The sequence below is a fragment of the Periplaneta americana genome, chromosome 15, assembly GCF_040183065.1.
Source record: "Periplaneta americana isolate PAMFEO1 chromosome 15, P.americana_PAMFEO1_priV1, whole genome shotgun sequence".
NCBI lineage: Eukaryota > Metazoa > Arthropoda > Insecta > Blattodea > Blattidae > Periplaneta > Periplaneta americana.
This window is the reverse complement of record NC_091131.1, coordinates 134,772,606-135,060,963: the sequence shown is the minus strand read 5'-3', so window position 1 is coordinate 135,060,963 and position 288,358 is coordinate 134,772,606. Positions and strand designations below refer to the sequence as shown.

General features: G+C 36.5%; 2 protein-coding genes across 8 annotated transcripts; both read right to left on the bottom strand.

The window, feature by feature from the left end:
- Window positions 1-106,004: 106,004 nt before the first annotated feature.
- LOC138715363 (tudor domain-containing protein 5-like) lies at window positions 106,005-254,405 on the bottom strand. 4 transcript variants are annotated; one of them, XM_069848199.1, is made up of 8 exons: window positions 254,246-254,405; window positions 244,278-244,502; window positions 207,426-207,563; window positions 154,027-155,603; window positions 139,683-139,878; window positions 131,259-131,394; window positions 118,178-118,250; window positions 106,007-111,325 (listed from the first exon to the last, which is right to left on the bottom strand). In XM_069848199.1, the coding sequence occupies exons 1-4, from the start codon at window positions 254,351-254,353 to the stop codon at window positions 154,476-154,478; spliced, it is 1,599 nt and encodes a 532-aa protein (XP_069704300.1). In that variant the 5' UTR covers window positions 254,354-254,405; the 3' UTR covers window positions 106,007-111,325; window positions 118,178-118,250; window positions 131,259-131,394; window positions 139,683-139,878; window positions 154,027-154,475. The 4 variants fall into 4 exon arrangements, with proteins under 4 accessions (XP_069704303.1, XP_069704300.1, XP_069704301.1 ...); XM_069848200.1 differs by lacking the exon at window positions 254,246-254,405 and adding an exon at window positions 252,574-254,207; XM_069848202.1 differs by lacking the exons at window positions 131,259-131,394; window positions 139,683-139,878; window positions 154,027-155,603 and having other exon boundaries at window positions 106,005-111,325.
- Window positions 175,819-178,830, bottom strand: LOC138715364 (uncharacterized). Of its 4 annotated transcripts, XR_011336257.1 has the most exons (6): window positions 178,529-178,830; window positions 177,562-177,893; window positions 177,330-177,485; window positions 177,121-177,198; window positions 176,159-176,227; window positions 175,819-175,970 (listed from the first exon to the last, which is right to left on the bottom strand). XR_011336257.1 is itself a non-coding variant. In XM_069848205.1 (5 exons), exons 2-5 carry the CDS (start codon window positions 177,424-177,426, stop codon window positions 175,840-175,842), a joined length of 375 nt encoding a protein of 124 aa, XP_069704306.1. In that variant the 5' UTR covers window positions 177,427-177,485; window positions 177,562-178,522; the 3' UTR covers window positions 175,819-175,839. The 4 variants fall into 4 exon arrangements, 3 of the variants coding, with proteins under 3 accessions (XP_069704306.1, XP_069704305.1, XP_069704307.1); XM_069848205.1 differs by lacking the exon at window positions 178,529-178,830 and having other exon boundaries at window positions 177,562-178,522; XM_069848204.1 differs by lacking the exon at window positions 178,529-178,830 and having other exon boundaries at window positions 177,565-178,522.
- Window positions 254,406-288,358: the final 33,953 nt, after the last annotated feature.

Sequence of the window (288,358 nt, the reverse complement as noted above, 5' to 3'; positions counted from 1 at the left end):
TAGTATAGTATAGCATAGCATAGCATAGCATAGCATAGCCTAGTATAGTATGGTATAGTATAGTATAGTATAGTATAGTATAGTATAGTATAGTATAGTATAGCGTAGCATAGCATAGCATAGCATAGCATAGTATATTATAGCATAGCATAGTATAGTATAGCATAGCATAGCATAGCATAGCATAGTATAGTATAGTATAGCATAGTATAATATATAGTATAGTATAGTATAGTATAGCATAGCATAGCATAGCATAGTATAGTATAGTATAGCATAGCATAGCATAGCATAGTATAGTATATAGTATTGTATATTATAGTATAGTATAGTATAGTATAGTATAGTATAGTATAGTATAGTATAGTATAGTATTAGTATAGTATAGCATAGCATAGCATAGCATAGCATAGCATAGTATATAGTATAGTATAGTACAGTATAGTATAGTATAGCATAGCATAGCATAGCATAGCATAGCATAGCATAGTATAGCATAGCATAGCATAGCATAGCATAGTATAGCATAGCATAGCATAGCATAGCATAGTATAGTATAGTATAGCATAGTATAATATATAGTATAGTATAGTATAGTATAGTATAGCATAGCATAGCATAGGATAGCATAGCATAGTATAGTATAGTATAGTATAGCATAGCATAGCATAGCATAGCATAGTATAGTATATAGTATAGTATAGCATAGCATAGCATAGCATAGCATAGCATAGCATAGTATAGTATATAGTATAGTATAGTATAGTATAGCATAGCATAGCATAGCATAGCATAGCGAATAGTATAGTATAGTATAGTATAGCATAGCATAGCATAGCATAGCATAGTATAGTATAGCATAGCATAGCATAGCGTAGCATAGTATATAGTATAGTATAGTATAGTATAGTATAGCATAGCATAGCATAGCATAGCATAGCATAGCATAGTATAGTATAGTATAGTATAGTATAGTATAGCATAGCATAGCATAGCATAGTATAGTATAGCATAGCATAGCATAGCATATCATAGCATAGCATAGCATAGCATAGTATATAGTATAGTATAGTATAGTATAGTATAGTATAGTATAGCATAGCATAGCATAGCACAGCATAGCATAGCACAGCATAGTATATCATAGCATAGCATAGCATAGCATAGCATAGCATAGTATAGTATAGTATGGTATAGTATAGTATAGTATAGTATAGCATTGCATAGCATATCATAGCATAGCATAGCATAGTATAGTATAGTATAGTATAGTATAGCATAGCATAGCATAGCATAGTATAGTATATCATAGTATAGTATATAGTATAGTATAGTATAGTATAGCATAGCATAGCATAGCATAGCATAGTATAGTATAGTATAGCATAGTATAGTATAGCATAGCATAGCATAGTATAGTATAGTATAGTATAGCATAGCATAGTATAGTATAGTATAGTATAGCATAGTATAGTATATAGTATAGTATAGTATAGTATAGTATAGCATAGCATAGTATAGTATAGTATAGCATAGTATAGTATATAGTATAGTATAGTATAGTATAGCATAGCATAGCATAGCATAGCATAGTATAGTATAGCATAGCATAGCATAGCATAGTATATAGTATAGTATAGTATAGTATAGTATAGTATAGTATAGTATAGTATAGCATAGCATAGCATAGCATAGCATACCATAGCATAGCATAGCATAGCATAGCTTATAGTATAGTATAGTATAGTATAGTCTAGTATAGTATAGTATAGTATAGTATAGTATAGTATAGTATAGTATAGTATAGTATAGTATAGTATAGTATAGTATAGTCTAGTATAGTATAGTATAGTATAGTATAGTATACTGTAGTATAGTATGGTATAGTCTAGGATTGTATAGTATTAATACTCCACACCTGTGGAGTAACGGTCAGTGCATCTGGCCGCGAAACCAAGTGGCCCGGTTTCGAATCCCGGTCGGGGCAAGTTACCTGGTTGTGGTTTTTTCCGCGGTTTTCCCTCAACCCAATACGAGCAAACGCGGGGTAACTTTCGGTTTCGCTGCTGGACCCCGGACTGATTTCACGGGCATTATCACCTTCATTTCATTCAGACGCTAAATAACCTAGATGTTGATACAGCGTCGTAAAAGAACCCAATAAAAAAAATTTTAATAATAGTAATAGTTACAGTGTAGTATAGTAAGTATAGTAGCACTATAGTGTATAGTGTGTAGTATATAGTATAGGCCATGTGTACTGTGTGGTATAGTATAGCATATAGTATGGTATAGTATATTATATTATAGTATAGTATAGTCTAGTATTGTATAGATTTAATAATACTAATAGTCATAGTCATAGTCATAGTTTTGATTATAGTTACAGTTATAGTAATTAGTATTGTAATAGTATACTATAATATAGAAGCCTGTAGTGTATAGTATATAGTTTAGGCCTAGTGTACTGAGTGGTATAGTATAGCATACAGTATAGTATGGTATAGTATAGTATAGAATAGTATAGTATAGTATAGTACAGTATAGTATAGTATAGTATAATATAGTGTAGTATAGTATAGTATAGTATTGTATAGTATAGTATAGTCTAGTATAGTATAGTATAGTATAGTATAGTATAGTCTAGTATAGTATAGTATAGTGTAGTATAGTATAGTATAGTGTAGTATAATATAGTATAGTATAGTATAGTATAGTCTAGTATAGTGTAGTATAGTATAGTATAGTATATTATAGTATAGTATAGTATAGTATAGTCTAGTATAGTATAGTCTAGTATAGTATAGTATAGTATAGTATAGTATAGTATAGTATAGTATAGTATAGTATAGTAGCCTATAGTGTGTAGTGTATAGTATATAGTATAGTCCTAGTGTACTGTGTGGTATAGTAAAGCAGTATAGTATAGTATAGTAATAGTATAGTATAGTAGCCTATAGTGTGTAGTGTATAGTATATAGTATAGACCTAGTGTACTGTGTGGTATAGTATAGCAGTATAGTATAGTATAGTAATAGTATAGTATAGTAGCCTATAGTGTGTAGTGTATATTATATAGTATAGGCGTAGTGTACTGTGAGGTATAGTACAGCAGTTACAGTAATTAGTATAGTAATAGTATGGTATAGTAGCCTATAGTGTGTAGTGTATAGTATATAATATAGGCGTAGTGTACTGTGAGGTATAGTATAGCAGTATAGTATAGTATAGTAATAGTATAGTATAGTAGCCTATAGTGTGTAGTGTATAGTATATAGTATAGTCCTAGTGTACTGTGTGGTATAGTATAGCAGTATAATATAGTATAGTAATAGTATAGTATATTAGCCTATAGTGTATAGTGCATAGTATATAGTATAGGCGTAGTTTCCTGTGAGGTATAGTATAGCAGTTACAGTAATTAGTATAGTAATAGTATAGTATAGTAGCCTATAGTGTGTAGTGTATAGTATATAGTATAGGCGTAGTGTACTGTGAGGTATAGTATAGCAGTTACAGTAATTAGTATAGTAATAGTACAGTATAGTAGCCTATAGTGTGTAGTGTATAGTATATAGTATAGTCCTAGTGTACTGTGTGGTATAGTATAGCATACAGTGTAGTATAGTATGGCATACAGTATAGTATATAGTATAGTATATGTTGTAGTATATAGTATAGCATATAGTATAGTATATAGTATATTATAGAGTATAGTATATGGTTTATTATACAGTACAATTTATAGTGTATTATACTGTATAGGATATAGTATAGTATGCAGAATGGTATATAGGGGATTATTCCTGTGTTCGTCCATGGTCTGGAATTTAGGTTAAGTTTAGATTTAAGACCTCTCCTAGCACCACATTATCATAATCATCCTATCACATCATCGGGGTAATGTAACTCCGCCTTCCAGGCGCCCCAACCTCAGAAGTGGGTTACAACTAAGCCACTGCCAGGAGAGAAGACCAGAAATGTCGAAAAGACAACCTGGTGGCATTGGATTAAAAAAATATATATGATATATGTCATATAGCCTATCTCATATGTCATATACCTCATATATGTCGTATATATCATATATATAATTATATGATAGATCATAAATCTCATATATCATATATGTCATATGTCTCATATGTCATATAGGTCATATGTCTCATATGTCATATAGGTCATACATCTCATGTGTCATATATCTCATATATCATATACGTCATATGTCCCATATATCATATATGTAATATATCGCATATATCTCATATATCATATAAGTCATGTCCCATATATCATATATGTCATATATTCCATATATCTCATATGTCATATATCTCATATATCATATACGTCATATGTCCCATATGTCACGTCATATATCTCATATATCATATACTTCATATGTCCCATATATCATTTATGTCATATATCTCATATATCTCATATGTCATATATCTCATGTATGTCGTATATCATATATCTCATATATTATTATGTCATATATCTCATATATCATATGTCATATATCTCATATGTCATATATCACATATGCCATACGTCATATGTCCCATATATCATATATGTCATATATCTCATATATCATATACATAATATATCCCATATATCATATATATCATATATCTCATATATCATATACGTCATATGTCCCATATATCATATATGTCATGTATCCCATATAACATGTATGTCATATATGTCATATAATATATATCATATATATCTTATCTTGTCATATATCATATTTATATTTCATATATAGACCAACTTATTGCTTTTATATTTTGTGATTTTAATATCAAGGAAATTAATTGTTTTTCTCTTTTCAATTCTGTGGTAACCGTTAAATTATTATGCAATTTGTTGAAAGAATTAGTGACATCACTGTTTTTAATACTGTCGTCGTGTAAGATTAATGTATCGTCAACATACCGATTGCACATTAATATACAGTATTATTGTCTGTTATGATTTGGTTGACTGATTCATCTTCAATATTCTGTAGAAATATCTCAGCTAGTAATCCTGAGAGCGGGTTGCCCATTGCTACACCTTTGGTTTGTTTATAAAATCTGTTATTAAATGCAAAGTAATTTTGTTTAGTTACTATGTTAAGAAGTGTTGTTACTTGTTCTATTTCTTCTCTAGGTCTTTGTTTATAGATTAAATTTTCTTTTGTTATATCAATGGTTTCTAGTATGGGAATGTTTGTATAGATGTTAGTTATATCGATGGTAACATTTTTATATGTTTATTTAATGTAATGTTTTGTAAGTTACTACTTAATTGGTTCGTATTGCCTGTTGCCTGTTTATATTTGAGATCTTTGTTGGTTTTTAGATACTGATGTAAAAATTTGCTAACCTTATAAGCTGGTGCATTCATGCAGTTTGTGACGGGTGGCCTGGATAAATAAATAAATTTGCTTTGTGAGTTTTTGGTAGTGTTTTTAGTTTAGAAATAGTGGGGTTCTTGAATTTTTGGGGATCAGGTTTTGAACTGATTTTAATGTTTCTCTTATTTCGTTTTGAAATGTATCGGTAGGGTCACACCTTATTTCAGTAATAATATTCTGTTCTATAATTTCAATTGTTTTATTAATATATTATTCTCTCTCCATTGTGACAACTGCGTCTTTCATCTGCTTCGATGTGGATTAAATTGTGTAATGTTCTTTAATGTATTCATTTCTTTAATTTGTTTTTCAGCTTCTTCAAAGTCATTTTCAGTTTTGAGGTTTGTTACATATTCATTGCAAACACATGAATGTACAAATTACAATTTCCAATATGCATATTTATGTACAAATCAAATTGAATTAAGTAACCATATCCTACTATGCAAAAAACAAATATACATGTTTAACTTTTAATCAAATGCGTATACTAATATTGTATTGGCATATTAAGACTCGTTTTGAAAGAAGACAAACATTGTGTTTAAATGTATTACGAACATGAGAGAAAATTGTTGTCAACTACTATTTGAATATGTAAAATGGTTAAATAAGCATATTTTACAAAAAATGAGTTAAGATTAAATTAAAATTGAATCGACATATCACACTCTTTTTATTAAAGTACGATTTGTCTATTGCATGTAGACGAAAAACTATCGTGTCATTATATATTACGAATCAATTCAATAAATCACATATTATGTACTTAAACGTGTTAGGTAACTCGGAGCATAAAAAAATACAGTGTAAATTTATAATTGCATTAAAGATAAGTCATATGGTTGAACAGCATTCTCTTTGAACTTTTTAACTTGACTTTTCTACAAATGCACGAAAGGGCTGAAGTAATAAAATATAAGAAATCATAATTTCTCACTTGGTTTCTATAAAGGTTAACATAACTCATCTTTGCAAATAATTGTGTTGGTCTAATTAAGATATCACTTGTAAATATCCAGTATTGTTAAGAAAAATATACACAATTGGGATTAACATGCTCGCTTCTAAATATCATTTTCAAGGGGTTGACTTCTTTCGGGGTTTTTAGCCTATGTTCATTATAAACAACTCATTTACGAAGCCAGCTGCCAGGAAGTCAAAAAGTAGATAGCAATGGCAAGGGAAGTTTTATGAAAAATATTCCCTCATGTTTCTATAAAAGTACCTCTAAAATTGATTCTTAAGATGTATTCCTTTAAACATTTTGAAAACGAATATCAAAAGTTTGCTACAGGCGTTTTAAAGAATGTGTTTTTAGGAATAAAACGAGAAAGAGGTTTTGAATTTACCTTAAAAATGGCCGATAGATATTCACTGTGGTTAACTACATGGCCGTGGTACTTTGCCCCCCACCCCCAAGATTTCTGCTCCAATTTTCTTTTTAATAATCTCGAATTTAAGGTGTTGCAGCAATGATATTTCTACATAAAAACAAATGAAAAATGATCATCAAATAAGAAGAAATTAAAATTATACAGTCATCTCCCCTTAAAAGTAAGATTTACATGTATCGGAAGTAGTCTATGCAGGACACTGACAGCTTGTGTATGGGTGGGAGAGGGTCTCTCGGCTCCACAAGTAAAGAACCCTGGCCTCACACCACTTCTACTCGGATGACAGTGATTGACAGGCCAGTTAGGGGAAGCTGTCTTGCTGAAACTTTCAGCTGTTGCCACGTTTACTCCTGGCTGGACTCTTTATAGTACATTATGCAACGAGCCTATAATGAAGGTAATTAAAAAGCGAGTATGGATATTTATGAAACGAGCGCAAGCTCGTTTCATAATTTTCATACGAGGTTCTTAATTACCATTATAGGCGAGTTTCATACGACTTTTTTAGCTCGACCATATTTCTAACTTGATATTATTAATTTTCTTTGTATCTGACCTTGGCCAATGTCCCGTGTGTTGTGAGATGTGCGCAGACGCGAAAGTATTGATTTTTTCCGAGGAACAGATGTTCACAATGACCTTGCTAGGCCATAAGAACCTACAGAGATAACATTAAAAATAAATTAGACATTGAAAAACGAGATGACAAATTGAATTTATTTCAATATTATTTACAATTAACACTAATTATTATAGTAACAGAACATAACCTTCTGCGACAGCAGCCTCCGTGACTTTTCACTAATTCTCTTTCGATTGCATCCGAGAATAATCGATACTTGCGGTTTTATAACGGTACAAAGCTGACCTGCCATTGGCTGAACAGTTGTAACCTGAGTCGTCATTGGCTGAAAGACCTGACCTTTAATGAGTAGGTGTACTTTAATGAGGTCCATTAAAGGTCTGCCACCAGGTGTATAATTACTACATTTCGGCATGGTCGAGCATAAAATGTATTTTCTTTTGCTAGTGATTGGATTCTTTCAGTGTCCCGGTGCTTTCTATTTACGAACAAATTAAATCAGTTGAATAATAATAATAATAATAATAATAATAATAATAATAATAATAATAATAATAATAATAATAATAATAATAATACAACAGGTAATCACCGATCATCAAGTGGTGAACATGCCTGTCATTATATTAAGAAAAGTAAACTATCTGTTGTTGTGCCATCGTGCATTGAAATATGTATGCTATAGGCTAGGTCTGACTAATTTAGTAAGCAAGATTAGGTTCTATTATAAGTTATTTGCTACACAAAAATAACACTGAAAACTGTGATAAGGTGCATTATCACATACTATTACAGAGGAGTCCTGTAGCATTTTCAGGACACTTTTTTCCAACTACTCTTCGAAAACTGCAGAATTCATTGTGCCATGATAATCTGCAGGTGCACCTGCCATTTCCTTGTGAGTAACAGCTAGAGCGCCATCTATGAAACCGAATCCCCCCCCCCCACAAGGCACAATAACAATTCTGTCATCCTTTGCACCTGACATCGGTACCACACAGTTTTCGGAGTCGTCTGTTCAGTTCGGTATGACGTCGCACCAGGTTTCGTCTACAAACACATCACTGTAGCCTTGTAAACGCAAGTCTTGTCTGTTCGAGATGCGAGTAGCTCCAGGCAGTGACGTTACTGGCTTCAGCTATAGTTGGTTTTCTTTACACGTTCTTATGTAAAAACCCCATACTTCGGAGTAATCTACGAGCAGTACTTTTGCCATAAGGAAATTCGTAGTCAGCGCCACTAGTTTCCTCGCGCACAGCATGCTTTACGGACTCTACTGTCGGTGAAATTCCACTCTTGCATGGCAGCATTCGTACACCGTTCGTCGCACAAGATCATGTCAAAAATCATCGATTTTTCAAAAGGACGGCTTCCCTTTCTTCCCTTCTTTTTCCGGAGTGTGATACGTAGATGGATCTTCAATATTTTATATTCTCGTCATACTCCTTAAACTAAAACCTGTTGCCTTTTCCACCAATTGATTAATATTCCTTCTTTCAAATTTCCGCCATTTTGAATTATTCTTCTAATAAAGTTCTTAAGTGGACACTCAACTATATTGTGGAACTTTTTTCCTATTTGACCAATCTTTTTCAAATTTGGAGAAAAAGTTTAATATACACATGGAAAGTAACATGCAAAATCGCAGCTCATTAGATCCAATACTTTTCAAAATAAAAAAAATATTTCAATTTTTAATCAATCATTAATTGAAATATCACTTTTAATTATCATTTTTTATTTTTTGGCTTTGTGCATTTGACTGTGACTTCTCAATGAATAGGGGAAATTAGTTCTGTCACGTAAATTAGTGTAGAAATTTAAGTTTTCATTTCTACGACACTTTTTCTGCAATTTTCAAGTTGAGTGTCCCCTTAACATTTTGTACACTTTGTTTTTGTAACTTCGTCTCCTTTCCTATTGACGATTTATTACAATTCTTACTGTAGAGGCACTTCACTATTACTATAGTTTATCCACGGCCGAAAGAAATTAAACATTGTAAATTCACAATCATACTGCTTTGCTGCAACTGAACCGTGATGCAGTGGCAAGGCACTTGGAATACTCTGATGCAGTGACAGGGATATTCCTTCAAAAATGTAAAATTCACAACACAGCATTCTCGGCGGTCTCCTGGCGGTACCTTTGTCCACAGTTTCACTAATTGGGGGAGCGAGTCAGTCAGATTTATGGCTTCCTGAACCCAACTCTGCAACGAAGGTTCTTTACTTGTGAAACCAAGATGTGGAGATTATAAAAAATCTCTATCCATAAGTGAGTTAAGGTATTAAATATTTAGGCCAGTATAACTGATTCTGAGTATCAATTCCGTTATGGTGGGGGACGGAGATGAGAGACACTACTCAAAAGTGGAAATTAAAAAAAAATATATTATTAAACTCGCAGTTGTTGAGTAGCTGTGTAAACATTTTTCGGAAATCACAGCGCACTTAAACTGTAAGATGAGTAGACCTACAGGCAAATTATTATTTTAATAAAAATTATTTTATTTTTGTTTTGGGAAATTGAGAAGGGAGAACTATCTGATTATGGCTCTTATGACGTTTCATTGTAAAAATCTATAGAAAGCAGCAATTTAAAGTAGAGTAGTAGTAGTAGTAGTAGTAGTAGTAGTAGTAGATGCAGTGGCAGTAGTAGTAGTTTTAGTAGTAGTGCTAGTAGTAGTGGCAGTAATAGTATTAGTGGTAGTAGTAGTGACAGTAATAGTAGTAGTAGTAGTAGTGGTAGTGGTAGTAGTAGTAGTAATAGTGGTAGTAGTAGTTGTAGTGGCAGTAGTAATAGTAGTAGTAGTAGTGGTGGCAGTAGTAGTAGTGGTAGTAGTAGTAGTTATAGTAGTAGTGGCAGTAGTAGTAGTAGTAGTGGTAGTAGTAGTGGTAGTAGTAGTTGTAGTGGCTGTAGTAGTGGTAGTAGTAGTAGTAGTGACAGTAGTAGAAGTGGCAGTAGTAGTAGTGGTAGTAGTAGTTGTAGTGGCTGTAGTAGTAGTAGTAGTAGCAGTAGCATTAGTAGTAGTAGTAGCAGCGTCAGTAGTAGCAGTAGCAGTAGCATTAGTAGTAGTAGTAGTAGTAGCAGTAGCATTAGTAGTAGCAGTAGCAGTAGCATTAGTAGTAGTAGCAGCAGCAGCAGCAGTAGTAGCAATAGCAGTAGCAGTAGCAGCAGCAGTAGTAGTAGCAGCAGTAGCAGTAGTAGTAGTAGTAGTAGTGGTAGTAGTACAGGTAGTAGTATTCCTCCTTTGTCTTCCCTCTATTCTGTTCCTGATAACTGTGCAATCTTTATCTACGAGTGCATTACTCTTGATTATAAACTCTCTTGGCTGCAATCTAACTAATCCTTCTCTACAACCCTTGCGGTGGCTGAGTGGCCAGACGCAGGCGGCCGGGGTTCGAGTCCCGGTCAGAAATCCATAGTGACACTTGTGGCGGACATGGTCTCAGTTGGGGTTTTTCTCGGGGTTCTCCCGTTTTCCCCCATATTAGGCATTCACACCATTCCGTCACCATTTCTCCATTCCGTAGCATTCCCCGAACGCCGGCTGGGGACGCACGGAGGGTGCTGGCCTAGGGACGAGTGGGGTTGCCTGCTCGAAACCTGGGCACACAGAGAACCTTAGTGTGGTCAGCCGGTGTGGGTTTGGGAATGCGACACTAGAGGATTAGCACAATAGATCTCAATAGGTCGCAGTGCTGGGCCATAGTGCCCCACCCCGTAAATTGCATTCCATTCCATTCCAAACCTTTTCTACTATCATTGCTGCCTTCCATTACTATTGTCCCTAATTTTCTGTTTATCTTCAAGCATCTTATCTCTGACTAATATTCACTAATTATCTGAATTGCTCTTTTTCATCTGCATTTCAACATTACATTATTCGGCTCTTTTTCACCGACCTTTTCTCAGGATTTTACTCTTGCATTCATTCAAGATTATGTAATTATCGGAAATTCCATCGTGTTAATTGAATCTTTTGTTAAACTAAATTTGAAAATCAGAGGTGCGCTCAGGCGTGGGTTCGATTACCGCTTTGGTTGATTATGTTTGCTATTTTTCAGAGGCTAATACTAAATATAAGATGAATGTCAAGTAATAAAATGACGAATCTCAGGCCACACCTCGCCAAGTATCATCTCGCTGTCACCAATTACATTCAAGTGAAGCAAATAATATTTCAAATCCTCAACAAAATGTGTCGTTTACTTTCTGTAACAGTTTCATAGTAACAGCTCCCTAAAAATAATTATTATAAGGAATCATCTGTGTACCGAAGCGCCAGCAGAATGCTTTATTGCGTAGTCAGTTTGCTCCAGAATGGTACACATGACATATAATAATTTTATCAAGAATTAATAGATCCTTACCTGAAATTAAAGCACACAATCGCTAACCACTGTGAGACACTTGAGACGATTTCTTCAGTGATATTTCATGTTATTCTTATGCATGTACCACTTTTTGCGACGTTGAAAAGAGTTTCTTGCAGTGTAAGTATTGTTTAAGCGACCACTTCACTTCAATTTCGGCTATTTTCGTATGTACACCATTCTTCACTGCAACGCTAGTGTGACATAGCTACCTGGTGGCCCATCTGCGCCGTCTTTTTTGTACTAGACTTCCATTAATGCACAAAATGCTAAACAGTTGCCTATTAAGAACATCACGTCAAGAAAAAAGCGTTGAGCATATGGTGCTGTTGCCATAGAAACGTCTATCTACCACATAGTTTCTACAAAGTTCTAGGCAAGGCCCATAAAACAATTGTTTTTTCTTTGTATATTTCAGAGGCTTAGGGAACGGATACCGAAACAAATGCAAGCATTTGACTCTAGTTTCATAGTGGTTGCAACGCCAAGTACAACTAGTAACAGGTTAAGAACCCGCTCTGTTTACTTTGTTCCTGTTTTGTTACTAATTATGATAACAGAGGTGTTTCTGGTGCGTTTAGTAATGAGGGGTACACCGACAAATTTCTGCTGAATGGTGAAACACGACAAAATGTAACTGCAGCTCGTAGGCTTTACTGGCAGTGCTTTAAAAGTGATGTTAATGAATAATAATAATAATAATAATAATAATAATAATAATAATAATAATAATAATAATAATAATAATAATAATAACAATAATAATAATAGTAATAATAGTAATAATAATAATAATAATAGTAGTAATAATAGTAATAATAATAGTAATAATAATAACAATAATAATAATAATAATAATCATCATCATCATCATCACAAACTACAAATCTCTTTCATTAAACTGTATTTAGCCACGGATCTAAACCAGCGACAATCGCCATCGCATTGATTTCATGAAGGCATTGCCCCTGTAATGTAGAAAATCATTCCTACCCTTCTGTTTGATGACTTTTCTATAATCTTTTTTAAAGCTGCGCAGATGGGTTACTTGGTGTAATACTCCCGGTATATCTTGACCGATAGCAACCGTTAGATTGGAAGTGGTTAGTACCTACTGCGCATGCGTTACATTTACATTTAAATTGGTTACAATATTTCAGTTGTATTATACATACATACATACATACATACATACATACATACATATATATACACATAATACATACATACATAATACATACACACATAATACATACATACGTACATACATACATACATAATACATACACACATAATACATACATACGTACATACATACATACATACAGTACATACATACATACAGTACATACATACATAGATACATACATGCAGTACATACATACATACATATACATACATACATACATACATACATACATACATACATGTTCTGCACAAGGTCAGATCTTTCACTGCAAACCCAGCATTCTTCAATAGTTCCTGTTTTCTGCCTTCCTCTTAGTTTCCGCATATGATCGACTTATCCTAATGTCATCCATTATTTCATATCTTCTTCTAACCAAAACTCGACCCTGTTCACCATTCCTTCCATTGCGTCCTTCAGTAGGCAGTTTCTTCTCACCCAAAAATTCCTTTTTCTCTTTCTGTCCTGTTTGAGCATTATTCTTTCTTCAACTTTTTCCCACACAGCTTCATTTCTTATTCTGCCTGTCCACTTCACAAGTTCCATTCTTTTCCATATCCACATTTCAAATGCTTCTGCTAATTTCTCTTCATTTCTGCGTAACGTCCATGTTTCTGCCCCACACAATGCCACATTCCACACAAAGCACTTCACTAGTCTCTTCTTTAGTTCATTTTCCAGAGGTCCGCAGAAGATGCTCCTTTTTCTATTAAAAGCTTCCTCGGCTATTGCTATCCTCCTTTGACTTCCTTGCCGCAGCTCACATTTTTTTATTTGGTTATTTAACGATGCTGCATCAGCCACTAAGTTATTTAGCGTCGATGAGATTGGTGATAACGAGATGGTATTTGGCGAGATGAGGCCGAGGATTCGCCATTTATGTTACCTGGCATTCACCTTATAGTTGGAGAAAGCCTCGGAAAAAACACAACTAGGTAATCAGTCCAAGCGGGTATCGAACCCGCACCCGGCCGCAACTTCAGACCGGCAGAAAAGCGCCTTAACCGACTGAACCATGCCGGTGGCGCAGCTCATGTTACTGCTTATAGTACACTCCAAGTATTTGAAGCTGTTCACTTGCTCTACTGTCTCATTTAGAATTCGCAAGTTTACCTTCTTTATTTTTCATCCTATGGCCATGGTCTTCGTCTTGTTTGTATTTATCTTCACCCCATACTGCTTACAGCTGTCATTTAGCTCCTGTAGCATATCTCTTAGTATCGTCTCCTCTTCTGGTAACAACGCCATATCATCAGGAAATTTTATGCACTTTATTCTTCTTCTTCCTACTTTCACCCCTCCCTTGTTGTGAAAACAGTTCTTTACCGAATCCTGCAATAAATGTTGGACATGGAAATGGCGTGCCTGTTGTACACCTCTCCCTATTTCACTTCCTTCCTTTGCTATTTAATTTTACAATATGTTAGTAAAGGGTTAGTACATTAAAATAAAACTCATCGATTTCAGCATAGTCTGTAGTTTCTTTGGATACGACTGTTTGATCCATAAAGGGAAGAGTGTAATGCTTTCGTTTTCACATGAACGAGCAATAGTAAACTGCACAGTTAACTTCAGATAATGGTCTACAATTCCGCTCTCCAAATTATTTCACCGAATAGTAGAACTTCTATCACGAAATTTTATATCATAAAACGTTTGTTTCTCTAAATTTTGAGGAATGACTTGAAGAAATCTAATTACATATTATACAAATTTAATAATATTGTATTCGAAAGCATTTTTTTACTGAAGAAATATATATGGACGAAATAACGGAAATTAAAATAGGAAACAGAATTGAAATTGTAACCAAGTCGATTAGTTCCTATATTTTCTCATGAAAATAAATATTAATACACTTACAAATCACTTTCACTATGTTTTATCAATAGGAGCAGTTTTTAGAGACATACACTTCACAATATATACAACGTTGAAATATTAAACAGTTGATAATTTATTGACTTATACCATCGCAATGGAATCTTTGAACTTTAATATTGCACCACCATGCTGAAGGATATAATCATAATTTCTAAAATAACGATAAATTTTACCATTGTCTGCAATATTCATTAACCTTCTATGCTACAGCAATGTAGAGGTACAAAAATATACTTCAGAATATTAGTTTTTTTTTTTTAATTTTCATCATTCTATTTATTCAAGAATGTTGGAACATATAACACTGAAGAATCTTTCTAAATTTTATTCTTGCAATCGAAAATTATAATTCTTCTGCTGTAACAGAAAACTGGAAAGAATTTATTAAACGTGTAACAAAACCGAAGTTGGACTGAACTGCAATAATGTGCAACGAAAATGTGACTTTACATAGAGGTGAAGTGACTGTGGGAGGAAGATAGTCCTGAAGGAAGAAGACACTCAGTCGCCTTACTCATATTGACAAATAGTGACAACTGCGTGGAAAGACATCTTCATCGCCTCAATGTAACATATTCTGAAAATAAGCTGATATTACTATTGTGCAGTACGACGACCTGGATCAGTAATAAGAACAACGGCGGTGTGAAAAGGGACAAAAGGGACAATAGAATGTATTAAGACAATTCCAAAGAACATTAAATGACAATAAAATATTATATTTGAAATGTAACAGTAATGATTAGTAAAAATGTAGACCTCTAGGGCAGGCGGAAAAACTTGTAAGGTGATTTATTATATACAGTAAGTGCAATAATAACTGCCAGCATATATATTTTGGGAAATCTTCAGAAATCAGACGATCAAGACATATACAGAGAAAAGAATTAGCTCAAAAACTAGCAGAAAATATGGAATTGGAAATGATTTGCGCAATACCTAACAGAATATAATCTTCTTCTTCTAAATTAAGGGTGTAGATTACTTGGACACAAATGACCCCTTGTGCACCCCAGAAACTGGAGATTAACCTACAAGACCGCAATGAGTTACCAGTTTTGCTGTGCTGCTGGGATTAATTTCTTCAGAAGAGGCAATGTTTGCTTCCCAAGATAACAATGCCTGATTGGCTTAGATCTGGGCAATCCAGCAAAATGTGAAATGATAATAAATAAAGAAACAAGAAACAAAAGTTGCCTAAATTCATGTCAAAAATATTATCCATCGTACCGAAAGTTACCTTAAACTTTAGCTATCGAGTATACATTCATATGCATGGCACTACGACAGGGGGAAAAATAACAGACAAAAAGAATGACATCAAGCATTTCTTCATATTTTTCGTTGCGCTAAAATGCAGTGATTGAGTGTGTTAATAATATGGCTTTTATAAATTGAGACCAAAAAGATATGAAATGGAAACCTAAATACTAATGCAAGAAGAAAGAGTATGAACATAAATTGAAAATGACAAATAATGGATAATGGAATATACTTGCCCACATGGTAGGGAGGTTGGGATGGGCAGGGAGGGACTCGACATGCAGCCACCTCCACGTGGTGAGTCCTGGGTTGTTTCAGTTCAAAAGATTGAAACAAGCAAAGAGCTGCATCTATTCTGCGAATGATGGTACGAAAATTCATATCAATTGTTGGTGGTACATTGTTCTACACATCTCCCGAGTTTGGAGTCGTTCGGGTCATTATTTCTGGGCGTTGCACTTTTCAAAAACAGATATCACCAAAATCAGGTAAAATCACAATGACTTGTACTGAAATAATAATAAATATATTGTATAATATTTATTTATGATTGATCTAATTTTAAAATATATTTTGTCTCACGACGAAAAATTCAGTTATTTCACCAAAACAGTTTTATTCTGTTTGATCACATACAGCACCAGTTTTGCCGAAATGCAGTTGATATCACAACAGGATGGAGCACCACCTCATTTTGGTGTAGCAGAGAGGGACTTCTTGAACCAGCAATTCCACGAATGGATATGCCGTCATGACACAACAGAATGGCCACCCCGATCATGCGACCTGACGTCATGTGCTTTTCGCAGTGGGGTAAGTTATCCTGAAAAACGATGTTTTTGCTCAGAAACCGCAGGATCTGCATCAGTTGCAACAGATGATCGAATAGTCATTCGTGAAAATCGATGAAAATCGTGAGTTATGTTCTGTCATCTGTAAATTAGTTATGAATTGTGTATTGAGAATCAGGGCCCTCCATTTTGATCAAAATCTGTAAAGGAATGTGTAGTCAAATGTAAATTGAATGTAATTGAATGAAGTACTACTACTAGTAGTAGTTGTTGTAATAGTAGTAGTAGTAGTAGTAGTAGTAGTAGTAGTAGTAGTAGTAGTAGTAGTAGTAGTAGTAGTAGTAGTTTTATTTTGCGTAGCAGAGTTACGGCCATAAGGCCTTCTCTTCCACTCAACCAACCAGGTTTCAATAATATACATGAAATACAAAATTATGTCGTAGATTATAAAACAACACAAAAGAAGATACCTTAGAAATTACATAAAATATAGTAGAAAATTACAAATAGTCAAGATTAGTTACATAATAGGCTATAAGGACAATACAAAATAAAGCAGAAAATTACATAAAATCAAAATCACTACCATAACATAAGGGGAATATGTATATACACAATTTATAAGACATAAACTGCTCGAGATAAATTCGACGATTAATTCACTTGAGTAATATACAATTAATATACTAATAAGAAAATACATGTGGGTTACAAGATATAAAATGTTGAATAGTAAAATCGTACTGTAGTGAGGATCACGTAAGTGTACCGTAGTTCCTAAAATCTAATTTGCCTGTCTCTTCAGTGTTGCCAACTAATACCAGATATCACCAAAAAGGGGTAAAATCACAACACAACGTAATGAAATAATAATAATAATAATAATAATAATAATAATACAGGATTAACAATAATGTCTTGCTTATTTACCACATCTCATTTTTATGTTGCGAGGTTTTTCCTAAATGGTACAATATAGTATGATACAGTATATTTTTCTCCTTGACTTCTCGCATACTATGTTGGTAATTATGATTAGTATAATCTAATATTAAAATCTATTTCGTCTGGCAATATGAAATTCATTGCTTTGACTAAACAGTTTATGATTCATGAGACGTAACCTAAAAATATACTTACTTGTTTTCATTTTCATCACTTTCCTTTACTGCAAAACGAAATTGTTGCTGCCAAAATAACAGTTAGAAAATAACTGCCAGTTGTAGTATTTGTCAGTACCCGAAATTGGAAACGAAGTTGGTAGAAGGAAATTCAACCTGAGAGCTAGAAAATCAATATAATCCACTAGCATATGTAGTAATAGGGAAAAAATGGTTAGGTTTCACCCTTAGGGTATTAAGTAAGGTAATCCGCACTATATATGGCATGCAGATACAAATGATTAAGTAATCTATCAAGATAATAACGGAAAAAAAGAAGAGAGAGGAGAAAAAAAGCTTGGTCATTTAAGACTGTTTAGAAACTTCCGCAAGAGTCTAGTTCTGTTCAATAAAAACATTTCTAAGTGGAGTGTACGTAAAAGATTTTAGACTCCGAATGCTCCTGATTTCCTGTGACAAGGAATTCCAGGAACTGGCTGTGTGTATTGTGAAGGAAGCGGAGTAGAGAGATGTTTGATGATATGGAATTGATAGAACAAGGTTATGCTGTGAACGCATATCACGGTTGTGGTGGGATGCTAAAAGTTTGAAGCGAGGAACTAGGTAAATAGGTGTGGAATTATTTAAAATCTGATACAGCAGAGTGAATGAACTGAACCTCTCTCGTAAACGAAGCCAAGATAATTGTAAGAAATACTCGGAGACATGATCATAGCGACGGCTGTTAAAAATGAAACGGACACAAGCATTATGAACACGCTGAAGTCTAAATGACAATTCAACACTAAGGTCACTATACAAAACGTCGCAGTAGTCAAAGTAAGGCATCACCAGGGTCTGCATCAAGATCTGTCTCAGTTTAGAAGGATAGTGAAATGTAAGGAAGTGTTTGGAGGAAGCGACCTTTAACCCATCCTGTATATGATGTTCATTTATTATTACGGCATTATTTATTAACAATATTAATATAATTATTAATTACGTTCAAATTAAAAAAAAACTGGCTTGTAACTTTCGTTTTATGAATGTTGGCATTCTTCAAAGGGAAACAATGCTCTCAACGTTACATGTAAAAAGTAACTGCCAGTTGTAGTCGGTATTTGCCAGTACCGAAGTTCGAAACTAAGTTAGCGAAAGAAAATTCAACCTGACACCTAAGAAGTTACTATATTGAACTAGCATATGTACAGCAGTAATATGGGAAGATGGCTAGGCGTCAAATAGCTAATAATATCAACAAATTCCAATCTAAAAGAAATATAAAATAATCCGATTATTAAACAGGAAATACAAACGATAAAATTATAAAAAGAAAATATAAGACAATATAATGCCTTCATCACAAAAGCAGACAAATGGAAAGCAACAGTAGTTACGGAAAAAGCAACTTATATAGAAAAAAATACAAAAATTCATTTCGGATAATAACTTTGAACTAATCAAATCAGATTCTACTACCAAATTTAAATATAACTTTAAAAAGTATCATAAAAACTATAGACTTAATTTTAACCGAAACAGAAAAACGTTCATTAATACAGATGAAACCTCAACCACCAAAAATAAAAGCACTACCAAATAAATAAATAAATAAAAAATAATTAAATAAGTAAGTAAGTAAATAAATAAATAAATTAAATAAATTAAATAAATAAATTAAATAAATAAAATAAATAATTCAATCAATCAACCAATCATTCCGGTGTCATAACAGCTGTCGCCGTATTCCGGAAACCAAACGCCACTCCTCTGTGTTACTTGGTGTTTCGTTTTTTAGCATTTTTTTGTTTTACAATGAACGAGAATCTAGCCCGTTGCACCAACGTCCAACCTGGAGGACCAGGTAATTTTTGTTTAAGGTTATCTTCCTTTAGCCTTTGATAAACTATTATCAAACTACAAGGAAGTAGTACCAGTTTTGGTCCCCCCTGGTTATTTTATTTCCCCAGTACCCTCCATATCTGACAGGATTTCCCCTATCCGCCTCCTGTGGGAGAACAACAACTCCACACGACAGCACTACCTAAAATTCACAAACAAAACGTCCCCGTTACACCAACTTGCAACGCAACGAACTTTCCACAAAGATATCCCTGCGCCGGCTGAGTAGTCAGACTTCCGGTCTGTCTCGCAGACGGCCTGAGTTCGACTCCCGGTCAGTTCTGTGATTTTTCATTGAAAAATCCATAGTGACAGTTCTGGCGGACAAGGTCGCAGTTGGGTTTTTTTCCTGGGTTCTCCCACTTCTCTATATTAGGCACACTACTTCATTTCGTCATCAGTCCTTAGCATTCTCCGATCGCCGGATGGCGACGCACGTAGGGGGCTGGCCTGGAACGACGGAGATTACCTGGTCGAAACCTTAGTGTAGTCAGCCGGTTTGGGTTTGAGAATGCGCCTATCTTGAGCTTAGCGCAATAAATCCTAATAGGTCGTAGTGCTGGGCCATAGTGACCCCTTCCCGCAAGTTCTGTTCCATAGATGTCCAATTGTAACTCGTACGAGGCAACCCCTGGATAAGCAACCCGCTGCGCATATTCCTTAATGTCGTTTTTCCTATTTCATATGGAAATTTATTGACCTTAGCAGAGCAAGCTTGACGTGCAGTATCTCCTGTTTCTATAGGCGTTTGGAGATCAATGTTCTATTCCATTTCTACAAATATATTTTTTTTTCTCTTTTATTTAGGAGGGAACTCGAACGCTTACATTCCAGCCTGAGGCTTATTGTGCATACCACTCCTATTCTGTGAATTATTGGGTAGCGGAACGGCCGCGCTTTTGTACAAGTACAGCACGCCGCACCGTGAACTTAACCCGAGCTACTGCATGAATGATACATTTTTTAAATATGGTTTATTTATCGACGCTCGCAACAGCCGAAGTTACATCAGCGTCGCCGGTGTGCCTGTATTTTGTCCCTCAGGAGTTCTTTTACATGCCAGTAAATATAATGACATGAGCCTGTCGCATTTAACCCATTTATGCCCATAAATTTTTCTTATTGAATATTTTCATAATTTTCGCACCGCCACATGAAACTGAAATGGAAGGGCTGCAGGCTCCTTTGATTCTTCTAGTATACACAACAATGAAATAAAAGTTAATAATATAATTCATTCCTTTGCATTTTTGCAGAACAATAATTAATGCAGAGTGTTGTGAAAACGCAACACTAGGCAGATATGGGTTAAGCAAACTTAAATACCATCGACTTGGGCTGGGATCGAACCCGCAATCTATACCGACTGTATGGATGGTGATGATATGTGAATTCATGATAGAGAAATGAGTCCTAGGTGCTATTCTGCTGCAAGTGGTTGAGGGAAAATCCCGGAGAAAACCAGGAAACCCTCAACCAGGTAATTTGTCTCAACTAGGATTTGAACCCGAGCCTGTTCGTTTCACGGTGTGACGTGGTAACCGTTACTGAACAGCGTTGGACTATAGAAATACCTTAGAACAAATTTTGAATACATTAAAGGCTACAATGTTTAATTATACACAGTGATAATGGTGGAAATAAGCATGTAGCAATTTTAATTTCTTCATTTATCCTATTGGTCGTCTTCAGGAAGTGCAATTACAGTACCGAATTGCAATGTACTACAAGATACATTCTCAGTGTCTCAAACGTAAATCTTTTTCTGTTGCCTACCAAAGTTTGTACTGTAGAAAGCTGCGCTCTACGTCGCATAACGTGATAGGAGCAAAACGAAAAACCCTAACATCATTGCAGTCTCTAAGAGACAGTCCTTTATTCTCGGTTGACTCTATGTCCACTAATTTGCTGTTTATGTTTCACAGTGTTCCATATCCGTTATTTTTACATAAAATTGATTTCCACTTCTGTTTTACAGGTTCAGTACCGGTGTACTTGATGTCTCATTAATTCTCTGCATCATTTTCTAAATTAATTTGAGGGCTTCCGGCATCTCTTGCTGTGACTTTTCTAACCGTGTAATAGTTTCAAACACAGTTTGTATGAAAACCAAATTATTCGTCAGAAGCTTCAAATCCAGCTGCCTGGTGGCCCGTCATTTGTTGAGCTGGACTTCCCTTCGTGCATAAAACGCTAAAGAGGGTTAGGGAAGGGATGCCAGAACAAGTGCAAACGTTTGAATCGATTGCAACGTCAAGTACAAGTAGTAAGAGGGTTCTGAATCCGCTTCATTTACTGCGTTCCTGTTTTCTTACTAATTATAATAACAGCGGTGTTTCTGATGCGTTTATGAAATCTCATTACATATGAAGGCCTCCCTCAAAGAAGGTTGTATATCGTATGAAATAGAATATGATATACAACCTTCTTTGAGGGACGTCTTCATATTGTCGCCGATATTGTCCTGCTCTACGGCTAAATGAAACTGCAGCTCGTAGGCTTTACCGGCAGCAGCTTGAAAGTGACGTTAGTGAATGGCAATTATGGTAAAAATATTAATATTAATAATAATATTATTATAATGATAATAATTACCAGGTACAAATCTCTTTCAGTATATTTAGCCAGTGAGTTGTCGTCACATTGCTTTTATGAAGGCATTGCCCCTGTAATGTAGACAACCCGTTGTCCTCTTCTGTTTGATGGGTTTTCTATAATCGTTCTTAAAACTGAGCAGATCGACCAGCTGGTATAATACTCTCGGTATATCTTGACCGGTAGCGACTGTTAGATAAGAAGTGGTTGGTACCTAATGCGCATGCGTTACATTTATATCTAAAATAGCTATAATGCTTCAGTTGTAATATGTACTATTTAACTTTACAATATATACTTGATGATAAGCTGTTAGTAAATTAAAATGAAAATCGTCGACTTCAGTGTAATCTGTAGTTTCTTTGGATGTGACTGCGTGATCGATAAAGCAAAACGTCTAATGGGCAAGCAATAGTAAAATGCACAGATAACTTCAAATAATGGTCTACAATTCCGCTCTCTAAATTATTTCACCGAACATCTCTCACTGCAATTTTATAACATAAAACATTTGCTTCTCTAAATTTTGAGGAATGACTTGAAGATATCTCATTACATATCACACAAATTTAATGATCTTATATACGAGAGCAATTATTTTTCTCAAGAAATATATTGACATAATAACGGAAATTAAAATAGGACATAAAATTGAAATTGTACCCAACAGAGGTGTACACTTCACAACATAATATACAACGTTGAAATATTAAACAATTGATAATTTCTTGACTTGCACGATCGCAAAGGAAACTTTAAACTTTGATATTGAATCACTATGATGAAGGATAAAATGTTAATTTCTAAGATTAGAATACATTGTACTAATGTTTGCAATGTTCAATGACATTTTATGTTACAACAATGAAGACATTTTAGATAATGCATAACACAAATGAACTTCAGAATAATAATAATCTCTTAAACGTTGCATCAATCTAGTTATTTGAGAAAGTTAGAACATCTAACACTGAAAAATCGTTCGAATTGTTATGTTTGCAATCGAAAATTACGATTCTTCTACTGTAACAGAAAACTTTATTAAACGTGTAATAAAACCGAAGTAGGACTAAACTGCAACGATGTCCAACGAAAATGTGACTTAGCATAGAGTGCCACTGAACTCTGGATGGAAGACAGTCGTAAAACAAAAAGAGACGCAATCGCCTTATTCATATTGGCAAATAGTGTGAACTGCGTGGAAAGACATCTTTATCGCCTGAATATAAAATACTCTGAAAATAACTCCTGATATATTATTATGACGAGGGCCATCTTGTACGGTACGAAGACCTGGATCAGCAGCAAGAACAACAGCGGTGTGAAAGGTGCAATAGAAAGTATTAAGACAATGCCAGAGAACATTACATGATGTAAAGCTTAATTTAACGAAACTAAAAAATGAATAGTAAAAATGTACACCTCTAGGCAGACGAACAAATCTTAAATTATGTGTTTTATAAATCTAATAACTGCCAGCATATTATGGAAAGAATATATTTTGAGAAATCTTCACAATTCACATAGTGTAGACACTTATATAGAGGAAAGAATTGGGGAAAACGTCGTAGAAAATGTGGAATTGAAAATGCTATGCGTAATCACTGATGCGGAATGTAATCTTCTTCTTCTCCTTCTCCTTCTAAATGAAGGGTGTAGATTACTGCTGTAACACTTGGGCACAAATGGCCCCTTGTGCACTCCATATACTGGAGATCAGCCCAGAAAACCGCAACGTGTTACCAGCTTTGCTATGCTGCTGGGAATAATTTCCTCAGAAGTGACAACATTTGATAACGAGCCTCATTTGGCTTAGACCTGGACAATCCAGCAAAATGTGAAGTGATAACTCGGCCTCCAACCCACATTTCCTACAAGTTGAGTCAACATGTAGGTGCTTATTCAGATGACAGTGTCCTGTCAACATTCCAGTTAACCATCTTAAAAATTCTCCTTTCCAGTACCAGGTGTTGTTCAGATGAGTCAGGTTAAAATTCTCAATAAGGAGTTTAGCCTGTTATATGGCTGGTGTGCATCTCCAGGTTCTAGCAAACTTTTCAACAGGTTCTCCTTTAGGGCCTATTTCATTATATACTTAGAGATTCGAACACAGAGCTCCGGGCACAGCATTGAATGGAAGTTCCTTCCTTGGCCAATAGGCCGGCTTGTTATTGTCAGACATTTCACTATGTCCTGGGACATTGGATAGACTTTCCAGGCTAGTTCTGCATTCTTCAACCTGCCTGGAGTCGACCCTGTGCGCACTTAGCACATCCTGTGCAGCCTGGCAATCGGAGGAAATAAAGATATTCAGGCCTTTGCATGATCTAGTTAGATTTTCTGAGTTCATTTTTTAAAGTTCCAATAAATCAAGTAATACATACAAAGGAAATGCTATTCAATCATGTGACTTATCTTTAAAGCAAATTATAAACTTACATTGTATTTTACATTGTCAACGTTTTTGCCATTCCATCCTTCTCCATAGCCACGTTTCAAATGCTTATATTCGCTTCTCTTCACTTCGTCGTAATGTCCTCGTTTCTGCTCTATACACTGCCAATCTACACACAAAGCACTTCAATAATCTCGTCCTTAGTTCCTTTTCCAGACGTCCGCAGAAGATGCTCCTTTTTCTATTAAAAGCTTCCTTTGACATAGCTATTCTCCTTTCAATTTCCTGGCAGCAGCTCATGTTACTGCACTTAGCACACTCCAAGTATTTGAAGCTGTTGACTTGCTCTACTGCCTCATTCAGTATTCGCACGTTTACCTCCTTGATTTTTCCGACAACCATGGTCTTCGCCTTCTTTACATTTACTTTCACTCCATACTGCTCACAGCTCCAGTAGCATATCTCTTTGTATTATCTTCTCTTCTGTTAACAGCGCCATAACATCAGGTAATCTTATGCAATTTATTCTTCTGCCTCCCTCCCTTGTTCTGAAAGCAGTTCTTCACTAAATCCTCCAAGTAGATGTTGAACATGGTAGATGATAAAGGGCAAACTTGTCGTACTCCTCTCCCCATTTCACTTCCTTCAGACATTTCTTGTACTATTTAAGCTTACAACATTATAGTAAACGGCTAGTAAATTAAAATAAAACTCGTCGATTCCAGTACAATCCTCAGTTTCTTTAGATACGACTGTATGATCCATAAAGGAAAGAGTCTAATGATTTCATTTTCACATGAACAAGCAATAGTAAACTGCACAGTTAACTTCAGATAATGCTCTACAATTCCGCTCTCTAAATTATTTCGCACAATATTAGGACATCTGTTACTGCAGTTTTATAATACAAAACATTTGTTTCTCTAAATTTTGAGGGATGACTTGAAGATATCTCATTACATGTTATACAAATTTAATAATCTTGTATTTGAATAATTTCAAGGGGAAAAATTGTATGACTTGAGGCTTTCCCGGCGTTTGATGTAGAATAACTCTTCTCGGGTTCTCAGCCAGGTGAGTTGGAGATTAGCTTCCAAGCTTTCGACGGCTAGCTCTGCCATCTTCTTCAGGGACGAAGTGACGTGGGACCACGTCTAGCCGGTATATATGTAAAAGTAGGGCTTCCCGCAGCGGGCCAATCAGGAGCTAGTTCCTAGTCCCGACCGCAAGGCGCATTCTGGTTGGTGGACACGTCAGCCAATCAGGAGCCACTTGTTGGTCCCGACTGTCTGCCGTGTGCTGGTGGTCTAAGCATATTGATGGCAGGTTTCCATGCTGTACTCAGCTGTAGACCCCCGTCTCTGTTGAAATTATTGCCATCTAGCTGGATTTCGATGGCTTCCTTGATAACTAAGTCCCAGTAACCTGATGTCTTGTCCAAAATGGTGGTGGCTCTGAAATCTATCTTGTGGCCAGTTTCTAGCCTGTGTTGGGCTACTGCAGACTTATCAGGATAATATAGTCTTATGCTGCGTTGGTGTTCCTTGCAGCGTTCCATAATAGTTCGTCCCGTCTGCCCGATGTAGCATTTCCCACACTCACAAGGTATTCTGTAGACACCAGGTGTCCTGAGACCAAGGTCGTCCTTAACTGGTCTCAGCAAATTCTGGATCTTTGTGGGCGGCTTATGGATGGTTTTAATCCCGTGTTTTCTTAGCATTCTGCTAATTTTGCCCGAGATGGGGCCGTAGAACGGGATATATGCCATGCCCTTTGTCTCCTCTTGTTCCTCGGCAGGTGGTTTGTCCGAAAAGGCCCTTCTGAGGGCCAAGCCGATTTCCCTGTTGCCGAAGTTGTTCTGTAGGAACGTCTTACGTAGGTGACAGATCTCAGAAGGGAGACTCTCTTTGTCCGAAATCCCTCTCGCCCTGTGTAGAAGAGTCGACAGGACCGTTCGTTTCTGTGCCGGATGGTGGTGGCTGTGTCCATTGAGATATAGATCGGTATGAGTCGGTTTCCTGTATACTCTGTGACCCAGTGTGCCATCTGACTTCCTGGAGATGAGAATGTCTAAGAAGGGGAGACATCCGTCTTTTTCCACCTCTTTCGTGAACTGGATGTTCGGGTGGATATTGTTCAGGTATTCTTGGAACTCCTGAAGTTTTTCTTCTCCATGAGGCCAGACGACCAAAGTGTCATCTACATAGCGGTAGAAGTGAGCTGGTTTCAGGGGCGCGTTCTCCAGGGCTCTGTGCTCGAAGTCTTCCATGTACAAATTGGCTATGGCGGGTGACAGAGGTGAGCCCATGGCTACACCGTCGGATTGCTCATAGTACTGACCTTTGTACATGAAGTAGGTGGAGCTGAGCGTATGGTTAAAGAGTCCAATTACCTCAAGCGGGAAGTGAGGTCTCAATAACTCCAACGATTCCTTGAGTGGGACTCTAGTGAAGAGGGATACAACATCAAAACTCACCAGAATATCAGAAGGATTTGTTCTGATGCTCTGTAGAGTCTTGATGAACTCTGCCGAATTCTTCACATGGTGGCTGCATTTTCCCACAAGAGGATTCAGAAGACTGGTGAGGTATTTGGCCAGCCCGTAGGTGGGAGAACCTATGGCGCTGACAATAGGTCTCAGGGGAACCTCCTTCTTGTGAATTTTCGGCAACCCGTAGAGTCTAGGTGGTCTCGTGGAATGTGGAGTCAAGGACTTCGTCACTTCGGCTGGAAGATTGGCCTTCTTTAGTAAGGCAGTTGTGCGCCTTTCTATGGAGCTCGTGGGGTCGCGGCTGAGTATCTTGTATGATGGATCCGCTAGTAGTTCCAGGATCTTCTCATGGTATGTATTGGACTCCATGACGACCGAAGCATTTCCTTTATCTGCCGGTAGCACCACAATACTTTCATCCTCTCGTAACGAGCGGAGTGCCTGGTGTTGTACCTTTGTGATGTTGGGTGTGGCTCTACCGGCCCTTATGAGGGCCCCGCAGACGTCCCTGCGAATCTCTTCCGCAGTGTCGGTCGGGAGTTTGTGGATAGCTTGTTCCACCCCGCTTATGATTTCCTTTACAGGAGGTTTCTTGGGTGCTAGGGCAAAGTTAAGTCCTTTAGCTAGAACCGATACCTGGTTCGGGTCCAATGTCTTGCCAGTCAGGTTGACCACCACGCGGTCAGAATCCAAAGGTGGTGTGACTTGGTTGGCAACAAACAGTCTATTAAATTTTTCACTTTGCCTAGTGGTCGCCTTTCTCCTGTAAAGTTGCTCTTGTGCCGTGGTGGAACTGTCAATCCACTCCCAATCCTGCGGATGAAGCGCGGAAGTCAACTGGAGGTGGATGTCTAGAAGCTCGCGGGCGATGGTGTCCAGTACTCTCCTAGTGTGGTGTATCCGTTCTCTTACGAGCGCCAGGCTCGTGCGTCTGAAGATTCTCCGAGCTGCCAGTGAATTGACATGGTGTCGAATCACGGCAAATCGGGGGATGGTGTCCTGGTCCCGGCACCTCTGTAGAAAGGCCAGAGAACAAAGTGCACTGGCCCTCTTCTTACGCAGCTGTTCGAACTTGCGGATGCTGCGATGCATTTCCTCCCCGTAAAGGTGAACAATGTATGACTTGAGGCTTTCCCGGCGTTTGATGTAGAATAACTCTTCTCGGGTTCTCAGCCAGGTGAGTTGGAGATTAGATTAGGGCAAAATTAGCAGAATGCTAAGAAAACACGGGATTAAAACCATCCATAACCCGCCCACAAAGATCCAGAATTTGCTGAGACCAGTTAAGGACGACCTTGGTCTCAGGACACCTGGTGTCTACAGAATACCTTGTGAGTGTGGGAAATGCTACATCGGGCAGACGGGTCGAACTATTATGGAACGCTGCAAGGAACACCAACGCAGCATAAGACTATATTATCCTGATAAGTCTGCAGTAGCCCAACACAGGCTAGAAACTGGCCACAAGATAGATTTCAGAGCCACCACCATTTTGGACAAGACATCAGGTTACTGGGATTTAGTTATCAAGGAAGCCATCGAAATCCAGCTAGATGGCAATAATTTCAACAGAGACGGGGGTCTACAGCTGAGTACAGCATGGAAACCTGCCATCAATATGCTTAGACCACCAGCACACGGCAGACAGTCGGGACCAACAAGTGGCTCCTGATTGGCTGACGTGTCCACCAACCAGAATGCGCCTGGCGGTCGGGACTAGGAACTAGCTCCTGATTGGCCCGCAGCGGGAAGCCCTACTTTTACATATATACCGGCTAGACGTGGAGAAGTAGTATTGCCCCAAATCAGGAACGAGCAATTCGGTTTTCACCCTGGTCGTTCCACTACACTCCAGGCACTCCGCATGACGGAGGACATTACCTGGGCTATGAGCACGAAGCGTGTAGTAGCTGCAGCTTACCTGGACATCGAGCGAGCATTCGACAAGGTTTGGCATGAGGGACTCCTCGTTAAGTTACTGGGCATGGGAGTCCCAGATGGAATGATACGCCTCATTTCTAACTACCTCCGAGGCCGTACATTCAAAACCCGTGTAGGCACTAGTTTCTCCACCCCCCGTGAAATTCACGCAGGAGTCCCACAGGGTTCCATTATCGGGCCCATACTTTTCAATATATTCATTAATGACCTCCCGTTTCGCTATATCCACGGCAGAAGTAGTCATCTGTATATCTATGCAGACGACACTGCCCTCTTGGCGATGGGCAAAACCTATAGATTAGCGTCCCGTAGATTACAGTCGATCTTAGATCACCTCCAGCCGTGGTTCCACGACTGGAGAATCAAGGTCAATGTAGAGAAATGTCAGGCCATACTCTTTTCACTAAGAGCGAGGCTCGAAGACATACCACCACCACCCACACTTTTCGGACGAGAAATGCCGTGGATGAACCAAATTAAATATTTAGGGATCATTATGGACTCTCATCTCAACTTCCGAGATCACATCCAATCCCTTCTTCGTAAGGCCAACGGGCTGATAGTAAGACACTATCCCATTCTGGCGGCCTTAACTCCTGACAACCTGAGGGTAGGACTTACCATGTATAAGGCCCTCATTCGCTCTGTCATTACCTATGCCGCACCCGCATGGGGGTTTGCGGCAGTGTCCCATCTCCGTAAACTCCAAGTTGTCCAAAACCAGGTGATTCGACTCATTACCCATCTCCCCCGAGTCGCCTCGAGAAGAAAGTTCCATGATGAACTAGAGTTGCCAACCATAGACGAGTTCATTGCTCGACTGGCTAGGAACCTGTATGCGGAAGCTCGTGCTAACCCCAACCCGCTCATATCTGGCCTCGGCCAGTATGATCCTAGGTTACGGCGTAGACACCAGACAGGTCCATTAGCTATACTATTGAGACAGGAGGACAGGGAGGCTGGCGCTACTCCCAGGTTTTGGTAGCTACGACTCAACTCCATGAGACTCCTTGGATAGTGCAACCGCTGTAAAATGACCTTGTCTTAACTGGGCTAAACAAAATCCCTCCATAACATTATCTACTTTTGTTGATCGATGGAAATCTAATAGAGCCAATTGGCTAGTATGTATCCATCGATTCATAGAGTCATTCAACCTAAGAGCCAACTGGCTAGTCTCTGATATTGAGACAACTCATCCTGCCTAAGGTTTTTCCGTGGTTTTCCTAAGGCGCTAAGACAAATGTCGGGATGAGCCCAAAAAGAAATGGGCCACGGACCTGCACTCATATCCCCATGAATTCCCTAATTAATAATCACATCTCTCCCCCCTCTTCGCAATTGAGCCATCATATAGCCAAATGGCTGGTCTCGAAATTGAGACAAATCAACAAGGCTCATGACCTCCAACATAATAGCCAAATTGGCTAGTCTCTTATATGAGACAACTCATCCTGCCTAAGGTATTCCGTGGTTTTCCTCAGGCGTAAGACAAATGTCGGGATGAGCCCTATAAGAAATGGGCCACGGACCTATTTGCCCTTCCCCATATATATTCCACCTTTCTTATAAATTATGTATGCCCTATTTCAAATAATATTAATAGTATATTAAACATACGAGGTCACTCAATAAGTCGCAAATTGAAAGGACAGGGACCTCTCAAATTGCAGTTTAGATTTCACGGCGCTTCTTCCGACGGCCTTCACCTGCTTTGTCATCGAACAACAGATGACGGCGTCTTGCCATCCTAACGGCACACACCAGCCAACTCCTCCTCGCCCCGTTCCGTGATCAATTGATCAGTCTCAGCCCCCCTCGCGTATGTGGTACCTAAGAGGTTACGTCCAATTTCGGCTTCCCCTTCAAAATTATCTAGAGCTCCTTCTGGGGAGCAGCGTAACCCGGAGTGAGACTAGTGGCCGACAGGCTTGGAGCTCACATATTTAGTTTTGTACAGCCCCCAACCCCTTGCAAGGACGCGTTTTGCGTACCTTTTAAATTTTCCTCCCAATTCTCCTTCGATTTTTCGATTTTTTTCGATTTTTCGAGCGCAGACTGTAATCAGAGAAGGCTACCGCACTGGCAGACGTTCTAGAGACCACTTTTCAACCCGTGGAACAAAATTTAAACTTGCCCCATATCAGAGCTGTTGAGGAATCGGTTCGAGACCTCCTTAGCAGGGAGCCGGAAAATGGGATACGACCTACGAACACCCACGAGGTCGCCCATTTCATTCGTCGCCTCGGTCCTCATAAGGCCGCAGGAGCCGACGGTATCCAAGGAATTATATTGCAGCATCTCCCAAGGTCAGCTATGAAGCGCATAGCAGAGATAATTAATAACATCTTGGCTTCCGGTCACTATCCCATTCCCTGGAAAGAAGCTCACGTAGTTCTCTTTCCAAAGCCCGGAAAGGATAAGACGAATCCAAGCAACTATAGGCCTATTAGTCTCCTCAGTTGTCTCAGCAAACTGGCGGAGCGGGTCATACATAGACGCCTCACTGAAGTAGTATTGCCCCAAATCAGGAACGAGCAATTCGGTTTTCACCCTGGCCGTTCCACTACACTCCAGGCACTCCGCATGACGGAGGACATTACCTGGGCTATGAGCACGAAGCGTGTAGTAGCTGCAGCTTACCTGGACATCGAGCGAGCATTCGACAAGGTTTGGCATGAGGGACTCCTCGTTAAGTTACTGGGCATGGGAGTCCCAGATGGAATGATACGCCTCATTTCTAACTACCTCCGAGGCCGTACATTCAAAACCCGTGTAGGCACTAGCATCTCCACCCCCCGTGAAATTCACGCAGGAGTCCCACAGGGTTCCATTATCGGGCCCATACTTTTCAATATATTCATTAATGACCTCCCGTTTCGCTATATCCACGGCAGAAGTAGTCATCTGTATATCTATGCAGACGACACTGCCCTCTTGGCGATGGGCAAAACCTATAGATTAGCGTCCCGTAGATTACAGTCGATCTTAGATCACCTCCAGCCGTGGTTCCACGACTGGAGAATCAAGGTCAATGTAGAGAAATGTCAGGCCATACTCTTTTCACTAAGAGCGAGGCTCGAAGACATACCACCACCACCCACACTTTTCGGACGAGAAATGCCGTGGATGAACCAAATTAAATATTTAGGGATCATCATGGACTCTCATCTCAACTTCCGAGATCACATCCAATCCCTTCTTCGTAAGGCCAACGGGCTGATAGTTAGACACTATCCCATTCTGGCGGCCTTAACTCCTGACAACCTGAGGGTAGGACTTACCATGTATAAGGCCCTCATTCGCTCTGTCATTACCTATGCCGCACCCGCATGGGGGTTTGCGGCAGTGTCCCATCTCCGTAAACTCCAAGTTGTCCAAAACCAGGTGATTCGACTCATTACCCATCTCCCCCGAGTCGCCTCGAGAAGAAAGTTCCATGATGAACTAGAGTTGCCAACCATAGACGAGTTCATTGCTCGACTGGCTAGGAACCTGTATGCGGATGCTCGTGCTAACCCCAACCCGCTCATATCTGGCCTCGGCCAGTATGATCCTAGGTTACGGCGTAGACACCAGACAGGTCCATTAGCTATACTATTGAGACAGGAGGACAGGGAGGCTGGCGTTACTCCCAGGTTTTGGTAGCCACGGCTCGACTCCATGAGACTCCTTGGATAGTGCAACCGCTGTAAAATGACCTTGTCTTAACTGGGCTAAACAAAATCCCTCCATAACATTATCTACTTTTGTTGATCGATGGAAATCTAATAGAGCCAATTGGCTAGTATATATCCATCGATTCATAGAGTCATTCAACCTAAGAGCCAACTGGCTAGTCTCTGATATTGAGACAACTCATCCTGCCTAAGGTTTTTCCGTGGTTTTCCTAAGGCGCTAAGACAAATGTCGGGATGAGCCCTAAAAGAAATGGGCCACGGACCTGCACTCATATCCCATGAATCTCCTTAATTAACAATTACATCTCTCCCCCCTCTTCGCAATTGAGCCATCATATAGCCAAATGGCTGGTCTCGAAATTGAGACAAATCAACAAGGCTCATGACCTCCTACATAATAGCCAAAGTGGCTAGTCTCTTATATGAGACAACTCATCCTGCCTAAGGTATTCCGTGGTTTTCCTCAGGCGTAAGACAAATGTCGGGATGAGCCCTATAAGAAATGGGCCACGGACCTATATGCCCTTCCCCATATATATTCCACCTTTATTATAAATTATGTATGCCCTAGTTCAGATAATATTAATAGTCTATTAAACATATGAGGTCACTCAATAAGTCGCAAATTGAAAGGACAGGGATATCTCAAATTGCAGCTTAGATTTCACGGCGCTTCTTCCGACGGCCTTCACCTGCTTTGTCATCGAACAACAGATGACGGCGTCTTGCCATCCTGACGGCAAACACCAGCCAACTCCTACTCGTCCCGTTCCGTGATCAATTGATCAATCTCAGCCCCCCTCGCGTATGTGGTACCTAAGAGGTTACGTCCAATTTCGGCTTCCCCTTCAAAATTTTCTAGAGCTCCTTCAGGGGAGCAGCGTAACCCGGAGTGAGACTAGTGGCCAACAGGCTTGGAGCTCACATATTTAGTTTTGTACAGCCCCCAACCCCTTGCAAGGACGCGTTTTGCGTACCTTTTAAATTTTCCTCCCAATTCTTCGATTTTTCGATTTCGTCCCACGTCACTTCGTCCCTGAAGAAGATGGCAGAGCTAGCCGTCGAAAGCTTGGAAGCTAATCTCCAACTCACCTGGCTGAGAACCCGAGAAGAGTTATTCTACATCAAACGCCGGGAAAGCCTCAAGTCATACATTGTTCACCTTTACGGGGAGGAAATGCATCGCAGCATCCGCAAGTTCGAACAGCTGCGTAAGAAGAGGGCCAGTGCACTTTGTTCTCTGGCCTTTCTACAGAGGTGCCGGGACCAGGACACCATCCCCCGATTTGCCGTGATTCGACACCATGTCAATTCACTGGCAGCTCGGAGAATCTTCAGACGCACGAGCCTGGCGCTCGTAAGAGAACGGATACACCACACTAGGAGAGTACTGGACACCATCGCCCGCGAGCTTCTAGACATCCACCTCCAGTTGACTTCCGCGCTTCATCCGCAGGATTGGGAGTGGATTGACAGTTCCACCACGGCACAAGAGCAACTTTACAGGAGAAAGGCGACCACTAGGCAAAGTGAAAAATTTAATAGACTGTTTGTTGCCAACCAAGTCACACCACCTTTGGATTCTGACCGCGTGGTGGTCAACCTGACTGGCAAGACATTGGACCCGAACCAGGTATCGGTTCTAGCTAAAGGACTTAACTTTGCCCTAGCACCCAAGAAACCTCCTGTAAAGGAAATCATAAGCGGGGTGGAACAAGCTATCCACAAACTCCCGACCGACACTGCGGAAGAGATTCGCAGGGACGTCTGCGGGGCCCTCATAAGGGCCGGTAGAGCCACACCCAACATCACAAAGGTACAACACCAGGCACTCCGCTCGTTACGAGAGGATGAAAGTATTGTGGTGCTACCGGCAGATAAAGGAAATGCTTCGGTCGTCATGGAGTCCAATACATACCATGAGAAGATCCTGGAACTACTAGCGGATCCATCATACAAGATACTCAGCCGCGACCCCACGAGCTCCATAGAAAGGCGCACAACTGCCTTACTAAAGAAGGCCAATCTTCCAGCCGAAGTGACGAAGTCCTTGACTCCACATTCCACGAGACCACCTAGACTCTACGGGTTGCCGAAAATTCACAAGAAGGAGGTTCCCCTGAGACCTATTGTCAGCGCCATAGGTTCTCCCACCTACGGGCTGGCCAAATACCTCACCAGTCTTCTGAATCCTCTTGTGGGAAAATGCAGCCACCATGTGAAGAATTCGGCAGAGTTCATCAAGACTCTACAGAGCATCAGAACAAATCCTTCTGATATTCTGGTGAGTTTTGATGTTGTATCCCTCTTCACTAGAGTCCCACTCAAGGAATCGTTGGAGTTATTGAGACCTCACTTCCCGCTTGAGGTAATTGGACTCTTTAACCATACGCTCAGCTCCACCTACTTCATGTACAAAGGTCAGTACTATGAGCAATCCGACGGTGTAGCCATGGGCTCACCTCTGTCACCCGCCATAGCCAATTTGTACATGGAAGACTTCGAGCACAGAGCCCTGGAGAACGCGCCCCTGAAACCAGCTCACTTCTACCGCTATGTAGATGACACTTTGGTCGTCTGGCCTCATGGAGAAGAAAAACTTCAGGAGTTCCAAGAATACCTGAACAATATCCACCCGAACATCCAGTTCACGAAAGAGGTGGAAAAAGACGGATGTCTCCCCTTCTTAGACATTCTCATCTCCAGGAAGTCAGATGGCACACTGGGTCACAGAGTATACAGGAAACCGACTCATACCGATCTATATCTCAATGGACACAGCCACCACCATCCGGCACAGAAACGAACGGTCCTGTCGACTCTTCTACACAGGGCGAGAGGGATTTCGGACAAAGAGAGTCTCCCTTCTGAGATCTGTCACCTACGTAAGACGTTCCTACAGAACAACTTCGGCAACAGGGAAATCGGCTTGGCCCTCAGAAGGGCCTTTTCGGACAAACCACCTGCCGAGGAACAAGAGGAGACAAAGGGCATGGCATATATCCCGTTCTACGGCCCCATCTCGGGCAAAATTAGCAGAATGCTAAGAAAACACGGGATTAAAACCATCCATAAGCCGCCCACAAAGATCCAGAATTTGCTGAGACCAGTTAAGGACGACCTTGGTCTCAGGACACCTGGTGTCTACAGAATACCTTGTGAGTGTGGGAAATGCTACATCGGGCAGACGGGACGAACTATTATGGAACGCTGCAAGGAACACCAACGCAGCATAAGGCTATATTATCCTGATAAGTCTGCAGTAGCCCAACACAGCCTAGAAACTGGCCACAAGATAGATTTCAGAGCCACCACCATTTTGGACAAGACATCAGGTTACTGGGACTTAGTTATCAAGGAAGCCATCGAAATCCAGCTAGATGGCAATAATTTCAACAGAGACGGGGGTCTACAGCTGAGTACAGCATGGAAACCTGCCATCAATATGCTTAGACCACCAGCACACGGCAGACAGTCGGGACCAACAAGTGGCTCCTGATTGGCTGACGTGTCCACCAACCAGAATGCGCCTGGCGGTCGGGACTAGGAACTAGCTCCTGATTGGCCCGCTGCGGGAAGCCCTACTTTTACATATATACCGGCTAGACGTGGTCCCACGTCACTTCGTCCCTGAAGAAGATGGCAGAGCTAGCCGTCGAAAGCTTGGAAGCTAATCTCCAACTCACCTGGCTGAGAACCCGAGAAGAGTTATTCTAAGGGGAAAAATTGTTCCGGGGCCGGGTATCGATCCCAGGACCTCTGGTTGAACGTACCAGCGCTCTGCCAACTGAGCTATCCGGGAACTTCACCCGACACCGTCTCAATTTTTCCCTTTATATCCACACAACTCGCGTGGGATGACGAAACGCCAGAGACCCACATCGTACAATTTTTCCCTTGAAATTATTCAAATCTGCTCTACAGGGAGCTTTACCTGAAAGACTAGATTTCCATAATATATACTTCACTGTGTACGTTAACATAAAACCACAATTCCAAGTCACCCAGAGATCGTGTGCACTCGATGTGGGTAAATATCCATTACTTAAACTAATTTGATATTAATTAGGGTATTAAATTATTATCACTTAAACCGTAAATGTACCAAAAACATTATGCAACATTATTTGTTGAAACTGAAAAGTGTAAAGTAGACATGTTTACAAAATATATGTTTGCAAATGTGTTTAAAAAATGAGATAAAATAATAACATAATAGCTATTTATGCAACAATTTGCGAAATGATAGCTTTTTAAGCGCTGAAGATTGTCCTCTGACCCGAAGGGAAGGTGCACAATACGGCGAGTGCTTGAAACACAGTTTGGCACGAAGATATTTTAGACAGGCGCTCAAGAACCATTTTTTCATTCTCTATGGAATTCGTGTTCATCGCTCAACACGTAGCAATGTCGTCTTCAACAATGCAAATGACATATTGGACCACCATTATGCTTTTTGATTTCAGTTAAAGCAAGCAAAGAAGCGCTTTATGGAGAGTATGTGTATTGTGGAGCTCAGATCGATTCCCATGGGCCAACCAGGATGAACGTCTTCCCACTAAGGTAAACTTTCAAAGTTATATTATGATTTCTACTTGAAAACTGGAATAATAAGTAGGGAATAAAAACATTTACGCTTTATAGCGTCAATGACGATTCTAGGAATACATCTGTATATTGGGGGGTGACAATTAAGCATCGACTGGATAGGCACATTTAAAACGCGCAACGCAATTAAAAAATTACTGAGGGCAAAGAGGTTTATGATTTTAATATATTAAATTGTGTTATGACAATCCTTCTTTATCCATAAATACAAACAAAGTAAATCGTGTTGTACAGCGCTTCTGAAAGTTTGGAATTCTGTGAATCGTAAATTGTATTTAAATAGTATTTTAAATTTAGAGAATACTGTAAAATGTATGCAAAGTCACAGAGAAATCTACCTGCGACGAATAAATTTTCAAAGAAGGTGAACTTTCAAATGTTTGATAGAATCCACTCATTCAGGAATAAGACTAATTTAATTGTGTCAATCTATATCAATGACAACCCACTTTATTTTTGTTCTAAAATGAGCCATATTATGGCATTCATAGCCCTTAAAACTTCACTATCGTGGGTTGAAGTCTCACCATTTATTATTCATTTCTGAAATTTTCTAGAAACAACTGGAGCCCATGCAGTGGGAGACATCGACCCGAGAATGATATGCAGTCCAAGGAGTGGGAACCTTTAACTAGCCCAGTTGAATATCTGGCTACATCGGAATACCAGACAATGGGATGGGATACCCAACGGAAGTAATGAGGGTGGACTAATCGTTTCGCCAACAAGGTGAGACCTTGCGGCTTTCATCTTTTCATTACGTCAAATAATTGAATTATCATGAATTATTATTCCAGCAATATTCCTGGTCCGCATTGCAGTAGCAGGAAACTGAGGTTTGAATATTATTTATCTCTAGAAATGTAAGGCTTTTGCTTTGAGAAATATTCATGTTAAATTATTGCATTTTTATAACGTTTTGAACGGCCAATTCTCCTTAATTCTTGAAATTAGTTTATAGAGATTTTTGATAGCTTGGATGTTCGAATGTGTGAAAATATGTAGCTTTTAATGTTGATAAAACAGCTCGTTTTTCCGTATGTAATTTTGTGTTTTTTGGGGTTTAGGCAACACTAGATGTAACTTTCTCCATTCTTCTGTAACTTCATCCCTCTTAATCCAAAATATTTACCTAAGAACCTTATTCTCAAATACCCTTAATCTCTGCCCTTCTCTCAAAGTGAGAGTCATGTTTCACAAACTTAAAGAACAACTGGTAATTTTATAAATTCTGACTAAGATTTTTTGACAGCAGACTAGACGAGAAAAACTTCTGAACCGAATAATAACAGGTATTTCCCATATATTCTGCGTTAAATTTCCTCCCAAATGTCATTTATATTTCTTACTGTTGCTCCAAGATATTTGAATTTTTCCACCTCTTCGTAGCATAAATCTTCCATTTTTATATTTCCATTTCGTACAGTATTCTGGTCACGAGACATAATCATATACTTTGTCTTTTCGGGGTGATAGTGCATCTCCCTGCTTTAGCCCGCAGTGAATTGGAAAAGCATCTAACAGAACCTGGCCTGTACGGACTCTGCTGTAAGTTTCATTGAGACACATTTTAATTAATCGAACTAGTTCCTTGTGAATACCAAATTCAATAGGAATGTTATGTAAAACGTCTCTCTTAACCGAGTTACATGCCTTTTTGAAATCTATGAATAACCGATATACTGTACCCTTATACTTCCATTTTTTCTCCAATACCTGTCGAATACAAACCTTAGCTGTGTTCGTGGCAGAGAATCAGTCCCATTCCGAGGCTTATTGTATGGTTTCGTAAGAAGCTGTTTTTTCTTTACGGAGATGGGTTGTTAGCCCTTCGTCCAATCCCCAAGCTGGAGGACCACCCCTTATCGACTGTCCACGACTGCTTATTCAATATATTCACTCTACCCTCCATATCTGGAGGCCGTCTCCTCTATCCGCAGCCTGAGAACGCGCCATGCCGTAGTGAGGGGACCCACAATATATTGGTGTATTTCTTAGTAATAATGTTAATTTTACATTTGTAGTATTTCAGTGGCATAACTTTAATCTTAAATTATTCTGGAAGACTAACTTTCTTGGAGTCATGTTCGATACGTATCTTAGTTGTATTTTTACACTGATGACCTTTATAAGGCTTTAGACTCAATAAGGGGGGCAAAGGCTAATTGGGATTTCCTGGTCTCTGATCGGGTCAAAAACCCTGATGGAACTGATATTTAACCCTTGCGGTGAATTTCGGTGAAGTCCGGAGGGCCTAATTAGTCAAATCCACTCTCCTCACCTCCACGCTGGGGCCCCCTGGGATCTTTTAAGATGCGAAAGAGAGAGTGGTGTGCGGAAAGCAATGGGAAGCTACCGCATTCATATATCACAAGAATAATTTGCAAGTATGTCATGATGAGTTCGTCCCTGGTAAAAAACTCCGGACGTAAACTATCCCCCCGATCGGATGTCCGGGTGGGGGATACTGGGGAAGGACGCTTCATGATGCAAGCCAACGAAGAGAAGAAAAGAAGACCGATGTCTACCGGATCGTGGAATGTGCAGACTTCAAATCTACCAGGTAAGTTGGAAAAATTGAAGGAAGTAATGAGTCTCGGAAGTTGATGAAGTATCATATTTTTTCTTAGACAACACAGACAATGCAGGATAGAATATAAACTCGTGTCACTTCACACGAACCAATACAGCCTGCTTTTATTTTGAGTTTATTTGCATTTTTTAAATCTTTTTTGGTTTACTGGTTTTTTTTAGGAAATGTTCTACTTTTTGTTGCATTATTGTCCTTTTCTTCTTTTGAACGGAGTTTTTTTTATGGTGTAAACATAGTCTACATTCCAGAACCTACTGTAGGTTGCGTCATGCAGAAATTTGCCTTATGGTTGCAACAGCCTTAACTCCTGATCACGTGTGTAACGTGATTGTCCCCATTCAACACAAAGAACAAATACTGCAGCCACAGTCCTCGCAGTCAGCATACGTATCTTACAAGTGAAGACACTATTGACAAAGAAGATGCTGCTTCTATAGCAGTTTCTCAAGGCTTGCTGGCTGATTATCATCGTATCACAATCTCTTCACACGCATGCAAAATAGCCGCATACTAACCATACCAACACATAAGACATCATCGTATTCATCGTACACAATCTCGCTATCGCGCTTGTGGAATACTCACCCAGTGACATTAGAAATCTGTTCCTCCATTCACTGTTTGAGTCGCTTGAGAAACTTCTTGCCCTAGCAACTAAACCTTACCCTAGTACAACCATAGTAATGCCGCACATCTATTATTGTGACGTTTTGTTAAGTGACCTAAGTTCTGAACTGTCAGTCAAGTTACAGCGAGTTCAGAATATGTGCGTCAGATACGTGTGCAACATCCGACGATATGATCACATATCACCGTCCTTCGCAAGTCTTTCGTGGCTCCGACTTAAAAACGTAGAACTGTACACTCTTTGTCTTTACTCTTTCGAATTCTGCACACCTCAACACCAAGTTACCCTTCGTCTCGTTTCTCTTATCTATACTCTATCCACGACGTAAATACCAGATCACTTAGCCTATGTGTGGCACGCTAAGTATACCTCTTCATAGAACATCTTGTTATTCATCATCTTTTACAGTATCCACCTCGCGACAATGGAATTCCTTGTCACAAAGTATTAGGGGCTGCAAGAAAATAAACACTTTTAAAAACAGCTTAAAAGATAACCTACTTAGCATTTCACCCCAATCATACTGATTTAAACTATCACGGACTACATTGTTACTTTTTCCTTTAGACATGCATCCTGATAGCGCTTTTCAAAATTGTCTCATAATCTCTTTCTATTATCTAACATTATTTGAAAAATATTAACATTCTACGTATTTTATTTTAGCTTACTTCTGCTACACAATTTGTATTTCAGTGCTCAAATAATAGTTCATAGTATTTTGTTGTTTAATTCGTAAATAACTCTTGTACACATGTAACTCTTATTTAAATCAAATTTTTTATTTCTTTGTAAGTTCATATATATGTCTGTATACTTTTTGCTGGTTGAGTGGAAGAGAAGGCCTTACGGCCTTAACTATGCCAGCTAAAATAAATTGTTGTTATTATTATTACTATTATTATTATTATTATTATTATTATTATTATTATATTATTATTATTATTATTATTATTATTATTATTATTATTGTCATCAGAGACTGTCGGAATTAAACAGTATTCAAAAATAAATTTAGTAAGCTATTCTTACTGGTAAGAGTACAATGCAGTAAACTGAGTATTCTAAATTAATTGTAAATGTTTCGAAATGGTTCCTGTTTCATTTCCATTAAAATCTTACTTATTCAAGCCCGTCTCCCTCCAATAACGTTCATTCATCGTCGTCCCTACACATGTAACATTTCGATAATAAAACCTATAGTACGCCAACACTGCCTTGTCGGTATAAAATATCTTATGGAACAGCAGAATTAAATAAGAGAGAAATTCTCTAATATTTATCACTGTATGAAGTCAAAACGAGTAGTAACCCACCCTGAATACTACCTATGTATAAGTAGGCAGATTGCATTCTAATAAAATATTAGAATTTCTACGTATTTGTGTGTCAGCATTTAACACTTGTCTAGCTATAAAATAGTAATCAATTTTTTACTCGTAAGTATTAATGAAGTGAATAATAATAATAATAATAATAATAATAATAATAATAATAATAATAATAATAATAATAATAATAATAATAATAATATCTTAAATGTAGAAGATGTGAAAACGTTCGCATCTTTTATTGTATCAGTATTTCTACGTTTTCGCGCGTTTGGATATTGTCGTGCGACGTCATAAAAAATGGCCGACAGGCACGACAAGAAGGATAATTTGCCTTGGAAACACTATGGTTTGCTATTTTGAACGAATGTTTCAGGAATCCTGCGAACTGCGATTGGAGTTTTCAAAGCAGGATCTGCGCTCGCGGGACGCCGTGGATTTGCAGGAGGCGCAGCACGGATGTCCTTAGGGAGGCCAGGACTGGTGAGACTTATTACAATGACTGGGATGGCGGGAATAGGGGGGTACTATCTGTGGAAGAACGGTGGTCTGGCGAACAGGGATGAAGACTCCGCGACGCCTGATCCACCTCCCTCTTCATCCACGACGTCAGACCTCCGGTATCCCACAAGATTTCGTTACTTTTACATACCCCCCACACCAGTAGGTTCAATGGCGGTCACAGAACAGTCAACACCACAATCCCCATCACCTTCACCTCCATCTCCACCGCCACCGCCACCGCCACCGCCACCTCAGTCTCCGCCTCCGCCTCCGTCTCCGCCTCCTCCCCGTTCTATCCTGAAAAAGGATAAACAAGAAGAACGGGATCCCGATCGTCCGAAGAAGAAGGTCCAATTTGACCTCTCCCCGAAGTACCGGCACTATTCACCTCGACGATCAGAGGACGAAGATTGCAAACCCCCAGACAAAGAGTCTCTCCGCGAGTTCTATGTCCGAGTTATGGGGGAGGAGTACTTCAGGAGAAAAGAACTCGGATTACCAAGCAGTTCAGAGGAGGAAGAGTAGCCCCAAAGGCAAGAGGAAGAAACAGCGTGAGAAGATCGCCAAAAAACCAGGAAAGAACGCCTGTCCCGGAGACGAAGGTAAGAGATTACGTATCGAACTTAGATAATAATGTACTCCTGCCTCTATCTTGTAGCAGCTTCTGTACTCTGATTACTTAGATCAGCGGCTTCCAGCCTATTGGGTGTCAGGATCCTTAAAGGTTCATATTTTATTTTGAAGGACTCTCTAAAATGTTTAGTATAATTTAGGCCCTCAAACTTGTTCTACTCGTTAAATTTTTGCATGGTGTAGTGAAGTAAGCATCCTTAATAATATGTATGGAAATTAAATTTTAGTTTCAGCTTTAATTATGACCTGAAATCAACATATAAACATAATTTGCGTTGTGCAATGTTTTCTGAGAAAAATGCAAATATATATATATATATAAAACTATAGACAAGTTTAGTTCAACATTAAATTTATTCTCTTGCGAGTACTAAATCGACGTTTTAATTCTAAGAAGAACAGTTGGACGAAGAGCAGTTTCGCTTTAGAAAAGAAAAGTTATGTGATTGAACTGCTACCAACAATCGGCGAAACATACCTAGAAAAGAATAAAGAAGTATATGTGTAGTATTTGTGGACCTAGAAAAGGGGTTTGACAGAGTGGATTGGAATGAACTGATGGCGATCCAAAATAAATAAGTGTGGACTAGAAAGAGAGAAAGCTGTTCAGTAATCTTTATTTGCAACAACGAGTCTCAGTCAGGATAGGAGAAAAAAATGTCAGAAAGAAGTGAAATAGGGAAAGGAATACTTCAAGGGTGCCCTCGAACACCTACCGTGTTCAACATCTACCTGGAGGATTTAGTGAAGAACTGTTTTCAGAACATGGGATGTGTGATAGTAGGAGGAAAAAGAATAAAGTGCAAAAGATTCGGTAATGATATAGCGTTGTTAGCAGGAGAGGAGATGATACTAAAGTGTATGCTACTGGGGTTATATGACAGCTGTGTTAAGTATGAGATGAAGATAGATGCAAACAAGACGAAGACCACGGTCATAGGAAGAAAAATGAAGAAAGTACATTACAGAGTTCTAAATAAGGCAGTAGAGCAATTGGACAGCTTCATATACTTGGGATGTACTATAAGCAGTAACATGAGCTGTTACCAGGAAGTCAAAAGGAGGATAGCAATGGCAAAGGAAGCTTTTAATAGAAAAAAGAGCATCTTCTGCGGACCTGTGAAAAAAAGAATTAAGAAAGAGACTAGTGAAGTGCTTTGTGTGAAGTGGAGTATTGTATGAGCCAGAAACATGGATAGGAAGTAAAGAGAAGGAAATACAAACATTTGAAATGTGGATATGGAGAAAATGGAGTGGACAGACAGACTAAGAAATGAAGCTCTGTTGGATAGAGTGGATGAAGAAATAATGATGCTGAAACTGATCAGGAAGAGACAAATAATTATTTGGATCACCGACTGAGAAGAATTGCCTATTGAAGGGTGCGCTGGAAAGAATGGTGAAAGGGAGAAATGTTCGGGGCAGAAGAAGATATCACATGATTGACGACAGTAAGATAACGGATCATATGAGGAGACAAAGAGGAAGCAGAAAATAGAAAAGATTGGAGAAAGCTGGTTTTGCAGCGAAAGACTTGCTCCTGGGCAGTACACTATGAATAAATGGATTTCTTCTTTAGAGGAAGAACAATTGTTTGCATACATCTGAAGTCTGACTAGTGTAATATGTAGCTAGTTGGCGATGTATGCAATGAAGAGGGAACAATTGCCATCCAGTGAAAACAAGCACCTGTGTGGGAGAAATTCTGACTAATTGACTATTTTTCAATACTTTCCCGACAATAAATTTAGAGGTATCACTGTGATGTCAATCGAACCTCAGTTCTGGGCAGTAGCAACACTAATCTTTCACCTTGCAATTACGGCGGATAACACAGACTGGAATACTGGTAATGATGTTTGAGCAAAAACAGTTTCTGGGTTGAAGGACGGGATATCTTGCTGTTCCGCGAATCGTAAATGTTACGGAATGCAAGCGTTGAGAGATTATACTTGGCAGCAATTCGTGTCACTGAAAAATTGCGGGCGAAATAGGAAGAAGCCACGCTATATTTCAAATAACGATGTAATTTATCAACGATAAAAGTGACTACATTGCTTTAAACAAAGGATTTAATGACTTGAATTGAATTTCTTTGCAGAACAGCAGCACGACAACATACCTGGACAAGATATCTAAACAACTAAATAAAGACATTTCACGTAATTAATGTCACTTACCTGGCTTTAAACAAATAAATTATGTTACAGAATGGCACTTTATATCTTTACAGATGCGCAAGAGGAGATGATTATACCTGGATATGACACCTAACTCCTCAACAAAGACATCCCACCTAATTAGTGTTATTTGACTCGCTTTAAACAAATGATATAATGACTTGAATTGTAATACAGACTGGCATTTCTTTCCTTTACAGAAAGGAGGACAAGAGACATCGTCGTCTGCAACATTTTTGGTGAGTTAATATTTACCATTTCTTACTTGTTTCCAGTGGCACACCTAAAAAGATAACCATGGGAAGCTATTCATATTAGACGAAAATGAAAGCTGTACGCAAAGCGTGGGTAGACTCAGAAGTGCAGACAGCGTCGCTATATGTAATTGGCTGACTGGGAATGTTTACGGCTACTAAATATTGTCCAAAGAAAATTTACATAACTTCGAACATTATCGTAAGTTTGAGCTTTCCAACATCTAAAAATCTAGCCACATAGAAGCTTATTAAAAATAAACTGTTTCAAACATCACACATTTCCCACAATAATACTTGTAGATAAGACTCGTCAAGCATTAAAACCTTTCGCCTTCTTCCTTTTTTTTCTTTCTTTCTCCGTTTCATTATTATTACTATTATTATTATTATTATTATTATTATTATTATTATTATTATTATTATTATTTATTATCATTATTATTATTATTATTATTATTGTTGTTATTATTATTATTATTATTATTATTATTATTATTATTATTATTATTATTATTATTATTATTATTATTTTAATCATCATTTAGGAAGCTTGAGCCCGAGTGGGTGTGCCGCTGTTTGTTTGTAAACACTTTTCTTTTATCAAATATCTCTGTTAGTGTTATGATTCAAGATAAACATGTTGTAACCAGAATACGCACCCATCGCGTTAGTTTCACTTTACCTCACAGACAACACAAGGTTCAATGCCTTGCTCAAACTTAACAAGTTATTTGAGCCGTTCAGAACAAAAGCGGTGTAAGTCAAATCGGATCATGAGGTTGAAATTAAAAATTCTGTACAATACAGCGCGAAGTAGCAATTAATACGTCGTTCTTGCTATCCGCTCACTACTAATACTTTAAATAAAGTGAATATTAATTGCTACTTTGCGCTGTATTTTACAGAATATTTACTTCAACCCTCATTACCCGTTCTTGACTTACACCACTTCTGCTCTGAACGGCTCATTCATTAAATGTTGTGCTCTTGTATCATCTGATCTGGATTTCAGACAATTATAGCTAAGCGAAAATTTTACAAGGGAATTGTCCCACGTCGTGTACTTTGAATTTAATGGAAATGCATATTTAAGCTAATTTTCGTTCGTTAAAAAATGTGGTGATAGTGATTCGTTTCGTTTTTTTTTTCCTAGTTTACGAAATATAATGACTTGAAAATCGATGCTACTTATGCCGCTTCTTGTGCTCACTGTATCACAGCTCTAGTATACTTTTTTTTTCTGGCATGGTATAATAGGAGATGTTAAATATCAGTTTTTTTCGGAAGAAACGTTTTAAGTTAGTTAACAAGAGAATATTATTATTATTATTATTATTATTATTATTATTATTATTATTATTATTATTATTATTATTATTATTATTATTATTATTATAGCTTTTTTTTTCCATCACTCTCTATACAAATGTAACAAAAACTAATACATATTTAACCTATAAATATCCTCTGTTTACAATAATAATAATAATAATAATAATAATAATAATAATAATAATAATAATAATAATAATAATAATAATAAGTATAGCTCTTGTATTTTTTTATTTAAAGGTCATTTTGTTCAACCTTGTCCTTTTTTTTATTAAAACAGATACAGAACAAAGACTTCATAAAATTATTTCAGAGATAGCTTAAACCCAAATAAAGATGTCATTCTACAAGACAATTCTACAAAAAGCATTATGATAACAAGCATTCTGAAAATTAAATTTTTGATCTTAAATACTTTGTAAAGAATTCTCAACACAGCATTCCAAAGTGAATTCCGAGACATCAGTAAATCAATATTCTCTCTTCAAACTCAATTTTACATATCTAATCGTCTTAGAAAGATCATAAATTTTACACTAAACATAATATCAATAATATCTTATCTTTCTTACAACATTATCTCAAACATTATGTAAACTAAAACAGTTTCAAAAAGTGATCTTAAAATTTCGCCACGCAACACAATATGTGAAACTTAATTCCTACAAGTTCAGAATTCTTTAAACTGTGTTGCAAGAGCATACTACATTGCTATCCTAGATGACCAACGCAATCTGAGAGTGTAATTATTTCGAAACTTATCGTCAATAACCTCAGTTAACTTCAGGGCTTGGACTTTTCACTCTAATTCATCTTCAGAGTCAATATATACCATGTAGTTTCAATAGTTAACATAATTAACGTTCTATGCTATTAACTATAAAACTAAAATTACATAAAAAATCATACAGTAATTCCTGGCTTATCATTATAGCTACATTACGAGAAACTGTGATGTTGAATGAATAAGTTATAAACTTACATTATTTTTCAAACTGAGAATAACTGAAATTAAGTTAATCTGTAACCTCAAAATTCCCCTTATTTCACTAATAACAACATATTTACATACATTTAAATACTAAATATAAGTTGAAGTAAAATGTACACTAAATAATGTTCAGTGTTGGTTTAATATTATTCATGAGCGAGCATGCAATGGTTAGAGAACAATGCACCGAGGGGAACACGTTTGTAATTCCTGAATTAATCTAAACTGAGTGAACTATTCAGTTGTAATAGTTGGAGTTCTTTTAAAATTTGGGATGATTTGTCGTCCTTCATTTCCAACTTGGCTACCTCTTCTTTCAACATATGTAAAAATTCTTCCATTTTGTGCAAGCACTTTGCCAACTGGTAGTGCAGGAATCCTGAAGCAAGCCAAACAGTTACAAATTTATTTCGTTTTGTTGGTGGGTCTAATACCAATAATGTTTGGAACCAATCTTGTAGTTGCGAATCTGGCCATACTTTTACTAGTAAAACTTTTGCTCCTTCCCATATGGTTTTCGCTGCACCACAGTTTGTGACACGATGTTTCAGTGTGTCTAACCACCCACACTTTTTGCATGCAGGGGAGTCTGTTAAATTATGGCGATGTCTCTTTTCTTCCGTCGGTATAATCTGGTTGAGATAGCAATATACTGTTGTCTTCCATGCGGTAGGGATGTTCGCCATATGCAAATTGCGCCATATATTTCCCCATCTTTGGTTTGGCAACTTTTCCACGATACGTGGCGTTTGCACGGCTTTCTTCATGAGGTAAGTGTAGATAGTCTTCGTGTTTTGATTCTTTTCATTCGTGACTGTTGTTGGTGGATACGACTCTATTATTTCCAAAATCATTTTCAGCGAGTTCGGTAAGGTGGTAGTTTTACTGCATAGTAGTGAAATGTGGTCTTGCCAGAATTTGTTGTCCATGGGATCGCTTTCATCGTGTTTCGCGCGAAGAATATTCCGTGTCAAAAGGGCCTGACTTTTCTCTTTTATTGCCGTCAGCTGTAAACCTCCTTTCGTTATTGGTAGATGTAACTGTGTTTTCGGAAGCTTGTAAAAATATTCTTTCCAGACATAGAAGCTGATTGCTCTGTCTAGCACTGTGGAGTATTTGGATGGAAGAGGCAAAATCTGTGCTAGATACCACAATTTAGACAGGCAAAATACGTTTATGTGCCATATCCTCTCAAGGAGACAGGTTTCTATGTTTATGCTGAAACATTGTTGCTCGAGTTCTTGCAGACGTAATGGACCAATTGATGTCAATAATTTCTTTGAAGGATGCACATACTGTCAATCCTAAAATCTTTGCTTTTCTTTTTATAGGGATATGATTTACAGTGTGTGTAACAGGCCAATTGCCTAATGGTACTAATGATGACTTTTGTACATTTATTTGTGCACAGGATGCCATACTATATGTTTGTAGAATCTGTGGTAATTTTGTACACTCGTCTTCATCTCGGAGTAGGATTACAACATCGTCTGCATAAGCCCGGATCGTGAACATGTTGCACGTGGCTCGTCCAGCTTGTAAGATGTTATGTGACATTCGAATAAGTGGTTCTATACCAATAGCGAACAGGCACATTGACAGAGGGCATCCTTGTCGAACCGATGATGCAATTGGGATATGTTTCGTAAAGAAACCGTTCACTTGAATTTTGGAGTATGCACTATCATACAAGCTACTTACAGCATTAACAAATTTTTCTGGTATACAGAAGTGTTTCACAACTCGTTGTAGATAGAGATGGTTCATTCTATCAAAAGCCTTATTAAAATCTATTGATAACAGTGCTGCTTTTTCATCCGGGCATTCTTCATAATATAAAATTGAATCACGAATGGTGGCAAGGTTGTGAATTATTGATTTGCCCGGTACACTGCAAGTTTGGCCTATTTCAATAATATCCCGAAAAGTTGTTTTTACTCTGCACGCTAGTACCTTCATAAATAACTTATAATCTGTGTTCAAGAGTGTAATTGGACGATATTCCGACACCGTACGTGGATTTGTAACCTTCGGGAAAAGTATTACAATCCCATCACTGAACCCCTCGACTACAACCCCTTTATCAAAAATGTAATTGAATAAGTCCACTAATGTGTCTTTAATTTTGCATTTTGTACAATTGATATGTAAGTGCATCAGGTCCAGGGGCAGAATTCTTGGGTGCATTTTCTATTGCCCTAAGAATTTCTTCTTCTGTAAATGGTAACTGAAGATCGTGTTGCTGCTGCAGATTCAAGTGTCTATTCGCGTGCTTAAGTAAAGTGTCTGTTTCCGTTGTAGACGTGGGAGATGCAGAATAAAGGACTCTGAAGAAAGTTTCAATTTCTTTAATACAATCTGAGTTAGATGTTAATTGTGTTCCTTCCGTTGTTTGGAGGTGGGATATATATTTAGTCCTAGCGTTGCGTTTTTCCTTTACAAGATGGTAAAGGGCACATCTTTCATCTTCGCTTACTGTCGGCGTTCTCGCACGTATCTTTACACCGTCCATGAATTTTTGTTGAAGAGCACAAATCGTCGATTTGATGTTCAGATTTTCTTGCCACTTATTACCACCCGCCTGTTGTACCGCATACAATTCATTTAACAGCTGATAATAAAAATTCAGAGTTTCTCTATTTGCTTCGGCTCGAATGATACCTGCTTGTTGAAAATAAGTTTTTATTCCAGGTTTTATAATGTTTACCCACTTTTGCATGATGTTGAGTTTGGACTTATTGGCTTTGCTTATTAATTTTTCAAAATGTTGAGAAAATTGTTCACTAATTTCAGGAATGTGTAGTAAAGTGTTGTTCAGATTCCAAGAGCCCTTACCATATATGGGAAGAATAATATCAGTCTGAAGTCAGAGGAGGACACAGTCATGGTCAGAAAATGGCGTGGGAAAAACTTGTATACGGTAAATACATTTACTGTGTGTTCGAGTGATATAGAAACGATCTAATCGCGATGCTCCATTTTGTAGGCGAAAGGTATATTCGACTCTATTACCATGGAGAAGCTCCCACATATCTACTAAATGTAAGTCTTGTGTTAGGTATGCTAAAACCGGAGATGGATTATACTGCCCCGTTTGATCTTTCGCGTGAAGCACGCAGTTCCAGTCCCCACCTATCAATAGACAGTCATATCTGTGACGGAGGAAGAAAGAGAGTTCCTTACTTAGAAAACTTTCTCTCTATTGGCGATGATTAGTTCCAGAAGGGAGATATACATTTAGTATCTGAATGTTATTAATCTTCATGGATATCACTCGTCCGCTTGGATGTTTTCACGGCCTACTTGATTGGAAGGCCACCGCGCTGTAATTGCGGCAACGCAGCTTGGGAGCTCAGATTTGTGGCAGATTGGGAAATCCTTACAGAAGTTATCACTGTCATCAGTAATATTAATTCTTTGTCATTTCAGACATGTTGATATTTTAACGAAAGGTATATGTAATTTAATTTTGTGGAACAAGGATCACATGAGGATGACAATCTTAGTATATGCGTTTCAGATGTCTGCCACTGTGACAAACCAGTGTTCGATATTCGTAAACAAATTTTATCTACCGTAACAAACTACTCAACAATTACGCCTACCGTAAAATTTAAAATGATCTTGCAAGTATTAGCAGTTCTGGCAAGAAGGGAAAATTAGAAACATGTGTAGAATTCCATGATATATTGCAAAACCCTTACTTTCTTACTTACAAATGGCTTTTAAGGAACCCGGAGGTTCATTGCCGCCCTCACAAAAGCCCACCATCGGTCCCTATCCTGTGCAAGATTAATCCAGTCTCTATCATATCATAGCTCCTTCAAATCCCTTTTTATTATATCCTCCAATCTACGTCTCCCAAAGTTTTTCTCCCCCCGGCCTCCCAACTAACACACTATATGCATTTATGGATTCGCCCATACGTGCTACATGTCCTGCCTATCTCAAACATCTGGATTTAATGTTCCTAATTATGTCAGGTGAAGAATACAATGCGTGCAGTTCCACGTTGCGTATCTTTCTCCATTATCCTGTAGCTTCATCCCTATTATCCCCAAATAATTTCCTAAGCATCTTATTCTCGAACACCCTTAACCTCCGTTTCTCTCTCAAAATGAGAGTCCAAGTTTCACAACCATACAGAACAACCGGTAATATAACTGTCTTATAAATTCTAACTTTCAGGTTTTTGAGAGCAGACTGGATGATAAAAGCTTCTCAATCAACCGAATAATAGCAGGCATTTTCCATACTTATTCTATGTTTAATTTCCTCTCGAGTGTCATTTATATTTGTTACTTTTGCTCCAAGATATTTGAATTTTTTCATCTCTTCGAAGGATAAATTTCCAATTATTATATTTTCATTTCGTACAATATTCATATACTTCGTCTATTCGGGATAGATTTTCAAACCTATCTCTTTACTTGCTTCAAGTAAAATTTCCGTGTTTTCTATAATAGTTTGTGGATCTTCTCCTACCTAACATATTCACGTCATCTGCATAGGCAAGCAGTTGATGTAACCCGTTCAATTCTAAACCCTTTCTGTTATCCTGGACTTTCCTAATGGCATATTCTAGAGCAAAGTTAAGAAGTAAAGGTGATAGTGCATCTCCTTGCTTTAGTCGTCAGTGAACTGGAAAAGAATCCGACAGAAACTGACCTATACGGACTCTGCTGTACGTTTCACTGAGACATATTTTAATTAATCTAACTAGTTTCTTGGGAATACCGAATTCAATAAGAATATTATATAAAACTTCTCTCTTAACCGAGTCATGTGCCTTTTTGAAATATATGAATAAGTGATGTATTGTACCCTTATACTCTCATTTTTTCTACAATATCTGTCGAATACAAAAAATCTGGTCAATTATAATCGACCTATTACTCCTAAAAACCTTACTGATGCTCACCAATAATTTAATCTAAATAAGGAGTTAATCTTCTCAAAAGAATATTGGACAACATTTTATACGACGTCAACAAAAGTGATATTCCTCGAAAGTTACTGCAGTTAGTCTTTTCCCCTTTCATAAAAGGTACAATTATGGACTCATTCCATTATTCTGATACAATTTCTTTTTCCTAAATAGCAAATACAAGCTTATAAATTTCGCTAGATAATGTGCTTTCATACTTTTGTATTAATTCTGCTGGAAGATGATCGATAGCTGGAGACTCGTACTTTTTCAGATTTTCTATCACAATTTCGACTTCAGATAGTGTGAGTTCGAGTGTAAATGGCTCAGCAGGTTGTATTTGAATTTCTATTTGGCCTAAGTATATTTAGTAGTTGCCCAACATATTTTTTCGACCTGTTCAGGATTGAATGAGTGTCCGAACCCTATTGAATAAAAATGTAAGAATTACGGATAATTTTTTTTAATACAATAATGCGATGTTTGCAAGTTCAGTCTGCAGGCCTGCCCTGAGAAGATTTAGACAATAAAAAAGCTTGTGATACCTCAATGCTGTATTATTATTATTATTATTATTATTATTATTATTATTATTATTATTATTATTATTATTATTATTATTATTATTATTATTATTATTATTATAGTTTGTAAAGTTCATAACAAAACTATTTCGGACAATAAGAATGAAGCCTAACATTAGAGTGCCTACATGCCGTTAAAAACTTAATTATTTCCTTAATTGTGAGATATTAAGTGGGCTATCTGCTGGAATCGTCTTTTAATTTGCACACTGATACAACATGGTTAATGTTTTATGAATACGTATCCAACAAAATTTAAGAATCTACTTTTATTTCATGATAGAATTTAAAACATTTAAATTCAAGCAGACTATAATGTGACAGATGTCGGCCCCCAAAAATGCATTGTAGCGGTGTTGCCACATTCAGTGCGGTGGCCTTTCATCAAGTAGGCCGTGGGATGTTTTTCGATGGCATCAATCGTAAGTCCACAACGATACGTACCACGATTTTCATCACCAGTGTTAACAACATAATCGTACTGCGGTCCAATGAAATCAAAGTTTTCGGTATTCACTTCCTGCAACAATAGAATATCTATACTATTTTGTCTTATGAATGCATTGAGTAACGACTGTTTATTTTTACTTTGTAAACAATTTATGTTTAATGTTGCATAATTTCGTAGTAGCACCATATATTGAATTAAATAAAGTAGTGCAAGTACTGACTTGCAGTACGATATGGATATACCCGTCTGCATATTCTACGTCCCAAAATTATTTATGGCTAACCGTTGTTAAGGGATTCTTCAGCCTTAATCTTTTTATCCTCCTTCGGAAGAGATTTTCCATCAGGACCGTCCTTCTTACTGCCATCTTTGGTGCGACCGTAGATTGCGTAGGGGTGAAGTCGTGGACTGTTCTTGACCTTATTGCTAGGATACGTGGTTGATATGTTCTTTTCGCTGGCGCTGCTGCCAGACGCCGCCCCATCTTCGCGACTTCTCAGACGTGGGTCCCGTGTAAACTCATTTTGCGCCATAGGTTTAAGTTTCTTAGCGGTGTTTCGGTAGTTTCGGTAGTTGCCCTATTTTGTTTTCTTCGAGGTCGAGTGTGCATTCCCCAAGATGCAGAGGTGTTTTTATTCCAGATGAAATATTCGTTATTTCCACGTCATCGGCGATAACTGCAAGTTGTTCCATATCCTGTGCACGATCAGCTGCATCATTTGCTGTATACTCTGTGGTGTCCATGATATTTTGTTCATCTTCGGTAGTCACTGTTTTTGTTGCCTCAATTTCTGATGCGGTGTCAGTTTCCTCTTCTACAGGTGCGTCACGTTCCTTGGGTCGTTCCTTCGTTTGCTCCTCGCGTTGCTGTACGACTGTTCCCGAAACAATGTCACTTAATAACAGTTGTCGTGGTTTAACATTAACATTAAAGGTAGTTTTTCTCTGAGGGCAATCTTCTTTCTTATGATTAGGCTCATGGCACACATAGCACAAAATTGGTTGTCCTACATACGTGATGTGTGCGTTATATCCAGCAATGGCTATCGATCCTGGAATATGCTTCTTGATTTCCATTTTTTACCGCACGAACGCCATTGTTGACTGGGAAAGGGTAAGCTGTGCTCCACTGTTCTTGTCGCACTGAATGAACTACACCATACGTGTTTAACACTGTTTGAATTAATGAACTCGGCACCTCCGGGGGTAAATTAAACACTCGGACAGTTACGGACGGAACATCTGCCTTGCTTACTTTCACTTGCGTTTGTTCAACATTATTGTATTTGAAATCCGTTGTACCTTCATGTTTGTGTATCAGTTTTTCGTATATCGTGGGCGATATCACTTTTATATATGACTTTTCTTGTGTTTTTAATTGCAACATTTCTACCTGTTCCGCGTTTAAGTTGAGAGTTTGTTGTATCCAAAGATGTACATCCACTGCCATAGAACGAGTAGCACTACTGTCAAATTGTACTTTAATTGTATTTAGACGTCGAATTGTAGACATGTTTGGTTTTCCTGTTGTCACTTTTCTTTACTACGAAGAAGAGAAAAAGACTAAAAAACACGCGAAAGTATTCGTCGAATGTAAACACTGCACGAAAATACTCCGGCGTAATGCAACACTAGTCTATAGTATACACACACTCCGCGGTCACAAACTCACTAGATATCCGCTCCCGTAACCTCGACCGTGCTCTGCCGTGGTTGAAGCGAGACTCTAGCATCAAATTGTGTCTTTCTGGATCGATCACAATTTTTGATTCTATACAGTAGATCACACTTTTACTAGGCAAACTACAAAATTATAATGCTAGGAACATACCATTGAGACTAATTCAGTTCTATCTAACCACAGATTACAAAAGGTACAAATTTCAAAACGTGAATATAATAATTAAGAACATTCTATTCAGCTAAGAGGGCAATTAAATTTTTTGTACATCAGCATTATGAACAGTCTTCATAATCGTGCATAATACGCCACATTATCACAATAGTGCCATATAAATACTATCATGACAACAAACGCACACTTCTGTGCCAAGAAATCTCTTCTCCTCTAGCTGCCACTAGAGTGCACTGAAATTAATGTGTGAATGACAACATACTTACTGGAAGCTAAGCTCATGCATTTGCTTTGTTTCCTTGAACGTAGTTAGCACATACGTATGTTCTAGAATTTTTTAAAGGTTATGAGGTACTTTGTCTGAAACTACATTAACAACTTCGTCATAGCTAACCGTTTAATAAGGAAACATGATAAAAAATTGAAACATATTTTTTGTAAACTCAATGTTTTACGGTAAAACCATGACCACGTAACCAAAAAGAACAAATGTTGCCAATGATAAGGGAAAACATATTTCCCAGCAACTCTCACCTCACCTCCATACATGAAATGGACGAAGGGGAAATTAGCTTTATATAAATATATATTATTATATAAACATTCAGATTTCTGCATAATGTTAACTAAATAAAAAGAGACAAGCAATATCAAAAGAAAAACTTTAATTCAAGCAGAAAAAGAATAGGAAAATTTGTTGCAAATGCTACATGGGATGTTAAAGAGGGAGGATGGCTTTAATATGGTGGAAATCCAGTGAATTAAAAATAATGTTTTTGCTGTAAAATACACTTTGACATGTGAGAAATGTATATTACATGGAATGTAATACGGATTTGTGCCTTTGCTAGCTGCTGCAACGCTATTTTTAAGCTCTGGTGCACAAGGTTTTCAAGGGGCAAGGACGTTTACAATGTGGTGGAAAACCAGTAAATTTTTGAGAGAGAAATGTTTTCTTTAAAATAATTTTCGAAATTTGAAAAATTCATCAGACAAAATTTTTATGAACACTTGCGGCTCTTTTAGGAGTCATTTTTAAAGCTCTGGTGCACAGGGTAAACGACAATAAACTTGGATTGCAATTTCTGTAACTTTAATTTGTTGTTTTATTCTCACACAAAAGAGTTAATATCTTTATATCTTCCGAACTATTAATGCTACATAATTCATGATATGCGAAACACACATTCTTAGGCTGTTAGGAAACTTTTCCGTGTTGTCATTTTGTTGTCTTTGAAAAATATCCTCTAATGTTTCTATAAAAGTATCTCTAAAATTGATTCTTAAGATATGTTCTTTATTTCAATATTTTGAAAGCGAATATTCAAAAGTGTGCTATAGACCTTTTAAAGAATGTGCGTTTAGAGTAAACTGGCAGAGAGGTTTTGAATTTATCTTAATATTGGCTGAGATATATTCACTGTGGTGATCTACATTGCCCTGGTACTTCATTCTTTTCCAAGACTTCTGACCCAATTATTTTGACTAATCTCGAATTTCAGTTGTTGCGGCAATTATATTTCTACATATAAAAATGAAAAATGACCGTCTGATAGAACAAATTTCAAATTATACAACCCTTTCCCGTAAACATAATATTTACATGTAAGCAGGTCACTGTCAGCTCGTGTATGGGTGGCGGCAGGTTGTATCGGTTTATGTGTGCATTATAAACAAATCCCGTTCCATTACTTACTTACTTACAAATGGCTTTTAAGGAACCCGAAGGTTCATTGCCGCCCTCACATAAGCCCGCCAGCGGTCCCTATCCTGTGCAAGATTAATCCAGTCTCTATCATCATACCCCACCTCCCTCAAATCCATTTTAATATTATCCTCCCATCTACGTCTCGGCCTCCCTAAAGGTCTTTTTCCCTCCGGTCTCCCAACTAACACTCTATATGCATTTCTGGATTCGCCCATACGTGCTACATGCCCTGCCCATCTCAAACGTCTGGATTTAATGTTCCTAATTATGTCAGGTGAAGAATACAATGCGTGCAGTTCTGTGTTGTGTAACTTTCTCCATTCTCCTGTAACTTCATCCCGCTTAGCCCCAAATATTTTCCTTAGCACCTTATTCTCAAACACCCTGAACCTATGTTCCTCTCTCTGAGTGAGAGTCCAAGTTTCACAACCATACAGAAGAACCGGTAATATAACTGTTTTATAAATTCTAACTTTCAGATTTTTGGACAGCAGACTGGATGATAAGAGCTTCTCAACCGAATAATAACACGCATTTCCCATATTTATTCTGCGTTTAATTTCCTCCCGAGTGTCATTTATATTTGTTACTGTTGCTCCAAGATATTTGAATTTTTCCACCTCTTCGAAGGATAAATCTCCAATTTTTATATTTCCATTTCGTACAATATTCTGGTCACGAGACATAATCATATACTTTGTCTTTTCGGGATTTACTTCCAAACCGATCGCTCTACTTGCTTCAAGTAAAATTTCCGTGTTTTCCCTAATCGTTTGTGTATTTTCTCCTAACATATTCACGTCATCCGCATAGACAAGAAGCTGATGTAACCCGTTCAATTCCAAACCCTGCCTGTTATCCTGAACTTTCCTAATGGCATATTCTAGAGCGAAGTTAAAAAGTAAAGGTGATAGTGCATCTCCCTGCTTTAGCCCGCAGTGAATTGGAAAAGCATAGGATAGAAACTGACCTATACGGACTCTGCTGTATGTTTCACTGAGACATATTTTAATTAATCGAACTAGTTTCTTGGGAATACCAAATTCAATAAGAATATCATATAATACTTCCCTCTTAACAGAGTCATAAGCCTTTTTGAAATCTATGAATAACTGATGTACTGTACCCTTATACTCCCATTTTTTCTCCATTATCTGTCGAATACAAAAAAATCTGATCAATAGTCGATCTATTACGCCGAAAACCGCACTGATGATCCCCAATAATTTCATCTACGTACGGAGTTAATCTTCTCAAAAGAATATTGGACAAAATTTTGTACGACGTCAACAAAAGTGATATTCCTCGAAAGTTACCACAGTTGGTTTTGTCCCCCTTTTTAAAAATAGGTACAATTATGGACTCCTTCCATTGTTCTGGTACAATTTCCTTTTCCCAAATAGCAAGTACAAGTTTATAAATTTCGCTATATAATGCACTCCCACCCTCTTGTATTAATTCTGTTGGAATTTGATCGATACCTGGAGACTTGTACTTTTTCAGATTTTCTATCGCAATTTCGACTTCTGAAAGCGTGGGTTCGGGTATAAATGGCTCAGCAGTTTGTATTTCAATTTCGTCCCGATCATTTCTATTTGGCCTATGTACATTTAGTAGTTGCGCAAAATAGTTTTTCCATCTGTTTAGGATTGATGGAGAGTCTGCAAGCAAGTCACCATTCTCATCCTTGATCACGTTTACCCTTGGCTGATATCCGTTCTTAAATTCCTTTATACCCTTATATAAATCTCGAATGTTTTTATTCTTACTATTTGTTTCTACCTCATTCAGTTTTTCCTTCAAGTAACCTCTCTTTTTATTCCTAAGTGTACGACTTGCTTCCCGTCTTTCATTGAAATAATTATCTCTCTTCTCCTCAACTGGATCCTGTAAGAATTTCAATTTTGCCTGTTTCCTTCTTTCTACTACCATGCAACAATCTTCATCAAACCACGGTTTCTTTTTCTTAGTTTCATAATAACCTATGCTCTGCTCAGCTGCAATTTTGATACTATCTCTGATATTTTCCCACACGCTATTAACATCTAATTCTTTCTCAACTTCGTCGGAACTTTCTAAAGTGGCAAACCTATTCGAAATTTCGACCTGATAATTTTGCTTAGCTTCCTCGTCCTTTAATTTCAAAATATTGAATTTAGTAATATTAACTTGTTGCTCTACTCGCTTGGCTACTGATAATCTTTCTCTTAATTCTCCAATCACCAAATAATGGTCAGAATTACAGTCTGCACCCCTGAAAGTTCGAATATCTACTATACTAGTATGTCTCCGTTTATCTATCAAGATGTGATCTATTTGGTTGTGTGTCAATCCATCTGGAGAAGTCCAAGTATATTTATGTATATCCTTATGGGGGAATGTTGTACTTTTGACAATTAAATTTTTCGATGTGGCAAAGTTGACTAATCTAACTCCATTGTCACTACTAATTGCGTGTAGGCTCTCTTTTCCAATAGTTGGTCTAAAAATATCCTCCCGTCCTACTTTAGCATTGAAATCCCCCAATAAAATTTTCATGTGATATCTAGGGAACTGATCAAAAGTATGTTCCAATTCCTCATAGAAGCTATTCTTTATATGGTCGTCTTTCTCTTCTGTAGGGGCGTGAGCATTTATAACTATGATGTCGCACCATCTACCCTTAAGTACTAAATATGATAACCTGTCACTGATAAATTCGACCTTTTTTACTGCTGATTTTATTCTTTTATGAACAAAGAATCCTGTTCCTAATTGGTGATTATTGTTTCCTTCCCCATAATACAACAAGTAATCTCCTATTTGTGATATGCCATTCCCATCTAACCTAACCTCTTGTACTCCTACGAAGTCTATTCTATATCTAGCTAGTTCTTTTGCTACTAATGTTACCCCTCCTGTTCTATAAAGACTAGTTACGTTCCAAGTGCCAAATCTCAAATCCTTATTCCTTTGCTGTGGTCGTGCCAGAGAATCAGTCCTATTCCGAGGCTTATTATAGGGATACGTAACAAGCTGTTTTTTACGGTGATGGGTTGTTAGCCCTTCGCCCAACCCCCAAGCTGGAGGACCACCCCTTATCGGCTGTCCACGACTGCTTATTCAATATATTCGCAGCTACCCTCCATATCTGGAGGCCGTCTCCTCTATCCGCAACCTGAGGATGCGCCATGCCGTGGTGATAGGGACCCACAATACATGGAATCCCGTTCCATAAGTGAATTAAAGTATTAAATGTTTATGTCAGTATAAGTCATTCTTTAAGAATATCAATTCCGTTCTGGAGGGGACGGAGATGAGAATCACTACTCAAAAGTGGATATTAAAAAATATATATTATTAAACACACAGTATGGTGAGTGTGTAAATTTTTTTGGAAATCACAACGCAGTTAAACTTTAAAATTATAACAGGAATTTTATTATTTTAGTAAAAATATTATATTTTTATTTTGTGTAATTGGAAAGGATGAACTATCTGATTATGGCTCCTAAGCTGTTTCATTGTAAAAAACAATAGAAAGCCGGAACAATTTATACTAATGGTGGTAGTAGTAGTAGTAGTAAACGTACCAGTGGCAGTAGTAGCAGCAGTAGTAGTAGTAGTAGGCGTACCAGTGGCAGTAGTAGTAGTAGCAGTAATAGTAGTACTAGTAATAGCACTAGTAGTAGTAGTAGTAGTAGTAGTAGTAGTGGTAGTAGTGGTAGTAGTGGTGGTAGTAGTAGTAGTAGTAGTAGTGGTGGTGGTAGTAGTAGTGGTGGTAGCAGTAGTAGTGGTGGTAGTAGTAGTGGTAGTAGTCGTAGTAGTAGTAATACTACTAGTAGTAGTAGTAGTAGTGGTAGTACTAGTAGCAGTAGTAGTAGTAGTAGTAGTGGTAGTGGTGGTAGTAGTACTAGTAGCAGTAGCAGTAGTAGTAGCAGTGGTGGTAGTAGTAGTAGTAGCAGTAGTAGTAGTAGTGGTAGTGGTGGTAGTAGTACTAGTAGCAGTAGCAGTAGTAGTGGTAGTGGTGGTGGTAGTAGTAGTAGTAGTAGTAGTAGTAGTAGTAGTCCTCCTTTATCTTCCATCTATCCCATTCCTGATAACTATGTATTACTTGTCTACATTAGTCTTATAAGAATCTTTATGGAATGAGATTCTGTCAAAATGACTTATCGGTATTTAAGAAAGAACAACAAATATTTAAACATATGAATAATAATTCATTGAATTAAATAATGTGTTGATAACGTTTTCGCCTATTTGGCATCTTCAGGCATATGTGTTGTGCGACCGTCACTTAGGTCGCACTGATTGCTAGCCGGATGGCTACTGCGTTCTACTTCTGCTCATTCTCGTCAGGATTTCTGACACCACCATTGTTCACAACAATGGAAAACTATTTTTCGGGAATAACTGGAGCTCTCAGGATACTATAGGAAACTACATGGCTACTAAACTAAGTCTGAAAATGATTGAGTTATTGTACACTACTTGATTTATTCTATACTTACAAAAATATACAAAGTTACTTACAAGGTAATTCATCAGATGACGCCATGCCGCTCAGATTCACGCTCTCTGCCAGTCTTCACCAACTAACTGCCGCATCTCCTTTCCAACACTTTTTATGTTTCGTTACCCGTTTCCCGCCCGGGGTACCGACCACGCCATCCACCAAGTGAGATGGTCTTAAAACACTTTTGACTTCACGTACTTACAAATATCGTCTTAATTAATCATTTCTTATAGGGTAGTTGCACTAGTGAATGACCAATTAAGCACCTTGATAAGAATGTATGAAGGATAGGCATTCGACATAACTATTATGCTTCGCTGATTCCTGAAGACTCGCACTACTCATTTAATGAGTGAATTTTAATTTTTCTCTCATATTGGTTAAAGTTATGGCATCATATTTTTATGATTTAAAAATCACTAGTGAATGACCATATTGTTCTAGTAGTTGACCAGATGAGCACTAGTGAATGACCCCATGTGACAAATGATGAATAATTGGAACAGACTGTGTTTTGGGGCTCTATATGCAATGATATATCATTGTTTATATATTATGTGGTTACTATTATGGTTTTCGTTCTAGTAATATTAAATTTAAGAACTGGAAAAAAATATAAATTTCTAGAGAAATTCTTTAATATTCAAGAATACTTTACACACATTAATTATAACTAGGCCTTTTTACCGGTTTGATTTTCCATTACAAATTTGTTTTGTAATTACTCGCAAGAGGCTACATTGTAAGAATAATGTACTAAATGTATATAAATAATTTCTTTTGATAGGCTACCTATACCAAAATTAAACTGTTCAATTACACCTAGTTTTAATTTAGAAATTTATTTCAAGCACTGAATAAATAATTATGTATTTTTATGCTATGTAAGCACAATGTTACGATATTTCTACTATTTTGGTTAATATCATTTGGCCACTTCTAAGTATCCAGTCAACATCTTTCCACAACTTTCACTTCTAATTCTATTTTATTCGTTTCCATCACTGCCCCTGAAAAATATGTTCCTTTATATTTCACAATAACGCACTAGTTTTTGCGATAGATAACTTCTTCTAATGTAGTGTTAGCACTAGGTTAAGAACTAGGCCCATACATTACTTTCGAAAAGTCAATGTTTTCTGAATCAGTGTCAGATAAAAGTCAATTTCTGTTTCGCTCTCAGATAGTTGTTTTCTTTTTTGTTTGTTTAAGAGTTCTCTTCTTTGTAGTTTCTTTCTCTTTTTTCCTTTGCCTATCTATCTTCTTTACGTTGTTTCTTCACGTTTTACTTCTCTCCTTTTATTTTTCTTTTATCATATTCTTTCCACTTTCTCACACAGTTTTTTGGTGTTACATTATTCGATGGTCCTGTAGTATTTAGTTCATTAATACAACTTCCATCAACATCATTGCTTGGACTAATACTTTGGATCCCATTTCCAATCTCCGTATTACTATCAACACTTTCACTTTCAAATGGTTCTGCAACAATCATATCGTTAATAATACTTCTTTGTCAATCATTACTTGGAATAATACTCTGGATTTTATTTCCAGTAATCCTATTACTTTCAACACATCCATCCTCCACATTATTTCCATCACAATATTCTTCAAAATTCACTGCAGCATTTCTATGAGAACCCATAGATTTACCATTAGGAACCAAAAAATTGACCTGAGTATCTTCTACTATTGCATTATGTCTCTGAATTTGTACAAATCCTTGAGTATTTGGAACCAGAGGATTGCTCTGGAAATCATCCAGAGCTCTGAATATAACTTCTGTATTATTTATTGTCACAATCGGATGTCTTTTAAAAAAATCCAGCCATTTTTACCTTGTGCGACCACCATTAAATGGGTTATTTCGTTTCATAACTTTCATAATCTTCTGAACTGCGTCTTTAACTTCGTCGGGATGCATGACAAATCCCAATTTGGCTTCACCAGTAATCCAATTTTCGAACCGGCCTTCCTCTTCTTTCGTTAATGTAGTTGTGGAACCCATTTTTCGCTCCAATGATACTTTTCAATGTAATTTATTTATTAAACTAGATTTTGGAATTGTTATATAATTTGCTAGCCGTATTGGCATTCATTTGATTGCTACGTATTCCTTCTACAGCTACATAGAGAACTCCTTCGCTACATTGAAAACTTCTGTATACTTTCTTCTTTTCATTTCCTTCATGCGTCATTTTGGACTGACTTGCAGAAAAATAAATTTAAAGAATTTCAATTGTTAATTTAAACTCATTTGAATATGAACCAGTAAATGTCTCTAGCCTCCAGTGAATGACCACTCAACTTTGAACCATGGTCATTTACTGGTACAAGTTCGTTTTTCGGTCATTCACTACCACATACATATGAAACAACAGTCACAGACTTTGAATTTCGTGCTTAGAAATAAAAATAACGCATATGACGATATCACCAGTAAATGACCAAAATAGTCATTCATTGGAGAAGACCCATTATTCAGATCTAGTGAATGACCACCCACGTTATTTATGCAGCTTTGATGTTAGAATTAAATTTTTTATAGAAATCATTATTTAAATACCTATATAATTAATTTCTTGCTTAATATCTACGAAAAATAACAAATGATTGCATTAAAGGGCTGCTATACGAATCGTTGTCATTAGTCTTACCTTATTACGAGTGCAAGCAGAATTACAAATTTGATGCACACTTGAAAAAACTGCCAAATTTTATACACAAATACGTGATTCTGACTGGCCACTGACAGAGAATATTTCAAAACATTGCTGATCTTCTGTAATTCGGAGTTTCAGTGTCAAAGTCGAAGTGTTTTGTAAACTTTTTGAATTTCGAATAATAAAACCCAGATTTGTTTTTAGTATCCTCTCCTGTTCTTCTCCCATTTCCACTGTACGTCTCGTAATTACATTTTTGTCCTCGAATTCTCCTTGTATGTCCCCATTCTCCTTCTACTAATCTTGTTCTCCTTGCATCCTCCTATTCTCCTCGTGCTTTCCCTATTTTCCTCGCATTCCCCCTAATCTTTCCGTAATCTCCTTGTTTGCCTCGTAATCCCATTGTTCTATTTGAATTCCCCATATTCTCCTTGTATTTCCACTGTTCTCCTAGGATTCCCCTTGTTCTCTTTGCATTCCCCATGTTATTCTTGTGTACCGGATATATTTAAATAGATGATAATAAAGATAATAATAATAATAATAATAATAATAATAATAATAATAATAAAAGTAAAATAATTATATTAATATTGTTATTATTTTGCGGATATTATGTAAGATTATTATAATATTAGATACATTGTTTAGTTGTAGGATATTATAAACGGCAATATATTATAGTGAAGTAAGTAACATAATTATTACTTTCAATTTCTCTTAATTTCAATCCGAGAAATAGAGCAAACTCTAATATACGAGATGTTGCAATAATTTCCGATTTCACCGAGGACGTCTTGTAAGAATTAAGAATATGATAACCATTTAAATAAAACCCATGGCTACGGTATTCCACAACACGAGGAGACGCACTTGTTTCGGTTTTGCGCCCCATCTTTACACTATCACTTCACTTCAGGAATTATCTGCTAAACATACCAAGTATATAGAATGAAAACCAGTGAAAATTGTTTGCAAAGATTCATTGGCTGAATTAGGAAATCGTCAAATTCTTTCTTTGTTGCTGAAATATCAGAATGATCTGACAAAATCTCTAGTATGAAGTACCGCTAAAATTATCGTTTTATGTTCTGAAAGCAACGTTGCCAAGGAGTGGTCGAGCTATGTATTAACTGGCAGGCAAATATACTTTTAGTTAGTCTCAACGTATATAAATGAGATAACGTCAAAATGTTTACCTGTATTTCCTTGGAAAACTACACTTCACTTTCTGTTAAAACAAGTTACATTTAAAAATACACTACTTTTCATATCTATCGCGCAAATTCGCCTGTAAAATATTGTCATAGATGAACTATACATGACATTAAACATGCACATACTGTATTTCTAACCACAACTAAAAATCGATTTTCGCGTTTATCGCTAATACCAAAGAAAAAGAGGGTTCTGTTCATTAGGCGCCACATACGCTTTGTGCTCAAGATAAAGCTAAAAACCAGCCTCTGAACTCGGGATCAGATTGCTTGGCATTCTATATAGACCTTACATATAATTTCCCCTTCATACATTACAAAAAACATTTTAAACAACGTAATGAAACGTTTTACAATTCACAAAAATGAATCAATTGCACTGGCAAGGGAACCGTCCCAACTGGGCCGCGGCTATTTGAATTAAAATTATACAAGCTAATTTTTGTATGAAAAAACAACGTGGTAATATTTGCTTTTATCGATTTCTTTTTATTAACGATATATAAAAACTTTAAACAAGGGCGTAGATATGCTACTCTTGCGCTAAATGCAAGCAGAACAACAAGCGCAAGTTCTAAATCCAGAGGTATTCTTCATCCTTGATACCTTCATACAAATGTAACATGTTACATTCTAAATAAATTTTAATTTTAAACTACTCTTACCTTATCGATGGAGTGTGGATTCGGACAAAGGGTCATGAACACTACAGACATTTAACAAATGCTGCTTCTTCACAATCTTCCATTTCACATTCTCAACTGTTAACTTGACGCAGAGTTTGAAAACCATTGTCCAGTATGTACCTTACATCGCCACATGTCTTGCAGTACAGGGGAACAGAACTAATGATAGACAATAGAGCGTAATTTTATTATAAAACTACCATGCACATTTTCTGTACTATTTTCAATTATTATTTTGTGTCCGAAATAGTCTTCTATTCTCTGAATTACAATATTATACTGCCGGAAAAAGTAAACGTCAAGTGGCTGCACAAACCTAGAGGTCTTGGGAGGGGGGGGGGAATTATTTGCGTCTGACTTGTTTTATTATTTAAAAACATCTTTATTTCGGGATCATTAAAAATGTTTTTTTATCAGTTTGCACTCAATGAATCTACACTGCCAAGCAAAAAAAACGCAACACTTGAATAAATTTGAAATATCAAAACATAATACAAATTATAACATTACTGTGTGCTTCTATGGACCTGTTTATGGTAGGCAAGTGTTAATTCATGTTTTGGTAAGGTAAATATACTCATCGGGTGATTTGTGACACCCTCTTTTCCATTTCTTGTCCCTCACCCTATATTTATTGCTGTGCCATTAAAATTTACAACCGTAAACACAAGCAGCTAAAACAAAGTTACAACACTATTGTTTTCTTTTTTGTGTTTAATGGAATTCCGTGATATTGAACTCAGTTTTAAACAACATTTAAGAGAGTTACGATGCCGTTAAGCCCCGAGAGCGCCACTAGAGCAATCATGTTGGAAAAAGATGACCGCAGCTTACATATGTGACTCAGGTGTTGCATACATGGCCCCGTAGCTCTTGAAGGGTACCTGGAGCATGTTGACGGACATTCCTCTCTAAAATTCCCCACAGATGATCAATTGGGTTAAGATCTTTTTTTTTTTCCCTAAGCCTATTTTGTAAGTCTTCTATTTCGCATACTATAATATTGTACTATTGGCTTTAATTTTTATTTTAATTAGGTATTTGATTTCTAATTTTGAGCCATTTCTTGTAATATTTCCTTATTGTCAATTGTTGTTACTAAATAATGTATTTAATTCGTAAATTTTAAATCATCTCTTAGTATAGCTATTTATTGCTTCTAAAATAATCTGTTTAATAGCTATTATATATATATATATATATATATATATATATATATATATATTCACAATAAATATAGAGAAATGCCTTGAGGCTTTATGAAACATATTTTTGTTGTTACAGTGAAAAATAACAAATTGAAATAGATTTTTTTTAATAACTTTTTTTTTATTAAACAATAAATTAATATAACAGTATACAATACTAATAATGGTGCACATTGTACATTCCAAGTTATACAGTAAGCTAATATATCAGTATGCAGTACTGAAATAATTTCGTATGTACACTTCAAACTAAGCAAATTAATGATTTTACCATTATACAAAACTGAAGCCAAAACACATATACATTTCAATCTGAACAGATAAGCTGATATAATCAGTATACAGTACTGAGAACAACTTTCCATTACACTTTTAGGCTAAACAATTTAACTGATATTACCAGTATGCAGTATTAAAACCAAATCACATATACATTTAAAACTGGACAAATAATCTGTTATAGCCAGTATGCAGTACTGACACAATTTCACATGTACACTTCAATCGAATCAATAAACTGATAGAAAATGTATGCTGTAGTGACAACAAATTCCATGCATACTTTTTCCCCCGTACATACTTTAAATAACCTTGTAAATACGTATTAACCCTTATAAATAACATAAAAATCTGACTTGCACTATTTAAGTAATTCCTTCACTCTATAATAAGCAAACAGTGCATGTTCATTCATCCAATAACAAAAGTCATTCATTCCGGGAGAAACCACCCACTCTATACTCAGAAGGAACTTTATTTCATTAAGACAAATTAAAATAAAGAATGTATTTAAATTAGGCTTATATGTCCTATTGAAAGTGTTTGTACTATCAAATTTAATTAATCTAAGTGCCCGAGATAATTCCCAAACAAAAGGTCCCATTTTCGATAGAGAATTCTGTTCCTTCTAGCCTGATTAATATAAGCTACATATTGTGTTTTAAAGGTATTCTCTTGGTTCTGAATAAGGGAAGTTACTGTATGACCTATCAACCACAGTGCAGCATTTTGTCTTTGCTGTGGCTTGAGATTAAAGTCTGGTAATTGAAACGTTGTAGGATGAAGAGTGTCTTTTCCAAATATATTATTGTCCTTCACATATTTCCCAAATTGTTCTCGTATGGATAGATTCCTTGTACAAGTATTAAGACGATGATGCAAGGAGTCTTTTTGTTGACAATACTGACACACATCGTTGTTTACTCTGTTTATTTTAAATAAACGTTCTTTTGTTGCGATTATGTCATGAATTACTGTATACCACACAGAATGCACTGTCACCGGTAGTACCCGAGAATTTATATTCTTCCAAAGTTGAGTGAACTTGGTATTCTCTGGTACAATACGCTGAATACGTAGAGGAGCAACAGGAACAGTTGGTACTAATGTGTTGTAAATCGCCTTTGATAAACTTTTGTTTACGATAAACTGATCGGGGTCTAGATAACTCCATTCTTGTGTCAGGAGGATTTCGCAAATCACCTGCTGTAGTCCAAAACTGTAGCCAGAAAGCGGAAAAACACGATAGAGTATGCTGTATTTTCCGTCCGCGACTTAAAAATAAGGCCATACACTTCAGACGAATATTTAGTAATCCTATCCCCCCTTCAGTGGGTTGGAGATACAGAGTTGACAGGGGCACACGAAAGGTGCTTCCTTTCCATAAGAACCAGCATATTGCACTCGTTATTTGCCTTGCAGAGGTAATTGTTATTGGAAGCACCTGGGCCAGGTACCAACATTTCGATAGCAGAAATGTGTGCACTATCCAACTTCTCTGATGTAAAGTGAGATCACGATAATAAAGCTGTTGAGCGGTAATTTTAATTGTCTGGGAGACAATTTTCCAATTTTGTTGTTGCATTTCAATAACGGATGGTGCAAATAAAATACCTAGAATTTTTAAGGATGTAATTGTTGTGAAAGGAGCAACTTGAGGTTGAATATCCCAGGGCCCAAGAGGTAGTATATGTGATTTGTGATAGTTTAACTTTAGTCCAGACATCGCAGAATATTGATGTAGAGAATCCGTCATGTGTTGAATATCCTCTTCATTTGCAAGGATTACGTTCACATCATCAGCATACGCCGCCACAGACAGATGATAATTATTAAAGGATACACCAGTGATATTTTCATTTAACTTCAGTAGCAGAGGATGTAGGGCTAAGATAAATAATGTCATAGATGCTGGACAGCCCTGACGAACTGATTTAGAAACAGGAATCTCTGGTGTTTGAAAACCATTAATTTGAATAACTGATACAATATTAGTATATAAGGTCTGTATATAAGATATGAACTTCACACTAAACCCATACCAAGACAAGCAGTGAAACAGGTATTCATGACTAAGATTATCAAATGCCCTATGAAAATCCAAGGAGGCTATAAGGTATTTGTTTCGGGAGTGATTGGCATGAGCAATGACATCTCTTAAAGAACATATGACATTTAATATATTACGTCCTATTATTCCGCAATGCTGTCCTGAATGTAAGAGCTGGCTAAGAAGTGGTCGTATCCTGTTGGTCAATACCTTCGCTAACAGTTTATAGTCATAATTTAGGAGACTGATTGGTCTATAATCATTCACATGGTCGTGCCCGTTTTTCTTTTTAATTAGGACTACTATCCCACGTCTTTGGGATGTACAAAGTCTCTGTCTAGTAATAATAACATTGAGAACTTCAGTAAAATCGGTGCCTATTAGGTCCCAAAATTTAAGGTAGAATTCCTGTGGGATTCCGTCGCTGCCAGGAGTTTTTGATTTTTTCCCTTGCAAAAGAGCTGCATAAACTTCTTCCTTACTGATATGTTGTTCCAAATTCTCATTTTCCATTTCCGAGATTCGATATGGTGCAGGTCCATAAAAATTGTCTAGATTAGTGTGCCGAACTGTTTCGTTACTGAATAAATGACTATAATGTTCGTAAAACACACGACTAATTGAATGTTGTGTAGTATATTCTTGTCCATCGTTATTATTAATTTTCAGGATCATACCTTTATTACGACGTTTTGATCAGCTAATAGGTGATATAGATTCGTCTTTTCGTCTAACACATTTAGTGCCACCCGACTACGTATTTTGATTCCTTCAAGTCTCCTCCGGTATATATTTGTAATTTTTGCTTTAATACAACTGATATCAGATCGACTTTTCGCTGTAGGCACATAAAGCTTCTGTATGTCCGATAAACATCGGAAGTAAAAGTTTAATTTATTTTCTTCTGCGTGATGTATATTATACGAATATTGTTTGAAAAGGTATTTGATTTTGGGTTTTACTAGTTTTTCCCACCATTCAGCTATATCAGAATATCGTGTTTTTTGTAAAGTCCACACTTCCCAAGATTGTTGTACGAGATTTTTAAGTTCTATATCTTCCAAATAGCTTATATTCATTTTCCAATATGTTCGACCCATAGGAATAAAGGAGGCATTCAATGCTATACGAAGTATAACAGCAGCATGGTCAGAGAAGGGGACGGCTGAGGTTTCTACCCGACTAATTTTCTTTTTAATATTCTTCAATACATAAAATCGATCCAATCTTGCAGCAGAATTGTGTGAAAAATATGTATATTCCATATTGCGGGCTGTGTGTATCCATGCGTCTTCCATTTGCAGTTGATTAATTAGCTGTTGTAAAGCAACACTAGGCTGGTAAGCACCAGTACAGTCCTGGGGCCTGAGAACACAATTGAAGTCCCCTTCAAGTATGTATGATGGGGGTAGGTCACGCATCAAATAAGGAACATCATTTTGAAAAAAATCATTCCTTGCTAATCTTTTGTTACTCCCAGAAGGTGCATAAATATTTATAAAAACATGTCCCCGATAAGTACCACTGATACCTCTACCAGAGGGGAGTTTTTCAATATTCTCCAAATTTAACCCGGATTTAGTTAAGAACCCTGTATCCAAATATTCCGATCCAATATTGATATATGAATTATAACCATAAATTGAGCAAAAACTGTCACATACGATTTCTTGTAAATAAACAATGTCTATATCATTTACATTTAAAAAAGACTGTAACATTTTCATTTTTGTAGGTGATGAACTGCTATTAAAATTCACCGTTGCAATAATCAGAGTCAGTGCCATAATAACACTATAAAATAGCGGCGAAGCCATGAAGACTAATATTGATCTGCTTTCCGTAAGTGTAAAGTGCCTGACTTGCTTTCGTCGGACTTGTAGGGATGTACACGTTGTTTCGTAATCACTTTCGTTAGTTTTTTTGAACCATGCGTTTCAGTTCGTGAATCAATCATGTCTACTTCACTTTCCATTGTCTTCCCTTCCATTTCTATCTCGTCACTCCAGTTATCACCTTCCATCCGCGTCAGAGACTCCTGTATACTGGTTATTGCATTAGACTGGTTACTGCTCCCCTTTGTTAATTTAACTTGATTTCCATCATCTTTTATATGGGAATCCAGTTGTGATGAGTTTCCAAGTATTTTGTTTTTTTCTATGTTCGTAGATTGACCATCATTTTTGACTTGATCAAGATCAGGATTTTTCTTACGGCGTTTCTTCCCAGGCTCTTTAGCTTCAATATATATTTTAGAAATTTTCCCATTACTTGTGTCACTTTCATCCTCATCAGCCGTTATAGTATCAGAATCTTCAATTTGAACGAGACTGTTCTCTATATCGTCTTGTATGGGGTCTTGTCCTAATAACATGGTCGGTCTGATAGTAGTTCCAGTAGAAGTTCCATCTTCTCTTGTGAACTCTTGTCCACCTTGTCCATCTTCTCTAGTATTCTGCTCAATCGTACGCGAGCTAGCACTGGTGGTTGCCTCCTCTGAGATCGGAAGAACGGTCGAAGGATGATTTTCATCAGGCAAATCTCGTATCGGTTTTAGAAGATCACTCATCAGAAAGGATGTTATTATTATTCCCAATTTGACGCGAACCTTTACCAGGACAATAACGGCGAATATGAGATGCACTGCCACAAAGGAAGCAAGTTTGTTCTTGACCTGGATAGACAACATAAGCTTCATAGCCAGCAATATATAATGTAGATGGAATTTGCTTGTTAATTTGCATATTCACTAGTCTAATACCAGTATCCACCTGAAATCGATATTTTTTGGACCACTTTTCATTTATTATTTCTTGCACTTTCCCGTAAGTTTGCAAAACATGCATAATTCTGTCATTTGGCACTTCTGGTGGCACGTTTAAGATTCTAACTGTAGTAGTATCAAACTCACCTGCTGTTATGTTTGCAGTTGTTGTTGCACCATTCATTAGCTGGATTGTTGAAGTTCCGGTTTGTAGTTGAAGATGTTTCTCGTAGCTAAGTTGATTATTGAATTTTATGTACACTGCATTCTGTTTACTCACTAGTTGTAATGTGTCCAATTCATCTTCTCGAACGTTGACATTTTCTTCTAACCATTGGTGTATTTCGTATGCAGTAGGACGTTGTTGATCTTTATTAAACACTGCTTTAATAGTATTCTTCCTACAGATTTTACTTGCCATTGCTAATCAAAATAATTCAAACAAAATAAGAACAACAAACCGCGAGCACACTAGTCGGAACACCGCTGCTCAACAAGATTGAGAGACGAGACGTCCGTCCACCTCAAGGGTTGGAACGTAACTGAGATCCGGACTGCGTGACGGCCATTGCATGAGTTGAATCCCTATTTCATTGAGGTACTGGAAGACGTATCGCGCCACACGAGGACGTGTATTGTCCTGCACGAGCACGAAATTGTCACCAATTTATGATGCAAAAGTAAGAACATGTTGCCAAGAATTTCTTCAATGTAGCGATGGGCAGTAAGAAACCAATCTTCCACAAAACAAGTTTGGTTCGTTTAGACAAACTGATGTCTGTCCACACCATCACTGAACCGCACTGAAATGCTGTCCTTGATGAAAAGTGAAAAGTTGCATGGAGAATACCTTTCTCTAGTCCTCTTCCACACTCTTTCTCTTCCATCTGGGGATCTGAGGCAGAATCGGGACTCATCTGAGGTCAAAACTCTTCTCCACTGTTCCTCAGCCCATTCCTGATGTTCCCTTGAAAATTGTAAGCGAGCTTGACGATGTTGTCTTGTAAGTTCTGGGCAGGGGCAGATCTTCTGGAGATCAGACCAGCATCGTGTAACCTCCTCCTCACAGTCTACTCACTGACATTCACACCTCGCACTTAGTCTAGTTGATTTCTGGCTTCGACCGCAGTGGTGTGGCGGTTACGCAGCACTTGAAGGCGCAAGAACTGGCCATCTATAGCAAGAAGTTGACCTTTTCCTACCATTCCCGGTCTTCGAGAATATGAACCGAGTTCCTTGTACCTTTGCACTGTACGTGAAACCGTAGACGGAGTTGTATGCAACACCTGAGCCACGTAACGTAAACTACGGCCATCCTCTACCAACGCGACTGCTCTAGCGGCATTCAATGGGCTTAACGTCATCTTAACTTTCTTACATGTTGTTTAAAACTGAGTTCAATATCACAGAATGCCATTATAAGCAAAAAAAGAAAACTATAGTGTAGTAACTTTGTTTTAACTGCTTGGGTTTAGGGTTGTAAATTTTAATGGCACAGCAATAAATATACAGTACGGGACAGGAAGTGGCAAAGAGGGTGTCACAAACGACCCAATGTGAAATCATATTTTACTACGTATCATTTGAGGTCATGCCTTATTGGTGTTACTTACGATGTTCCAACCAATCTTCGACTGTTGACTTGAAATCGACTAATATTTGTTTTAAGACTGTATTTTTGTAATACGTTTTCTCATATTGCATGAAAGACAACTTGAGTTAGCTTCCCCTGCTCAAAATTTCATGCTACGCCACTGACATGGAGTAAGGCCACAAAGGGAAAAACATTAGAGGAGGATTAGATCCGGTGCCATGGATTGAACTTCAGCATGGCTCAGTGGTATGTAGAATCAAGGATCTGGGTTTGATCCCAGGTGCCGGAGCGAATTTTTCTCCTCTAATAATCAAATTATCATAATGTTAAAGCACAGTTTTTCCTGTATTATATATATATATTTTTTTTTCATTTTTACGTAAGCTTTATCTTTAACAAAGTTTCAGCTACCAATATTTCAAACGTTCGTCTTCTAAGCAGGAAGTGTGCTAGCTGTATCCTGGGTCAGTATTCCCTATAAGTACCATGACTTCTTGACCTTGGCACTATGGTCCGACCAACTTTCACCCTCGAGAAAGACCCAGTACTCAATTTGGCAGGATCCTAGGGTTGTTCTAAAAGTTTTGGCTAAAAAAAAAGAAAGCCACAAGCAAGAATTGAACCCAGGACCTTCTAGTTTGTAGCCAGTTGCTCTACCAATTGTGCTACCTGGACGCTCAAGGCATTTTATGAAAGTTGCGGTTATATGTTGTTTTGGGCTTTCTTGGATAGAATCTGTATTGAAAGTGATAGCATAGGGGAAATTACACACACAACACACAATCTCGCATAGACAATGTTGACTCTCAGAACGTCACTAAGTAACTCTACAGCCACATTGCAGCACTTTCATAAGAAGGCCTTGGAAAGTTGGTTTCAGAACTCGAATAAGAGACAGAATGAAAGAACGATCTACAGAGTTTCTCCAAGTGCGTGCCGTTTTTGATAACTAATGCGCTCACAACCCTGATAGGGAACATTGCTTCATGGCCTTGAGAGAAGTCAGTTTCTCAAGTACTACTAAAACATCTTGCACAGTGCTGTAGTTGGGCCGGTACACCATACCGTCTAAAATAAAAACTCGCTGTTATCATATCGGCAAAAAATAGAGACTCAAAAACATTCATTATGTTCAACTAGTCTTTAATACACTTTGAAATGGAGGATTTAAGATGTTTTAAAATATTTAATTTTGATATCTGGTATAAAAGTAACGGCTGACATCTTATATCCTTTGCTTAAACGCTTGTAAATTCGTTATTTTATCGAAAAACCATGCTCTGGCACCTCAAGAATAGTTGTGATCTGTTAATTTAAAGCTTGCAGACCATCGTGATATTTCTAATTAATAGGCCTACTAATCTCAAAACATGGTGCCTCAAGACTGAAGGCTCCAATAATAAGTAAAGAAATTCTAAATACGCAAGTTCAGCTAAAATTATGATATCTGTTGATTTTGTTCAGAATATGGCAGTAGTCTGTGATGATCTTATTATCAGAGATCTAACAATTCCAGAAGTTTAAAAGCGTATTGTATTGTTAAGATCTTTGAATCCATGGTACATTCACCAGGATCTTATGATGAGAAGGCATTCTCTGCTTCAAAACAGAAAGTTCTCAAAGATAGTGAGCTACACAGCAGGACAAAGATAGCTGAAATAAACCCTAGTCAATTTTACAGAAGTCTGGCAGAAAACTTCAAGCAGGGGCTTATCAATCCCACACAAACATCCTACTTAAATTGACAATCTAAGTTTAGTAATACCGTTACAAAATGGAAGACAGGTAAAAAAAAGAGACTGTTGAAAGATTTGACTTGTAAATACAAACGTACTGTAAATAACCTGTAGTGATAATGCATATCAAACTTCCATGAACATTTTCATCTCGAAGAAAATAGGCCTACATTCAGGCCTTCAGGGAATATACTGACTTCAGTGTGAAACCACCAGAGCTTTGTAGTTTGTTACATAGGCCTATAATAGATTCTATTCAAATTTGAACTTCAGTGCGTTAGTGTACTGAACGATATCTGGACTAAGAAAAGGAATACTCTTCTAGTAAAGAATTTCTAGGCTTTCGTTTCCAAAAATGTGTTGGGCTATCAGTGTCGGCACTTAACCCCAAGCCTTATGTGTAATTGTGGCTGCGATCTGGAAGGAGATCTGCAGAGGAGACTGCATGCCGATGAAATAACCTTGAAATAGAACTGCAGTACGAATCCATATGGAGTCTATTCTAATCAAGGAGATTTCAACAGTACTCCTTAAAATTTTTTTCCAACTACAGCACTTATCTTGCAGAAACAACATAGAACAATCCAGCAGTCAACATTGACCCATTCCTTAAGAAGACATTACTAATAGGCTTATAGTTTGTTGAGGAGTATCAATCAGGAATTGTTTATAATGTCATAGCTTTTATTTTTTTTATGTTTGTACACAGTGTTTAATTATATTTTATGGTAATAAATAATCTTATTTCTTTTATATGCCTTTTATGTAGAAAAGTGATAACATTTGCCTGTTTGTGATACTTTTTCTTTTGGTCTTAGAATGTATTGCATTAGCTTACATTATAAATTCTGTCTCTAATTAAGCTGTTTTGAATTACAAACTCATATGGCAGAACCTAACCCCAGCGTAAATGGAGGGTTACTTGTATACATTTGCTCAAATAAAGAGGCTTAAATAATAACTACATTTCTTGACAGTTTCATTCCAGACGTAAGTTATGCAGTAAAAAAACAAGTATCAACACATTTGTAAGCACGAGAAAAAAGAGGGAAAACCCCACACTATAAACAAAGAGCAAACTAAAAAAAAATATAAACCGTGAATTTATGACACAGTTTTCTTTTGACAGGATGTAAGTATGCAGAGCCTCATTTCACATATTTACTGACTATTTGAAAATTCACAACTGCTGCTCTCCATTACCACCGCATTTTCACTATCAAGTTGCCACTAATTCATAGTTGGATTTATTCCACATTACTAGAAGAACACAGATCACACAAATAAGCCACACATTACCAACGGATCACTCATAATTAATTAAAGCTTTCCATTTTGATGTTATTTTAAAAAATGAAACAATTTAATTCCATATAACTGTTTCTTGTTTACAGATGCTGCATGCAGTCTTTCAGCTGACAGCTGCCTTAGAGTTGCAAAATACAACAGAAGTCGCTGAGAACAATGAAAAATGTAACACAGTATCCCTAGAAAAATCGTGTACTATTATGGAGTCCAACAACAGTATAAACAACTTAAATGAGGAAACAATTGATATCGTACAGTGCTTCAATGCGAGTATTTATGAATTTGAATCAATCTGTTCAACATAAGCAATAACAATAATGTTAAAGAAAATCTCACATGTGCAATATGGAAACTACAGAACATTCTGAGAAGAAATGGAGTACAATCAAACAGTTTCAAGATATTTTATCAGATATTTTTAAGAATAGACGTAGATAGCTTACTGAACCAAGTTAAAACTGAATCTAGATATGATTGTTTGTACTGCATCTTTGTTCAATCAGTTTTTGTCTTAAAGTCATCATACATAGAAACCAAAGAAATGAGAATGGAATTCTTGAAAATGTTCCTGTTTTTAAGAAAATATCTTAAATATCTTACACTTGAGAATGAATCATAGGTTCTTCATTTCTTTAATGTTGAATCATGGACAGAGTTATTCAATAATCAGAAAAACACAGAAGATTTAATGGAGTTAAATGAAGATGTTGAAAATGAAATGGAGAACAGCAGTACGAGTCGACAATGTATGTTTAATACCAGTTGTGTTAAACTTTGTGGATTTAGTTCAGACTGCGTATATAGGCCAGTATTACTGCACTTGTTGGAAATGGTCTTCTGATTACAATTTTTGTACAACATCGTGAAATGAGGTCAGAAAGAAATAAGATTTTCCTTAATCTTGCAATCTGTGATATTCTGTCAATTGTGTGCAATGCCTGTATTCAAATATTGTACATTTACGGAGGTTCCTACCATGATGTGTTCATATATTACAGGATTATTGATCTAACATTTGAAGTCATGATAGGTGTAAGTATATATACCATTGTTGCTCTAAGTATCCAGAGATATCTCGCTGTGTCTGCTGTAAACAAATGTAATGAATGCGGAGTTACAAGGTATTGCAATTCTACCATGTTCATTTGTTGTCTGTGGTTTATTGGATGTCTGCCACAGGTCATCTACATTGCCACTGATATAACTCCTCGTAGTTGGATTATACGTAATCTGATACTATACTGTCTGATACCCATTGTTGCTACAGCAACGTTTTATTAATGACTTCTGTGAGGCTCAGAAAAAGTGTCCACAAAATGCCTGGCAAAGTTACAGGTCAGGAGTCTGCAAGAAGTGCACGTGTTCACAGTTTCAATGTTCTGATTGCTTTGATAATAATTTTCATAGTAAGTTATGCTCCAATACAGCTCTTCAGATTTTTAGAGATCTGGTTTTATGGTGGTGATTACCTCTTTGATTATGTTGACCTGCTTGCATATTCCCTTCTATCTCTCAATTCTTGTTTCAATCCCATTGCTTTGTATGTGGCTAGTGGCACATTCAGACGCTATTACAACATGTATCTGTGTTGTATTAAAGAGAAACAAGACACAAATCTTTCACGGTCTGACCAGAAGCAACAGTCTACAGTTCATACTATTGTATTACAGAGTACAAAGGTGGACGACTGGAAAGTATAGAGCAACATGCTTTCATGGTCAATTGTAATATTTACCTCAAGATGTAACAGTGAGTCATATTGTAAAATTATGATTACTATTATTATTATGTATAGTAGTTTCAACTGCAAAGTCATATTGTAACCATCTGTTGGATATGGTACATTGGACTTCCATTTTGTTTGTTGCCATCCAGTTATCATATCTGAGACATGTCCATAAGTAAGGTCTTGTAAAATAGTAGTGAGTCACAATGTAAAATTATTATTATTATTATTATTATTATTATTATTATTATTATTATTATTATTATAACAATTTTGAATGATTTCATTATGCTTAATATAGTTTTTTTCTCTTTCTTCATGAGTAGTAAGATATTCGCCAATTCAGAGCCACCTATGAATACACAATGTCGGAGTGAGAAAGAAACACTTGCTCACATTCTGGGAACCTGTCCTCATGGAGAACTACTGAGGAATAGTCGTCACCACAAGATTCGATCCCTCCTAGCATCGGCCCTACGAGGAAAAAAATACTAAGTAGAAGAGGAGGTCCATGGTTTGTCCACAAATGGGTCTTCAAGGTGCATTGACATCATCGCTATCCCGACAAGATCAACAAGCGGATTCATAATTGATCCAACTGTAAGAATGGAAATGTATGAAAATCAACCTGCAGAGGTACATCAGGAAAAATGCGACATATAGACCCCAACCATATTATAAGGAAAAATATCATCTAACATCGATCGAAGTTATTGGATTACTGATTGGGGCTAGAGGAACCATCACAAAAAGATTCGCGCATTTTTGTAAGCAGTTTGGTCTAGGACAAACTCTTGTCACTGAAGTATCTATGTCTGCAGTGAAGGGATCTATAAAAATCCTAAGAAACCATCTCTACAGTTATATAGAGTGATCTCTTTGCTATGGCGATCTGCTCACTTAAGTTGGGTCTTGCAACTAGTGCTAAATAGATGACTGTGATCACCGAAAAGCTAATAGATACTAGGAAATTTTATGTTTCTTCTGGAATTAATGATGTTTTGTTTAGTCTTTTCCAATTATTTCTTATTGTGCTATTTCTTATTCTTTTTCTTCTCCATTGTTTTCTTTTTTTTTTTTTTTTTTTTTCATTATAACAAAAATTTTATGGTAAGCTTTGTCTTCTAGGCAGCCTTCACTTGGAGGAAGCTGAATAAAATTTATTTGAAATAAATATTATGCATATAGAATCCAATATTAAGACTCATGACATATAGGTTCCTTTTCCTGGTGCTCATGTGTAGTTACTCCTAAATGTTATGTCATAGTCATATTTGGATGCATTATGCATCAATAGGCTATGCGACATTCTGTTAGTTTCGAGAAAAATGTGTTAGAAGATTCTGAAACATTTTTAATTGTTGCAGACTTGATAACCACACATATAATAATGTTTCATGTAGTGATTAATACTATGTGCATAAAAGTGAGTTATACGCACTATTATGGACGATATTCCAATATTGCACTTAGCTGAAATATAAACGGTCACATTATAGTTATGCATCAATCGGTTAAATGCCAAGATACGACGCTTACATTGTTGATTCATATTACTGTGGCATATTTTGATACACATCAGTCATTTAAGAGCAGAGAAAGGGCGTGTATATAGTTGAGTCATTATACTCAGGCATATAAACAATAAATTAATTAATGCCCAAATGCACTTTAATAGTGCAAGAAGCTTCATACAATGTAATTGGAACAATAACACCAGCAGGACAATATTGTGAACAATTTTATAGTAGCGAACTTTTGATAGGCCTATAAATGAAATATTTTACGATATATAGTAGGCCTGTTTTCTGCAACTCCACACTATATTCTAACGAACTGTACACTCTACTTTTCTTCATTTCCACTAAACAAAACAACATAATCGTAATGGAATGTATTACTATCAGTTTTAAATAACACGAAATCCTACATCAATGACATTTCCTGTGAGACACCAGTTGAGTTATTATGCATAAGTAATTTTATTCAATCCACTCTGCACTAAAGGCGATGTTAGTATGTGTTTCACTCGCAACCCATTCTTTTATACGGTGGACTTATCTCTTATTGCATTCATCCAGCCATGGATATTGCATTGGTGTGTCATTGAGGACCTTGTCCTTGATAGAACTTATCTTGCTATGCGGCATCAGCTTCTTATTCCCTTTTCCTTCCTACTCTGTCTTCTTACCAACTCATATAACAATAGGTGTGGGCAGATTAGAATATTCAATATCAGTGGTGACACATGGCTTATCAAAGCAGTATGTACATACGAGCTAAAAACGACTATATCATGTGAAATGAGAAGAAGAGTTTTTTTGTTGTTTAAAGGGGGAGAACATGCATTTTATGTTATGCTCGAAAGTCCTCCTGGGCATTAATAAATTTAATAAAATACAACTACATGACGTTACTCCTTATGACATGTATGTAATCGTGAAAACTTTGTAACTAATTCAACAGTTCATAGCATAAATACACGTCAAAAAATTACTTTCATACTCCATCGGCAAGTCTATTGTGCTATCAAAAAGGAGTGCGTTATATGGCAGTAAAATTTTTTAATAGCCTCCCTATCGATATAAAAAATGAAACTCAAAACATAAGATTATTTAGGGCCAAATTAAAGAAGTACCTAATTTCTCACGCCTTCTATTCTGTAGGTGAATTCATGACATTCAATACCACTTCATGAAATTGATACTAAACTATGTGTTGTACTAGTAGACTATATTGTAAATCTCGTCTGTATATATTTCATCTAGACTGTGACTATAAATTAAGACTTTATAATAGTATTAAGTTTTTTGACTTGTTCCATATTCTAGCTGTAAAGCAATGTATGAATACCATGGAATGTTAATAAATACAATACAATACAACATGCTGAATTAAAAGGTTTGAGAAATTAAATATTGTTTGTACGTAGGTCTACTATTTTCAAAGAAAATGCTTGAACATAAAGTGTAGAATACTAAATATGATTTTTTGTAATTATCTTATTCCCAGAATGTATAAATCTCTTATATTACCAGTATCTTAAGAAATGCCAGACAGTTCACGAGAATAAATGCAGACATGATGGACTATTACTGGCTAGTCATGAAATTTCTTAAGAACTCGCCCAGGATCCAAAACAGTTCAGTAATGGATAACAATAAAGAAATGCATGATTAAAGCTGGCAAATTAATCTGTCGAAGTGAAATAAACAATTCTAGAGTATTACAATATCCTGGCGTGCTCCTAAAATCTGCCACTGATCATATTAACGATTACAATAAGGTGGCATACGTCACAGTACATATTATCCATTCTGCTCTGCCCTCCTAGTAAACAAAGTAGGGCCCATTTACTTCATGTAAAGGAAAATTATGTAAATTTATACTGTACGTAATAGTTGCAATGTACATACTTGTTGGAAGTTTCTTTTTCAGTTCCAGGGAGATTCTTAATTAAATGTCTATAATATTTTGTGCTCTGCTTGTCATTATTAGTTTAGAAATCTGTACTCCAGTGACTACACTTCAATACTTGTAATATTAACAAAGCATTGACGATCTTCTACCCGACCTTATTCAAGTAACGAACTCCACAATTAAAAAGTATGTCAGAGCTGCATTAACAATGTATGCATCAGGAACATACCGCTTAGCTGCTTGATGCAGAACTACGTTCAGCATTTATAAAGATTTAGCGCATAGTAATTCGGATTCGAGTAATAGTGCATGCATTTTTCTTAATAATAAGGGTATATTTCAAGGAAGAGCGACAAAAGTGTGCATACACTTAGTTTATCTTCCAGTACGACAGGTGACATAAAAAATCCCAATTTAAAAAAAAGTGACGCTTAGCTGGTTGATGCATTTCGCCATTCATTTCCGATATTTGTTTTACTGAAATGGACGTACTACAGGCAAAATGGCTAGCACATCTGTTTTCCATGCGAGAAACCTGTTTTAAATCTTGGATAGCCCAGGTGAAATTTGTAGTAGACAAAGTCGTTGTATGAGGCAGGTTTTTCTGGGATACTCTGTTACCCATTGTAGAATTTCGCCAAGTTTCTAGTTTTCGTTAATAATAATAATAATAATAATAATAATAATAATAGTAATAATGATAAAAATAATAATAATAATAATAATAATAATAATAATAATAATAATAATAATAATAATAATGTGTGGTATAACACAGATCCATCTTTCCATAGCGCACAAATGACAATATGGAAAATGACAGTGATGTATAATTTCAGTGCATTGTTCTTAGAAGTGAATGTTGTCATTGGAAGAAATAAACTACTGAGAAAGTAGTATTTTAATGTCTGCCAAATTGGACCAATTAAATCTCAGGCCCAGTTCTGGTAAATGAATGGAACATGTTTTATCTTCAGAGATATATTGCAGAGTTGTCTGATCCAGTTCTTACGGTTAGATTAATGTAAGAAAGTGTGATAATTAGAACATATTTTTGAAGATGTGTGTACAGTATTTGCAATTTAATATGTCACATTGCAGTTAGCAACTTTTCCATCCAACACTACATCCAGTATTCCAATTATGTTCTTTATGACCATTTTCAAATGAGAAGGATCTGTAAGATAGAAGTTCATTGCTGGGGTATATGTGTGTGTTTGTGTGAGTGAGAGTGAGAGAGAGAGAGAGAGAGGGGGGGAGGTTCAGAGGGAGAAAACGTCTGCACTTGATTTATAGCATGTGACACCAGTCATCTACATTTACATCATTAGGTTGCAATTATTAATTAAATATTCTCGTTTACAGTGGGATCATGTTCTAATGAGCGAGTCTTAAGTCAGATATACAGTACACATTACCAAATCAGACATACGTCCACAGTATTGACTCCACACATTTTAAAGTTATAATATGCAAAATTACAGCAAATACATGTTACTCAAAATATAGTATAGTAGATATATGAATAACGACAGTACAGTTCTACGGAGCTTTCACCATAAGTGAGAATAGTTGGAAGTTGAAAACTGTAATACCGGTAATATGTAAATTGAGTTGATACAATGTACCGGTATATAATTGATATGTCTTCACACCATATTGTTAAACGAATCGAAACAATGACTGTAACACAATTACTCAATTTATACTAGTCTAAAATAAATATATTTGTATTTTTTTATCCTATACTTCAATCTTTTCCTAAATACTAAGTTTTTAAATACAGTGAAACCTGTTCAAATCGGAACCTGAATAATCTGGAATCCTGTCTATTTCGAAACAATTTATTGGTCCCGGCGAAAGTCGTATGTATTATGTGTAATTTTTCCTGAATGAAACGGAAACTGTCCAACATGGAAACGGAAACTACCTGCTACTGTTCAAAACGGAAATTATTTTGGACACACTATATTTTGTAACTATATTCTGAAACAGCGTGTAATTTCAAGGAATGTACGAAATATGTAGGTCACTAAGATAAAAACAAGTTTTCTTTGCAAAATTTTAGAGTGTGCGAAGATGTGTTGGCCTGTTGGTCATAAATTTTATTACTCTGTTGACTAGGCAGACGAGTCCCTTCAAAGATTTTCAATGCTTCACACCTGTAAACTGTTGTAGCTAGATAGAGCGCAAGTGTAGTGATTTTCTGGTAAAAAAAAGTTGCGTAAAATGTGGCATTAACATTAAGTGATGAAGTGAAAGTTATCGAGTTAAAGGAAAATTAGAAACAAAGTGTATGTCAAATAATGTTGAAGTTCAGTTGTGTAAAACTCAGGTGTGACACTTTAAAGATAAAGATCATAGTGAGTAAGTGGCTTGCGCCGATATTGGTGACATACTGTAAAAGAAACCAAAAACAACTGTTTATGTGGAAATAAATTAACTGTTGTGGGAGTGCGTTCTTCATGACCTTTCAAAGAACATGCCCATTTCTGGATCTATTCTGCAAAGCAAGCCATGAACTGGCAAAGAAATTAGATAAACCAGAGTTCAAGGCTTCTAATGGATGGCTCCTGGACCAATTAGTTAATAATGTGCAGTGATATACAGTACAGTATTATAGTATAGTGTTGGATATTAAATTGAATAAGATTAGTAAACTTCAGTAATGTTCAATGACTAATGAGCGAGTTACGATAACATTTACACAGAAAATAAGATTTTAATTAAGATGATTCACCAACGAAATAAGCGACAGAAAGCTGATTTAATGTGAGAAGTGTTAAACGGAATATTTTGTACTTCTTGCAGTTTTTCATATATACGAATGATAAAATATTCCATTTTAATGTAACACCTGAATAATACGGAAACCTGTCCACAACGGAAAAAAAAATTAGGACCATGTCACTTCCGTCTTGAACAGGTTTCACTGTAATTTCTATTTGATTTTCATTCCTCTCCTCTTCTCATTGATTCCTCTCCCAACTGCTTAAACCGAAATTACTCAATTCTCAGTCTCAAAGTTTTGTACCGGTACTGATAAGATATGATGAAGACTAATAAATATGTTTTTAACATCTGAATTGTCTCCTAGGATTCAAGTTAACATAATAAAATATGATGCAAACTCTGAGTCAGTAATGTACTGTATGCTACTCTAAGTTACAATAATAAATTACACATAATGTTCTGCATGTCAACTATTCTGTCTTAGATATAGATAAATAAGGTCAAATTTTCATAGTGTTCACATCAAAATTACGAAACAATTCTATAAACAACTGAATGTGTTCGGACAACTGTTGTTTATATATAACTGTTTATTTTATAATTTTAATGATTAACGTAATTACATGTGAACACTGTATGAAAAAAAAAATTGACATTTATTTAAGACAAAATAGTTAACATGACTAGTGAAAAGGCATTGGTCAACCAATACCATGACTTACGATTGAAAACAGAACTTTCAATCAAATACATAGCACAAGAAAATGGATATAACCCCAACATAATAGACAACATAATACGTAAGACAAAACAAAACCACAAAAAACAGAAGAATACAACACAAACACAAGAACACAAAAACACACATAAAATTGCAACTTCATTCAAGAAATTAAACTACAACATCGCATATAGAACAAACAACACTCTACAAAAACATCTCAACACACAAACAACACAAACAAACAAATACAACCACACAGGCGTATACAAACTCAAATGTAACACCTGCAACAACTTTTACATAGGACAGACAGGCAGATCATTTCAAACACGTTACAAAGAACACATCACAGCCATAACAAAATTACAAAACACCTCCACATATGCAGAACACATCACAAATGCCAACCACACCTACAGAGACATCAACACAGACATAGAAATACTGCACATCCAACCAAAAAGCCAGAAACTCAACACACTAGAACAATATGAAATATACAGGCACACGAAAACACACCCCAACGATATTCTCAACACACAACTCAATTTCAAAACACATACACTCTTTGACTCTACACTACGAACACACCTACACAGGAAACAAGAGGTGCCAAGACCAACAACGACCAGTTCCAAAGATGACCGAAAATAGGTCGAAACATGTTAACAAGGTACGTTAATAATATTTAACACAAAAAAGTTCTTATCATACATATTAAAAAAAAATGTTCAGATAATTGTTGTTAATAGATTTTTTTTTATAAGTTTAATGATTTATGTAGACCTTGTATGCTAGGCACACTAAACTACATTATTAGTGTTGGAATTTCCAACATACAGAGGCAATAACTTGAACATGTTGTTGAGGATATTTTTACACGATGCCAGGTAAACCTCCATAACAGAGTCATCACTTCACTTTGAGATTGTATTGTAAGTTAAGGTCCATTGGGATACAAGTTTTCTGTTCAGAAAATCAATCAGCAGTTTACCTGGTAACTGCATACCCTAACATAATAGACACATTAATAAAAAAGGCAAAACAAAAACAGAACAAACCAACACAAACACCACGTGACAATAAATACATAACATTAACATATCACAATACCAATACTCACAAAATTGCAACTTCATTCAGAAAACTAAAATACAAAATAGCATACAAAACAAATAACACAACACAGAAATATCTAAATAATCACATTAAACATTCAAATAAATATAATTCGACTGGAGTTTACAAACTAAAATGCAATAGTTGCCCACATTTTTACATAGGACAGACAGGAAGATCCTTTCACACAAGATATAATGAACATATTAAAGCTATGACCAAACCCTACATCACATCAAATTATGCAGACCACATTATCAACAATACCGTAATCATGACTACAATAATATAGAAACAGATATGGAAATTTTACACATCACACTAAAAAGTTCACAGTTAAACACCTTAGAACAATACGAAATATATAAACATACAATAACATACCCACAACATATACTTAATACACAACTACAGTTCAATAGCCACACATTATTCGAAGTCATGATACGTCATAACACACAAACAACCAGCCCCCACCATAAGAACAACACACCCCCACCCCTACAATCGACAAATGCACATCGCAGAATTCAAGATCACCAGTAGTTCAAGAGACACTGATGAAGATGTAACATCACGTCGAAACGGACCGTCTGTCCAAGGTATATACCTTTTTTAAAATTTTTAACACTTTTTAACGTGTGACTAAACAATTTAATGTTTTTAACAAAGTGTTAACGTAAACTTTAATCAATGCATACCTACTACTTTACAGCATCGAGACAGCTGCTCGTGCAAAAGGAATCACTTAGTAAAATAATGCATACGGGTAATAAAATATGTATAACAAATCCCATAACAGATAAAAAAAAACCGATATACGATACAAACTCTCGTAGCATGTGCTAGAATTGATCATTTAGTCACAGAAGAAAATCTCGATCATTTCAGTCTGACTATCCCCTGAGAAAAACTGCATCACCTCAATGGGCAAACAACTATAGAAGACACTGTGTAATCAACTAATATGTTGGTAACAGGCACCTACAGGTAATGGCGAAGCTGAAAGGATATCTGATAGTCTCTGGTTATACAAACTAAATACGTATAAGGATAACTTATGCAGAGTAAGTCAATGTGATGTTCAGTGGTGTGCGGTGACCATTCAGACAGCCGAAGCAATGAATATTATAATTGTTAGGTAAACAATAGTAAATCAAGGGGCTTGCCTTGATAAAATCACAACTGATAATAATTTAAAAGAACATATATTAAAATAATTAGACCTAATATCAATTTAAATTTCTTAAAGCTACCATTAAACAACATTTAATATAAAATAACAAAGCTTCTGGCTTTAAACTCACCCTTGGCACTTCTCACAGCAAGATCAACGGAAATGAAATTCAATCCTTCTCTCCTGGGAAGCAAATTTGGTAACCACCTCATCAAAGAACTCTTTCTTCTTCCTGAGTTCTCCTAGCAGGCGTGCTTCAATTGAAATAATTCCAAGATGAGATAGTCTCTCTTCTCCAGTAGAATTTCGAGAGTAGCTTTTGATTCTCTTCAGCGTTGAAAACGACCTTTCTACTGAAGACGTACTCACAGGAATTGTACACAGTAATGTCACTAACACATTAAACTGCTGAAAACTTTTTTTCAGCATTGAATTAGTACTCAATAGTTTTGCAAGTTCACTCACGGTTTTATTTCTAAACTCTTCACTGCTGTACACTACAATCAGCTCATTTTTCAATCGAATGATGTCGAAAAATTTTCCATAAGTATCTATGAGACTCTGAAAGCAACTTTCTGCGAATTGGTTAGAATATTTTTCATAGTTTTGAGGCGACAATAAATTTCAGTTTAGAATAATCTTGAAATCTTAAATCCAAGTGGTTATCAATATTATCTAACACTTCGCAATAGATGCGTTTATAGTTGATATTTTTTCTCTTCGAAGGCTCACCTACTTTAGACACAGTTTCTTGGAAAACTCCTTCATAATCATCACGTAATGCGGCTATGGAACGGCAAGTTTCTTGTATTTTCCGTTAACAGTACAGAATATAATTTGCTTGGTTCTGTAGGATGTTGTACAACACATCGGTGAAGGTAAATATTTTGTCAAACGTATTTAAGAGAAAAACAAATTTGAAATCTTCCAAAAGTGTCAAGAAACCATTAATTGATGCTAAAATATCTGACTCAATTTCTTGAGGGTATTCTAGCATAGCACAAAACACATTACAAAGTTGAATTCTGTTCCTGCACACAGTATTTACCAGTCTTGATGAATAATTCCATCGCGTTGACAGACATGTGGAAGACGACGTTGCAAAAATTGATCCAAAAGTTAGCACGTTTCGGCGATCTTGAAAAAAAAGCTGCAAGTCCATTAAGCGTACTAAAAAATATTTTACACTCAGGTATTTGGCTGGTGCTTTGAGACAAAACGAGGTTCAGTACATGGGCATAACAGTGAAAAAATATGGCTTCTGGATGTGTGACTTTGATTAATGCTTGTACTCCATTCAAATTTCCCGCCATCGTTGCTGCACCGTCATACGTTTGTGCAATCAATTTTTCATTACATCCGAATTCTGATAAGAAGTGCCGGATAAGTTCTGCAATAGCTTGGGCATGTTTGTCACTACTTATATCACAGAACCCCAAGAATCTTTCCTTTATCTCTCCTTCATGTACATAACGCAGGACAATAGAAAACTGTGCTTTATTTGCCACATCTGAAGTTTCGTCAACCATGACGGCTACAAAAGGAACATCAGTAATTTCCTGCTTTATAGCTGATAAAACGGTTGAACCTACAGCTTGGATTAGGTCATTTTGGATTCGATTCGAAATCCCTTTAAACACAGTAGAAGTTTCTAAATGCTCCGCTAAAAGAGGATCATATTCTGCAGTGTACTTCAGCAATTCCACATAATTGCCCCAATTAACAGAGTTTTCTGTTTCATCATGGCCTCGAAAGGCCAACTCTTGTTTTCCCAGAAAACACACTGCATTAATGAGCCTTTTAAGGATGTCCCTGTTGCGCTTTACCTTTTGATTATGTAGAGATATTTCATTTTTAAGTTGGTGATCAAGTGCAGTTTCTATTCTATTTTCCCCAAAAGCAGCTATAGCTTCAGACGATCGTAGGTGGTTAACAGACAGCCCGTGCTCGGCTATAGATTTTACTAAATTTCCCAGTTTTGGTCCAACTAGTATTTCTATCCTTTCCAAACAACAGACAGTACCAGCAAAACACCGCATTTAGCTCAGCGCTACCGGCTAACCAGTCACATTTGCTATACCAATTAGACTGAAAATGTCTGGTAAATTTACTGGTCTTTTGAACCAAGTTCGGTAGTTCTGGTGTTGGCCGTCCATTTTTAATTATCTCATTTTTTTCTTGGAAAGAATGAGCGGAAAAGGGCTTCAACACAAGCTCTTTTATAATACATGTAGATATTGTTCTATATAATATAATGTATTGTATTATTAGTTACTACCTGGTACCTTCACGAACTAAAATATTTTCACACACATTCGACAAACATGTACACTGAAGAAAACATAACTGTTACTGATACACTTTACACTTTCTATATACAACTTCTCACATGTGATTCGAAATTACGGAGAATGCTTCTGAGCGCGACGGTCTGAACAACACTACAAAAAAAAAATAGGGCGAAGTGTGGCATCTTACTGCTCTAAAAGAAAGCAACACACAGGTATAGTCGGTGACTCAGGATAAGACGAGCGCAGAAGGGAACAGAAGAAAGGGTGGTAAACAGATATCATTACAACAGTGCAATACTTGTACTACTAGTAGACGGAAATAATGTTTCCACTCACTAGTAGTACAAGTATCGCACTGTTGTAATGTAATCTATTGTCCACTCTTTCCCCTCACTCTGTGCTCGTCTTCTTCTGAGTCACCGACAGTACTTGTCTCCATGCTCTTGCAGACATTCTCTTAGTTGACACGTGTAAGTGACGTCACAACCCATGCTAGCTTCTGATTGTGGGGTGCAGACGCACATAGCCCGTGGCCTTCATCAGAGGTGCGCGCGCAATTCCTTCACTGTTCAGCCGAAGTAGAAGTGACAATGCTTCGTTTCGCTCACAATGCTCATACCAATAATGTAACGTATTAAGCTCTAAGTTCTATATGTTCTGAAGAAATCTGAGGATTTTATACAGATATTATTGAATAATCGTGTAATTATAATGACACAATATATTGTTACCGAAGCAGTGCTTCAGTAGCTTACCCTGAATGCACGCCACTGGTGATGTTCCTGATTTCAATAATTATACGAAATCTATTGAGTGCATTTGTTATGATTATGACATATTTACTGTTTTAAACAGTAAATTCACAGTTTCATCCCCCACGTTGGATTCACTGTGATTCTTCAGAACAGCTACGAAAATGGCGACCAGTGGGAAACATGCAGCATTCTGTGTTCATGATTTTCGTGTAAATAAGTTTGTCGTGAGTGTTCAACAGCATTTTCAGAGAAAATTTTGGACAGACCTACTCAGTGGTGTCAATTCGTAAGTGGTATGTACAATTTCAAGACAAAGGCTGCATCTGAAAGCAAAACGTCGACACGGGAAGAAGGAGTGGAGCATGTCCACACAAGTATCATAAGAAGCTCTCAGAAATTCACCTACCAGGCAGGCCGAGGACTTGGCATCTTGCAGAAAACTACTGGTACATGGTGAGTCCTGTGGAAACGTTTCCAAATGAGGGCTTACCATTTGCAGTTGCTTCAAGTTCTGAAGAACACTAACTTTGGCTTGCGAGCATCTTTCTGACCTGATATTATCGGGATAATGGAAGAGAATGGTTTCCCTGAAAAGTTGGTCTTTTGTGACAAAGCAACATATCACATGTCAGGGAAAGTGGAAAGACATAACGTGAGGATGTAGGATGCTAACAATCCCTACGAATTCTTGGAACACGAACACGATTCCTTCAAAAACTCCACGTTTTCTGTGCTATTTCCCATTAAAAGATTTATGGGCTCTGCTTCTTCAATGTAACCACTGTGACAGAAACTACATATATCTTGATATATTGCCAACAATGACTCCTCCCTCAGCTGGAAAAAGACAGTCCTGACTTCCGTCATTCAACAGGATGGAGCTTCTGCATTCTCCTGTTTTACCATAGCTCAGTTGTGGGATTAAAAACCGTTTAACTGACCTCGACACATTATAAAGAGTTTGGCAGGTACAGATTTAATGTATGCCACGTTGCTCATGGAGCACACATTGAGCATTTGTAATGTGTCTGTAAAATACTTGGTGAGTTTTCCTTTCCTACCTGCATTATAATAAACTTGAGTAATAAATTACTGAAATCAAAAACTCATTTTGACTTGCTCTGTACAAAGAGAAGTCAGAAAATAAGTTTTCCAACTCATGCACTTTTTTCATACTTTATTTTTACTTAAATAAACCAAAGAAACATCCTTACTCATATTAGGGGAACAGAGAGGTAGAACTTAAACTGAGAAGAATTCAATCCGAAATCAGAATTCGAATCCAGTGTGGCTTAGTGGATAGCGTCAGCACATAGAGCTGAAAACCTGAGTTCGAGTCCCAGTGCCCGAGAGAATTTTTCTCCGTTCTACCCATTCTTTATCATATCCTTACTTATGTTTATCGACATACTCAGATTACTCACTCTCTATGTTGAGGCACTTGTCTAGGATAGAACTCCACTTTTCAAAACCCTATCAGTAGAAGGTGGGAACCTTTTATGCAGCTATGTTTGCCTCATGCTTGACATCATTATGTCATTCAATTTGCTTGCCACGAAGATGTTCATTTTGGGAAAGAGATGAAAATCTGAAGATACCAGGAGCCTATTCCACAAAGGTTTGGTATTGTACATTACAAATTACTGATGAAAAATTTTGTAAAGTATGGAGTTGTATCTTTCTGTTCCACGAAAGCATTATAGTGTGTTGTACATTACCAATGAATTGCTACTAGTGACATATCAATAAACATACGTCATAATGCGTCATAAACGAGAATGCGGATGCTTTAGCAAAGAAGGGCAGCACTGTTACTTACAAACCTGTTACTAAATCTACGTATTACTCTGTAAAAAGATTTATTAAATCTACATACTTAGACTTCAACAAACAAAATTTGATAACACAATCCCAAGGGAAAAAATGGAACTCTCTGCATCAAAATCCACAGTTAATTCCCGATTTACCACGAAAATCGTCTGTAGCTGCATTTAGTTTGGCAACAGGCCATGATTGTTTGGCCAAACACCTGCATAGAATTGGAATATATCAGTCCCCTAACTGTCCATTGTGCAACTCAAACCAAGAAATGGATTCGGAACACCTCAAAATCTGTGCTTCAGTGGCTGGTCATGATAATATCTTTGAAAAATATTGGAGTGCAAGAGGTCAAATGACTTTATTGTCAAATGCCTGGCATTAGAAAACAACAACAACACATACGTCATAACATGAAGCAGCTGGTTATCTTCATATTTCATTAATCGAATTAGGTTATGTTTGTCTCTTTAATCAAAATGTACTTTGAGGTAGGTTATGCAGCAAATACTTGTAGTACAGAGAAAAACATTTATCGAAATCCGAGGTAGCAACCTGTTATTTGGCAAAGGACCTGCTTGGCACTAGTGCAAGGTGTGGGTGCAGATACATGGACACTGGTGTTTTCAAATCAGTTGCAAGTAATATTATGCCGGTAGTGAGAGTTGAAGCTATTTTTCTTGAAAGGATGTTCTGTTCAGTGCATTTTGTGGTAATGCCATATTCGTTACATGAAAGTGGATCTGTACAATACATACATACATACGGAAAAGAAAATCCTGTGCAGTAACAAGACGAAAATTTCAAGTAAAATTTTCTGACAGTCTTGTGTCTAGTACCTATATAATAAGAACAGCACTCTATAAAGTATTTATGCGGTTCATAAAAGAAAAAAAAAACATAGAAAATGGCATATTCTTACAGAAGAAAAATTAGAAGAGATTGGCGAAAGACTAGAAAACATCCTTAAAAAATGTCAGGTGTTTGGCGCAGACTGGAATAAGCAAGTGTTCTGCTGGTAGAGAACAAATTTACCTAAATTAAAGCCATACAGAATTCCCGAAGTCCAAGAGTTAAGACCCTATTAAAAGAGACTAAATTCTTGTACTTGGATCTTGCAGAGTCAATTCAGGAAAAATCTATCCAATTTTTTTCTCTAAAACCCACACACCAGAAACGAACTTACAGACTACATAAGAGCTGTTATAGAGTCAGTCAGTGTCGAAGAACCTGTGAAAGTGAATAATAAGAACATAAAAAGATGTGAACAATGCATTGCAGCAAATGGGGGACATTTTTAGCAACGAATGTGAGCTAGATAATTTAAAATTCTACAACTGTTATTGTAATTAGTGTCGTATTAGTGAGCGGGATATGGGCACAAGTCTCAGGGTAACCAAGCCATAGCTTGGCACCACTTATTTTCGGATCATGATAAATGCTCCTCACTGTATATTTCTTTAGATGTTACTAGCAGTAACTCTCCTTTACCCACAGAGACCTCCAGTTTCAAAAGTTAAGAATATTTTAATACAAACTAGTGAAGAAGATTTTGGCATACAGGGACAACGATCTGCAATAGCTACTAATTTATTTTGTGGACAGCCAAGGTAAGCATATGATGAAGAGAGAGTGGAATGGAGAAAAATTCTCTCCGGCACCGAGATTTGAACCCGGGTTTTCAGCTCTATGTGCTGACGCTCTATCCACTAAGCCACACTGGATTCCCATTCCGATGCCGGACAGAATCCTCTTAGTTTAAGTTCCACCTCTTAGGTTCTCTCTAGTGGCCAACCCTCATGCACTGTGTCACAGATGTGTGACATGGTATCATGTACACACAGTGTGCAGAGGTGCATTCTTATGAGTGACTAAGCGGCCAGCATCCGACGGAATAAGCGCCATCTTTTAAATCACATTAAGTGATTATTTTTCGCATATCATATATTACGATGTACCGAAGTACATATGATATTTCCATGCAGAAATTCTGCGTCATCATATGATGAGAGAGTGGAATGGAGAAAAATTCTCTCTGGCACTGAATCTGGTGCGGCTTAGTGGATAGAGTGTCAGCACGTAAAGCTGAAAACCCAGGTTCAAATCTCGGTACCAGAGAGAATTTTTCTCCATTCCACTCTCTCTTCATCATATGATGACGCAGAATTTCTGCATGGAAATATCATATGTACTTCGGTACATCGTAATACAAGGTAAGCATGCCTAAATCTGAATTTAGGGAAAATGGAAATTCCTCTATACTCTTAAATTGTACTAGACGAAACAAGGAATAGTACAGGGCGAGCCATACAAACATTTATCATTTTAATCACTAATAACATTGACCGAAAAACAACACATAGGTGCAACCGTAGACCACTTAAGTTCAACATTGCCCTGAATTGAACAGTAACTATGTTGGAAATGTCTTCCATCTATAGCCAAACACAATAAGTACCTATATCTATTAAATTAAGAAAAATTTGTTCCGGCACCAGGAATCGAACCCGGGACCTCTCAGCTCTACGCGCTGAGCGCTCTTTCCAACTGAGCTATGCCAGGACACGATCCATGGTGCCGGCCGAACTCTTCTCATTCATATTATCAATAGAGACCTCATATATGAATATACATGTATACAATAAGTACCTGTCGCACCATATTCTGTGACATTTTTCGAAATGTATCCTCGTGAATGTTATCTTCGTCCATAAACCACATTATGGACAGAATGTCTGGGCTTACAGTAAGAAAAGCCTGGAACCATTGACAATAACACACTCGCTGTTGCAAGTCTTGGTCCTTCAATTCCTGCATTACATGCACTTTGTATGTTAGTAAACGCGATTTATTTGCTGCCCTATGACTTTTTTTTATTTTAGTAGGTTATTTTACGACGCTTTATCAACATAAGGTTATTTAGCATCTGAATGTGATGAAGGTGATAATGCCAGTGAAATGAGTCCGGGGTCCAGCACCGAAAGTTACCCAGCATTTGCTCATATTGGGTTGAGGGAAAATCCCGGAAAAAACCTCAACCAGGTAACTTGTCCCGACTGGGAATCAAACTCGGGCCACCTGGTTTCGCGGCCAGACACGCCGACCGTTACTCCACAAGTGTGGACGCTGCTCTATGACATGTGCCATATGAGTAGCCTGTCTTCTGGCTTAATCAGCGCAACAAAGATAATTTTTTGGATGAATTTGGTCAAAACGTCAGAGAACTCATCACTTAAACTGCAGTATTTGAGAAAAACAGGCCTAGGATATATATTTTCAAGTGTTGAGACAGTGTTGCTATCATTGAATCTCATTTTACTGTGCATCAACTGTTCAAGTGAAAGGTCATTTTCAGTCCTAAAAAGGATAAAACAATTGATTTCGAGGTAGCGTCTCATAGGAGAAACTGTCTCTCTTACAGTTAGTCTTCTGTGTATTGTAAATGATTTAATGAAAGCACTGGACTTCAAACATTTATCTGTTAAGTAACGAATTCTTCAAAAATAAGTAAATACTCGTACATCATGGAAAAACATAATTCTGGGTGAGTTCTTGTTGTTACTGTTATTGTTGCTGTTCAGATGAGAAAGAGAGGAATGGGATGAGAAAGAGGATGATGATAATGATGCTAGGCAAATCAAGCTTTCAGATATAACTCCCCGTAAAGTTGATTTGAATAATTTTGAGGGAAAAATTGTTCGGGGCCGGGCATCGAACCCGGGATCTTTGGTTAAACGTACCAACCTCTACCAACTGAGCTACCCGGGAACTTTACTCGACACTGATCCAACTTTTCCCTCTATAGCCACAGACCTCAAAGTGGGCTGACAAACGTTAAGCAACCAACATTGAGGGCACACTAACTCTGTGTGACTTAAATTGTGGTTTTCTGTTAACGAACAGTGATGTGTATTATGCAAATCAAGCTTTCAGGTATAACTCCCTGAAAGTTGACTTCAATAGTTTTGAGGGAAAAATTGTTCCGGGGCAGGGCATCGAACCCGGGACCTTTGGTTAAACGTACCAACGTACATAATGCATGTGGTGGAGTTTAAACAAAGGTCCCGGGTTCGATGCCCGGCCCCGGAACAATTTGTCCCTCAAAATTATTCAATGATGTTAGGGTTACTTTGTTCCATCAGCTCATTAGTTATGTTTAAATATAAAATATGTCTAGTTGTCATGTGTGAAAAGAAGGTGCCTCATGAAAAAAATTATGCTCCAGGCCTATAAAACTGTAAATCAGGCCCTGCTGTCAAGGACCAAGAAGATGATAATCCAAATCCGGACTGTAAGAAGGATGAGAAAGAACGGACCATCTTATTTTTGCAACTGCTTTCCTTGTATGCAAATTGATGTGAGGTCTTGCATTATAATGGAGGAGATGGATGTCATTCAAATTTCTGTCGAGTTGAACTCTGCAAATGTAATTTTTCAACTTGTTTAGTGTTTCCACATATTGTTGTGAGCTAACTGTATGTTTCTTTCCATAAAATTTACAAGGAGTATTCCATATTTGTCCCAGAACACAGTTGCCATAACTTTACCAACTATATCTTCACCTCAGGCTCATAATGGTGGACCCAGTTTCATCTCCTGTAATGATGCGTGACAGAAAAATATCTCCTCATTTGCATAATACTTCAAACAAATGTCTTTCTGGACCTGTCAACATTTTCTATATCCACAGGGAGCAAACCTTTCTGTAACCAAGCTTCTTAATGATGGCTATCAAAGCTGTTTTCTTATGCTCACTGCATCACATAGCTCTTTGATTTATAGAGATATTGAAAACATCCACCATTTTTAACAGCTACTGTTTTGCTTTTATGTGATACATTGCATAGTTGTTCCATGTGGTGAAACTTAAGACATCTTGTGGCTACTAAATGAAATTCGCAACATTATGGGTTGCCAGGTTTGCAAGACAAAAAAAAGAGGAGGCATCACTTTTGTACCAACCCACATAGGTACTATGCCTGGTTCGAGAAAGAATCAATTTCATCTGGGACTCTTCAAAAAGGTTCAGCATCTTTAAGAAGCTTCAAAGCGATGTAGATGATGGACCATCAAAGAATTTGCATCCTTTATGTCTAACTCAGTGGACAGTCTGATTTCATTCTCTGTCATCAATTATTTCCAATTACAAGAATTCCCTAAACTTAATGAAGGACTAAGTAGAATCAGAAAAATCGGATGCTGGTGGAAAAACCAATAATTTTATCACTCAAATAACAACTTTAGATTTTTTCTTCCATCTTTCTCTATTTTGTAAGGTTTCGACCACTACTTCCGACACTACACTTCAAGCACAATCATTTTACTTCCAGCAGGCCACAGAAATGATCTCAACATTGCTTCAACTTTTTAAAGTACTCAGAACGCAGTATAAAACTTTCTTGGACATCTTCAATGACAAATCAGAGAGTCTGTTTCACAGTCGACTAAACCAAGAAAAAGAATTCCCCACCGAATAGATAATGCAGAAAACAGAGACGTTTTTCCTTCCAACACCCCAGAAGACTACTGCCAAGTTTTCAATGAAGTTGTTGATATGATCATAGTGTGTTACGACCTGATTCAAGTCTGAATACTTCCAATGTTGTTGAAATTCGTTCAATATCTACTAACAATCCCTATACCAACTTCTACAGCAGAAAAGTCATTTTCGAGTCTGAGAAGACTGAAAACCATCTCCATGAGATCAACAATACTCAGATGTGCTTAAACCATCTTGCAATCTTGAATGTTCATTGCGAGGAGTCCAACTCCTTGAACATGAAATCTGTAGCTAATGACTACACATATAGCACAGAAATATGTAAGTCAACTTTAGCTGTAAAAATGTAAACTAAATTTTATTTACGAACAAATGAGTGTATACTTTATTATATCAACATAGGTCTGCAGTGGTGTAATATTATCAAGCAATTGAAACAAATGGCAAAATGTTTATTCATTGTCCACTTATTTCTTTGAGTATTTCCTATTAACAAGACTATGGAGAAACTGAAAACCAGCCGAAGTGGATAGGATCAATGCTTATCTAGCTCCCTTCCTCCTAACATTTTCAAGTTAGTGGTCCTGTGCTCTCGAAAACTGAAAGAGAAATTTGGACCTAAAATTAAATAACTTTTTAGTAAAAAGATATTCCATTCAATATCACGGTCAATGTGAGTTATCCCAGCAATCTGATATAAAATTATGTTGTTGTTGTTGTTTGTTGTTGTTGTTTCCTAATGCCAGGTGTTTGACAATAAAGTCATTTGACCTCTTGCACTCCAATATTTTTCAAAGATATTATCATGACCAGCCACTGAAGCACAGATTTTGAGGTGTTCCGAATCCATTTCTTGGTTTGAGTTGCACAATGGGCAGTTAGGGGACTGATATATTCCAATTCTATGAAGGTGTTTGGCCAAACAATCATGGCCTGTTGCCAATCTAAATGTAGCTACAGACGATTTTCGTGGTAAAATTATGTGAGAAGATGGTTAAAAGATGTATTTACCCTAGATGTTAAGAAAGACTCACAGCTCCCTCTGGATTCATAGATACATCATTTCTACTGACAAAGAAATAAAGAATATAATGTATTGGTAATTTCATTATGAAACCCAAATCATTCAATCTGTCTAGTATATTTTCACAGACAATTTTGTGTCTGAAATACTGTTTTAGCAGGGGTAGAGTTACTCGCATCCGTAGCATCCTTAAGCTACATGTGCCCCCTGGATGGTGCCAAATGAGTGTAACGGAATATTAGTTTGATACTCTGGCTGGAATATATGATTTAGTCTGCCAATAGTCTTCCATTCTTGACGGAAGCATAATCTGCATTCAGAGAGGTTACCTGCCTAACCCTGAGGCTAGGCTGGGTATCAGCAAATACTCTACAATGATAATACTGTAAAAGTGGCGAATGACTCGCCAGTGCAATCTAGCGGCAGGGATTGTAGGCAGCGAGGATGACGTGACGAATGGCGTGTTGAACTGTGATATGAGCTTTGTTATTCAAGAAACATATGATGTCCTAAGGATTATTCTCATTATAGTTGTAGCCTACACAATGTCAGTTAAATGTGGAAATGTTTGTTCTATGTTTTGTAAAAACTATGCCTAGTAAAATATGCCAGATCTTTCTTCAGATTTCCAGAAGATAGAGATTGGGAGTAGTAATGTAATCACCAGTAGAATATTACTTTTCTGTTACAAGATGATGATTATGATGATGATGATGATTATTATTATTATTATTATTATTATTATTATTATTATTATTATTATTATTATTACTACTACTACTGCTTCTACTACCGGTACTACAGTTATTTGCTTTCGTCTTTTAGGTGTGCCATGCTCATATAGGTAAATAAACGTAGACAGACTTTAGTGAGGTTTAATAGGGCGCGTCAGCTACTATCGCTATTTGCGTCCTTATCTAAACTTCTTTAAAAAACAAAACACAAACAATATCATAAGGAAAATGCGAGCACTAATTAAAAACGCTATCAACAGTTCTAGACGAAACGTTTAAAATTAGAGGGATAGAATATATTATGCACAAAAAACAAAAAATATACTCAGATCACTTTTGATTATCGGACTTCAATAACCATAATTCGAAACATTAGGGTAAGTAAAAATAGAGTGTAATAAATTGGAAAAGTATACCGAAGTTTGAAATCAGTCGTAGGACTGTAAATTTTTAATACCTTGTTTTTAACAACAGACTGAAGATAATAGTTATTCCTTCACTGAATTTAACAGCTCCTACTTCTGAAAATATGAGTCAAAATCAAAGCACAATGAAAGAATCGCGAAGATCCCAAATAAACACATTAGATCTTCCATCGAGGAAGCTGCGGGTTTTCTGATATTAGACAGAAACAACAGACCATACTCCTCCATCGTGTAATGAGATAGTACAGTAGCAATGACATATTCTCTGTGTTAACTGAAACTTACTAAACTGCATAAATCTACTTTACATTGTTGATATAAAACACAATTTCTTTATAGCCTAATTTCTCCATATAGAAAATTGAAAGTCTTTACATTTTTTTATTCAAAAAGTGTGTCTTGGGATGCGTAACATAAAAATGTGAATTGTTGATTTTGTGAAGAAAGTGGACTCATGCTTTTTAATAATAAGTGATCCAGGTAGTTATTCGACAAATAATTTGCCTAGTCCTATATTTTAAAGGCATTATTAATATTTCACTAAATTAAGATCATTTTTTTTTATGATGCAAGAAATCCTAAAAGATAAAAGCTGGCTCAAGAGGAAATAACAGCTCTAAACACAGTCCAAATGCCGATTTAATTAAAATTGTTGAAGATGATGAATTCATTAGTCACAAGTGTGCTTAAAAAAAGGAAATGGAGAAACTATATTCCAGTTACGATAAAAGTTATGCCACAACGTTCTATTAATGTTCACCTCAAGACAAAAGATTTCTAAGAAGAAAATTATGTTTACCAACAGATCTCTCAACAATTGACTTCATGAATTTGGTATAGGCCCGGTATAAATTGCACCATTCTACAATTAATTATTAAAAATAAAATCCGATATTGTACCATTGAATGAAAAGGTTGTAACTATTATTGTTGAAGAAGGAAAACATTACTTATAATGCTAAAACAGACACTTTGAGGGATTCAATGAATTAGGCATAGATAGGCCTAATCAACAAACTTCAACTGAATTAAAAATTTCAGAAGTACCATTTGCAAACCAAACACTGGTTTTCATTATTCGAGGAATGTGCAAAATTTTAAAGCAAAGTACGTAGGCATATAAGTTATTTTCTATCAAAAGTTACAATGCCTGCAGAAATTTTAAAATCACATCTGCTTCATGTAAAAGATAAAATATAAGATACAGACTTTATCCCTAAAGCAGCGACTGTGCCAGTATCTTCAGTGACTAATATTTCAATGTGCTAATAAATTGTTACATAAAAAATTAAATAGATAACCATTAGCCAAGGAACGAAATATGCGATTTATGAAAGTTTCTAAAGTAATGCACAACTCAATCATAATTACATTTGAAAATATGAGAATTGTTTCATTTCATTTCTATTCCAATAACTTTGTAACTTCTTATTAATTTAAAATGTTGTGAATCTTCTGATTCTAAATAAAACTATTGATTTGCATTTTTTTAATTGACATCAAATTAACACTTCTCCGTTTTTCCTCATGTAACCTAGCACGCCACAAGGAGTGTATAAACAATCCAAGCTGCTAGATAGCAGCACAGTCACTTTTCACCGCCTCTTGCAATGCTAAACAGGCAAGCTTTCCAGTATTATTGTTATAGAGTATTTGGTATCAGTTGAAAACTTTGATTCCAATAACTTGATTGAACATGACAGAGTGATTTTCGTGTTTTATGTCACATAGGTGAAGGAGAGTATTTGGTTTTTATTAACTTTCAATTCATCTACAATCTATATCTAATAATTTGTTTCTCCTTTCATTTGGTGCCAAACATTAAATTTTCGGTAAATCATCTTGGGCCGACTGAACAATTTGCAGATAAATTTAACTTGTGTGAATCTTGTACAATATTATTGTCATCTTTCTGATATTCTGACTCAGGCATCATTTTGTAATGACTATTGTACTAGTTCCCAGTACTGTGTACATTCGAAGAATTAATGTTCCGAGAGTTAAGACAGTTTTTTCGTTGTTATTATGATTATAATATCATCTCTGTTTATTATTTCAATACCATAAAACAGCCACGACCTTTAATATTGTATTGATTCACTTCTATCAGTTAATCACATAAATATTAGTTAATACATTTAATTTTAATTCTAACTGAGCCTCTGGTGTGGGTCAGTCCAGCTATCAATCTGTTGTAGTTAGCCTTGGTTGCGTATCTAAGTCTACATCAAGGGTGTACACAAGGGGGGTGGGGGTTACCGGGTTTGAATCTCCCCTCCTTGAACTTAAAAAAAATAATTACATATAGAGATTTGAGTATTTTTTTTATCCACAATCGTTTTCCCTTCTCTAATTTTTTACTGTCAGAGTAACAAAATCTACATCGACATAAGGCATAGTCCTCCTAACCATCCTTCGATATAATCCCTATGTTTGATGCTGCGGCACGATAGGTAGGCAGGCAGGCAGGCAGGCAGGCAGGCAGGCAGGCAGAGAGACAGACAGACAGACAGACAGATAGATAGATGGATGGATAGATATTTATTAGCCTTAAGAAATACAATGATTTCATGGCATCGTCAGAGTGAATACATAATAAATATGCGGTTACATACATGTTATTCCGACATACAAGATGTCTACAATAATATACAAATAATATACAATCAACACATTCAGTAATGAAGTCAATTCTCCACAGTTTTCTTCAGACCATTACTTGTACAAGGTTCTTGGTTTCCTTATCTTCTTGGGCAGTCTCACCCCAGACATGAATCAGATAGAAAAGAAGAGCAGTAAACACAAAAGGAGATACTAACTACTGTAAGCTAAATTTGGAGTGCTAAACTAAGATACTCATTGACAGTAAAAGGCATGTGGAAAAGTAAAATATGTTTCACTGACTTTTTAAATCTAGCATAGTTAAGGGCTTTAGTTTCAACAGGGAGTTTGTTGTAAAGTCTTATCCCTGTATGTGATAAGCTATTGAGACTTTTGGATAACCTATGATGATTAAAATGTAAATTATTGCATGTTCTTGTGCTGTAGTTGTGATAATCAGAGTTTATTTTAAAACTATCATAATTTTGGTGGATGAAACAGACTGTTTCAAGAATGTAAATACAAGGTAGGGGCAAAATATCAAACTCTTCGAATTATAAAAATGCTATCTTTATTATAGAGAGACCTACCATGTGCGCGTGCACACGCACACACGCACGCACACACACAAAAAATCCACTGCAGAAAAAGGAGAAATGTCATAATTTTCTGAAAAATTAATTTGAGGTTCAATATTATCATCAAAGGAAGATGAATATCATAAACTATAATACATACTTATGAAGTTTTGAAGAAGTGTTATACAACACAAAAATAGGTAATGTCATAAAATCACGTGTTAATAGATATTTACTTTTAACTGGAACACAAACTATTCAACTTTCGAATTGATAAGCAACACCGACAAGAATAAAATAGAAAATTTCTCAATATCATTGTCGGAATCAGATTCCAAACTTTTAATATGGGCTTCACTATTTAATTCAGTTCTATTTCTTTAAAGAAACTTCCTCCTGTAGATTTTCGGATGTCTGATGCATTCATGCAAGAGGAGACATATTTGACTTCCATTGGAATACCAACTTGCTTTTTGAACAAAGTATATAGCAATGCAATCTGCATGGCATATTATTAAGGGGAGTTGGTCAGTATCGCATGCAAAATAATGGTAAAAATAGCCTATCTTCTAGCAGTCATAAATATAATAGTCTACTATTTATCAGTGGTCTTTCATTTTTGTTAGCTATGTGTGTATACATATTAAGCTTTAAAATGAAAAAGAATGGTGAGTCTAGAATAAATCTGTATCCTTAAATTAATTTTTTTAATTAAGCACAATTTTTTTTATAAATTCACTACATGTCTGTGATTAGGTACACTCTATTCACTTATTATAATAAATATAGAATTGAAAATTTGACCACTTACTGCTAATAGATACTAAAACATACCCTACTAAAATTATTCATATATCTGTAATATTATGGGCATAGGGCTTATAGTAATCATCACCGTCAATAAATTTTAAAAAATTGAAGATTAGTATAAGCTCTATGCCAATAATATTACAGATATTTTAATAATTTTAGTAGGGTATGTTTTAGTATCTGTTAGCAGTAAGTGGCCAAAATTTTAATTCAATGTGTGCTATGATAAGTGAATAGAGTGTACCTAATCACAGGTATGTAGTGAATTTATATAAAACATATGTTTAAATTCAAAAATTAATTTAAGGGTAAGATTTACACTAGACTAACCATTCTTTTTCATTTTAAAGTTTAATGTGTATACATATATCACGAAAAAAATGAAATAGCTGTGATAAATAGTATTACATTTATGACTGCTTGAAGATAAGCTATTTTTACCATTACTTTGCATGCGATAACGTCCAATTCCCCTTAATCTCCTTTTCTTACCAGTGGAACCTTCAAGCCCTCTGCTATGTGTACCAATCAACAATACTTTTTTCGCACAGTTTTGACTGAACACATTTTATCAACAGTAATCTCACTTGAGGTTTTGATTTATCTAGAGAAAATCTAAACTCGAGTGGGATTTAATTGACTATTACACGATTAGAAGAAACTATATAAAGATTAGAAGTAACGAAGTACTCCAATATAATAAAATATTAATTCACTTACGAAAATACAAAACTGTCTTCAAATTTGTGCCATCTCAACATTATAAATATTACGCTAGTAGATGGCAGTACTGTGTTATTATTAGCTGTTTTCTTGGTATCAGTTGTGCCAACTATGGAATCTTCATTGAACTCTTTGGAAGGTTACTGGTCAAGAAAGCTTTGTTGATTCAGTTTCATTTTCATTAAAACAGTTGCATTCCATTTCAATTATCCAGATCCCAGTAATCAATGTCACTTGATAGATGATTTTCAATAAATCTTAGTATTAAACAATCTCTGATACGTGACTATTCATAATATCATATAGCAGAAGCTATAACATAATCTAAATAGTATAAACAAGTGTTAGAAAAGTTTTAATTAGGGATGATGAAATAAACAAGAAACGTTTTAATTAATGATGATGAAATAAAAAATAAACATGAATAATTTTAAAAGAAACAATTATTGAAAGTATAATTTTCACATTTGAATGTTTTAGTGGTTGGTGGTTCAGTTGATGTTATATCGGACGTGTGTGTAAAAAAAGTGAACTCGTTGATGTACAGTTTCCCTGAAAAAGGATGAGACGATTGAATATTCCTAAGTCTCAGATGTAAGACACTGCGCATGATAGGAGACCAGAGCACTGATACACAAGATAACGAATATTGAGTTACTTAAATTCAGGCTATTTGGTTTGTTACTAGCATCGTTCCGAAATTCACTTCAAAAACTGCAAAAAATATGATAATATTACGTAAATGAAAGATAAAAATATACATAAATCGTGTAGTTAAATCGACAACGGACCTTCATGACTAGATCGACACTCCACACAGAAAGGAAAGCTTTCATGTCGTTTCAATAGCTCAGACGGTGAGACTTCTGCGTGTTGTGTAGAAGAGTGCGAGTTCGATTCTTAGTCTACATAACGATTTTTTTTGTCTAAATAACGTTGAAATAGCTAAGTAACGTTGAAATAGAGTTTTACAAAGTCCTGAGATTAAGTGTTAATGATCGCAAACAATACAAAATTACAAGTTATAATATTATAAACGTTAATCTAATGAATGCATTTATACACACACATATACAATGTAAATGCATATATATTAAAAACTAACAATTAAAATGAAATTAAAAAAATATATATAATAATAGACAAACTTTTACAAAGTTTAGAGTCCTTAGGCTATGTCATTTGTTGAGTAATTATTACAATATTTTATTAATAGCTTTCCCATATGTGTAAGAAATGCACTCGCACAAAACAATTTTTGTTAAAAGTATGGCTTTGGATTATTTCATTCTCACACCTTCAGTTAATTTTAACTATTTTATCTACGTGTTTGCAATAGTGTTTAATTTAGTATGCATTCAATTTTATTTATGTTATGATTGAATGGAAAAGCACTGTTGCAGTTACTGACTAATTACATATATTAATACTAATTATTAAATGCATCTGTTAAGTAACCAACTGCAGTATCTTTTGCAAAATCTTGAATGTTTAAGTTGTCAATAATATTTCTGTACTATATACTATAATACGTTAAAAGAATTTGCAATAGATTTGGGATCCTCTACTTTATAATCACTGGTTTTAATGAAAAAATATTTTCTTTCTTAGGATATCTACAAGTTTAAATTTAATAATATTCCGAATAGGTTTAATTGCATTATCTGAATTTTGTACTTTTCTATTCAAATATATTCTATTTCCCTCTTTCATAATTTTTGATAAATTACACTGTACTCCTTGCAGTATTTAAGAACATGAGGATCATTACATTGCAACTCATTACATATAGATTCTTCTTTTTAATACATGAGATTTTGAAGTCCTTGCGTTATCTACATGTTTTTACTTTTGAATTTTTTCACAACATTGAGTGGAGAACATACACTGAAGTAATTATGAAATTAAGTGAAAAATGCAATACATTAACTCTTAATATCAGTAGTACCAGTATCATATACGTTTTTCCAAGATTCATTTTGTAGACATAAATGTAAATAATCACTAGATACAGCATTTACGATCCTTTCATAGTTTTTAAATTAATATTTTGAAATTGTTCAGTGACATTGGAAACATTTAGGATTTGTTTATCATGTTCAGACAAGCTATTGATTATAGGTTCTGTCGAATAGGAATTCAGTCTAATTCTGTGTACGAAACATTTATCAATGGCTGTGCTACTTCAGCTTAAATTTAATTTGATTAGTTTCGCAACAATTGGACTTCCTGTTATATCCTGTTATTTAGATATTTAATTTAGGGTTGATTTATTAACTCTTACTATGCAAAATGCCTCTTATTTCAATAATTCTATATCACGTTAAATAGTCATTGTCTACACTAAAGTATTATCGTCAGCCCTCATTTCTCATCGTAATGGCGAACCGACGTGACATGAGACAGTGAGTTATAGCTCTAGTTGAGGCTGGATATGGGGCTAGATCTGCTGGCCATTTGATTGGTGTTCCTGGAAGTACAGCCGCGAGGTGGGTTATCGTTACCAAAATTTAGGGGAGGTCGAAAATCGCCCTATTCCTGGGCGTCCGCGGATTTCTTCATTGGAAGAGGATGTTCTCTTATTTGAGACAGTTCGACAGGACCCCTTTCTGATTGCTAACGAAATAAGAGCAGTATCTAACTTTCCCGGCTCTTCACAGACTATGATCAGCAGGTTGAGGAACCGCGGTATTAGGAGCTGGAGGGCTGCGCAAATGGAAATATTGGGGGAAGTACAAGCTGTCGACCGTCTTGCCTTTGCTACCAATTGAGTGGATTTCGATTGGAGAAATGTAATTTTCTCCGACGAAACAACCATCTCGAGTGATTACGAAGGTCCTGTCCATGTCTATCGTGAGGATGGTCTCCGACATGACCAGCGCTATGTGCACCGACGTGAAAGATCGGGTCGCTTTAGCATATCGTGTTGGGGGTGGATGTCTTACAATGGACCTGGTGTTATAGAACGCATCTATGGCCGGTTTAATGCGGGAACTTACAAGCACATTCTGGAAAATATATTCCTTCCCTCCGCCCAAGAACGTTTTCCCGAAGGAACATTGCTCTTCCAGCAGGATAACCATCCCGTGCCCTATGCTGCAAGCATTCAAAGATGGTTTCAAAGGGGACCCGAGATCGAAATCATTAATTGGCCTCCGAAGTCACCTGATTTGAATGTCATCGAAAATTTATGGGCGGAATTGAAAAAGAGAAGGATAGCTCCTATGCCCACCAAAGCCCTCGAAATCGAGACGAATTGTGGGATCAAGTTGTTGACACCTGGGAAGATCTCGCCGGGGATCAGAACTTATTCCACAATCTCGTGACATCCATGCCGGATCGACTTAGAGCTGTACTAGAAGCTGATGGCATGTGGACAAGATTTTAAGTTAACAGGTCTCTTTTTGTTTCTTATGATTTTTGTTTGAGGAAGAATACTTTTAACTTCCAAGTAAGTTTTATTTTTTTTGACGAGGTTCGGCCAACTTGTAAAACCCAGAAATTGGGCATAAATTATTCCATATTTTTCGACAAATTAGACAGTCGAGGAACTCTGAACATATTAATTACACCTCAATAAAAAAAAAGTTTTACCCGGGATCGAACACGAGACGTTTCGGTTATACAGTGGAACCAACACGCTACTATATGAGCTACCAAGACAAGACAGTGACAGCAGCAGTCCAGAATGTAGATCCCTTAGCAGACATTTGCCATTCGGTACAGTGAAGCAATGATATTTTGTGACTCGAGCTATGTTGTGAAATCCAGGCCTTAAATGGCAGTCTTCTTCGTGATCCTTATTCTGGTCCTTGTCCTTGTTGTGGTCCTTGTAACAATTCTTGTACTATTTATCATGGTATGTATTGTTACGTCGATATCGAGTGAACTGCACTGTAGAACTTTAACTTCCGACGAGCAAGAATCGTCTCATTCTTTTTAAGGATAACTGTACATGGTGTATCCCTCAAATTATTCAGGATTTCCGAATGGTGCTCTTCATTTATTTGTAAACAGGGTTTCAGGGAAGATGCATAGCTATGACCAGTGATCTTTATTAATTCTTGTTCTTGAATGCCAATGCGAGTCATATTTGAAAGTGCTGTGCATCGACTGGAGTGGTTTGTAATTTTCTGTTTTTTGACGTTCAGACCAGTCCAGTTTGAAATGTTGGCAAACAAAGAAACAAATGCTAGGGTAGTGATAAAAATAAACAAATGCTAGGGATGCGATAAAATTAAACAAATGCTAGGGACGCGATAAAATTGTGCGATAAGCAGCCATGATTGGTTGAAAGACGTCCTTTCGTACCGTTTTATTGGTCAGAAGTAGTGTGACGTAGTAATCTGCACATTATTATTCTGTCAAATGGTATGCACTGTCCTGAAAAATTTGACTTGAGCAGCTGTGATATGATTCATTCCACCAAAAACTTTCTTCTGTCATTGCATTTCTGATACCTGAATCCCATATCCATTATATTCATTATTCAGACCGAGTCCTTCCATCATCGTTTTCTCTGCAGCTGGATATTTACTGTCTCATACCTTTAAAATATCTTGCGCCCCAATACATTTTTGTCGAAATCATCTAAATTGGAGACATATTTTCTCTCATTTTGCTTAATTGCCGGGATAAGAATTTGACAATACCGGAATATTCATCACTCTTATCCACTTCACCTGCAATCTGCTACACAGTCCGAATACTGATACTACAGGCTGCTGTTCTTCTGGACACTTGGCAATGTTGATCACTGGTAGACCAGTTTCTGCCACATGGCACACAAGCCTCCTCGTTTGACTTTTCAGGACTTCTCTCTTGAAATTTCCTTCAGCCACCATTAAACTATTACTGCATAACACTAACAGTATGATACTGTCATAACTTAACACAAAACTAACTATAATATAATAGGAAAATAGAAAAACAATAGAATAAACCGCTGCACGAGTGAACTTTCCAGTGGAAGAATAGAAGTTGGACTGAATATGATTGGTTCTTATGGAGCACGTGACTACTTTGTTGCTATGGCATACTCACAGTCGCATGCATTCTTATGTGGCAAGGATAATAGTAGAGTTTAATAAATATAATAAAGGGAAAAACGGAAATAATTTAAGTGTATTTACTATCTTAAAAAATACATGGGTTTAATGAAAACTATATATATTTTACTATGTTTTTGTTTATTATAAAAATATAACACTACTGCTATCAATTTATTGAAGAATGAAGAACAAGATACTCAAATCAAATACAAACAGGGAGTATGAATTAAAAATCAACTCTTCTTACATACATATGAGATTATGTCAGTTCAATTTTAAATTATTCAAACGAATTCTGCACATTATTTCCTTAAACAATATTTCCTCTCAGTGCTAATTAATATTAACAACCCGAAACTCTAAACAGCATAACATTCTAAACATAATATGCAACTAAAAACTCACGCTTATATCATTCGCTTCACTTGCCACTATGTTCCTGTGGTATTAATTTTTCTCACACATATTCTCTCATTTGCTATCAAGTACAAAATTAGTCTTGCTTCCTGAGAAAAATTTTCAGTTTACCTGGAACAGAGAAAAACACAGACATTATTGGAGTAAAAATAATTGATTCAGGAAACACCAGTGGCGGCTCGTGATTTGAAAATATGGTGGTGCACAATGGATATCCAAGAGAAGTTAAACATACTTCAAAGTTTAAAACCGTGTATACCTGAGGGCGTATACATATAAAGCTAATTTATATCCAATTAATAAGTAAAATTACTAAATACAAGCATACCTATTTATACAGAAAGTCCAAAAGTGGAACGGTTGTGGGCGGAACTCTCTATATTGCAATTTACCCTCATGAAAAACATTTGAGTATAGAATCGTCATCAGAATGCTACCAAGTACCAAGTGCAACGTTTTCGCTCATAAAATTCAAATGCAGCTTTCGTAGACTGTCGGGAGTTAGCAGCACTTATTGTCAGAACGATAACTCTTAGAACTTTAAAGAAAAATACAAGCTCCTTTATGTATTGTGCCATTTGTGTGCATGTAGATTGAGAGAGTAATATGCGAAATATGCGACTGTTCGTTGCACAAGCCGAATGAATACATTTTTCATGCTCATTACTTCGGACAAATGTCTAGTTGAAACAGATACTTTCCCAGTGAATTTAGTTTCTTCTGCACTGACGTTGATGTCCATGCCAGGGAGTGCGACAAACCGTTCTCAATGAGGAAAGCAATAGACCACGCCTCTAACCCCCCTGTCCCCGCATTAGCCGAACATCTCTATAAACTACCTTTCCTAGGTTTTCAACATCTTTGCAAACCAAGAGGCTCGGAGGCTCCTGCAGACATACAAAACAAGATGCCAGCTGCAGACAGTCATGAATTAAAATTGTAAAATAAAATTACATTTTTAATAGTAACAAAGCCGGAAGATTAGGAACATTACTGGGGAGTGTACAAACCTGCAACCCCTTTGAGAAGCCACCACTGGAAAACACTAAACACGAATATACTAGAAAATTACAAAACATCAATTAATCAGTTGTTGGTTGTCCAGCATTGTTCTTCGGAGTTCCTTTATCGGGAATCAGGAATGGAGAGCCATTTATGTTTGTCAAGTTCAGGTTATTTGATAATTCAAGGAAGTGTGAACAGTTCCAAGTTTTCACTATAATCAATGTCTATGTTTTGGGGATCATTTTTCAAATAATTTTTTCATGTACAAGTTTCAGTTTTTGTTATAAGTGTAGGAATAGCTTTTACAAACAAGATTAAATAGGAATTGCTTCATAAAGAAAGGGCATCAGTCACATTTTTTTCGAAATTGAATTAACATTGAATTTCTCATCTTGAATGTTCAACGCATCGTTTTATCAAGAAAGGAAGTCAGTTCAACGTTTCCTTCATTGTTATATTGTGATTGGAATGTGAGCATTTTGTAAAGGAAGGGCATCGGTTCGGACATCTCCCACAACTTAGCTAAAGTGGACTGATGCCCTTTCTTTATGAAGCAATTCGGTTCGGACATCTCCCACAACTTAGCTAAAGTGGACTGATGCCCTTTCTTTATGAAGCAATTCATATATGGGGTGTGTACACATGTGAAATATTGATTGTAATTTTACAGTTTTAGTTTCACCTGCCACCTGCTCAAACGCACCCGATGGCTGCTTTTACTGCCTGCTCATAAGACCATTTTAACAATGCTTTCACTGAAATAGTGTATATCCAAATTCCAATGGTAGGTGCAGCACCAACCAGCTCATCTGTATGTGTGCTTCAAACTATAAAAAAAACGTTGTTCTACCTACTTTGTGTCAGTGTGACATAATGAAGTGGGTTACAAATAATAATCATCAGAAACTTGTGTTAGAAATCTTGTGAATAAATTCGTGAAACCTCGACTTAGTAATGTAGAAAGTTCTACACAAAAAAAGTTGTCCAGTTTTCTTGTTTGAAGAAACCCCTTTTTTGGAAAGTACTGAAGCTGTAATTTTCTGGGGCACTCATTCATTTTTTTTTATTGAACTGCTTAGTTGGAAGAGTCCCTAACTGAAAAGTTCATACATTTATTTGTAAATCACCAAAAACTGGCAGCACATGAACAGATCATGGTCTCCTGCAGTTTTTTTTAAAACAAAAATATTTAATTAACCTTACAAGTCCCATAAAATGTCCTCCTAGTAGTTAATTTGCAAGTTTAGTTTGAAAACTGTTCTTAATTCTGCCACATACGAGTTTTATAACTGACCAGCTCATTGGCTTTCATATTTTAAATTTTGTTTATGCACGTCTAGTTGTATTTCCTTTTGTTTCAAGAGCAAGAAATATAATGGATTAACGATGCTATTAGAGTTGCAAAACAAAGTAATATTTTAATTACACAATACAAATTTAAAGCATAAGACCTATGTCCACAAGCGACTTCAAAGGCTGTTAGGAGCTACCATCTAGTGCAGACCAGGACAGGATACAGCACTGTGACATCACCTCTCTCCGCTCTGCCGTCTCGCATTCGACATCTGTGCAGGGTCTGTGAAATGTGGTCAGCAGTTTGCAGGGAGGGTGGAGAGGGTATTTGGCGTGCAGGTAGCCGTGATATAGGCGATAAATAAAAGTGATCTGCGTTCATAACACAGTTTAATGCCTGGATATCCCAATGGTAATGTTAACTCAATTGCACATCTTGTGTACTGATTATAAATAATTCAATTTCTGCTCTATTATGCGAAAATCAATCTGTAGCAAAGACAGTCTCATATGCTGGACACTTTCCTGTATCTAATAGTCACGTAGTATTTCATTTCAGTTAATTTGGCGAAACAAATATATACTAAAATAATACAAGTTTTTATTATGCACGTTCATTTGTACGTCAAGATATTCTTTATTTACAATGACTGCAATCACACAACGTGTTTAAAAATAATTAGAAATAATGAAACCTTTGCTGTATTTTATGAAAAAATACATACAAACTACATTTTCTTTTCTCTGTAATTTGGAAGATGGCACAGAATGATTAATTATGTTGACATTTTTTCTGCATTTTTTGTTTCTTTTTTCTTTAACTAATTTATCAATATTGGAACACAATGTCTGGGCAATATATAATTAAGACTGTATGTTAGGTTGTGATCTGACAAGATACTTCTTGATTTAGATTTAGCAAGTTTCATAACAGAAAAAATTGTTCGCATACAACCATACGAACCAAACATACATAATACCTGTGCAGCAAATGCATACAATCACGGGAATTTGGCTTGGTAGAAATTCCTGTTAAAGTCAACCAAGTCCTTGTGTTTATATTTGTCCTTCAACAAATCGTCACATTGTAAATTTAACAGTTCCAATTGGTACCTGCTAGGAACATCTTTGACATCTGGGGAATAAGGGGTTGCAAAGAGCTGAAATATAGTAGAAACGGTTCTACATCTTGAAACTTCGACTCAACTGGCGAAGAAGATCTTGTAGAATTTGAGCATATTCTTATGAAAGACTAATGTCCGGATCACGCACTTGCGATAATTTTGAAAAATGCACAGTTTCCAGCTAGCAGTTGATTTATCCATAGAGCCAATGACAATTCCAACGCTTCAACTTTATAATATATATCTGTTATGATGAGATCCTTGCCCTGAAGTAAGGTATTTAAATCATTTAACTGATCTATTAAATCCGCATGGAAAGCCAAGTCACAAATTCAGGTTTTTTCTTGCAACTCGGGGACAGGCTGATTTAGACTAGTCATGGATAATGCTATTTCTTCTCTTAACTCAAAGAAACGCCGTTTATGTAGGCAACTTTGCATTACGATGCTCTCACCTGACATCACATGAAATGAGGGATGTGCTCTTCCTCCACGAACGTCACACAGTCTGAAACTGTCTTCCGCTGATCTAGTGGCAATTTTTTCCTATTCATGTTATGTTTGACCACTGAATAAGCAGGCAGTATAAGCAGCCATCGGATGCTGTGTGTTGTGATTCAGTCATGGAGCAGTACAGGATGAGACAGCAGTCCCCTGATATCTTCTGCTCGTCCTGTACTGCTCAATGACTGAATCACAATCATGTGAAAGCCGACTTCGTAGAACTGATTATAAACAGAAGACACACGATATCAGGGGACTGCAGAAGTCGCCCTCAGCCCATCTTGTTGCGTACCGTGAAGCGGGAGATTTTAAATCGAATCGATCTTCAAACTTATTTTGCATCGAAATTATACATTTCCGGACATGGGTTCCCAAACAAAACTTTATCTATTTAGTCCCCTCTACAACCCCTAGAAGTTTGTAATAGGAATTATGAAACACCCTATATATATATATATATATATAGTGTGTGTGTGTGTGTGTGTGTGTGTGTGTGTGTGTGTGTGTGTGTGTGTGTGTGTGTGTGTGTGTGTGTGTGTGTGTGTGTGTGTGTGTGTGTGTGTGTGTGTGTGTGTGTGTGTGTGTGTGTGTGTGTGTGTGTGTGTGTGTGTGTGTGTGTGTGTGTGTGTGTGTGTGTGTGTGTGTGTGTGTGTGTGTGTGTGTGTGTGTGTGTGTGTGTGTGTGTGTGTGTGTGTGTGTGTGTGTGTGTGTGTGTGTGTGTGTGTGTGTGTGTGTGTGTGTGTGTGTGTGTGTGTGTGTGTGTGTGTGTGTGTGTGTGTGTGTGTGTGTGTGTGTGTGTGTGTGTGTGTGTGTGTGTGTGTGTGTGTGTGTGTGTGTGTGTGTGTGTGTGTGTGTGTGTGTGTGTGTGTGTGTGTGTGTGTGTGTGTGTGTGTGTGTGTGTGTGTGTGTGTGTGTGTGTGTGTGTGTGTGTGTGTGTGTGTGTGTGTGTGTGTGTGTGTGTGTGTGTGTGTGTGTGTGTGTGTGTGTGTGTGTGTGTGTGTGTGTGTGTGTGTGTGTGTGTGTGTGTGTGTGTGTGTGTGTGTGTGTGTGTGTGTGTGTGTGTGTGTGTGTGTGTGTGTGTGTGTGTGTGTGTGTGTGTGTGTGTGTGTGTGTGTGTGTGTGTGTGTGTGTGTGTGTGTGTGTGTGTGTGTGTGTGTGTGTGTGTGTGTGTGTGTGTGTGTGTGTGTGTGTGTGTGTGTGTGTGTGTGTGTGTGTGTGTGTGTGTGTGTGTGTGTGTGTGTGTGTGTGTGTGTGTGTGTGTGTGTGTGTGTGTGTGTGTGTGTGTGTGTGTGTGTGTGTGTGTGTGTGTGTGTGTGTGTGTGTGTGTGTGTGTGTGTGTGTGTGTGTGTGTGTGTGTGTGTGTGTGTGTGTGTGTGTGTGTGTGTGTGTGTGTGTGTGTGTGTGTGTGTGTGTGTGTGTGTGTGTGTGTGTGTGTGTGTGTGTGTGTGTGTGTGTGTGTGTGTGTGTGTGTGTGTGTGTGTGTGTGTGTGTGTGTGTGTGTGTGTGTGTGTGTGTGTGTGTGTGTGTGTGTGTGTGTGTGTGTGTGTGTGTGTGTGTGTGTGTGTGTGTGTGTGTGTGTGTGTGTGTGTGTGTGTGTGTGTGTGTGTGTGTGTGTGTGTGTGTGTGTGTGTGTGTGTGTGTGTGTGTGTGTGTGTGTGTGTGTGTGTGTGTGTGTGTGTGTGTGTGTGTGTGTGTGTGTGTGTGTGTGTGTGTGTGTGTGTGTGTGTGTGTGTGTGTGTGTGTGTGTGTGTGTGTGTGTGTGTGTGTGTGTGTGTGTGTGTGTGTGTGTGTGTGTGTGTGTGTGTGTGTGTGTGTGTGTGTGTGTGTGTGTGTGTGTGTGTGTGTGTGTGTGTGTGTGTGTGTGTGTGTGTGTGTGTGTGTGTGTGTGTGTGTGTGTGTGTGTGTGTGTGTGTGTGTGTGTGTGTGTGTGTGTGTGTGTGTGTGTGTGTGTGTGTGTGTGTGTGTGTGTGTGTGTGTGTGTGTGTGTGTGTGTGTGTGTGTGTGTGTGTGTGTGTGTGTGTGTGTGTGTGTGTGTGTGTGTGTGTGTGTGTGTGTGTGTGTGTGTGTGTGTGTGTGTGTGTGTGTGTGTGTGTGTGTGTGTGTGTGTGTGTGTGTGTGTGTGTGTGTGTGTGTGTGTGTGTGTGTGTGTGTGTGTGTGTGTGTGTGTGTGTGTGTGTGTGTGTGTGTGTGTGTGTGTGTGTGTGTGTGTGTGTGTGTGTGTGTGTGTGTGTGTGTGTGTGTGTGTGTGTGTGTGTGTGTGTGTGTGTGTGTGTGTGTGTGTGTGTGTGTGTGTGTGTGTGTGTGTGTGTGTGTGTGTGTGTGTGTGTGTGTGTGTGTGTGTGTGTGTGTGTGTGTGTGTGTGTGTGTGTGTGTGTGTGTGTGTGTGTGTGTGTGTGTGTGTGTGTGTGTGTGTGTGTGTGTGTGTGTGTGTGTGTGTGTGTGTGTGTGTGTGTGTGTGTGTGTGTGTGTGTGTGTGTGTGTGTGTGTGTGTGTGTGTGTGTGTGTGTGTGTGTGTGTGTGTGTGTGTGTGTGTGTGTGTGTGTGTGTGTGTGTGTGTGTGTGTGTGTGTGTGTGTGTGTGTGTGTACATTTTATCTTTCTACACTCAAGGAAGGTAGAAAGTTAAAATATATACATATATACATGCACAAGGGTAGGCAAATCCCGGGCACCAGGTCACCCTATGGCACCAAAAACCTTGTAGGTGGCACCTGAGTTTTCTGAGTTCAAATTCTTTCGAGACTTCAATTTCTTCTATCTCACTAATATATAATGTTAACAAAAGCAGTCTTAAGAAGTTCGATTGTGTAATGTGTTCTATTAATTAATTATAACATTGTTTAATATATTTTGGTAAATGTATCCTTATCTTAGCTCGAATGGTTTAAAATGTGATGATGGCTCCTGAAGAAAAAGGGGCTAGCACCTGAAAATTGTGTTTTGTCTATCCTCCTCTATGTGTGTGTGTGCGCGCGTGCGTATGTGGACGTGTATGTAGAGTTCAATATTGAATGATTATATAACTCTTGTCATACTTACTTGGCCGAGGCTCCACACCTCACTAATTGCCTGTCCAATATTCATCTAATGGATTAAACTTCTCGATCTCCTCCTAAAAAAGTTACATATAATGGTAAAGATCTTTATCAAAATACTACTAATTAGTAATCTATGACACAGAAAATATAATAAAACCCCTTTTCAACAAATCTCTATGGAACTAATTATTTTTCCTTAAATGTTATTTTTCTTAAAAGGGAGTTTTCACTTAATGTAAGCAAGGAAGCGCTAAAAGCAGAAATTGAAACATCCTTAGACCATTTAACTATTTTATATTTACAGTTTCTTCATACCCATTAAATGAATTAATTAATCAAATGCTCAGAACATTGGAGTTCTCCATTTGTTTTCTGATATGTCAGTAAATATGAGGGGGGGATCAAAAAGTAATACACAACAACTTTGTGTGGCAATGTATTTAATAGGTAAGCAAAACGAAATAATCAGAAAAAAGCTACAGGTTTTACCTATTTTTCAACATAGGAACCAAGTCTCTGAACACATTTCCCCCATCGTGACACCAGATTCAGTACATCCTGTTCATAAAACTTCCTTTTCTGGGCGTATGACCACTTGTACATGATTGATTTCACTTCTTCATCCGAACCAAAGCATTAGCCACCTAGGACTTTTTTCATTGGGCCAAAGAGGCGAAACTCAGACAGTGTGAGGTCTGGACTGTAGGGTGGATGACTGCCACCTTAATGCCTCTGGCATTGGGTGGAGTTGCAGCGGTCATTGGTTGGCCGGAACGTGCTTTGTCAGTAAGATTTACTTGGACCTCTTCGAAGAATCTGCACCACCTGGAGATGTTGCTATGGTCCAGACAATCAGCATCATACACCTTCAACATTTCCCTGAGGATTTCACTTGAGCTTTTTTGTTTTGCTCAGAAAAAACGGACTACACTTCACTGTTCTTCACAAGTAGACGATGCTAGCATACATTCCATCTTCACTCAGTAGTTACCGCTCGTTCCGCCAGGGTGACACCTACTCAAGCCATTGCTGTCTGTAGTGCAAGATTCAAACTAACTAGGCTAACTGCCAACTTTGAACATCCTAACCAAAATAATATATTATAAAGAAATTGTTGTGCGTTACTTTCCAATCCTCCCTAGTATATGTGATGTTATTGACACTTTTATTTGAAATGTTGTAGTTTAGTATCTGCTGCAAGTTCATAGCTGAATCTTCTTCTCTGCAGAGAATACATTCTGGTGACATATAAATTCCAATTCTAAAGGGATGCGCTGCCAAACAATCATATCCAATTACTAGTCTGAAGACGGCCCCTACTGTTCTTCTTGGAGAATTAGGAATCAAATTTATAGTTTTAAAAATTTGCAAAGAGATTTATTGTCACTATCATTATCATTTAATCACTGATTAGCTATTAAGTTATTTAAATTAATAAATAACGACTTCACTGTGTTAACATTTTAAATAATGATGTCATTGTATCCGAATGACTAGTTTCGATGTTATTTTCAGCATCTGTTGAATCCTAGTCCGTGGTTTCTGAATAATGCAAAATTTCAGAATGAAATCTTTTTTGGATTATGGTTCCTTTCCTTGTAAAAAAAAGTCTGCATTTTCAATTCCTTTCAATACACAAGAAGGTGTCCACTGTGAAGCAACTATTTTGTCTGTTTTTGTAGAAACATAATTTTGGTATAGATTTCTCTCACTCTGTTAATGAAACATTAGCCTGAATTGCATATTTTGAATCACAAAACATGCTACTTTGAAAAATGAATTTGTTCTGTAAATTAATTAATGTACACTGGTAAACATTAGCCTGAATTGCATATTTTGAATCACAAAACATGCTACTTTGAAAAATGAATTTGTTCTGTAAATTAATTAATGTACACTGGTATCAATAGCTTCTAATTCACAATCGTAGTGTGTAGTGTGTTTTCCTGCTGTAAGGTGAAGAAAAAAATATCACAATAAATATCCCCTCCAGCAATATTATTTTGCTGCAGAGATTCATGTGTGTAAATGTGTAACCACTATGATTTTGGATATCTATAGTTTCTAATGCTTGCAATTTCATTATTTCTGTATTCATATTCCTTTTTCTTTATATTTTACGACAGTTCAAGATTATATTCCAAATAAATGTATTCAAGTGAGGATCGTGGTGTTAACAATTTTTTTGGAATAGATGTAGTATTTTAATCCATTTGTTTTTTATTTTCATATAAAATAAGATCATTTTCTGTAATAATTTGCATGACTTTGTCCAGTGATTATTCTTTGATCTTGGACAGTTTCTAATTCTTGCAACCATGTTGCAGATGTAGTAAGTGCTTTGATTCCGTATAACAATGGAGGTTTAATAAATATATAATCTAATTCTGAATATATGAGGGGCAGTCAAATGAAAATGGGTAATCATCCGTATATCTCATGGCGGGTAAGTTGGTACCACTGCAATTTGATTGCTGAACTGACATCTGGTAGTGACTCGCGAAAGCACAGTTACAACCTCTGTTTACACACTAGTCGTTTGTTTATACTGCTGGAAGTGAGGTTAGAGATACGTGTGTTCGTCCAGCATCACTAATGGAGGCAGGTAAAGAAGAACAGCAAGATCTAGTGCGATTTTTTACTGCTAAAGGAGTAAGAGGACGAGAAATCCATCATCACATGTCTGCTGTTTATGGCCAACACAGCATGTCATGTTCGTGTGTACTGGAATGGCACAAGAGATTCCAAGAGGGATGCATGTCACTGCAAGACAATGGTCACCCAGGACAGGCTCATCGTGCCATTACTCCTGCTGTTATTGCTGAGGTGATGGTCTGATATTGGGAAATCGACAGATCACTGTGGAAGAACTTCGTTGTATGGTGGGAATAAGTCACGGTTCCATACATGTCATTGCTACGAAGCACCTGCATTATTGAAAATCTGCGTGCAATGGGTTCCACATCAGTTGACGGAGGAACAAAAAACAAACAGAATGGCTGCTTCACTGAGTTACTTGCAATGATACCACGAGGAACGAGGAAGAGTATGCATTTCTGTCCCGTATTGTCACTGGGGACAAATCATGCTACCGCTAATTTGAACCGGAGAGCAAACAGCAGAGTCAAGAATGAAAACACATGAATTCTCCTCCACAGAAAAAGTTCAAAGCAATACACACAAATCCCGGCAAAAATCATGTTGACATTCTTCTTCGATTCTAGGGGGTCTCTCTTGTTGAATTTCTCGAGCATGAGGTCAAAATCAATGTACAGTGTTATGAAGAAACTTTACAGAAACTAGCCATGCCATTAAGTCTAAATGCCCTGGAATGCTATTGAACAGCGTTATTCTTCATGATAATGCCCGCCCACATACTGCCAACTCCGTGAGAATACAATTCAAACATTTGGTTGGGAAATGCTTCAACACCCCCCCCCCCCCCCACTCCCCTACTGCCCAGATCACTTCCCATGCGATTTTCACATCTTTGGAGAGCTGAAGAAAGACATTCATGGATTTCTTTTTGCATTGGACGAAAACGTGTGTGACTGGGTAAAGAACTGGTTCAGTAGACAGCCCACAAGCTTTTTCAGTAATGGGATTGATCGTCTTGTCTCGCAGTGGGAAAAATGTATAAACAGTTTTGAAGATTACTTTTGAGGCAATAAAGGTTCTATTATACTTTTTGGCATCTGACTCATTTTCATTTGACTGCCCCTCATATACCCATTAAATTTGGTATTAGCAAACACATTAACAATAAACTTTCTCAAACACACAATATATTTTCACAACAATAATATTGTTTAAGTATTGTAATTAAATTTACAATTTGAACACACAACAACTTTCTACAAACTTACTTTCAATTCAGATATAAAATGTATACTACTGTATCTAATAAATATCGCATATACCAGTACTATTGCTAGTGCCACACTGGTATGATTATACCTTGTAAAAAAGATTGATTACAAACATTTAGAATAGGTGGGAATTTTTCTAAAACAAGTTATGTATTAGCAAATACATTCAAATGTATTCTTCTTAGAAGAATTTTCTTTAAAGGAGGAATCAATTACATTATCTTATGGTAGTTCTCCCAGGACTTTCGAAATCACTCCTTAAAAGGGGAATGTTAAAATGAGGTTTTACTGTATCAGTATAATGTTTACAGCTAAGGAAAATACCGAATACCTTTACACCAATATGATTACATTTTATGCAATATGATCTTGTATTTTTTTGAAGACATACAATTTTCATTATTTCATGACAGATTAATATTAAATTAGTGGAAGAGCCTATATTGTAAACAACTGAAACATTACAAAGGGCAATCTTCGGTCAAAGTAATTCTGTATTTTGTTCACGAAGAAAGAGTAAAATACAGACTTTTTTCTATTCCATTTCCGATTATTCTTCAATTACTGGAGTGGACATGATGTTTATAGTAAACTTCAAAGTAACAAATTTGTGTTACATATCAACAAGTGGTAGAAATATTACATGTGACTATGAAGACAATCCTTCGGTTTGCCAGAAAAAAAAGAAAGCCTATGCTGGTAACCAAGATTCTTGGTTTTCTTGAACAACGATTTTCCTGTATACAGACTATACAAAACTAGAAGGATATTGACAGTTCTCTCTCTCAGACATAGAAGAGGAACAACATTGTGAAGCTGTGCAGTGTGGCTGATTATGCAGCCTGCCTGTTGTGTTGAAACTGAGCAGCTGATATGAACTCGTAAATTCATAAATTTGTATCATGCAGTACTCTTTGACTGGACTAATATAAATAATAATAATAATCTTGTAGTGTAGGCTTTCACGGCCGGAGTCTATAGATCTAGATTCATTTTCCGGGCTGAGAGGCCGTGGTCTGTTGGTTGGTTTTCTACCAGACGTTTCGTCTGCAACTGCGGCAGACATCTTCAGTGGAGTGGTATCCGAGGTCGCAAAACTCTTCTCGGCATACCTGAGGAAACTGATCCTGTGGCCCATCATGGCCAATGAAAACTCTGATCAACAGGGCCAGGCGGGTAGCCGAGCCACAACACATCCAACAGGAGCTGAGCCATGTATCGACAGCACTCATGGCAAATGGCTACTCAAGGCCGGAGATAAAGAGAGCCATACGACCCAGAGTAACACCATCTATGTGGTCACAAGAATGAGCGACTAAGAAGGGCACGGTCTTCCTACCGTATTTAAAGAATGTGACAGACTGTATCAGCAGGGTACAGAAACGACATGAAGTGGAAACGACCTTCCTGCCGAGTAAGCAAATCCAGAGCATGCTGAGGTCATCCAAGGACAAACGAGATAAGCTGCTGTCCGCCGGAGTTTACAGGATTCCATGTTCGTGTGGGAAGGTCTACATCGGTACTACACAGCGGAGCGTCAGGACGAGACTGACAGAACACAATAGGAATTGCTGCCTAGGACATATCGACAAATCGGCAGTGGCAGCACATGCCTATCAAGAGGGCGATCACAATATACGATTTAAGGACATGGACATCTTGAGCACGACGACACACTTCTTCTCCCATCTACATAGAGAAGCGATCGAAATCTATAAACATGACAACTTTAATCGCAAGGAAGAAGGCGTAAAGGTAAACAAATGTTGGTACCCGGTCCTACATAGAACAGATAAGCCACTACAACAGAAGGACGGAACCCAGAACAGGAGCAGTGAACAAAGCGGCGCGGACTGCAGCGACAACAGGCCTCGGTCCGCTAGTTGCACTATAAATATGCCCGCACAACCAGCCACAGGATCAGTTGCCTCAGGTACGCCGAGAAGAGTTTTGCGACCTCAGATACCACTCCACTGAAGACGTCTGCCGCAGTTGCAGACAAAACATCTGGTAGAAAACCAACCATCAGACCACAGCCTCTCAGCCCGGAAAATGAATCTAGATCAATAATAATAATAATAATAATAATAATAATAATAATAATAATAATAATAATAATAATATTATAATAATAATAAATGAAGAATGAATGTGAATATGGTACATAATGTGCAAGTGATATATATATAATACAAACCGTAATCAGGATTTCATGCTAATAAATTTAAAACTCTTCGTGCACCACACATAATCAGCCAATAATGCTTCATGGAGAAGTGTTCCCTATTGTAATGAACATATGGCGCTGATGTCTGATATACTGCCACTGTCCACACAACTCTCACTATCACTAAGAGAAATGTTAATCTCTTTCACACAGTTTTCAATTAATCCCTCCATTTCCCATGCTTCTTTTATAACATGTTCCATGCGGTTCACTACTTTATTCAAGTCTTCTGAACTGACATTTTCCACATCATCTAGTAATAGTTTTTCCACTTCTTTCACTGTACAACGAACATTGCTCGTAGCAACATGTCTTTTAATTTGGCCCATATGATTTCAATACAATTGAAGTGACAATGGTATGGTGGCAACTGGCTAACATTATGACCGTATTTCTTCATCACTTCGTCCGCTACATACTTTGGACACTGTGGTTTGTGTTGTGCTGCTAAATGTAGGAGTTATGCTTTCTTCATGTGCTTGTTGACAGATATTTTGTGTGAGGCAAACCAATGGGTGATTCCTTTCTACTGGCCATAGTCATGGAATGATGTGGAACATTGTCCATTACTACTGCCAACGGTCTCTCTATGTACTTCAATAAGCACCTTTCGAACCATTCTTCGAATTTTATATGTTCATCTCCTCATGGTAGTCGACAGTTTTTGTTATCTAAAAACATGAAGGCAGTTTTCAACTAACCCTTTTGATGTTTCTGAATGCAGTACAATAATTCTCCCCTCCTTTCCAATAGGTACTGTCATCGTACTTTCCAGTGTGTCATCTGTCCCACCTTTACTTAGAGTGTGGCTGTCATTCAACTGTGTTTCATCCAGCCATACAACAGTAGAAAAATCCTTCTGCATCATGCCTCTCAAAAATTCACATCACCAGGTAACAATGTAAGTTCTCTCCAATAACACATGACCACTGCTTTTTTTACATTTAAAACATAAATTCTATATGACAGTGAGCAGGGAAGAAACACTGCCATGGAAGAGATCCACATCTCGTAGCAAAGTTCGCAGCTAGCTTTTTAAAATAAGATGCTCCTTCCATCAGTAATAAAAATATGTTGTCGTTCAAATGCCTAGACATTTGTCAACGAAGTCCTTAGTCCTCTTGCACTCCAGTATTTTTGAGGTATAGAATCTTCTTTTTGCAGGGTTCTATATTTTCCTAAACATTCTAAGTTCATGGGTTCATTAGAAATGTATAACAATATCTCTACTAATAATAAAATTATAACCAAAAATTTTCTGGTAATTATCGCTTTTGCAAAAATAATTTGTGTAAACGAGTATAATTAACTATTCTGAGACAGAAAATCGCATTTTTTTAATTTTCGTTTGTATATCTATGTATTTGTTACCTTTTCACTCAAAAAATGGCTGAACCGATTTCTATGAAAATTGGTATGTAAGGTAAGTTAGTTCCCACTTAGATTTTAGGCATAATGTTATTCAAAATACTCTCTTAAAATGGGGGTTATAAGTAGGCCTGAAGTAAATAAATTGATTATCTAGCTTATTATTGATTTTTAGGATGTTACATAACAAAAGTTGCTACAAAGATCTTACCGATAACTTTTGTTCTGTGCAAAATTTTGATACAATATATAACGAGATATATGAGTTTTAAAATAATAATGCTTTTTATGTCAGTACCACCTGTCAGACTAATATACGAGTAATAAAGATAAAACAAATGACTTTGTATTTATCTAAGGCGGCCTTGCACAACAATTGGAAAATATTAATTTAACAACCCTTTTTATACAGATCTCATTGTATTCTATGACATTCATGTGTTTATCCATGACCATAACGAAAAACATGCCTTTACTAAATACGTTTGCGTTTGTAAAATAGGCTTTTATTCAACATTACTTTATTCCACTAGTGAGATAAAGACTTTATCTCACAGTTTGAACTTTATCCCACAGTTCATTAGTATTTTCCTAGTACCTGGGCAACTATTACCCAAGAAGTTAATATATTAGTTACTAGATGTCACTACCTCTACTTCTTTATTACCATTTTTTAAATATACATACACTCAATCTCCTTCTCTTTTCTCTATCTACTACGTCGTAATTTGTGCACTGCATTCATATCTAATACGTTTTTTTTTTTAATTTGTAATAATTTACCTTCTGGGAGGTGAGGAGACTTGAACCTACGAAGTTGCGTTTATAGAATTTTATAACAACACGCGTTAGTCAACTAAGCTAAACAGACATGATGATTAATTACGTTTTAATATTCCTCTTAAGTTTACAGAAGTAAAATGTGACATTATTTTAATCACATTAGTCCCGTGAACACTTCTAAATAATCCCTGAAATTTCAAAAAGACGACAGTACACGTTTAAAATGAAAAAAAATATATATTAAAATTATATAATTAATTATAATTTGTTATTTATCCATGACCATAACGAAAAACATGCCTTTACTAAATCCTTTTGCGTTTGTAAAGTAGGCTTTTATTCAATATTACTTTATTCCACTAGTGAGATAAAGACTTTACCTCACAGTTTGAACTTTAGCTCACAGTTCACTAGTATTTTGCTAGTACCCGGTCACACACGTATAATTTCCATTCAACTATTATTCAAGAAGTTAATATATTAGTTACTAGATGTCACTACCTCTACTTCTTTATTACCATTTCTTAAATATACATACACTCAATCTCTATTACGTCGTAATTTGTGCATTGCATTCATATCTAATATGTTTTTTTTTTTTTTTTTTTTTTTTTTTTAATTTTGTAATAATTTACCTTTTGGGATGCGAGGAAACTCGAACCTGCGAAGTTGGGTTTACAGGATTTTAAAACAACACGCGTTAGCCAACTGAGCTAAACAGACATGATGATAAACCACGTTTTAATATGCCTCTTAAGTTTACAGAAGTAAAATAAGAAATTATTTTAACCACATTAGTCCCATGAACACTTCTAAATAATACCTGAAACTTCAAAAAGACAAAAATACACGTTTAAAATGAAAAAAAAAAAATATATATATATATATATATTAAAATTATATAGTTAATTATAATTTGTTATTTATCCAACGCCTTAGATATCATTCTTCACTAATCATGGCCTCCTACATCATAACCTACCTAGTACACGTATCGATTCTAAAATCCATGCCATGATATGTGATTATATGAGAACTTATTTTCAACATATTTTCTTTTATAAAACATAATTTTTCGTTATGGTCATGAATAAAATTACGTATGGTACTTGTGAGCGTGATCTTTATTGCAGTCATGTAACTTAAGCACTTGGCTAATGCCTCGTGCTTAAATCTTTCCACTCGCGCAATAAAGATGCACTTACCTCACAAGTACCATAAATAACTATTATCCAACGCCTTAGATACCATTCTTCACTAATCATGGCCTCCTACATCATAACCTATCTAGTACACATATCGATTCTAAAATCCATGCAATGATACGTGATTATATGAGGACTTATTTTCAACATATTTTCTTTTATAAAACATAATTTTTCGTTATGGTCATGGACAAAATTACGTATGGTACTTGTGAGCGTGATCTTTATTGCACTCGTGTAATTTAAGCGCTCGGCTGAAGCCTCGTGCTTAAATCTTTCCATTCGCACAATAAAGATGCACTTACCTCACAAGTACCATAAATAACTATTATCTATACTAAATTCAATTATAAAAAGAGGGCGTTTGTGTTTTTGTATGAGGCAATCTTAGAAAACTATTTAACCGATCTGGAAAGTTTTTTCATCATTGGAAAGTATAGTTCCTTTAGATGGACATAGGCTTTATTCATTAGAGAAGTGAATTGAGGACAGGGCACAAACGCATCATAAGGAAGGACTAAAAGAGATTTTTAAGCACAGAAAACTTTATATACTGTTGAAACTAAAGGTGAATGAGCGATATGTAGTTAAATCTAATGCTATTTGAAGGAAATTAAATTTGATGTCTGATTTGCATTGTGTTTATGAACAAATGAAAGTCAGAGATGAAATAATTTTACAAATACACACACGGCACATATTTAGTATTAATTATTCAGTAAGATACCGGTACATATTTTTATTGCTTAATTACACACTTGAGTGAACTACGATAATGTATACTTAAACTTTATTTGGTCCACATCAAAGATTAATTTTTACTGCATTTTATTTTTTTGTCCATGGAACATAATCGAAATTTTACAAATGTTGTCGTAAAAGACGAGTATTTTCCCTGGATCAAAATTAAAATACAAAGGAGTAAAAAACAGTATTTTACCTTGGAGCTCACTGGAGCTGTTCATTTTCTAGATCATCAATGTCATTTTACAAACTATCAAGAAATGGTGTTCTTGTGATCATCATTTACCCACATTTGTTTCCTATGGTTCTTAAAAAATAATATTTGTGTATCATGTCAACTTTAATGTCTTTTTATTTATGTAAACAAAGATGTGCAATGGGACCAACAGAAAAAAATTTCCTTCACACACAATCCAAGCTATATTCATATTGGTTTGGAGTGATTTGTTAAGGAATGTATTCAAGACTAAATTAGAAACATGTTAAAAGAATTATTCGTGCATAAAAACGATACCATGGTACCATGTAACGCCAAGATGAGAAGGCCACAACCTCTGAAAACCTCTACTGCACACCTTTCGTATTAATGTCTCTCACTGCAGCAAATAGACCGAGAATAGTTTTCACATCTATTTCCTACAGATTTCCAACATGTTGAACATCATAATGAACAAGCCTTAGCTTTCAGTTTAACATAATTTTTAAACTATTTTAATCTTACAACTTTGGCACATTGCTTGCCATTTTAATATATTGTTTACATTATAACTATATTTACTGGAATGTTTTTTACTTGAATGTTATTTTAATACTATGTACGCCATTGAACTCCTAAAAAAAGCAAGCAAGATTAAACTTTTACTTGTGTCTTATATGTGTTTTGTATCTTTATATCTTTTTCACCTACGTTCAATTGTACTTGTTTATTAGTAAACTATAAAAAAAGTCGAAAATATTCGTGATGCTTATTAATATATTGTAATTTGATGTAACAGAATCTACTTCTGCTGCCTTAACCTGATAAGTGATTGAATGAAAATAAAAACCAACTATTTGATATTATTATCCATTATTTCAGTATTACAAAATTGGATTGAATTCGGCGTAGCTCAGTGGTCAGAGCGGTTGGTACGTAGAACCAAGGACCCGGGTTCGATCCCTAGCGCCGGAACGAATTTTTCTCCTCAAATATTAATTGTCAATATCGCAGATATTATTCTGTAGGACAAATTAATAAATCTATAATATGCAAGTGTAGATGGCAGAGCAATGTGCTTTCACAATAGAGACCTATTTCAAGAATGATTTTTAAACTGCTACACAGCATATATTCAGACGACACTTCAACTTTGGTCACCATGGAAAAGTGCCAGATGCTTGCACCATTGCAATGTGAGTTAGTTCCTTTAGAAACACAGCATCTGCCTGTAATCATAAAACAGGGCGGAGGGAAAGGACAGTACAAAAGACCTTTTCCAGTAAGTAATTTCTCGATATGATGACATCTTTTGACCATTCCGGTCCCGGATCTGACATCTGTCAACTTCTTCTCATGGGGTTTGGGGGTGCGTCAAGCAAGAAGTCTTCCAAACACGTCCTATCACCAGCTTGGAATTGAAGAACCTTATCAGAGCTGCAGTCAACACTATCCCTGGCTATATATACGAAGGGAGTAATTGACAACTTCCAACATTGCTTGGAAGAATGTATGGTGTGGTGAGTATTTGCCAGTGGTCATATTCAAGCACTGACACGTAAATGGCATTCTTTTCTCTTGTATTTGACACTAAGAGAACTAAATAAATGGCAGTCAAAAAACTTAAAATTGTTTAACGACACGTTAAAAGTATTAAAATTTTAAGTTTTTTAAACAAAGTGTTAACGTGAACCAGAATCAATAAATGGCAGTTGTTCACTTATGCTATGAGGTTAAAAATGGGCTATGAAGGATGCCGCACTCTTTACAAATTAAGTGCATGGACATCATAAATCAGGTTACAAATACACTCACAACTAAATTAAATTTAAAATTAAAATCAAAATACTCGTAATTCTACCTCCAACAAAATAACTACAAAAACAATAGTCACGACAGAACACCAATACTCGCTGTAACACAGCAATGAAGATCCAACACTTCCGAATAAACAAAACAACTGGCTACAATATGTTCACTGTGAAACAGTCGGCAATGCTAACCTGTCGCCATGGACTCTGATTGGCTGGTTCAAGCAGTGATACCTTGAAGCAGCTGAACTTCAATACTTTTCTAGTTTTGGATAGACTTTAATCTTGTGTATCATTATCCAAGAATGTCAGTTATGCATGTCAGAAACGTAAGTGGTGTACAAAAACAATGTTGGGGGCTGATTTACTTAGGGTATTCGCAACATTCCAGTATTTTTCTATCCTCCTGAGTCCTAAGAGTATAGTGTACTATTTACCATACTTCTTACATGATTATGATATAAGATGTATGTGCAGAGACCCGAAGTATGGTATAATATACCTGCATTTGTGTCCTAACTAACCTGCAGAATTATTTCAGCATTTTTCCTCATGTCAGTGACTTTTTTTGAAGTGCAGGATTATAATGAACCTTAAAATTAAACAACAAATGTCTCAGGACTCAGGAGGCTATATGGTAATTCACAATCACCAATGGTGCAACAGTTCTGGAAAACTACTCCACTGTATCATCTTCCTCAGGACATCATAACACACTAAACATTTAATACAGCAAGCAACCACGAGGATTCCTGAAGTAGAGACTGATACTCGAGTTTTTACCAGCATACAAGACAGCTATAATTTAGTGATCTACACAATGCATCAAAAACACAAGCAGGAAATTTATCTTTATGTAAGAAATTATAAATGACTTACTTGCAGGGCTTGAAATAAACTTTTATTCCATACACTGAGCAATGACCGCAACTGAGTCACCGACTGCAGTGGAATGAGACTGACGTTTCCTACTATATATTCATTAGCATTCCTTGGAAGCCCAATAATGTTGCACCTACAAGAAGGAAAACAAATTGTAAATATTTACACCTTACTTGATTATTTTGGAGCAATGAAATACTTAACAGACAGCCTTCATATCTCGATTCTTCCTGAGTAACACATCCTGTTACTTTTCGGAGTATTGGCAGCAAAATACAGAGTGAATCAAAAGTCTGAAACCATATAAATATCTTCCTTATGCTTGATTTTCGATTACTATTGGTGTTACCAGTATCTGTAAGACCAAATGCTCTACCAGTGACACATTCGATTCTATCCCTCAGCTATCTCAAAGGCCGCTATTTTGAATCCAACTTTGAAATTTTAAATGGAAAGGGGGTCAATGTAGGTACTGAAAATCATGTGAAATTTTCTGAGAAAAACAATGGTGCAATCCGTTTTGAGTATCTCTAATTGTTTTAAAGTTATTTAAAGATAACTGTAATAATGACACAAACATTAGTTACTGCATCTACAGATATTTTGTACAGTACTAAGAAGGCTTTGGAAAAGGTATTTTTATGCAATTCTGGTAATCAACTTTTCCTGCTTTACTGTATGGTTAACCTGTGACAGTTTCAATGCATTGTTGTGATTATTTGAAGCTTTCCTATAACAAATTTCTTGATTTTCGTGATGACATTATCGAAAGAGGTAAGAATTGATATCATTCTTCATTCTGGTAGGTTAAGCCACAGAAATATTGCAGCAGACTGGACGAACAGTTCCCTGAACATTGGGTTGGTTGACATGGACCGGTAGAATGACTGGCCAGGTCTCCAGATTTAACACCTCTTGATTTTCTCTTTTGGGGTTATATAAAGGGCTTGATAGGATGAAGAGAAAATTGAAAATGTGAAACATTTAAAGAACCGTATCATTGAAGCCTGTGCTAAAGTCACCCCGGAAATGCTACAAAATGTTCTATCCACATCGTCGCTGTCAAATTGCGTGGGTGAGGTTGATAATCAGAAACCTGATTTCTTCGAGGGTTGTGCAACATACGATCTGTACAGGTATCATTCCTTTCTAGTAGGTACGCGATTTTTGTGTGTTAATGTTGTGAGAACTTCAATACAGAAAATGACAAACAATAAGATAATACGGTCAAGCATTAAGTCCGTACAATCACCACTCAACTGACCCACAATGCTGACAACATGGTTGTTACTCAGAGAATTTTAACCCCGAAAATTAAATTTTACCATTGATGGAGATCTAAAGCCACTAGATATAATGGAAAACACTTTAGCATTAATAACCGGTAACAATGCTTTGTGAAACTTACAAAAACATGGCTGTCAAGTATGGACTTATCAACATATAGCTCGCAAGGCATGGACTTATAACATCTGACCCGCACATTGATATGCATGTCTCATCCAAGACAGTCTAGAAACTGGACTTATCAACGTTTAATTCACACAACTTTTTCCCCATACATAGTACATGGGTAAAACAACACATTGCACTGCCAATTTCAAAATCATCGAAAATGGACTTATCAACTTTCAGCACGCAGGAAACATAGGAAAGTTTTCTCTCTGAAGTTTGCGATACCGGTATAAAAAAAACAGATAACTCTTCTTCCTAACAAAGAAAATCTACTCCTTAAAGCAGACCTGCAGAACTGTAGCTCCTGAGAGCGACTTCTTTCCTCCCCTTTCTTACCCTACCCCCCTTTTCTACCTGTGCGGTCATGGTGTTCTAGTTACGCTCGGCTGCATCAACATTCATTCTTGCGGCGGAAGTCGATCATCCCCAATAGAAGTGGAGTGAGGCTGACGTCATAGTTCCCCTACTTGCGAGTTCTGCAGGCCTGCCTTAAAGTAAACCTGTTACAAATGCTAGATATTGAGCATTATACAGATCTACTGGAAGATGTCAAAAAAGATGACACTCCAAAAGATGTACTGAAATCATTAGCCTTAGAAACAATCCATACAAGATTCCCAGAACAACAATGGCTCCATATTTTTACTGACGGCTCCTTGCTAACAAATCAAATGAGCAGGTGCTGGAGCTACATGCCGTCTTGTTCTCCTTTTACAAACCCCTTGGATTTAGTACTACAAATTTTGATGGAGAAGTCGAGGCCATACGTACGACACTTCAAAATCTTCTATACAGAATAGCTCAATTCCAGCAAGCAATAATTCTTTCTGACTCAAAAGCAGCCATTTTAGCTATAACATCCATTTTAACACCAAAAAGTCAACAAATTCTTGAGTACTGGAAATGCTATTTCACCTCAACAACCTAAAGAAAAAAATAGTTTTTCAATGGATACCAGCACATTGCGTATTGACTCACAACGACGCTGCTGATTATCTTGCCAAAAAGGGCTGTGGTACTATTCAAAAACCTGCTACACAATTATCCTATTATACAACAAAAAGAATACTTATTTCACAATGTCACAAAATTATAACAAATCATCATCTCCAAATTTCCAAAAATAAAAGATGGGAATCTGTCTCAACCCAAAATATCCCTGGATACCCAAGGAAGAATGCAGTTGCAATTTTTAGACTGTTCAAGGGCCACAACTACTTGGCCAAGCATCTCAACAGGATTGGAATATCTCCTTTACCACTCTGCCCCTTATATGATCTTCAAGAGGAAATGGATCAAAATAATCTTCAACACTGCCCAACTACTATCAATTTGGCGTCCTTGAGTGAAAAATACTGGAGAGTGAGAGAATTAATGATTTCATTGTCAGAAATTCAGCATTAGCAGACAACAACAACAACTTTTAGCACACAGTGCTTCAATTGTATCCACAGCAGGGAAAAGAGTTAACGTGTTTTACATTGACCAAGAAACTTCGGTATTCAATATCTACAAACTTGCAAACTCATTAAGTTCCTCTGTACGAACTGTGTAAATTGAAAAAAAAAAGTTGAATATCTTAATTATTATTGCTTCAGCATCAAAGGAAAAGATCAGACCCATGATGTAAACAATTATGAAATATGTGAACAGGACATCCATCTCCAACAATCTTTTATTCTGCAAGTCTCCCTGCAAATACTAAATACATTATTCCCCGGTTTTCTCTTCAACCACCAAAATTCACATTTTCATTGTCTCCTGAAAATGCACAAGTTTTTATTGTAAACCATACTGATTTAGTATATTTAATGACTAATATGCAATTGCTAATAGTTTCAGCTATTTTGTTTGATGTTGAGTTCTAAAATCTTTGTTTGAATCCTCCAGCATTATAATCAAAACACTGAACAAGAATAGGAAAGATCTTTTAAGTTTCTATGATTGCTACCATCTGTTGCAAGCTCAAAACACGAAATTCCACCTAACGCTTGAATTACAATATTTGTAGCATGTGGAGCCAGAACCTGATTCACTACCACTTACATTTTTGTCTTAGCACAAGGAAACTTTTTTGCAACTTCAGAATCATCAAACAATTTCTGGTTAAGACTAGAAGTGCAGTTACTTGATCAGTAGCCCGTAGCTATTATGATGTTTAACAGTATGAAATGCTAGGGCACCTTCTGCAGCACTCACTTTTTCATTTAGTTTTGTTTCCTTAACAGCAAAGAAAGATGTGACCAGGGGCGACTCTACAATAAGAACTGCAGAGCTGCAGAACCGCCATTTACATGGACAAGTAAAATAAAAATGTAGAACGTGCTTTTATGTAATCTAGTTCATTGTTTCATTTATTTTTCCAATTCATTCTCCTTCGATTCGAGAATTTACTATCTGTAGGAACCTTGAACTGCTCGAGAATTTTATCTGTAGTGTACTTTTCGGATCTGTGATTGGCAGTCCTCGAGCTCAATGTAGGATAGTCGGCTGCAGAAAATTGGTTTTCTTGACTGTCCCATAAGACTGCATTAGAGCTGTAACCGAAGCAGCTCTCTCCAAATATACAAAAGAACTGCCAACATCCTCATCTCTGCGTTAGGAGAACACATAGGCTTCTGGACTTGCTGTATATCATTACAGTTTCAGTGTGTTATACAGTACTGTGGGTGGTGTGATGTGATTAATCGGTGTGTCTAAGAAAATATTTTATATTAAAAATGAATGAAATGAAAACCTAATCGACCAACCCTTTTCGAAATTAAAAGAGAAATTACACGTTAACTTAAGAAATTAGGACGTCCTACACTAAATTTAAATATTGAAATTTCTGGAAAAAGTCGAGGAAATCGTGTAGCCTACTAGTCATTTTAATACCGAAATGTGTAATGGAAACGATTGGTTTTTTGCTGCGCTCATGAAAACGCTTTCTCCCCCACCCGTGTCTTCTGTTTAGAGGAGACAATACATGGACAAAGACCAGAGTGAAGAATTTAGTTAATTTGACTTAAAAAAATAGAAAGCATAAAAATTCGAAAACTCATTTCAAGTCGAACAAAAATTGTCACTGCTACAGATATTAAAATATTCTAACACAGCTTGATTCTGCATATTGGATTAAAATTCAGAAACAAGATGAAAATTTTCATAAAAATAGATATGGTCTATCTAAATTAATTAACTATGTGAAATTCTGTGCTGCATTTGAATTAATGATGCAAGGACTTGTCGAATCAGATGATTCAACAAACCGCGGTATATTTCGGGGTTTGACTGATTTTACTCCACATTTAGATTAAACTTTCAAAGATCATTTATAAGGCTCGTCACAATTCAAAGGAACTACGAAAACAATTCAAAATGAATTGCTGGATAGCAATAAAATGATTGGAAATTTATCTTCATTGCCATCAAAACATGACACTGAAAGTTTGGTGCAAACTATCTTAATGGAATATAGGCTTAACGGAAATTCAGTCATAATTGAACCACATAAATTAATTGTGCTGGTTAATGGCGGGGCTAACGTAATGAGTGGGAAACACGGAGAATTTGTATTGTGTGTTCCACAGTTGATTTCTTGCACTGTTATGCCAAAGAATTAAATTTAATAATGCAGCAAACATGTTCACAAACTATTCAAGTTATGATACTTTATTGCAAATCTGTAGGAACTCCCAGCTCTCTGACGTGTGTGTGTGTGTGTGTGTGTGTGTGTATGTGTGTGTGTATCTAATGCTCTGGATTTAACAATGAAGTCATCATCCTTCTTGCTTCCCAATATTTTGATGGAAGGTCCACAAATGTCCTAAGAGTTTCACAATTAGCCAGGTGCTCCATCTCCATGTCCTCTTCTCTGGTGCACAGTAAGCATTTAGGTGAATTCAATACTCCAATACGATGGAGGTGTTTACTGAGGCAATCATGACCAGTAAACAATCTAAACATGGCCACGGCAGATTTTCGAGGTAGATCAGGAATTAGTTTTGGATCTTTGAATGATTCTTTCCATTTAAGACGTGATAATGTCTTATAGGCCTAATTCCATCTGCCAGAACGGGTGTAGGCTATAAAAGTTGACGTGACGAAATTCGGTAGGAGTTAAAAGTGTTCGAATGATAGAAAGTTCTTGATAGTTGTTCATTCATGTTATCAACATGTGGGGCATATCTCCACTACATGACTATCGGGTGGGAGAGGTGTAGCCTATGGAATGGGTAAAGCACATGGATTGTTGGAGTTCAATTTCGAGTGCACACTCAACTTCGAGAAGGGGCTGTAAATACACGCATTATACGATTTAGATGCAATGAACAGCATGCGTTTGCTAATTACACTATTTTTTCATGCAGAACTGCCAACCTTTGTAACTGCAGGCTGCTACTGGATGTGACTCTTGAAGATTCCACTGCATTGTGAATGTTAGATTTGTGCTTACCTACTTCCCACATAGGAATCCAAATCACCAATACTATAGCAATAAAACATTCATACACTTCACACTTTGCTTCATGGATGATCCGTTCTTTAATAAAGCATGGATACTTCACTCTCAAATTATCAGTACATTTACATTTTCGTTTTTGCAACATGGTCGTAAACACAGATATCCTACAAATTGTAACCACATACTATTTTGGCTGTGATGCTATTAAAAATGGCTGACTTGACTGTGGCATTGGTTATATCCATTATCCATGCTGTAAAAACGAAAGTTCAGTGAAAACACAAACCAAACGAAGAACTAAAGAGTACTGATTGCAAACATTATATATTCTGTCTCTGAAACATGCGGAGTGTGTGCTTTTCTCTTTTATTTATTAATACTCTTGTCATTGGTTACAGGACATTATAACAATCAATAACACGAATTATAAAGAACTAAATATTCAAGTCATGTTTTAAAAAATGCCAGACAAAAGTCAATTTTAAAATGCCTGGTAGACAGGAGGACAAGGTCAAAAAAGGTGGACATGTCCTTCAAAAACCAGACTCCTGGTCACCCTGCTTAAGATTTGTATGCATTTAAAATTCGGGGAAAAAGTATGGGATTGCTGCTTTTACTTTTTATCATCATCATCATGGATTGGACTCTCTTACCCATGCATCTTCAAGATTTATAGCTGTTCTGTTATTTTCGACATAAAAATTATTTATCCACTTTCAAGTGGATGAGAGATAATTCTGCATCATTGCTGAACAAAGTCACAATTCAGTACTGCCTCCAACATATTCACCCAAAAGCTGGTAGATTTATTAAAAAGGAAAGTCATCAGTAAATATTACTTATGCCATCACTCAAGGTTATATACATAATTTCTCTGAAACAACTATTTAAAAGAAATAGGCTACAGTCTATACTGTTTCATTTGTCATTTTATCTTCTGTATAAATAAAATTGGAAAATCAAAGAGGTGATTTTCAGAAATGCACTTTTTTACATTATTTGTTAAAAACATTAATTTTTAAAACAAAAATTACCATAATTTATATGGGCTATTCCATATGAAATCGATCAGCAAAAAACCTCGCATTTTTTTAATACTCTAATTTTTTCCCTATTTATACAAGGTGCTGAGGCGAGTGCATTTTCAAAAATATACTATCGAAAGTCAAACGGTTTTCGTACTATTGAGCGACAAAGTTAGCGTATTTTATAAAAACAAGCCTCTTTCAGCACTCAGAACTCTGGAACCATTTAATGCAGAACATTGAACGAGAGCTCATTTTGAAGCAGACATTTGGTAGGTTATGTTAAGAAGTAATCCTTATTTTTATTGTATACAGAGTGGCAGATAATCTGATTTTACTTACTTTTAGGCTTTTTGCCCATTTGTAAAAATGTAAAAAATATTGAGAAAAAACCTTGCATTATTAAGAGGGATTCGGCATTGTTTGCTTAGTGGCTCGGCAATAAGTTTCGAGGGTATTAAATAAATTATTTTCACATGCTTAGACTTGAACGATGCAATACCGCATGAACTGGCCGAGAGCTGAAGATAAGCGAGCGTTGGGCGCCATTTTACTCCTGTGTTTATGAAAACTTATGATAAAGCTAGCCCAGCTATGCGCTACTAGACAAAACATCACGTGTTTGTCTCCTGGCCTTGCTTGCCTAGGGTAGCTCCCGCCTCACAGTCAGCTGTTAGTTCACGCGCATACTATTTATTTTCTTTATTTGATATTTTCAATACTTTCTTATCAACGGTGCACCAGTAAAAAATATGTGTTTATTTGTACCTTCAAAGCGGAATATAACCATATATTTTAAAAATATTTTTTCGTGGGCAAAGACATCTTAATGAAGAAAAATCTAAATTTCTCCATTTCCATAAAAAGTAAGAAAAACTGTTTACATGTCAATATAAACTTTAATTTCTCAGCATCAAAATAAACCATGATTTTGATCATTGGGTGAAAGGGTTTCGGAGCCACAACAGTTTAAAGTTGCTAATTTTATGAAAATACAATAAATTTAAAAACTATGAAGTTCTGATGCCTCAAACTTTGCACAAAGCATTGTATCACAGTTGTCAACGGACAGAAAAAGTGTCATTGTATTTAAAAATTGCAAGGTCAATTTTCTCTATATTTCGGTCGATTTGAGATGGAATAGCCCATATGCATTATTCGTCGATGAACTGACAGCCTACATACTGAATATTAACAAAATCTGTCCAATAACTTATGAAAAATTTCTGTACACAAATGGATGGACAAATAAGCAAGCAGAATGCCAAAAAATCACCTTTTCAGTATCAGAGATGCTGAAAATATTTAAATCTCGAAACATACATTTTGCAGCATTACAATGATTTCTCTCGATCCTTTGTATAGTGAAAAAGTGAAAAGTCATAATGAACTGGACTTCTAAAGTGTATGCCTTCATTTCGATAATTTCTATACTTTACAGCATATGTGGATGTACTGGTAAATCTGAGAGATAATTGAAATAAAAATACTTACCCATCAAGAGGCTCGAAGATAGTGGATTCCTTTCTTCGTTCTATTTCAGAGAATGGTAGTCGAATACCCTTTGCATCCAATATTTTTATAATTACGTGACGTCCACTGAAGTCTGTGAAGGCTCGCACTATTTCGTCAACACTTAAGTACGCTCTATTGGAAAAGTTAATCAAGTGAACGATCTTGTTTGCCATTTCTGAAATATTAGGAATTAAGAACATCAGATGTAGTTATATAACTGAATGCGTTAATAGAAAAACTATACAATTCCTGTGAAAATGCCTTTCCTGTTTTAAAACATATTGTTTGAAAAGATATAGCTGCTGATAGGATAAGCTGTCTACAATACTGTATTATGAAATACTTCTTAAAAATAAAGCTTGGTTTCCAAAGGTTCCACATACAGTAGATTAGATTTTACTCTACTCTGCTAGTCAACAGTGTGGAATCTCTTTTCTGTTGGATACAGCCTGTGATAAGGAATTCATTTTCTCAGTGATAAGATGATTACTAACATCTGAATTTTAACGTACCATATTGGCCCAAAAATAGGCCACACCCTTAAAATTCGTCGAGGGAGAAAAATAAAAAAGACAATAATCAGAGAGACTGAGGGGAAGAAAAATTACTGATATGCAATTTTATTTCATCCAACCTATCTAGGGTAGTAAAAGGTGCGGCAATGAATCGAGCAATTTTGCAACAACACTTATTTTGATTTGGCTTGAGTGGGGAGAATGACGCTACTGCCATCTGGTAGAACACTTTAAAGCATTTCAGTTACAATGGTGACAGTTACGTAATCACTCAGCATGAATTTCAGAGAGTGTTTGGGGTTCATCGCAATGATGCTGTTTCATCAGCTAATGCCATCAAGATCTGGAAGATCTGGGTTCGTAACTTTGAGGCTACTGGTTCTATACAAAAGAAAAAAAGGTGGTAGTGTGAAAACAGTATGTACACCTGACAACATAGTGGCAGTGAGTGAGGCCATTGAACAGAGTCCATGCCAGTCTGCGTGTCGTCCTTCTGTGTCACTTGGGCTTTCCATCGCAGCATTTGTCGGATTTTACATAATGATGCTAATGGCTTCATTGCCAGATGCAAGGCACTAAACAACAACAATGATCTTCACTTCCACCCTCATAGGATTCAAATTATTCATGCACTACAGGAACAGGGCCATGGAAACAGACTTCAATTCTGTCAGACTCTTCTGCAGTTAATTAATGAAAATCAGAATCTCATTAACAACTTACTGATGAGCGATGAAGCCCATTTTCATTTATTAGGTTTATTAACAAACAAAATTTCCGTTATTGGTCTGCCACAAAGCCACAAGAAATTAATGAGAAACCACTTCACAGTATGAAAGTAACAGTATGGTGCGCAATATCTTCTTTTGCAATTGTAAGTCCGTACTTCTTTGACGATGAGAGGGAAAAGGCTGTAACTGTGACAGGGCTAAATGCTAACATGTATACTTTGTGCTTTTCTGTGGTAAAGGTAAATAAATCTAATCATTCACTCTTGATAACATTTTTAAAATAGTTTGATTCATTGCTGCTCCTTCTGGTTGAAAAACAATACAACAGAATTTACCTTCAACAGATTTCTTTTCTTATTAGGCATGGTATCAATCACTATTAACTGTAATAGTAATAAGTAAACTTTTTTCTTAATACAGAGGAGGGAAATAGTAATGTCTGTGAGGTATGCACTAAATATTTTTGAGCTTTTCCATTTTAACATACAACTACAACAGCAACACTATATCTGTTTACAATCACAGAGGTTTGCACACAGCAGACATCAAGGTGACATTCCACTCATGTCATATGCACTCCAACATATTTACTAGAATGACTTAATGGCATCGGAGATATGATGTCACAGCTCTTCCTACAATATAAAAATAACAAAAGGTTGGTAAACCCGAAAGAATGAAACACAAAACCAATATTAACATCATCTATTCGCTTCTATGGGCATTCTGTTTATTAAAATGCGGACCTCCTCCCATAGGTACATTGTGCTCACTACCAGAATCGCGAATATACGCAGCACCTCAGCTTTTCACAGTTAAAATTTGGATATAACGTGCGGCTTATTTTTGGGCCTATACAGTAGGTACGAAGTGACTATAATTTTCATCACGTGGAAATATTTAATTAGAGCTAATTACTATATTGTGGAAGACAAATGATTGAAGGTGACTTTCGTGTTTTAGTTAATGAAGATTAATATTATACAGTGTTTATTCTGTCATTTTCAGCACGCATTTTGGAAGAAAAATCTGAGATTTCATGCAATAATGGTATAATTTCTGGCTATATAGGATCTATAATACCAGAGCGCCAATAAAATATGAACGATTTTAATAATGAACAATCTTGAACTTATTTTATATATTTCAATTATTACTGCACATGTTAAAAACAGGACATGGGAGATTCATGCACGATGAATAACATTTTCAAAATGACCACCATGAATGGCAATACAATGATTTAAACATTCTTTAAAATTGTCAATAACTCTCTGCCATATGTCGTCAGATATAGATTCAATGAAGTTCTTCACGTTTCTCTTCAGCTCACAGATGATTCTAAGCTTCTGCACATAAACATTGTCCTTTGTATATCCCCATAAAAAGAAATCAAGAGGGCTTAAGTCTGATGAGTGAGGAGCCCAAAAAAAGTCCCTTTCTTTTAAATCATCCAGTCTTGAAAATGTTCTTTCAAGACTACAATTATAGAGTCTGCAGTATGTGATGTTGCACCATCCTGTTGGATCCCGAAATCATCTAATGTTTCTATGAATCTTCTTATGATATGTTGATATTGTTCCTTGTTGACGGTCAGCATATTCCTGTTTTCATCTGAAAACCAGAAGGGACCAATAATGCTTTTCGTGCTTAGAGCGCACTAAGCAGTGCATTTCGGACTATGAAGTGGTTGTTCCACATTTCTTCTGGTGGGTGTGAACCCAAGAATCTCCAGTTTTGATGATTCACGACACCATTGAGATGAAAATGCACTTCATCCATGAATCAAACATTCTGAATACAGTCCTCATTTTCTTCCATCTTGAAAATGAAGTTACTGCACATGTTGTTGCAGATATGTTTGTCATTTGCTGTTAACATGTGTTTCACTCAATTTTTTTAATTCTTCTCAGAGACATCGGTCTCATTTTCAACTTCTAGTGCACATCTGTGTCATCCTTTACGAGCACTCCGAGCCAGTAACTGCAGCACAGCTTCAATATTTTCTACTGTTGTAACAGTTCTTGGTGTACCTGAATTCGCTGTTTAAGTTAAGAACACTTCCATTTTCTTTGAATTTTCTCACTACTTGGAGAATTGATCCAGAAGTTGGTGCCTTTCTACAGTTAAAAAATCGACGGTACTGGCACTTCATCTGAATCAAAGACTTTGTTTCAACATAGAATAAAACAATCTTTATTATCTGCAAAACTGTCAAAACCATTTTAACATAAACTCCCAAGCCTGCTTTGTGTTCTCCAACAGTATCATGAACAAATAACTAATAGCTTCTCAATATTAACAAAATAAATTCGTTCATATTTTGTTGGGGCTGTCTGTATAATTACTGATTTTATAAAAGTAAACCTCCAAATTTTTAGCCACCCTTGCTTTTTTTAGAAGCAAGCTTATGTTGAAAGGCATAAAAACAACTTGGAAATGTTAGACAAACTTAGGGACTTGATAGCAGGGCGGCGTTGTTATCCAAACACAAACAAAAGCAGTAGCAAAGTTTGGCTGTGTACAATATGGACGTAATTTTACAGGCTGTTCATTAGGACCTGAGCTCTGGCTTTTGGTTGCGCAGTGGCACACAATCACATTACACAGGGAAGGAGAAGAAAACTGTCAGTTGTGTGTCAAGTAACGAAGCAGTTAAAAGATAATACTGTAGTTGCAATTTAAAAACATTGGTCAAATATTAAAATCACAGTTTCACCTCTTTTGGGCACATTATAGCTCAAGTCTAATCAAATGGATATATAACCATGTGCTCAGGAAATATTGAAGAGATTTACTTTGCCTGTAACCACTATAAATTATTAAAAATAAGCAAATATATACTGACAATAATGTACCTATTTTCTTAACATAGTGTGGCTCTAGCTTTACTTTAGGTGGTGGAGTATCTGAAATCTCTTCACTATCATCGCTCCTGGAAAAAAAAAAAAAAAAAAAAAAAAAAAAAAAAAAAAAAAAAAAAAAAAAAAAGGAGAGAGAGAGAGAGATTAAATGCATATGGATTTGCAACGAACTACTTAAACTGAATGCACAATAATTCGTCAAAAATATGAAGAGTAGTCCGAAAATAAGTTTCACAGGTTTGCCATCAATAGGAATTTTCATTTTGGAGACCAAATACATTATGGATTGGAGGTGAAATTCTTCATTTATTTTTCGACACAGTCACCACAAACTAGATTAATCTTGCCCAGGATAGGGACCGATGGCAGGCTTATGTGAGGGTGGTAATGAACCTCTGGGTTCTCTAAAAGCCATTTGTAAATAAGTCACCAGCTATTGCACCACTTCACGAAGTATAAGAAGCTCTTCTCCTAAAAGTTTGTGCCCTGCACATGTACTAACTTTCGAACTAATTCTTTAACTTCTTAATTGCTGATGAAATGCTACCCTCTCATTAACTTTTGCATAACTGGGAAGATGGGGGAAGGTGCTGGGCATGATGTTGGGACTATAGTGGAGTGACCGAATTTGACAAGATGTTTGCTGTTGTGCAGAGTCTTACATTGACATCAAAGGGGATGATGTCTGAATTGAGAAGGCATGACCTCTTTCATTGAAATGGCGGCTTTCATCCATGTCAGTGCTGTAACATCTGTCAGCATTCACAATTCCTTTTTCTAGAAAACTTCACAAATAGAACCATTTTGGCAGGATAGAATTTTTCTCTTTCAATTATGTTGTTGTTGTTTTCTAATGCCAGGCATTTGACAGTAAAGTCATTTGACCTCATGCACTCCAATATTTTTCAAAGACATTGTCATGGTCAGCCGCTGAAGCACAGATTTTGAGGTGTTCCGAATCCATTTCTTGGTTTGAGTTGTACAATGACAATGGGCAGTTAGGGAACTGATATATTCCAATTCTATGCAGGTGTTTGGCCAAACAGTCATGGCCTGTTGCCAATCTAAATGCAGCTGCAGATGATTTGCGTGGTAAATCAGGAATTAACTGTGGATTATGATGCAGAGAGTTCCATTTTTTTCCCTTGAGATTGTGTTATCAAATTTTGTTTGTTGAAGTCTAAGTATGTAGATTTAATAAATCTTTTCACAGAGTAATATGTAGATTTAGTAACAGGTCTGTAAGTAGCAGTGCTGTCCTTCTTTGCTAAAGCATCCGCATTCTCGTTTCCCAGGATTCCACAATGGGATGGTATCCATTGGAATACAATTCTTTTATTGAGTGATATTAATTGAGAGAGCATGTTAGATATTTCTGCTGTTTGAGATGAAGGTGTGTGTCTCGAGACTATTGATAGAATAGCTGCTTTGGAGTCTGACAATATAACTGCATTCTTAAAAATTTACTGATGTGGCAAAGAAGATTCCTGAGACTTTCATTTATTGCAATGATTTCTCCATCAAAACTTGTTGTTTCATATCCAAGAGATCTATAAAGTGAGAAGAGACAGCACGTAACACCTGCACAGCTACCTTGTTCCCTGGAAATCAAGGATCCGCTGGTGTATAAATGAAGCCAGTTTTGTGGAGGGTACCTAATATTAATTGTCTCTAAAGACAATTGTTTCATTATTTCAGTGTTTACTTCTGATTTCAGTATTTCTTCTGTTAAATTTAGATTATACTCTATATTTAATAGAATTAAAGGGTTTGGTTTAATTTGTAAGTTTTCTTTTAAATTCGGGATGTTGATTTTCTGTTTTAATTCTTGAACCATGGATATAAAACCTTTTGAGTTTTTAATCTACAGAGAGGACTGTATGAATGCCAATTGTTTCCTGGTAATCTGGTAAGTTTTTCATGTTGAATCAGTGCTTTTTCTTCTATTGTCATTTTGATGCTGTTAATGTTAGTGAGGAATCTCATAGAATCTATTGGAGTTGTTTTGATTCCACCAGTAATGAGGATGAGAGCTTGGTTTTGAACATGTTCTATTTCGTTTACGAAATATGAAGTAATTAAAATTTCTCCGCAGTATGTCAGCACCGGCTGTATAAACATGTTTGAAACGTGGCTGATGCCACAGCTGATTGAAGACAGGGGTAATGATTAAATCTTTCAACAAGTCGGCTGTCTGGCTCATTACTACAGACACCTACAAGGGTATCTCAGAGGTTTGTGAAGGACACTGTCTTTGTGCCTCTGCTCCGTACTAATTTTCAACTGTATTACTACTGCTGTGGCTCTGGTCGACTCTGTAGTATAGTATTTATTAGCTGTCGTTATAGCAAAAGCTAATGACATTGTCAAATTACACGTGTGAAATTATAGTGCAAAAAAGAAAATTATTCTATTACAACACTAAACATAAAACAAAATGATCACAAATACTCCTTAGAGTTTACAATTGAGAGTCAAGATTATCAAAAATAGGCTAATATCTAGATGAAAATTGTAACACACTGATCACAAATATTATTTGATTTAATTAACAATTTATGAGAATTTCCTAATATATTACAAAATAATAATACAATTCAGAGAAAGAAACCTAAAAAATATCAACAGCTTGATTTTCTGATTCAAAATATTCTTGTACAGAATAGAATGGGTTTCTAAGAAGCCACGTTTTCACTTTGACTTTGAATATGTCAAGTGACACTTCCTGTGATTCCTGTGGTAACATGTTGAACATTCTACAGCCCAACATGTTAGGACTACTTTTAACTTTGGATAGTCTGCAAAATGGTATGTCCAGTTTTTCTTTATTCCGAGTATTATACTCATGTTTATCCATCCTACTGGTGAAGCCATAAAGATTTTTCTTGATATAAAGAAGGAGTTCCAGAATATGTTCATTAACAACTGTTAAGATGAACTCCTGTATGAACAGTGGTTTACAATGTGCTTTGCTTGGTACTTCTGTGATAATTCTTATTGCTTTCTTCTGAATGAGTAGGACTTCAATAAGTTTATTGCTCTTTCCCCACACCAGGATTCCATACTTCAATATGCTATGAAAAAAAGCAAAATAAACACTTCTTAGGTACTGCCCGGGTATTTTATCTCTAATTACTCTTAAGAGGTACAGGACTCTGGACAGTCTCCGAGAGATGTATTCAATGTGGCAATCCCAGGTTAGTTTTGTATCAAGATGGATACCAAGTAACTTTACTGCCTTTTCTTCAGACCCTTCTTCTTTTTTCAATGACAAAATTAATTTTTGACTCTTCTCCTCGTTTAAAATTAACTTATTTGCTCTGAACCATTCTGCTGCTTCCAAAACTGTATTTGAGGTTAGCTGACGCAGTTCTGCTGCACTAGTCGAACATGTTATAAAAGAAGTGTCATCTGCATATAATGTTGATTTGGCCATAATGTTGTAACTTAAATCATTTACAATAATTAGGAATAAGAAAGGTCCTAAGATGGAACCCTGTGGGACACCATGTTGCACTTCTCCTTCAAAAGACCTGATCCCTTGAATTTCTACTATTTGTTTTCTACCAGACAGATATGATGAGAGGAGATCCAACTCCCTTCCATTTATACCATAGTATTGTAGCTTAAGTCTTAAAATGTCATCTGAAACGCAATCAAAAGCTTTTGTTAGGTCGCATAACGTGATCTCAGAGTACATTTTATCTTCAAAACCATTGTATGCTGATTCCAGCAGTGATAAAATAGCATCAACTGTTGTTCTACCTTTATGAAAACCAAACAGCGTATGACACAATAAGTCATTTCCTTCAAAATAATTTGCCAATTGAGTCTTCATTACACATTCTAACACTTTTCCGAAAATAGGAATAATAGATACGGTACCGGCCTATAACTAGTTGGATTCTCTTTCTCACCTTTCTTGTATATTGGGCAAATCCTCGAGTATTTTTGACTATTTGGAAATATCCCCATTTCCAGGCAATCGTTGATGCACACTGTCAATGGATATACGATATAATTAATCACTTGCTTCAGGAAATTATTGGATATTCCATAAATATCTTTGCTGTTTGATGCTTTCATTTTGTTCACAATATTAACTATATCCTCACATGATGTATACTGCCATTTGAAACCCATCTCTGGCACTTGCACAGGTGTGCTTGTTAGAAGAACTTCTGCTGTTATATGTGAAGAACTGATCTCTGAAATTATATGCTCCACAGATTCAAGAAAATACCTGTTCATTTCATTGGGTTCAATTGGTATATTTTGATTTTTGACACCTTTGTTACATTCTGTCTTTATCAAGTTCCATGCAGCTCTACATTTGTTGTTGGATGATTCAATGAAAATAGCATTTCTCTGTTTTTTTGTTTCTATTAATGAATCTTTGTAAGTTTTCCTTGCTTTCTTATATTCAACTCTGTCTTCTTCCTTCCCAGAAAATTTATATATGGACGACAGTAGTATCATCCTATTTTTCATATATTCCAGTTCCTTTGTAAACCATTTGCTTTTATCATGTCGTACTTCTGTTCTTTTAATCTTCCTCACTTCTTCCGGAAAATAAAAGTTAAAAAGGTCAATAAAAATATGAAAAAAAAAAAAAACATCAAATAAATCACCGCCTCTGCAATTTCTATAGTGAGATTCTAAACTGGCAATCCAATCTTTATGCTTCACTTTCCTAACGAAAAACTCAATACCTTTTTGAGAGAATACTCTTTTATAAATATAACTGTTTGAGATATTTTGATCTTGGTTGTCAGGCAGATTAAGTTTCCACAGGATTGCCACATGGTCAGATAACCCGGGTTCTACTATTTCTACTTCAAATTTAGAGTTTATATTAGTTATAATATTGTCTAAGCATGCAGCTTCTCTTGTTGAACTAAAAACTGTACAGTAGCATCCATAGGATCTCAGCACATTAAGCAAATCTCTAGAATTTTTAGTGTTCATTCTTATATCTATGTTAATATCACCACCTATTATTATATTATATCCTAACCACTGATAAGACAGAATTTGTAAGCAGTGCTCAATGCATTCAAGAAAGATTTTAAAATCACTGTCAGGTGTTCTATATATTGAAATAACTACTATCTATATGCAGGTAACACTACTGCAGTTACCTCAAAATGTTTTTCATGACATATGTTTCCTAAATCTATGATATTAAAATCAATATCTGTTCTAAGAAACAAACAAACACCACCCTGTAATGAATTAACTCTACAATATTTGTTAGCAAGTTTGTAACTGTCCATATGCACAAGTTCAATTTCATCTCTTGACATCCAATGCTCACAAACACTTAACACATCAATGCATTTAGAAATTAAATATACCTCCATCTCTTCCGTCTTTTTCTTGAAACTTTGTACATTATATTGTAAGACATTTAAACTCTTACCAAGATGATCACTTTTCACTATTTCACCACTGAAATTTCCTCCGAGTCACTCAGAGGAAACTTCTGTTTGTAAGTCTGTTGAGTCTTCAATCCGATCAGGCTGACACACACATGGAATTATTATGGATTATCAGTTATCACATAGATGTCTGCCATATCAGCAGAGATGGAAAGATTGAGCATCCGTGAAGAAAAAAAAACTCGACGAGTTTACCTCTATTTCAGTATAATAAAATTTGGTATCCGTTGCATGGTTTATTTGTGGTGAATTTCTGAATTTCATGGAGTTCTGAAAGATGGTGCAGTATTATTGCATATGATTGAGACCCAATTCTGCAATAATTTCATTGACAAACACTCTTGTGTTAAACCCGGTCCAGATGCAACAGTTTACTTGGCATTTTACTTGCACATGCAAAACGTTGTAAGTAAGAAGAACCGTGTGGACTGAGCAATTTTTAGAACTGAATGCCTCCAACTTAGTGTTCAGTCTTTGTTTAGTTCTAAAAATTGCTCAGTGTTACAGTCCACACATTCCTTACTTGCATCTTTTTGCATGTGCAAGTAAAACATCAAGTAAGCTGTTGCATCTGAACCAAGCTTTAGGGCAAATCAAGGCATCCACTTGTGCAGTGTTTTTCTCTCCAGTGCATGTTAATAGATGTCCAGAACACTGCTCGTCTTTCAAACTCTCATGTTCATCATAGAAAGCATGATATCATTCCTGCAATCTTTCCTCTGACGTGTCCTGATCATACACTTCCATCAACCACTTGTGGATTACAGTGCAACACTGCCATTCATATTGGACAAGTGACATGTTTCATCTGTCGTCAGCATTTCAAACACGCATATGTCTGTTTACTATTATGTTTCACATAGTAAGGGGTAGACATGCTCCTCACAGCACTTGATCACTTCAATATACACATTTAAGTCCAAACATCACATATGCTTGAAAGAGTGTGTCTGTACAAGCATATGATATTTTTATGTCATAAGTCTACTGGCTCAAAAAAAGAGTATTTCCTGGAATATAAGACACATTTTTTTTTCTTAAAAAAATAGGTCTGAAAAATAGGGTGCCTCTTATACACTGATACTGAGTTTGTGAATGAGTCAAAGAATCATGTGAAAACTGAGACTGGTTAAATCATTGAAGAATTGTAGCATTAGTAATGCACTGACTAATGCACAAGACAATTTGTTGTATTAACTCAGATTCTGATTTAGAAGAGGTTTCAAGTGACTTTAGCTCTGGAGATAAATTTCCGGATTTTGATGAAGAAAATGAAAAGGTACACTTTCTAATTGGATTAGGTATTTGCTGACAGTATACCTACATATTATTTTATATTTGAAATACTGTAAAAAAAAAAAAAAAAAGTACGAAAAAGGGGTGTAGGCAAAGCTGGGGAAAATTAGTTCTCTAGAGATCATTCAAAATAGTTCGAAATCATAAATGTACCATAGCAATAAAATTAATAAAAATACTCATTATACAGACATTAAAATTATAACATTGATTACACAATAGTGAAAACAATGAATTAAACTCATATATTAAACTAAGTCATCAATTACAATCAATAATATTTACATACTAGAGGACACACAAAATATATCCTTGTGGGTCACAAATGGAATTTTTCCATCCATCTTCAAGTGAAAATAAGTCTTATTTTCACATTCAAGACTTACAAAATTAATTTGCATCCAATTACATTCCATTATGCATGTATTCACGCAGATGAAGTCAGCAATCTGCCAGATTCAATTTCTTTGAGATAATGGTCCCATTACAAGTAAGGAGCTAATTTTATGTTAAGGTCTTGTGCACACTTAGCCAAACAGTTGGAGCATCAATTTTCCACACTGGAGATTTGAGTCCACGATGTAATGGGACATGTTTCCTCAGGGTAATTTTGTAATCACTGCCGTATCCTATTTCTCAATAATCATCATCATCCAAAACATATATTAGACCAGGTGGTCTGTTACAGTTTCACATCAGTCCATCTTTTATCTAGGCGACCAACAGATCTTCCATAAGGAGCATACTGCAGGATTTGTTTTGGGATGCATGTTCTGTCCATCCTTCTGACATGATTTTCCAAATTTTTCCTTTGATTGTTTACAACTTGTAATATTGGTTTGGTTGTGAGTTCTTTCAGGATATCATCTTTTCTTTTGAGGTTCCATTTTGTGACTCCTGCAGAGCGTCTCACGAACTTCATCTGAGCAGCAGTTATTCTTGAGGAGTCACGTGTTTTATGGTCCAAGTTTCGCATCCATAAGATAAAACTGGTCGGGCAAGAGTTTTATAAATTTTGATTCATGTATTCCTCTGAACTAATGATAGTTTCAAAACTGAATTTATTATGCATAACGTTTTAATAAATTCGATAATTATATTTTGTATGTCAAAGTCATGTGTAAATGATGATAAAAATCCAAGGTAGTTGACAATGTTCACTCTTCCTAATAATTTATTATTGAGACAAAAACATAGCCTCTCCGATTCCCTGTTCTTACAAACGAGGCCCTGATGAACCAAGCATCAGCAGTATAACTGTGACATCCAGAACATAGGAAATACTGTTCAATTCAGTCTAGAGACTTAGAGATAGCAGCCCTACCACTAGACTTGCTCCCTATATCCCTCACAATCGAAATCGCCAGACTGATGTAACCCTCACATGTTATGGGATATGAAGAAGATATGGAAACCCGAAAATATACTAAAATACGCAACATGAAATGTCCAAGATATTTCTCCATAATTCATAATCGTATTTATCACTGGTGCAGCAGTAATGAAAAACTGCTATCCAGGAGGTCATCTGGAATGTTTTCAGTGAATGTTCTAGAAAGCAGATTGACTGTAAATTCCATAGGGATTGTATTGGCATGCTTTCCTACACAGGTATGGCATACAAGGAACCAAGACAAAGGTTTATGTTTTCAGAGTCTCAGAAATTTCTTTAATAGTTATGTTATATGGAGCTACTGTTATTGAAATTTTTTATTTAATTCCCTGGTCTTCCACGTTAAGGGTAGTGTAAGAGGTTGGTACTCTCTTCACAGAAAACAAAAATACGTCCCAGCAGCTCAGTTGGTAGAGTAACTGCCAAACTTACACTCAGTCAGGATCCACTCTGTCTTCTGTAAAATTGGGCACTGGATGTTTCCGAAAGGTAAAAAAGTGGTTAAAATACAGCGCTGACTATATTACCTCATTCTAATGCAAAGGTCTTGAAATTATGGAGCTCTACTCCCATGTCTCTCATGCACCTTCATGGCATCTAAAGAGAAAACCTTTACTCTTATAGCTATCTTGTTTGCAATTTGTTATATTTTACATTACAACAACACTAGATTATTAAAAATATCTCTTGTTCTTTATACACTGTGTTAGATAGATGATCTCTCTCTTAGAGATCTCTTGTCCAAACTGACACATGTTATAAGAGCTACTGAACTAAAAACTGGACATGGCCAGTCTAGGATATGTATGAAACATTTTTCTTATTTTCAAGCAGGAAGAAAGTAATACAAGACTGGAGAGTGAAGCACTCAAGAATGAAGATGGATACTCTTTGGAAGTCATTCTCCCAACAAGTAAAAGACTTCACGTATTACTATGAAAGTCCTGAAACTGTATAAGAAACATTACTGAGATAACAACATTAGCTATTCAGAAGTGTATGAATAACCAAGAGATGTATATTGTTAAAAAAGTTAACATTCCCAGTGATAATCTAAATCTAACATGCTACGTGATGAATAGAAACCGGATTCTTAGATATATACTTGAATGTTGAAGAGGACATGGAGATGGAGCACCTGGCTAATTGTGAAACTCTTAGGACATTTGTGGACCTTCCATCAAAATACTGGGAAGCAAGAAGGATGATGACTTCATTGTTAAATCCAGAGCATTAGATACACACACACATACACATACTTGAATGTATGTGACATAGAACAGAACAATTCTGAGGCCCTATTCACATCATTCAGAACTTTAACACAAAGACTGGAGAATGAATCTAGTGGAAGCATGCTTTCTAATTTGTAAATAATGGTTGAGAGTGTTCATTTGAATTTGCATTTGAAAAGCAAACACTACCTACAGTCCGTCCAAATGGTTATGTTGCATCCCGGTTTCCCCCACCCATTTATGTTGGTCCCTCTATAAAGGCTTGTGATTGGACCATCTTAGCTATTTCCTGAAAACATTTACTGTTCGCAATTGGACTTCTAGGGAATATTATACAACTGTTTAAAATAACTTAAAGAAATGGACCCAGTTAAGTAACTGCCATAGTGATGTCCCTGTTTTGATGACCCTGCAACATAACCACTCAGATGGACAATAGTGAAGCCACCCACAAACTTCTGTGAGAGGAAACTGTTGACCAAGAGTAGACAAAAAGCATGAACTACGTTGATGAAATAACGAACATGGAGTTGCGTCATTTGGTATAATTGAATACCTCTTTCAAACACAGCAGTATTATTTATATAAGAGCAGGAATATTGCTTTCTCGTTTATAAACATAGCTCAGTCAGCTTTTAGTGCATAAAAATCCAATACGTAGCAATAAGTATAAGAACTGTATTAACAGAACAATTTGTTGTTTGTAGTGTAACAAGGTTTTCTAGTGTTGAATTTGAAGCTCTACAAATAATGCAAATGATTATAACGAAAAGAAAACTTTTGAGACAAAAGATTTATCTGACATACACTGACTCTTCAAAACATAATAAAAAAAAACAATGGCCTACCTGTAAATATCATCTGAACCAGATGTATAACCGAGGTTGAGATCATCGCATGGTCCATCTTGAACAATGGATTCTGCACCTTTCTGTACATCTTCAAAGACATTTGAATAATTTCGAGGGAAAAATTGTTCCGGAGCCGGGTATCGAACCCAGGACCTTTGGTTTAACGTACCAACGCTCTACCACTGAGCTACTCGGGAACTCTAACCGACACCGATCCAATTTTTCCCTCTATATCCACAGACCTCAAAGTGGGCTGACAACTGTCAAGCAACCAACTTCGAGTGCACACTAACTCCGTGTGACTTAAATGGTGGTTTTCTGTTAACGAACAGTGACGTGTATTATGCAAATCAAGATTTTCAGGTATAACTCCCTGTAAAGTTGATTTGAATAATTTCGAGGGAAAAATTGTTCCGGAGCCGGGTATCGAACCCGGGACCTTTGGTTTAACGTACATTGTTTATGATTTCTGAACAGCTTGAAGCACTTTCCACTGAGTCATTACTGGGAACTGGATTTACTGTTTTCAAGTCCTTTGTTAAAGAAAGGTTAAAAGATGCTTCAAAACTAGACGAGAACTGTGACATGTGTTGAGTTTTTTGGTCACTTTTATCACAATCAGGTTTGACAGAAATCGAAGGTGGAATCAAAGGACTATTTTCGACTGTCTTTATTGTTTCCACTTCTTTTCTCAATAAGGTAGATGGAATCAAAGGACTATTTTCGACCATCTTTATTGTTTCCACTTCTTTTCTCAATAAGGTAGAGTCTTTAGTTGTTTGGACACCAGCCGACAACTGTGACATGTGTTGAGTTACTTGATCAACTTTATCACTTTTAGGTTTGGTAAAAAAAGTTGGAGATTCCCTTGTGTTAGTGGTTGCTGTTCTATTCTGGATGCTGGAATGTGTCATTGTCTCTTCTGGAGAAGCAGGATAATTTACTATTGGTTCTGGGGTACATGGTTCTGAAACCACTGGTTGATTTGGCTGATATTGACTTGTAGAATCTTTACATAAGGCAGTGGAAATCTCTGAAATATCTACCTCTGATTGTCCTAAATTTGCTGCCCTTTCAGTAACAGTGGTTCTAGGGTTAACTGGGGCTGGGTTGAACATCACTGGAGGATTAAGTACTGGAAATGCAAGAGCAGTATTCATAGCTGCTACAGCTTTGATATGATTAGCAGCCATCTGGGAAGAGACTAACATCGCCAATGCAGGGTTACTAAACATGATTGTTTGTAATATTTGTTGCTGTAGAAATTGTTCAGAGAAAGACATAGGCTGCTGAACAGGTACCGTCTGCGGAAAATAAGAGCCTGGGAACATCTGTACTGGGTTCACACATGGTGTTTGGGGCACTAAGTAATTTGGCTGATTGATGTTGGAATGTGGAGTTTGTAATTGGGGAAATGTCGGGTTTTGTACATCTCGAAAATCTGCAGCCTTCTGGATTGAAGCTGATGGTCCTTCGGCTGGTAAAGGCTGCTTGTTCGTAACACTAGTGTCTGAAGTGAAACCTGGTGGTGGTCTGGTAACTGTGATAGTAGGTAGTGTAAGATCTACGCCAGTCTGAAAATACAAAACATACAGATTTATAAATTTGTTATTGACAATGCTTTTTCCACTTCTTAATTAATCTCTCTGACACTTTTTACAATGTATACATCCATAGCAAGAAAAGAGTGGGTGAAAAAAGAATAATGCTGAAACTGATCAGGAAGAGGAAAAGGAATTGATTGGGTTACTGATTGAGACTGCCTACTGAAGGATGCACTGGAAGGAATAATGTACGGGAGAAGAGTTCAGGGTAGAAGAAGATATCAGGTGATAGATGACATTGAGATATATGGATCATATGAGGAAACGAAGAGGAAGGCAGAAAATAGGAAAGATTGGAAAAAGCTGGGTTTGCAATGAAAGACCTGCCCTTAGTCAGGACACTAAATGAAATGAAACCCATAGTAATTACAGTAGAATTCCTCGTATCTGGCACCCAAATAATCAGCAATTTCAAAACAATGGCACTTTTAAATAAAAAGTAGAAAACTGAAAATACGAGGGACAGTCAGTAAATAAGTTACAAAATAAAAGTGTCCTACATTTTTAATGAGGTACCTGAAGCTATCACTACTAGATGGCAATATTATCGAAGTGCACACAAGTGAAACTAAGAAACAGCCATCTAGATCACTAACTACACATGAGGAAGTGAGGTCGAAAACCGCCATCTTTAAAACAGGCAAGAATCTGTGTTGGGTTCTCAGATTTCTGTTATATGATGTGCAGTATATATACTGAGTGTGATGTTATCACAAAATGTCAATGTTATGTGATGATTTTGGTTGCACGAACAGCTATTACGTGAGTAATACGTACTTTCTTGCCTGTTCATAAGTGGCAGAACAGCTAATTCAAAGGCCTCAGTCCTAAAGCTTTTGAGGTAGCCAATTAGTGAACTGGGTAGCAACATCAGTTGCAAAATGGCAGCACCTCAACAGGACTGTACCAATATGTCTTTAAATAACCTATAAAACTGTTTTCCAATTAACTGGCAAAATCGGTTATAAAGGCTGGCATTGATTCATATTTGCCAGATAGAGGGAGTCTACTGTATAACGAAAATAATCTCAACAAATAACTACATTAGTCTGAGATAGCTTACAGAGATGGCAAAGATGGTTACCAATATGTTAAAATAAATAGATTCAGGCAAAATGGTGGGGCACTAAAACATACAAAAATAAATTAAATTGGAAATAACTCTTACACTTTTTAAAATTATAGTAATTACAAAGTTTCTCTAATGGTTGTGAAAGACGCAAAATAAATAAATAAATTAATTAATTAATAAAAACATGGAAGTAGCAGAAATATGATTCATAATTGAGAGACCAGTAGCACAACTAAAACTATTGTATAAAAAAACGAAATTAACATGTAAGACAAAAATCAGATACTGACAACTGTGGTGTTTGGTCAAAACTTAACTCCAAAAATGGCCATTTTCTGCTATTCACACCTACTTAGAAGCTATGGAAAAGCATGAGCATGTGCATATAATAATTAAATAGTGCCCTAATCTATGTTATTTTCATTCGCATTTGTAAGTAAACTAGAATTCTGACTTTTAAAGGAAAGGTGAAAATAAAAGTGCTTTTATCTGAAAACAGCTTTTTAGGAGTTAACATGTTCTGATCAAACATCACAGAATTGCAAAGATCATGTTTTACGAATGGTAAACATTTGACTACAGAAAATAGCCCAAGAACATTGACCAAAAGAATAAAGAATATCAGTATGCCCAGTAAGATACTGGAATGACTTATTTTATCTAAAAGTAAAATGGATCAATTTGATGTAATCACCGATACTGCTGCTGATGAGTTTCAATTAACTGATTTTCAAATATAAGTGAAGGCAGTAACATAAAACTAATCTGAATGTTATCTGTGATATACTTAAAGACATTTAGTACGAAGTGTAGAAGATCTTTCTAGAGATTAATAATCATACTTTTGAATAAGACGTTACAACAGTGACCACATCAAAACTAGGTTTATCTGTAACAAATAATATATCCATATTTGCTCTATAATAACACCTTGTAAACAATGTTGAAGACTCTAATCTTGGAACCTGACAGGAATGCGACGCGACCCTACAGTTCGCAATAGTGACCCCTATTAGTAATGCTAGCCTGCAACCAGATGTCTAAAAATTGTGTTCTGTTCCTACCTAAAGCGGAAGCTGTTGAGCAAGTCATGTCTGCATCACATTCAGATGCAGTGTCACTTTTCTCACTACCCCTATTGCCATCACCGTCATCAGTATTACTAATGTTATCACTATCACTACCACTGTCGTAAGCCCCCTTAAATTTATAATAATTAGGCTTGTAATGTTGGGGACCAATAGGATGCGTTACGTGGTTTCAAGTTGACTATCCATTCATCAGTCAGTACTCTAGTGCATAAACAATGTACCTGCTGAATACTCCATTTGCCAGTCACTACAGTAGCATGCATAAACAGTGTACCTGCTGAATAATAATGCAAAAGGTTGAAGGTTCTCAGGCGCATATTTTGCAGTGGAATTTGGTGAGAGTTTTGAAGTGAATGACGGGAATATTATACGTAAATTATGCAATACAAATTTACGAGGTTACAAGCGATATTATACTGTATACAAGACATTGTAGCACAAGAAAATAAAGGAGAAAACTCAAACCCACGAATAATTCTATGATAGTTCTTCTGCACATAACGAAAGGTACGTAAAAATATATCTTTGTAATGCTATGTAGTGTATATTTACTTTCAGACCTGTCCAGATTTGTTTATGTGCACCTTGTTATTCGTGTAATCGATTGCAGAACCAAGTCAATGTCCTTGTACTAGCTCACGTCCTCGTTCTATGTACAATACTGCAGTCAACTTGTATAATCGGTCCCCAACATTACAAGCCTAATAATTTTATTAATCATATATGATTGGAGTCCATGATCTTCACGGTACCCCATTGTTTTCCTACATTTTCAATGTGTCTACAGAATTCTTCTCAGTTCATGTGGACACTTACACTCCCATTTTACCAAATTTTCGAAATATCATATTGATATTCACCCAGATCTCGTCTATATAAAAAACTGATTGTCCCTTGCTCCGGAATTCATTTGCATCAGATAGTACCTTGCTCTCCAGTCTACGATGGGTGAAATTATTTTCAGAACGTCTTGTAATATTGAACACATGCAATGATGATACAAAAGTCTCAGTACGTTATCTGTTGTTTTTGATTCCCCGCTACCTCACCTCGCAAGTTCCAAGATTGGAGTCTTCAATAGTAGTTGTTATTGCATATTCTTCAGGGAATTTTGTTTAATTGTAGTTGAGTTCCACATCTACATGAATAGTCCCCTAACTGCCCATTGTGCAACTCAAATGACTTTATTGTCAAACGCCTGGCATTAGAAAACAACAACGACAATAACATCTACATGAATTGTAATTTTATATTTCCACTGTAGAATTCACTGCAAATAAGGTAAATATTTTCAGAAGCAAGAACATGAAATGAATTACTCTTGGAATTTTTTTTTTTTTTTTTTTTTTTTTTTTTGCATGTGGAGTAAGAACTTTTTACAGCTCTCATAACGTAATTTTAATTCAATTCATATAGGTGTGCAACTCAACTGGAAATAAAATTGCCTCAAGAATTTGAAATATAACCACTATTGTTTATAAAATGCCACAAAAGTTTATTGATCAAATAAGTTGGTACTTTCATGATACAATCTAAATTATATTCATACAACCAAACAGGTATTTAATACTGTTATTACGAAACACAAAACACAAGTGACAAGTTATTTGCAAATAAAATTACGACATTTGTAATGTTTTAAAAGAAGATGCTTTGATTTCTTAAAATGAAAACAAAAATGTGAACTGTGATACTTTCTCCAGTTCTTGTTTACAAATGGGATGTTCGAATCTGTATAACTTTCGAAGTTTATTTTGAATAACAGATACACACAAGTTCCAGGGACTGCAAGGTCTTGGTTCCAATCCTAGGTGGCAGATTTTCTCACTAACAAACTTCCAACATGGATTCAGGCTTTACTCAGCCTCCTGTCAAATTGAGTATTGGGTCTTTCTCGGGGATAAAAAGCAGTCAGAGCATGGTGTTGATGACCACACCACCTCAAGTTTAGTACTGAGGTCATGAAAACCTGGAACTCCACGTTAATGTCACCATTATGCTCTCATGGTGTCTCAAGGTTAACACCTTTACCTTATCTACTTAAGAATCGTGAAGATGTATCACATATAAATGTTACAGAAACACTGAAAGTGGGAACAAAACAATTTCTCTTTTAATAGGCATCCAATTAACACCACAGGAAATAGGACTACAGAATTCATTAGAATACAACCTTTACATCTTAACAATGGCACAGAATGTTGAAAGCATGTTATTTAATTCGTTTTGAATTTAAAAAGTTCTATGTTATGTTTCAGTTATCTTTTATTACGAATACGAACACACACTGGAATATGACCAACCTGCATAGTTTCTGCATCCAGAGAATCATACCCATTTTCTCTTGAATTAAACTGATGTAGATGACACTCTAAGTGTACTGTGTATTACTTCTAAACCAGAGAATTTACTAAAATATGAGGATGGATCATTAAGTAATGCACAATTAAAAAAAAAAAAAGTTTAAAAGACTGATTCATCTCTTCATTCCACCTTTAACATTTTTCTATGTTATGTAACAATGTGCAACAAATGTTTTCACAATCGAGCAGAAATTTCTCTAATAATGACTTCCAATTTTCATAACTGTTCACTGTTGGATTTAAAAACAATTCGCAACGAAAATACACATAGGCCTAATTCTTTACATAATAATTAATTTCTCTGGGGCTGATCATTTAATTTATTTCATCTTATGCAAGAAACAGGACTTAAAAGACAACTGTTTCAGCTGATTTCGAGTTCATCACCATTTCGTGTTTTTTTTTTTTTTTTTATTTAAAATGAAGACCCATGCCATTCAGCTTGTGTGTAACTGCAACTCGAAATAAACTTCGAAAGCACACGCACATTTGTACATATCCAAAGAAATTAATGACACACCGAAATCCTTGCACCATATGCAATAAAAGGCCATCTAACTACAGAAGAATAATATCACAATCATTTTAATCTTAAAACACATCCCTTTTAGGAAGCATGGTCATGCTATGGAAAAACTACATCACTTTAACACAAAAAAAGTCTCAACAATTCAGTATTCAGGGCAGGCCATTAAAATGTACAATCAGCACACAATGAATTCTGTGTAGTCTAACGGAGAAAAAAATTCAACACATTTAGCTGATATGGCATTCGAAGTTTATCTTAGATTAATCTATGATTTTCTTACCCTGCATTTAAAAAAGGTGACTGCTTCTGAATATTCCTAAGTATTATCTACCTTTGGTTTACTGGAAACATGTAACAAGAAGAAATTATGAATCTGACTTCTGGGTCACAGCTTGAGTGAAATGTTTTTAAGTTTCGGCATAAACAAGAAATAGAAGCTAAACATCTTATGAGTCTGATCAAAAGGTACAGTAGAGGAGGCAAGACCTGTTCTGCAACCTTAGGTGCTGTGGCTGTATGACCAATGGGTATGGAGGAAGATAGGATTTTGGTCTGAGATGAACTTTCTCGTGTTAGTAGATTCGTATAATATTAAACATCATGAAACAAACTCTCTTTTTGATAGCTCATTCTTTCCCCTATCACACAGCTTACATGCCAGAACTTTCCTTCTGACTTGGAACAGACTTATCAGACTTCATTTACTCCTAAACTACTTTCAATATGACAGTGAAAGTTTGTGGCATGTCACCTTGAACATTTCTCTGCATAACAGAATTTTAGCACGCCTGACATCCAACCTAGTCACTGGTAGACAGTCAGCATTTATTGTTATATGGTTGTATTCTTGTTTCGTACAACCATGACTGTGTGCAGTAATCAGAAAATAAGCATACATTTTGTTACAAACACGTTAATCAGAGAATCTGCACCAAATTTTGCCATTAACTCAGTGATGTACAGTACAAGTAGAGACCATTGAAAAATATTAAGAAGGCTTTTTGTTATATTGCTATGGGAAAAACACAAATTAAGTAGTATCACTGCTCCAAGGAAAGTCAGTTAAGAGTGACGAATGTCTAGCATTGCTTTACGACCATCACAGTTTGATTCATCATGAGTAGCTTATGGTCAAATATTAAAAAAAATGTGTACTACTTATAAGTTCTCTTTCACGTATGAGATGATGTTCACTGTAAGAGACCAGAACTATTGTTGAAGGCTGGCTGGCAGCTTCATTATAACTCACTCTCGTCCATTCTGGACATCTTATTGCGAACTTTCTTGCCAAACACCCAACCCTACAGGCCTCATACTGTCCAGACATGACTTCTTGCGAATTTACCTGTTCCTCAGACTATTGAGGTCACTGAAAGGTTCGAGATTTGAACGCTTTGACGTAATCAAGATCTATGTGACGAAGGTCTTGCTAGAAATCTTTGAAAAGTGTTTCTGGACAGTAAGGAACTTCTAAGACAAATGTGTGAAGTGAAAAGGGACCTACTTTACAAGGAATTGGAATATGAACTCCAAAAGCAAGTTATTCTTTTTTTTTTTTCATGACTATAGGTCAGATATGTTTTAGCATGAAAATGTTTATGTCAGAATTTAACAATAACAATAAAAATAACAATAACAATAATAATAATAATAATAATAATAATAATAATAATAATGGTAATAATAATAATAATAATAACAGTAATAATAATAAAAATAACAATAATAATAATAATAATAATGATAATAATAATAATAATTATTATTATTATTTATTTATTTATTTAATGTGCTGTACAACAGCCAGTGGCCAATTACAGTTCAGCACAAATATAACAAAAAACATAAAACAAAAATAATTATTACACATAAATATAATTACAATTAATTACAATAATGACGATGAATGGATAACTAAGAATACTATGAGACAATGTTAATTGAGTATAATGCCTAAAATAATACATAAATGATAAATCGTTGCCAAGAGCAAACAAAGTCTATACATTGAAGGGATCGAATTCGCAGCCATGCATGTTGGCATTTTTAATGCATCTGGAGACTGGTGAAAGAAATTTCGAATTTCTAATATAGAAAAGTTTGTGGGCTCTCATATCTTTTGTTGGAATACGTAAGGTAATATTGTTTAAGAAAGAGTCACAGGATATATCACCTTTGAGGACTTTACAAAAGAACAGATAATCTAGCTCATGGCGTCTAGCATATAGATTTTGACAATTAAAATATTCACATTTTCTCTCATAACTATACCCGGAATTAATGGGTAAAAATCTGAATGAACATAAGGATATAAATTTTCTTTGTATATTTTCTAATTTAGCCGAGTCCGTAGTTGTAATCGAGTTCCAAACTACAGATGCATATTCGAGTTTCGATCGCACCAATGTATAGTATAGCATTAAGAGAGAATCGGGCGTGGAAAAAGAATAAGTTATTGACCGTATTATTCCTAGCATTCTGATTGCGTGATTGTAAATGTAATCAACGTGACTATGAAAATACAATTTACTGTCAAAGAATATTCCCAAATCTTTTACGCAATCCGTTCTGTTAATCAGTACATTATTTAGATAATAATTAAATTTCAGTGAAGAAGTTTTTCTAGAAAAGGTTATTACATTAGTTTTGGATACGTTAATTTTCATACCATTGTCTTCCGACCATTTAGCGACTGAATTAATGTCACACTGAAGTGATTGACAGTCAGTACTACTTTTGATTGTACGAAAAATTTTTAAATCGTCTGCAAATAATAAACAGTCAGAACTTATTCTTTTACATATATCATCTATGAATATAATAAATAGGAGAGGTCCTAAAGTAGATCCCTGCGGGACTCCGCAATTTATATTATAAGAATAAGAGTGTATATTAAACAGTCTTACACATGAAACTCTATTACTTAAATAATTTTCGAACCACTTTACGTAGCTTACAGAAAGGCCAATATTTCCTAACTTATGAAGAAGGATATAGTGCGGAACTACATCAAAAGCTTTACTGAAATCAAAATATATTGAATCAGTTTGTCCCTGCGTTTCAATTATTGGTACAATTTGATTTAGATATGTGACCAGGTTAGTGACAGTGGATTTAGTTTTAGTAAATCCATGTTGTGAAGAATTGAGCTTGTTTTTCACATAAAACGATATATGTCTGTGAATAATGGTTTCAAAAATTTTTGAAAAGTTATTTAGGATCGAGATAGGTCTGTAGTTTCTGACATCATTTCTTTTTCCGTTTTTAAATATAGGAATAATTGCAGCTTGTTTCCATAGTGAGGGAAATTCACCATTTTTCAAACTAATATTAAATATGTGGGCTAAAAGAGGAATAAATATATTAGAGCATCCTTTAATTATAAAATTTGGAATACCGTCAGTGCCAGTTGTTTTTGTTGGTTTAAGTTTTTTAATTGCTTTACGAACGTCATCATGTGTTACTTTAGGTATAGGTAATGAGTCTGTTATATTCGTAATAATGTTTTCATATGTATGGCTGTGTTTAGTCTGAACAGATTTGAAGTGATCAGCAAAAGCATTGACAATGTCTAACTGATCTGTGATGTGTTTATCGTTAAGAATTAATTCAGAGGGATAATTATCAGTCTTCCGAAATGATTCAACATATTTCCAAAACTTTTTTGGTTCCGTTTTAAGATTTTCATTAATATTTTGAAGCCATGATAATTTATCCGATTTAATTTTAGATTTCACAAGTTTTCTATAGTAGGAAAATGTTTGATAATAAAATTCAGTTTTGAATTTTTTATATTTTTTATGTGCATGGTCTTTCTTTCTAATAAGTTTACGTAAGGTGTTAGAAAACCATTGTGGATAACTAGACCTTTTGACTCGAGTGACAGGAACTGCCTGGGATATGACACTATTAACTACTGAACATAGTGAGCTAGCTGCATCGTTAACATCGACAGCTTGGTAAACACAGGACCAATCGTAATTATATAGACTCCAATATAAATTCAAGTAATCACCTTGAGAATAATTTGGGAAAGAATTTTGTTGATTCTGGGGAGAAAAATTTAGTGTGACTTCAAGAGTTATTGTTAAGGGAGGATGATAGTCATCCTGTAAGACTAGCGAGTGAGTGGCCAGATTGACCTCAGTCTCGGTTAAATTTGTAAATATAAGATCAAGTAAGTTTTTGTTATTAACTGTTGAATTTACTTGTTTCAATCCAAGAAAGCAAAAAGATGAAAATAACTCTTGAGCCTTAATTTTGGAGTAGTAATGGATGTTATTAGCACAACAACCAGATAACCAATTCATACCAGGAGTATTAAAATCGCCGAGAAAAACTACTCTATTATTGTGTGTATCGAGATGATTTTCAAGAAAATTTAGATAAGATTTTAGAAACTTTGGATCAGTATCAGGTGAAAAGTAATGATTACCAATTAACAAATTGAGTCCGTCTTCCATAGGAATCTGAACCCATACACACTCGCTAATGAATTCTAAGTCATGTCTCCGGTATACTACAGGTATTTGATTGTTGACAGCTATTAAGACACCACCACCACGGGTTTTATTGGTATCCTCAAATTTTCTATCACCACGAAAAATGGTATAATAATTAGGGAATAAATTATTATACTCAACAAGCTCTTGAAGCCATGTTTCTGTCAAACAGATAATAGTGTCAGCATTACTAACAACATTACCGAAAAATTCATCAATTTTAGTGTTTAAACCTCTGACGTTTTGATAATATATTTCAAGATGGTTGCTTGAACTATACATTGTATATCAATGGTAAAACTAAGAGGCATTCCCGTTGGATCCCTCAGGTTCTCTAGCAGTAGAAGCATAGTGTTGCTCCGGTTTCAATTTACCATAGAAAGGTGCGATAAGATACCCGACTGGCCAGACACCAGTGTTGTTAATTAAGTGGAAATCTTTTTCCTCAACCGAGATATGGAAAGAGGAATAAGTTTCATATTTTGTCTTTAATTTGGTTACTACCAGAGAACTTAGCGTAAGTTGGTTCTTTAGAGAATCCTCAATACTTTTACCATTAACTTTCGGACTGAATCTAGAAACAAAAAGAGATCTCATTTTAGCTCTAACTGGAACTGTTTCCAGCGCACTAGATGTTAACACACCCTGAGTGACTTTACGAACTTTGCGCTTTTTTGCTACAACTTGAAATCCCTCACCGTCAATAGGAGGTGAAGGGGATCCGACCTCATTAGCCGTAAGTTGCGTAGTCACAACATTTGAAGCAGACGCTGACTTAGCAGTACCTGGATTACTTTGTTTTGATGACGCAGGTGCTGATTGAAACAACACCTGACTGTATGATTTTCTGATGCAACTAGCATTAACCTGCTGAACTACTTTCGGATTTGATTGATCCGAATTTGTAGAGCAAATTCTTTTGTCCAAAATTTCGGCCATCTGAATTTTCAGTGCCGCATTCTCATTCTTAATTTCTAACATTTCACTATGAAGACTTTTAACATAGTCCAATATGTCACTAAGAGCATCCAATATGGTCACACTATTCAACCTTACAGTCTCTACCTGGACAGATAGAGAATCCACAGAAGGCAGAGAAGGCAGCTTGAGTTCTCTTGTAGGCGAGATAACCTTCTTCACAGGAGAAACTAGTTTTTTAGAACCCACAGGAGTTTCATCACCACGCGACGTCTTCGAAGCACTAATACAACGCTCACAATTATAGGATGAGTTGCCTCTCTCCATGTATAAGTCATACTCTGCATCTCCCAAATTGTGCAGTCAAGATGATATCTAAAGCCACAAGGCCCCGCACACTTCAAGAATTTCTGCCTTCCGAAGAACGCAGCACTACAAGCCGGGCAGGTATCCTTGCTTGCCGGCATACTGATTTTCACCGTATAACAATATGTAGGCCGATTGACGCAACTATAAACACTGTTACCAGCGCAGCTACGAGCAAACACGTCTACTCCGCATGACAGTTCGTAGCAGAATAATAATAATAATAATAATAATAATAATAATAATATTTTCCGGCATTTTCCACATTAAAGTGGTTTACTGTCGTACCTACCAGGTGCAGGTTTGCTGAGTGCACTACTCTATCAGACAGGTGGCAATCTATTGCAGGGAGATTATAGGTTTATAGATGAGAAGTGATGATGAACAGCTAATGGGCAGACATCGGATTTATAGTATATGCAAATGCATGTTTTGAAGGATGGGTGGAATGGAGAAAAATTCTCTCCAGCACCGGAATTTGAAGTTTTACACAAAAACAAAATTTATCCGTATACTTTTATCACATCCATCAATCTCTACGTAGTGTATAACTAAGTTACTGGACCTAAAATCTCCAGAATCATTCTACTGTAAAACGAAAAGCCTGAGAATTACAATTTCTGTATCAAATTCAGGACAAAGAGGTTATAAGGATGTCAGCTATCAAAATAAATTGCACCACTTTCAAAATTACAGATAAGATATGAGTAGAAAAAAATATTTTCTTATGTAGTTTCAAGGTGTTTGAAAAAGTGTTTTTCTCTTTTCCCAACGATAAGACGTCAAAACAAGTTTACATTAAAGCAATTATGTACTATATAAATACAGCTAAAAATTTGAGTATAAATCTGCAGTGTGACTGTAAAACTTTTAATAAGTAATTTGCAACAAATTAGGACATATTGCAAGATTGTCCTACTGAAGTTGTTGGAATATTTATCTAAATGACTAAAGGGGAACGACAAAAAAGTAGAAAAGCTATTTTTTTTGCCTTTAAATTATTAAGAATAGCACAAATAAATGTCATCCTCAATAGTATATTTTTGTACTGAATATGATTTCCATAATTTAAGAGACAATGGGTGATTACGAACACACTTAAAACATACATGAGAATTTTACTGCAACTGTTGTTGGGAAAAAATGTTTATTTAAGAATATAGAAGGAAAAAAGATGATATATAAATAAAAAACAAAAATTCCAAAAACATATTTTTATTTCATTCTAATTATTGTACAAAGCACAACTTTTATAATTTACAATCTAAATTTATATCACTATACTATGATTAAACACTTTTTCCCAACACAAAACCGAGTCTGGTTTGAAATTACGAGTGTGAACATTTACAATGGTAGAAAATAATGTACTGGCCCTAACCACTTAAATAAATCGTTGCAGAGCATTTCTACCATACTGAAAATTCAACACTCATTCTTTCTTTTTGGCAAAGATGGCCAACACAGTTTTGTTGGTTGCTTCATGTTTTAAAATTACAAAAATGCTCTATCTTCCAACATAAAAATTATGCATCATACAATTCATATATTGTACCTACTTTGAATTATTTTAAATTTCTCAATCAAGAAGTTATTGTATGGCAACAATATTGTTGAGCCATAATACTATCTTAATTTCTCATATGTCAATAGATCATACTTAGAATTTGGGTTATTCAACTATATGTTGGAATTTAGTACTTTTAATATTTCAGAACTACTTTAGTGTTCATAATTAGGGGTTTATTGCTGAAAACCTGTTGGGTCTATTATGTTTGAACCCAATAAAGTATTACAGACAATCCTTCTGAGTCATGAACAACACAATCCTAAAGATGGAAGCCTCATAATGTCAGAAATATCAAACAATGAAGTGATCTGATGGAATGAAAAATTTATCTAATTGTAAGACTATTCAAGAAATGTACCTCAGATTTAACAAGACAACATATTAATAATTAAGATATAACATTTATAATCAAATCTTAAACCTTTAAAACAGTTTGTCCCATTACCTTTATTTGAAATTATCTTCCTTCTATACAGTGTTTTTCAAAAAGATTGTAAAAATCTTCATCGGGTTATAGGGCAGGACATTTGGAGCCATTTGAGATAGGGAATATATGTCTATCAGAGCTACGGCAACAAAGTACTAACCCCTGCAGATAGGCAACTTGCTTGAAATTAAAGGTACTTTTGGTGCTTGATAACTGTGTTCGTACAGAAACAACAAACAATACTGTAGGCGAGAATTAGGTACATTACATTTAAGTTAATGTAGTAGGCAATAGTGCTTCTGGTAGGGGTAGTACATCCACATTATCTCTTATCCTGAGTTGTAGTCTGTGTTGACAGTGCATCATTGCTAGTTTCTCCTTTAGACCAATAAGTATGAATAGCAACAAGAGAAGAGCACAACACAGTGAGCTGTTTACATTTCGTTTATTACGAACTGAAACACTTTAAATGTGCTTCAAATCGGAAATATTGGTTTTACAACACAACACAATGTACAGTATTTTGTACAAACCAAATGTTCAGAGCAATTCTTGTATTTGCTTTGAGGCCCATATTTTACGGTCGTGCATTTGTAACACACTTAAAATACAGAGTGATTTATATAGAACTGACACATTTCTTTCTTTAATTATTCCGTTGGAAATTCATTCAATGACCCAATTTTAGCACCAAATTAAGCAGAATGTTCCGGAGTTTCGATTCCTTGTCACTAGAGGCGCAGATGTATATGTTTTATTCCTATTGTTGGCAGCTGTTTTCGACATTTTGTGTCAACGTGAAAATGCAGTACACATTAAATCAACAATTCTTCCTTGTGAAGCAATACTGGATTACGAATTCAATTACAGCTACTCAAAGGGCATACCAGAGAGAATTTGGTGTTCGCAATCCTCCCAAAAGAAACATAATACTGGGACTGGTAAACAAATTGGAAACAACTGGATCTCTGGTGAGTGAAAAGGGCAAGCATCGTTCATCTAGGCTTCCCACGGTTGTTGTTGACGTAAGAGCACGACTGGAGCAGTCACCCAAAAAATCATTAAGACGTTTGTCACAGGAGACAGGATACACCTACTCAATGTGTCAGAGAGCCTAAAGCCATATAGGGTTACGGTTGTTCATCAGCTACAGGAACCAGATAAGGATAAAAGATTGAATTATTGTCGTTGGTTTCAGTCGTTCATTGTGCAAAATCCTGCCATATTGTCCATCACATGGTTCACAGATGAAGCATGGTTCCATTTATCCGGTTATGTGACGACCGAATAATTTCCAGGAACCTGTGGCCACCGAGATCTCCGGATTTGACAACGCCGGACTTCTTTCTATGGGGTTACTTAAAAGACAGGGTTTACGCCACACGTCCCCAGACATTGGATGATCTGAAGCACAACATCACACAGGAGATTCAAGTTAACAACAGAGTCCTCCAACGAGTGGCCAGTAACATGGAACGACGTGTTGAGTTGTGCCTTATGCAGGATGGAGGACATTTTCAACATTTGCTATAGAGGTAAATAATCTCCCAAAATTCCTCTACATTTTAGGTATAATAAGTTGTCGCTAGCACAATTCGTTTTGAAACAATTAATGAAAGAAATGTGTCAGTTCTATATAAATCACTCTCTATTATGTTATTGTTTTTGTCTAATGCTTGGTCCCTGGCAGTGAAGCCATTAGCACTCTTGCTGTCCAGTATTTCTCTATTATGGTAGAGCATCACAGACACTTAAAATATCTCAGTTCATAATAAATGAAATATAAACAACTCACATGTTGTGCTCTTCTCTTGTCACTGCTCCACATACTTATTGACCTGAAGGAACAAATGTTCAGAGCCATGGTTTAGAGGCCCATGTTTCAGAATATGCATCTGTTGTGCATAAAATACTGTACATTGTTTGTTTTGTGTTATAAACTAACATTTCTGATTTGAAATACATTTAAACTGTCTCAGTTCGTAACAAATGAAATGTAACAGTTTTCTCCTGTCCCTACTCCGTTTTTTTTTTTTTTTTACAGTCAGAGCACACAACATAGTGCAATTGACAAAGTCAGTAATAAAAAGTAAACAACAAAACGATAAAATTAATTCAAAAACTCTCAACAGCATTGACATTAAAAAACTCATTAATTTCATAAAATGGTTTGTTGATTAACCAACCAGAGACAAGTCAGTTAAAAGACTTCCTTTCCCGATTAAAAAGATATGTCGGAAATTTATTTGCTATTTTTAAAGACTAAAGACATAATAAGATAATTATTCATTGTTTTAGTTAGCCTACACTTAGGTATGTCAAAAAGGTCACAGTTTCTGGTGTTGTATATATGAACATCACAGAAAACCTTATTGGAGCTGGAGTTACATGTACACATTTTTCCTTTTATCATTCTGTTGGCAGAGACACAACAAATTATGATGGTGAAATAGAGGCTATATACATTGCTCTCCGACAATTATTAAATCTTCCCTTAAATAAATATAACAAGGCAGTAATTCTTTCAGATTCTAAAGCTGCAATTCAGGGAATATGCTCAAATGCAACAAAGAAGTCAACAAAAATAAGAGAATGCTACAAAATGCTAACACAACTCCAAAAAGTTAATAACATTGTCCATCTCCAATCCGATTCCAGCACACTGTGGAGTCATGGGGAATGAAACCGCAGACACACTTGCAAAGAAAGGCACAACAATAAAACTAAAGTCTAAATTTAATTTCTCATATTCCTCAATAAAACACTTGATCACTACAAAATTTTCTCATTCATACCTACAAGAAATAGAATCAAATGCTAAAGACAAAAAATGGATTACACTACTTTCCAACCCAGATATAATCCCCCAGAGACCAAGGAAAACAGCAGTTGCAGCCTTCAGACTATTGACAAATCATGACTGTCTAGCAAGTCATCTCTACAGAATAGGTATCTCAGCTTCACCAATATGTGTCCTGTGTAACGATCCAGCAGAAATGAATGAAGATCACTTGAAGACCTGTGAAGCATTAAGATCAGAAGAAACTACAGTTCAAAAGTATTGGAAAGCACGACTGCTAATGGCTTCATTGCCAGATGCAAGGCACTAAACAACAACATATATGAACATCATTCCTATGTGTCAACATATGTGAATTTTCTTTGAAGAAATTTAGGGCTTGATAAATGCCTTCATTGATGAATTAGTTATAATTCTAATAGCTTTTTTTTTGTAACATAGGTACCTTATTAGTGTGAGAACTATTACCCCATAAAAGTAGTCCATAAGAAAGTATACTATGAAAATAAGAAAAATAGACAACTCTAATGTAATTCTTCGGAACATACATTTTCAAATTTCGCAGAAGAAATATTACTCTTGACAATTTTTTACAAACAGAATCAACATGGTCTGCCAGAACCTTCTTTAGTTACAAGCCGGGGCATGGGTAGGTTTGGCAACGCAGAGTGGAGGCGGGAGATTTTAGAGTGATATTGAGTTTGCTCATTGCTTTCGTTATACGTAACACGTATTTTTTTCAATATTACTTCATGCACAAAGGTAAGATCAAGATTCAGAGTAGTGATGTAAATTATTATGTGTTCGAAAATAGTGTTTTATTGCAATCAATTAGCTATACTTCAGAATACGGCGTAAGTAGGCTACTTACATACAAAGGCTGCCACTTAAAATAATTACAAAAAAAAAACATGTTTTTATTGATAGTACGAAGATAAATAGATAAATAAATAAAAAAGATATTCCTTGCAGCGAAAATAATAGAATCAATAATGCAATAAAGACGTAGTATTCTTAAGTTCCATTCAGTTAACAAATTTGTGGCTAGCAAATTGACAATGTTTTGCGACTTAATGGTGTTTCATCTGTGAAAGGTTTAGGATATATTTTAATATTATCTTCTGCGATTATCTATCGTTTTTCTACAAATATTTCAGATGCCTAGAAAGTGCTGTGTGCCCATGTGTCGTAGCAACTACACTTATAATTAAAAAAATAATAAAAACATACTTGTTTTTTTATTGATGGTACAAGGGAAAATAAATAAATACTTAAAGAAATGTTACTTGTACCAAAAATAAATAAAATAATGACGTACTTTCGCAATACCCTATTCCAATCAATTAACCATTATATGGCTAGTAAATTGACAAGGTTTTGCCGCTTAATGTTGTTTCACCTCTCACATGAAAGGTGTAGGATATCATATGCATTTTAATTTCATGTGATTATGTCGTGCTTTTCTATAAATATTTCAGATGTCCAGGAAGCCAGTTTTAGTTTGAACCTGGCCAGTCACCATAACAATACTGTTATCCTAAATTATTTGTTATAAACTTTTTAAAATATAATTTTAAATAAATATAACTACAGAAAACAAGCTAAGAATGTGAATTATGCAAATAGGCCTAAAATAAAATGTAAACAGAAGAAACTATTGACATTCCTATTATAATAAAAGTATGAGGATGTAAATACAGTTAAGCCAAGTAAAACAATCTATGAAAAAATGAAAACACATCCCTTCAACATAATACGTAACAAAACGCAACATTATCTATTAAGTACATGTACGTATCAATTAGCGTGAACTCAGTGGACTTTAAATCCTGTAAATATCAAGTGGGTGAATGTAGAGTATCCAACGCCCACTGAACGAATATTTCACTTTTATCACTGCCAATGTTGCGCTATAATCGTATATGCAAGGTAGGCTATAACAAAAACCTAAACTAACCAAACCTAACCTGTCAAAGAAGCAACAAGTTATACTAAATATGTGTAAAATTGGCCTATGTCTCTATAGTGGGCGGGACATAAGTAACATTGACCAAACCAACAAAGCGATTATATGCATGTACAAATTATAGATAATTCTGACATATAGCAGGCATTCCGAATCTTCAACAAAACTGCAATATTTATGGGATCACAAAACAGCTGTTTACAATGACTTTGAAAACCAACGGCGTAACTTTATTGATATAGCAGGCGAGACCCAACAATTTGACTAGAATTCTGATACACACAAATCACAAATAAGAATATAAAAATGTGGTTATACAATATTTAATAGAATAGTCAATTACTTTGTCATCCATAACCGTAAAAATTCCCAAAGACTGCAACCATTTTATTTTCATTTATTGTCTTGTTTTTTTTATCACCAACACGCATTTAGTTTATAATACATCAACAATTAACGTTTGGTACGACCGCAAACATAATTCCATCGACACACACTTATATTGTAACATTAATTTGCATTGGAAATCGGCATTAGCACAAACACGTGTACTGTACGGTCAGCCTCCGGGTGACAGTTAATTACAGTGTTGCCGACGTATGGCCCCGGCATGGATAAATATATAATAGGATGCGAAACTCACTGAGTTTCCCGTAACACATACTAGAGGCGCTGTTGTAGAATTGATCGTGCTGCCATCTATATGCGGTTAGAGGCGTTATTACATCTAGCAGCGCACCAAGTAGCGAAAAAAGTAACTACTCCGTGCATCCAGCAGCGCACCCAAGTAGCGAAAATAATAACTAATTACTCCGCGTATCTAGCAGCGCGCCTGGCGGCGAAAAGTTGAACTATATGCAGTAAATATTCCTCCTGCCCCCCCGCCCCAAACCCTAAATTTAAAGTAAAACTTTAAAATTTTTATTCCTCACATCATCTTTCACTGAAAATTGTTATTGGAGCCAATAGTTGGAAGAGACGGTCTATTTTACACTACCTTATAATGTAACTAATTAAAATACAGCCAAACAGGGACAGAAAATAAAAGAAAACAAGGTTAGATAATTGGGATTTTATTCTTTAGGTAATAGTGTATAGTGCACTTTAAGTCTGCATAAAACTAGTTACATAATTGAAATTACTATATTATTGTATACTATTTTACAATACATTCAACAACACAATTTTGACAAGGTCCATCATATCACTGTTTAACATACACTACATGTGCAGTAGGGTTACCAGATTGTAACAATTTAAAAGCAGGTCATTTTAAATGAAAAAGAATTTTCCATATAAAAGCAGGGCATAATAGACTAACTTGATACTTGACGTGACGTCTTTTTACATTCTGTTATATAATTAGGTAATTTGTTTGTCTTTGTACAATAAAACTGATACAAAACTATTATCATGAATAGAATTGAAGTATACGGATTCTAAATTAGCTTTTACCTTATTTAATTTTCGGATTGTTAATACTTCTCTGGTGACTCGACTTGTTTGAGCAAGGATTTTACACACATAATTCCTCTAATGGACCCCAACTCAATAGTTACTCTCTTTTGTCCATTGGGAATTGGCAAGAAAGAAAAGCAGGACAATTTCTGATTTTTACGAACCCTGGCAGGATGCAGTCCATGTCAAGCGAAATCCAGAACATCTGGTAATCCTATACACACAGATACACTTACATATTTAGTGTGCAGTACATTGGTAAAGTCTATACAACAAATTGAATAATTGAAATTTTGGGGCCCAGTCGGATAAGAGAAAAAGCCACATCTATATATTTATATTTTGGAATGCTCTGCCATCTGTGCTCGTTTACAGATGTAAATGATACCATTTGAATAATGTGTTGTCATATAGTTTAGTCAGAACATATTTCTTCACATTCCAATGAGATATCCTACGTATCGAAATTTATGGTTTGTCCCCTTGTCTGCCTGGACCCATCAACTATTGGTTAGTCAACTGTCCAAAAACAGGTTTGGACCCTACAAGTAACACTCATGGGACAATCAGAGCAGGAGGTAATGAGTAAGAGTGGCCAATTCCTTTCTCCCCTCCGTTGCATACATCGCTGACTAGATACATATTACATTAATCGGATTTCAGATACTACAAAAAAATGTTTGATAATTGAAACTGTCATATTACTATCTACTATTTTGCAACACATTTTAGAATACTTTTCTAGGATCACATCTAAGGTTCTTAGACATTGTTGTTTGGCATACACATAACGGTAACGTATACCAAAATGTTGTATGTACTGAGGGTCAGAGTGAAATACATGAGCTGCATCACTTACTTGCATTATGTTGGGCAAAAAAGTTTACTAGGTGAACTGAAGGTATGTTAACCCCCAACTTCCAAAGTCAAATATCTCTCTTACATACACACACATGTACCACATACTGTAACTTTGCTCCCTACAATTACACAATATATTTAACATTTGCTAAAAACATTTTTTTCTGGGGCAAAAAAAATAAATAAATAAAAATAAAAAAAAATAATAAAAAAAGCTATGAACTTTCCACCAATATGATATTATACCTTTTTGTTACACACAATATGAGCTATTTACACTACTTTAAAGACACTGCAATTTTTTCTGCAGTCTCTTCACCTTTGCTTTCAGAGCTGCCATTTTTAGTTTGTTGCTCCTGGGTGAAGATGAGAAGTGAGGACTCGAGAAAAGTTTTCGTTTTGCAACACCAGGACCTAAAGATTACGAAATTAACTTCAGATTAATCTAATTGCTGGGAACTATTTTAAATAAAAAATGAAACGTGACAACACCTTTAGCCTTGTTAAGTTAATGTAGGCCTAACAAAAGGCATGCAGGCTATGGATAGGCTATATAACATACTACAAAATTGACAATACATCAAAATGTGATCAATATTTACCAAGTTTGGAAGGAGGTGTAGCTGAAGCTGAAGGAAACTGTTCCATCTTGGATGTATTCATGTCAGTATCTAAGGAAATAAATGATAAATTAAATTGAAGCAAGAATTGAACAGACTTTGTGCTCCATTCATTTCAAACTGCTCTTAACTGTATAAATTATAACTCATATAAATGTTAAGTAATAGTAACAATCCAAAAGTTCAATGCTGCAACAAATTTGATTGTGTTAATCTGAATTGTTCGTTGTAATGTAATATAAAATATTTTTTTGCTAATAGGCTGGGCCATAGAGGACAACTGACACTAACAGAAAGGGATAATCAGCAGAGGTGTTGGGATATTAAAGAGAAGTCAGTAAGAGGGAATGATAGTGTACTTCGTGTGCCAGGGAGACTTGTCAGGATATCAGTTGCAATATCGATCGTCTGGTTCAAAAGTGCGACAACTCAAAAAAACAAGTTTTGAGATATCTTCAGTTGAAAGTTTCAAATAAATCCCCTAAAAAGGGACAGATTTGTGGTTCATAACCACGACAATTAGAACTGAGTCAGTATTCAGGACGAGTATATCACGATCTTCCAGTTCATTATTAATAGATTTCGAAATGTAGTAATAATGAATTAATAAAATCCATAGTTAAAATTACTTCTAAAGCAGTTTATTTCGTTTTTATTCTTTTTGGTTGTAAATATGACTTATCTCAATATTGAATCGGAAAGAGCTCCGAAAGGGGCTTTCAGTAGTATAAATAACTAAAAAATGGCAATTTTTGAGTTGTCGCACTTTTGAACTGGACGATCGATATATAACAAGATAAACACCCTGCCCTGTAGTTAAGAGGATTTGTTATTATTCGCTACTGTAAAAGAATGAAGTATGAAAACTGCAGACATATGGCAGGGGGCAATTAACTTAAATGATTACTAGCATGTTACCAGGCTCACAAGACAGTATCGCTTACTTTCAGCTGTGGGAACCACATTGAATAGGAGCGATGGTTGCTGATAGCCCCTCAGCTGTTCACCAATCATACTGTTCCCTGTAATAATCACAAAAAAAAAAAACGAAACATAATTAATTATGTATTTTGAAACATGTAATGTAAGAACAGCTGATGAGAAACTAAGGCATTCCTTGAAATCCATAAACTTGACTAAGTGGAATAATTACCTTGTTGGCATGCATCTTTATTCATCCCGGCATATGCCGTCGAAGCAGTAATCTTTGAAGCTGGAGTACTCATAGGAGCAGGAATTGTTTGAGGCATAGCTGCCAAGCCTGCAGCCTACTCAGTTGCAGCTTGTAAACCTATGAGACTACGCGTACCTGAAAATAAAGAAAAGAGTAATGAAATCGGAAATTTTAAACATGAATGACATAAAAACATTGCTAGTGTACTAACTACCTTCAGCAGCTGCAGAATCAATCTTCGCCCTCCTACCATACGTCCGCAAAGTCTTGTGATGCCTGAAAGTTGGGGTAGACCCCGGTGATAAGGTCGCTCGAGGCATAACTGGGCTAGATGGTGGGCTCCGGATTTTAGGGTTTGATGGCACCACTAATCCATTAGCATGAACGGTGGGCACTGCAGTTTGCTTAAGTATCACTTTTTGTGAAGAGCTATAATAGTCAGACTCAATGAAGTGGTCCATGCAGATTCTCAACCTGTGTGTGGCATCTGCGGCAACTCGATACCGGTCCTCTAGCCCACAAAATCGGAGCCACTTCCAACACCTAAAGCAATGGATTACAATTACTAATGAGATAAAGTAGAAGAAATATTGAATAGAAATCATGCAAAAATTGGGGAAAAAAATAATAAGTTATCTGCTGCATTTGTGTTATTTTAAGAGATGTCTAATGCGCATCACTAGGTGGTGAGTGACCATAGGAAAACTGGTAGCAGCAACAGATATTGGGTAAAACTAAATTAAATATTAGGCCTAAGCTTATTATTATTATTATTATTATTATTATTATTATTATTAATATTATTATTACTACACATGATTGAGAATTTCTCCAGAATGGCTAACTACATCAAAGAAGGCATAATTTTATTTTCCATAACTGTGAGATGTTTATACTAAAAACCACGTGGTTTTAGTTTGCAGCCATGTGGCCTAATGCTACAATTCAGGTTTACGAGGTTTCATTTTCAGCCTTCTTGCTCTTTTTCGTCAATATTTCACATTTCGTTACAGTTTGACTGAATTTCGGAACCATCTAAATTTATACTCCTACTATAATCCTAAATAAACTAGCAGAAAGCAATGCACAGCTCGTCTAACCTACTTCACCAAAAAGTACATTGTTTTCAAGTGTAAGGTTTAGGCTACACAGGACACAATAATAATACTAAAGCTTACCTCATAGGTTCCTGAGGAAAAAATGCTTCCCTCCCACAGTATTAACAGTCTTGCATCCAGGCGCTGAGCATCTTCCTCGAATCTTTTGCATTTTTCTGGAATCAATCTTGCCTTCATAACGCTGTTGGCTGGTCATCGGCCAACGTTCTGACTACTTCGTATCGGAGAGTGGAGAACGCTGGTCCTCACGTAGTTCTATGATTTACCACCTACGACGTCGGGCGCTGATCACCTTATTTCAGAATACCGCTTCTAGATCGTGCTGTCCGCAGTTTCGCATCCTATTATATATTTATCCATGGCCCCGGCTTGTAACTAAAGAAGGCTCTGGGTCTGCCCAAGTAAGTGTGCTGTCCACAGTAATACCAAAAAGATTAAAATTATTATTTTCCATGACTGTACTACTAAACAACAAAGATGCAGTACTTATTGGCCTGAAGTAGGAATGAGCAATGATGACATATTCAATGTGCACTGTCAACACAGTCTAAACTCAGTGTAAGAGACAATGCGGATGTATTACCACCACTTTCGAGCACTATTGCAAACAACAACACTCCAAATGTATCTAATTCTAGCTTACACATTCTTCCTTTGCATAGGCATCACACCTGGGGGGGGGGAGCAAAGGAACCCCCCACCCAATAATCTTCCGAAAAATAGTTCTGAGAGAAACCTATTTACTCAGTAAAGAAGACGAAAAATATGTTTTGAATTGGAGGCATGCATAGTGCATCCCAACTTTGTTTTGTGGAATTTTACAAACTGTTTTAACCACTGGTGAAGCAATAGCATCACTCATTTGTGATGCTGTCGTTAGATACAACTACCATTGGCAAATCTTGGGATTACAGCCTTATGATGGAGTTGAAAACATGAGTGGGATCAATAAAGGTGTTCAGACTAACTCTGCCAGGTTAAATAAATCATTATTATTATTATTATTATTATTATTATTATTATCATCATCATAATATTGACAAACAGCCTTTGATTATTAATTTTATACGTTAATAGTCCTAGTTGGGAGGCCGGAGGGAAAAAGACCTTTAGGGAGGCCGAGACGTAGATGGGAAGATAATATTAAAATGGATTTGAGGGAGGTGGGATATGATGATAGAGAATGGATTAATCTTGCTCAGGATCGGAACCAATGGCGGGCTTATGTGAGGGTGGCAATGAACCTCCGGGTTCCTTAAAAGCCAGTAAGTACATTAATAGTCCTTAGTTAGTTATGTGCATTGTGCTGCTCATTGTTGTAACTTCGTTATGAAAGAGAGCTGTAATTCATTTAGAACAGTAAAATGTGCTATGAAATGGGCATCGGTTGAGAATTCTATTTTCTAACAAAAAAATTAAATCTGTAATCACCCACATCCATGAGAAGCAGTCCAAGGACCAGTTGAAAATACTGCCAGGATCACACCGCTGTCACACATGATAGATCTACCAAAGATCACATAGAGGACATTCTGACAAAGTATGAATTTTGGTCTTTAAAACAATGAGTGTCAGAAGAAAGTTACGAGGGAGCCAGAGATCTACTCAGTGTGTTTGAAAATGGAGTGACATATCTTGGTTTGTTGATGGGGAAGCAGGTAATTGATATACTTGAACTTCTGAACAAGTCTTTCCAGGGGAAGAAAAATACTATGGCAGGTCTTACTGCATCTGTTGATGGTTTAAACGAACTCAGGTCTAATGCAAAGTTGCAGTCTATTTTAAAAAGTTGCAATGAGAAGATTAAGTATTTTGGTTGGAAACCATTAACATTTCCAAGGCATAAGAAGCCAACAAAAATTTTATGGAACAGTCTGAGTCACATGCATATCAATCGTATGAAGAATACTATCAACAACAATACTTTGAAGTAATAGACACTGCTGTGGTGGGACTTCAAAACCGATTTTTCAATCAAAATGGTATAACGAAAGTTCTTCCACAAAATGTTCTGATAAAAGGGAAAAATTTTGATATGTTTATTTCAGGATAAGGTGCTAACGCATCATAATTAAAAGTGGAAATACAGATGTTCCAACGAAAGAACAACAATTTTTGCTTAAATGATGCTAGAGAAACTTTGAGGTCAATGATGAAAGAGTCAGGTGTCATTCAGAAATATGGAAAAATCTTGTCCGGCTTTTACTGATATATCTATCTGTAAGACAGAAAGAAGCATCAGTATACTACGCAGACTCAGGACTTACCTGCAGTCAATTATGACTGAAAAAAAATTCTTAACCATGCAACAGCGTGTTACATCACAAACACGCATTGGAAGATTGCAACATTTTAGTTTCCAAGAATGATGCAAGGAAATATGTGTTTGGAAATATTCGGGACTGAAAACAGTATTTTTCCTTTTACTATTAAACAGGGCAATGTTACTACGAGGTGTGATCATTAAATTCCCATAAATGGAAATAAAATTACCTGATTTAAATTTTGCTGCCATCTTCTTCAATGTAGTCCCCTTGGCAGCTATACACTGATCCCAATGTTTCTACGATTTTTGGAATGCCTCCTGGAAGTCGCGTTCTTGAAGCCTGTCAAGCACCTACTGCGATTCGAGTTGGCTCTCCTCCACCATGTCAAAATGGTGACCCTTTAGCTTCAATTTCATCTTCAGAAACAAAAAAAATCGCAGGGGGCCAAATCTGGTGAATACGGGGATGAGGAATGACGACAATCTTGTTATGGGTGCAAAACTGAAGTGTTGCGAGAGCTCTGTGAGCTGGCACATTGTCGTCATGAAGCATCCATTTGTTCTCTGTCCACAGTTGTGGTCGTTCATGTTCAAAATGGACGTGAGGATCATTATGCATAATTTGTCGAATTTTTTCGACATTTTCGGCACTGTTGCACATGTGTGGTTGACCTGGCCTCTGTCGTCCTCCAGCGATGTTCTGCCATTTCTGGAACGCGATGTCACTCAAAACACCTTGCCTGACTCATGCTTCATTCCTGTAGGCTTTCTTCAATATTCCTTAGGTTTCAATTACCGATTTCCCGAATAATTTGATGTTGACTCTCTGCTCTAGTTTCGAGTCCATCATGATTTCGCAAATGCGCAGATGCATGTGCTAACAAAACCTTGTGTAACACTGGTCTCAATAAAGATAGGGCTTTGAAACTTTGTGTCGCGTCTCTTCAAGACTGTCTAGTGTCACTGCTGTGCGCGTGTGCCAATCACATGATCCCCTCGCCCTCAGCAGACACAGTCTCGAAATTTAATGATCACACCTCGTATTGTATTTACACGTTAACAACGAAGTTTTTGATCAGTGTAATAGCATGTCTACTCATTGCAAATAAATAGCAGTTATTAATGTAGTAATTAGTACTTGTGAATTATCTTTATTTTCATACAAAATCCGAATTCTAATTTAGGTGAACCAATGGAGATCCTAAAATAATGACAAAATAAAAATAAATAAGGACAGAAAAATACTTATTGGTATATATTTGATTTCAATTAAGTGTAATGCAGAACAAGTCTGATGAGGATGACTGTCTGGTCTCTCAGATAAGGTTTGGAGTAAATCTGAGTGTCCCTCCCAATAATATAATCAGAAGCTAGAGACACTAATGTTTGCTTGTTATTTTCTGCACAGACACAATTACCAGGCACCAAAAGAGTATTTAATTTCAAGCAACTTGCCTATCTGCAGGGGTTAGAACTTTTACAATGAAGTAGCTCTGAAAAGAGATTCAGCAGATATGCATTCCCTATTTAAGTAGCTCCAAATGTCCTGCTCTGCAATCCCATGAAAGTTCTTACAATCTATTTTAAACACTCTGTATAGTAGTATCCAAAGCTACAAATTCGGCAACTCAGGTTTGATTTCCAAGACAGTTTCATTCCAATAATAATGCGTGTATGTACCTTGTCTTGTGTTATGTGGTGGCCTTGCGCAATTCTGACCAAATGACCAGGAAATCCTTCTCCTTGTGAATATCTAATGTTGGTTCACAGTTCTTACACGATTGAGAAGGAAACATTTGAAAGGCTCAATCTTCCCTTGAAAGTAGATCATGGGAGAATGATCGTCTCAAATATAATCTTTTTGCTGTTAGGATAATCCTAGAGTAAACAATAGCATGTGACTGAAATGAGGCTTGCTTGGCGCCGATTCTCAGTGTGTGATCCCGCCCACTGCTGTATATTCTGTTTCACATTAAACATTTCCTGTTACTCGCCAAAGTAGGCCTGATGTCACTACTATGCATCTGTTTGCTTAGGAAACTTTCTATTTAATTAAATTATTTTAAACTTTCATTTAAGATCAATAGCTGTTGGACTAATGTATTATTCTTTTCTTGTATTTAACTATACTTCACTGAGGATGTAGAAGCCATAATACCACATGCTGACGCAGACAGCAGGCTCAAGGTCAAGTGACACCAGCTTGTTACAAGAACAGATTATCTTGGTATTAATCTTTGTATTCAGCTGCTTCATTGGGAAATTCTTAGTAAATAACAAATATAAAAGTACCTATTCTTTTACATAACATTGTACATATGAATCCAGTTATATGTTTTACCATATTTACCTGCTGAAATTCAAATTTTCTTTTAAAATAAATGCAAGGTTATGGCCCTCAAATACTGAACTATATTTTCCTGCATTGTGTGAGTGTTTCGACTAGCAGCCAATCACGGGTATGACAGCCACTTGCTTGCGTTTACATTAGAACTATTCTAACAGCAGAAAGATAGTTAGATGACAAGACTAAGGTTTTGACTAAGATTCTAGGAATTTAACAATCTCCAATATATGTGGTTCATGTTTCTTACTTACTTGTAACATAACCACAAAGAACGGATATACAATACAATGTCCTATATGTATAAAGTTACATTGTTGTATGTTACCATCCGTCACTATTTATTACACACAAGGCTGGGCAAAATACTGACATCCAAGTATTTCAAATACAAATACAAAATACTTCAAAAAATTGTATTTGAAATACAAATACAAAATACTTTAAAAAATTAACCAAAATACATTTGTATTTCAAATACTCGATACAATATATAGGCCTAAAGAAATAAGAATATTACTGAAAATCTAAAATATTATATTAACATTAAAAGTATTTTACTTCGAAGTTTTATATAAACACTATAACTGAACATTCTTCCTTTACCTAGTCAGCAATGAAATTATGCTACATATGAATAATTACTGTTCCCTTTAAAAAAAAAACAGTTTTTCAAGAAGTTTATCAGATAAGAATCCCCTTGCTTGTGAATGAATAAATAATAAATCCTGCAAAACAGAACAGTCTTTCTGCAGGAGCAGAGGAACACAAACTTGTATTATACTTTATAAAAGCTTGTTTCACAGTTGGGTAATTCTCTTAGAGTGCACAGGATTGTCCCTTTGCCATTGAAGAATTGTATGAGCTCATACTCCGCAATAGACAAGTTCTTTTCAAAGTCTGTTGTACTTGAGTTGAAAACATAAGAATTGTTTTTATCATATTCATTGTCTGAACTGACGAAAGGTGTAGCAGAGAACTGCTCAGCTGGTTTCACATACATATTCTGTATCCTCTTATCATTTGGTGAGGCAGTGTCAGGTAGCCATCCATCTTAAATGATGGGTGGAAGCAAGCTGCCAAAATAGCTCAATTTACTTCTGGGGTCAGATCAAATATCACTTTAAATCTTGATGAAAGCAAACTTATTAGGATTGGAGTTACTTGAAATGATGGTGTAGATTGCTAGATAACAGAATATGTAATCTGTTTTTGAGGGAAATTAATGTGGACAAAAGTTGGCCGTAATAGCATGTCTTCTCATTTTGCATTAAATCAAGGGCTACGGCAATGGGTTTCAGAACTGCACAATATTCTTCAAGGTACTCAAACTCAACATCTTTGAAGGTTGGCAATCCCAGTTTTTCACATATACTGTTTATATCATGTTTGAATTGCAATATTTGCGAGATTGAGTCATAAAGAGAATTCCATCGAGTTGGGCAAGGAAACTTTAATGAATATTTCAAGACATCTGATCTAATTTCTGAGAATTTGGGTCTCCTAGACACATTCCATAATGCTGAACATTTAGCAAGTGGTGGGTGATGGATCCTTGATGCTGTTGGAGATTTCTTTGTGGCATTAAGGAAATCAGTTGTGGCAAGAAAACTAAATGTATGGCTAGCACATCTGAAATGGGTAGGCAAATAAGACAAAAGTTCATTCTTCGAATCCAAATCCAAAACTTGAAGGACAAGAAGAAGAAGAAAAAAATATATTGAGTATTTGAAATACAAAATACATCAATGTTATGTATTTAAATATAAAATACAAAATACTTTCGAAAATCCTTACAAATGACAAAATACAAATGTATTTCAAATACTGCCCAGTCCTCACATTTAAATATAGTCTAGTGGTCACAATGCTTGCAAATGAATCTGAGATTCGTGTGTTTAAACCTGTCTAGGGCTAGCTTAGGAGAGACGTAAAGCATACGAAAGGACTCTACTTCTGACAGAGAACTTCAGACAAAATTTTTGGCCATTTCTTGCCCATGTCAAAATTTGGAGGTGGCACAATGGAATCATATCAGTGGTCTAAGAGTGCATAGGCTTGACCCATCCTTCACCTGCAATCTATACCATATATCATATCACATACCATATACAGTCAACTCTTGATTATCTGTAGTAATGGGTGGGAGTCATTTCATGGAAAATCAAAAACACGGTTAATATGAAATGTCATAAAATTGAGACTTATTTAAAATTGCAGCACTAGAATCATTCACAATCAGAGGTTATAAATTGTTTTACCACAATAACAAAACTACCAACAATTTAATTTAATTTTGTCACTTTCAAGGAGAGTTATACCCTACAAATAGTCCACTGACACTTTATCTTTTCTTTTTGACCGATTTCACTTCCTTACGGATACTGGAGCAAACAGAGCAAAGCATGTGTAACATTAACTTATCTCCTACCAAACTGTCTCCTTTCTCATCTAAATATCTCCAGAAGGAGGGGCAAGGGAACCTTCATGGTTAGTCCACAAATTTGTTAATCCATACCTGGATAACAGAAAGTTGACTGCACACACCGAATGCTTGACATATCAGAACAATATCATGGAACTGGTTTCTTATTCCAAATTTTAGTTTACTTATTTGGTCGTGAAATTATTTCATTTGGTTTTATTTTGTTTGCTTCTAAATTTGACTCGTACAACATAATTTAATTTTAGCTATACAATAGCAAACAGACACCATTTTACCTCCTGCTTAGGAAATAGAAGCTGAATAGATTAACATTACACATGCATAAATTGTGAAATACAGAAAATCATTAAGGAGTAACTTGATTGTGGAGTGAATATTATCCTTACTTCATTTTGCCCTATTTGCGTGATAAACTACCTTAAGTTGATGTCCGTAGTTTTTCTACATTATGTGTCTATATATATATATATATATATATATATATATATATATATATATATATATATATATATATATATTGTGACAGCGACGTGAGATTCGAACTCACGACCAGCGTCCCGCAAGAGAGAAAATCGCGTGGAGCACTTTGGAATGGCGCGCGGCTGAGAGGGGAAAGGGCCAACGCGGTGAGAGAGTGGAGAGAGTTTGCGCGCGCATCTTCTGCTTGCCTAGAGAGGCCGAGAAATCCGTCGAAATGGAAGACTCGCGAATTCGAACTTTCGAGGCTACGTCGCTGTGGTTATAAATTACGGTCGCGAAGGAACGACAGCAGTTTTCAATTGATTAGTCAGCCAGTCAGTGAGAAAGCCAGAGCAAGCAAGCCAGTCTTGTGTACCGGAGTTCGACTCGAGTGTGCGTCCGCAACTGTATAAGCATCCGAAGGCCTGAGTTCGAGTGCAGTGGACCGCAGTTGGAGGGACCTGAGTTCGAGTGCAGTGGACCGCAGTTGGAGGGACCCGAGTTCGAGTACAGTGAACTGTCTCTGAAGGTCTGTGGTTCGAGATACTGTGAAATCGAGTGACTGAGATAGAAGAACTGTGAACTGAGAACTGGTAGTTCTGATTTGTAAATAGTGCTTTGTAAATATTAGTTAAGATTAACAGTTCATTGTTGTGCGTAATAGTCCAAGTAAATTGTCATTGTCGTCGGTGGAGTGCTATAACAAATACTGTGTTGAGTGAAGATCCAATTGTTGACGAGAGCGTTTAAGGTGAATTGTAGAAAGGAATTATTGTTGTGACGAATAAATTACATTGTTGTTACTAATAAAATTCACATTGGTGTCAGAACCGGGACATTATCGACAATGGAGAACCTACAGCTGATCCTGCAAGCCATCGCGGAACTGAAAAACGACTTAAGTGCAGTAAAAGCAGAAATGAAGAACGATATCAGTGAGGTCAAGAACGACATAAGTGAAGTGAAAACGGAGATGAAAAGTGACATAAGTGAAGTGAAAGGCGACATAAGTGAAGTGAAAACGGTGATGAAAAGTGACATAAGCGGAGTGAAAGATGACGTCACTTCGCAAATTGAAAGCGTTTCGGCCCACGTAGATGGAATTGTCGCTATCGTGAGAGAAGAACTCAAAGCCGATCTTGACAACCTAAACAAGAATTTTACAACCATAAACGAGACAGTAGCCGAATTGAGACAGGCGGTAGACCATTTCGACGGCAAAATCCGCGATCTCGAGCGTCGTCAAGAGCAGACGAGTGAGTTGCTGGACAAGACGAGTGAGGTGATGGACAAACACGCCGAAGAAAACAAGCACATACTCACGTTGATGGACCGACATGCTGAAGAAAACAAGCACATCCTCGCGTTGGTGGATCGCCAGGCTAGAGAACAGAAACAGATAATTGCCGAGGAAGTTCAACGGGCCGTGGAAAGATCGACGTCAGAATTGAGGACCTCATGTAGTGGCCATGTGGAACCATCGCCCTCAGCCAGGCATTACAACGTCAAGACGCCGAAGTTCGACGGTACGACGTCTTGGGCGATATTCCGTCGCCAGTTCGAGGCCATCGCAGAGCACAATGGGTGGACGCCAGCAGAGAAAACTACTCAGCTGCTGGCCGCGCTTCAGGGACAGGCGTCGGAGATTCTTCACAGCGTTCCAGAAGATGGGACAGCCGCTGAGATAATGGCGGCCTTGGAGGGACGTTATGGTGACCATCAACTTGCTGCAGCATTCAGGACCCAACTGAAAACGAGGGTCCAACAGTCAGGCGAGTCCCTGCAAGAATTCGCAATGGCGGTGGAACAACTGGCCCATAAGGCGCTCAGGGGCCTACCTAATGACTTCATCGCTGGAGAGGCGGCCTACACCTTCGGCAGCGGAGTTCGAGACCCGGAAATAAAGCAACAGCTACTCTTGGCAGAGCATCGCACCATCAATGCAGCTCTGGCGGCGGCCCTCAGGATGGAGGCAGCCAAGTTGACGGCGAACGTCTCGGCATCGCACCGGATTAGGAGCGTCGCGGCGGCCGACGTCGAGGAACGTCAACCGAAATCACCCGAGCGACGAAGACGAGGAGTGCCCACCTGCTGGTCCTGCGGCGAGCCTGGACACCTGAGGGACTGTGACCGATCTGGTCACAAACAGGAAAACTAAAAGGGGCCGATGCGACGAGGGGCACGTCGGCGCCGTCATCACCATCCCCTCGGCTGATCTTGAAGACGGTTAACAGAAGATGCGACGATGGGCTGATTGCTGACGGATGGATAAGAGGCCGCCCATGCAGAGTACTGGTAGACACCGGGGCGTCGCTCACTATCGCCAGACCGGAAGTCGTGCGTGGACTACCTGGGAGGACGCCGCTGCGCTGGTATGAGCTACGTACTGCCTCAGGCGAGAACCTGCCCATCCAAAAGGAGGTTTTCCTGGATCTGATATTGGGAAAGAGGAGACTGGAGATGTGGGTGTTCGTCGCTAACATCACTGAAGACGTCATCCTGGGACTCGACGCCATGCGGATCTTCGATGCAACGGTGGACGTCCGGCGCCGTATCCTCCGTTTTGGTCAGGATGAAGTGTTCCTGAGGGACGTCGAAGACCAACCCATGGCCAGCAGACTCACCTTGGAGGATCATGTGACAATCCCGGCAGGCTGCGAGATGGTGGTGACGGCAAGACTGGACGGACAACCTAAGAGAAACCTGCTCCTTGATTCGCAAACAACTCCGATAGATGGGGTTTATGTGGCCAGATCCCTACTCCCGAATCAGAAGGTGGTACCGGTGAGGGTCCTGAATGTCACCAATCGGGACAAGGAGGTGCCTAGTGGAACTGTACTAGGTAACGTCGAGCCGGTTGTGTCTGTGACGTCGCTGACAGATAACGAGGAGTGTCACCGACCACGTCCAGATCTAGACCCATCACTGAAAGAGCTGGCTCGAGAATTGGCGGAGAATTTAAGCAAAAGAGAAAGAAGACAAGTCCACGATCTACTGACAGAATTTCAAGACGTGTTCGGTCTGTCTGAAAATGACTACAGGAGAACGGAGAAAGTTCAGCACCGCATCGACACCGGAAACGCTCGCCCAATCAGACAACCTCCTCGACGCGTCCCTCTAGCTAAACAGAGGGAGATTGACAGCCAACTGGAGGGCATGAAAGCAAGAGGGGTCATCGAGGAATCCGACAGCCCTTGGTCATCACCTGTAGTGCTGGTGAAGAAGAAGAATGGGGACCTGCGTTTCTGCGTGGACTATAGAAGACTGAATGACGTCACCAGGAAAGACTGCTTTCCCCTTCCACGAATTGACGACACCTTGGACACTCTGGCCGGAGCAGAGTGGTTCTCGACGTTGGATCTCAAGTCAGGATACTGGCAGGTGGCGCTACATCCTGAGGACAAGGAGAAAACGGCATTCTCTACAGGCCAGGGACTATGGCAGTTCACCGTTATGCCGTTCGGCCTCTGCAACGCCCCGGCTACATTCCAGAGACTAATGGAGTCCGTAATGAGAGGCCTGACATACGACACTTGTTTGCTGTACCTTGATGACGTCATCGTGGTGGGCAAGACTTTCGGCGAACAGCTGTTGAACCTGAGGAAAGTGTTCCAGAGACTGCGACAAGCCAGACTGAAGTTGAACCCGAAGAAATGTCATCTATTCCAGAAGAAGGTCAACTACTTGGGACACGTAGTAGGGACCAACGGAGTGGCCACGGACCCGGAGAAGCTACAAGCCGTCAGAGGATGGCCGAGACCGAGGGACAAGCAGGAGCTGCGCCGCTTTCTCGGCCTCTGCACTTATTACAGAAGGTTCGTAGCTGGGTACGCCAACATCGCTAAGCCTCTAACCCAGCTGACCGAGGAGAAACGACAATTCCAGTGGACAGACGAGGCGGAGTCATCCTTCCAGTCGCTGAAAGAGGCGCTTTGCACTGCTCCTGTACTGGGATATCCCATCCCTGGAAGGAAGTTCACGCTCGACACGGACGCTAGCAACGTAGGCATCGGTGGAGTACTCTCTCAGGAACAGGACGGGCAAGAGAGGGTGATTGCCTACTTCAGCCGAACACTATCCAAGGCTGAGAGAAACTACTGTGTGACGCGTAGAGAACTTCTTGCCATTGTGGAAGCCCTGAAGCATTTCCACAAGTATTTGTATGGCCAGGAATTCCATCTGAGGACAGACCATTCTGCACTAACCTGGCTATTGGGCTTCAAGAATCTGGAGGGGCAGACCGCCCGTTGGGTTCAACGTCTGCAGGAGTACAACTTCACCTCTGAACACCGACAAGGGAAGAAACATTACAACGCTGATGCCCTATCACGACGTCCGTGCCCGGATGGCTGCAAACACTGCCTGAAAGTAGAAGAGCGGGATAGCGCCCACGCAGTCCGAGCAATTGCCGCCCAGCCGAGCCCAGGATGGGATAACGCCGCCATAAGGAGGGAGCAGCTGAGGACCCAAACATTGGACAGCTACTGCGTGATGTGGAGTCCGGCCAGAGACCAGTGTGGGCCGATATCGCAAACCGTAGCACCACTTACAAGAGCTACTGGGCCCAGTGGGAATCCTTCACTGTCAAGGACGGTATCCTGAAGAGGATTTGGGAGTCGGCCGATGGAAGGACCCGCATAGAACAACTTGTTCTGCCTAGGAGCAAGGTGAAGGAAGTGCTGGAGGAGACTCATGCTGGAGTGACTGGAGGACACCTGGGAGCCAACAAGACGCTAGACAAGTTAAGACAGAGGTTCTACTGGTTGCATCAGAGAACCGACACGGAACAATGGTGCCGAAGATGCGACACCTGTGCTGCCAGTCACGAACCAAGGACACGCAGCAGGGGAGCCATGCAGCAGTACAACGTGGGAGCTCCTTTTGAGAGGATCGCCATCGACGTTGCTGGACCGTTCCCGGTCACGGATCGCGGGAACCGCTACCTGCTAGTCGCCATGGATTACTTCACAAAATGGCCAGAGGTGTACGCGATTCCCAACCAAGAGGCTTCGACGGTGGCCGACACGCTGCTTGACAACTTCATCTGCCGATTCGGGGTGCCCCGAGAATTGCATAGCGATCAGGGGCGCAACTTCGAATCCAACCTGATGGGAGAATTGCTCGAGCGTCTGGGGGTGTATAAAACCAGGACCACTCCCCTCCACCCACAGTCCGACGGCATGGTGGAACGATACATCAAAACCGTGGAGGAGCACCTGCGGAAGGTGGTGTCCAACCATCAGCGAGACTGGGATGCCAGAGTCCCACTGTTCCTCTTGGCCTACAGAGCTTCGGTCCACGATACAACAGGGATGACACCAGCAAACATGGTCTTCGGGAGAGAGCTGCGCCTGCCCTGTGATCTGCTGTTTGGCATGCCACCCAGCGCCGACCAGCCAGCGACTGACTATGTGGCAGAACTCACCGAGAAGTTGAATGGAGTTCACCAACTGGCCAGAGAACACCTCAAGATGGCCAGCGACAGGATGAAAGTGCGCTACGACAGATTAGCCAACTCTGCAGGATTCCATGAGGGCGACCTGGTGTGGCTGTATCGACCTACCAGGACCAAAGGGAAATCACCAAAGCTGCAGCGTGCCTGGGATGGACCATACCGCGTGGTGACCCGGATCAACGACGTGGTGTACCGCATCCAGCGACAACCTCGAGGGAAGATGATGGTGGTGCATCTGGACCGATTAGCAGCCTACCAAGGGACTGCCCGGGACGAGCAGCCCTAAGGAGGGAGCAATGTGACAGCGACGTGAGATTCGAACTCACGACCAGCGTCCCGCAAGAGAGAAAATCGCGCGGAGCACTTTGGAATGGCGCGCGGCTGAGAGGGGAAAGGGCCAACGCGGCGAGAGAGTGGAGAGAGTTTGCGCGCGCATCTTCTGCTTGCCTAGAGAGGCCGAGAAATCCGTCGAAATGGAAGACTCGCGAATTCGAACTTTCGAGGCTACGTCGCTGTGGTTATAAATTACGGTCGCGAAGGAACGACAGCAGTTTTCAGTTGATTAGTCAGCCAGTCAGTGACAAAGCCAGAGCAAGCAAGCCAGTCTTGTGTACCGGAGTTCGACTCGAGTGTGCGTCCGCAACTGTATCAGCATCCGAAGGCCTGAGTTCGAGTGCAGTGGACCGCAGTTGGAGGGACCTGAGTTCGAGTGCAGTGGACCGCAGTTGGAGGGACCCGAGTTCGAGTACAGTGAACTGTCTCTGAAGGTCTGTGTTTCGAGATACTGTGAACTCGAGTGACTGAGATAGAAGAACTGTGAACTGAGAACTGGTAGTTCTGATTTGTAAATAGTGCTTTGTAAATATTAGTTAAGATTAACAGTTCATTGTTGTGCGTAATAGTCCAAGTAAATTGTCATTGTCGTCGGTGGAGTGCTATAACAAATACTGTGTTGAGTGAAGATCCAATTGTTGACGAGAGCGTTTAAGGTGAATTGTAGAAAGGAATTATTGTTGTGACGAATAAATTACATTGTTGTTACTAATAAAATTCACAATATTATATAGTACTCCCTCAATGTTTCTCTCTACATCTTTTCAGAAATAATTAGAATTCAAGTATGAGAGTAGATTTATGTAAAATTTACCTCCAAGGTAATGACCAAAAGAGTCAATAATACAAAATGAAGAGCTTGCGGGAAAAACGATGAATGTCACATTTCTATTAAGGATTAGATAATGATCTAATTGAGTCTATAACTGCAAGATGTAGTGCTGTTTTTATAGGAAATAAAGGAAAGGATTGCTGTATTCGTGGTGATAATTCTCCTTTTTACCATTTTTCATAAGAACAACATTAAATTTCGCAGTGATCCATTGAATTAGATAATGACGACAACCTTAAGAAAACTGTGACATTCATCGTTTTTCCTGCAAACTCTTCAAATACAATATTATTTTCCAGTTTTGTATTGAAAAATCTCATACAACCTTCAAACTTAGGTGTTTTCTAAATTATTTGCTTAGAAGTGAAAGAACAAAATTAAATAACAGAATAAATTTATTATACTATTTTTGCCTAAAAATGTAGCATTTCTATAATACTAAACAATAAAGAACTCGCTGGTTAAATCAATGCATTAACAACCATCTCTAAATATAAATTGTTTTTAAATGTAGGAAAACTTGCAACAAGGAGTTACAATCCTTTTTCAACATATCATTTATATGCCAACTGGTAGAAAAGCGAAAAAGAAATGAAGACTTCTTAATACTGATTTTGATTTTCAGCTGTTATTCAAGAGACTGCAATCGAAGCAAGTGTGTGTAAACAAATGCAGAATTTTTAAGGAAAAGAATGATATAAACTAATGTATTTACGAGTACAATATCAATACGAGATTAGTCATGTACATAACCAGGCATAACATTTAATAAATTCTAACAACATTTTTGATTACTAATACAGTAGAATCCTAATTATCCGTCACCCTATTAACCGATCAGTGGATTATCCAACTGTCTATCTCTCGCTTTTTTTCATACAAAAATATAAGGAGTATGTACTGTACATTATATCAGCACGTTATTTTTTCTAGAGAGGGTTATTACAAGACTTTATCCTTACACAGTATAGTCTACTGTTCGAGTTGTCATATTGTATAACTTCTATATAAAATGTCTTCCACGAGTATCAAAGAAATTGTGTTGTGCTAAGTATAAAATAGTGCACATAAATGGGTGGTTTCGGGAAACGAGAAACTGTGGCTCATCTCAGAATACAAGACTGGAGTCAGAACTGTGTGCAATTTAATAAAAATCAAGGATGAAGTATATAAATTATGTAAATCTACAATATGAGACCTCCACTATTCCTATCTTTCCACAGATGGCCATTACAAGAAATTTCCTTATTCCCTAACATCTAATTGTTAGCAATCAGACTTATATCAGTGAACTTCTGATCCACTACTTAGCGTGTTCAATACAAGACCATAGAGAAAATTACCAAAGTGAAAGCATTATTCACTAAATTTACGAAAATCTTTTGTGGTACAGATTAACCGTTCAGCTCATCTCCTTCATTACCACGGATAATAGAGGTTTTACTGTACTATTCCTGAGTTTTCTTCCATTTGTCCTGTGAAAAGTTGTCAAGTAAAATAAAGACTACTGAAAATATGTGCCTACTGAAATGTCAAATCTATATGTCAATATTCCTGTCCACTAAACGTAATAGAAAAAAAATAATGCTAGAGACTAGCAAAATATGAAGAAAATTTTTCCAAAATATGAAATAAATATTTCACTGTTAAAATATCTTTGTTCCTAAACCATTTGGAACAGGTTTACACAATTATTTACAAAATAAATCTTTAGATATTAAGTGATAGTTTTATCTATATTTAATATGCTACCAAAAAAAAATACAAAAAATCTGCATAATTACCGAGTTTTTCAGCATCATCAAATCCTTACCCGAATACAAGGACTGGGTAAGTCAATTTTTTACACTGAAGAGAGTGAGAAAAAAAGTCTTTACACTGGCTCTACTCAACACTTGTTACATACAACACAAATAACTTTTCTATATTTTCTGGCAAAAGATTACATCTCCTGTCAGTTAATATTTGTTTTGTACAATAGAAAGACCATGTAGTTGGAAAAAGAGGAGAAATTAAATAGATAGCAAAGCTGATGGTTGAAACCTGTTTAAAACATTAATTTACACGTATAAAAGTAGGTGGCAACACTAAAAACACTCTCACTGGATTTTAAAGAATGAGCAGAGGTGTAAATGCAATCACTCATTTTATTTTGGCTTCTCGAATTCACTGAAGCTAGAAGTTAAACGACTCTAAAAGAGAATTTGGAGATTTTTCTTGCCCTTGGGGATTCCGGAATGTTGGTGGAATGTCTGGCTTGGGTTTTTCAATATATATATATATATATATATATATATATATATATATATATATATATATATTAAGAATTTTGTTAAATGTGAACATTTTGTGAGAATATTAAAAAAAATATGACAATTAATTTGGCGTTAATTACGTTATACACATCGTGAATCTTGAAAAATAACTGGTTTTCAACCTGCTAGGAGGAATAGTTTAGAATATGAAAATTCATATTTTGCCTGTCTCTAATCATTATTACATTCATCCATGCAATTAAGTTTTAGCAAAATCAAATATTTATTACAAGTCCTTAAATTTTATAATGTGGAGAAAAAACAATGGATTAGACATGTGAATTCCGATTTTAGGTCACAAAAGTCACAAAAACATTCACAATAGAAATTCTACCTACCTATATGTATATTTAAAACAACTGTAGTGGAGGATTTAGTATATTATATTTCCAAATTCGGTACACAGAAAAAAAATTACTGAAGGTTGTGGTTAGAAGTGGTAGCTTTGGTGGCGGTGGCAGTGATGGCGGCAGCAGCATCAGCAGCAGTAGCAGTAGTAATAGTAGTAGTAGCAGCATAGTAGTAACAGTAGTAGTAATCATTATCCTTCACTATTCTAGACAAACTGGTCAATATCGGCATACAAAATGAAATCATCAAATGTTTTAAATGTCTTTTTAATTTTTTTTTACACTGAGTCAGTAATTAAAAATTTGTAGAGAGATTCTTTTCCCATCCATTCTTAGTATAGCCTATATTATGCTGTATCCAGATTTGTTTGTAATTTCTTACCTTCCTAAAATAGACTTAATTTCTAATTCTTAGTAATAATAATGATGATGATGATGATAATAATAATAATAATAATAATAATAATAATAATAATAATAATAATAACTAGTGGCTTGTCCAGCAAATGCTCCAAACTAAGTTCATTATAAGTTCAAATAAAAATTTTTCAGATTTATTTTCAATGAAAAATACCAGACATTTTGAAAGTTGTTTCTATAATAATGAAACATACTCCCTCTCAATGGTTTTTATGCCAAATACTTTTTCTTGAACCAAATGTATCCTATGTATCTTGAGTTTCAACGCGAAAACGCAAGTAACAATGTCAGAGCGATCAATGGGTTTTTCATGTGGGAGTAAAGCAATGCTATTTCAGGTCATTGTGGATTGTAAAAGTCAAGTTTGCTATGCTTTCGAACAATAGACATAGCATTTTGGTATAGCTGCTGCATGTAGAGCTTGAAATGTAGAGGGTAAAATCATTTTATCCTGATAAGATATCTTGCTGAAATGATCGCGAGACTACAAAATTTTGTAGGCCTCTTGTTTTATCAGTAAGTAATACCTTCTTTCCTTGGGAACTGTAATTTTTGCGCTCTCTCGAGCCAATATTGAAGAGAATGATGGATAGAAGTATCTACACCAGCCCCACTTGATTAATAACTATAAAAATATTTGATTTTTAATAACAATATTATTATCTTACGTATGTTTTGTAGTTTTATATATATAATAGCTGCCACTCAGTAAATTACAGAAATGAAGATCTAATTTAACACATTCTCTATATCGTACTTATATATTCCCAAAATGTTTCACTTTTATATCATCAGTATAGCATTAGTATGTATAATTAATGAAAAATAGTCACATCATGGCATTAACTGTAATGCAATTTCATTTCTAATGGTAATAATGTCATCAAACCATCTCAAGTTTTGTAGATTTCAATATCCAATACACAGCTATACTCAGAAAATTACACACCACAGAATCAGACATGTAAATTACTTTTATCAAGTCTTGAAGTTTTTAATAACCAATTGAATTTGAACTCTAAACATGTCAGCAATCCTGCAGGTCATGGCGTTCGTGTAATAGCTATTGTTTATTGTAGTATGTGTTTTGTTTTATTCTGAAATCACGGCCGTGCTGAAATGCAATTAGTTCTCAAAACTGAAGAAAGATGGATTTTGGAAAACAGGAAAATAATGTAGGAAAATTGATATTTCACTGAAAACTACTATTTTTCTGAAAAACTTTGGGTTCCAAGCTTCAAAATGATGGGTCATTTATTAAAATCCATTCAGCCGTTTTCCCGCAATTTCCATTACCAGTTCAAATTATATATATAGATACCACTACTACTACTACTACTACTACTACTACTACTACTACTACTACTACTACTACTACCACTACCACTACCACTACCACTTCTGCTTACAGTAATAAACCTTCTATCGTTATATTTATTTACTACAATATTGTCAAAGACTCACTATTAAAGGAATTGAGAATTTGTATGATTTCTTAAATAATCCGTCAAGTAACACAGAATTTTATCACCCATTTCACCAAACAGAACATAAGAACTTGAATCATGGCAACACATCCCATCTTACCATAATGTTACTTATCTGCACTAGCGTCTTCAATTTTTAACTGAACTAGTGCTTAGTTACCATGCTTGCCACAAGAGCTCAAACCTGAATGAAAACTGCACAAATCCTTACCATAACTTCATTTGGAAGAGTTTGTAAGTCTATAGCACACAAAATAATCTTACCCCTAAATGAGATGGTTTCAGTAAAAATTTACCAACTGTTTCACACACAAATCAAAATTAGATTCTGCTTTTCATCAGTCTTTACTTAACCTATCTTTGGGGTAAAGAATACTGCACTTACAGTTCAGAAATGAAATTCAGTAATGGAAATAAAAAAAAGTCATAAATGACGCAAAAGTCTAAGACATCGAGAATCAACCACTTAATCATCTTAGCACCATCTATTTCTAAAAATATTGAAATTATATCAATAAAAAGTGAACATGAACTATGTTTCCTCATAATTAAATATTTTTGTGCACTTTTTTCAACAGTCGGTCAGTTTGCTAACAGCAGTATTGAAAAAGTCTGTATCCAAATCTACTAACCAACACTACATCCTCTAATGCAGTGTTTCTCAAACTATGGTCCGCGGACCACCTGTGGTCCTCGAAGTCTGCTCTTGTGGTCCTTAAAAAAAACGTTAGAAAAAATAAAATTCAAACGAATTGCGTATCACGCTATAGCTGAAAATCTCAGAGTTTAGAAATGACACATGGCAATCGCCTTTCACTTTTTCCTCGCAGTACTGACATTTTATGAATTTTATTACCCCACTCTACTCTCAGTAACAAAAGAGAGATTTAAAGCACTATGAACATAGTGTTTCTCGCCATCTTTTCCCTGCACATCTAAGTGCCATGCTTGTTACCCAGCCAGGGACCATCCGAATTCATAACAGAGGATCAAAGTACCAAACCTTTTCATGTAGTTATAACTTTCTTAATAGTTTTGCCAATACCCAGTCTGCACATTGAAATGGTCACGGACTGTGCGTCACACACCAATAATACAACTCATGTCACAATATAACATTTATTTTCCAAGTAAATATGACGAATTTTTATGGGTTCGTGATCCATTTCATTGCGATATTAAAATAACAAACTTTCATTTAGTGAAACAGAGAACAGTTAACTTAATTGAAGTCTCGAGTGACACCGGACTTAAAATGAAATTCCAAGCGGAAGGTATGGTTAATTTCTAGACCTCATTATAAGTGAAAAGAGAATATAGTGAACTGTACAATGGTGCTTTAGAGATTATAATTCAGTTCGCTTCTACGTATCTGTGTGAGAAAGGGTTTTCATCACTAACTCTAATAAAAACAAAGTACCGAAATCGACTCGATGTATGTGACAATCTCCGACTTAAGCTTACCAGCATACATTCAAATACAGAACTGTACAAGAATCAGCAGGCTCATCCATCTCATTAATCTAAGTTAAAGATTATCCAAACTCTAATAGCCTTCAATTATTAAAAAAACGAAAATGAATTTTCTTCTATTAACATTAACTTAATTAGTTAACACTAATATAAAATCAATTGAATTAAATCAATTTTAATTAATTATATTTCAAAACATAAGTATACTGGTATTAAAATATGCTACAAAAATGATAAATTTGCTTTTGAAGGGAACTAGAGCAAGGTGGTCAGCGGAACTGTTCTGACTTAAAAAAAGTTTGAGAAACGCTGCTCTAATGAACTTAACAGTGCATAATATTACTGTGAGGCACTGAATAAATGAAAGCCAACATCTGATGCAAACATGCAGGGCTCCTAACAAAAAGCATGACACTATTCCACAGACTGTGCGATCCATTCATAAGTGACTGCATTGTAATAATTGGAAGATTCTGCCACAACCTTAAGTCAAACTTGGCACTTTCAACTAATCATTTGTGAGTTCCACTCATAATAAAATGTCACATTAATTGACACATATATGCACATTACTTCCTCAAATCACGAAAGAAAATTAATACATTAAAAATGTCAATAGTCCAGTATTACCGTACTTGAAGTTCACAGTTTTATATAAAAAAAAAAAACAACGAAAATTTTAAGGTATGAATTTTACAGATACAAATATCCTCTAACATAAAGTTGAAATATACAGTATAAATCAATATATCGTGATCTTTTAACTTATACATAACGTCAAATTCTATACAATTTTCCAGTTACTGAAATATAATAGATACTTTTAATACATAATAGAAATAAAATTATACATGTATCATGATGTTCTATTAGGAATAACCATAATCACAATAGTCATATCTAATATAACTTAAGTGATCTGTTTAGTGTCGAATGTTAGAATTAAAATAAATATAATTAACGAATTATAATTACACTCGTCGGCAAAAAAAGTGGATCACCTAATATTTTAAAGAATTATAATAATTTTATAGCTTCTACTTTATTTTTCTACATTCTGACAAAGGCATATTATAAAATGAAGTAAACATATACCCTGTGCACTTCATTCCCATCATGAAAATGCTTTTTGTTTGCAATTTATTTTGAAGTTCTAAAGTATTGTAATTTATGCAAAATTTCAAGTAATGCATTTCATGAAGTTATTGAGGCAATGACTTGCATTAGCACTTGAGTATGCCACTGAAACTGCCACTGTGCGCGTATCTTGCCCTAATATTGTGAGTTATCATTCCTAGTGTCTTCTGATTAAGGTTCTGGCTGATATGTACATCTGTTATCAGCCAGTACATCTCATTTGACAATATGTATCAGAGGAAGAACAATAATATTGTTTGTATGCATCTGAAATCTGACTAATGTAATTTGTAGCTAGTCAGAGATGTATGCAATGGAAGGGGAAAGGAACTCCTGGCCTAGTTACCTCATAAGTGGTGCCTTCTTGATATCACATGTGAGGTCCAAACCTGTCTTCGGACAGTTGACTAAACAACCACCTCTAGTGGCGATGATGTTTTCCATCATGCCATGCTGACCACCAGGTCTTGCAATGTTTCCTGATGGATGAGATTCCACTTCTACAATGCTACCTGCATTTCGTTCAGGACATCGAAGTTGCAATGTCGGACACTTTGGATGAGCATATCTCACAGGTTTTCAACAGAATTTAAATCTGGGCTGCGTGCTGGTCAGTCCTGATGTTGCGAAGGTAGTCAGTCATGCAGCGAGCAGCATGGGGTTGGGCAGTGTCGTGCATAAGGATGAAATTTTCACTGAGGAAGGGTATTACATTGTCTGCATGTATCAGTGTGCATTCAGAGTGTCATCATCGACGAAAACAAGCTCTGTTTGGGCTCCAAAACTGATATCTCCCCATATCATGACACACCCATCTCCAAACAGCATTCGTCTGGAGAAGTTGCAAGCTGAATATCGCTCCCCATACTTTCTCCATACTCTATCTCTGTCATCTGGTGAGGGGAAGCAAAACAGCGACTCATTCGTGAACAGCACTGTTGACACTAGTCCACAGTCCAATTCTGGTGTTGATGCCCAAACTATAATCTTGCTGCCTGGTGCTGGGGGTGAGCTATGGAGAAACTGCAGGTCTTCTTGAGGTCGAACTGGCTTCCCAGAGTCTTGGTCTAACATTCCTCTTCCTCACTGTTTCGAGACGATTTCTGGCTTGGACTGTGGTCGTGTGGAAATATCGTAAGATATGAAGAACCTGAAACCTGTTATCTCTGGTGAATGTGGACCTATCATGGCATGATTCCAATGTCTGTAGTAGGTACCCAGCTCACAGAATCGCCATAGAGCATGTTGGATGCTTCCAAAAGACACAGTGATGGCATTAGTCACAAAACAAATGATTCATACACCCTCAACTAATGCAAGAGCTTTTGCCATGTCTTCTTGAATAAGAGAATAAGACAGAATATGACAGAAAATGTGCTACACATTGATAAATAATTCATCAATAGCAGCCACTGCACAATTGTAAAACTTGAAAGGTTTCATTATTGGTCTGTCTTGTAAAACCATAATGCACATAGTCTGATGCGTAAGGGTAGCAAGGCATTTTATGACATCTTAACATCGTATTCAACTCCAAAAATGTTGAATACTTCTTTCTCTAGCCATAAAACTTATTAAATTTAATAATATTCTGTCTAAATTGGTGGTTTATTGACAATGATTCAGTTTTTATGATATGACCCACTTTTTTGCCAGTCAGTGTATTTTCCTTGATTCTTCATTTCAGACTACATTCTTTTAAAGCACTTATTTATCGCTAATGATCCATAAAGTTACTTCAATAAATGACTTATAAATTTCACTCTGTTCATATTAAACTATAAAGGTATTTTACCTTAATTGAATAGTTTCGAAGTGATGTTCATCATCTTCTGAATTCTAATGGATGTCCCCACATTATCTTCCGGTTTCTTAGTGGGATATGTTTATGATTGATAATAGTGTGTCGAAAAGGGTGTGTTCTGAAATTCAGTTGAGTATTGAGGACGTGTTGTGTGTGTTTTTGTATATCTATAAATTTCATTTTGTTCTAGTGCAACGGTCATCAGCACACTGCACTTTCGGGCTAGTGTCTCTTACAGCACCAGCGTGCAACTGTGGCTGCTGGCGGTATGCTGTCTCCCTATCCCTTCTGCACTATGGAGCATAATTCCTTGCACCGCATACACTTTACCCATTTCAGTGAGTGTGACGACCACTGTTCTAGTGTGTTGAGTTCCTGGCTTTTCTTGGTTCAATGTGTAGGATTTGTATGTCTGTTTCTACACTGCCATAGTTGTGATGGAGTTTGTGATGTGTTCTGTGTAGGTTGAATTATTTTTGTGTGATTTAGTATGGTTGTGATGTGTTGTAGACATACAAAAACACATACAACACCCTCAATACTCAATTGAATTTCAGAACAAACATCTTTTTCAACACAACATTACTAATCATAAACATACCACACAAGAGACCGGAAGATAGTGTGGAACCCTACTAGAATTCAGAAGATGATGAACACCACGTCGAAAGTAGTTAGTTAAGGTAAAGTATCAGCATTGAAACAGTCACTATATAAAATTTACTTTGTCATACGTTAAAAGAGTTAAAATTGTTAAAAAAGTGTTTACCTTCGACAGACGGCCTGTTTCGACGCTATGTGTCATCTTCTTCAGTGTCTCTTGAACCACTGGTGATTTTGACTCTGCAATGTGCAGTTGTCGATGGTGGGGGTGGGGGTGTGTTGCTCCTATGGTGGGGGTTGGCTGTTTGTATGTTATGATGTATTATGACGTCAAATAATGTGTGCGTATTGAACTGTAGTTGTGTGTTAAGTATATATTGTGGGTGTGCTATTGTATTTTTATATATTTCGTACTGTTCTAGGATGTTTAACTGTGAACTTTTTGGTGTGATGTGTAAAATTTCCATATCTGTTTCTATATTATTGTAGTCATGATTATTGTTGATAATGTGATCTGCATAATTTGATGTGATGTAAGGTTTGGTTATAGCTTTAATATGTTCATTATATCTTGTGTGAAAGGATCTTCCTGTCTGTCCTATGTAAAAATGTGGGCAACTATTGCATTTTAATTTGTAAACTCCAGTTGAATTATATTTATTTGAATGTTTAGTGTGGTTATTTAAGTATTTCTGTGTTGTATTATTTGTTTTGTATGCAATTTTGTACTTTAGTTTTCTGAATGAAGTTGCAATTTTGTGGGTATTGGTATTGTGATATGTTAATGTTACATATTTATTCTCGCGTGTTGTTTGTGTTGGTTTGTTAACTACAAAAATGCACCAGCATACAAATTAGCGAAATATATAGACAACATTATAAGAAATAGTATACAATTTGAAAACACAACAACAATAATCAACACCATAGACCTAGTTAACAAAATAAAACACAAACACATTCCACACAATACAACATTAGCATCATTTGACATCGTAAATCTATATACAAACATACCAGTAACAGAAACACTAGAAATACTTCGGAAAATGCTTATCAAAAATAACATACCACAGACTCACATTAACGAAATTATTACTAAACAAAATTATTTCACACATAACAATAAATATTATACACAAACTGAAGGATTACCAATGGGTTCACCTATATCAAGTATATTAGCTGAAATCTTTATTTACAACATAGAACAAACACACATACTAAACACCGACAACAACAAACACGCAGAGAAAATAATGTACTGGCATCCATAAGTAGATGACATAATAGTCCTATATAATGGAAACAAAAGACAAATAGAAAACCTACATCAACAAATCAACAAAATACACCCCAAATTAAAGTATACAGTAGAAATGGAACATAAGCAAGCTATAAACTTCTTAGACATCGCCATAACCAAAACAAATAACAGACACGAATTCAAAATATACAGGAAACCCATCACAACCACAACACATATACACAATTCATCAAATCATCCCAAACAATAAAAACATGCAGCTTTCCGTACAATGACACACAGATTAATTAATATACCAATGGACAATGACAACTACACTGAAGAATTAAACACAATAAAATATATAGCACAAGACAATGGATACAACCCTAACATAATAGACACACTAATAAAAAAGGCAAAACAAAAACAGAACAAACCAACACAAACAGCATGCGAGAATAAATACGTAACATTAACATATCACAATACCAATACCCACAAAATTGCAACTTCATTCAGAAAACTAAAGTACAAAATTGCATACAAAACAAATAATACAACACAGAAATACTTAAATAACCACACTAAACATTCAAATAAATATAATTCAACTGGAGTTTACAAATTAAAATGCAATAGTTGCCCACATTTTTACATAGGACAGACAGGAAGATCCTTTCACACAAGATATAATGAACATATTAAAGCTATAACCAAACCTTACATCATATCAAATTATGCAGATCACATTATCAACAATAATCATGACTACAATAATATAGAAACAGATATGGAAATTTTACACATCACACCAAAAAGTTCACAATTAAACATCCTAGAACAGTACGAAATATATAAAAATACAATAGCACACCCACAATATATACTTAACACACAACTACAATTCGATACGCACACATTATTTGACGTCATAATACATCAAAACATACAAACAGCCAACCCCCACCATAGGAGCAACACACCCCCACCCCCACCATCGACAACTGCACATCGCAGAGTCAAAATCACCAGTGGTTCAAGAGACACTGAAGACGACGACACATAGCGTCGAAACGGGCCGTCTGTCAAAGGTATATACCTTTTTTAACAATTTTAACACTTTTCGTCGAAACGGGCCGTCTGTCGAAGGTATATACCTTTTTTAACAATTTTAACACTTTTAACGTATGACAAAGTAAATTTTATGTTTTTAACAAAGTGTTAACGAGAACTTTAATCAATGAGTTACTATATCGAATCTAGTATTTTAAGAAAGCCGTAGATCTGTATTAACTCATTGTCAGCCATTCAAACTATCAAACAGCAGTCAGCCAGCTCTTTAAAACTATGTGAAATTCATCAGTCATTAAAACTATTACCACAACTACAAAAACAAATTGCTTTGCAGTGGACACTTCCACATTGTAGATTGGAAGGAAATGAGAGGACAGATATCCTAGAAAAAAAAAAAGACCCAAGAATAAAGCATACAACTAGTCGTAAAATTTCCTTCTATTCAGCTAAGAGATTGATTAAAAACAGCAAAAAAAATCATTTACAAGAATCCCTATAACTTGCCAGTGCAGGTAAATCATAGCAGAATATAGTCAATGACAGTGTCATAATTCCTGAATTTCCACACAGTGAAGCAGTAGCCCTCTCCTGTTGCATATAGGACATGATTGTTTGGCAGCCCATCTGCATAAAGTATTCATATTTATATCTCCACATTGCATACTATAAAGCAGGCGTCTCAAGGCCAACACATAAAAGTTGTTACAGAGAGCAAATGTAGATAGCGTAGTAAGTTTATACTATATCTAATAAAATAAAATTCAATTAAAGAATAATAATTAAATTACAATTAAACTTGTTGGTTAAGGTACGTATTCTTACGATACGTCAATATTAATATATTAATTACAGTAATAGTTAAATAATATGTTTCGTAATGTTTTCAATAATTAACAATAACCAAAACATCTTAGAAATTCACAATTATTTTAAATTAGAACTATCCAAATCTTAAATCTGGTCTCAAATTATTTTCTCAAGTCCTTCTGTACTTCATTATATTTGCTACACTGGTCTTGATTCAAAATAGGTAACAATTTTAGATTAATAAAGCGGTAACAGTTTACCCACTGAAACTTGGGACTCCCGCAATTTCACTTTGTCTAATAAAGCTTTTAATTCTTCATACATTTGCGGTAATAAAGACATTCTTTCCTCGGAGATGGAGACAACATCGTAGTGGTAGATGTCTATTCAAACGTCGCAGTCAATGATGTCATCCGGAGATACATGAACTGCTCCCGCATCTTGTTCCATTCTTACATTAAAAAAGAGAGAGAGAGAGAGGAGGAGGAAGTGCTCCGAGGAGGCCCTATTGAGACGTCAGCTATAAAGCAACACGACAAGGTCCACCTTTCTTTCTACCCTAATATAAGAAAGATAGAAGGATCAACAATTTGAAAATGACAAAATATTACTAGGATGCTCAACAACAAATGGAGATCATCCAACTGCCGAAGATATAAAATATATTACTACTGCTACTATGTGAAATATGATCTCAGTTTAATATTAACATAATCAAGTTTAAAAGTTGTTTATTTAAATAACTTAACAGATCATTAGGTATAATTATTTCAATAAATGTGTTACGAAGTTGTTCAACTTGCGAATACACTGTTAATGCTTCACCAGAAGTAGAACACTACAATACAATATTCAATAAGAATGCCAAAATTTAAATTTCAGAACTTAACAAATAATTCATTTTATTAGTATGAAGCAAAGCTACTGCTAATATGTAAAAATATGCAATTTAATGGAAATTTTCTATGAATAATATGTAGAATACACCCAGCAAGTATTGTCTATGTTAGTATCTAAGGCAATCCTTTCCTTTAAGAAAATATTCCAACTTTCTGCACAGCATTTTATTAATAATTGAATGGCTAAACAGAAAGATGTTGCAAGAGACAATTTATTTCCTACTGCAATATTTTAATATAAACATGTTGCATGTACTCTTTATTATACTGTGTGAACTCTGTTGATTGAAAATTGAAATGCAACCTTAAATATAGGCTGTAAAATCTAGGAGGTTGTAAGAAAACGTTACAATGCTAAGCATAAATATTTCTTTTTCTGTTACTGTAAAATTTTAATTTGGTGCTTCCGACATTTTTCCATTTAGCTATTCAATTATAAATGCAAACTCTGCAATGATAATGAGGAAGAACGTTTAGTGGACATAATACTATAAGTACAGACCAGATATGAAAGGAAGTGAGTTCTTATTTTTAAGGACTGTTGTACCAATTCTATTTGTATGCCACTTGATATCATTATGGATTGGTACAGAGTTATTCTGATCGTCAATATTCCAATAGTCTGTGTGTTTTGAATAATACGTAGTAGTTCACTTTTACGTAATTTCCCTTCTTTCTTGGTATGAACTTGCCTAGCTCAAATTTTTTTTTCTTTAAATCGATATATTTAATAATAAGTTTTGAGCATTCATAAGAGTTATAGGAGCGAAGAATTCTGATATAGTATATGTGATGCGCTAGATAATCATACGCTGCATAAATTCTGATTTTGTAGTTTCTTCTTTCTGCTGTAGTGTGAAAGGTTCTAGAAAACTAAAGTAGACACTGGAGCTGTTTTAATAATAGATTATATAACATGATTGAAAATAAACATACAGAATGTCAATTCAACATTATATTCACAACAACTGTATAATTCTGCATGTGAAGAGCAGTCAATCATTCTGAAAATCACTATTCCAGAAAACTGAATAAAATGTAAGAGAAAGAATGTGTTAATTGTTTAGTGATGGAGTTACATAATTCTAAATTCTTTCTCTGTTAGAAAGTCAGCAACTTCAAAAAAATTAAACGGCAATAATTGTTAAAAATCATTAAAATTCTACTTATTACGAAACTTCAGAATTTGTTGCAAGAGAGTTACCCTTTGGACTGGGGGTGGTGGTGGCTGTGGCTGTCTGCTTGTCATAAACTGTGCCAGTCCTTCACGTTCTAACACATCATTGATGTGGATACCTTCTGGACCACTAGTATCTACCAGAGCTACTTCCACCTTATGAGCCTGAAAATAAACATGCACATTTACAGTTAATCTATTTACAGTGGAGAAAATCTAATGGTTTAATACTTTCTGCTTTAAGACTTCACCAAGGAAAATATATAACAAACTAAGGAAAGTCAAGTGCATCCACAATAATGCATTAACTTAAACAGGCAAAAGATATCAAGAAAGTATATAAAAGCATGGAAACAGATAAAAGGTTTTCCAGCTGTGAATAGCTCATACTTGCACCACCAATTTAGTACTGTTAATAACTTGCTGAAGCATATACAACAGTTACGATATGCAGTTTCAGTGTTTCACGACAACCTTCCTAGAGGAAGTGCAAAGAAAGCTTGCCCATTTGACTGATGCACAGAGAACGATATTCGGTCCTCGTGCCGTCATGCTTGTCACAGGGCTGCTATGAATGACGTAATACTGATTACAGGGCACATTTGAAAGCGCGGTCTTGAGCTGTTTGTATCGTGAAATGTATTGTGCAGAGCGGGTAGAAGCCAGCGTATGCGTTACATATTCTGCGTTTTATCCCTCATATCAGGATTTTTATATAGTTTAAAGTGTGTTTGTAAAATAAAAGAGTTCTGTATAACATTCTATGTACTTAACAATGCCCCCCGTTGGCTCTAAATTAGGAAGTGCTAATAAAACGTTACACAAACTAGGGAATTATTTATAACGTTTATAAATGTATGAAAAACGAAACAGGCACCGCTCATAACGTAAGGAGTATATACAGATTAAAATAAATCGACCATAGTACCACGCTAGTTATCGGAACATTTTAATAAAATCACATAGTATTAGTTATTAGTATTTTATTACAATGTCAAATATCAATTATTACACGATCACATATTTCTTATAACACCTTTGTAATTTCATTCAGTGATTTTATATGTAAAAGAATTCGTGCTTCTGTATTTTCAACAATGTTATGTTATTAGCTACTCTGCAACAAGGTTTAGGTTCCATTACATGCGCTGTGATAAATCTCACTCGAAACATCAAGCCAGCAGACGACTGAGAACTGTCGACAGTTTGCCAATCAAATCGAAGCGAGGTCGAGTGTACCCGAACATTTCCAGAAGTTCGTGCAGCTTTCCGTGGCAAGCTCTTCTTGCGTTTACTCTACCTAGGATAAAAATGTTTTCTTCTATTGTCAATATACATAGTACCTTCTTAATGGGAGGCTGTGCATCATGCGGGCCACAGGTCACAGAGTCCCACAAAGTGTCCATTTAATGTCAGCTCGAAAAAGCACCCAAATGAGTTACAATAAATTTAAAAAAAACCTTAAGGATATAAAAAATTCGCGACATACACATTGTTTGTTACTAGATAAGAGGTCCGTAATTCGTGCAAGAGAGCAGCACAATGTTATTCCTTGCCTAAAATCAATTCGAAAATACTGTAATCAATATTTTGGTTCCGGTTACCCAGTGACATCCCAACAAATCTCCATCATCATCTCATCTCATCACGGTGTAGCACAGATCAATGTCCTATGGTGCACCCTGGGCAATAATTCTGCTGGTAAATTGGTCTATACAACTGCCTTCACATGGGTGTATGATGATCAGTCAAATACCTGCCATTAGTTAAAAAAAAAAAAAAGCCAGAGACTTACTTTTCTTAAAAAGAGACTTTAACTTTGAGTGACATGACATCACTGTCTAATGAAACAGTTAACAAACTTGAGACTAATAACACTAGTGCAGAAGATAGGTAAGCTTGGCCAAGTGGAAGTATGTGTGCTTGAAGAATTGAAAGCGTAAGTTCGAAACTACGATATCCTCTTTTATACTATTCACTGTGTCCATGTAATATTTCCTATTAAAATTCAAAGTAAATATTGTACTGTATTTTGTCATCTACAGTTCCTGTATGTATTTGTTATTTAATAAAAAGTTATAAATTTTCTTATGTTCTGAATAAGATTGTAGTTTAATTGAATTGTTATGTGAAATTGAAAGGAAAAAGAAAATTGATGCACCATAAGGGCCTGAATATAATACAAGGTTTTTTACCTTAAAATAAACCGGTACTTATAAAAATTATACTCGTCTTAAAATGCAGCCTAACATTTAAAATACTGTTAAGATACCCTTAAAAAAATTCAGGGTTGTCTTGTATGTGAGATCATCTTATATTCAGGTCAATAGAGTAACTGGGATTAAATATGTACAGTAATTGTAGCCTACAAAATATAGTACAATAAATCTATTTGAAATTTCAATAAAATACACTATAAGAATGCAGTAAATAGTATTAAAAAAGAGCATCCTGGCTTCAAACTCTCGAATTTCTACTTTCAATTTTTCAAGTGCACACAATTCTTCTAAATTAAGATTATTTACTTCTGCATTAGAAATTTCAAGCCACATTCCCTAGTGGTTAGATTGAGACACATTAACACATTGATTAAAAAGGAAATGTTAATATTCAGGAAAATTACATTAGATCAAAATGTTGACAAGAGTATTTTCGGCTTTTTTGAACAAGGAACAATGCCATGCTATTAGCTTCAGCAAATTACAAACGAAGTTGTAAAATTACCATAAAGAGCGTTTAAATATGTAAATTTTATGCAGCAGCATGTGATCTATATTTACATTATTCAACCGATGTTGTTCTTCCAATTTTCAACTACTTTATTTTTATACTATCACCAAAAAAATACTTAAACACTTTTTTGTGAACTTGTTTGATTATTAACATTAGAGGAGAAAAATTCGCTCCGGCGCCAGGGATCGAACCCGGTGCTGTGGATTGAATTCGGCGTAGCTCAGTGGTCAGAGTGCTTGGTATGTAGAACCAAGGACCCGGGTTCGATCCCCGGTGCCGGAGCGAATTTTTCTCCTCTAATATTAATTGTCAATATTACAGATATTATTCTGTAGGACAAATTAATAAATCCATAATATTGTTTTATTATGCTTACAATATGAACAAACAAATTTCATGATTTTTTCCTTACTGATTGTTTTCACTTCTGAGAGTTCTTTGTAAGTTGTTGTTACTGAAAACATAGTTCATTTTCAATGTATTTCACAAATTAGACAACCTCTTCCATAATTGTTCAAATGTGCAGTGATTTTTTGGATGACATACTCAGTCAATTATGAGTGTTCACCCCTCTTGCTCTAATTACAGCCTCCATTCTGCTTGATCAAATTCATTAAAGCATTTCATGCTGTCCACTATGAGATATCCTGTCATTGTTGCAGTAGTACGACTCTAAGATAAGCCAGTTTTCAAGGACACAATTTCGATGACGGATTCTCTTTCCAACATGTACTGTATGTGCTCAGTGACATTGAAATAGGGATTATGTGCAAGACAATTCATACAGCGAATACCAACTTCATCCAAAAACAAATACACACAACTTGCTCACTCAGGATCTACAGTAGATGCTCAGAAAAGGAGCCATTTTTAATGATGGCAAGCTCTTATTTGCCTCTGAATTTGACTCATCCCACACCATAACTAAACCTGCATTGTGGGCTATCTTGTCCAACATTGTGCATGGTGAAAATCATTTGCATGTCCTCCTTCAAACTCTCGCCCTCGTATCTGGCAATCTTAAGCAGAATCTTGATTCAAGAGTGAATAATAGATCATTCCAGTGCACCAATGTCCGTCCTGCTGTTGATCTGTAAATCCAAGTCATGCAACGTGATGTCTTGTCAATTGCGAACCTGTATTAGGTCTTCAGGCCTTCAAACGCCATTCATATAATCTTCGTCTTATTGTTCATTCACTTACACTGACTTCTGACACTTGGAGACAATTTTGCAATTCAACTACTGAGTTGTATTTCGATCCTCCAAAGCCTGCAGTTGAATAACCTATCATCTGTCACTGTAGTGCTCTACTACCATCTCAACATGCCTTCTGCAATTGACCTGAAGTTCCCAATACTGTTTTAGAGTCCACTGGATGGAATCTAATGATGCACCAAGTGTATGAGCGACATATCTGAAGCTCCTTCCATCCTCAATTAATGCAACTGTTTTTGCAGCATCTTCAGGACGTAGAATTATTTCAAGGAAGCGATCACTTTAAATTGGCTGAATCTGTGACAAAATGACAAGACAGTATTAACAATAACCTACGACTTCCTTACATTCTGTGTGATGCAATTCATACAACAATTAAGGTTCTCCATCACAAATGTTTATTGTTACTGCTTTATGTGCAGTATCCATAAAAACCATGGGAAAACAAATGAAACCATTACAACAATTAAATGGATATATCTGTTTATAAAAGGACTTCCCCCCTCCATTTAAATATTGCTGGTAAACACAAAAATAATATGAAACCCACAATTCACTTATCATTATGATACGAACTGATACTTTTTTTCTTTTAGTATGGTATTTCACCTTATGCCAATGAGTGTACTTGATTTTCTTATAGTTCTGACATATGCATATTTTTCCAGAAGATTTCACAACTGTAAAGGTCCCATTATATTGAACATAACTTACTTACAAATGGCTTTTAAGGAACCTGCCCGCAGGTTCATTGCCACATTCACATAAGCCTGCTATCAGTCTCTATCCTGAGCAAGATTAATTCCTATCATCATATCCCATCTCCCTCAAATCCATTTTAATATTATCCACTCGTCTACGTCTCAGCCACCCCAAAGAACTTTTTCCCTCTGGCCTCTATATACATTTCTGGATTCGCCCATATGTGCTACATACCCTGCCCATTTCAAACGTCTGGATTTAATGTTCCTAATTATGTCAGGCGAAGAATACAATGAGTGCAGTTCTGCATTGTGTAACTTTCTCCATTCTCCTGTAACTTCATCCCTCTTAGCCCCAAATATTTTCCTAAGCACCGTATTCTCAAACACCCTTAACCTCTGTTCCTCTTTCAAAGTGAGAGTCCAAGTTTCACAACCATACAGAACAACCGGTAATATAATTGTTTTATAAATTCTAACTTTCAGCTTTTTTAAGAGCAGACTGAATGATAAAAGCTTCTCAATCGATTAATAACAGGCATTTCCCATACTTATTCTGCATTTAACTTCCTCCCGATATTTGAATTTTTCCACCTCTTCAAAGGATAAATCTCCAATTTTTATATTTCCATTTCGTACAATATTCTTGTCACGAGACAATCATATACTTTGAGTCCACACCTCTGGAGTAATGATTAACGTGTCTGGTCGCAAAACCAGATGGCCCGGGTTTGATTCCTGGTCGGGGTAAGTTACTTGGTTGAGGTTTTTTTCGGGGGTTTTCCCTCAATTCAATATGAGCAAATGCTGGGTAACTTTCGGTGCTGGACCCCAGACTCATTTCACCACCATTTTCACCTTAATCTCACTCAGACACTAAATAACCTAAGATGTTGATAAAGCGTCGTAAAATAATCTAATAAAAAAATATACTTTGACTTTTCAGGATTTACTTCCAAACCTATCTCTTTACTTGCTTCAAGTAAAATTTCCGTGTTTTCACTAATCATTTGATATTGAAAGCAGTAGCAGTAGCAGTAGTAGTAGTAGTAGTAGTAGTAGTAGTAGTAGTAGTAGTAGTAGTAGTAGTAGTAGTAGTAGTAGTAGTAGTAGTAGTAGTAGTATACTCATCATCGTCGTCAGTTATTCCTGACAGAATTTCTTTGGTCTTTCTACTCTTGTAGTTCCAATGAGTTGATAATGAAGCAGCTTTAAAGACATAGAGCTGTAAGTGCGTATACCATTCTGAAATATTAATTATTATCAATGGTTTTCCATTATGCTATTAGTTTCTAATTCCATTCGAATATTTTCAATTATAAAATAATAATAATAATTTTTGTTCTACCAGTATCTTTGGTGGGTTCCTTATATCAAGCAAAAGCAGAAGCAACAGCAGCAGCAGCAAAAATTAATAACAGTCAATATTGCTATTTTTATAATTCAAAGCATGGCTAAATACAGTGGTCAATTTAAAAGATGATCTGCAATAGACAGCTGCAGCATATGTTGAAAACAGGCTTTCCACTCATACCGATTTTGACTTCATTGTCTGGAGCCCACCAGAACGTCATTCAGGACACTAAATGCCCCTATTTCTGGGACTTTTATAATTTAATTCACTAAAATAATTTCCCCCATTTTATTACATGTAATTTATTTTAATACATGAATACTGTTCTTTATAGGGCATATATAGACCTACTCATAAGAAGTAAAGCTGACTCCAATGTTATAAAATCACCAGAAAGTGATTTTGTAAGTTTAGGCCTAATGAAAATGCTATCTTCTATCTTCAGAAGAACTTCGATTTTTCTGAAAACAACTCCCTACACAAACTTGAACCATTATCATTAAAAGGAAACTATCGAATTTCTTTAAAAACGTTCAAGCAGCAGCTACTGAACTGCGAATTAGTGTCAATATGAAAGCCCTGTTTGTGTAAACTATAGTGTCTTAAAAACGTACTGTCAAACGTTTTAGAAGGCAAAGGGGGCAACAATGTGGGCTTGAAATGGATGGAGAATTTTAAGCAGTGCCACCTGCCTGCTTTGGTAGAGGTGGTGTCATGTGTCTTGCCTTACCACCCTCCAATGCCTATGTAGAGAGGGTTTTCTTTCATAAGACTTTAAAGTGAACAAATGTTAGGAACAAGTGTTCTGTTGATTCGATCAAAGCAGAACTTCTCATCAATACAAACATTAATATGACTTGGTCTCTGGATAAACTTCGGGGCTTATACCGCATTGTCTTGGTGTTCGTGACTGACGTTTCGACTGCTGTGTTGTGTCATCTTTCAGAGCTGAGCAAGTTGGATAAAGAAATAGTGTGCGAGCTTGTGTATATATATATATATATATATATATATATATATATATATATATATACAAGCTCGCACAGCTCTGAAGATGACCACAACTCAATGGTCAAAACATCAGCCACCAACACCAAGACAACGCGGTATAAGCCCCGAAGTTTATCCAGAGACCTGTACACCAGCTCCGGAAGCCTACGCGAACACTAATATGACTTGTTCAGACTTCATACACAAGTTAAAAACTGAGAAAAAACTGTTGGAATCTGCTAGAAGCAAAAAAATAAATAAATAAATAAAAAAATAAGTGGAACCACTGTTAAATGAAAGTACAGATGTTGCATTATATCTCTGCCAGCAACTGGCTGTTGAGTTTCAAGTAGCTTATTTTGGTCGTAGATGTCAGAGTACTAAAAGCAAAACAAAAAATACCTGGTTCCTTCATTCCAATGCTCTGGTCACTGATTGCCTGAGTGTAAGGTGAGAGTTTAGACATACTTTTTCTCGCAGATTAGTACAACCTTTTGCTATCTCTCATCCCCTCACCACAAACTGTGACACTGCACAGAGGCAGAGATTAATGTGTCTCATAAAGTTCTTTGCATTACCTATTAAGACAAGAAGTAATTTGATGTTTTGTGTAAAGCAGTACGCAGCTATTAAGTTAAAAAAACTTGGGAGGGAGAATCCATAAATTTTGTTTCTATTTCTGAAAAGTAAAAAGTGGTAACCCGTGTTGGAAATGATGGCCATCTGTTTCAATGCACTTTTCCACTAATTGATTGGTTACTATTTATAACATACACATATAAAGTAGAAATATGCAGGGTGATTCAGACCACATGTAATAGTAATTTATTTCAGAAACTAATGCATTAAAATTTTCGAGATAAAAATATTTATTACTAAAGCACATGTGAACTTTCACTTGAGCTTGATTTCATCAATCAGCCTTAACAGGCAGTAGAGTCAGTGGCGTATTACTTTAAAATTTCAAATGAGAGTCGTGGTCAAATATGGTATCATTTGATAGAGCTCTTCAAAACAAACAACTTTCATAAGAAACGTTTTTATTAATTACTACTCTTTCAATGAGAAAACGTACGAAAAGACAATGGGTGATTCAGATCACCTGTAAGTCATTTATTTCGGAAACTAGTGCATTAAAATTTCCGTTGTTAACAATTTTATTAATGACCACACCCCCTTCACAATATTCTGCATATGCCACTGCTTACGGCATTCTGGTAGGCGTTGATCATGAAATGATGCTGAGCGAACTTAAGCAGGTTTACAGTTGACAGCACACATAGAGGTAAGTGGTTTTAAATTGTGTCCATTTTGTGCGTGCAACCACCCTCATGGCAGCTTGACACTCTCGTAGTGAGTTTGCTTTTGCAGGAATCTGAAATGATGAGCCTCTCTCCATACGAACTACAAAATATCTTTAAAAATCGCCAAATCAGTCAAGCCATTTTTGGAGTTTGTGGTTGTCCCCACTACTACTCTGATAGTCGCGTGGTGGAGCCTCGGCATGCTGCAGTGCTTGTCGGCGCACTGGCACAGCTAAATAGCGCACCTGGGGCTCAAAGACTGGACAGGCCTGATTTAAACCCTATGTAATGAAGAAAGATTTTTATTTAATATTTTTTTATATTCTGAAGAAGGGGTGAAGAATCATGGCGTAAAAAATACTTCGAAATTTTCATGGGAACACGTGTCTTCAGTATTCCTGATATCTAGAATGAGACTTTAGCATGCGATGTGCAATCATTAATCCTAAATTACTGGGCAGGTTCTGTTCACAGTACGTACCAGTATTCAAGAGTCAGGGACTAATATTATAGAAGATAAACAATCTATTTTACTACAAAATTATAGTTTTTTTAAAGATAATACAGAATGACAATTTACTCCAAACTGACTATAACATAATTTATAGTTAGATTTCTTTGATAAGGCAAAGTGACAAATGAAATAGAATATTTAATGGGTTTACATTTTTTTTCTTCAGTAAAGTAAAATATTACTTAGAATGTAGATCACGAATGTAATTTCAAGTTAATTATGGCACTTCTTATACACCAATGACTATTCCTGTAATGAGATACTTCCTTCAGGGTGAACTGAATTATAAACTGGATAAACAATAAACAAAGGAGACATTGACAGCTGATAACGCTACGGACATTTTGTCGATCTGTATACAGAATTTCCTTCTACATCACTGAGCAAATGTTACATTTGCACAAAATGTTATTCTACTCAAAATTGGCTTGGACAATTTTCTTTTCAAGCTGTTTTCGTACATAAGATATGTTAAATGACGCAATATAAATAAAAAATTCTGAACATCTGACCTGTTATGGCACTAAAATCGTCCTCCAGTGGCTTAAGGAGGGAAAGCTGGTGATCAACAAGATCTCCCAACTAGGTCTAGTAGACCCGTCGACCAAAAGCAGATGTGGTCCTCCAGACATACTGGGGGTTGTGTGTGAATGAAGTAGCCACCAAAACGTTAAAATATGGTGTTCACTTAAATCGGCTACAACATGCTATTTAACCTCTCCAACAACATTCTGAACATATTTCGTCACAGAAATAAGTTACCATCTACAAAATGAGGAGTCCAATAAAACATTCCTCACACACAATTAATATATTTACAACTATCTACATGAATTATTTTTCAGAAAATTAGTATTATACGACAGAGCAAAAAGCAGCATATGTCCAATGTTAGCAATCTAGAAGATAAGGCAAAAAGTGGTGCATTTTTCAAAATCATACTGAAATAGTGGCAATCAACTTTGCACCAATGTTGTGTGTTAATCATTATAGCATTAACAAATTAAATGATATAATGTTCAGTGTTGTGTTTCTGAAGTACGCTTTCTGTCAGTTTGGTGCACACTAATTCACTGTTTCTGTAATTGATGTCTAACATGAAAAAAATACATTTCTTCCCAGATACATCAGATGTCCCATAATTTTTCATAAAATTTCCTTCAATACTAGTAGGTTTATACTTAGTAGCATTTATGATGATAAAATATATGCAATTTATATCACACTGTTACTTATGCTTTTAACACAATCACCAAAACAGCATTTTCATTAAATGAAGTACAAAAAAATCGTAGTAAATTTGTCAGAATGCATGTGAACGACATTTTTGACAGTCACGAAATATCTTGTTCAAAGATACAGACCCAGAAACAAAATTTGAGCCACCTGAATTTTCCAAGTTCCAGTTACAGAGCACTGCTTACTGAGCTGAGCATGCGCAGTATGTTATAACTGGAACTTGGAAAATTCAGGTGGACAAATTTTGTTTCTGGGTCTGTACAATCAAATATTCATATCTTGTTAGAATAAGAAAATGTTATTCTCCACTTCATCTTTTCAGAAGCAGCGCATAACTTTAGACAATTAATAACAAACAAAAAATGAAACATGAAATACATACATATAGAGCACATCTTGTACTAACTCTCGAATTACCTTAAAATCCACTGCAAGTACAATAGCAACCAGAGGCTTCATGCTGCACAATCGGCCTTGCTTTGTCTACGAAAGAGGGTTAGGAGTTTAGTACATTAAAAAACATTCAGAAGAAGTTATTTCGTTATCAAAGCAATAGATTCATACTGAAACTAAAGAAACTTTTTACAAGATTTAATTTAAAATGTACATTCCATTAAAATATACAAACAAATATAAAATAAGCTACATTATGCAGTCAGTCACTTGACATTTGCCAGAACCTAGCTTTGGTTTACATCAGTCACCATCACCACAGTGTGACGTGCCGCCTGCTACATTGATGCTTCGCTGCAGCGGGCACTGTGCTGATAAGCTGGACATGGGTGGTTTGCAGTGGCAGCTCCTTTTTTGTGATAATTGTTTCTCAAATTTATCACTTTAAACTAAAAGTAATGTAAACGCCTAAAACAAGTATTTACATGTACGAAATCAATAGACTGTTACTTTAGGAACGAAATGAAAGTCGAATAAAACTAAATACTGCATTTTAGATTTCCACTTTTTCTTTTATACTGTTACATCATAAAATACAAAAAACATATATTAGTTTATGTATTTTACATATGTGTGCTTCATTGCAAAATATGTGATAGAAAAAGTTACAAAACATGGCAAATGAAAGTCTATCCCAACTTCACGATATCAGTGTTACGGAATTGATGTTTGGAGCAAGAGGAATGATACCTAACTTCTCTTCCCAATTCTGTAAGACCATAGGACTGCACAAATCGTTTCTGAATGAACTGGCCCTCCTCATAATTAAAGAGTCAGTCAAACTTTTACGGAACCATCTATATGGACTCTAATTCAGTGTACTGAAAAAACTAGCGCAACATTATCTTTTTTCTTTCTCTTATTAGCTTTCATCGCTTCTTTACATGTAACTTTTTTTTTTATTCTGTATACTGCCATTGTTTGTTTGTTTGTGTACTTGTTTATTTTTTTCTTACTCTGTTATCTTTCATCATCTATTTGTTCTTGTATTGTTTTGTATGCTTTGTCTAATGGCAGCCTCTAATTTGAGGAAGCTCTAGTAAATAAATAAACATATTATTGAACTCTGTTACGGTGAACTGCACTCCATCTTTCATTAAATGATATTTATATAATACTTAAAACAAAACAAACACAAATGCATTAATGGACCATTTAGTGAAAATATTTACTGATCATTTGTAATGCTAGTTTTGCGGGATTGTTGGGCCCTTTCTTGCATATTAATTGCTCAATATTAGGCATTATGATCAGGGTAGTGCATGAACTGAGGAAACCTTGTATACTGTAGTCAGATGAATTACTTCTGTGTTAAGATTTCCTTATTTTCATTAACAAAAACAACTGTTCGCATATGTAGGTGGATCCAAACATGTACAGTATGCAGGTACCACGTAACTTTAACTCTGTAATTTTTAGCTGACGCTCAGCAGGAGCACAGTCTTCATTCACAATGAATCGGTATATGATAGAGATAGGGTAAAATAATATAACAGTAATTTCGGAACAGTTCCGAGAAAAAAACAGTTCCAAAAAAGGAAGAGCAGGTCGACATGTCCTGGGAGCCTGCCCTTATGGCGAAACATTGCGTATACATAGGCACCATGCAATTAGAACTAAATTGGCCGATGCCCTCAGAAAACTAAAATACACCGTCTATGAAGAAGTCCACGGAACCACCGACAATGGCAGTAACAGACGAATTGACATAATCGCCATTAGCGAATCCCTGTCTCAGGGTATGATAATCGACCCCACCATCAGGTTTGAAACGTACAAAGGACAGCCCGAAGACGTACATGAGGAGAAACGAGCAATCTATGTTCCAACCATCCCGTATTATAAAGATAAATACCAACTTCACAATATCAGTGTTACGGGATTGATGTTTGGAGCAAGAGGAACGATACCCAACTTCTCTTCTAAATTCTGTAAGACCCTGGGACTGCACAAATCTTTTCTGAATGAACTGGCCCTCCTCATAATTAAAGAGTCAGTCAAACTTTTACGGAACCGCCTATATGGACTCTAATTCAGTGTATGGAAAAAATTGACGCACCATTATCATTTTTCTTTTTCCTTCTTAGCTTTCATTGATTCTTTACTTGAAATTTTTTTTCTTCTGTAAACTGCCATTGTTTGTTTGCCTTTTTTCTTACTCTTTTAGCTCTCATCATCTATTTGTTCTGTATTGTTTTGTATCCTTTGTCTAATGGCAGCCTCTAAATTGAGGAAGCTCCAATAAATAAATAAAATAAAAAATAACAGTAGGAGTTTCTGACGGACTGTTCCTCATGCAAACTGAGCACTATTTAACATACCTTCCAACCACTTTATCTGGAATGCTCCAAATACTTTCTCAGAGACCATAATTTTACTGTTCCAGCCAAAGTGTTTTCCTTGGATGTACAGTAGTTGCTTCACAGGTGAGTATGATGGGGAGAGCACGGAAATCTTTAATTCCAATGAACTGGCAGGGTGCGTTTCAATATTAAACAATCACTCCGATTGGCCAGTCAGCTTCCTTTACATGGTCTGCTATTAATATACGTAGCAACAAGAATAAATAAAATTTTAAACTGTATTTATTTTAGTAGGTTATTTTACGACGCTTTATCAACATCTTAGGTTATTTAGCATCTGAATGAGATGAAGGTGATGCCGGTGAAATAAGTCCGGGGTCTAGCACCGAAAGTTACCCAGCATTTGCTCATATTGAGTTGAGGGAAAATCCCTTTAAACTGTAAGATTCTGTCTGTTATTATTCCAAAGTCATTGTTTTACTATATCTAATGAAGAAAAAATTATAAAAATGTATATGGCAATAACATAAGAGTACAAATGTAGCTCAACTAGCCTCAATGTTTATTATAAATAAAATTAAAAGACTAATATCACAGAATATTAACATTCTTTATTTAACAGAAGGAATGATAAAAAATTAGAAAGTTTTCTAGCTTCTATAATTTACTGCACACAAATCTGACTGTAACAGTGTCGTGGTTCGAATTGTATTACGATCTGGGATTTTGGAAACTGAACTACTTCCAAAACAACATAACATTTTGGTAATTATTACATTCTGTCAGAAACTTGCTGTTATTTCGGAACTGTTCTTTGGAAATAGTACTGTCTTTGAACCTGGATACTCGAAACAACTCTGGAAAAAGAGCTACTTTTCCCACCACTAGGCTATGAAATTCTTAAAACCTAATTCCATATGTTCTATATCATGAAATCATGAATGAAATTCCTCCTTCAGGAGGAGATGACGCAACAGTTGTATGGTGGTCTGAGAACTTGTTGAATCCCATACAATGGCTTGTGTGTTAGGCATCACAGGAACCATTGGGACTACACGACCAGGGCCCTCAAATCCCTGTTGTGTTTGCCTCCTCTGAATCTGGTAATTCAAAACGAAGCCATATTAGCTGCCTCTGGACTCCAAGGCCTAGACCAATGGGTAGGGCAGGATGGAGAACTAGGCCATAAACATATTTGGAAAATGGCAACAAGTATCAATCCCGTTGAAGGCATGAGACAGGATAGTATTACCCCTGCTCAATATGTAAATCCTCCTGTTTGTATTATTCCTGATATAGAAGAATTAAAAGGAGATTATCTTAATCAATTCCCATCTATTTGTATGGTATGGTTATGATTACCCTATTCTGAAATCCCGAAATGAGGACCACCTTCTCCAACGGCACCAACCAACTTATTTTTCTGAATACTGAATGAAAGAAACTGTAATATATTATACATTATCCAATTGACAGTATATTTTATTTCTGATACATTTTAGTTCAATGAACTGAAAGCTTCTTACAATAATTTAAAAAATCCTGGACAAACATTTTAGTATGGAATGAATGTGACCTAAAACATATGAAGACACATATGACTCAAACATTAGAAAGATAATTTTTACAATATTGCATTATTTTAGAGCCAAGTATATTTCTCACTGGATTGAATTTTTTTAAACAATTCCTTGTATTGGCACAAATAGTCAAAAAATGTTCTGCACATCAAATGCCTGAAGTTAAATTTTACTTTCACAAAATCAACAGTCAGTCTATTCCTCTCCTTTGTCCATTGTGCCTGTATTACAGAGAATAATCAAATAATCTTTCAACAGAAGAAGCATTATGAGCTGACACTGAAAAAAGAACTGCACTATCTTAACAATCTCATTGAACTGTTCTTCACTCCTACATGAGTCAATGTACTGGCACCATTTCTTCTGGTTCAATATAGATTTCCCACCGTATGTGACTATGAATTTCTTCAAATTTCAAGAACACCTTTACCCAACAACTTCATAGATCATCCCACATTTTCCCAAGGTACATCTTCTAGTCAGTTAAAACAAGAAAATTCATTTAAAGGTTGCATCCACATATTCTCGACATCCTTCATAGAGGATTTCAACATTGCACTTAAAAAATTCCATTTGGTTCAACCTCTCTTTTATTCTCAAAGACTTGAGATTACCAGCTTTTCTTTCTTGAAGATCATTAATATCTGACTGATACACAAATGAAATATACTAAGGACTGAACATAACATAAATGTATCTCACTAAAATGGTCCACAAAAAATTGTTAGGACTGCTGGAGGTTTGTTCTGAGATAGGAAGGACTCAAGAGCAGGAAACATTTCTGTTAAGTCTCTGAACAACTGAAAATACGAACAACCATCCTGTCGATGTGACAGAGAAGTTGCTAATACTCTATTCCACCAAATTCACAAAATTCTTTAGGAACTCAATATGGACAGCATAAATTGAAAAGCAATTCACTATTCTTTGTAAGTCAATACGAAGTACGTCAGTTCCATGCTGGATGCAGTTTTTCGGTATATCACCAGGCCATACCACACCAATTAATGACCTGTTAATCAACATCTTCAGGTACTGTAGCAAAAACATCATTGCCAACACCTCTTGTAAGACCACCAAACATTGTGGTACAGTTATCACCCCCAAAAGCCACGCACTTGTTCTGTATTTCCAAATTGTTAAGAGTCTCATTGATGTAAGTTGCAATTCTGTGGCTGGGAGGAAAAAGGTGTTCAGTCAATTTTTTGTGAAAATTAGATTTTTATATATTCTGAAAACGGAAACAATTCTCTACAATCTGATAAAATGGCTAAAGTCAAATAAGACTCCTGACTGGATTTATAGAGTGTTACCAAATGTCCTAAGTACTTTTTGAATCGAGCACACACAGATTAATGACTTAAGTATATTTAATACTTTATTCCTTACAAACCATCACATGTTTACTTTCCATGCTTCCCTATTACAAAGGTCTAACTTGTATTTTAGCCATTTTATCACATACTGATGCCCTTTCCTTTTAAAACTTTAAGCACCAGGGTAAACAGTCCTATAATTGTTTAAGACCCATTTTGCATTCCTAATAATTTACATTTCTCATTTATTTTGACATGAAAAAGGTCTTATGTTTAATAGTCCCTTCTGCTCAGTTTGGCTTCTAGTCTTCAAAGGGCTTAAGTGTGGCTATTTTTGGAAATAATCAAGAAAATTATTAAATGTGCAACATTATCTATTTTAGAAGAAATATAAACAAATAATATTGAGGAAACACCTCTTAATTAAAAAAACTCTATAATTGACACAAATTTCAATCTTTCTACTGCTTTCCTGAAAAGTATAAAATTTTTACTTAAGACCTTTTTCCTCCTGGCCACAGAATTGTTTCTGCCGTTTGATTCGACCTACTTTCAAATACTGACTACTTTAATTTCAAATTCAATTCTTGTGATAAAAATAGTGAACAATAGTGGGTTAAATTGTTCTCCCCCCCCCCCCCGATGCTTTATTAACTGTGATGATTATCTAGCATCTGAGTGAAATGAAGGTGATAATGCCAGCGAAATGAGTCCCAAGTTCAACACTGAAAGTTACCCAGAATTCGTTCTAAATGAATTGAAGGGAAAACCCTGGAAATAACCTCGACCAGTATTTGAACCCATTCCCATTTCTTTCACGGTCCGACATGCTAACCGTTACTTCACAGCGGCGGACTCATAATGGGGAAGATCTTCAAATTGTCATGGTTGATTGCATCTGTCAATCTACACGAACAAAGGGAATGTCTTTAAGATCTTTAACTACACATTCTACTGCATGAGGAGCAAAAACTGAGTTTACTATAGCTTCAGTTTTGATTCGCCCATAAAATATTTTTGTAGATATTTTGAAGTCAGGGAAAATTCGTCTTAGGAGTACAATCCATAGTATGCCACGATATGGAAATTTCTTGGCTTAAAAATCGATAATGTGTTAAATTGGAAAAATCATATTAAATAAATTACCCACAAACTAAATTCAGCTTGTTTTGCTATTAGATCTATGCAAAAGATAGTAAATATCAATACTATAAAAACAATATACTTTGCATACTTCCACTCGGTAATGAGTTTTGGAATAATATTCTGGGGAAATTCCACAGATAGTAACAATATATTTCTGAATTTAACATCAACGGACGTGTATACGTCACCAAACATCGTAAGATGAAGAATATATTTCTATTACAAAAAAGAGTAATTAGAATAATAGTAGGTGCCAAATCTAGGGAATCGTGTAGGACTATTTAAAAAAAACTACAAATAATGCCCATGGCTTGTCAATATATTCTTTCATTAATAATCTTCCTCATATGTAATCGTGAAAACTTTGTAACTAATTCAACAGTTCATAGCATAAATACACGTCAAAAAAATGACTTTCATACTCCATCGGCAAGTCTATCATGCTATCAAAAAGGAGTGCGTTATATGGCAGTAAAAATTTTTAATAGCCTCCCTATTGATATAAAAAATGAAACTCAAAACATAAAATTATTTAGGGCCAAATTAAAGAAGTACCTAATTTCTCACGCCTTCTATTCTGTAGGGGAATTCATGACATTCAATAACGCTTCATGAAATTGATACTAAAACTTTGTGTTGTATTAGTAGACTATATTGTAAATCTCGTCTGTATATATTTCATTTAGACTGTGACTATAAATTAAGACTTTATAATAGTATTAAGTTTTTTGACTTGTTCCATATTCTAGCTGTAAGCATGTATGAATACCATGGAATGTTAATAAATATAATACAATACAATACAATAAGTGTGCTTTCAGCAGCACTTATATTATCTTCCAGTTCGCAATTGGGCTTCACAAATAAAAAATTTATTGTCACTTTAACCGATGAATTTGCACTCCTAACACACTTCATAATATATTTCTCTGTTTTAATGTTGAGTTCAAATCACTGGTGGCATGATTTGCAATTAAAGCATAGGTGTCTGGGCAGCAAGTCATACATTCTGCTTCCCATTATAATCTTCTGGGATGAAAACATGGATATTTTTCTCGGAGTTTATCTGTAAATGTCATGTCTCTTCGTCATGATGAGAAATCACCTTAAAAACACAAGATAAAACATGTTTTATTCATCTATATAAAAAACATAAACCTATTTAAAAAAAAGTCCGTAATTCATATTTTAATGATTATTAAAATGTTATTTCAACTTACCTAATAAGACGAGAAGAGAGCACGTAATTTAATAAGATGCAGCTGGACGAATAACAGCACTTGGAAACCAGTTCCGAACATGCTAGTAACACACACAAACAGCAAATGAAAAGCTCCGTCGCTAGTCTCATAAATTGATTTTAAGTAATATATCTTTGTACTCTCGCTAGTCTCATTGATATACTGTATGTGATACATCTATAATAAACGAGAACTGCGCACAAACTGTGCAAAGAGTGTGTGTGTATCTAATGCTCTGGATTTAACAATGAAATCATCATCCTTCTTGCTTCCCAATATTTTGATGGAAGGTCCACAAATGTCCTACGAGTTTCACAATTAGCCAGGTGCTCCATCTCTATGTCCTCTTCTCCGGTGCACAGTAAGCATTTAGGTGAATTCAATACTCCAATACGATGGAGGTGTTTACTGAGGCAATCATGACCAGTAATCAATCTAAACATGGCCACGGCAGATTTTCGAGGTAGATCGGGAATTAGTTTTGGATCTTTGAATGATTCTTTCCATTTTGAATTTTGATGTTTTGCCTGTTCGCTGTAACTTATTCTTTTTATGACTCGCTTTATTGATTTATATGGGAACTTGAAATTTTTTTTTAAGTTGATATAAGTTCCTTTCTTTGCTAACATGTCTGCTTACTCGTTACCGTTCAGTCTGCAGTGGGCCAGGATCCTTTGGAAGACCACTTTTTTATTTAGCATTTGAATTTGTTTTACCATGCAATGAATTTCTTTTACTTTTTCCATTTTAGGGGATGTAGTTGAGCTGATGGACTGGATTGCAGTTTTGGAGTCAGACAGGATGACTGTTTTTGCACTGGTTTAGCCACACAAATACATTTTGAAGTGATGTATAAATGGCTTCAACTTCGCCATCAAAATTTGTTGTGTACTTGCCAACATTTTTATAAAGAGAAAAATATTGGCAAGTAGCTTCTGCTCCAGCTCCTTCATTTTGATCCATGAGAGATCCATCAGTGTAAATGTACAACCAGTCCTTTTGTGGATATTTTCTATTAATTGTTTGTAGGGCAATGGCTTTTGCTATTTCTGGATTTATATCTTTTTTGTTGAAGACTTCATCAAGATCAAGGCAGCAATCTACTTTGAAGTTATTAAGTGGATTATATCGAGACATCAAGTTTTCCTTTTCACTTGGTATTTCTAGAATTTGCTCAAGCTTTTCTACCTCTTGCATGTATCCATTTTGGGTCCTCAATGTAAATTTAAAATCTTTGTATTTACTCCATTTATCCCAATTTGGAAGCCTTCTTAATTTTTCATAGGTTAAAAGGGCTTGTGTTACTGTGCAAAGAGTAGATGTAAATATAATCTTAGTTGTCCTTGCTATAAGGAGCGATAGATCTGCAGCATTTCTTGCACTTTAATATATGGTACTTTTCACATTTTTCTGAGCACAAAACACATATGCACATATCATCCAGATCGTTGAATGTCTTATTGGAGCACAGCTTGTGGTGGAAACCATAGATTGCCAATCTTGTAGTCACATGTCGCATTTCGTAGTTCGTCTGAGTCCAGCTTCTGTCTTGCATCGCACAGGTTGCATAGAATTCCGGTGGTATGTCCCTTTTCTTTTCACGTAGGTTCTGTAAGCTTCACTACATGGCAGCAGTAGTGTAGTTCGCAGATCTTCTATGAGGAAGGTCTCCCTGGTGAGCTCGTACACCAGTCTCGATCTTGTACTTTGCGATACTCCTACCGCCCTCTTGAGGTATCTGGCTTTTACTCTTTCTATCTCTTCCAGCTGCTTATATGTGAGATGTTCCCATACCAGATCGATTTCATACGTAAGAACAGGTACTATCTTCAGCCTGAATAGGTCCATAGCGGTGTCCATTGATAGCAGTCTGATGTTCCTGATCTCGTTCATGGCCCTGATTGCAGCCACCGTTCTCGTTCTAATGTGGATTCTGAAACTCTTCCCTGTTGTGTGTATTGTAAGACCTAAGTATTTGAAGTTGTTTACTCTCTTTAGGAATTTATCGTTGCATTTTACTTGTTCTCCTTCGGTGAGCCTGCCTCCTTTCCTAAATACTACCATTTCCGTGATACATCTCAATACTGAATTCACATTCCCAGAAAGCCAATGCCTGCCTTCCAAATTTAACACTAGATGTCAGCAATAGAGAAAAATAGAAAACTTGAAAATGTGGACTAAAAACAGGAATTGTAAAATTGTATTTGAACCTAAAATGTAGACATATGATAATCCTAGATATAGTTCACAGAACTAACAGTAGTGCTGGAGCAGATCTCTATGATGTATGTATCTTTGGCATCATCAAAGACTCCTTAAGCATTTTGAATCACCACCTTTATTTCAATTCTTGATTTGTTACCTCTTGTTTTATATACGTGAACATTATTAAATAAACTACTTTCTAGGTTTATACATATTTACTAAATATTTTATTATGTTGATTCAAAATGCTGAGTTTCTATTTTATTCTTTCAATTATAATTTCGTATTATATTTCTTATTCAGAATATTCTGTTTTTCAAAATTCAAGACCTTGTGGTCTACAAAAATCGTTGGTCTGATGTTTTCAATAAAAATCTATCAAGGGCTAGAATATTTATCCCACTTGATCAATATACTACTGTTTTCCAAGCTGAAGTGTTTGCGATATTAGCTTGTGTTCAGGGAAACCTATTTAAATAGATCATGTAAAGACATGAATATCTACATCTGCTCTGATAGTCAGGCTGCATTGGGTGCACACCAGAGTGCTGCATTGGAGTTAAATCGCTCGCTTGAACTCGGTCGAATGTCGCACTCTAGAGTGAGGTAAGATCGATCGTGATACGCTCGTAATAAATAGAAGCACAGTACAAGGTCATCTCACCGACATGTCTTATCTTAAATTACATAAGTTAGGTCAGATGCAACAGTGTTCATGAGTAAGATAGTTATATATAATAAAAGTAATATAATACAGTTATATGAACACTTTTTTTTTCATATAACTGTATTATATTACTTTTATTATATATAACTAATGTCTTATCTTGTATGGAAGGCGACAGATAAGATGCACATATGTTTTGCTCATATGGTAAAAATAAGGCTTTATTTCCTGCATTTATGACAAACGTCTAATGGAACAGTCTAATGGAATGTACCAAAACAGTAACATGAAGTTATAAATAACATAGTGTGAAAAACTTGGATATACAGTTATTATTTCTAATTAATAATTATTCAATATTTGATTTACCACATATATAATATGACAGGTCCACACACAGTGTTCCGCCTATATACTGCGACAATGTAGAAACGTTTCACAAAATATTACTGATATAGCAGTAGATTAATAGCAATATTAGTACAGAGACGTCACAGGAAATATAATAAAACGAATAATCATGCTGCACAACTGTTACAGACGCAAAGATTGATACATTAATTATTAAAAAGGTAAAGGTAAAGGTATCCCCGTAACATGCCATGAAGGCACTTGGGGGGGCATGGAGGTAGAGCCCCATGCTTTCCATGACCTCGGCACTAGAATGAGGTGGTGTGGTCGGCACCACGCTCTGACCGCCTTTTACCCCCGGGAAAGACCCGGTACTCAATTTTATAGGAGGCTGAGTGAACCTCGGGGCCGTTCTGAAAGTTTGGCAACGAGAAAAAATCCTGTCACCACCTGGGATCGAACCCCGGACCTTCCAGTCCGTATTAGAGATTATTATTATTACTAGAAAACTTGATACGGTTCTTGCATTATTGTGAGTGTCTTCTCCGTTTATAATAATTACATTTACATCCAATAACATCTAACAGATGTGGCAAAAACAAAATCACTCCTGTGTGTGTGTGGGGGGGGGGGGGGGAGGGAACATTTACCTACAACATTTATATTACATTTTAAAGCAAGTTTTGTAGCTGTACTATTGAGAGGTTAGTTAAACACTGCAAAGTTTTGAAATGATAAACATCTATGATGTTACTACACAGTTCATCACTGTAACAAGAACGAATGTCTAACACTCGGCTTACACCGTTCGAGGATTTATCACTCGTGACAATTTTACCCATCATGCATGTACGCTACCTACAGATTATGCTATGAACTACTTGGCGCTCGAGCGAAAACATTTGATACAGACCTCTGGTGCACACAGAGTTGATTGAAGGCTGGTTGAAGAACGCAGAATTACCCTGGAAAGCTTATTCAGAAGAAATAAAGTATAACTTGAGTCCCAGGACACAGTGGAGTGCAAGACAATGAATAAGACGACCTACTGGCCAAGCATGGAACTACTATCCAATGCTATGGCATCTCAAAGTATAAACGGGCTCTAAAGAACAACCTAACGAAGGATTTATTAGGAGCATGGAGATCTAAACCAGCCATGAGACAGACCAAACTTCTCATTGGAGAACCAAAACTTAATGTAACTGAATAGCTCCATTTAAAAAAAAATCATTTATTCCCAATTCTACCACCTGCAACTTTCCACATTTCGAACTTTTGACAATTACCTCTGCCCACTGTTCTAGACAATATACATTTTGATAGTAACGCTGAACATTATTTTCAATTAATCCAAAATTCGTATCAGATAGTAACATGGTGTGACCAATCTGTAGAATATGTGCTGAACTGAATCAAAGTGGCCCTTTCTTAGATACAGCCAGAAAGAAACTACTGTCCAATTTTTGTTTTGGCAGCAGCAATTGCCACTAAAAACAATAATTTTTAACCTGAAGAGAGATTTCTTTGAAGTACTTCTTTTAACAGCTTCCAATCTCTTCTGAGCCCCTACTAGCTGTTGTTTCGTCCCGAAGAAAACATGTCCCAGTATCACCACAATCATGTATATTAAGATTGTATGTAAAATATTTACTACAATAAAATTCTGAACCTGCTAAAAGTTTAGGAGTATGTAACACTGCTGTGTAGATCCGGATCTTGCATGGCTTCCTCTTTATAGTCAGAAATGGCTTCCTGACCAGATTCTGCCCTTCTTTGACGCAACTTCCATTGCTTCTTAAGCATACTTACTTACTTACAAATGGCTTTTAAGGAACCCGAAGGTTCATTGCCGCCCTCACATAAGCCCGCCATCGGTCCCTATCCTGTGCAAGATTAATCCAGTCTCTATCATCATATCCCACCTCCCTCAAATCCATTTTAATATTATCCTCCCATCTACGTCTCGGCCTCCCTAAAGGTCTTTTTCCCTCCGGTCTCCCAACTAACACTCTATATGCATTTCTGGATTCGCCCATGCGTGCTACATGCCCTGCCCATCTCAAACGCCTGGATTTAATGTTCCTAATTATGTCAGGTGAAGAATACAATGCGTGCAGTTCTGTGTTGTGTAACTTTCTCCATTCTCCTGTAACTTCATCCCTCTTAGCTCCAAATATTTTCCTAAGCACCTTATTTTCAAACACCCTTAACCTATGTTCCTCTCTCAGAGTGAGAGTCTAAGTTTCACAACCATACAGAACAACCGGTAATATAACTGTTTTATAAATTCTAACTTTCAGATTTTTGGACAGCAGACTGGATGATAAGAGCTTCTCAACCGAATAATAACACGCATTTCCCATATTTATTCTGCGTTTAATTTCCTCCCGAGTGTCATTTATATTTGTTATTGTTGCTCCAAGATATTTGAATTTTTCCACCTTTTCGAAGGATAAATCTCCAATTTTTATATTTCCATTTCGTACAATATTCTGGTCACGAGACATAATCATATACTTTGTCTTTTCGGGATTTACTTCCAAATCGATCACTTTACTTGCTTCAAGTAAAATTTCCGTGTTTTCCCTAATCGTTTGTGTATTTTCTCCTAACATATTCACGTCATCCGCATAGACAAGCAGCTGATGTAACCCGTTCAATTCCAAACCCTGCCTGTTATCCTGAACTTTCCTAATGGCATATTCTAAAGCGAAGTTAAAAAGGAAAGGTGATAGTGCATCTCCCTGCTTTAGCCCGCAGTGAATTGGAAAAGCATCAGATAGAAACTGGCCCATACGGACTCTGCTGTATGTTTCACTGAGACACATTTTAATTAATCGAACTAGTTTCTTGGGAATACCAAATTCAATAAGAATAACATATAATATTTCCCTCTTAACCAAGTCATACGCCTTTTTGAAGTCTATGAATAACTGATGTACTGTACCCTTATACTCCCATTTTTTCTCCATTATCTGTCGAATACAAAAAATCTGATCAATAGTCGATCTATTACGCTGAAAACCGCACTGATGATCCCCAATAACTTCATCTACATACGGAGTTAATCTTCTCAAAAGGATATTGGACAAAATTTTGTATGACGTCAACAAAAGTGACATTCCTCGAAAGTTACCACAGTTGGTTTTGTCCCCCTTTTTAAAAATAGGTACAATTATGGACTCCTTCCATTGTTCTGGTACAATTTTCTTTTCCCAAATAGCAAGTACAAGTTTATAAATTTCGCTATATAATGCACTTCCATCCTCTTGTATTAATTCTGCTGGAATTTGATCGATACCTGGAGACTTGTACTTTTTCAGATTTTCTATCGCAATTTCGACTTCTGAAAGCGTGGGTTCGGGTATAAATGGCTCAGCAGTTTGTATTTCAATTTCGTCCCGATCATTTCTATTTGGCCTATGTATATTTAGTAGTTGCGCAAAATAGTTTTTCCATCTGTTTAGGATTGATGGAGAGTCTGCAAGCAAGTCGCCATTCTCATCCTTGATCACGTTTACTCTTGGCTGATATCCGTTCTTAAATTCCTTTATACCCTTATATAAATCTCGAATGTTTTTATTCTTACTATTTGTTTCTACCTCATTCAGTTTTTCCTTCAAGTAACCTCTCTTTTTATTCCTACGTGTACGACTTGCTTCCCGTCTTTCATTGAAATAATTATCTCTCTTCTCCTCAACTGGATCCTGTAAGAATTTCAATTTTGCCTGTTTCCTTCTTTCTACTACCATGCAACAATCTTCATCAAACCACGGTTTCTTTTTCTTAGTTTCATAATAACCTATGCTCTGCTCAGCTGCAATTTTGATACTATCTCTGATATTTTCCCACACGCTATTAACATCTAATTCTTTCTCAACTTCGTCAAAACTTTCTAAAGTGGCAAACCTATTCGAAATTTCGACCTGATAATTTTGCTTAGCTTCCTCGTCCTTTAATTTCAAAATATTGAATTTAGTAATATTAACTTGTTGCTCTACTAGCTTGGCTACTGATAATCTTTCTCTTAATTCTCCAATCACCAAATAATGGTCAGAATTACAGTCTGCACTTCTGCAAGTTCGAATATCTACTATACTAGTATGTCTCCGTTTATCTATCAAGATGTGATCTATTTGGTTGTGTGTCAATCCATCTGGAGAAATCCAAGTATATTTTGTGAAGTGCAAGACAATGAATAAGACGACCTACTGGCCAAGCATGGAACTACTATCCAATGCTATGGCATCTCAAAGTATAAACGGGCTCTAAAGAACAACCTAACGAAGGATTTATTAGGAGCATGGAGATCTAAACCAGCTATGAGACAGACCAAACTTCTCATTGGAGAACCAAAACTTAATGTAACGCGCCATGCCGTGGTGATACGGACCCACAATACATGGGCTTCTTAAGCATGCTCTTCAATTTTCATGCTTTGCATTTGTCCATTTTGGAGGATTTGAAATATTGTGTTCTTCCATATTTGTTACTAGAAACAGGTGCAATATTCCTTTTGTTGCAATAGTAGTCACAATAGTGTTCATATCAAGTTGTTACTGAGTATTTCAGTAACAGATATTCTTTATTAGGGTTGTCCTTATGCCTGTAGCAGCTCTTGTTCCGAGGAAGGAAGAAAATATGTTCATTCACTGCTGTCACGGACTCACAAAATTTATTGAAGTAATTCTTATGTTTTCCCTTTTCATCAGGAAATGGTGTGCTGATACCACTCTTTTCATTACAAGTTGTTCAACATTATCCCTATTAAGTCCATGAATAGTAAGAAACAATGTCTTTCAGACATCAATTACTTCGCTTCCACATTCCAGATTTAAGCAGTATTTTACAGTTTGACTAGGGCAGCGTTTCTCAAACTTTTTTGAAGTGGGGACCACTTTTTTAAGTCAGAACAGTTCTGCAGACCACCTTACTCTTGTTCCCTTCGAAAGCAAATTTATCATTTTTGTAGCATATTTTAATATCAATGTAGTTATATTTTAAAATAGAATTAATTAATTAAAATGAATTTAATTAATTATATATTATTATTAACTAATTAAGCTTATGTTAATCGAAGAAAATTCATTTTTGTTTCTTTAATAAGGCTATTAGAGTTAGGATAATCTTTAACTTATTAACCAAAAAAAATAAATAAATGTTGGTACTCATATTAATCAGATGGATGAGCCTTCCGATTCTTGTACAGTTGTTCTATATTTGGATGTATGCTGGTAAGCTTAAGTCAGAGATCATCACATACATCGAGTCGATTTTGGTACTTTGCTTTTATTAGAGTTAGTGATGAAAACCCTTTCTCACACAGATATGTAGAAGCAAACTGAATTATAATCTCTAAAGCACCATTGTACAGTTCACTATATTCTCTTTCCACTTGTGATGAGGTCCAGAAATTAACCATACCTTCCGCTTGGAATTTCATTTTAAGTCTGGTCTCATTTGAGAGTTCAATTACTTGTTCTCTTTCACTCAATGAAAGTTTCTTAGTTTCAATATCGCAAAGAAAGTGATCACAAACCCATGAAAATTCGTCATATTTACTTGGAAAATAAGTTTAAAATTGTGTACAGTATGCGACCATTTCAATGTGCAGACTGAGTGTCGGCAAAACTATTAAGAAAGTCATAAACACATGAAAAGGGTTTGGTCCTCTTATGAATTCGGGTGGTCCCTGGCTGAATTACAGGGGCGGCGCCAGATGTTCAGTGAAAAGATGGCGAGAAACACCACGTTCATAGTACTTTAAATCCCTCTTTTGTTGTTGAGAGTAGAGTGGGAAGTCAGTAGACGGATAGGGTAATAAATTTCATAAAATATCAGTACTGAGAGAAAAAGTGAAAGGCAATTGCCATGTGTCATTTCCAAACTCTGAGATTTTCAGCTATAGAGTGATACACAATTCGTTTGAATTTTATTTTTTCTTCTGCCTTTTTTGAAGGACCACAAGGGCAGATCTCGAGGACCATAGGTGATCCGCGGACCATAGTTTGAGAAATGCTGGACTAGGGTGACCAGATTCACATCAATAAAAAGAGTAGACAAAGCTTCAAAAAGGAGGACATTGTTCGGAAAAAAAAAAAAAGGACACAAAAATGTGTTTAGGTTTATTATACTTTAAATTACGTCAATATCTATTTTATTACAAAATATTTACAGTACAGATTTAGGCTTAAATCATACTTAAAAAGTATATTAATATCTACTTTATTACAAAATAACTATGAAAAAACTTAATAATTATGATTTTACAGTTAGCTACATATGAAAGTCAAGGGAACTACAAATATTAAAGACGACATATCTATTTAGATTTAGATTTAGTCCTATATTATACTTAAAATTATGTCAATATCTATTTTATTACAGCATACTTATAAAACTTAATAATATAAAATAATACAGAATGATTTTACAGTAAGCTTACATATGAAAGCAATGACCATAACAAGTTGGAGCAAAGAGAGTTATGATAATTGATAAAGAGTATATTTTGTCGATGCTGTAAACATCTACAGGAAAATTACTTGAGAAAGGCATCAAATCAGATAATTTCAAAATATCAGGCATACAAATTATGAAAAGGAGGACATTTCTTGATTTTTTAAAAATCCACCCATACCCCGGACAAAGGCCTAAAATGTTTTTATTAGGTTATTTTACGATGCTTTATCAACATCTTAGGTTATTTAGCATCTGAATGAGATGAAGGTGATAATGCCAGTGAAATGAGTCAGGGGTCCAGCACCGAAAGTTACCCAGCAAAAGACCTAAAAAAGAGGACATATTCGGACAAAAGGGGACATCTGGTTACCCTAAGTTTGACTGCTTTCCTTGAATAGGCGTTGTACACCTTCTTTTATTTGGAGAAACACAAATAAGTCCAACAATGTAAGTATTCTGTTCATCATAAGAACCCAATTTCCAAAATTTAATAAATATTATTTTCCTTTTTTTCTCACTATATTTGTCAGAACATTTCACTGGACATCTGAAATCTAGACCCGCTTCTTTGTTTTTAATTATTTCACCTTTTCCTTTGTATTATCTTTACTATTTTTTCACTAGATGATGTTTGCTTCCATTACATTTACATTTCCTACTTCTCATCCCCATATCAGATTGCACATTCACTGGTCAACATGATTTTTGTCTCATGAGTACCAATAGTTGTACTTAATTCAGTTTTTTTATCTTGTTTTCAAATATGTATTCGGAATTTCTCCATCACCCACAGTTTTTTTTTTTTAATTTCAACTTCAATTTTTATAAAATAAATGTTTCTTCGTCAATTTGTCCATTGTCAAATAAAAGCTCCTAGAGCATTATTGGAACCAATGGTACCATTGCTACTGTTGTACAGGTTCACACATGTACAGACCACCACCTGCTGAATACGCATCCTCAGACATGTACAGACATGCACAAACGTGAACTGGTGTAGCACATATTCATCAGAATGATGCTAGTTGTGAGATAGCAGTGTACCAGTAAACACGTCATTGTGAATGCTTTGTGTGTTCGAATTATTGTGTATTACATATTGCAAATTTAATTCAACAATATGTGACTTTTTATTTCTAACTTTAACCACACACCTGTCAACAATGGGTATCCACTCAAAACAGTAACACAGTAATCGTTACTGCACTCCACAGAACGGCAATGACAATTCCGTGTATTATTGAGAAGAACAACAATGTACTCCTAATTTCAACTAATGTTCCCAAAGCACTATGTACAAAACAAAACTGTCAGTTCTCAGTTCACAGTTCGTTTGCCTTGGCTAGTTCCTCTAGCTCACTCACTCAAGTTCACGGTACATCGAACCACAAGCCTTCCAGATAAAGTTCACTGTACTTCGAACCCAAGACTTCCACATGCGTTGCCTTCGCCAGGATGCTGCCACAGTTACTCACTCAAGTTCACTGCACCTCGAACTCAGATCCACTGGATACGTCTCCGCTAACTAGCTCTCTCGCAGCTCACTGACTAACTACTCACACACACTCACCCCTTTTATTTATTAAATCGCACGTTCTCGAACCTTTGGTTCGGTTCATGTGGCTTTGCGAAACTTCCAGAGGGACACGTTTCTAGATGTCCCCCCCACCCCCGCTTCCTCTGCTCTGCGTTGCCCTGCGCCTTCCCTTGCACTAGATGTGTGCACAACTTCCGAGGCAACCAGATCTTCCAAAATGGCGCCACAATATTTACAAATTTATTTCTTTTAATTAGTCGCTAGTTACAAAATGCCTAGAGTTTGTTTAAATCATTCTAACAACTTTTGTTATATAATATGTAGTGAAGTGACGCTCAAGTCTCAAAGGCGAAACCTTACTCCATTAACGAAAAAGCGTTATGAACTTTATTTTGGGTGTAAAGTGGGGTATCAAACAAGGGCCTGGGCCCCACATATCTGTTGTTTATCATGTTCTAGGCTTCTCACTGTGGCACACGTCACATGCCATTTGCTATCCCTATGATTTGGAGGGAACCCAGATCACTCCTCTGACTGTTATTTCTGCTTAACAAACATATCTTCGAAAAATATTGGCGTGTAAGAGGTCAAATGACTTTATTGTCAAATGCCAGGTATTAGAAAACAACAACAACAACAACATTAAAGGGATTACGTCAAAATCAAAACTTACAGTGGTGTATCGTAACTTGCAATCTGCAATGAAACCAGCTCCATACTGCGAAGAATTGCCCATATCAAAGCCTCCAGAACATGCGACATTAGATGAAGAAAACTCAGATTCTGATGGAAGTAAGGAAGAAAAAGAAACAGAGTTTGGTGATACAACTTTTGAACAAAGCTGTTCATCTGAGCTTCATTTATTGACTCTAGAAGATCTTACGATCTCATATGAGATTTAAAGTTATCCAAAACACAGTCTGAAATACTTGCTTCCCGGCTAAAAGGATGGAATCTTCTTCAAAAGAATACAAAGATATGAATGTATCATAATCGTCATTCTCAATTTAAAGACCATTTTTTCTGAAGAAAATGGCTTAGTGTTTTGTAATGACAATTCTTCTCTTATGGAGACATTTGGTATTGAACATAACCTAACAAAATGGCACTTGTTCATTGATTCCTCTAAAACTTGTTCATTGATTCCTCTAAAGTTAGTTTAAAAGCTGTGCTTCTGCATAATGGTATTAAATTCCCATCAGAACCTATGGCTCACTCTGCTAGTATGAAAGAAACATATCAAAACTTTAAATTTATATTGGAAAAGCTTTGCACAACAATAAAACAAAAGCCTAAATTTAATTTCTCATATTCCTCAATAAAACACTTGATCACTACAAAATTTTCTCATTCATATCTACGAGAAATAGAATCAAATGCTAAAGACAAAAAATGGATTACACTACTTTCCAACCCAGATATAATCCCCCAGAGACCAAGGAAAACAGCAGTTACAGCTTTCAGACTATTGACAAATCATGACTGTCTAGTAAGTCATCTCTACAGAATAGGTATCTCAGCTTCACCAATATGTGTCCTGTGTAATGATCCAGCAGAAATTAATGAAGATCACTTGAAGACCTGTGAAGCATTAAGATCAGAAGAAACTACAGTTCAAAAGTATTGGAAAGCACGACTGCTAATGGCTTCATTGCCAGATGCAAGGCACTAGACAACAACAACATATTGGAAAAGCTTCAATATGTAGTGTATGAATGGAATATTTATGGTGATTTGAAGGTAACTGCACTTATTCTTGGTTTGCAGCTTGGTTACACAAGGTACTGTTGTTTTTTGTCACTGGGATAGTAGGGACAGAAAAAACCATTACATTAGAAAAAAGTGGCCTAAATGCGAATCATTCACTCCTAGACAAAAAAATGCGAAACATGACGCATTGTGTAATCCTAAAAATGTGTATCTACCTCCGTTACATATCAAATAGGATTAATAAAGAATTTCATCAAAGCCATGGACAATGCTCCTGGTTTCATGTACTTAAAACAGAAGTTTCCTAAAATTAGTGAAGCAAAAATTAAAGAAGGGATATTTGTGGGTCCACAAATACGATCACTAATGCATGATGAAAAGTTTGAGGAACTATTGAATCCACTGGAGAAAGCAGCGTGGCAAGTATTCAAAAAAGTTACTCACAGTTTTTTGGGAAATCGAAAGGCAGAAAATTACCGTGATATTGTCAACAATCTTATAACATCTTATAAACATTTGGGTTGTAATATGTCCTTAAAAGTACACTTCCTGCACTCGCATCTAGATTTCTTCCCGGAAAATCTTGGCGCAGTGAGCAATGAGCATGGGGAACACTTTCATCAGGAGATTTCAGCTATGGAAAAGGGATATCAAGGCAAATGGAATCCTAATATGCTGGCCAATTATTGTTGGACCATCAAGAGGGATGTTCCACAGGTGAAATATAGCAGAAAATTGGGCAAAAACGTATTACGGCGAATGCCAGTAGGGGAAATTATCCCCACCCGCGCCGCTCGGCACCTCGCTCGCATGCTCTCTCTCTCTACTGTCTCTCTCTACTATTTGCCCCGCTCCGATGGATCACTGCCTACCGCAATTCAATACGCATTAGACAATACGCATTAGACAATATGCATTAGACAACTGTCCACAACCACAATGCAATACGCATTAGACAATACGCATTAGACAACTGTCCACAACATGTACTATTAACACAACACAACACAACACAATGTAATGTGGTTTTCATTAAACAACACTCACCTGTTAACTTTGCACTGTCCTCGAAGTAACCTGGACAATTTCAGGAAGAAGTACACGTCTTTGGTATGGCTCATCACTATACGTGGTTACGTCTGTACCCGAAGCCGGACACGGATACAATGAAGCTCCGTTAACACTTATGCCACCCCCGTAGTCAACCCCTACCAAGCTACATTCACAAGCCCGCCAGTTTCTACCCACGCCATTCGGTCATTGTCCCCCCGCGCCATTCCATCATTGTCTCCCGTTATGAATCCTTGCAACAATCCTTGGACAATACTGCAAGATGTTATAGGCCCTGCTAACACGTGGCCGAAATGGATACGAAAGTTATTTTGGACGAAAAACTTGCACTATAAGCAAAGGTTCAAACTTGCCCTTTTCACTTTCGCGAATGGCACTTCACTTCCCCTATTACTCCAGACTCTCAGATTCACTAAAGCATTACAACCGAAACACGAGAGGCATTACATTTCCCTCTACGCGAGACTGGAAACTGATGCGGAATTCAGATCTCGCTATTACACTTTCGACTTGATTTTGCATAGAGTCGTAAGTTTGAGAGATGAAGTTTAGGAGTACATCATGCTCCAACACCAAACTGCCCTTTTCAGGGCAACAAAATACATATTAAGACATATCCAACGACACACATTGCATTTCTACAATACGTTATGGCAGTTGCCTTAAACATAAATAGATTCATTTTCCCTTCTACCCCCAACTCGTCTCGGTAGCCGAGAGGTCTAAAGCGTGAACAAAAAGCGTGCGTTTAGGTTTAGTTACGAACTTTCTCGGATCGAATCTCCCCCCCTGCGAAGTCGTAAGAAAAAAAAAAAGAGAGAGACATGAAGGAAGGAACAAAGAAGGAGAGGCTGGAGAGAGAGGGAGAGAGAGGAGAGACAGACAGGACAAAGTTCCTCTTTTGCTTCGTAGATGTCGTTACTCTTTTTGTTCCACTTCCCTACACTAGATGTCACCCCACCCTAAACCCCTATTTCCACTCTTTCCCGCTAGGGTGTATGGTGAGCTTGTAGGGGAAAAGTGGAAAGGGGACGTGGGCGGAGCTTTGCACTCGCCGTATTACGTTTTTCCCGAAAATTGTCATTTCTTACTTTCTAGGTGAGTCAGAATGTTTGAATATTGTGTAGTTAAGAGTGTAGAAAATATTAAAATGTTTGAAGTTATAAACGCCTGTCTCTCAGAAACCTTGCGTGATGGGGGGGGGGGGGGGGAATATCATATTTGAATTCAGGAGAAAAAATACTATCAGAATCACATATTTTTCTTTCTGAGACAAAAAAAAATTTCTTTCTTGTTCCTCAGAATTATTAGTTCCTGACTCTGGTTCTAAAACCTAAAAATAATAGGTTAATATCAGTTATTGATGTATTTTCATACTTGCAATTTAAATCCAAAATAATATATCCATATAATACAAGTCTCCATCACTTATGTCATTACTTACCTGTACCATCACATGATCTATATCATTCACGGTACTATCGGTTTGTACATCATCTTTCCTTGGTAAAGATTCACTATTAACATTGTAAACCTCTTCAGCAGAGCTCTTATCAGAAAATTCATCATTATTTGTCACAAATAACTTCCTTCGCGTCCACACCTGTGGAGTAACGGTCAGCGCGTCTGGCTGCGAAACCAGGTGGCCCGGGTTCGAATCCCGGTCGGGGCAAGTTACCTGGTTGAGGTTTTTTCCGAGGTTTTTCCTCAACCCAATACGAGCAAATGCTGGGTAACTTTCGGTGCTGGACCCCGGACTCATTTCACCGGCATTATCACCTTCATATCATTCAGACACTAAATAACCTAGATGTTGATACAGCGTCGTAAAATAACCCAATAGAGAGACTTCCTTCGCAAATCACTTTGTTGCTTATTATTATAGAGAAGAGGTCATTACCAAGTTTCATATGAAATGACGAACATTTTCACAAAATTCCATCTATTGGTGTGAATACTATTAAATTCAATTTTATGAATGCAAAGTCCAAGGATAGCGTATCTTAACTAAAGTGCAGTAACTAAAACCACTTTTCTCTACATCCAGCACCTTAAATTTGTACATTTCTCTTTTTAGTGCCATGTGGGCAGAAGAATCTTTACAGAATCTACTAATGGAATATAATTTATGTTGCTTTATCAATGGGGTGAGCTTCCCTCTCTTTTCGCTATATTTCACACAAACATTTTTTTCTGTCATGATGGATCTACAAATACTGGAAGCTCTCCAGATACAAACTGTTTGTAATTTGTGAGCTTAAGAAGTATAACACTCAATATGTTTTTTTTTTAACCCACAAATCAAGTAACAGGATTGAACGGAATATCATATTGCCTTTGAGAAGCAACACTGTTTTCAAAGTTAATGTTCACGAATCACTGAATAATCACCACTTGCTATGATTGTTATGGATCTCTACTTCGTCCACCAGGCAGGCTATCAATAACAATACAAAGGGATATTTCGTTTTTCATGGCAAAAACTCGTATCTAAAAAAGTACAAATGTCTTACACTTAACTAATGTTGCAATACTAAATACTACACAACTAAATACAGTAACACATTTTATTTTCTCTTTGTATTGAAACAATTCAAAGCTACATTTTGGAATTCACCACATGAAACATTTGGGATCAAATGAACAATTTTATGCATCAGATTCGAAAGCTAACCACAGAAATACACCAAAAATAATTGTTAACGTTCCCAGATATCCCCTAGTGTAACAAAAATGTTCCTGCTCCGGGGTTCGATCCCAGGTGGTGACGGATTTTTTTCTCGTTTCCAAACTTTCAGAACGGCCCCGAGATTCACTCAGCCTCCTATAAAATTGAGTACCAGGTCTTTCCCGGGGGTAAAAGGCGGTCAGAGCGTGGTGCCGACCACACCACCTCATTCTAGTGCCGAGGTCATGGAAAGCATGGGGCTCTATCTCCATGCCCCCCCCCCTCCCAAGTGCCTTCATGGCATGTTACAGGGATACCTTTACCTTTACCTCCATCATCACAGCTGCTGCTAATGCTGATCAGTGTCGAGTGGATTTGGTTGTGTAAAATGAGCCCACCATGTAGGGGATCCTTCCTCCCCTTCCAATATTTTGTTCAGCTGAAGACGAAGGTAGACTCAGCCTTCAAAATATTTAGAAGCCCTAAATTCAACACCAACAATGGAAGAAGCATACATAATACTTCTGTAAATTCACCATTGCTTTCTACCTGATTCAAAGTCCCCCCACTCCACCCCCTTCTTTTTTGCACTGGGAAGGTAAATAATGAAAAACCAACATCCAATCATCTATTGCCTTGTATCTGTTTCCTGCCTTGCAGCAAGCAAATTTACAAACTGGAAATGCTTTTTTCAATATTACTAATTTCACAATTTGTTGGATCTGTAGGCAACAGAGCAAGGAAAATTCTGCAAATACCTGCTCCACTAAGTGCCAGAATAATAATACTTCTCTTCAATTGATTTCTCTCTTTTTTAAGGCACACATTACACATTTGTTTTGACAATTAAAACCGACTATTTTTATTTTGTGATACGTGAACTGAAATTTCTAAGTTGTTGAAATAATTATCTATAACAGACTGAATTAAATGGAAAGAGATTTTAAGCAAAAACGACCACCACCACTGCCACCGCCACCGCCCCTGCCATTGCCACCACCACTACTACTACTATAATAGCATTACAGCCCAATCTCGAGCATAGCTTCCTCACACATGCTTGAAATCAGTTTTTAAGAAAATGAAGTTTTATATAATGAACTTTCTACACACACAGTCGACAATAGTAATAAAAGTACAACTGCATTAATTCATAAACATAATTCAAATCTACTATGTAATAAGAACATATTAATATATTAACACAGAAGACATTTCAGTATTTGTGCTACTACTATATTAAAACAAGATCCTAAAATAATGAAATAATTGATTCAATTTGATTATTTCACAGCATATTAATAAGAAAAACAGTTTCTATTTAAGTTTCCAATATGATGCAACAACTGTGTAATGTAAAGTTATTGCACAGTTCAAAATAGTTGGGAGTGGTAAATTCAAATTAATGACTGATGTTAAAAAATGCTCTGTTTTACTGCATACCGTATACCTTTTGAGAGAGTGAGGTGGGGAGGAAAGGAGAAGAAAGAAAGGTATCAAAAGAGGAGAGATAAAGAAATTCAATTTAAGATAACATAATAGCAAATTACTTCATATAAAATAAAGGGAAAATTATAATTCAGTGTAATACTAAAATTATATGTAACTCTACCAGGTGAGTTTTGGATCAGGTCAATGTCACATCACAAGAACATCTTTGGGCAAGACAATTTCTTGTAATGATGATCCCAACAAAAATAAGACTTGCACAAGATATTTTCTAGCCTCATTAAGAGACTTAATATTAGTTATTACCAATGAACAAGTAATGTGTAATCCCACTACATTATAAATAAGGCAGTGCTGAATTACATTAAAAAAAGATTTACATGTTTAAACAAACGCAACAGGTTAGCAGTAATCCAATCAAGAATTTGTGTCACCTTAACATTGAATACAGAATTTTGAAATGGTTTAGTATAAACAAAGTTGCGCAATATGCAGTGCATCCACAGCTGAGAGACAGCAGGTCTTAGGTGGGTGAGGTGCAAGGATGGCTTGAAAACGTGCAAATGGGTATAAACACATGCAATTTAGTTCTATAAGGCCAAGAAACGTTTATTATTCAAGCAGTTATTGTAGTAGTTAAAAGCATAAAAAATTCAATGACTTACCTCATGATCTACAGATGAGACAACAGCAATGAGAGTCTTTTCTGACACCATTTCAAGAAACCGCTTATTGACTGCACAGGGCCATTTTTTCCCATCACCAGCTGGTATTAAATTTGCCAAACTAGCCTGGATTGCCTGCATTGGAAACGCTCCGAAGTCCTGGTGCATAAAACGCAAATCTTTCTTTTTTACTCTGCTTGTTGTTCCATAATCAACAAATAGCACCTGAAAAGGAAGAGAAATCATTCTAATTTTACAAGAAAAGATATAATTTAGTGATAGGCCTCTGGGGTGGAGGGAGAGAAGTTACAATGCTTGTATATCAAAAGCAAGATTTTATTACAAAAATATAACAATGTGATATGGAAATGTCACAAATGTACTATTTCTTAATTTAAGTTTAATCAACAACGCGTCTTTTAATTAGCTTTCTTTTTTACTAAATGGCAGGTATTTGACTGTTCTTCATTCATTCATATGAAACTAGTTGTATAGACCAATTTACAGACAGAGTCGTTGCACAGGGTGCACCATAGGAGGCTGGTCTACACTACTCCTGTGATGAGATAAGATACTTACTTCTTACTTCTTAATACGTCCAACTATAAGCTAATTACACAATGTCCACTGTAAATCTAATATGCAATTTTCCAGAGCTGTGGATTGGTGAGAATTTCATATAACGAGTGGTTTTTCATTCTTTCCTGCAGTTTATTGTTGGTGTTATTACATTGAAGTAGGATGTGTTCTATTGTTTCTTCTTCTGTTAAACATTCTTTTACACAATGATGATTCTGATAATTTAAAGTGATACAGATAAGTTTCCTTAACAAGGTGTCCAATTCTAGTCCGTGCAGCAAAAGTTAGTACCTGTCTGGAAAAATCACAGTAGATTTTAATATTGTTGGGTTGTTTCAAAATTTTCCATAGTGCTCTTCCTGTTTGTCCACTTTACCAATCTTCTGTCTATTGCTTATTTACATGTTATGAATATTATTTATTGTTCTGTCAAGGGAAACTGTAGATTGTGATATTGGTAAAAGGTATGTTGCAGATTTTGCTATTTCAACTGCTATCTCATTACCTTGCACTCCACAGTGACCTGATATCCATTGACAGGTTATATATTTACCATTTTTAGAAAGCATATTTATTAATTGCACAATAGGTATAACTATGAAAGCATAAGCAGTTGGTGTATATTTGGTTATTGTTTGACGGGCTGTTTTTGAGTCTGTAAATATGCAGATCTGTCTATAATGAGAAGCTTTGCAGTATTGGAGAGGTGCATCAATAGCAAGTAACTCTGTGTCAAGGCTTGAAACAGAAGAGCATCGGATGACGTATTTTTCGTGTGTTGATGGGATCCAGCTCCAGACTTGCCTTCTTCAGATAATGATCCATCTGTAAGTATATATGTTGTTTTCTAATGCCAGGCATTTGACAATAAAGTCATTTGACCTCTTGCACTCCAATATTTTTCAAAGATATTGTCATGGTTAGCCACTGACGCACAGATTTTGAGATGTTCCGAATCCATTTCTTGATTTGAGTTGCACAATGGACAGTTAGGAGACTGATATATTCCAATTCTATGTAGATGCTTGGCCAAACAATCATGGCCTGTTGCCAATCTAAATGCAGCTACAGACGATTTGCGTGGTAAATCGGGAATTAACTGTGGATTATGATGCAGAGAGTTCCATTTTTTCCCTTGAGATTGTGTTATCAAATTTTGTTTGTTGAAGTTTAAGTATGTAGATTTAATAAATCTTTTCACAGAGGAATTCGTAGATTTAGTAACAGGTCTGTAAGTAGCAGTGCTGCCCTTCTTTCCTAAAGCATCCGCATTCTCGTTTCCAAGGATTCCACAATGGGATGGTATCCATTGGAATACAATTCTTTTATTGAGTGTCATTAGCTTCGAGGCTAGGGGTTCATTTCCCTTTCCTTCCTACCCTTCCTACTTTTCTCTTCCTAGTGCTGACCTGCTATGGCACTAAAATCGTCCTCCAGTGGCTTAAGGAGGTAAAGTTGGTGATCAACAAGATCTCCCAACTAGGTCCAGTGGACCCGTCAACCAACAGCAGGTGTGGTCCTCCAGACATTCTGGGGGTTGTGTGTGAACGAAGTAGCCACCAAAACATTAAAATATAGTGTTCACTTAAATCGGCTACAACTTGCCATTTTCACTCCAATATGAAATGAGTACCATTAAGGTAAAATTATCCGGAGGTAAAATAGTCTCCCAACGGATCTCTGGGCGGGGACTACTTTAATGGTACAGAATCAACTAAACATCTTACAATGGAATGCTGGTGGTATAACATCATCTAAGAAGACTGAACTAGCCAAAATAACAATGGCCAACACCTCCCTAGGACTTATGAATCCAAATATCTTGGAGTTATTTTCGATAGTAAGTTAACATGGAACAACCATTTGAAATATATTTCTGAAAAAGCTCGTAAAAGATTCTCCCTTCTGAAAAGACTAGCAGGAAAGAAATGGGGTTGCTCTAGAAATACTTTGAACACTACATACAAAATGTTTATACAGCCAGTGCTGACGTACTGTGGAGAAATTTTAATTACTTCACCTTTCATAAACGAAATAGAATATGTTCAAAACCAAGCTCTCAGACTCATTACTGGTTGAATCAAAACAACTCCAATAGATTCTATGAGATTCCTCACTAATATTAAAAGCATCAAAATGATGATAGAAGAAAAAGCACTGATTCAATATGAAAAACTTATCAGATTACCAGGAAACAATTGGCATTCATACAGTCCTCTCCATAGATTAAAAACTCAAAAAAGTTTCATATCCATGGTTCAAGCATTAAAACAGAAAATCAACGTCCCAAATTTAAAAGAAAACTTACGAATTAAACCAAACCCTTTAACACAATTAAATATAGAGTATAATCTAAATTTAACACAAGAAATACTGAAATCAGAAGTAAACACTGAAATAATGAAACAATTGTCTTTAGAGACAATTAATATTAGGTATCCTCCACAAAAATGGCTTCATTTATACACCGATGGATCCTTGATCTCCAGGGAGCAAGATGCCGGTGCAGGTGTTACGTGTTGTCTCTTCTCACTTTATAGATCTCTTGGATATGGAACAACAAGTTTTGATGGAGAAATCACTGCAATAAGTGAAAGTCTCAAGAATCTTCTCTGCCACATCAATAAATTTAAAAATGCAGTTATATTGTCAGACTCCAAAGCAGCTATTCTAGGGTCAATTCCATGTAAAATAGGACACAAGTTGAGAAAAAAAAATAACAAATTCCAACAATCTGCATACAGACATATGTCAAGGAAACATTCTACTTCTATAAAATATCAATTTAAATTTTGTGCTGCCACCTGTAGGTAAGGAAAGGCTTGACTCAAACAAGGCTGACAACAAGCATGTGTGACAGAGTTCTAATGCACAACTTCACATGCTTGTGAGTAAGAAAGAAAGCACAAAGCATCAACTTCTTGTTAACCTGCTTGAAGTCAGTGCGTCCAACTTTATATTATTCATATACATTAATATAAAACTGTGAGTATAATATAGATATATTACTTAAACAAGATGATGTTTTTGTGTTACGTCAGTTACCATATTTATTTATTTTTTAATGTAGATCATAACCAACTTAGTGTAGGTGTGCAAGCATGTGATATTTTCTAATGGTAAATCCGTCCTCTTGAATGATGTTTTTAAATTTTTTTAATAATGTGATATACTGTGGTTAATGTGGTAACTGACGTAACAAAAAAATAGTAACTGACGTAACAAAGTGAGTGTGTTACATCAGTTATTTAAATTTTTACTAATGCATGGGCCAAATAGTACAAGTATGTTTACCAATTGAGAGTAAAGCTTACAGTCAATAAAAACTCATAATCACCACGTAAATTCCTAACCTCATACTCAGGAATTTACTTCATTTTATTGTGTTCTCATAGAATAACTCCATAATGGCTCCAAAAACAGCAGCTGAGAAGATGAGGGATTACAGGAAGAGGATGAGTGAAGAAAAGAAAGCTGAAGTTAGAAAGAAGAATAGAGAACAACAGAAGAAATGTCGTAAGCAGTGGAAAGACCAACGGAGAGCTTTGGAAAGGAAGAATGCTAAAGAAAGAATGAGGAAGATGCGTGAGCGCAAAGCATTAAAACAAGATATTCGTCCAGTCCAGTCCCCATTGCAAGCTTTTGGGTCAGTACAAGCACTTGGCAAAGCTGTTCACAGGGTTAATAGATCTTTGCCAAAGAGTCCACGGAGAAAGCGTGCTGTTGTACAGAATCTAGCAGAGAAGTTTGGGTGTTTTTCTGCAAAGGATTCTGCCAATCCAACTCCAAGGGCAACAGCACTTGATTCAGAAATAGCTACAAAAGTTATTTCTTTTTATGAAAGTGATACAATATCACGTCAATTACCAGGAAGAAAGGACTTTGTAACAGAAAAAGACCATGAATCAGGAAAGAAACGAATGACACAGAAGAAAATACTTATTATGACTGTCATGGAGGCTTATAAACTCTTCAAGCAAGAGAACGTTGGTATTAAACTTGGAAAATCTAAATTTGCAGCATTGAGACCTCAACATGTTAGGCCAGTTTCAGACAAGGATCTGAACGTCTGTTGCTGCAGATATCATGAAAATGCTGATTTATTAATTGGGGGTTTTCGAAAAGTGTGGAAGAAATTACCTCCTGATCTAGATAGGTTGGTTTCTGCTGTAACTTGCAGTGAAGACATTTCATGCTACTTCGGTGAATGTGACAATTGTAAGGATATTAATAATGCTATAGAGCGTTACAAAGACTGTGAAACTGACAATTTGGATGACACTTGTGTTTGTTACTATCAGTGGAATAGTACAAACCACAAGGAACTCATTGAGACAACATTATTTGAAGCAAAGGAAGAATTATTAAGCCAACTGCCCAATCTACTTCGACATTGTTTTACAGCAAACATTCAGCTCCGGGAAATTCGGCACCTGAAGCAAACCTGCTGCAAAAATGAAGCTGTATTACAAGAAGATTTTGCCGAAAATTTTGCTATTCGTCAGCAAAATGAAATAATGTCTGCACACTGGATTTCTGAAGGAGTGACAATATTCACTGCCATCATTTCACGAAATGGTACCACTATTCCATATGCTGTCATAAGTAATGAGCTTCGTCATGATAAGTGTTCTGTTTTTTCTTTCAATAAGGCCTTATTAGATCATGCTGGTAGCGATGGGGATGTCATTTCTGTGCTACATGTTTTCTCAGATGGTGCTGGTGGACAATTCAAAAACAGGTACACATTGTCTCAGTGTGTCTTAACACCTCAAGAACTACATAAAGATTTGATATACTTAGACTGGAGTTTCTTTGCAACAGCACACGGAAAGGGTCCCATCGATGGCATCGGTGGGACTGTTAAACGAGCAGTATGGCGCCGAGTTTTGCAGGGAAACGTAGTCATCAGTTCTGCCAAGGAATTCTATGAATGTGCAAAACATGCTTGTCCAAATATCAACGTTTTATTTTTATCATCAGATGATATGTCATGTGACAGAACAATCTTGTCTGAAAAATGGAATGCAGCACAACCAAAGCCCATTCCAAATCTCCACAAGATACATTATGTTAGGGCATCTAATCCCCAGGTAGTTGCTGTCAGTGCAATCAGTCCCTTTATGGATAATATCAGTGTCTCATTCACAGAGGTAGCTATGTTTGATCAGCCAGATTCAGCAATGATGCAAAAAAATCTTCACTGTAAAAAAAAATCTTAACTGCAAGCACGATACAAGAGTTTGAGATTGGGAATTACGTAGCTGTACAATATGAGGGAAAAAAATATCCAGGCATCATTACTGAAATAAACAAGCATATGGAACAAAGTCAAAAGGAAGTCAAAGTGAGTGTAATGCATAAGTGTGTAGGAGGGTATGTGTGGCCAAAAACTGAAGATAATGTTTGGTATACCCAAGAGCAAGTCCTGGGCCACTTAGATCCACCATTTCCAGTGAATAATAGAGGACTGTATTCATTCAAGGGATTTATTTAATTGTTTTTCACTGTATGAGCAACTGAAGCTATTATAATGTATCATATAACTCTTAGGATTGGAGCTGTTACGTCAGTTACCATTTTGTGTGACGTCAGTTACCATGAAAGATTTTTTTTTTTCTAAGAATGTTATCAATTTTGTTTGTTATAATTATTATGTATCATATCGTACACATCTCTTAAGTCAAAATAAAAATTGGTGTTTTTATTAAATTCATAACTTCAGAGAATTTTCAAGTTTTCTTCACCATTTATATAATCATGTCCTTTTGGTGTTACGTCAGTTACCAAAAGAAATTACATATATATTTTCAGAAAATTACACATATTTCTTTTACTTCCACTACCAATTAATTCAGTAAATGTTCCTTTATCAAAGCATCAACTTCAATTTTGGACAGGCTTCATTATGCTCCCAATAGAAAGAAAAGATATAAGGAAATGTTCTCCAAATGTTACGTCAGTTACCATGGAATGACCCTCTATCAATAGTCTCTAGACACACACCTTCATCTCAAATAGCAAAAATAAATGTATATATATATATACCCTGTGTACCCTTCATATATGATGATCACTTTCGTATATATATATATATATATATATATATATATATATATATATATATAAAACGATTAAGGTCCATCAAAAATCGAAATTGAGTTAATAATACCATATTATAGTGGAAAGGAAGTACTATCATGTGGTCTAGCTAGTAATAAGAAATAATCGTTCTTGACATTCCACTACGTCAATTTCTATTAAATACACACATAAGAAAGTATTAAATGCTTAAACTTTAAAATTCGTTTTTCTCGAAACTTTCTAAAATGGACCTTGATCGTTATTCCTGTGTACCCTTCATATTTCGTGATCAATTATTTCAAGTACTTCTGTCTTTAATATTTCACAGATGGTTCGTTTTGTATTGTTGCTTGGTAGAGATAGAAAGGCTCTTGGTTTCTTCCATTCTGAGGGAGGTATGTCATGAGTCACTGGGATCTTTGCTATGCTGTTTGTGTTCATTATGGTGGGTGCTTGACTGGTTGCATATTTGAAGGACTGCTTTGGAGCTTTGGGGTCTGGATTCAACGCATGTAGTGGATGATGTGGTGATGTTAATTAGTTTTTTTTGTAATTTTATGAATATTCTTTTTTTTATGTGGTAGATAAGAGATTCAACATTTATTTCAATTTCCATAGAGTTAATAGGCATTGTTTTGGATCATCCTACGTGATGAGATGAGGTGATGATCTGTTGGAATGCCACAGGGGAACCGGAGCTCCTGGAGAAAACCCCTGTGTTACTGGACAACAGACTTGCCTAACATAAGTTATAAATCAAGGGTACCGGTACATTGGAAATCGAACCCAGGTCTACAGGATTATAAGTCCAGTGCTCTAGTCACTAGATCACTGTAGCGGCTATGTTTAATTAAACAGTCAATTTGAAAAGCATAGAAGCTGTGTCCATACTGTTGCAGAGTACTGGAAAATATTGGTCATTAAATAATATAAATTACAATAGCTCGTTAAAAGGAAACATTACAAATTAAAATACAAATCATTCCCCACCACATTAAATTAAAGAACACGTCAACAGTATAAAAAGCTATATAGGTTAACCACTTTAAGGGGGCTCATACACCAAGAAACCATGATCGGGCATGCATTGTAGCATAAGTTCAATATCTCCAACACTATTTGCAATAACAATGTGAAATTTTGGACATAAGACGTATACACTTGGGGCTTGAAATGTGCGTAAAAGTTATTGTAATATGGCAAATATGAAGGTTGATATTAAAAAATTAAAATTGTTTATTTTTCAGTATGCCGGTTGTTCTAAGAAACATGATTTCTTGCAAAGGGTCAATCTGATTAGTGTAATCTTTTTTTTTATTCATAGCTGACACTATAAACAAGAGGATAAACCATCAATGAATATTGTGGTAAGCCTGATATCATTTTCAGGGATTTTAAAATTTTAGTATCAAATTATTTTCATTTTTTCACATCATGTTCACAAGTGAAATGATCTTGTGTTGCAAATACATCTGACTATTTGGGTTTATCCTCTAGAACACACAAAAAACTATGTGTGTGCAAAATTTCATGCAGTTTGGACCATTACTTTCAGAGATATTGTGTTTTTTGTGTTGAAAATATTAAGTTATGGAAAAATGACTTTGAAAATTCAACATGCATTCCAACTTACATATAAGTTTAAAAAGCTCCTGCAGCGTATGTTGTACCCTCTTTTGTGATGTTTTTGCCATGTTCTTCAAGCATTAGCCTCCTCCTGGTCCTTCTTGCCTCCTTAGTGGATTCACGAAGCCACTTTTCAGCATATTTTACACGAAGGATGTCACGTTGTCTGAGAGCAGTCTCTGCAAACTTTTCCACTGTCACATCCAAGTGCTTAAGCACTTGTAATCTGCTGATATTTCCTTCATTAAATGTAGCCACAGCATCAGCAGCAGCTACTTTCACCACTTTGTACCCACAGTTTGTGTTTTTAGGGCAAATAGACCACACTTTATTGTTAAAAGATTCATTTGGATTTTGCGTACGACCTTTGAGACACCTTTTAGAAGGTCTGTGGCTACTAAATCTTTGAATATAGGCTTAATTTCTGTCATGACAGCCATTGGAATAGGATGGGGATGTCTGTAGGTTTTTTCAACACCTGCTTGTGCTCGACGATATCCACACCATGATTCTCTTCCTGAAGGGCACATAGAATGTAAAGGTTCAGAATCCGTTGATAATTCGTGGTACCAAATAGCCCATATTGACTTCCTCATGTCTTCAATATTCCCCTTATTTCCCCTTATGGCATTGCCATAATAAACTTGCAGCTTATCTATAACAGAATCAGTGAGACGACCAGCACCACCAATACCTTTCTCATCAGCTAATTTTTTTCCTAACAACTTTTTCTTTAAATTTCTAAGTCTGGTGCCCATTCTTTTCTGTACATGGCCCACGCATTCCACCTTCTGGATATCTACTTGTGGTCCATAGGGCATGGAGTCATGTACAGCTTTAAAACTTTTTGTATCACCATCCCCTATGTATTCAACATACTTTACATCATATTTTCTCTCAGAGCGATTGAAAATATCTTGCAATCCACAACACTCCATACTGGCAGCACTACCTTGGTGATTTGCTGTACACAGGGGGGCATGTTTTTTCATCCAATCTTCATACTGAGGACCTTTCTTTGGACCTTCCCATTTCTTACAAGTTCTGCAATATGATGACTTCACCTTCACATCGATTACTTTCCCTGACTCTGCCCCAATTACAGACACAATACCATAACGTGACAAATGACCACGGGTTTCCCATGACCCATCTCCAGAGATGGAGATTTCACGCTTTTCAGGTTCTGATGTAAGCTTAATTTCATCTTCTACAGCCCTCTTCATTGACTGTTTTGCCACTAACTTAGAAGCGCTTAGAATTCTGTTCACAATTAGAGCATACGTAGTCTGTTTGACTGGTGGAGGCAGGTCCATGAGGCCACAAAATAACTGAATACTAGTCAAGCCTTGTCCAAGACATCTCATGGCATACACTATCCTTCTATTAATTTCAGAAACATTATTGTTTCTATTAGGACTACTATAGAATTGTCGTTTATCAACACAAACACTGCATTCAAATTTAAAAGTGCTGGCTAAACCCTGAACTGAAGTTTCTACTAATGTTATTTCACCATGGCATATTTTACAAGACACATTATCACTAATTGCACTTATAAGTGTAGGAATATGAATAATTCTATAACCCACAGCTACATTATTTACGGAATGAACTTGTGCATCAGTATTTGACATAACCTCCAAGTCCAATCGAAGTTTCTTAGCAAAAGAACTTACAGGGGATTCAGAATTCTGAATAGTATTTTCTTCTTTCTTCTTTATTGTGAATTGATTTCCTTGGAAATGCCTCTTTTTACGTCGTGCAACGCTTCCCTTTTTGCCCATTTTACACCACACAATAACACAATTTCGAAGCACGTGGGAATGTATACAAACCGTTGCTTACGAGATTATCCCGTAAGCAACGATACAAACAAAAGTAATATAAACAGAGTATACCAACTTATGAACTTCAATTCCATGGTTACTAGAGTATCTCCATGGCATCTAGAACATGGCAAGCAGCCATTTTCATTCTCATAATAGCAGAGAATTGATAAAATGTTAAGAACAAAAAACTACTGATTCTGACAGCTAACTCCACGCCCACCTGATGCACATACTGGCATTTAAACTTCTATATCTCCAATATATGACCGAATTTCAGTATAAAAATTTAGGGTTATGTTCAGAAAGGTGTGTTCTTTCATATGAGACTAAAAAGAAAAAATCGAAAATTTTGACACTGGTATTAAGAGGCATTAAGAGGCAAGATGTTAACAAATTTTATTCCCATAGTTTTCAAACTTTTCAGTGCTTTGGAAGTGTGACAATATTTAAAACTCAACTCAACTCCTGAAAAAACACTTTAAAATTAATGTATGGACTGTTTCTACGCCCATATACAAATTTTTCATACACCACTTGTATACTGTCAGTCTTACTAAGGAACATTATAGCCAGACGTTTGAGATGGGCAGGGCATGTAGCACGTATGGGTGAATCCAGAAATGCATATAGAGTGTTAGTTGGGAGGCCGGAGGGAAAAAGACCTTTAGGGAGGTCGAGATGTAGATGGGAAGATAATATTAAAATGGATTTGAGGGAGGTGGGATATGATGATTTTTTTTAGTAGGTTATTTTACGACTCTTTATCAACATCTCAGATTATTTAGCGTCTGAATGAGATGAAGGTGATAATGCCAGTGAAATAAGTCCGGGGTCCAGCACCGAAAGTTACCCAGCATTTGCTCATCTTGGTTGAGGGAAAATCCCGGAAAAAACCTCAACCAGGTAACTTGCCCCGACCGGGAATCGATCTCGGGCCACCTGGTTTCGCGGCTAGACACACTAACCGTTACTCCACAGGTGTGGACGGGGATATGATGATAGAGAATGGATTAATCTTGCTCAGGATAGGGACCAATGGGGGCTTATGTGAGGGCGGCAATGAACCTTCGGGTTCCTTAAAAGCCAGTAAGTAAGTATATAGACCAGGGGTTTTCAAACTTTTGCTGTCATGGATCTCCTGAGTTTAGGAAAGCAGCTCACGCCTCCCCTCTCGACAATTAACTTTTAATATGCAATAATGAGAGACAAAAATGTCTTTCATGTGCTTATTTACTTCGGAATATGTATTATAGTTCTTTCTTGTGTTAAATTCTATAGTACCTGGTTAACATTTTTCGGTCTGTTAACCAGATATTATAGAATTTAACACAAAAAAGACATATAATACATATTCCGAAGTGATATAGTGTTAAAAGTTGTGTAATCAAGATGTATAATCAAGCTTATTTACTGTTGATACACAGAAATATGAAATATGAGTTATTAAATTTAAAAAAATATAAATTTTTAATATTTATCACTTGCTGTTAATTCACTTAACGATGGAAGAATCACAAACCACAGTAAAAACAGATGTCATTACTGGCATAATGTTCAGCCAAGTCAGTGGGATGTATGAGCTTGCTTGGTTTCACACAGTTTATCAAATCTGGGTTCAAATTTTGAAATGGCAAGGTGAATCTCATTCTGAAGATTTATTCTTGATCTACATTTGGACTCGATCACTGTCATGGGTGAAAATCCAGTTTCACAAAGATAAGACGTTGCGAAAGGCAGCAGAATGTGCAGGACCTTCTTACTTAATCCTGGAGTTATTCATTCATCACGGAGCTCCAAAATTCAAGCAGTTTTGGAGAAAAAAATATCACCTTCACTGTGTTGTCTAATAAAAGCTCAATAAGCTTCTTCTCTTCTGCTGTGGTGAAATGTGATGGAGGATCTGTGTTGAATGGATCCCTAATCCAGTTGTGCTCTGTGTCCTGTGGAAAATACTTTTCGAAGTGGACATGAAGTTGAGACAAATGCTGTACAAACACAGATTTGATTTCTTTATTTAATAATTGTAGTTCTGTTTCTTCTAATAACACGCTCAATGTAGGAAAACAATCAGCAATGTGTTCTTCTTCACTCTTCCTCTTCCAAAGCAATAACTTCCTTTTGAAAGCTGACACGTTTTCTGAAAGATGTAGAATGTTGTTTCATTCCCTTTTAGAGATACATTCAGGATATTTAGTTTCTGAAAAATATCAGAAAGGTATGCCAACTTGTGGATGAAGTCATTATCAATTAATTTTTCGGCATAGGCATGATTTTCTTCTGTAAGGTATGAGTGCAGTTCCTGTTTCAGTTAAAAAACACGGGAGATTACATTACCACGGGACAACCAACATGAGTTGCAATAATACAGAAGAGAAGTGTACTCAGCTCCCATATCAACACACATTTGTGAAAAAAATCTAACTTTTTTGGGCCCGACTTTTGATGCAGTTTACAATTGTTATTGCGACTGACAATACGTCATGTAACTCATTCCTGAGGTTCCTTGCAGCAAGGGACTCCCTGTGAATAATGAAGTGGGTCCACAATGCATCAGGCGCTTTCTTACAGATAAGAGCTATAACATCCTGACATGGCACGAGCACCATTTGTACATACGTATTTCAACACATTTGTTCCATTTGTAATATGCATGAGAAGAAAATTTATAGCAGTGCCATAAAGGAAACTTTTATTCCTGTGTCGGTTTTTCAACAGGCAATATTGTTCGTCAGTAATAATCGAAAGTACAGTGTGGGTGAAGAGTTTACTAAAAGGCTGTAACCATATCTATTATAAAGACCTAATTTGTCGTGGTTCTGTAGAAGGGTCGTGGAGGTTTACAAAATATTAGACATGCTTTTCCCTTGTCAATTCATGAATTTCTCAACATTAAGTAAAAAGGAGTTTTAAACATGACCTTTATTCCCTAAAACATAACTAAACGAAGAAATGTGTTTGTAACATATTTGAGAGATCTGTCTTGTAAAAGACTTGCGTTTTTTTTTTACCAAATGAAGTTTTTTTTCCATGAACTTTTCGACAATTCCAAACAACTCATCTGCTGTTGTGCCGAGTGTTATACTTTCACAAAATAGAAGATCTTAAAAAAATGTATTGTTTTCGGTTATGAATCTCGCATACCAGATCAAGTACACATCACTGTTGCTAACAGTTGCCTCATCCAATTGGAGAGCAAATTCCTTCCCCCCCCCCCCAAGTTCTTTAATTAATTGCTCCTGTATATCAACAGCCAGGTCAGCTATTCTATGACTGATCATGCTATCGGACAAAGATACTTCTCAGTTGTTTAGCAGCAGATTCACCAGTCATAATCGAGACCATATCAATTGCTGAAGGCAGAATCAGTTCTTCGGCTATGGTATGGGGTTTCTTGCAATGTGCCATACAATACGCTACTTGTACGAAAGTAATAATGATCTTTTGGACACAGACACTTCTTGAGAAAATAAACTTTTATGTCATTTTATTTCCGTTCCTTTACAGGAAAAGTACTGTCGATCCTTACCTTGCAAACTGCTGTGTATAGTCTCAAAATGTCGCCTCAGCTTATTAGATAGCATACTGTCTGCTGCCAAAACTTTAAGACAAATGCCACATTGAGGTCTTTCTTCATTACCAACAGTAGTACAGATGAAACCGAAGTCCAAATACCTCTCGTCATATTTAATGTACTTTGGTTTTGGTTTCTCGAAAACACTAGGTTCAGCCTTGTCCAGTTCATGTTTCATGTTTCTTGACTTTCTCAATCAATTGAACAGCTTTTGCTTTCTTTGGAGGCAGAAATCACTGTGCTTTCGTTGTTCTAACTGCTGTTTTGTCTATGTTATGTAGAAATGGATCCAGGTTTCATCAGTCGTCACAAACTGTTACTGCTCATGCATTCATTATAATTTTCTTTATAGTAATGCCAATTATAATTGGAGGGTTTGGCAATTGATTAGTACCACTAATATTAGGAGCTCCTAGACTTCAACAAACAAAATTTGATAATACAATCTCAAGGGAAAAAATGGAACTCTCTGCATCATAATCCACAGTTAATTTCCGATTTATCACGAAAATCGTCTGTAGCTGCATTTAGATTGGCAACAGGCCATGACTGTTTGGCCAAACACCTGCATAGAATTTGAATATATCAGTCCCCTAACTGCCCATTGTGCAACTCAAACCAAGAAATGGATTCGGAACACCTCAAAATCTGTGCTTCAGTGGCTGGCCATAATATCTTTGAAAAATATTGGAGTGCAAGAGGTCAAATGACTTTATTGTCAAATGCCTGGCATTAGAAAACAACAACATATTAGGAGCTCCAGATATAGCATTTCCACGAATGAACAATATGAGATTCTGATTATTACCACCCTCATTAACTTTATTACTAGCTAGTAGTATAGTAGAAAGAGGTGCAGGTTAACAGTGTATCCATCATTAGCAAGAGGTATTGCACATGCTGGAGTATCAGTTATTCCATTATCATAATTATATTATCAAAAATTATTATAATAATAGCAAAAATCAGGCTAATTTTTTTCAAATCGAACCAGACAATCCCTCGAAATTAGACAGAGGACATGCTTTGTTCCAGGATTAACAAACACGGAACCCAACTTGTGGAGAACTTGGACATTCCGAAGACATTGACTAAGATGTGGCACACCCATTCATTCAATTGAGATACGCATAATCTCACTAAATTCCCGCACTTTCAGTTGATGGTCATCCAACACTACTGTATATCGTGGATTTTTCTGCAATTTCTCCACTTCTTGCTGTTACTGGTCGACCACTGCAGGGGTCGTCTTCCACATTCTTTCGACCATGTTTAAATAGTGCCACCCATCTTTTCGCAGTCGAAAATGCTGCAGCAGATTCCCTAGTATAACATCCATGTCTGCTTTAATTTCTGTCAAATTCATTCCCTTTTTACGAAATATTTAATGACAGCACAAAGCTCGACATTTTCCGTTTTTGCCAATCTGTTCGGTGTACTTATTTCAAAATTAAACTACACGAAATGTAGTCAACAGAAAATCATGATTTTCAGTGCTTCAACTAATGTAAAATGGTCACTAACAATGGCGGCATTGTTAACATGTTTTCAATGTCATCTGCGTGTCAAATCACGGATTTTTCAAATGCACCTCATAAAGAAATAGTAAGCTGCTTCATATGTGGCAAAATAATTAGGAAGTATTATACTGGGACACCCGAAGCAAAATAGAGTAAAACCTATCAAGCCATGGGAAACAACAATAATTAAGAAGTATTGAATGCTGCAGCACTACAAGAGCATACTTGCTCACACAGTTTCTACAGACAAAAGAATAGCCACATTTTAGAGTAATGTATAAGAAGACAACCCATGTGGAGGAATATTTTTTTTAAAGTCAATCAATAAAAAATGAAAGCAAAAAAAGAAGGAACTACATCAACAAATCAACAATGTAGCAATGGACTCTGCTGTTTCCTATTATTGCCAAACTGTACCTGCAGCATTTTGAACACCAGACTCAGCTATTTCTTCTGTTACATAGACGACACCTTCGTGGTCTGGCCACATGGACAAGATTTCAGTTTACCATGGAGGTGGAGTCCAATAGTTCATTTTCATTCTTGAATATTCATATTTATAACAAATTAGATGGTACTCTTGAACATGATGTACAGTATATAGGCACTGTGCATGGGTCTCAAAATCGTACTGGTAGTGCCGCAAAGTGTCTCAATTCCTAATTAACTACAGGCTCGCAGTCATTCACTAGTCATGTGTGATGTAGAAGTTACATGCAGCTTTCTGCCGATAAGAAGTTGTAATATTAGTAAGAATGGGTTCATTGATTCATAGTGTTCTGCCCAAAGGCAGGTCTTTCACTGCAAACCTAGCAATCTCCAGTCTTTAATTATTTAATAGACTCAGTGAAAAGTTCAGTACTGCTAGAGGAGTGTAAAATGTTAACTACAAAGTTCCTGAAATATCAGTATAGTTGTTTGGCATTTAAATCAGATTTCAGACCATTGAATGAGGGTGAACAATCATATTACGAAAACATTGATATACTTAGCTATATTTGATGTCATGACGTGTGTAATATTTATGTGTGTATAATGTGTCTATAAATTACATATTTTAATGTGATTTAATTCTAAAAATAGTCTTAATTACACTTCCTGAATAATGGGCGACTGCAAATTCTCTAAAACACAACACATATGAACAATATCATCAACATACTACCTCTGATTGAGGTTCTGACTGATATGTACATCTATTATCAGGCTGTACATCTCACTTGACAATATGTGTCAGAGGAAGAACAATATTGTTTGTATGCATATGAAGTCTGACTAGTGTAATTTGTAGCTAGTCGGCGATATATGCAATGGAAGGGAAAGGGAACTGGCCACTCTATCCCATGATATTCTGGCCTAGTTGCCTCATAAGTGGTGCCTTGTTGGTATCACTTGTGAGGTTCAGACTTCTATTTGGACAGTTGAATAAACAACAAGATCATCATGCTGAAGCAGTTCAATTGATAGTTTGTGTAAAATGTTATACTGTACCGGTATATTTTAATTCGCTGAATGCACGTTTCAACATGAATTCGAACACTGGCAACACTGTAAGTAGTTTCGACTTCTTCAGCTGTTAATTTACCATCGTGCAGATACGATGGAATAACAACAATGATCCCTTTTTTCCGAGAGTTTTGTTATTATTCCGGGAAAACCTGACTTCATCACCACCTTCTAATAACGTCAATAATCCGCAATCAGTTGTTATGAATGTGTCACTCGATCTGCCACAGTAGCATTTAGATTTGAAGGCCACCATCTGATCCACATTGGGTGGCTGTTCCACTTTTGAACAATTAATTGTCACTCTACATTTTTCAATATTGCAGGCATTGTTTCCTGAATACTTTCTCTGCTAGGCCAAAACCCAAAATTACAGTAACCATTGTGGATGTCAACAACATTCAGTGGCGTCTTCTGGGGGTGTGCGGGTCGTGCGCCAACGCCCAAATAAAATTAGGAAATTATGGTATTATTCTTTTAATCCGTATAAAGTACATTACATGAGTGTTTTTCTTTAATAATGATTATTAATGCTTCAACTGAACTGCTACTGCTATCTATCGTCTAGCGGCCTAGCCTAGCAGTATGAAACGCGCTAAACTTTGCCATGGCGTTGCAACGAGTCACTGGCTGTCTTGAGACTCATTGCGCTTGCGCCCTCTCACTCTCTCCCTCGTCTTTTAGCTCCTCAGGACGTTGAAACTACTTCCAACGCCACACGCCGACGCCAGTACCGGCATGAGCAGTTATCGCTGATGTTGCGTATCTTTTTAAGATGTCTAGTGAAAGCATTGTACAAAAACTATTACATAGTCCTTTTTCATCGCTTCCTTACGCACAGAAAAAACAAGTTGTTGACAGCGGCAGACCATGTCCTAATTTAATAATATCAACGTCTGTAAAGGGCAAATGTGGTGCTACTGGAACTGGAAGGGGGTTTGAGAGACATTTTCGGAAAGAGCTATATGAGATTTCAAGCTGGCTCTGCGGCTGTGATGTAGTGAACAGATTTTATTGTTGGACATGTTTGTTATTCTCAACAAAGAAAACTGTTTGGAATCAGCAAGGGTATGGTGATTTAAATCACCTTAATACTGCTGTGAAGAAACATAGTGAGTCAGAAATTCATCTCTCTAGTTTTTTAACATTCAACAGATTTATTGCATCCCCTACTAGAATTGACGTTCTTCTGGATTCTCAACGAAAGGTTGAAATAGAACTGCATAACGAAAAAGCGAAAAAGAACAGGGAAATATTAAAGAGATTGATTAATGCTGTTTGCTATTTAGCGAATCAGGAACAGTCATTTCGAGGCCACGAGGAAAGTTCAGAATCTATAAACAAAGGAAATTACGTGGAATTTCTTCTTGCAAGTGCCGAGTTCGATTCACCATTGAAAGAACATTTACTAACGTCTACAGTTTTCCGCGGTACTTCGGCAAACATTCAAAATGATTTAATCAATTCAGTAGCCGATGTTCTGAGGGATGAAATCTACAACGAAATCCAGAATACAGATTTTGTGGCTATTATGCTTGATGAAACATCAGATGTAAAACTGTATTTCGTTATTTTCCAGTTTCACAGAAGAAAGTAGTAGAACGATTTCTTGGATTTCGTGACGTGAGCGCTGACAGAACTGCAGCAGCTCTTTTTGATCATGTCAATGAAGTAATGGAACAATATAACTGTGGGGATAAACTAGTCGCTCAAACATATTATGATGGTGCTGCCGTGATGAGTAGTCACCTCAATGGACTTCAAAGCAAAGTTTTGGAAAAATATCCTAAAGCTCTCTTTACGCACTGCTATGCTCATGTTATGAACCTAGTACTTCAACAATCATTAGAATGTAACAAGGACCTAAAAGTATTTTTTTCCGGTCTTAAATCACTGCCTACATTTTTTTCTCGTTCTTCTAAGAGGTTACATGAGCTTTCAGCATTCATGTCCCGAAAGTTACCATCATTGTCTAATACCCGATGGAATTTTACCTCTAGACTTATCCATACAGTCAGTGAGAATAGAGAAGCGTTGATAATGTTCTTTGAACATGTTAAGGAAAGTGGAAACTTTGATCATATAACTGCAATGACCGCAAATGGATTTTCTAGCTTCCTCAAGGATTTCCAGAACATATTTTTAATAAAGATTCTATCTAACCTACTTGCTTTTTCGGATGTTTTGTTCACTATACTCCAGTTTAAAAATGTTGATATTTTGTATGCCAGTAGTAAAATTACAGAATTTCAACAGCAGCTGCAAAAGGAAAGAGAGAATTTCGAAGCAGTGTGGTCTTCTATTCATGATACTGTGGAAGATGAAGAGGTGATTGAAGTAAAAAAGAGGAGATTGAACACTGAGTCACAGCGAGATTATTTCAAGCGACTTTATTTCGAAATCATTGATAATGTTAGCAATCAGTTAACAATTAGATTTGCATCATTTGAAAAGCTACAGTATTTTAATTTTATAAATCCAACAAAAATGGCCCACTTCAATAAAAGAGAAAACTTTCCTAATGATTTATTAAATAGAGTGCAAAATATTTATGGCAGTGTTTTTAATGTAAGCAAACTCCAGAATGAACTTCACGTATGGTATGCTTCTAATGAAGGGACGGACAAAACGCCAATTCAAATTGTAAATTATCTATTGGACATGAATTTAATGAGTGGATTTACGGAAATATACAAATTAGCATTGCTGATCTCAACAATTCCTTGCACTACGTCATCTGTGGAGAGGTCATTCTCATCATTGAAGAGGATCCACACCTACTGCCGCTCCACTCAAACACAGAACCGGATGTCTAACTTAAGCCTTATCTCAATCGAGAAGGAATTACTTGCCAACTTACGAGAGGACAAATCCAGGTTCTACGAAGCAGTAATCAAGAAATTCTTGCAGAAGGAAAGAAGAGTGGATTTCGAATTCAAATAACTGTGAGTAATGAGACAGCTTTAGTGTTTTTGGTTTTTAATTAATTATACTTATTTGTTGTTTAGATTTATCTCAATCGATGTTTACTCTCTCAGCTTTATTCAGTTTTACTGATGTTTCAAAATTAGACGAAAATTTACGCTAATTACCTTTATGAATGACTTTCCTATTATTTGTTCACAAAAAATGTGAGGGAATGTGTAAAGGTTAATGAAGTATGTTTTATTTAATTTTTTTCTTTGCCAACGCCTTAAGATCAAAGTCAGGAGACGCCACTGACAACATTACAGTGGCGGTAAAAATACATCCTAATTATAATTGTACGATTAACTCCAAACATTACCCTCATAGCAGAATACGACAATCCAGTTTTCATTTTAATTTGAAAATATGAGTAGACGATTTTCTTTACTAATCTTACTCTTGGACAGAATTTTTCGAAAGCTTTCGATGTGAAATCCACTAATAAAAATGGAAAAAAAGAATATGTATGGTCTACATCTTGGGGCGTTTCGACTATCTATGGTAGCTATTTTTGGGTTAAATGATAGAATTGGAAATATTTCTTATTATGATTCTACGGGTATGATTGTGTTTCAATTGGCAGACATTTTAACAATATATTCAAAACCACAAATGTCACTCCCATTAAGTCTGGTACTTCTCTCTCATATTTTATTGTAGAATAATCTCGGAAAACTTGCATTTCATTAAACATATCATCTGTTCCTGAACTCTTGTCATAACATTTCTTATGTGACTTCAGTTCTGCATGTAATGGAATAGACACTTGAGTAGACAATTCTCACAATTCAATTGTGAAAAAAAAAACAAAATCACTAAGAATGGTTTCATTTACTTCTGCCTGTATGTTTACTTAATTTTTATAAATAACACTTGTTGAGCATTCGCCTTCCATAAAACTTAAATTTTCATCTTTTCTTCTTCTTTTTGCGTCTCTTTCGTATCTTTGGGGAGCTAGTTGAGATGAGGCAGTCTTTTTCTCGTAATCTTTTAGAAAAATACTGGGAACGGTATGCTAGTTTTGGGGGTGTCCTGATCTCGTTCCCAATAAAATGAATACTGCAAATTCTTGTTGCAGGTGTTGGTTTCAACACTTGAAATCAAGAATTAAATATCGATATGAATACATTTAAAAATAAGTGTATTATTTATTATTGCTAATATTATACATAATATATATGTAAAGAACTCAGTAATTATGTACTTTTTGAAATTTAAATTATAAATTCCTGTCGTTGATAACTTAATGGTTATTTATAAACATAATACTATATACATTCTTTTTTTTTATATTAGGCCTAATATATAATAATACTATGATTACAAGCAGTGTAGCCTTATTTACTTTCGTCTGCGTACTGCTTGGATCCACAATTATTGTCGCTGCGCTTCAGTTTCCTGTTTTGGGAATGAATAAAAACAATATCGGTTGGTGTGTTCCTATAAGCATTACTACACTCAAGAACACAGCAATTTGCGTTACCATTCCGCTTTTTAGGATCATCCATATTTCTAATCATTTAACCTGAGATGTTAAGTATATTCATATGCTTCAAGCACAACTCTATCGCTGCTGTCCTGCAGTTAGTAACAACAGTCGCCACCAGAGGAGCTTGCACAGTGCCTATAGGAAGCCGACGTATATAGATCTTTATCTAAATACACACAGCCATCACCATCCTCCGCAGAAAAAGTTAGTTTTAACTAGCTTATTACATCATATCGGATATTAAAAACTTGCCCACAGAAACAGATCTTCTATACTACATGATACTACTATAGTAATTGCCCATTGTGCAATTCAAACCAAGAAATGGATTCGGAACACCTCAAAATCTGTGCTTCAGTGGCTGGTCATGATAATATCTTTGAAAAATATTGGAGTGCAAGAGGTCAAATGACTTTATTGTCAAACGCCTGGCATTAGAAAACAACAGCAACAACATGATGAAGGATGGGTGAAGCGGAGAAAAATTGTCTCTGGCACCGGGATTCGAAACTGGGTTTTCAGCTCTACATTCTGATGCTTCAACCACTAAGCCACATTGGATTCCAGTTCCAATCTCAGATTGAATCGTCTCAGTTTAAAGTTCCACCTCTCAGTTTCCCTTTTGTGGCCAACCCTCATGCACTGTGTCACAGATGTGTGATAGTGGCACAATGTCCAACACACTAAGTGTAAGGGTGCACTCATTACGAGAGAATTTTTCTCTGCTCCACCCATCCTTCATCATATGATAATGCAGAATTCCTGCACGGAAATATATGTACTTCGGTACTTCATAATAATAAAATAACTACAGCAGAAAGGAAATCAATAAAGCCCTGAAATAAGTCAGTTCAAAAAGAAATTAAAGAGAAATGTCTAGTAGTCAAGAACCAACCAACAAAGAAAGCTTTCATTCCATATTATAGAAACAATCTCACACAAGATAATCCAAATCCTACAGAAACTGGAAATTAAAACATCAAGAGCCATCAAACATCATCTATGCCAGGTAAAAGGTAGCCAAGGAGTGAAAACACCAGGTATTTACAGATGCCTTGTGAATGTGGTGAAATGTATATTGGACAAACTGGCCACATGGAGGAGGACAGAATCAAAGAACATCAAAATCTCAGGCTCCATTATCCCAAAAATCTGCTGTGGTGCAACACAGTATTGACAAAGGACACAAAATTATGTTTGATCAGACCAAGATCTTATATGGATCAAACCATTACTGGGACCAGATAATCAATGAGGTAACAGAGATTAAACAGGAGAAAAAAACTTCAATAGGGATGGCAGATTACAACTGAGTCAGGCTTGGACTCACACCTTGAACCGACTAAAATCTAATGGTCACCTTTCATTGGTGAGACAGAGGTACAGGTCCTTTGATTCTATTGCAGTAAACACAGGGAAGCCGTGGACTGAGACTGGTGATCAACTTCTACCAGTGAGACATGGCTTGTCGCCCACCAACAATCTTACAGCAGTAATCTGCTTACCTCTGATTGGTTTAAATTATCCATCTGACTTTTACATTTTAGTAAAGACATGACTTTCTTGTCACAACCATCAGTATCCCTGAAGATGGCTGCAGAGATAGTAGCCGAAAGCTTGAAAGATATCAACAATTCGACTCGGCTGATAGCCTGTGAAACCATCAAAGAGACTTAATGTTATTCGTCTGGATGGAGGCTAATGGCTTTGTTGAGGGATGCGATGTAGCATACAAAGTGGGAACAGCAACATGGCGATTATCATAGACAGATGAACTCAAATAATTTCGAAGTAAAGGTTCAGTTATTCCCAATTTGTCTGCTCCATATGGAATCGTCATAGACAATGCGCTTTATCATAGGAAACAATTGAGTAGTTTAATATCAAAGATGGACATATGTCGTCTCCATAGTTTTGATCTAGAGGCAATTTTTTAATTCACAGTGTTCTTTGTAATATTTAACATAACTTATTTTATAAATGTAGTGTTAGAGTTTACATATGGTTTCACTATAACTGGAAAGAGCATGAAAAATTGTATAAAAAGCCACTGCTATCTAAATTTCGATTGAGGTCAGATGTCCATCTTTGATATTAAGCTACTCAATTATTAGATAAGGCAGATAAGAAATGTTGGACTGCTTTCGAAACCATAGAGTGCCATGTGAAGAAAATATGAGGAAGTTCGCTCTTTTTTCATTGAAAGAATAAATTTGTTCCAAGGAAATAGTGTACCAAATCGACACAATATTTGAAAATCAGTGAAAGGTGACCATTAGGTTTTAGTCGGTTCAAGGTGTGAGTCCAAGCCTGACTCAGTTGTGATCTGCCATCCCTGTTGAAGTTTTTCTTCTTCTGTTTAATCTCTATTACCTCATTGATTATCTGGTCCCAGTAATGGTTTGATCCATTTAAGATCTTGTGACTCAATTGTACCTACACCGATTTCACATTTCTGATAATCCTACTTGTCTGTGGTGTAATAATCATGATGAAGATCTGGAACACATTCTTCTATACTGTCCATCAATAACCACAAAAGAAGTAAATTAAAATCATCAGTACCAGTTGCAGAAGACACAGCCCTGCAGTATATATTGACTACACCCCACCTCTGGCTACTAGCAACAGGCATCTATAATGAACACCGACCAAAATTCCCCTCATTTCTCGTGAAAAACAACAACTGAATAGACTACAGTGGACTATAGTGGACTTTATGTTGTCAGCAAACAGCTGGATACATTAAGAAGATTGATTGATGGTCACACTGTCATCAGGTTACAGCCTCATATGTGTCACATAAGTCCTATTGAATTACTATGATGTACTGAAGCTCATCCTATTGAATTAGCCTGAAGTACTGTCAAGAACTGTGTAAGGTCACACAACACTACAGGTGATATATATATATATATATATATATATATATATATATATGTCTCTGACAAGACTTCAAGTACTTGTGCCAGAAGGACTAAAGTCTGTAATTAAAGAAGAATGGACTGCATACTGCAAACATGTGATTAACATTAAAAACTACTATAGAGAGAAAGATGCAATAATGAAAGGCGTTATAGACAACTTCATAAAATGTAAACAATCTGGACATCAATGACAATGACATGAGTGATGGGTAGGGACCTGAATTTTTAGCATCTATTTTTCTGAAATTAGCATCTATTTTTTTCCAAAGAAAACTTTGTGCATTCTACCTTTCATTTCTCAAAAGATAACACTGTGCAAAGTTCAGCGTTTTCCTCCTTCAAATTACATCGTCTGTCTGAAACAACAGCACCATACTGTAATAAAACATGTTCACTGTCAACATTGTTTGTTGGTGTCCACAATATTTGCAAACAACATTATGAAAATGCTTTATTCTCTGTTCTTAAAGCATTAAATATTTTCACTATGTCACATTTTTAATTTTTCACCTGCTGTTCAAATAAGCTTCTTAAATGAATTGTATGCACTTCGAAATTCTTGTTTCATTATAATAAAAAATCCTGGAAACATGTCAATATTTGATTTGTCAACATTGTTCAACAGAACTATATTCTTCGGGTAGAATGTCTTCACTATAGCCTCAAAGTTCTTTTGGCCAGAGTCCTTTTTTTCTTCAAAATTGACAGTTTATTCTTTGCTGATTGAGCAGCTTTGGAAAACATATCTTTGCTTGTAGCTTCATCAATGGATTTAAAAAGTGCCTTTAATTTTTGTGTGTATGTATATAAAATGAGCTTTTCGCTTGAAAAACAGTATTTGACTGATTAAATAGCATTTTTCTTCGTGATTTCGAAATTCGACAGGAAATTCGTATTTTTTCGCACTTTCAGTTCTGATAAAAATTCATGCTAAATCACCTTACAGATGAAGAAAAATACTTTCTACCTCACAATTTAAAAATTCGTAGATTTCGCAAATGCGAAATTTTCAGGCCTATAGTGATGGGAGTAGTGATAATGATAGTCATAGCAACAGCAACACCAAAGAAGCAGAATCTTTCATATCTGACTTCGTTCTCCTATAGCCAGGTAAGTGGACTGAAGTTTTAGGTAAGCCACTTAAGTTTTTAAGTCAGAGTGTAGCATATAGTTCCCCCATCCTGCTTATCCACTCCTCATGCCAATAAGTAGCAGGAAAACAATAAAAATGTAATTCTTAATGAAAGAGCATGAATGTTAGGGATAACTTGCTACTGGTTTCAACTGCGAAGAAATATTTGTTGCCAGAATACTATAGGTAATAATGGTCCCTCGACTGTGAATAATAGTTTTAAGCAGGGAAAAAAGGTGGGATTCAAGGTGAATCATTGGGGTCGTCAGTTGTTCAAAGTATTTATATTGGATTTATTCCTGTTAACAGTTGTCTTCATTGACAATTATTTCAATTCTTTAGAACTCCTCAACACAATGTTACAAAATAACTTAAATGTAATAGGAACAATTCGAGCTGATAGGACTGGAAATGCACCATTAAAAGACCTAGGAAAACAGTCAAGAGGTGCAACTCACACCCTTCAATCAAAAGACAAGAAAGTAATGTTCATCAAATGGCAAGATAACAATGAAGTGACTATGGGCCCTAATTTTCAAGATGAAAATGTGACACTTGCTTACGGAACTTGTCAACGATGGAATGCAAGTGAAAAGAAACGTGTTGCTGTTACTGAACCGACAATCATCAAACATTACAACAAGTATATGAGGGGTGTTGATTTGATCGATCAACACCGAGGATTGTATCGAATTCGAATCAGGTCAAAAAAATGATGGTGGCACTTTTCAGGTTCTGTTTGAATGGGGCGGTAGTAAACATGTGGTTACTGTACAGAAAAAATGTTCCAGGGTATCCTTTGTTGGAATTCATAAGGAGGATAACATTGGTAACACTTTAAACACCAAATCTGAGCTCCCCAAGGACGTCTGTTTTGCCAAAGAAACCATCACTGATACCAACTGAATTGCGGTATGATGGAAAAAATCATTTGGTGCAATGTTAGGACACTCAAAGGTGCTGTGGAGTATGCAAGAAAAATGCAAAATACAACTATAAATGTTCACAATTTCTGACTATTTATGTTACAATTTATTCCATTATGATTTATGATAATAATAATTTAATTTCTTGCAAAATTCAGTGTAAATTATTTTACATAAGGTACAATGGGGTAAGTGGAAACTTGGGAAAAGTGGAACCTATAACTGTTACGTTAAAACTATTAAAGGCTGGTGAAACTATTAGGTAATAATGAACTCAAAAAGGAAATTGGAATTTATATGCACTAAATTTCATTTTCATATTTGATTCTCTGGCACTGTCATACGTTAGGTTCCACTTTCACCGTAGAAAACTATGGGTTCCACTTATCCCAGAGCACTTTACATATGCTTGAAACCTTTCCAAACATCCCCATAACCCAAAACAGTTATTTACCCTGTCACATCCCACATAATTCTGTATAGAACCTTCCAAATAACATTGCTATACAACAACGCCCAGCGTTTGATATATCAAACATAGAATAAAAGGGCCTAAATAACACTATTTCGAATTCTTTTATATTTTATATTGTTATTTAGTATATAATAATAATCTCTGAGAGTTTTCACAAAAAAAATCGAAAAAAATCTCTCATATAATGGGTTAATATGAAGGCCTATATTTTTATAAATATAACACATAATGGATCGTGTTGGGATTGGAACCATTGATCAGCACTGCAGACGCATACGCTTTAGACCACTTCACTCTCCTGGTAGCATTAGTTGTTTTCATAACGTGGTGAAATTCTTCCGGCTCTTCTGCGTATTTCAGATTTGTTTTTTTTTTTTTCTTTTTCTAAAATCTACAGAATTTTACGGCAATATATTTGTATACGTATTAAAAATGTAGTAACCCCCCCCCCATGTTTTAATTTCTCCTCACCATAGATATGTAATACATAAACAGAAAGGGGAGACGAATATCTGTTCATGGTATGAACCAGAGCATGCGCAGTGTGGCATTCTTTGACTTAGAAAAATACTCGAGCCGCTCAACATTTCTGTAGAAGAGCGTTGCACAGTCGTTCAGAGATAAGCACAATAAACCTCAGGGTGCAGTGTAAGCCTTCAAGTCCCTCCTCCTTATAAGAAAGAAAAAGTGATTTCATTTTGGTTCCTACAGCATATCCTTAAAATAATAAAAAAATGTTCTGCTGTGCCCACAGTCATCATGCGCATGGTCGGCGTTGATTGCGTCATTATCTATCTGTAACTTCCGCGCATTTTTACTCATATAACTTTGGTTAATAATAGCATGATCATAATTATTTTTTTATTTAATAATAATGAGTACTAAACTGCGTCACAGGAGTTGTTCAAGTGGCTCCCATCTGCGTTCATGCATTCCCGACATCTCTTGATGAAGTTTATATTTGCACGTGTAAGTTCTATTTCCAGATGCTCGCAGTTTCCCCTCTTGTACTGGACGAGTCCGGCTGAGGAACAGATGGCTATAAGTAGCTGTTCATTAACTAGGAATTTATTGTTCAGAGTGACATACATGAGATCATAAAATTCATAGTCTGCCATTTATTTCTGAAAAGGACGTCCCTTAAGAGACTACCATTCATACGTACACACTCCTCATCTGCGACGTATGTAGCTCATAGGGCGGAGCAACAATGTTGCCTGCAGTTCTTCATGGAGGCTTTTTCTATACTGTCGATCCACTTTCCTCCAAGATGTAACCCATGGATCAGCCAAGAAATCAGAAAAGCAGAGAGTTAACAACATTGCAATGAGAGAATTTAGAAACAGCCTTGGCACTCATTCCTGTGAGACGTGAGTAGACCCCAGGGCCATAGTGCAGCTGGAAGGGTTAGACCAATGGAAAAAGTCTATGACCCCGTCGGGAATCGAGTCCGTGACCTTATGGCTTGCAGCATTAGTTATTAATTGCAATGGTACCGCGCTCCCCACTGCTTCACTAATATTACTGCTATATCGTCAGTAGTAGTACTACTGCTGCTGGGTAACTTTCAGTGCTGGACCCCGGACTCATTTCACCGGCATTATCACCTTCATACCATTCAGACGCTATATAACCTAGATGTTGATACAGCGTCGTAAAATAACCCAATAAAAAAAAAAGTACTACTGCTGCTGCCATTGATAATACGGTCAGGGAGGAGCATGGACATTGTACCAAAAAAGAATTATATAATTATCCTTTAAATATATTTACTGAATTTGCTTACCTGATTTTCGTTACTCTCTCCGATCATCTTCAGAATGACAAAATATAAAAATGTCACTTGGGTTATACAGCACCCGGTCCCCCAGCGTCAAGCTATACCTCTCTTCGTGTGCTTAAATGTTGTGTGTTTTTTATAATAAAATAATAGTTGTAATTGAATGCCCACACAGTGTCTCATAATTAATGCTTATTTTAAAATAAATCCATTATTATTTTAAAGTTACAAGAATGATGTTTGAGGTGATCAGCGTATTCTGGATCAATTTTTCCGAGTATTTCTACTTCGCCTAGAAATTCATCCTACACTCCCTATCTCAGCCACGTTCAATATTATCGTGAATTTATAGTAAACCTAATATAAATACAAGGATAATATTGATATATACGAGCAGCATTTAGATTTAGTTAGGAAATTATTTTTATTTGAATTTCCACTCTAGAGGCTCGGTTCAAACATCAATGCGACCAAATTTAATATTAGCTACTGATATAGTGCTGTGTGTTGACATTTCAGTGGGGTACTTTCCTCTTCCCTGGAATAATTTGTATATTATTTCCTTGATATTTCGTGCTTTCAAGTATGATATGTAATCTGGAGAGAATTAAGTAATTGAATATGCATACAAATTATTCTTTAGCTTCCATCTATAACATTAAAGTTGGAACTCGTACTGACACGGTAATGCAGACCCAACAATTGTTCATATATGAAAGGCTTGGGTGAAGTTCAGATGTGGAATAGAACAACACTGATATTTCAAATCGGATTTACTTCAATTATTACACTCTAAAAAATCAATTATGATTTTTGTAAATTACTGTGTTTTATTTAACGACGCTCGCAACTGCCGAGGTTATATCAGCGTCGCCGATGTGCCAGAATTTTGTTCCACAGGAGTTCTTTAACATGTCAGTAAGTCTAGTGACATGAGCCTGTCGCATTTAAGCACAATTAAATTCCATCGACCTGGGCCGGGATCGATCTCGTAGTTTCAGACAGAAAGGCCAGCGCCATACCAACTGTGCCGATCAGGGCAACAGTATGATGTATCCTCAATAATTATAAACTCTTTTTTAATTCATATCCAGAATGCCAAGTGTTAGGATATGATTAGACTGAACTTCATCTTGTCATTACCGCACCCTCTATACCTTTTTAAGAAAACTTTCCTCATTGTTTAAAGCAGCGGTTCCCAAACTTTTTGAGCCACAGAGCGCTTTTTCAAGCAAAAGTTTCTCGTGGAGCCCCAAGAAATGTTTAGTGTTTAGTTCTGTATGTATATGTTCTATGAAACATAATACACATGATATATATACGAAAGTATGAATAATAAGGTGTGTATATATATATATATATATATATATATATATATATATATATATATATATATATATATTAGGGTGTATCGAAAAAAAATATATATGTTTTTTTTTTAATGAAGGTGGCTAGTGCGGAAAAGTTGCGACTAGTGGCAGAAAGACTGCAGGAGAAAGAAAATTAAATTTAATCAATATCTTGTGTCTCCGCATCCATACTGAAGATTCGAATTTATAACGCATACTTGTAAAAATTATTATAACGACAGTCTGCATACCTATACAATTACCCCCCATCAATCAGATCTTTTAAAAGTTAGCGAAGATAGTACAAGAAGAAGAAAAGCTCTGGCACCAGTATCTTCTGTGGGATGAGAGAAGCGAGGGATGCTGGCAGTCAGGGTAGCGTCTGCCCAGCAGTCGTATTTGGTAAGCTACGCTGGCCAGATTTGTAACGCTGTTGTTCCTGTGAAATAGTGTATCATATCAGTGGTTTAGTGGTAAATGCAATAGTTCTTATGCATCGTGTTGTCATGATGGAAAACATAATTCAGTACTCGCCGTACTGCTGACAGTCCTTTGTTCAGTACATAAGGACTGATAAGAGAGTCGCAACTTCCAACCTATAAGAATGTGATAACACAATTTCTTTAGATCAGAAAGTTAAAGACAAACGAACTAGGTGGAAAATACCTTTCAATATAAGATATCGCTCATGTTACTACCGAAAAACTTATCGAGGTTTGAAAAACAGCAAGCCTTCCTACCATCAGCAAACATAGATTAGTGGAAAAGATGAAATTGTATCATAGTAAATATCAGAATATTCTGAAGTCGCATTAACGAAGTAGGCCAATCTCAAGGGCGCATGAACAGGTTTTATTAATAAAGGTTGAAAATTGTTTGATATATGCACTTGTAAGTGCCCGGACCCGGAAAGCCTCTGAGAATGTGAGTTAAGTAGAAAAGTTGCATCGATAGAACTATCCTTTCTAATAGGCCAGAGGAATTAACGAAATATTATTGATAATATCGACATTATGACGACCAAGACACCATTTAAGAGTGAAGAGAGAAAAGCGAAGAGGCCCATTCGCCATCGATCTGAAGAAGTGCGACTTGGATTCCAAGGAAGAGATAACAGACATCAGTTACAAGCTCTGAGTCTTCGCCTTCGCACCGCTTGGAACAGCAATGAACCAGTGCGGATTCTGACTTCGAATCTAAGCCCTCTGCCGCTCAGGCTCGCTTGTCTGTACCAAAATTATCTTCAGCAGCCTTCAGGACAGGCGCCTCGAGGAGAGATGTGGCTCTAATTGCGATAGCTGTTACAAGACGCGAGAATAATATCTACTAGGAATAAGGGTCTTATAATAGATGATCGTGAGAGAAATGAAGATTGGAGATAAAATTCAAAAAGAAGAAACACCTAAAAATAAGTTCATTTGAGCGGTATATTTTGTTGGTCGAAAGGACAAGGCACAAACACAGGAGAAAAAGGACAGCCGATTATATCGCCAAGAGAAAGAAGAGAAGCATAATTATAACTTTATTAGAAGAACTATATTCCCTATCCCCTTCCTCTGAACATGGAGACCAGATTGGAAATCGAAAAGAAAATCGGCATATCACTTCAACGATTAATTTGTCTTCTCCATGGAAATGAGCTTCCACTGCACTATCTCATGAAACATTTCGCTGGTATCACTAAAGGTCCAGGCACACGTTCTGGACAGAGTTACTCCATTGTGAGGCAAAATCAGTGGCGAATTTCAAAGTCATTAAAGTACCCTGGATCAACAAAATTAACGAGGAACAGATCTCCGATCTTAGTAGGCTTACTGATCAGGAGTATCTTCTGGGGATCTCCCAAGCCGTTCATTCTGGCCATTGTCCGATAGAGCTTGAAAGGATGAAATCAGGGCCAGTTGTTCAATCTCGATGACTTACAACTGCTTGTAGGATTCTCCGCTTGTGTGAGCTGTAGGAATCCTTCACATAATTCAGTGTGCATAGCTAAGAAATACCATGATTCAGAACGAAGTCTGACTATGCAGCGTAAACTAACATTTGACACCAGAGTATATTACTGAGGGATGGGTCTGGAAGTGCAGCCACCTTCTCGTAGTGAGTCCTGGGTTATTTCTGAGTGTAAATTTAAATAAATAAGCGAAGAGCTGCACTACAGAAAAAAAAAAAAACTGAAAACAGACATAGAGCATTAGGCTCGCGAAACTTTAGAGCTGATGCAGAGACATAGGATATTGTCGAATTACCATTTTCTTTTTTTCTACGTTCTTTCTGCTACAAGTCGCAACTTTTCCGCACTAGCCACTTTCATTTTTCAAAAAAAAGAAAAAAAAAAAGAAAAAAAATTCGATACACCCTAATATATATATATATATATATATATATATATATATATATATATATATATATATTAGGGTGTATATATATATATATATATAAAGGAAACAATAGTGAAAATGAACTGGAGATAATATTATTTAAATCTTATAAAATGATAATTATAAGTAGTACCGGTAGTTAAGATATTGTGACAGTGACATGAGATTCGAACTCACGACCAGCGTCCCGCAAGAGAGCAGGTCGCGCGTGAGCCGACACGGGCTCCACGGAGCACTGAGGGACGGCGCGCGGCGGAGAGAAGAGAGGGGAAAGGGCCTACGCGGCGAGGGAGGCTGCGCGCGCAGCTGCTACTTACGGAGTGAAGGGGGAACGGAAACTCCCGAATCTTCCAGAGAAGTCCGTCCGAAGTGGAGATATCCAGATAATTCGAGAGGACACGCGTCGAACTTTCCAGGCTACGCCGCTGTGGTTATAAAAGAAGAAACGCGAGCGAACTTGAGCAGTTTCAGTGTGATTCATGATTAGTTCAGTCAGTAAGCCAGTGAACAGAGCAAGCCACCCAGTCTTGTGTACCGGAGTACGACTTGAGTGTGCGTCCGCAACTGTGTCAGCATCCGAAGGCCTGAGTTTGAGTGCAGTGGACCGCAGTTGGAGGGACCTGAGTTCGAGTGCAGTGAACTGTCTCTGAAGGTCTGTGGTTTGAGATACTGTGAACTCAAGTGACTGAGCTAGAAGAACTGTGAACTGAGAACTGACAGTTCTGATTTGTAAATAGTGCCTTGTAAATATTAGTTAAGATTAACAGTTCATTGTTGTTCGTAATAGTCCAAGTAAATTGTCATTGTCGTTTGTGGAGTGCAATAACGAACGCTGTGTTGCTGTGCGGAGAGCAAATCCTATTGTTGAGAGAACAAAGTTACATTGTTGTTAGTAAATAAAACGTTACAATATTTAGAAAATGTTACAATGTTACATTTAAACCCGAATTAATGTGAAGAATGTGCCTGTTTCTTACAACAATGTCTGGTGTCAAAGAAGTCAGTTGAAGATGCATATCGTCTTCTGCATCCAAACAATTTAGCTTTTGAACTTAATATGGAAAGTTCCTTCCCTAACAGCCCAAAATTCGGGAAGTGGTTTGCTTTTAAATGATGCCTGACAGTGGCTGTCCGAAACCATGTCTATAAGGACCTCATTTTCTGCCGCATTGAGGGCTGATAGTTTTGACTTCACTGGAAATGGATCTACTATCCACTCATATTTGTTTCGAAACGATTCCTAAGTGTCCCTTGGAAAGTATGAATTCATATTTTGAAGCAAATTATCAAGGTGCTATTTTATTATTGCTATGAATGAGTTATTAATTTTATGTTATTTTCTTCTATAAAGTTTGAAGTCAATGAGAAACATGTCAGATCCTTATTCTAGACTCTTTCCATGTAGAACGTTATTTTTGTCTTCAATGCGGCAAATTTGTCATTAGCATTGAATATAGTCTTCTGTTTCCCATGTATGGATGTGCTGAATTCGTTATTTTTTTTTTAATGTGTGTCAAGTAACATAATTTGCACAACCATTCCTAATCATTCAAATAATCTGCTAGCAAACACTTTAGGTCATTCAAAAGTGAAGACAATGCTTATCAAGCGACAACCAGTGCACCTCTGTGTGTAATAAATAACTAATAACAATGACTTGTGTATACTTCCCATATCTTCCTACAGGATTTTGAGTAGCCTACACTGCGAAGGTCATGCCTTAACAAAGTTGATAATTTAGACGACGTCTAGTACTCGCTTTAATAATGTTGGTATTTTTTTTTTCGTTGCGAGGGCGTGTCGGTGTAGTGCACAATGACTACTTGTACAGTTTTTTCAAACTTTCTTGACCCTTGTAACAGTGCCAGCAACAGGACCTACCATGGTCTTTGCTTCATCTGTGCATACGTCAATGCAATTGTCTCATGGTATCGATGAAGGAGGATGGAACAGAGAAAAATTCTCTTCAGCACCATGACTCGAACCCAGGTTTTCAGCTCTACGTGCTGACACTTTATCCACTAAGCCACACCGGATTCTAGTTCCAATGCCAGGTCGAATCCCCTCAGTTTAAGTTCTGTCTCTCAGTTTTACCTTTGGTGCCTACCTCATGTACTGTATGACAGTGGCACAATTTCCAATGCACTATGTACAGAGGTACACTCATTACGAGTGACTAAGTGCCCAGGATCCGACGGGATGAGCGCCGTCTTCAATCATTAAGTGATTATTTACGCATATCATATTATTATGATGTACTTCGGTACATCATAATAATACCATGGTGTCGAGTTTTCAATGAAGACATCTATCAGGGAAAAAAAATTCAGTACCGCTTGTAGAGGATGGCAATGGCTTGCAGAACAAAATATCTTCATGAAAAGAACCTGAAAATTCGTACCGCACAAACGTCATTAGCACAGCTAATCCAGCAATATCTGTGGATTCGTCAAGTTGTAGCAAAAATTTCGTTTGACTGACACGGGAAATTATGGTATTTTTAACATCATTTGATAGATCCTGGATCCAATTACGCACAGTGTTATTTGATAAAGGCACACTGGAGATCAAGTTTGTATTTTTTCGTCCACTATGCACTTCACTACATTCACTAATAGTGGTTTTATAAGAATTTCGGCAAGGATGTCAGGTTTACCAGTAAGACCCAGGTCATGACTAACTAAGTACAACGCTTCCAGTGCTTCATATTTATTTGTTTTTACATGAGATAACATTTTTGTTTGAACTGCATGGAGTTCGTCACATTTTCTTTTGAAATAGTCTGCAGTTTTATTTGTGAAGTCAGGATGAGTTTCGAAATGCTGTCTAAGCTTGGCAGGTAACATAGAAATATTGGGCAAAACTTTGTTACATTTCACACACTGTGGACGTCCATCAGCAAATTCAATGAATCCCAAATCCAAATATGAATCACAATATTTTCGTTTTTTACTTCCTTTGGTTACCGCTACACTAGGCATTGTAAACTCTGAAGCAGGATCATGTGCAGCATATTCTGAACTCAATCCCAAATAATTCGCACTATCTTCTTCGAAAGTAAGGTTACAGCTGATGTTATCCCCCTTTGACTGAGCACTGATTGATGGCTGATGACTCTAGCAAATCTATAATTCCTGCTTCTATCTAGCAAGAAGAAATCAAACTACTTTCTGAGAAAGTATGTTTACGTTTTCCGCACTAGCGACTAGAAAAAAACAGAAATTTTTGTCATTTTCATAACTGCCGCGGTCGGAGCCCCTGACACTCACTTACGGAGCCCCAAGGGCTCCGCGGAGCACACTTTGGGAACTGCTGGTTTAAAGTATCTCCTTCTTCAAAATCTAAGATTGAACAGTTCTTGAAACATGTTAGGCAGTATTCAGAGAGTGAAAATATTGTAAAGATTCACGTGTATCAAATTCGAGTAAAAGGAACTGTAGGCTACAAAAATGGACAATTGTTTGGGATCGCTGCAAATAAAACAGATGAGCTCGTTGTACCGGAAAATTTTTAATTTGCTGCATTTTGGTAAGTTTAAAAAAGTGAAAAGTATTAAAACTTGTTGCAGTGAATCAACTTACAGGCCAGGTTCAGCAGAAATATGTAAAATATCTTACAACAAGTACATGTATGTCGATTGCAAAAAATTGTGTGTCATAACTGATAATAAGAGCGTGATTCACATAATGTTTAATGAACTCACTAAAGATTCAGACAGTCATTAATTTTCCTTTGAAATGAAAAACGATGTAGCCTACTGCTTTTCTCGCATTTAACAGCTATGCAGCAGGATAGGACGGCAACTAACCTACTGTCCGACATTGCCATGTAGTGTGAGTCAGGCAATGCATAAAGCCTATATTTCTCGCACTTACAGCTATGCAGCAGTATAGGACGGCAACTAACGTGCTCTGCGACGTTGCCACATAGTGTGGGCCAGGTTATGCTTAAAGCCTATATTTCTCGCATTTAACAACTATGCAGCAGAATAGAACGGCAACTAACGTGCTGTGCGACGTTGCCACGTAGTGTCGGCCAGGCTATGCTTAAAGCCTATATTTCTCGCATTTAACAGCTATGCTGCAGGATAAAACGGCAACTAACGTGCTGTGCGACGTTGCCACGTAGTGTGGGCCAGGCTATGCTTAAAGCCTATATTTCTCGCATTTTACAGGTATGCAGCAGGTTAGGACGGCAACTAACGTGCTATGCGACGTTGCCACGTAGTTCGGCCAGGCTATGCTTAAAGCCTATATTTGTCGCATTTAACAGCTATGCAGCAGGATAGGACGGCAAATAACGTGCTGTGCGACGTTGTCACGTAGTGTGAGCCAGGCTCTGCTTAAAGCCTATATTTCTCGCATTTAACAGCTATGCAGCAGGATAGAACGGCAACTAACGTGCTGTGCGACGTTGCCACGTAGTGTGGGCCAGGCTCTGCTTAAAGCCTATATTTCTCGCATTTAACAGGTATGCAGCAGGATAGGACGGCAACAAACGTGCTGTGCGACGTTGCCACGTAGTGTGGGCCAGGTTAAGCTTAAAGCCTATATTTCTCGCATTTAGCAACTATGCAGCAGGATAGAACGGCAACTAACGTGCTGTGCGACGTTGCCACGTAGTGTCGGCCAGGCTATGCTTAAAGCCTATATTTCTCGCATTTAACAGCTATGCTGCAGGATAAAACGGCAACTAACGTGCTGTGCGACGTTGCCACGTAGTGTGGGCCAGGCTATGCTTAAAGCCTTTATTTCTCGCATTTAACAGCTATGCAGCAGGATAGGACGGCAACTAACGTGCTGTGCGACGTTGCCACGTAGTGTGGGCCAGGCTCTGCTTAAAGACTATATTTCTCGCATTTAACAGCTATGCAGCAGGATAGGACGGCAACTAACGTGCTGTGCGACGTTGCCACGTAGTGTGGGCCAGGCTCTGCTTAAAGACTATATTTCTCGCATTTAACAGCTATGCAGCAGGATAGGACGGCAACTAACGTGCTGTGCGACGTTGCCACGTAGTGTGGGCCAGGCTCTGCTTAAAGCCTATATTTCTCGCATTTAAAAGCTATACAGCAGGATAGAACCGCAACTAACGTGCTAAACGACGTTGCCACGTAGTGTGGGCCAGGTTATGCTTAAAGCCTATATTTCTCGCATTTAACAGCTATGCAGCAGGATAGGACGGCAAATAACGTGCGGTGCGACGTTGCCATGTAGTGTGGGCCAGGTTGTGCTTAAAGCCTATATTTCTCGCATTTAACAGCTATGCAGCAGGATAGAACGGCATCTAACGTGCTGTGCGACGTTGCCACGTAGTGTGGGCCAGGTTATGCATAAAGCCTATATTTGTCGCATTTAACAGCTATGTAGCAGAATAGGACGGCAACTAACGTGCTGTGCGACGTTGCCACGTAGTGTGGGCCAGGCTCTGCTTAAAGCCTTTATTTCTCTCATTTAACAGCTATGCAGCAGGATAGGACGGCAACTAACGTGCTGTCCGACATTGCCACATAGTGTGGGCCAGGCTATGCTTAAATCCAAATTTCTCAAGCATCACGAATACTGCCATCTCTCTATTTTTAAATAGGTGAAATTGTTTTACTTATATCCCTTACTATCATAAATGTTATTGTACCTATTTTAAAACAATAAGAACCTATTTTACATACGTTTGCAAGCTATATAGGCACTAAAACTTAAAAATTTAGGGCCAGATCCAATGTATAGCCATTACAAACTACAGAAAACGAAGCATTGCTACTTTTCTTGATTACTAACCACTTCCACAGTCATAACATAAAACACGTTACACCAAGTACATACAATACATGCAGCACTTGGGCAAGCATTATAATGTTGATTTCCTGTACAATATAATATCACTTAGATGCATGACACATTATGCATTTAATATATTAGATTACATAATTACTGTATATACATATTTTAATCGGCTTATGGATACTGTATTTTATAACCTGTGGTAATATTTTAATTTCCCCTGTTAGAATGTTAAATATCGCTAATTCAATTCACTTATTAAAAGTGGCATATTTTATTGGCTTCGGATTATTATAAGAAAACAAAAGCCTCAATGAAAATCAAACGCCTATTTCTAACGAGGAGAGAGTATAGCGAGAAGCTGCATTAAGTCCATAGCAGCTTACGTATGAAGTGAGCTGTGATGGAACGGGTATCATCAGCTGCCGCTGATTCTTTGTGGCCGGTTATTACAGCCCAAATGACTATTTAAAACTTCTGAAACAAAATAAATAAAACAGTAGAAAAAATAATTTCAAAATGGATGAATTAATTTGTACAGTAAGTAATAGACCCTGAAGCTTCGGACTTCAGAAGCAGTCAAAGTTGCTAGTTGAGAAACTAGCAGCATCAGTGCTGTCACTCCTCTGGAAGCAGCGTGCCTTGATGAAAGATCGGCAGTGAATTCTGTTTCTTGCCTGTGCCTCCATCTCCTTCCTTACTCTTCGGCTTCATTTCTGAGTGTATTGGCACTCTAGGTCTTCCTCTTCTTGTACTTTTGTTCCCTGGGGACTCCAGTGGAAACTTGCTTTGGTGATATTACCATGTTCTGTCTGTATTTGAATAGATCCTGGAGCTTCGGACTTTAAAAGAACTCAAAGTCGCTCTCAGATCTCATATATGCCACGAGAGTTCGTTGCCCTGTCTTAAAGCTGGATTCTCAACATCATTACGCTGGTCAACATGCTGGTTAATCGCCATGAGGATTGTATACTCCTTTTTGAAACAGGTTACTTAGCATTGTTATCATACATATCACATTGATTTACATGTAGGTAGATGGTATTTATTCACACTGCAGATGGGTAAACGCCCGGTGGAAATGGTAACACATTACTCTTACAATACAATTATTGCAATTAATAATAATAATAATAATAATAATAATAATAATAATAATAATGATAATAATAATACTGATACACATGTACATAATTAAGTTTACATATACTTAATTAGGTTGGCAAGATATATTTACTTTACTTTTTTATTCGGTTTTTAAATATAAATATTATTTTATTTAAGATGCTCCGTCCACCTACAATATTATTTTTCTAAGTTAGGTTTTCATATTGAATTATTATTACTATTGCTGTTATTATTACCAAACCAAAAGAAATCAATAACACTTTAAAATCCATTCCTTGAAATTATCCTACCTAATTCTATTTGTAAATATATAAATCAAAACCCCAAAATTCTTCCTTGAAAACACTGCTGAGAACTCATAAAAATCCATTACAATGAGACCAATAGTAAATAGAATCAAGTCTCCAAGGTACAAAATATGTAAATTTTTACAACAGTATGTAAGATCCACATTGAAATTACAACACATATACACAACAACAAATACTAATCAATTAGTTAATAAACTCAACAATTTAAAAGTGACTAAGAACATTAAAATATTATCACTTGACATTGAAAATTTATGTACTAATATTTTGATAAATGTAACCATTAATATAATTGAAAATAAATTACTTAGGTCCACAAATTAATTAGATCTACACAGATCCAAAATTGAACAGATAATAACACACTGTAACTAAACAAAATTATTTTCAGTTCAATAATAGAATATATAAGCAACACAAGCGACTCGTGATGGGAAATCCATTATCAGGCCTATTAGCCGAGATATTTATTCAACACATAGAAGACAACCACATAAGCAATATTTTACAATCACATAACATCAAATGCTATAGCAGATATGTAGACGATACATTCATAATTTATGAGAATGAAAAAACAAGTGAACAAATACTACAATCATTCAATAAGCTACATAATAACTTAGACTTTTTAGACATTACTACAATAAAACAGAAAAACAAATCTGGCTTTAATATTTATAGAAAATCCGGAAGCACTAACCACAGCATTCCAATAACTTCAGAACACCAAAATTCACACAAACTAAATAATTTCAAATTTTTTATTAATAGATTAATACAAACGCCCTTAAGCAAGAACAACTACAACAAAAAATACAATAAAATAATTCAAATACCTAACGAAAATGGTTACAATAGAAGCCTAATTAAGGAATTAATACATAAAAAAGAAAGAATTGTAAAACAAAAAAGTAAGTACCGGTACATTAAAAAATGTTAATGATATTAATAAGAATGCTAAAAGAAAACATTTTGCATTATCCCACAAAGAATATATATAAAATAAATTAGCTAATTTTTCAAGAAAGAATATATATATATCAATAGCACACAAACCCGAAAAGAAACTCAACGTTTCAAATAATGGGCTTCGTACACCTAATAAATTACATAATAATGTATTTACAGCTTAGAATGTCACACTTGCAAACAGAAATATTATTGGCCAAACTAAAAGAAATTTTGAAATCAGATATGGTGAACACTCAGCTGATTTGAAACACAATAGAAGAAAATCTACATGTCCTACACATTTAATAGACACAGGACACGAATTAAGTCACATGTTTGAAACATTCAAAATTTTGAAACGATATTTAGATAATGGATTGATAAATTTAGCTGAAGAATATTATATCACAAAACAATTTTTAAAGGATAATTGCATACTTAATGAAAATTTGATCCGAAACCCCGTATACAACCTCTAAGTAAATAGACCAACTTTACAAACCACATAATATTCATGCGCGTAACATACAGACTCCTGGTCACTCCCACTGAAACAGTTGTCATGGTACTTAGAAGTCAATGCATCAACAGCAGCATTTCCATAAGTATAATATCTACATATCTTTCGTAGGTTAATAGGTTACTAAAATACTGTTCCCACTTATACAGGGTGTTTAAAAAATACGGGGCATAATTTCAGGTATGTATTTCCCACATGTAGACAATCAAAATAGTTCATTACAACATGTGTCCGGAAATGCTTCATTTCCGAGTTATGGCCTTCATAACATTGAAATTCACCGGAACGTTTTTCTTTCAGCAGGTCATTATCATTACAGAAGATGTTCAAAATGTCCACCTCCTGCTTGAATACAGACCTCACATCGATGTCTCATTGACCTGCGAACACGATCCCAGACTCCAGGAGTATTGCGTATGTCCTCAGAACATGCCACAATTCGATTCCAAAGGGATTCCAAGTCAGGCACCGGAGACGAATAAACCAATGATTTTAAATGGCCCCACAAGTAGAAATCGAGAGGGTTCAGATCAGGTGAGCGTGGAGGCCAAGCAATTGGGTCACCTCTACCTATCCATCGATCAGGAAACCTTCGATCCAAGTACCGGCGAGCCGTACGACTGAAGTGTGCAGGAGCGCCATCATGCAAGAAGTGAATGTGTTGACGATTGATCAGTGGAGTGTCTTCTAAAACATGAGGTATGGTGTTTTCCAGGAAGTTTGTGTATGCCTGCCCAGTAAGTCTGTTTACAAGTACATGGGGTCCAACTAATCGATCACCAATGATACAGGGCCCACATGTTGAGGGAGAACCGCACCTGGTGATGAGATGGAACAGTTGCACGTGGGTTTTCATACGCCCATACATGCTGATTGTGGAAATTTGTTATGCCATCTCGTGTGAACTGTGCTTCTTCTGTAAATAATACTAAGGCAGGAAAGTTCGGATTTACACCACACTGCTGCAAGAACCACTGACAGAACACCTAACTCGTGCAGGGTAATCTGCTGGTGACAGGGCCTGTACACGTTGCAAATGATAAGGATACAATTGATACTCTTTCAACAGTCTCCAGACAGTCGTATGAGGAACACTGACTTGCAACGCTGCCCTTCGTGTGCTAATAGAAGGAGTTATGTTCACAGCCTCCAGAATCTCCTCCTGTGCCTCTGGAGTTGTAGATCTTGGTCGTCCCCTTCCCAAACCAGGAGAGTTAAATTTTCCATACTCACACAGACGGTAATGGAGACGTACAAATGTCTTCCGATCTGGACATTGTCACTGTGGGTACCTCTCCTGGTACAAGCGATGAGCCAGCGCAGCATTGCCGTCCGCCTTACTGTACATGAAGTGTATCTCTGCCAGCTCTTGATTTGAATACATGTCGCACAGTCTAACGCCTACACAACACTGAATGTAACCTTCGCCTCGGAATGAACTATCAGAGTGCCCTCTTAATGTCTCCTTTGATGGCAACGACCTGCGGAAAGGAAAACGTTCCAGTGAATGTCAATGTTGTGAAGGCCATAACTCGGAAATAAAGCATTTCCGGAAACATGTTGTAATGAACTATTTTGATTGTCTACATGTGGGAAATACATACCTGAAATTATGCCCCGTATTTTTTAAACACCCTGTATATACACTGACTGACCAAAAAAATCACGCACCAAGAAGGAGTTGTGGGAATTGCATGAAACCTGATGTGGATGATCGTTACATTGATGTATGTAAATGATTACAAAATTAGAGCAAAATAATAATTTTATTGCTGAAAACTGACCACCTGGATTGAGGCTTTAGTACCCTGTTTGCCCACCTCTAGTTTGGATGCAAGCTGTAATACGGGCGGGTATGGAGGCATACAGATTTCGTATGGTATCCTGTGGCATATCTGTCCATATTTGCCAGAACTGGTTCTCTATATCTTGTAAACTCCTAGGCTGCTGAAGTTGGCGTCCCAGGTGATCCCAGACATGTTCGATTGGTAACAACTCTGGCGATCGTGCAGGCCATGGAAGTGTGACAATATTACGGAGGCATTCCGGTGACATCCTTGCTGTGTGCGGCCGAGCATTATCCTGCTGGAAAAGACCTCTTGGAAACCTTGCCGTGAGTGACAACACATGTGGCCAAAGGATGTCCTGCACATATCGCTGCACTGTTATTGACACTTGTATCATTACTAGGGGTGACCGACTGCCATACGTGATGACCCCCAGACCAACATGCTAGCAGTGGCTGCAGTGTGTCGCGCCACAGCAAATGTAGGATTGAGGCGTGCACCACGAGGTCCCCAGACACGAACACGACCGTCGTCAGAACTCAAAGAGAACCTGGATTCGTCACTAAAGACAACCCGGTTCCAGTCTTCAGTAGTCCAGGTTTGTCGCTCACGACACCACTGCAAACAGAGGCGACAGTAGATGTGTGTCAATGGCAGGACACGTAATGGGCGCCGTGAGACCAAATTTCCTTCAGCCTAGTGCCTGGAAATGGTTCGGGCAGACACAGGGGCCTGTAACGACGGTGCTACCTGTCTCAGGATGGTAGGCGGTGAAACAATTGGATCTGTTCGGGCTTGTCAGAGGATCCGACTATCTTCTCTCCTGGCGGTCAGTCGAGGGCGTCCTGAGCCCAGTCGCCATGTGTACGTGCCCTCACGCGTCCACTGGTCCCAACACGTCCTAACAGTGTGGTCAGAGCGGCGTAGGTGGCTGGCGATTCGCCAATACGACCATCCTGCCTCGCGCATTCCAATAATGCGCCCCTTCTCAAACTCCGTTAACTGGGTAAAGTCTCTTCGATTGCGTCGTAGAGGCATGTCGAATAATCGACGACTTTTATGCAACCGGAAATGACAGTCCACTACGTTCGAGCAGCCTGTGCAAGCCCTTTAATAGGCCGCGGATGACAGCCGGTTCACAGCCTCTGGTGGCAACACCATTCAACTAAATGTTACCATGCTAATCATTTGACTATCTCCCTGAGATGTAACTGTATGCCGAGGTTTGCAGCAAAACGACAACTCCTTCTTGATGCGTGATTTTTTTGTCAGTCAGTGTAATACGCAACATGCTTCATTACAGAAAGACATATTACAAAAAATCTAAAATTGATTACTGGATATATACACGAGTCTACTTTTAAACACAAGGCCTGTTTAACCCATAATTGTGTGAACAAGTTTTATAGCTTGTATGTAAACGTAAGTATATTTCACAATAAATTATTTAACAACAT

Bases quoted from the DNA above. Each gene is read 5' to 3' on its own strand.
- LOC138715364 (XM_069848205.1), bottom strand. From the start codon at position 177,426: ATGCCTCAAACAATTCCTGCTCCTATGAGTACTCCAGCTTCAAAGATT. The intron at 177,199-177,329 runs GTAATTATTCCA...TGATTATTACAG, and splicing joins TAAAGATGCATGCCAACAAG to GGAACAGTATGATTGGTGAA. The intron at 176,228-177,120 runs GTAAGCGATACT...TTATTTCCTTAG, and splicing joins TGTGGTTCCCACAGCTGAAA to ATACTGACATGAATACATCC.
- LOC138715363 (XM_069848199.1), bottom strand. From the start codon at position 254,353: ATGGGCAAAAAGGGAAGCGTTGCACGACGTAAAAAGAGGCATTTCCAA. The intron at 244,503-254,245 runs GTAAGTTCTTTT...CTTCCTTTTCAG, and splicing joins TTCAGAATTCTGAATCCCCT to GTGCTATTTGTTGATTATGG. The intron at 155,604-207,425 runs GTAACTCTCTTG...TTGTATTTTCAG, and splicing joins CACCACCCCCAGTCCAAAGG to ACTGGCGTAGATCTTACACT.